We start from the raw sequence: 218,918 nt of genomic DNA on the forward strand, positions 1-218,918 counted from the left end.
GTAGTCGTGCTCTCGGTCTCACAAGGCGTCGTCTCCGGGGGCGGCGGCGGCGTAGTCGTGCTCTCGGTCTCACAAGGCGTCGTCTCTGGGGGCGGCGGAGGCGTAGTCGTGCTCTCGCTCTCACAAGGCGTCGTCTCCGGGGGAGGCGGAGGCGTAGTCGTGCTCTCGGTCTCACAAGGAGTTGTCTCAGGCGGAGGCGGAGGTTTTGGGGTCGAAGTAGGAGGCTTTGGAGTATGAGGTGGTTTTGGGGTATGAGGAGGCTTAGTCTCTGTCTCTGTAGGCGGCTTTGGGGTATGAGGCGGCTTCGGCGTGTGTGGTGGCTTAGTCTCTGTCTCTGTAGGGGGCTTTGGAGTGTGTGGTGGTTTAGTCTCCGTCTCGGTAGGAGGTTTTGGAGTATGGGGCGGCTTTGGAGTGTGTGGAGGCTTAGTCTCCGTCTCGGTAGGAGGCTTCGGGGTGTGAGGCGGCTTGGGAGTCCACGTAGGGTGAGGAGGGGTGGACTCGGTGCTTGTTTCGCATGGGGTGGTGGTAGGCGGCTCCCAATCATGATCATGGCCGTCGTCATCATCATCGCCATGGCCATCACCGCCGTGACCCCAATCCCAATCATGATCGCCGCCGAAAGATCCAGATATCTCAACACCACGTTCAACCTGGGCTGGAGCAGGTGCCGCAAGGACACTGCTCACAGCACCGAAGGTGGTGGCCAGGAGCAAAGGGCTGACCCTCATCGTGGAAAGGGTATAAGCGAGAGGCTGTCAAGAGCTTGCAGTAATTATTCTTGTGTAGTAAGAATAAAGATCAAAAGCAATATCGAGAACAAGCACTAGGGTAGCAGTGAAACACCGGAGAAACGAATGTGGGTTGCAGAGGCTCTTGCGGAGGAAAGCTCGCACGAGGAGAGAAAGATCCTAGAGATTAGGGCAGGCCATGTCCTCTTTATCAGTTGACCCGGGGGCTGGCGCTGACAGGCAATTCCACTGCGTCATTTCGGTTGACTGCAATCCTGCCGTCGACCCCGGTCATTCTGGACGGTCAGTCCGCGACCATTTTCATGGCAACGGCGGCCTCCACTGGTAGGGTCTTCCTCTTTGCTACTTGGCAGGCAACTTCGGTATCGAGTGGATCCTGAGATGAAGGCCACTGGACGTTCCTCAGCCCTAGTGCGAGGCTAGAGACCGACAGTGCATTGGTGGCTGGGCCTGATAGATCAAGTTCCAGCCAGTGCCTGGTTAGGGTTCGAGACGTGGCCAAGGTAGCGTTCATACCCCGGAATAGCAGTGGAATGGGGGAGGGATACGTGGGGATGGCCTGACATTGATCTTATCACGGTATCATTGTTCCCCCAGCCATCTGTATCCGCATATCGTGGCCAAACCAAAGCATCTGCTGGCCTGAAGCATTACTGCAGCTGCCCACTGTATATACGTACAGTATACCGTGCATATGCTGAGCGACGATCTTGGTGGATCAATCAAGACGGATAGGCAGATAAGCACGCAAAATCTGCGGACGCATCGTCACATTGGGCTGATGATGTCGTGCCACCGGCACTCGGGCACTGGCAATCGTCAATGACACCGTACCGTGGCTGACAGGAACTGTCAAAATAGATTAAACCAGAGACATCCTTGCAAGCGTCTGCTGGAGGGGCCTTTGGTCCGAGTGAGACTAGCAGAACCTTGCGAAATGGAAGTTGATCCTGGCCCTGGTCATGGAAGGCTGGATGGATGAAGGAAGGAATCCGGAAATTGCATCGAGGTCAAAGAGGAAAGGCGGGGTTGGCGGCTTGTACGGGATGAGACATCGCCGTAAATCAACGCCTCCCGTCGCGATAAGACGCCTGTTATAGTCTCTGAATGAGGTCACTCGAGATAAGTCTCACCTATTATTATCGTCGATTCGGCGGAGGGGTTGGGGATTGTCTTCCAGACCGGCCAACCTGCATTAGTCCGTCCTGCTAATCCGGAGTATGCACAGTGATTGTGACTTCTGCCGCATTATTCGAGTCTCAACGCGGAGTAGACTAGACGGAATCATTATGGATACAGAAATCCTTCCTTGCCATGATGCCTGTCTTGTTGTCTTGTTTATCCGCCAGCCGAAGTACACGCCAGCTTAGTACGGCGGAGTACCCCGGTCACCATCCCGACCCTTGTCCAGATGGGCACCACTAAGGATCAGTCATTGGCTTTCGCACACAAAGACACTCCCCAGGTGGTACTCCTCCATACTCCGCAGGACTCAATTATCCCAATTATCCCACAACTCCGAATGAGGAGACAACCAAATTGGGCTAAGCAGGGAACAAGTTCCAAGTCTGGAATGATTTAATACGCCAGACGCAGCATCGCATTGCACAACAGAAAGCGGCCGGCCTGTAACCTTCTCTTGAGGTGAAAAGTTCAGCAGCTGCCTGGGATCACGAAGGACAGATTAGAGACTGGTCGACAATCAAGAAGAGTTGCTGCTCCCCATTGGGCCATAGGATGGCTGGGTTACCTTCCCACCTCCTCACTAATGATGATTCATGCTCCGGACCAAGAGGCTCTCTTGGGGTTCTCTTTTTTGGTCAATTTGAGACGATCAATGTTGTCGGGATCAGAAATCAGTCCCGAAATCCAATAATTCATTTGTGAGGGAGGGCGGGGATTGGGATCTGGTCTGGATGAATGTTTCGGTGGCTGGGTCCATAGAGTACTCCATCAGCCCTCTGGTAGAAGAGATTGCATGAGACATGGCAAGGTGGCAAATTGATTCGGGAATGACCAGAGATATCCGGGAAGAAAAGTGGATAGATATTCGATCCAAGAGAGATATAGCATAATATACAGGTAATATACAAATAACCAATCCAGAAATATATGGTGTAGTCCGTAAGCCTGCGCTGGATGATATAAGCGTCTAATAATATTACATGTCGATCGTCTATCGTGGAGCTAGTGATTGGAAGTCTTCTGTGCTGGCTCTTCCTCATTGTTGCGAGCCGCGGAGTCGCTTTCAGCGGGCTCTTTGCTTTCCGGCATGGCATCCTTCAGCTCGGACTCCCCATCGACAGCGTTGTGGACCACTAGACCATGCCGAGCAGACTCTTCGCTACCAGGCGTGGCATCCTGGGATCGGGGCTGTTCCTCAGGAACACCACTTGTTGAATCGTGATCAGCAGACTCTCCGAATTCAGGTGCAGCATTCTCGGATTGGGGTTGTTCCTCAGAAACACCGCCTGCTGGATCGTGATCAGCAGACTCTTTGAGATTTTTGATATCAGTTGTAGCATCGTTTGATTCGGATGGTTCCTCGAGAGCACTGTGAGCCGGATCATGCTCAGCCGGCTCTTTGCTTTCCGGCATTGAGTCTTCGCCAGTGCGCGTGTTGTCACTGGTCTCCAGCTCCAGCTTTTGCTCGTCACCGTGTTCATTAGCCGCGATACCTATCCTCGCAGCGTTTTCACTGGAGTGTAGCACGTTACTCAGAGTTGACTCTTCCTCATGTTGGTTTTCGTCCGCGAGTATATCTGTCTCAGCCATGTCTTCGCTGCCACGAGTTGCGCTGCTTAGTGCGGACTCCACCTCGGAGCCCTGCTTTTCTGCGAGAATATCTGTCTCGGTGGCGTTCTCGTTGTCGGACACATTGAATGCACTGGGGCCATAGGATTCACCAGATTCCGACAGATCAATCTCCGCGCCTCCATTAGCACTCGCGAATTCCCGCTGTACGCGTTGCTGCTTCTCCATGGCAATCTGGCGAAGCAGAGATGCGTTCTTCCGGAGTTTCTTGTTGGCAGAGAATTCAGTCAACGCCCTGACCAGTCTCTCTTCCACCAGTTCTTTCACGTGGACTGACAAAGTGCGGTCTGTGAAAATGCCTCCGAAGCGGTAGCTGAGCCAGCTATAGAGAATCACAGCTCGATGCAGCGCTTCCAACTGATGCATATATTCCTTGTTTCCAGACACGGGCTCTGCAAGGACTTCGAGGTTGATTTCCTCAATATCTAAGAGTCGGCCATTTTTGTTCTCAAGGACACAGCGGGCGAAAGCCATCGCGACTCTGCGTCCAATTTCTTCTCGTGCACCGATGGGTGCAGCCATCAAGGTCAACTGATCTGTGAGATTCAAGCCAGGCACTGCATCAATCACCTCCGCGTTCTCTAGACAGGGTGTAGGGTCGCAAATGAAAAAGAGGGGATTTATCCTGGCAATCTCCGTTAACCGGTTGACCATGTACGCAAGTGAGGTATTCCCGGGAAAATAGGCCGCAAATCTCTCATAAACAGGGTCGGGAGGGGCGATTCCCGCAGCATTGATCGGCGGTGCTTCCGTGTTCAGCGCCTCTTGGATGTAAGGGAGGTCGACTTCTTCTAGAGAGGTAACATAACCGACGTTTTCTGTATCCTGCTGATGATCCTCTCCGTGCTGTGCTGCTGAGCGATAGCGGCCGGCTCGTCCACCGATTTGCTTGACCTCTGAAACGGTGAGCCTCTGAAGCCCGGTACGGAGATTCTTCACGACAGTTTCGAATATGATGCGCTTGCAGCTCCTACACATAATTAGAATGTCCGTGGGTACCGGGCGAAGAGGCGAAACTCACAGATTGAGACCCATGCCTATGGCATCGCTGGCAACCAGAAAATCATAGTCATTATCTGGATCGTTGAAAAGACTTGCCTGCTGGGTACGGATCTCAGCGGGCAAGCCACCGTAGATAATAGCAGCTCGTCGACCTGTTTTCCTTTCGATCTCGGCCTTCAGGGCGTGGATTCCAACTCGGGAGAACGAGACGATACAGTCCCCTTTCTCAAGTTTGGACAAATCTCCTTTCAGGCTATGTTTCATAGCTCTCAGCGGGTTCAATCGCTCATAGCGGTGGATCTCAAGCTTGTCTCCGGTGAGAGCTGCAAGCTCCCGAATCAGAGGCACCACTCTGAGCTCTCCACATAGGTGAAGTTCTTTCGCTTGACATCCCAAGACAGCACGAGTCCAGGCCCAACCGCGCCTCGGATCGGCTATCATCTGGATCTCATCAATCACACCAACATCGTAGTTTTGCCCTAAGTTGGCCATCTCAACTGTATTGCTCACGATTACTGCCTTTTCACCTTCAGATATCCTTACTTCATCGCCCGTGACAAGGTTACAGGGGATACCACTTGTCTTAAAACGATGATAAACCTCTTGCGCCAGGAGCCTCAAGGGCCCTGCATAGAAGCCGCTTTTACATGTCTCCAATCGCTTCAGGGCATGGTATGTCTTTCCCGAATTCGTTGGTCCGACGTGTAAATGGATTGTCCGCTGGGTAGCTCGTGCCTGGGCGTACCATTCGGCGGGGTATCGCAAGTCTGCGATTTTCCGCTGCTGCTCCAAGTTGGGCTCTGAATATCTGGCATCGAGGTCAAACGCATACAAAAGTTGATCCAATTCAACTCTCAATCCAGCAAGACCATCCTTAAAATAGGCCTTAGTTAACGTGCTTTTTGTTTGGAGCAAGGAACCCTTCGATTGCTCTCCCGTTTCCGTAACATTGCAGGCATTCTTTACGTAGCGCTCAAATCGTTGCCATAACGCAGCATCCTCCTCGTTTGTGATTGAATCGTTATCTTTCATGTCTCGAAGTATAGACACGGCGAGTTGAGGTAAATTGGCGACGGGCCTCCCATGCCTGAAAGGCGAATTGTACCTTTCACCGAATTTATCCTACTCGTAAACAACATTAGCGTAGTGTTACAGACAGGATACCCAAACGCAATATCTCGTACTCTGACTCGTTGTGCATGTTTGGCACTCTTCTTTGCCTTACTTCCACCCTTCCGCTCAAGTGCAGGTGTTGTCGTGAAGGTCCGCGCTAGAGGGCGTAAAGAAGTTTGAAAAGCACCAGGCAGTACATGACTGCCTCGGCTTGTCCATAGCCACATTACCTTTGGGCCGTATATGAGAGGAATAATAAAGACGAGGCTGTTAGCGAAGCTGTCGGGTTGCGCAGCACAGGGCCGATTTTATCGGAGGCACTTTGCACATCCGAAGCAACTCATAGAGGCAACTAATAAATGAAAGACGGAAGACGTGCTGCTGTAGTCTAGCCCTGGTTGAAAGGAGAGGCCCAAGGCATCGGGGAATTGGCTTGGAAGCTGATGAAGTCGCAAAGAAATTTGAAGCGCGCAAGATCAAAAAGTTGCCTCTCCAGCTCCGGCTGATTGCAGATCGCGGCCGCCGCCAACCGCAGAGTGGGGAACATCTCCGTAGGTACCTCCTCTACGAGCCATGCTACGTTTCATAAACAGTTCTCCCTTTCTTCACGACACCCTGCTCACTACGCTACCACGATTCCACCGCAGCAGTCTTACTTTATCTACCTGCTACTCCCGATACTTGTCTATTCGCTCTTCTGCTCGAGACCAAGAGCTCTGAACCGACCTCCTGAGGGCTGCCGGCCAGCCACCATGAGCTCATTACTCAACATCCAGCGGGAAAGTAAGTCCTACAGCGAACTGTTCCAGCTACGAGCTCTCTGCTAGTCCTAGCTGCTGATACCGATCTAACATCCAGTCATCCTGAACACCATCCGGACTACCGGGGGCGACAATGTGCGACCGCGACCCCCGCCTTTCCCCTCCTGCTCTATGATTGAACTGACGTTGGCCGTGTGCAGTGGAAAGTCTTGGTGGTAGATGAAGGTAGTCGCAACTTGATCCTCAATGCAGTCAAAGAAGACGATATCCTCAACCTCAATGTCACCAGTAAGCCCATCCTGTTAGTTCACACCGACCGGCATTGGCTGATCCCCGCCGCCAGATATCGAACAGATCGAAAATCGACGGCAGTCCAACCAGTCGATGGATGCCCTTTATATCCTCTCCGCCCTTCCCCACATCGTCGATTGCGTTCTGGCCGATTTTGAGAGGAAGAGATATAGGAAGTCATATCTGGTGTGGACGTCATGTTGGTCAGCCCTGTACCCTTCCGAATGCGCCCTGTCCTCACACGCTTGTTAGTTCTCGATCCGGGGCTGCGCGCTAGGTTTGATCGGTCGCAGATGGTCCAAGAACAACTTGCAGGGTTTCAAACCATCAGTATCGACTACTATCCGAGGGAATCGCGCCTTGTCACGTTCCGAGATCCGTGGAGTTTCCCAGTCCTGTTCCATCCCGGCTGTAATCATTTGATCCGGGAGCATTTGTCAACGTTGGCGCACAAGGTAGGTTATCCGCCTATACTGTCGATTTCCATCACTCACAGATGCTGTAGGCTGTGTCCTTATGCGCGACATTAGGTGAATACCCCGTGATCAGATACTATCGGCCTAGGACACCCACCCATGAAGCTAGTGTACTGTGCTCGCACTTGGCACGATTTATACAAGAAGAACTAGATCAATTCGCGCAGTTCAACCGAGGTTTTCCGCCTCCCTCTCCCAGGCCCCGTGGTGTGCTTCTGGTTGTAGATCGATCGATGGATCTATTCGCGCCTTTGATTCACGAATTCACATATCAATCGATGGTTCACGACTTGCTGCCGATTAAGGAGGGGGATAAAATTACATACAAGATGGTTGTGAACAAGGGCGCTATCAACGAAGACGTGAAGGAGATGGAACTCAACGACCAAGATAGAATCTGGGTCGAATACAGGCATATGCACATGAAGGATGTGCTAGGAAAATTGGGCGAAGACTTTGCCAAGTTCCGAGCAGCTAATCCACAGTTCGCGGAAGGGTATTTAGTCCCATTTGTTTTCTAGTATCTTGACTAACTTAGTACAGTAACGACAAGGCTGACGTGGGCATGATCAAAGACATGCTGGCTGGTCTTCGCGACTTCCAAGCAGGCAGAGATGCATACACACTTCACTTGAACATGGCTGAAGAATGCATGAAATTCTTCCAGGATCATAAGCTCATTGAGGTAAGCTCAGTTGAGCAGTGTCTCGCAACCGGCCTGGACGAGAATTATAAAAAGGCCAAGGGCCTGGCATCACAGCTTGTACAGCTGCTAGATGATGACACTATTATCCACACCGACAGGCTGAGACTCTTACTGTTCTACATCATTTACCGCAACGGACTACTTCCCGGCGACATCAGGAAACTCATGGCCCATGCCCAACTTCCACCGCAGGACGGAGGCGTTATTTCCAATCTCGAATTACTCGGCGCCAGAGTCGATAAGCCATTAAAGGATGACAAGCCGCCCGTACAGCCATTGTTTAACAGGAAACCTCCCGTGGTGTCTGACTTGGATGAAGGGATTCTTTCCCGTTATGAACTTAACGTCAAAATGATGTTAGAAGACGTTATCAGAGGAACTTTGGACCCTTCCACTTTCCCACCTACACGTCCACCAACCGATGCAGACGCCATGACGGCGCAGCAGGACTCCTCCGCGCAAGCGTCTCTTCGAAGCGCAAAACCCACTTGGGCACGGACGCGCACGACGGGGGAGCAGCCACGGCAGCGCATCATTGTTTTTATGGCTGGGGGTGCCACATACGGCGAAGCACGAGCATGCTATGAGATTTCCGAGGCCTTCAAGAAGGACGTCTTTCTCGCTACATCTCATATGCTGACTCCGGGACTGTTCCTCCGCCAAGTCGGTGATTTGAGCGCAGACAAGCGTCGTCTTGATATTCCCGCCGAGCGACCGAAGCCGACAGCCCCAGCCCATCTGTTTGAGCGGGATCCCCCTCCGCCTCAGCCCGCACCACAGATGAAACCGACTCCTGCACCTGCACCTCCTACCGCGGCAATGGGAGCGATGTCTCTGGGACCGAATCCTCCAAAGTCATCTAGTTCAGGGAAGCCGCCGAAGGAGCAGAAAGAGAAGAAGAAGCACCGTTTCTTCAGGTAGAATTATTCAAGCTTTGGCGTCTCGGTTTACTCTTTGTTTCAGTCGCGCTTCTGTGATACCATCTAGGGTTGTTTAAGCAAAAGGCGCCGCGGTATTGGTTCGAGATTTCTTTTGCTCCTGAGCTGATCATCCCAGCCTTTCAAATCGCTAATCCTTATATATAGCACATGGGTATCATAGAATGTCATAACAATCATAATAAGAACGCCGTAGTAGAGTCACCCGGCACCGAGGTACCTCAGCACATCATCATCCTGATAAAATATCTCCCGTAGCTTCTCGCCCTTCTTCCTCGCGTCCATATGCCCCTTCCTAACTTGCTTCGCATTCAACTTTTGAATCTTGTCCTTTTTCCTCTTCTCCACAGACACAGGAGAGGGAAGGACAGCCCCCAGTCCCACCGTATCAGCCTTCAACTTCCCCTTCAACGGTTCTCTAATCCCCTCCCGCCCCGTAGCTCCGAGGCCTAGCCGGCTATCTGGATTCCAGCCGTAAGACTCAAGGTATCGAAGTCCGTGACTGGTTCGATCAAGGTGAGAAGGCGGATGAGAATGAGTAAGACAGACTTGATGTGCAATGGATGATTCATGAAGTTTGTCGTCTTGTGTTCCAGAGGAAGAGGAAGCGAGTGGGAGATTGCAGACTTCGCATGTTGAAGGCGTGTTTGAGGTTGGCCGGGGAGGTGCGGAATGGCTGCGGTCGTCAGCGGTGGTGTTCGCGGGGGTGTTCACGACAGATTCGGCGGTGACAGAAGACGTTTCTGATATTGGCGCTGTGGCAGAGTTTGAGTCTGAGACTGACGCCTTTGGCATGACAATCGAGAGGTATGTGTTTGCTATGCTAGACCCCGTGGAAGCGGGCGTGGCGGGCGCGGAGGAAGTGAGCGTCGACAACTCAGATGATTTTACGAAAGGAACACGCTTTCGCGTGATGCCTGCGCCAAAGACGCGCTGGTCTTCAAGTGGGAGGAAATAGTCTTCGTCTTCATAGGACATGGTTCGATGGTTGATGAGAAAGTGAAGTTGAGGAAGGCGCGAGTGTCTGCGGTGGTGGCGGGAGATCGGCCGCTATTTTGATGTTTCGCAGAGCTCCAGCTTCCGCACCTTCTTGACCTTCACACCCACCCAGTGACGCAGGTCCAACTCGAGATGCCCATCCCATTGATCACCACGGGCATCTTGGAGGGCCTATCGGCTATCCCGTATTCCTATACGGTTCTCAAGGTCACACCATGGATCCTCCTCATCGGGGCCCTGAAGTATTACTTCGGTGGTGCCCGGAATGCCTCCGAAAGGCTGATGCACAGCAAAGTAGTCATGGTGACGGTACGCCCACCTTGAGATATCCTACTATGCAGGGCATCATACTGATTTTTTAAACCTTGTAGGGAGGCACATCCGGCATAGGAGCTAATGTCGTCTACGAACTCGCAACGCGTGGCGCCCAAATCATCCTCCTCACGCAGCATGCTCCGTCGGACATTTTCCTCATTGACTATATCGAAGATCTGAGAAAGTCAACAGGCAACCAGCTCATCTATTCGGAGCAAGTTGACCTCTCCTCTCTTCACTCCATTCGAACCTTTGCGACCAAATGGATCGACAATGTTCCTCCCCGTCGACTGGACATGCTCATCCTTTGTGCAAACACGGCGAATCCGACTCCGTCGAAGGAAAGAGTTACTATAGATGGAATAAATGAGGAGTGGCAGGTCAACTACCTGGCAAACTTCCACCTCCTTAGCATCCTAAGCCCAGCACTCCGAGTTCAGCCCCCCCACCGTGACGCCCGCGTGATAATGGCAACGTGTTCAAGCTATATCGGCGCCCCGAAACTCGACTTTGCGCAGCTGCACGCGGATACCATTCCCATCCACAAGCAGATGGAGGCTACCAAACCGCTACGCACTCCGGCATCGAGGAAAGCGACCCCCAACCAACAGCGCCAGTCGCAAACTCAGTATAAAGGCATATATGGCCTAAGCAAGCTCTCCCTCATGATTTTCGCAACCTCATTTCAAAAGCACCTCAACGCCTTTAAACGCCCTGACGGTCAACCTCCCTCCACCCGTGTGATCCTCGTCGACCCAGGCCTCACTCGCACCCCTGGAACCCGCCGTTGGCTTACCGGAGGCTCGCTCTGGGGTCTACTGGTCTATCTTATTACCTGGCCCATCTGGTGGCTTGTCCTCAAGTCCCCGCAGCAGGGGGCACAGAGTATTCTGTACGCAGCGATGGAGGCTAAATTCGGCCGGGGCACGGGCGGCTGGATGGTGAAGGAATGCCGGGAGGTCGACTTCGCTAGGAAGGAGGTTACGGATGAGGCTGTGGGGAAGCAGTTGTGGGAGGCCAGTGAGAAGCAGATCGAGGAGAGGGAGAGGGAAGGGGCTGTCCTGCGGGCGTTGGAGAAGAAAGAGAATGAGCAAAAGGAGAATGCGAAAGCTCGGACTCAAGGGTCAGTTCGAGTCAAGAAGTCTACCTCGTCTGCGTCATCTGCGTCGGCTGCCTCTGCATCAAGCGGTGCTAAAGAGCAGAAGGCTGGGTCCAGAAGGAGTCGGAAGGGCAATGGCAGCAAATAATGTATCGATAATAAATATAGGTTATACCCACAGAACAAGCATCGCCTGTTGACCCCGAAAACTGAGAGGGTGTCTAGTATACCAAAAGCAAAACAAAAAGAAAAGAAATTCGTTTCATTCTAAACCGGAAGCTCATTGTCGCTATCAATGCGATATTTATCTATACTTCACTTTTGACACAAGCTAACCCTCATGCAGTAGAACATCCTATTCAATGCATTCCCAAGTACCGTATCATATTAAATTAAGATTAACCTACTTCTTAAGCTGTTCCAGCAGCTCAGCAGGAGGCTGTTGCCTGTAACCCTGGGGGTTGTTCTTGGTCCAGAGCCACAGATCCTCGCAGGCCTGCTCGAGGGTACGCTGCGCCTTCCAGCCGAGCTCGGTGTTGGCGCGCGTAGGGTTGGAGGTGAGGTTGAGGACGTCACCCGCGCGGCGGGGAGCGACCTCGTAGGGAAGGTCACGACCAACGGCCTTGGAGAAGGCGCGGATCATCTCGTAGACGGTGCTGCCGCGGCCGGTACCAAGGTTCCAGGCGCGCACACCGGGGTTGTTGGCGCGGAGGTAGTTGAGAGCCTTCAGGTGGCCGTCCGCCAGATCCAGGATGTGGATGTAGTCGCGGATGGCGGTGCCGTCGTGGGAGGCGTAGTCTGCATGCCTCGGTTAGCCCATATCCCGACTTCAATGACCGCAAGGAGAGGAGAGCATACCATCACCGAAAACAAGCAGCTTCTCGCGCTTGCCCGTAGCAACCTGCGCAAGCAGCGGGAGCAGGTTGTAGGGCACACCCTGGGGGTCCTCGCCCATGATACCGCTGGGGTGGGCACCAGCGGGGTTGAAGTAGCGGAGCAGGGCACCGTTCCACTTGGCGGCCTCAGCCTCGTCGCCGGCCTTCTTGGCGTTGTTGCGCTGGGCGTTGATGACGTCCGTGATGGCCAGCTCGATGGCGTACTTGGTGTTGCCGTAGGGGTTTGTCGGGCCGAGCGGGCAGTGCTCGGGGATGGGGATCATGTCGGGGAAGCGCGTGGCGTCGCCGTAGACGGTGGCTGAGGAGGAGAAGACGATGTTCGTCACATTGTGGCGTACCATTGATCGCAGGAGGCAGATTGTGCCGTATACGTTGACGTGGTAGTAGTCGAGGGGCTTCTCGCCGGATTCGCCGACGGCCTAGGTGGGTGCGGGTGAGCATTGGGCGATTTGACAGTGCGTATGGAGTGTTCGGACGTACCTTCAACGCGGCGAAGTGGATGACGCTGTCGATGTCGGGGTGAGCCTCGAACACCTTGTCGAAGGCGGCTTCGTCGGTGACATCGAGCTGGGCGAACTCGGCCTTCTTGCCCGAGATCAACTCGATGCGGTTGAGGGCCTCCGCACTAGAATTGTAGAGATTGTCTGCTACGACCACCTTGTATCCGGCCTCAAGCAGAGCCAGGGTAGTGAATGAGCCAATGTAGCCGGTTCCACTGCGGTGAGGGACAGGTCAGTAAGTGCTCCGGATGGTATCGGTCTAGATATACAACGTACCCGGTGACCAGAACGGATCCAGAAGGCATGGTGAGGAGGTGCTTGGAATTGGGATGAAGGACCAGAAGAGAGAGGACTAGCAGTCTAAAGAAAGACGGATGAGATGGGGGGATGGCGGGAGATTTAAGGGGAGATGGGCGCTGGGGAGCTAGAAGGGCAGCGGCATAGTGGGGGGTGCAGCCTCGTGGAGGGGCAGCGGACATTAAACATGATCCATCAAACGGACTCTACAGGAACGCCGCGTCCAGCCAATTGGATTTCTACCACTCATCAGAAGCCACGTCTTCGACGCCTCAAAGTCTCGAACGATAATTGCCCGGAATCCCTTTCATTGCCAGGCACCGTACGACTGCCATGGCTTCGGACAGGCCCCAGGGCGACCCGGAGCTGCCATATGGATCGGCATCGCGAATAAAGGTGCATACGTAAGTACTCCCCTGCATCCGCGATGATCAACGCCGGCTTGATTAAACCCTTGGACTTCCTCCTGAGCAACGATAATTCCAAGCGATATTTTGGACATGGCCGAAACACAACAGTGAACACGGACCCCGGGCACGGTGGTACGGAGTAGATAGATCGAGAGGTGTGGTGGGAGTCGCGGCCTTGTTTCAGGGACGTTCCAAGCTCGGCATGACATAGCGAGATCCAGCCAGTGGCTCCATACTCCATAGCGCCCGATCCCCGTCTGTCCGGCTGGGTGGATTACTATACTCCGTAGGTAGCGTATAATCATAATCAATACATCCATTCATGACAACCCATAAATTGTACAATAGATCAATCAATTTACAGAACATATTCTCTGCTTCTATTCTTCCTAAAATAAAGACCCCCTCACGACCTCGCCTTCCAAAGCGTATCGATCTTCTTCTTGCGCGCCTACAGTGTGGAAAGTCAGGACCTATTCAAGTAGTTGTAGGGGGTTGGTGGTAACATACCATAGGAGCTAAAATAGCAACACCGATCGCCAGCGCAACAATCGTCAGAAGCAATTGCAGCTTCGAGAATCCCTTGCCTAAAATATCAAAGGCCTGAGATGGTGTCGCCCTGGTAGCGAAGATGTCGTTTCCAAACCCGAAAATCAGGCTTGTGCTCTCTAGGAGCGTGGGCGCGGACAGGACGGTGTTTATCCCAGCCACTTGGCGCGCGTGAGAGAGATACCATCGCCCGTCAAACTCGAGAACGGGGGCGTACTTCATCAGACCTTCTTCGACCTCGGTGGAGGTGGGGTCTCGGCCAACTGGACGGCGGGGGTCGATAACTGGACGGGGGATACCGACAATGGCGTTGGACTCGGGGAGCGCGACGAGGAGCTGGCGAGTCGTGATGCCCTGCCGGGTCTGGGTGACAGCCATGTGGGAGATGGGTTCTGCAATGATGAAGGCCTGGGAGATGACATGAGGGAGGGGTAGGTCGGCAATGGATGAATAGTTTGCGGCAGACCCTAAGGGGCCACGGTCGTTGGGGATGGGTGATTCGTACATCTCCGAGACGACGAGTTGGTAGCCCTTAGCTTCGGAGGGGTCGGAGCCCTCGGCGTAGAAGGAGTATGCGAACCAGTTCTCTGACATGGCGGAAGCGATGGGCTGCGCGGTGTCTACTCCTTTGTGAGTACTCGTATACAGGATACGGCCAGTAACTCCATCAATGAGATAGAACGTGGCCGAATTGTCGCCCACGGTTGTAACGAGAGCCGCGTTGGGTGTTAGATATTTGTATAAAACGGACCGGTCGCCCAGGACCTTGCCGATTGAGGCGACGGGGTCGTGAGATGGGCGAGCAGTTGCGCGAACGATCTTCTCGCCTGGTGCAGGCTGGAACACCCAAGCCGGGACACGAGAGTCTTTCGAGCTCCACCCAAGAATTCTCTCATCTTCCTGGGTCACGATGTACACATCTGAAGACACGTCGTCCTCAGGCGATAGTGGGGACTTGCCTGTAGCGGAAGCGCGCTGAGTGATAGCTCCAGTAGTGACGTTCAGCGTAACAGAGCTGCCATCGTCGACGTGCACGGTTGCTAAGCCAGGCTGAATTTGGATTGATTTAACATTCCAGGCATCCTCTTCAGCAGCCTTGACTCTCCAGGAAACCTTGCCGTGGTCTCCACTAGCCAAGGCGTAAACCCAGCCGTTCTTGGTAGCAACGATGACAGGTTTAGATACGCCATAGCTGTCCAAGTTCGAAACTTCGTCAGCCAAAATACTGGTGATGACACGCTTAGGAAGCTCCTTCAACCAGTCAGGAAGATGTTCAAGGTCCTTCAGATGACGTTTTACACGGTGCGTGTACGCTTTGATAATACTCTCGTGGCCTTCAACTTCGAGTTGGTGGGCGAGATCCTGCTGGCTGTCCACGTCGGCCCAGTTAGCAGCCAATGCTTTGGACAGTGCCTCAGGCCTGGTCCACCCAACCGCGCCGTTCTGAATCAATTGCCAGTCGCCAGATTCCAACACAATGGCCGAGCGGAGAGCCACGGAGTCGCCTTTCATAGCTACCTCAGAGACCGCGTGCAAGGCGCGGTCTAAGGGAGGGTGCTGAGGCCACCTTCCGAGAACACCGTGAGAAGCGGACGATACTATGGTAGTCTCAGACTCGGTGACCCGGGTGAAGTACACATTTGCATCCTTGGTGCCGGTAGAGAAGGCGGACCACCCCTGCAAGAAAGGCAAGCTGTACGCCTTGGACACAGTCGAGGATGCTAGGTCAATGTGATAGACCTCTGCCCAGGAGCCAGACTCAGTCTCGTACTGAACGAGAAAGTGGGGTAGGGCATTGAGGGTCCTTGGAGCGTGGAGCTTGATGGATCTGATGTCCGCTCCGCTGGTATTCCCTATGTTGACCGCCGTCACTTGCTTTGTGCCGATGGCATTGATCTTGAGCGTCCTGTGCGACTTATCCGCCCAGGCGACAATAGGGAGCGCGGTGTTGGCGCCCACAAAGAGAACTGAATCCGGCCCGGTAATATCATTGTCAGAGTTTAGAACCTGTTGAGAGGTCTGTCGACCAGTCAGAGGATCTAGCGAGGTGACCCGGAGCTTGTAACCCTTCAGCAAAGCCGGCTGGAGGGAGATGTAGAAGACGTCGGTCGAGGAGGCGGACACTTGGAAGGGCACATCACCACTATTAATCAATCTCGTTAGTATTTAGTCCTGCATAGGGGTGCCGAAACAAACCTTTCATCATGGAACTCCCACTTGATCTTACCAGTTGACCCATCCAGTCGCTTGACCGAACCTGCCTTGCCTCCGGAGAGTGCAATTGCGTCTGTGACCGACGGAGCGGAGCTGGCGTCTTCCAGCTCTAGCAACTCAAGATCAACCACCGGCATACCAGGTGACCAGTTTTCCCAGATCAATTTTCCATCGAGAGCGCTCCATGCGGAAACGTAGTCCCCCAATGCGCTTACAACCGCGTTTGTTCCTCCAGAGGCACGCAGCAGACCTTGGTTGTCATGGCCGGGCGTTACGGCGGGACGGGAGAGGTTTTGCCTCCATAGCAGCGCTCCATCTTTCGGGTTGACGGCACCAAGAAGCGACTTGTCGGACAGCGTGTAGAGAAGGGCAGCGTTCGAGGATGAGGATGGCCGCTGGAAGAAGGTGGATTGCTCCGAAGGAACACCTAACAGCGCATGGTGGAAATCAATATGGCCGACCTCGTCAGCGTAGATGGCGAGCGTCGAAGGGACGCAAGAGGCGACCAGAAAAAGCGTCGCCTGCAGCCGCATTTTATGAGCTCTGTCGCGGAGGGGTCATTGGGTGGTTGCGAGGAATATGAAGGTCCGTACTTGCGGTAGGCACCGTAGCTAGTGCTGGTGGAGAACTTTGGGGAACTCCGACTCCGACGCCGAGCTTTGGCATCATCAATTTATTCTAGACTAGACTCCTAACATTCAAGGTAATGTACCCTCAGCGTTTGTTTACGCACCAAGATACTAGATTTGGTTATATATAACTATGCTATTTACGCGAAGCACTTCTCATTCGCACTCTCAACAGCCCGCTTCTCACCTTCGGTCATATCGGCGGTGATCTCCCATCGCTGCTGTCCCAAGCCCATGGATTGCTGTCCTTCGGCACTGATCGAATTCCAGTCCAGCGCTCCCTTGAATCCAATCTCACCTGGACCACCAGCTCCAGGGAAGTCCCATGGCGGGGAGTAAGCGAGCGCCGCTTTCCGCTGCTTGAGCAGGTAGTCGACGTTCATATCACACATCGGGGTTGCAGGAATATAGAGGACGCTCGAGTCACCTTTGCCTCGGTGCTCCTTGTCAACCGAGTGCAAGGAATCGCAATGCCAGGCGACATAGTCACCAGGTTCTACTTCCGGGACTGACACCATCGTCGTCTCCAGTTCAAGATGTGGGTGGGTGACCGGGTTGTATTCCTGGCAAGCACCAGGCACAGACCCTGGGAAGGTCGCGTCCATCGCTGGCTGCAGGGTCTGGCTGTCGAAAAATGGCCTGAGAATGGTGTACGCTGTGCTGTGCAGCAGCATAGGGCAAACATGCAGTGAGCCTTCACCTGGGGCTGTCTTGGACATGGACAGCCAGCCCTGGAAGAACCTCAGCATGGAGCAGGCGCCTGCGCCATTGTACAGATCCATCTTGGCAGTGAGGCGGTGCTTTGCGTCCCATGCATCGTACTCTTCCCACTTTCCTTGCAGGATCTTGGCGTATACCTTGGAATACTCGGGGTCCTCCCAACGCTCCAATGAGCCTCCATCGATATGAGGACCCAGAGTGAACTTGCCGTCACCCGGCTGTCGAATTCGCAGGCGGTCCGCATATGTAAGCGGATTCCGGGTCGAAATGCGTGTACTGGGATCTGAAGAGTGCCACAGGCGCTGCAGGAAGCGCTGTGTATTCAGTACGTTGGAATGGGCTCGAGCTTCTGCTTGCGATGGCGTCCAGTATAGCTCAAATACCGCTGGTGAGTCTGGTGGGAATGCTTTAACTCGCTCTTGGTTGGCTGCAACATAGTCCTCAATTCTTTCCTTCCATCCCCTTGCTTCTCCCCGGGGCGCCACGTTCCTGATAACAACGGATCCCCGATGACGGATTTCCGCCAGAAGTGCCGTGGATAGATTGCCGGAAACAACATCAGCGTATTCCACAGAAGGAATAATCTAGCCCTGTCAGCCTATACCATATGCAACAAGATGTATCACACATACATCGCTCCCTTTAGCCTTAATCTTCTGTACTTCCTCCTCCAAACTCGGAAGAAGCCTCTCCCAACTCTTCTTCAGCGCAGTCTCATTTTGACGAAATATCTTCTCCTTCAGATCTTTGAACCGAGGCGGCAAAGGCTCCGGTTTATAGTCTGGTCTCAAGCTGGGGAAGACACTTGAAATGTCCCCGGCGGCTTTGGTAAGTTGGGCGGATGAGGATGTAGAAGCCGCGCGGGCGGTCGACCTCGTAAGAAGCTTGGAGAGTGACATAGTAAAGATGCTTGAAGTCCCTCGACTGCAATGATTTTGTTCTCTTCTCTTGCGAATGACCTGCCCGGCTTTATACCTGGGGAATATGGGGTATCAATGGCGGGAAGCCGAATGCGGTAAGCGGGCCGACTACCCAGCACGGTAATCTACCCGCCCGATCAGCGTCATCGGCATTTCCATGCGGAGTACTCCGTATAGCAATAATCACGCTGTGCGGATAACTATTCCACTTGATCCCTGTTTAGAGAGGATACCACGGCCTGGGCTCTTCTCCATGGCTGCAGCTGCTCCGTGGCGCTCATGGAGTACAGTACGTACAGGCTCCGTGATTTGTTGCCCTACCGGATTGTCCTTGATTTGAGCGGTAACTATATTTTATGTCTACGAACAAGCCAATAGTAGTTATTGTATTACGACTTGCAGCAGAGGGCCAGGCACACAATTCTGCGACAGCGCTTGTCCTGTACTGATCAGGGGCGTGTTACCAAAGCTTTTCACTGCCATGGGTTGACACCGGCTCGGACTTGGGTTCAACGGGGGTACCTTGAAGACAAACAAGCAAAAAGCCGATCTTAGATAGATGCTTGAATCAGGGGTGCCATCAATTCGTGTTCGGTCGGTCTATTTGGGCCCAAGTTCGATGTACGATAGCCAATATGGTCCCTAAGTTATCGAGTTCTTGACACAGCTGGATCATCAGACTGATCTTTATACAAATGCAGCAATTCAAAGAACCCAGATATAATACAGTTGCGCCATTTAATAAACAGATTTCTTTCCTTCGCACTTAACCGAATGCCCATGAGAGAGGCTTATTCCTTCTTGGGCTTCTTGGTACCGTACTTCGACCTGCTAGTCACCCGACTGGCAACACCACCCTGCACAAGACCTCCGTTAGAGCCAGATCGATGCAATAAAAGTTGAGGGTTCTCGAAGCTTACCAAATCCATAGCTCCTCTGACCAAATGATATTTCACACCAGGGCAATCGGGAGCTCTGCCACCGCGGACAAGAACGACACTGTGCTGCTGGACATTGTGACCTGCAATCGAGTACGACACGTTAGCATACCAGCCCAAGTCAATGATTCCGTAGTCTCGAGTCTAGCCAGTGTGGCCTGACCAGACAAATTATGCGGCGGAAAGTGAAAGAAAGACCTACCTTCACCAGGGATATAGCACGTAACAACCTTCCCACTGCTCAGCCTAACCCTAGCAGTCTTTCGCTCACCAGAGTTAGGCTTCTTTGGCTTCGTGATACCCGTCTTCATGCACACGCCCTTCATCTGGGCGCGGTTAATGAGCGCCGGGGACCGGGAACGGCGCGCGGCCTGCGCTTTTCGGCATCCACGGCGGACTTGGTTGTATGTAGTCTGGCGGAAGGGCGATGAGGAGAATTGGCGGACTAGGGAGGGCTTTGCGGCGGCGACTGCTTGCGCTGCGGCGGGAGTGCGGAGGATGGGTTGGAATCTGGGGACCGCTGTAGGCTTGAGCGTGGTCGTGGAGGGGCGCTGGATAAGTGTCCGCAGCGTGCGGAGTGCGAGAGGAGAGAAGAGGGACGGCATCTTGGCTGTCGATGGTGGGTATTGGATGCGTTACTCTCTCCGGAGTGGAAGCCGGTTCAAGCATCTGGGGATAATTTCTGGATTGTCATGTGACTAGGGCTTCTTGCGGGTGTGGTCTCTTTGGCTCACCCAAGGAGCTGGACGCGCCATTCTGGAGCTGCCTTGGCTGTCTGACCGTCACTGACCTCCGAGCTGTTCAACACCTTCAACTACCTCTCCGCCCATTCACACTCAATACATCTGCTTCGAATCTCTCCGCTTCGAACGGATCATACAACACTCCATATAAACCATCAATAGCCGATACCTCCCAACAACCTTATAACCACCACGATGGTCCGTCCTCTCACTCACCAACCTACTTCCACAGCAAGTCTATCCATCATTTAAGCCAACTAACCAGCAAACAGTCTCTCCGCATCGCCCCTCCCGCCTCCCACCCAACCCAAACAACCAACACCTCAACCCAGCACCTCCCCAACACGCACACCTCAAAAGGCGCCCCCTCCGCCCCCGGTATCCCCGACACCCTCCGCTCCAACATCACCCTCCAAGCCCCCCGCGGCGCTCCCTCCACTCAGCCCGCAAACGCAGTCTCCACACACCCCCTCGAAGCCCGCCTGCTCGCGTGGCGCCAAACCCAAGATGCCCTGAAGATGGAGGGTCTCCGCCGCACGTACGGCATTGCGGAGCCCGTGCGCCGCGGCATGGAGCTGAAGATAGTGCGTGATGGAACGTTCAGGCCTGCTGTTCTGGGGGGGAAGAAGGGGGGCAATGTCCATGAGGATATTCTGGTCCTTGGAGGGCGGGACACGGAAGTTGGGTGGGAGGATGTGTTTCATGGTTTGTTTGCCTTGTCCTTCAACGGTGGAAGAATGCCCCTGGCTAACATATTGCTTTCTTGCTTTAGGAGACGACTTTCGGGAGCCGCCTTCTTTCCACGACGAGATGGAGAAGCGGCTGCGGATGGATTAGATTGATGGGTAGTCTGGGATGGGAATCTGTTATAGATTCAAGATTGTTTGTTCTGTCGATCAATGAATTCTTCATGCATCTTGTCATGTCATCGGGTCAATACAACATTTCCGGATGAGGAATTATCTCCAAACAAAACCCTGTATACTTAAATGAAGGGTGTAGACTCCGTCCTGGAAACCTAATAGGGTAGGCCTATAAGCTACTACGATACTCTGCAGTCTACGCATTTTTGAGACACTGGTAGCATAATAATCCCGCAAGCTCACTTGGCCTTTAATTCATGCAGCTATCTCGCTCACCGCTCATTGCCCTTCTGGCTTCCTGAGCATATCTACACCGAAGCTGCAAATCAGAAGGCGGCCAAGACGCACGACCTCGAGAAGGATGGTCGAGACCTAGAACTCCCAAGAACGACTCACATCGACTGACACGAGATCCCAGAGGGAACAGAAGCATATTACAGCAAAGACGAAGGAAAGTAAGATAAAAGGAAAGCCCCAAAACATAGGTAGAGAACATGCTTGAAATTGCCTTCATGAGCCAGACAAAAAACAAGATGGATATATGGCACCAAGAGACATGAAAGGAAAGAAGAGAAGCGAAAAGAAAAAAGAAAAAAGGCAGGCGAGGAAATGGGGTATATAGGACGGTGCTCGAGGTTGTAAGGCAGAAAATAGTCCAGTCCTGGTACGATGCCAAGAAACGGACATGCGAGTCGATCAACTCACAGAAAAATGACACGGCAAAGCGCTGGAAAGGAGGGTCAAGAACCATAACGCCATCACAGGTTTCAATAAGTAGCGGTTGACGAGGTATGACATCTCACATCAAACCTCCGAGACGACGGCCAAGGTAGGTGTTAGGTATGGACAGGGACGATCCCAGGCAGCGGAAGGTTTGGATGATGTGGCACATGAGAGTCCGCAGATGAGTCGAACTGGTTGGTGCCTCTGCATATGCACAAGGGTGATTGGGTGAAAAATGTCCTGGAAACTGGCCCCGGCCCATGGAAAAGTGCAAGGTACAGTCTATGAATATGTGTACAGACGATCCGATCCGCCTTCATTGAATGACACAGCGGCACCGAGGGCTCCGTTCGCTGGCCTCTCGATCGCGAGAGTATTGCGCCTTGCCACCCTTGGCGTCCTCCTCGTCAACTATTTCTTGCGGTTTGACAGTCATGTGCACCACGTTGGGTGCGTCACGGCTAAACTTGGAATCTAATACATTATCAAGATCAGACCCAGGGCAGCAGGAAAAGGAGTAGAGTATCACATACCTGAGAGAGGAGATTTATCATCAAGGAGCTTTCCAAACGAGATTAGGCGGATAGAGCTAGGGGATGATGGCCGGGGTTCCCAGTCTAGGATGTATCAGCAGCTGGCCACCAGAGCTTACTTTCATTGATCAATTCTTACCGTCTTGCCATGCCCTCCAGATTAATTCCTTCAGAGTGTAGACGCTCATGGCGAATGGATCATAATTATCCACGCTGACATCTCTTTTTCGCAGGTAGTTTGCATCGATCTTGAACGGGTGTCGTGTGCCCGTTATCAACAGTAAGACGATAGTCAGCGATGGGCCAGACTGCTCCGGTTCCTTGACGGATGCATCAGATGACAACTCAGGCGCTGGAACTTCCACCTTTTGCTCTTCTGGTTCTGGTGATGCGACAGTTGGGACGATAGCCTCTGTGTTGGTTTGATGTGAAGAAGCCGGCGTGGCGTCATTCTCATTGTCTGCGGTGCTCGTACTTGGCGCATCGGCCGCTGTGTTCTCCTGCGGGGCCTGAACGGGCGAAGAAGTTTTGACTGCGGCGTCGCTAATGTCGACGGTCGAACTGGAAACTGGTTGTGAAGAGCTGGGAGCAGCGGATATTGATATCGAGTCACCTGTGTTTGTGGCAGGGTCTGGGCCGTCCGACTGCGTGTAGTCCTTTGATGCCATATTCTCTTCGTTACTCCGGGCGGAGTGTTCACGGTTTAGACGTTGAGTAACTGCTGCAAGTCGGGAGGAAAAGAATTGCGAGCTGGCCGATAATCCGGTGATGATTTGAGACAGGAGTTGGTGATGGAGCTGACACGGATACCGGTGGACAGGATGAAACAGCGATCGGGCCTGGAGCAAAAGGAGACCAACAAGTTGAGGTGATACGAGCGAAACGCAGGCCTGGAACCCTAACTATAGACGACGACTATTTTAAGAAGATTCTCAGTGCCACGCGATCAGGAAGCTCTCACGGGGATGAAGGGGAGAGAGGTAAAGAGGAGACAGATGGAGAGAGCCAAAGGGGAGGAGAGGGTCGGGGCGAGTGGAGCTGGGCACCAAGGATCCGTCCGTCGGCGGTCTCAACATGGTCTCCAAGTGATTTCACACTGTCTCCTTCTACAGTACTACTACTACTGTTACTATTCTTGAAGCAGTTCAATCCATCTCTACTTCGTACATTCCAGCTACGCTGCGATTACTGTAACCCGGACTGCTGCGAGTGGCGATACTGAGATTGGCCACACCCGCATGCAGCCTGCTTTTCTTCGCTGCGGATCTCTCGTACGCGGCCCGTCCAATACCAGGAACATGAGCGATAATATTTTGGCATTCGTCTTATTGAGGTGATAATCAGAGGATATCTAAGCGCTATGATAATCAATTTCAGTATAGGCGAAACGTTGCGCGATGATCCGTTAGCTGGAATATACGCCAAGTCAGAGAGTCACTATTCTCACTCATCTTAACGGCCCTGCCGAACATGGCATCCGGAAAACTACGGAGTACCGAAGCCCTTCTCTGGACCTGATAGCAATACAGAGTAGTACACTGTACTCTGCGAGCCTTACTCAAACCAACCTCTGAATTGATGGATCCCAGTCTTGCTAAAGTGCAATGGGTCATCTTAAAGAACCATGGAACATGAACGGCAATATCACCAGTTTGTGCTGCAGGCCATTATCCCACATAGAGGAAAGGAGACTGCCAGCCATTTTTGCTTCGATCCAGTAGACCATGGCCTGCCAATGCATGCAAGTTTCATATTATGCATCTGCAACCAAATGGATTGCCTAGAGGTCTCGTGTTCATGCTCGGTCGAACTCCGCTGTTCTCCAGATGGAACACTCAAGCTTCGGTAAGCGGCGAGCGCCTCAGGTTGACAGAATAAGCAAGTATATCTAAAGCCCCGGGGATTCTTTGATGGTTCCAATCGGTACAATTGTCAATAGCCGGGCTGGTCCCTTATCTGATCCTTGAAGTACGAGGCTGGTCTCAGCTTCTCGGGTTTGGACTTCCAGCGCCATTCGAGCGTCGAGCTGGTGAAAACACCCTTGGGAGGGTCGACATCTTGACTGTGGTCGTAGGAGTTAGCGGGGCAAGCAGCTCTCATCCACAGGAAGCACATAAGGCTGCTAGCAGGACTAACGAGTCACAAAGATATCTCGGCTCAGTCATGAGAACAGATACATCCAGTGTCTAAGGCTCTACGCGCAAACGGCGTACTCCGTGCGCCAGTACGCCAAGCATGGCATGCATTGATAGCGTGTCTACCACGTTTTGGGCTGAATCTGACAGTGTCTGGGCGGTTCTCGCATGTCCAACTGCCAATAATGACAACCGTTGACTTCCCCGGCATGAAAAAAAGACAAGAGTCCTGGTATCAAGCTGGGCACTATAGGCAGCAGAGACGCAGCAGTAATGCAGGATGCCACCCTGTCAGCCTGTCAGGCAATTTGCTGACTGTCCTTTTGACATGCAACATCACCGCCAGTACACGGAGTAAGGGGTATGCAGCTGTTCTTCAGGGGAGCCGCGGATTTTGTCCTATTAGCGCTACAATACCAGATTCCTATACTTCAAACTGACGTCAGAGATTAAAATCTGAGGTTATCGTGACATCGCCCATGCCCCATGCCCAGAAGGGTTAGCTGTGGGGCCGGCTTGTCGTCCAGATTCCAGCCAACGGCCCAACCACGGTTTCCCGAGCTCTGAATGACAGGGATGCTTGATCTCGAGCCTATCAAAGGACAACGTGCAGGATAATAATGGTTTCTCAAAGGGCCATTGGCTTGTGATTACGGGTCTGGATCTCCACCTCCAAGCTAACGACAGAGCAGCGAATGGTGGTGAGGACCAACTCCGCGCCGAGAGGCCGCGAGGTCGGCTGCCCTATCGGCTGGAGATCCTGACGCTCAGGGTTTGGCTTTGGCTTGACTTTGAATGCGGTCTTGTTCGCTTTCAGGTTGGGAATAATATCATTTCCTTTTTGCACTCACTTGGCCACCATGCAGTGAGAGGCCCCATACTAAAATTAACTAACCGCGAGACTCCGCCCCTGGCGTACGCGGGACTACCTACTCGATACCGAGCTGAGATATAGCTGGTTAGCAACAACTGCACGGTGCAGCGCTGCAGAGACACTAAACTGAAAGCCAATTTTTCCACCACCCACTCTTTTTGCGCCCACGCGACCGTCGGGGCTCCTCAGGATCGATTTAAAATCCACCGGACTCCGCTAGTTTACGCTCGCTCGACACCATCAATATCATGCTCAGTGACGGTTCATCCGCAGTATGAAGTTTGCCAAGTCAGTGGCCCGCTGTTTTCCTTACCTACACCCTGCATTGACGCACAGTTGCTGATCCCTCGGCGATTGACAGAGAATTGGAGCATGAGCTGGTTCCTGAGTGGCGGGCCAAATACCTCGACTACAAAGTAAGACTTGATTCCGGATTCGTTGCTTTCTTCTGTCTTGATTCCAGTACTAAGTTTGCTATTTCTCTTGCAGCTCGGGAAAAAGAAAGTCAAGGCAATATCGCGCGCCATTAACAAGGCAAACCGCACACCGACTTATGCTTCTCTGAGACGTCCTACAGTTGGGGCCGAGCTCTTGGATACTCCAGCTGGCTCCAACCGGTCCGCATCGTTTCGTCGCGCAGAGAAACGAATTGAAGGAGGAGGCACACAGAACAATCTCGCGAGTCCGAACCTTACGACAAGGTCCACCCCCGGTCAGCGACATGAGCTACAGCCTCTGCGAGTGCCAGGCTCTCGGTTTTCTGCCGTGCATGGAAGCTATGGCAGTATTATCGCATCACCGCCGATGCGCCCGGGTACGTCAGACGCCGCATCTCTTGAGCTGCCTGGTCCGGCTCTGGATGTCGACGAGGATTCCCGTTACTCGGATCAGTATCTGGATTTACCAATCTCCCCGAAGACTACGCTGCCCAGACATGGCAACAAAAGAACCGTCTCCAGGGGAAATACCCACCTTAGTCCATCGATAGCAAAACAGTCGAGTGCCAAGAATAACGAGACCAAAAGACCCGCGACGCCTGGATCCTCCATTAGGCGCAATTCCCGGATTTTGAAACGTATGCTATCTACAACTGACTCGCCGGAGAAGCTTGTAGAGGCTGATCAACGGTCCGATGTTGAGAAGAAGCAAGACGAGTTCTTTGCATTCCTTGACGGCGAACTGGAGAAAATCGAATCGTTCTACCAGATGAAGGAGCGAGAAGCGACTGAACGCTTAAAGGTGCTCCGGGAGCAACTGCATACCATGAGGGATCAGCGCATACAAGAAGTGTACCACGCTAAGCGGCACCGGACCGGAGAGGGTGAGCAGCAGCCGTCAGAAACACGCGGTGGCTTGAATGGCCGCAGGATCAGAGCTGCCATCACGGGACGCCGGATTGGAAAGAACTCCAAGGCACTAGCGGCTTTGGCTACTCCCGGAGGCGAACAGCCGCAGGATGGTGATGCTATTACCAGGCGCAGAGACTTCACGCGTCACCCGACTGAGCTGCAACAGCTACCAAAGTCAGAAGTGCCTTATCGCTCGGCAAAGAGAAAGTTGAAGTATGCCCTGCAGGAGTACTACCGAGGCGTAGAACTCCTGAAATCCTACGCCTACTTGAATAGGACTGCCTTTCGGAAAATCAACAAGAAGTACGACAAGGTGGTTGATACACGACCGTCGATGAGGTACATGGCAGAGAAGATCAACAAAGCATGGTTCGTTCAAAGTGAAGTAACTGAAAGCCTGCTTGCTACTTCAGAGGATCTTTATGCTCGCTATTTCGAGGGTGGCAAGCGGAAGATCGCTGCCTCAAAGCTTCGCCATACTATCAGGAAGTCCGGTGATTACTCGCCAAGTACTTTCCGTTGTGGCCTGCTGGGGATGGCTGGTCTTCTATTTGCTATCCAGGGTCTGATTTACGCAAGTGATCGCATGGATAACCCTGAAATAAGTGGACAGACAAGTTACTTACTCCAGGTCAGTCTACAAACTACTACTTATTCCCTGGCTAAATTGCTTACAACAACCAGATTTATGGGGGATATTTCCTAGTCGTTTTTCATTTCTTGCTCTTCTGCGTAGACTGCATGGTCTGGAATAAGGCCAAGATAAACTATGTTTTTGTCTTCGAATACGATACTAGACACGCACTGGATTGGCGCCAGTTAGCTGAGGTATGTCAATTTGCTTATGGCTGATATATAGTACTGACTGTCGGCTAGCTTCCTTGCTTTTTCTTGTTCATGTTGGGCCTTTTCATGTGGCTCAACTTTTTGACGGTCAATGATATGTATATCTACTGGCCTGTCGTCCTTGTTGGACTCACTATGGTCGTGTTGTTTCTACCGCTACGCGTCCTATACCACCGAAGTCGCAAATGGTGGGCATATTCTAATGTAAGTCAGCCCATTTATTATCAATTATTCCTGCTAACATGACAAGTGGCGTCTTCTGCTGGCGGGTCTGTACCCTGTCGAGTTCCGTGATTTCTTCCTGGGGGATATGTACTGTTCCCAGACGTATGCAATGGGGGTGAGTGGACCAAGCTACTTTGTCATATGCTTAAGTATTGACCTTCTCTAGAACATTGAACTATTCTTTTGTCTCTACTCAAGACACTGGGGAAGCTCGTCAATGCAGTGTAATTCGTCTCACTCCAGGCTGCTTGGATTCTTTACAACTGTTCCATCCATTCTGCGAGCTTTCCAATGTATCCGCCGATATGTGGACACAAAGAATGTGTTTCCACATCTTCTGAACTTTGCCAAATACATGTTTGGGGTACTCTATTACGCCACCTTGAGCATGTATCGCATCAACAGAACGACCCGATTCCAGGCCCCTTTCATTACATTCGCACTGTTGAATGCTGTATATGTTACAGTCTGGGACCTGGCAATGGACTGGAGTCTAGGCAACCCCTACGCCAAACATCCTCTGTTGCGCGAAACCCTGGCGTTTAGAAGAGCATGGGTTTATTACGTAGCCATGGTTATTGACGTGGTCGTACGTTTCAACTGGATCTTCTACGCCATTTTCGCCCACGACATCCAACACTCCGCCGTGCTCAGCTTCGTCGTCTCTTTCTCGGAAATTTGCCGACGAGGCATCTGGACTGTATTCCGAGTCGAGAACGAGCACTGCACAAACGTCCTTCTATTTCGCGCCTCCAGGGACGTTCCCTTACCTTATACTGTGTCCTCTACGGATGGTCAAATCGAGCAACCACAACAGCCTCCCCAGCCAGAAGTCCACGAGGCCCAAGCCTCTCTCACGGTCCCGCCAACGCACGATCTGGAAGAAGCAGTGCCATCACCCGGTGCTGCCTCAGTGCGCCCCCGGGCACTTAACCGCGTTGGAACCATTATGGCCTCCGCTCACGCGCAAGATTTCCAGCGCAAGAGGCGGCCCGACGAGATGGCTGGGGCTACTGTGGCGCATGGTCCGCAGGAGTCCCCTGATGATTCCAGTGACAATGACGAGGACGATGAGACCCAGCCGTACAGGGATTCGGATGATGCGATTGAGGAAGAGGTACCGTCCGATGATACTCGGTGATGCACAAATTTGGCTACTGGGGGAGTAACGGCTCGGATATGCCTTATGATGCTACGTTTCATGCATATACTTTTATGATTTACACCTATATATGTCGATTTGTCGAGACTAAGTCACCAACCTGCAGGAGGAACCCATCGAGCTCAACCTTGTCGGGCATGTTCAGGTGATGATACGCTACATAATCGTTTAATAGAACGCAATATAGACCTTGATGACATCTTTCTGGAGCAGCTACTCAGGGGCCAATGAAGCTTGACATCCCATGTCTGAGCCAACTGCGGCGTCAGTTGTGTAACAACGTTCAAATGAAGAGCTATGCCTCAAATGTAAATGTACATCTGGCAGCAGATTAAACTACTAGAAATATATTTGTACTCTGGCCCTAGATGGCCCTTTGTAAGTGGTCAGCCTGGCGCGTCATGTGACACGACGTCACATGGACCGTGTCATTATTGCACTGCGCCTTCTCCAGGAGCCTCGATTCTTTTCGTCGAGTTATCCCCCATCGCGCCGGTTTTACACGCTCATTTATATCATACCTTACTGATCCTATTTCCATCATGGCGGCAAACGCCAGATACGAGCCGGCTCCTCAGCGAGACTCGTTCGAGGATCAGCATTACACCCAAGCCCCGCCCTCTTATCAGGCTACTGCGCAAGAGCCTCTGCCTCGCAGCGAGGATGACAACGTTCCCGATGACTTCAAGGTAAAACTCATCGTCCCGATCCATCACGTACCGCTCAGTGGGATGCTAATAGACGATATAGTTCGGCGGCACCGTCGCGGAGGGCACTTTGCCCATCCGTATGCAGTTCATCCGCAAGGTCTATGCGATCCTGTGAGTTTAGCCGCGCTTCGACATCTTGAGTCTTGAGAATATGTGCTAACAGGTCTCAATTCCACCAGCACCGTCCAACTACTCCTCACAACCGTCATGAGCTCGATCTCATTCTTCAGCCCCAGCTACTGCGAATGGATCCGTGGCAATGTTTGGCTCATGATGGTCTCCGTCTTCGGCGCCTTCGGATTCCTGCTCATAACATACTGGAAGCGCAAGAGCTATCCCGCAAACCTTCTCTTCCTCTCCGCGTTCACCATTCTTGAAGCCTACTCCATCAGCGTGGTCACATCGTACTATCAGCCCCGGATCGTGGTGCAGGCCCTCATCTTGACTCTGGGCTTGTTTGTAGGTCTCACCCTCTTCGCGTGCCAGACCAAGTACGACTTTACCAACTGGATGCCGTACCTGTTTGGTGCACTGTGGTTCCTTATCCTGTTTGGGTTCGTGTCCGTGTTTGTTCCTTACAACAGCACCATGGACCTCATCTACGGTGGCCTGGCTGCCTTGATCTTCTCAGGCTACATTTTGGTGGACACCCAGCTTATCATGCGCCACTACCATGTTGAGGAGGAGATTGCGGCCTCGATTTCGCTCTACCTTGATATCCTCAACCTGTTCTTGGCTATTTTGCGGATCCTGAACAACCAGAACAACAACTGAGTTGTGGGACATGTCTGCAGTCACATAGTGTGTTTCTACAACGAACATGACTTTCTCCCGTTGTCGCTGATTCTGATCTATCTATGCAGCTCCTGTGGCGTCGTGTTTTCTTGAGTAAGTCATTTTGATGTCACTCGTTCTATCATATCGCAGAAACTGGATTTGGCGTGCTCAATATATCTCCATTCTATCATTACCGAGGCACGACTCGCCAATGTATCTTACGCACTGGCTTCAAAAACAAGTACTTCAATTTGGTTAGACCTTGCCGAGAGTAGCTTCCTATCATTAGAGAGTAGCAATGAGGACCTCAAGGGTACTCAAACCGATGTCACTGCCGGCCCAGATGTGCTGGTCCTGCATGATGCAAGTCCTCACGCGCACGCACCCATAGCTAGCGGAATGAAAAGGGAAATTTATGCGATTCTGGGCTTCGATTCGAGGTCCGTAAGGTGGAGTTTTGATAAGTGTCGGACTGGGTCCGGTTCCCCATAAATTCCAGACTGCCGAAGTATACTTTGATGGCGAGGTGGATGTTTACCTGTAGAAGCAGACAGGTGGGTTTGGCATTGATTGAATTTGCATGTGCAACCATACCGGTAATATAGTCCACATAGATATAGATGAACACCATTCTACATGGGCAGCCCTGGAAACAAGCGAGCTTGCGATAATGCATGAATCATGACGTCTGCCAGACGGTAGACCCGTCAGTGTCCCACTCAATCCACCATTGACTTACCCCGCGATTCAAGACAGCTCCGGCTGCCGACGGGAATGCGGTTTCCTTGCCCAGTAGGGAGATTGCAGGCGCTGGCCGCCTTCAGCGTGGCCGTGCCATGGCCTGTGGGACACTGCCTCCAGCGTATAAAGTCCACCACTCTGCTCTGAGCTTCAAAACACTCCACAACAGGTAACCACGTCTACGCATACACGAGGTAGTTACCTAAGTGCACTTTGGTTCTACCAGCCAAGGCAATATAACATGTCTTTCTCCGTACAGGGCAAAACGGCCATTGTTACTGGCGCGGGCTCCGGTGAGTTCACCTGGCTTACTTCTAAGTGTGTACTATGTACTAAAGGTGGTGTGTAAATAGGAATCAACCTGAGCTTCGCGCAACAGCTCCTGGAGAACGGGTGCAATGTTCTGATTGCCGACTTGGGTCTTCGTCCTGAGGCCCAGACCTTGGTTGATCAGTATGCGGACGCGAGCAAGTCCCCTCGGGCTATCTTCCAAAAGACGGACGTGACGATCTGGAAGCAGCTGGAGCAGATGTTCGAGGTTGCGGAGAAGGAGTTTGGCGAGGTCGATATCGTCTGTCCTGGGGCTGGTGTTTACGAGCCGGTACGTCGCCCGTCTTCATCTCTACAGTAGTAGTAGTCGTCTACGTACCTACCTCACCCAGTTTAGTTCAGCTAAGACTGACTGACCCCAAAAGCACTGGAGCAACTTCTGGCGGCCCCCAGGAACATCCGTAAGCCACGACGCCCCAGACAGCGACCGCTACGCCCTGCTAGACATAAACCTCACGCACCCCATCCGCACAACGCAACTCGCAATCTCGCACTTCCTGCGTTCGGACACAGACGCCACGCGCCGCAAGGCAATCGTGCACATCTCCAGCATAGCGGGGCAAAACCCTGCCCTCGCAGCACCCATCTACGTCGCCACAAAGCACGCAATCAGCGGGTTCGTCCGGTCCCTCGCGAAACTCGACGAGCGCTGCGGGATCCGCGTTACGGCTGTTGCGCCCGGCGTTATCAAGACACCGCTTTGGACGGACCACCCGGAAAAACTGAAGATGGTTGATGATGGCAAGGATGCGTGGGTTACGCCGGATGAGGTTGCGACGGTGATGCTGGCGCTTGTGCAGCAGAATCGCGTGAGCGAGGTTATTGGGGATGTGGAAGGTAAGGAGGGGACAGAGGTGTTTCCGGTTAGTGGGGGGACGGTGTTGGAGGTGTCGAAGACGGTCCGGTCGGTTTTGCCGTATAATGATCCTGGGCCTGGGACGAGGCCGGGGAATACGGCGAGCACGACGGCGAAGGTGGAGGATGAGGTTTGGGAGTTGCTTGGGGCTGGATGGGGGGCTTGATCATGAGCTTTTAGTCCTCCGTAGCTAGGCGAAGCGAGTAATAATACAGAGTAATATGACATGAGGAACCATGGGACATTCCACGAACAATGCGTAGGGTGTCAGATAAGAATGAAGAAAGCGGTTGGTGGCTGAGGGGAGAGGATTTGGAGGCGGATCTCTTGACTAATTTTGGAATAACTCAAGGGCGGCAATCAATCAACGCAACGGTGTCTTGTCTCCGTCCACGGGTCTTGGTCTTGTCGTGTGTCTCACCTGCGTCTTCAACTTCCAACTCTCATCTCCTTTCCTTGAAGCATTCCTCACACTTGTTTTCTTCTCGGCTCTTGGTCGTCTGCGAGTGTAGTATGTCGGCCACCCCTGCCGATACTTCCAGTTGATCTGCTTTATCGCCGCTCATTTGTTTCATCCATCCTTATCAGTCCCCGGTCGCATTGAGCATCCATCCGCCCTGCAACCGCCGCCGCGATCACCCAAGATGCTAGACGACGAAGCTACAGTTGGGTCCTCGTCCTCAGATGGCTACCGGTCGAACTCTAGAAGGTACAATCTATGAAAATAGCTCGTTCTTGTACGGCGGCTGACAGCGCTAGGCGCGGAGTCCGAGGGAAGCAAAATCCGGGGTCGCAGGGTCAAGCTAGCTGGATTAGCTGTGTGATTAACCTGGTTAATACAAGTCAGTCTATCCATTACTGCGAATCAGTAATGGACTCAGCTAACAATGATATACAGTTGTCGGTGCCGGTGTCCTCGCTATGCCCCTCGCCATCTCGCACATGGGAATCGTCCTCGGCATATTCGTGATACTGTGGTCTGGCATGACGGCGGGCTTTGGGCTATACCTTCAGTCTCGATGCGCGCAGTATCTCGATAGAGGGAGCGCTTCGTTCTTCGCCCTCTCGCAGATTACATACCCGAACGCCGCTGTGATATTCGATGCTGCGATTGCGATCAAGTGCTTCGGTGTCGGAGTCAGCTATCTCATTATTATCGGGGATCTGATGCCGGGCGTGGTCCAGGGTTTCGTTGGAGAGCCGGCGTATGATTTCTTGGTCGACCGTCATTTTTGGGTGACAGCGTTTATGTATGGCACTTGACACTATATTGGTTGTATGGTGCTAACCGAACCAGGCTGATTATCATTCCGCTCTCATATCTACGGCGGTTAGATTCGCTCAAATACACCAGCATCGCGGCGTTGGTTTCTATGGCTTATTTGGTGATTTTGGTTGTCTACCACTTTATCATTGGGGATACGAAGGAGGGCCGGGGTCCGATTCGTGTCATTCACTGGGCGGGAGCTGTTCCGACGCTCAGCAGCTTTCCGGTGATTGTTTTCGCCTTTACATGTCATCAAAATGTACGTCCTCTTTCGTTGGGGCTCAGTGGGCTGGTATGCTAACAGATGCAGATGTTTTCTATTTTAAACGAAATCAGCAACAACAGCCACTTCAGAACAACCGCTGTCGTGCTCGCCAGTATCGGCAGCTCTGCTGCAACTTATATCCTTGTTGCGATTACCGGTTACCTCTCGTTTGGCAACAGCGTGGGTGGGAACATCGTGGGCATGTATCCGCCAGGCCTATGGGCTACGATTGGACGTGCTGCTATTGTCATTCTCGTCATGTTCTCCTACCCGCTCCAATGCCACCCGTGCAGGGCATCAGTCGATGCAGTCCTACATTGGCGGCCCATGCGTTCCACACGTCAACGAAGCGAGGGCTCCCCTCACCGCCACCCACTTCTCCCTGGAGGCCCTAGGGGTCTGCGAACACCAGAACCAATGAGCGATCTCCGATTCTCCGTGATCACGACATCAATCCTCATTCTGAGCTACATTGTCGCCATGACCGTATCCTCCCTTGAAGCTGTCCTTGCCTACGTCGGCAGTACCGGTAGCACAAGCATTAGCTTCATCCTTCCAGGCATCTTCTACTACAAGATCTCAGCACCAGACTCGCCAGCCCACCAACGTCTCATGAAAGAGGACGATGAGGCTGAAGAAGGTTATGTCTCTGGTGCTAGTGATGATGAGGGCGCTCAGGCTCGCCCACTCACCGAGAGCGGGATTCTGCGCCGGCACACGCGCAACTGGCGCCGGGTTCTCCTTAGGAAAATGAGCCTAGGCCTTGCCATTTACGGAGTCATTGTCATGATAACCTGTCTCGTCACGAATTCCGTCTTCCTTGCATCTCATTGATCTTTTCTTACCCTCGTCAGGGTCATTTCTTTTTCTCTTCTCTTGGCATACAGCTTTCACTACCCTCCTTCCTTACTTTCCTTCCACTTCATCATCATCATCATCATTTTTCTCTTTCTCTTCTTCTTCTTCTTTCCTGTTCACTACGTATATAGAGCCATTCCTGCTTTGCGTGTTCAACATACATTGCAATGGCGTTGGCGTTGGGTTGGTTTTGCAGCTATCCTTCTCTTCTGGATTCCGATACGATTTTGCACGGCCACTGTCTTTGGGTGCAGAGCCGGAGTTTATGATGATAGAGTTTGAATTGATTGGGTTCCATCCTATTGGACTGCATGGACGTGTCTCAGAACTAGTTAGTCTACATGTGCTTTTGTGCAGCAGTAGGGCATATAAATCTTCCTGGTATTGATAGAGCAGCACATAATAGCCCTGGACTACAGTATACGGTAGGCCGCCTAGCTTGGCTGGGCATAGCACAGGCCCGATTAAGCACATCTGGACAGAAAGAGGAACAGAGCAGAGCAGAGTGCAATTGTGGATCAACCTCAGTGCCTGCGACGAAACAAGGAGCATCCTTTTCCTGAATACACGGTGGATCGTCAACCTGTTTTACATCTTATTAATATCCCTTGCCGGGGCGAAGCCCTAACAACTACCGGTACGTGTTCAAGCCAAGTACGCTCACCTACCTCTGAAGTTTCGACCCAACCACCTGCTCGCACTACTCATTTTCTCACTCTCAATGATAGTGTATCAGGAGCCTACTTACAGTAGCACAGCAAGTATGTGTTTCCACGATGACTCGCGCAACGCCTCCGCAGCCCCAACGTCCGCCCCGAAGCCGCGCTACAACACCACTTCCAACCCGAAGAACAGGCACAGTAGCGATCAGAACCAGAAGAGCCAGAAAAGGAAGGACCACAAGAAGAAGCATGGGAGCGGATACGGAGGGTATTACGGGGGGTATGGTGGTGGTGATGGTGGTGGGGGCTGCTAGATAGTGCGTGCTAGGTCTGCAGTTTCAGGGGATGGGGTGAATTGAATACCCCCAAGCACAAGTATTCAGGCCACTCCGCTCAAGAACAGGCTCTTTCCCCTCATTCCCTGGTAGAGAAGCAACGTAGCAGCGGCAGCGGGACATCTCCCGGAGCGTGTCCGTCAAGCGCGCCGGGCCAGACCCGGTGGCTGCTGCGACGCCGTTGGTATATAGATACGTACCTTCTCCTGTTCATCTATCTGCCCGTAGTGGCAAATGAATTATGAGGCCATTCGCATTGCTCACGAGTGCATTTCCTTTGTCGGCGACGCTAACACACGCAATGGCTGAGCCCAAGCTAGCATCCTTCAAATACGATCCATTCCCACTAGGCTCAATCCAAGCGTCCGGCTGGCTCAAGGACCAGCTCGTGCTTGCTGCAGATGCATTGCCGGGTCACCTGTTCGACTTCTACCGGTATGTGGCGGACTCGACGTGGCTGGGAGGCTCATACGAGTACAGCGAGTTGAACGAAGCTGCGCCGTACTGGTTCAACTATATCGTGCCCTTGGCGTACACGCTGGATGATGCCCGGTTGAAGATGCAGGCCAAAGCATTTTTGGATTATACGCTAGAGCACCAGGCCGAGGATGGCTGGCTGGGTCCGGAGGAGACGAGGCAGACACGGGGGATCTGGGCGAGGAGTTTGCTCTTTTTTGCGCTGATTGTAAGAGCACTTCACTTGGCGGAAATCACTTGTACTAAGGATGGTAGCAATATGCCGAAGCTGACCCGTCCGAAACTGACCGAATCGTCACCGCGATGCACAGATTCACGGCCCTTGCGCATACCATGCTGCAGAACAACTTTACTGGTTTGCTCCAAGACGAGCAGGAGGGCGACAACTTCGATCCGTACAGGTTTGGCGTCTCGAGAACACACGAGCTCCCCCTTGCCCTGCAGTGGCTGTACGAGAACCATCCTCGGGGTCAGGAGGGTATCATCTGGGAGACGATGGAGCTGATGTTTACGGGTGGGAAAAGAGGAGGGAGGGACTGGACCACGTTCTTTGTCGAGGGCGTCTTTCCCACGGTGGGCACGCCGGATATCAAGACGAGTGGCTTCACCCACGGTGTCAATCTTGCGCAGGGTGAGTATACTCTTCCAGATGGTCAGTAATAGCAATGGCTCATGCTCTCATCTCAGGGCTCCGGTATCCAACTGTGCTCTACCGCATGACAGGCGATGCGGCTGTCCGGGGCCAGACTGATAACGCGGTCCGGTGGACGGAGCAGTACCAATCGACACGCGCAGGTAGTATAACCGGCGACGAGCATCTTGGTGGCACTAGTCCGCAGAGAGGGTAAGTTCAAACCTAAGCCTGTGGTCTGGTTAACGAGTGGGCGAAGGGAATAACCGAGTATCCTAGATCGGAAACATGCATGGCCGTGGAGATGATGTACTCCATGGCTTATCTATACCGGATGTACGGGGTCAACGAGTACGCTGACATGGTAGAGCGGCCTGCATTCAATGCTCTCCCCGCCGCCATAAGCCCCGAATGTGAGTCTGTCCATGCCAACGACGAGAGCAGGGGTAAATCCTGATAGCGGAACAGGGTGGGCACACCAATACGTGCAGCAGACAAATCAGCCCTGGTCGAAGAACCTCACCGACAATCCCTTCTTCAACGTCGTCTCGTACGGAAGCTCCTTCGGCCTGGAGCCAAACTTTCCTTGCTGCACGGTCAACCACGCCCAGGGATATCCCAAGTATACTGCCAATTCGTATGTCCGCCAGGGACCTAGCCATATCGTCCATGCACTACTAGGGCCCACGACGTTGAACACGCGGGTCCGTGACGAGAATGTGCGGATCACCTGCGAAACAAACTATCCGTTCGACGGGCAGTTTCGATACACAATCACCACTGAGACGTCGCTCGACTTCTCCGTGCGCATCCCGGCCTGGACACTCAGTTCCAACCCCAACGGCAGTCCCAGGTCCAAGTACCGAGTCGGGAAGGGCGAATGGCGCACCCTATCTCCTACCCCAGACTCTCTTCAAAGCTTCAGGATCCCCAGTGGAACTAATAGAATAACAATCAAGGTAAATCTGCACATGGAACCCCGCGTCACCGAGCCCCGAAATGGCACCGACTCCGTGGCCATCTACTACGGGCCCCTCCTCTATGCTCTCGATCTGGAATATGCCAACCCGTCATCACACTCCCCATTGAACTGGACAGACCGCACTCCTCTTCCAGTCACCCAGGTGCTGTCACAGACTCGGGACTGGGTGCTGGATGCGACGTCGGAATGGCGATACGCAATCGACCCGGATTCCGTGACCGTAGAGCGCTTGCATGAGGTTGGCAGGGCTCTCTTGAACCCCGTCTGGGCTCGCGAGGCCACACCAGTGGCTCTGTGGGTGGATGCTTGGGTAATTGACTGGCAGGAGGAGCTGGGTACGGCAGCGCTTCCGCCAGTGAATCCGGTGGTGAGCGGGGAGCCGACGAGGGTCAGGTTGATTCCGTATGGAGCGGCGAAGCTGCATATTGCGGAGTTTCCGGTGGCGAGCAGACAAGAGTAGACGTGGGATAGACGAACGTGAGAGTCGCTTCATATGTCCAGGTGATCTTGCGCAGGATGTTTCGGTCACGAACTCTGAGCCACTCTTCAATCACTTAATTTAGGACTAGTAAGCAAGCACCAGCACCGACCAGAAGCAGTAATAGAAAGAAAAAGGACTATGAGAAGAAGGATGGAAGATGGTATTGGTTGATGGTGGGGAGGGCGCGGAGAGGACCTTGGACTGGAGCACCATCTGGAAGGAAGGGAAGGGACGATGGGAAAGGTAGAATCCTGGCTGTGCAGTTATGGTTGGATACTGCAGAATGGGATACCTCATTATTGTCAATAATTTATCCTCCAATCAGGCCATGAATCTTTACCGAATCAGTCCACATGCACCGCCCAAACATAGCCACCGGGGCAACATGATGGTCATTACGTGCCCGCAGGGCTGAAACAGGCTGCAGATCAGATGGGAGTGGCAGAGTACTCTGGACTGTGAATATATAATGCTTGGAAGCCTGCCGGGCCTGGGACATACATCGCAGAACAAAGAGGTGAATCAAACACAGACGCTTTATCAGACCATCTATATAACCCTCAACTATTTCCTAGCTTCACCTCTTCTACAACCAACCTGTCCTATCCTCAGGCTTGCCTCTACATCAGGCAGAACTCTCCATCTATCTACTTCGACCAACTATCTCCACCTCGCGCCGAACAAACACAAGAGCCATAACTCCGAAATCGTACCCGAAGACGCAAAGACAAGATGTGTTTCCGGGACTCGCGCAACAGCTCATCAGCGTCTGGCTGGGAAGCCCCCAGACCGCACTACAACCCGAACTACAGCTACGCCGGCCACCAGAAACAGAAGAAAAACAAGCACGGACCTGGTTATAGCTATGGGTATGGCGGGTATGGTGGAGGCGGACATGGTCACGGCCATCACGGTCATCACTGCGGGGATGGAGGGGGTGGAGGAGGAGGAGATGGAGGGGGAGGGGGAGGCGGATGTTAGATCTGGATTTGAAGTCATGAGCTGATGGGTTATGAATTAGAATTTACTTGGTCTGTTCTACACGAGTGTATCTATAACAAATCACAGACGAACAACCTCTCCAGAAACCCCGTCCTGTTCTGATCCAGTGCCTCGTCCAGCTTCTCCCAGCCCTCTATCACAGATAAACTGCCCCAACCACCCATCTTGTCTGCCCAGCGCCTTCATCAGCGGCTCACTGGGATCCCAGAGTAATCCGAAATGCGGGATACAGTGGAGATCTAGCTTCAACGTTGGAGCAGGCATTTGGCAGGACATGCGATGGGTCCAAGTCTGGGACATGAGCCTCCGGCACTCACTTGGGACTCGCTCAGTGGCCTCCACAGGGTATCGTCGACGGTGTCGATGGAATTTTCAGATTAGATTGGAAACGGTATGACCTCATGTAAGTACAGTGTAAAGAGTATGTATGTGTACATCTAGAGAATATTTTAATGAATCAGACCCCAACTGGCACAATGTGTACAACCAACGCAGAAACCAACCTACCTTCTATAGCCCGGATGCCCGTCAACGCCAATATATGCAAGTCAAGACAAGATACCGATAATATGTGCGCCGAACTCCAATGCTTTTCTTCCCTTATGCAGGCCATGAATGCCCCATCCTCTCCCTCTCCCATTCTCGCTTCTCTTTCTGATACCGATCCCAGAGGGTCTGGCTTTGCAGGTACAGGTGTTGTACCTCTTGAAGAGCGTGCCTACGGGCCCGGTGATTGATGGCGATTGCTACGATCGCAGCAACAGCCACCAGTAAGACGAAGATTCCAAAGATAGCCAGCCAGCTGTACTCGTCTACTCCAGGGGGCAGCGGCATGTTGTTGGTCTTGTAGTACCGGGAAAGACCTGGGCATAGCAATGTTAGCTGGGACTCTGGCATCGCCGGGTAAGAAGACTCACATGAGAAGCCCTTCCAGTCAAAGTTCCCTGAGGGGTCGCAGCTACATCGGAGGTCCATCCGCAGCTGCTCATCGCGGGGGCAATGGGTAAAGGGTATATGGTAGTAGGAGATTTCATCCCAGAAGTGTAGCTGTTCTTTCTGGAGAAGCAGCCCAGCGGCGATCGAGTGGATAGGTGCGTCGCCCCATCTCTCGTAGTAGAAGCCGCCAGCCTGGTCTAGCGAGTTGAAGTAGTCCAGGTATTGCTTAGATCTTAGCCAGTCCAAGCTTGCAATCTCGAAATTCGACCACTGTATATGTTAGCTTGTTGCAAACCACATGGCATAAGACGCTTACAAAATGGCATTTGTTATAGGTGTCGCCATTGTCGTCACTCAAGAATCGCATCGAGTTTCCTTCCGCGATGTGCTCCGGGTGGTCACCCATGAACTGCTTCACCGAATCCCAGAGTGTTGGGATAGTACCTTCGTACTCATACATACTCATCACGAAGCTATATTTCTTGTTATTCTCTTTCATGAAGAGAAAGGGGTCATAAGGAATATCGCAAAATAGCTCGACGCCGGGTTCCACCCGCCAGTAGAACTCATACTCCTGCAGCAGAGGATGACGGAAGAAGAACCCCGACTCGTAACGACACATGTGCCGATAGCTCTCCGAGTGGCCATATATAATCTTCTTCTCCTTCATCTCTTCCCGAACTTCCCTTGCCTTGTCCTGGTCAATCCAGTCGGGATAGGACCAGTGCTCATTCGGAATTTCACCATAGCGCGTAGTGCCGGACACCAGCGATGTTGTGATACGCTTAAAGTTGTCATCAAAGGGTTGGTCGTTTAGGAAGACCCAGTCATAGTGAAAGTTCCGGTTGAAGCGGTCCTCGACCTGGCGGATGGCTTGCGCAATCTCCCATACGTCCGAGTTCCGTGCCAGAGTCACAAACGTCGCATTGGCACGGCCGCCGGGGTGATTCGCTGCAAATCTCACTACTTCACTGCTTGATTGTGGATTGAGCGAGTATCCGAATGCATTCACGGGTCGGTCATCGGAGGGCGGCGGAGATGTTGAGGCAGAGCCTAGTTTTGTTGCGGAGCTATCGGGGACGGGAAGGGAGCGTCTGGAGAGGAAAAATAGTGCTAGTCCCTACATAAGACAGACGGTCAGTTACGCTGTAGTGATAAGAGGAGAGTAGACCGACCAGGAGGGCGAACAGGATATACCGCGCATACTTCCCCTGTATCGGCGGCATCTCGGTAGCGGCGTGCTATCGGAGCACGGGGTCGCCGCTTGATCTGGAGCGAAGGTGCCTAATCGCAGGTGCAGCTCTTATGACCGCGAGAAGATGCTTCCGGCGACGTCTTGAGTCCGATCACGGTTCTTGGTTGAGCCCGCTAATGCCTTCAATCTTTAGGGGACGCGACAACCGACTGCGGAGAGCGGAAGTTAGTCCGACGAGCGCTGATGGTCTTAGGGTTACGAGTCAGTTGATGGCAATCCCAAAGGGACATCTTCCGGGAAGAAACTCGTGATCGAAGAGCAATTGAGCGTTGCTGGGCTTTTAGAATAGGGTGTGATGGGAGAAAGGACCTTTGCCTACAGCAGCTGTGAACTGAGGGTTCTGATTATCTCATTGGCGGGGACCCATAGCATACGTATGCACCCATCGTGATGCCAGCCACAAAGCCTGAGACAATGAATTGGTCTCTCTACTCCAGAGTAGTCAGCATACAGAGTAGTGGTATTGTTGTCCAGCCACACATGGCTGGTATAGATCCGATGTTGAGACTCGAAGTCGTCCTGCAGATCAGTGCAGCAGGAGTCTCTGCAAAGCAACATGCTTCGTGACAATTAGGGGTCTCTGAAGACATTTTAGCTTTCCTGTCAGACTTGTCAGGCTTGAGCTAGTATGGCCAAGCATATAAAGAGCATCTTGTTACAAAGAACTAAAATTGTTCCCATGAGCATCTGTTCAAGCCTCAGGCACTCAGGCAGAAAACGTGACTTGACTTCATCCCGCACCACAATTATGTTCAGTGCTAAATCTCCCGAGTCCTCCCACCTCGCTCCCCTCGCCCATCCACCTCCCCGTCGAATATGTCGTTCTTCGGCTTCGACACCACCCTTCCTAGGGACCGAGCTCCCCAGGGCGGCCAGAGGGGTATTTTCGACACTCCCGATCCCTTCGCTGAGGTTGCTCGCGCCCAAGCAGCGGCGCTCCATGACGACGATGCCGACGTGTAAGCTATTCCCGCTCAATGGCCGAGCTTTCGTTGTCCATGAGTATCTTCGCGTGGAATAGTGCTGACTCTGGCTTTGATAAATGTAGACTCAATTTCGAAGATACCTACGATGGCTTAGGGGATCAGCTGGACGATGATCAGGATGCCTTCAACCAGGACACCTTCGGCGACGTGCAGGCAGCTCCTGTCGGCAAGGACTTTGACTTCTTCGGAAAGACAGCGCAAGTGTCCGAGGTCATCGGAGAAGAGCAAGTTCGCTACAACCTCCAGAATCCTCAAGCGCCCGTCACTCGCGTTACAGAGACCCAAACTACCACCACCACCACGTTACAACAGCCCAAGCGAACAGGATATGAAAAGTACTCGGATCCCGGTTACATTCCGGATCTCCAGGCCAAGTCCAGTGTCTGGGGCTTGCCGAGTAAACCGGAACCGGCGCCTCAGGTCTCACAGGCGAAGAAGATGATGAGTTTGGAGGAGGTCGAAGCGCAAATCCGGGGCCAAGGTGTCCCCCCGCCGGGACTCGGCGGACCCCAGCTATCTCTGCCGCAACAGATCTCTGAACCTCTCCCTCCCCAGAGACCACCTGGCCTCCCAGAGGGTTTCCCGCAGATGCCGCCCGAATACCTGCAAGCCCAGTTCGGACGTGGTGTGCCGCCGCATCTATTGCATCCCCAGACGATGGCTCCAGAGCCGTTCCCCCATCCAGCCCATGCTCCCAACATTCCTCTGCATCTTCTCCAGAATCCTATCCCGAACCCTAACGGTCCGCCTCCACATATCCAGCCCCTCCAACACCAAGCAATGCCACCGCGCGACCAGCCGCCGCAGCGTCTTCCCCAGCAGTACCCTCAGCAGCACGCCCGCGGACCTAGTGCGCAGTTGCCGCTAATCACCAACCCACAGCAATTGATGAATCTTACGGAAGAGCAGCGCGTAGCGTACTTGATGGAGGACGCTAAGCGTGCTAAGCGGAACCATAAGATTTTCCTTCTATCGAAGGGTAACGGATTGATGACTCCCCAAGACAAGAACTTCATCACACGTATCCAGCTACAGCAGCTGGTGGCTCAAGCTGGGAATATGGCGGATACCGATTCCGACGCTGTCTTGGCAGAGGATTTCTACTATCAAGTCTACAGCCAAATTCGGGGCGCACCCCGGCAACACCCCCATCAGCCCCTTGGTCACTTCGCGCAGACTTACCTACTCCAGACCGGTAATCGCGTCGGTGGCCATTCTCGGAAGCACGGCCAGAGCGCGGATAACCACATGCAGCGCATGCAGCAACAGGTGCAACGTGCGGTAGAGGCTGCCAAAGCGAAGCCCAAGAACAAGCAGCTCATCATCGAGGGTAGTCTAGGAAAGATCTCATTCGGAAATGCCAAGGCCCCCAAGCCCTCACTCAACATCAAACGCCCTGAGAGCTCTGAAGGCGGCAAGGCCACGAAGAAGTTACCGACAGATCTAAGCCCGAGTGACCGCAAATCTATTCTAGCGAACATTGAGAATGTCTACAACACGTTGATGGAGATGGAGGACATTGCGCGTACGATGCCTCCGCCGCCTAACGAGGACGATGCCGAAGCGATTCAGGCACATATGGAGAGGCGCCAGAAATTGAGCGGGTTGAATCAGAAGCTGTGGCAGGAACTCAAGGTTATGGAGGCCATTGTACCCAACTCCAACACCCCCCATCCGTTCATTGCCTTCCTGTCTTATCCCAAGGGCAAGAAAGCTATTGAGCGCATATTCCGCCATATCGACCCGGAACAACGGATTACCATTCTAACCATGATTGTTGTTAACCTGGATAACCTGGACGTTGTCCGCCGAGCGCTTCCTGCACCCGGTGAGACTCAGCCGCCTTTGGCCATTAGGGAAGCCATCGATCTGTTCTCTCAGGCCGTAATGCCATGTCTCCTGGGCTACGTCAACGAGGCCCCGTTCAACATCATCATTGGCCTTTTGGGCCTGGTGCTCACCCATACTCACGTGCAGTTTGTTGCTCGGACGCGGATTGGCTTAGGAATCTTGACTATGCTTCTGAGCAGAGCAGAAATCGTCAAGGAAGCCGGACAGGCCAGCGAACAAGACTGGCAACAGTGGGTTGAGAAGTTCAACATCCTGTTCGACACCCTCGAGCCTACATTTGCCGAGATCTTCCCCCACTCCATCAATGCTGGTGATGACATGTACGTTTGGCAGTTCTTGGCCGCCATCGGAATTGGAGCAAGCCCAGAACAGCAGCAGCGCTTGGTTATCGCCGTCAAGTAAGTGACTTGGTCACATTGTGATTTGTGGATGGTTTACTGACTACTATCTAGGGATCGTGTTATGGAAACCGTCACGCACAGCAAGACGCTTCCGGCCGATATGGCCAGCCAGCGACTTGGAAACGTCAACCTGTTCATGCGAGCCATCGGGTTGGACGTTGAGCTTCTCGGTTAAAAGCAGCTGAGATTGGAGAATTGATTCCTTAAATGGTCAGTTCTTGCTCCACATGAGGCGCAGTGCATGTAGCGATGCACATTGGTGTCGATATACAGTCACGACGCGCCTCCGAGCATATTCAGGGCTACAGGCTCGAGCCCTGTCCTCTTGATAGACGATGCGCGCCGTTCAGGATTTCGAGTCCTCGGGCCCGGGGTGCCTTCTACTCTTCCGGCGTCGGGGAGGGGCGCGGCGAGTAGTGGGGTCGATGATGGCTGAAACGCCATCTGACTACTTTTGGCGAACAACAAACAATATGTAACAACGAGCTTATCGGCAATGCTACGGGGATGACTTGTCACAATGTATTTTTGTGCCATCGGCCTCAGTGAGCTAGACGAGGTTCGGGCTACAGCCGTAGCTAGCATTATTATCTAGTTCTCTTTCTTTCGATAATGAACATTATGCCTTCTTGATCTTGAATCGGCTTTCAACAACTGCGGGTGGCTGCATACTGGTGGTATGCGGACTAGAAGCCAACCGGCTCGATGTATGCCAGTCTGTTAGAATATATAGCAGGCTCCTAGCCTGAAAGCATTCGAGCCTCAAGGCGCTAGTGGTTCGGTGACGGACACTACTACTACGAGTCCACGAACGAACAAGCTACGCAACTGAGCTACAAATACGCAGCGACAACCAAGTTTCTCCCAGCAGATCCCGAACGAGGCCGATTGTTGACCTAGAGCTCCGGGGACTGCCAGGGCCCAGCATCGCCAGTGCCAGTTGAACTTGACCATGAGCATACCCGGGGCCGCCGCCTGGACCAACCAGCCAATGAAGCGACATCAACATCACTGCGTCATTTCAACTTTAAATCAGTATACAGGGACTTTTACTATTCTTTATCTCCATCCAATGGGGTCAAACTTCAGCTGCGAGAGTCCGTAGACGGAAGAGTCGCGCGGCAGTCTATAAATTTGGCACTGGTCAAGAGCGAATTCGAACAATCCTTGCCAATAGCTGGAAAGACGGGACACGTATCATCTGAATTAGATAACGGAGAAGAGCCAGGTTACTTGCCTGCAATGAACATTGTTGGGCGAGAAGTCCATCCATTGTATATATGTGTCGTGGCAACCAGGACGGCATTGAAAGCATCTCAAACAACAAAAGAGTGAAGTGAGTGAGCTTCTGCCGAGGTCGCTTCGTTACGGGAACTCTTCGCATGCAGCCAAGGGAAGTTGTAAATTGTTCAATGCAAACAGCTCGGGACTGGTAAGCGTGTTGAGTTGGTGCAGATGGCCGGATCATATGCCGAGAACGATTCTATACTAAGATTCTTATTACTATACTGTCAGCTCTGATTCAAAGAGGAGAGATGGGTGAAAGTGAAGGGATCTGGCAGCAGAGCTTGGTTTGAGCCTTGACGGGTTGGTTTTGCGGCGATGCCACGGCGGACTCCGTGTTTAATGCTGTTGCTGATACTCTCGGAGACAGACAATTTTGATGGGCTATCCCAGTTCACTTGAAGAAGCCTGAGGATGAAGCTTGACGCGGGTGCTGTGAGCTGGGGTGGAAAATAACTAGAAGTCCTGAGATAAGACTTCAAGGAAGGTCAACTGTAATCAACAGCGACAGCTGCTGTGCTGAGGGAGGAGACCAAGGCAGTGCGAAGAAGAAGGTGCCTTAAATGAAAGCATGGTGCAGGATTAAACTTGAAGGCAAGTAGGCAAGCTTTAGCAGCTGTGAGTCTGAGTTCTTGCCTATGAGTCAAGAAAGGTCAAATATTCAGCTCTACCTAGGCAACAAGCACTAGGCAATGATCAAAAGAGCTGAAGATGTTTATAGGTAGGAGAGCCATAGCCTGCATAACAACATTAGCTTGTGTTTCACATTGTGACACGCATAAGTCTCGGCAAACAAGTTGGGGGTTTGAATGAAATGCATATTACCCAAACATCAACAAAAGAAAGGATGAAACAAGACCCTGGATAACAGGACAGATTGATCCTATGGAGAGGAGATTATGAACTAGCTTAGTAGGCTATGGAAGGAGCTATCACTTCGCCTTTTTTTTTGTGCTTTCAGAATTGGAAATGCAATGCAATGCAATGCAGTGTGACACATTCAGTTATAGTGTCGATGCTCTGCTTCATGCCATCACTGTGCGCTTGCTGCGTCCAAAGGAGGACAACAAGGGCAACTAAACGGTCCACAGAGAGAAACTGAGAGTGAAAAAGTAGTAGAAACAGAATGAGAAAACGACAGTGGAATGAAGAAATCTCATATTAACCGACCAAATGACGCTGGAACAATCCTATCTGGTGGTGGAAATGTCGGCTAAATTCTTCCGTCCCAAGTGAAGTCTTTTCCAGGTTCATCAATTTTTTTTTCCAGGGCGTTCTTTTCGTTATGCATAAATGTCGTGAAAGGCGTTTAGATCAAGTCAGGCTTCGTACGGTAGGCTGACTGCAAGTGACAAATATTTTGACCAGATCTTAGATAGAGGAGCCGTTGGCGGCTAGACAGTCTTGCTCCGGAAGATGGAAGAAGTCTCAGACGAGATATCGACAAAGTCATACTCGTCGGCAGTGCTGGAGCAAAAAGCGTGGTTAGATCTGCTCTGGGTGGTCAGAATATGGTAAGGTACTCACTCGTGTCCCATAGATTCCTCATCCGAGCTGCGGGCTTTGCCATCCAAGCTTCCACGGGGTTGAGCCTGGGTGATCAAGTGCATGTCTGCATGACCGGAACGGCGACGAACAGGAGGCTTCGATAATTTGAAGTTCGGAGTCTGATACTTGACAAACAAAGATATCTCATCGCAGAGACCTGCAGAGAGTTGATGGCTCGTTCTCCAAATGTCCTCAAAGTAGTCGGTATTACGATCGGGAAAGACTTTGTTGTCTCGAGGGACAAGAGGAGACGGCGAGAACTGGGCTCCCCCGGTCGTAGCACGAAGACGAATGAGATGCAGCAAGAAACGGCGATACTCCTTCGTGATAGACTTGGGGGGAGGACGCAGAAGGAACAGCCTAGCGACGTCGCAGAACAGATGAACAGCGGCTAGTCCTCTTGCTAGGCTGAGCCACAAGGCAGTCTTGAGCAGGAGCTCAATGACTTCTTCGCCGACGCCTTGAGAGTTCCAGTTCGCCAAGTCCCCTTTATCGGCTTCTTCGGCTGACAGACGGGGGGTTCCCGGGGACTTGGGAGGAAGCCAGAAGAAAGATCGAGCTTTTGCTGGTTCAGTCCTCGAGACATGCGCCTTGTAGTACTGGTAGAATGCAGTGAACTCGATGTCGGTACCGTTGAAGGTGTCCCAGTGTAGACTGGCTCTGCATGAGTCCATGCGAATCTGCTTCAAACTGTACATTGCCGTTCTTTCGACCGAGATTGGGAGGTTACTGTAGAAGGTCCCTAGGATCAAGACGTCAGCATAGAGCGATATTTTGGATTATGGTCACTTACTGTTCTCATGTTCCGAGTTCAACACCGCATAGACGTCGTGCTTGAACGACTCAATGACTCTAGCAGATGCTTCCAGCTGTTCGCTAGTCCAAGCCGGATCTGAACGTCTAGTGTTTACCCAGAAAATCGAGTTCTTATTTCCCTCACGGATGGGTTCCAGAAGCTTTCTCAGTGTCTCAATCTCAGCCGCAAAAAAGGACTCCTCAATGAGGCTTGTCTCGCTGGGGAAGATGATTGGGTTGCCGTTATAGCGGCTTTTCAGCCAACCTTCTAGACCCAGCTGGATAGCCTGAACCGCCTCGAAGGTCTCGAATAGGATCAGCAAGAGATGCGCATAAGAGCCGGGGAAGAGATCTTTGAGGAGCATGGGAATGGAATCCTTGACCAGGCTGCCAAATGCACCAGGGTCAAAGCCCTTGGTGAACTTGCCCATCAGGTTGTCCAGCTTCTGGTTCTCCGCCTCGACAATCTGGGAAGCTTTCTCGTCAACCAAGGCGTAGGGGCCGCCCTGGGTGTCGAAGGGGATGTCAACAGGTCCAGCGGGACCTTCGGTGAGAAGCTCGGCTGGGGCTGGGAAGGGTTCAAGCACATCCATCATGAGAAGTCGGGCTGAGAGAACACAGTGGACGATGGTAAGAGGATGCAAGAGTAACACAGACTGAATACAAGATAAGGACAAGTAAGAGACTCGAAGACGATGCACCAACAAAAGGCAAGTGTGCAAATTAAAGATTGACTTGTGTTGGAATCGAAGGCTGGGGACTAAGTCATGGCCAGGGCCCGTTGTTGGATAGAAAGGAATGAACCGGGCTGAAGAGGCGTGGGAGGGAGAGATAACTGCTGCCTTGAGAAGAGATAAACATGTCGAGGGCAAAATGGTTGACTGGGAAATGAGAGCATTTGTAGGAGCTGAAGAGATGGATAGTGAATGAGTCGTCCAGTGAATAACCAATACCACCTTTAAGCTCTCAGGCACGTGTTCAGCCTACCCCAGATATCTGATAGGAACACCTGCATTATCTGCATTATAAGCGTGTTATCTACACTAAGATAGATGATCTTTCAATCACAGCAGCAGTGAGAATGATGTTGTGCAGTACCATGACATTTCTTCTAACTTTTACTCACCAGAAACCCAGGTGCAGGATACACATGGAACAATGACACATTATCTCTGCAGATGACTACCACAGATCTCCGAATGCCGTCCAGATAGCGCCATAGGATAGGGAAGTTGCTTACGACTTCGAAGTCCTGGTCTTGAGTGTATCCGGCAGAGAAGTCTGATCCTTCCACAGTCCTGAACCTTCGGATTATCTCTTCATTCAATGAACATCAAAGCCAACAAGGAAACAAGATTGAAGTATCGTAATGATTATCCTGAATATGGGCATATCGACCATAAACGCTGTAAGTCGTTCTGGAGGTTCTTCAATTCTTCGGATGGGGACAGTTGGGGGCGGCAAACACAACGTACATGTTGGTCGAAGATCTTGTATCAACGGCGTTGCTCGATGATAGTTTCATGTTATGACTCGCGAAGACAGTTAGATTCTATATGAGAATCAGGAACCATCGAGCGTCGGTGCAAGTTCCTGGGGAAATGGAGTACGGAGTACATATAAAACCTTATTGATATTTATGCCTTGATGCCTTAGCATGCGACCGTACACCTTTTGTCCTCATCTGGTCGCTTTGGTTTGGACCAGATCTCAATGAGATAATGTAGTCAGTTTCATCTACCGTATCCACTGAATCTGTGCGTACATATATTCAAGCAATGTCTTCTGAAGCTGTTTCATACCATGAGTACGGAGTAGCTTCGTACTTATGGAGCGCTGGCCGCGGTTCCACAAAATTAGCGAGGATGGCGCATTTCAGACATCCGAAATCGCACCGCCACGAATGCGATTCGCTGAAAAACACCCTGGAGTCTGGGATTCTGGAGAAAGACGATCATTCCCAGCAGGATGGTCGAGTCGGCCCGCTCGCTTGCCGCTGAGCTCATTGGGCTGTTAAGGAAGCGATCGCTGCTGGGATACGCGTCGTCGTCTGACAACTGGTCACTGTCCTGTCAATTACTCATCATGACAGAAGAAGAAAGGAGACCAAGTGCTGATTATTACCCCGAGTACCCCTATGAATTTCTCCTGAATCATCAGGGGCTCAGGGTGACATCTCAGGCAGTCAAATTGTAGAAAACGAACTATTCGCTTTAAAGACAATAATGGGCTCAATATCGGAACGGAGCCCCCAGATTGACCACTCGGATGACTGCGGCCTTTGATCATGGAGTCTTGGTCTGAATCAACGGCGACCGGCCATAGCTAGACAAGCTTGGCAAAGCCAGATTTGTCAAACTGTCTCGGCTCTCGCTCTCGTGGAAAACCGAGGAAGACTTACAATGTTTTGAAGCCTTGAAAGGAATGGAGTTGATAGGGCCGGCGAATCTAAGAAACTAAGACATGCAGGCTGTGTTACTATATTTGGGCGCGGGGAACAGGCCGTGGGCCGTTTTTTGTAACTCTGTTGTACTATAGAGCACGTCCTCGTAGTTCTACAGAATATGACCTTGCCGACATAGCTCTAGAGTCTAGAATAGATCTTAGAGACCGTCAGCGGCTTTTGCAATTGAAATGAGATTCAAAAGGAGTCTGGTCGAGGCGAAGATGCAGGATAGCTGCAATGCCTGCGTCGCACCGTGGCATGGATGTCTGCCCTATCAAAAGGGCTCCGGACACATAGAAAAAGAAACCCTTTCAGGCGTCCTATCTGGGATCGGTGTGAGCTGCAGCGAGCCTTTAAATCGTGCCTGTCCCTGTAGGTCTAGAGCCAAAGGTAGACTGGTTGACGCAACAGATGTCTGGTTCAGCCGGCTGATGACGCAGCCATCCAGCTGTGTGCACCCACTGTATTCCCTGTCGACATGTTCCTGTCTGAGGTTTTCAGCTCCTCAACTATCTCGTTGTCTCGATTCTCAAGCATTGATCAACTCGGTCGCTACAATCACTGGATAACAGACTGTCCTCGCAAGGTAAGTACAAGTGTGGACCTCAGGGAGGCAACGGTGACAGACCCACGCCCATCATCTGCGACCTCCACCGGGAACTCCGTTGCAGACAAAGTCTCAAAGGTCTTACTCCGTGCTCACCTCGTTTTCTTTCTGGCTCTTGCTTGCGTCTTGTGTCACTCTCACGGCTCGCTTCTACATCATCCGCTCGCTGTCTTCCTTTTCTCTTCCCTCTCTTCTTCCATTGCTTGGACACCCCCGCCATCTCCCAGCGTTTAAACTATCGTGTTAGCGTCCGACTGACTCGGTCAGGCGCTGACGAGTTCCTCGGCCTTGCGCCATCAATTAAGAACCACTTCATCTTGGGCCTCGTCCAGCTTCACTTTTTCCCGTGCCGCTCGCTTTCTCACTCGCTTTCTGCTGCGTCCTCGCCCCATGGAATAATTCGTCCAACCCAAGCCTTGGCGGGTCTTCTGCTGTCTTGACACTGTCGCTATCTCCGTGCGGAGGAGCCGGAGCCAAAGCCAAACACTTTCCCCTCTCCTCCCGCCTCTTCACCTTCGTCCGTTCGTTTTGTCCTCTTTAAAACCCTTCTTAGAAGCTGGTCTTCCCGTCATCGTGTGAAAACCAGCAGTCGCAATCATGGGTCGCTCTCGTGGTGAGTCTATCTGCTGATATCGGGTTACATCTACATCGGACGAAGTATGGCTGACGCCCCTTGCGTTTCTAGTGCTGTCATTTCTATCCTCTCTTGGAGGATCGTCCCGTAAAACAAGTCCCGAAAGAGGTGACCGAACGGCTTCAGCATACGGTCCTTCGTCAAGATTCGAGACGCCTTCCCCAGACACACCTTCTCCGCACGATGGCCCCTCATCAAAAGCTGAACGGCGCGCGTCGCGGCCGGGCTCAACAGTCTTTTCACACAATCCGCCATTCATGCAGCTCGCAGAGGACACTCCTGCTGAATTGCAGCGTATATTTTCCTATATGAATAGCCATGCAAACAAATTATACTACGAGGGCTACTTCCTGAAACTGAACGACCTGGATACCAGTACGTTTTCGCTCATTGGCTGCAGGGACTCGGATTAACTTTTGTTCTAGATGGTCGACCATGTGCTGACCGACAATGGGTGGAATGCTATGCACAACTTGTCGGGACAGTCTTATCCCTATGGGACGCCGCCGCGCTGGACGCGGCAGGCGATGCGGCGGCCGAAGTTCCTGCAACTTTCATTAATCTCGCGGATGCGTCGATTAAATCGGTAAGTTCTTTTTGAAGCCTTCCCGTCGATGGCGCCTTCTAATGATCCCCAGATCGAAAATCTCCCTACGCAAAACCAGGCCGGCGCACAGTCTCTCCAGAATGTCTTGAGCGTCTGCTCCGCCGGTCAGAACCGATACCTCCTGCACTTCGACTCTTACGACTCTTTGATGCACTGGGCTGCAGCAATCCGCCTGGCGATGTACGAACACACGTGTCTCTACGAAGCGTACACCGGCTCCATCATTGCCGCGAAGGGCAGAGAACTGAACAATATCAGAGCCATTTTGGAGCGCAACCGATTCAAACATGAAGACTGGGCCCGAGTGCGATTTGGAGCTGGAACCCCTTGGAGGCGTTGCTGGTTTGTGATCACTCCGCCAGATGAGAAACAGCTGCAAAAGGCAAAGAAAACCATGAAGAAGAAATCAGCATATGACCGGGCCCCGAGGCTGGTAATCGGAAACATTAAGTTCTATGAAACGAAGAAGACGAAGAAGGTGAAGCCTATAGCGACAGTCACGGACGCCTATTGCGCATACGCCATCTATCCCCAATCCAAGGCCTTGATCGACCAGTCCACACTGATTAAGATTGAAGGGAACTTTGTCCTACATTCACAATCAGAGTCCAAAGTGGAGGGGTTCGTTTTCGTCATGCCGGAGGTCCATCCTGCCGTGAGCGGTTTCGAAATCATGCTTCAGTTTTTGATGCCGACTTTTGACACCTTCAATCTCTACGGGCGCCCAACTCGACTCATTGCTGCGGTAAACCACATCAAGAGCATCATGTTCGCATTTCCGGACCAAGAACGATATGACTATCTGGAAATCATGGATATCGTGAATCTACTGCGGACCTCTGGGTCGCAGAACTGGACTGAGGCTGAGTGGAGGAAGCAGCTCAAGGATGCAACCGCACGTCGAATGGCAGATGCCAATAGCCGAACAAGTAGCATCTCAAGCAGGCCTCGTTTCCGCGCCAGTCTCCCGAGCCGGTACAGCCAAGTCCCATCGGCGCCGTCTTCGCGCAAGGGACCTTTCCCAGAATACATGTCCACGTTTAACCAGTCAGTGGATGCTGTGGTGCAGCAGGTGCCCCCAGAGGATTCATTCACACCGGCGCCACACTCACGAAGCATGTCCGATACAGCGAGATTTGCTCCCAAACCCTTCCAGGGACCCGCAATGATGGAAGATTCTCCCGCGTCTTCCGCCCAAGACTTGACAGGAAGCCCTGCCGTTGGCAGCTCTCCTACCCGAAGCAGCTCCGAGGATGAACAGAATCCGTATTTTGAGCAAGGACCATATGTGAATCCCGCTCAGGTACAACAAGTGCCTCCGGGTGTTGCGCCGCCACCCACCCTGATCCACGACCCTATTGCAAGGCCTCCTACCAGACCCCAGCCCTCGGCGGACGCCCGAAGAGCCAACGTCCGCATGTCCGATTCAACCCTCGCGCAACTAGTTGCCGCCGGCGGCATGAACCTGGCCGATCGACCCTCTACATCAGCGAGCAGCAGTGACTACACCAATAGTAGCAGCCCCGTACCGCCGGGCTCGTCGCACGGGAATGCTGGCATTCCGACTTTTACCGCTAACCAACCAATTGAAACACAAGAACAGGGCCCGCCAGTGCCTGAACATAACTTCGGGGTTAGCGGTTCACTGCCAGCTCCTAAGGCAAACCGATTGAGCACTCAGACCATCACCATCGATATTGAAAAGGCCGTCAAGCGAAAGCCGCTCAGTCGGGCCCCATCGCAAGTAGTAAGCCCACAAGGCTCAATCGGCGAGCCAAGTTTCGATGATCTTCGTCATACTGTCGATGAGGATGCCATGAACCTAATTGGTATCGTCAGTCAACCCACTTATACTGCGGCATATTCTGTACCGAAAAAGTCAGCACCTCTGGAAGAAGAAAGTGTTTATGATGACGACGTTTCCACCGCGTCCCCAGACTATGCTAGCACAGGTGGGTCTTTATACAGCAAGGACTCTGTCAAGTCGATACCCAAGCGGATGGGAGTCAGAAAGACTGTGGGATCGGGCCCTGAACCGAAGGATGTGGTTATTGGCGACGCGCGCTACAGTAAGGAAAACAAGCCGGAACATAACCCTGACATCCCCGCGATTGACTTTGGTCCAACTTTGACCTACCTACCCACTACCAGCGGTCCGAACGCCACTGGCCGTCCGAATACATCGGACACGCTGAAAAAGTTTGGGCACCACAGGAGTGATTCTGAGGCTACAGAGAGGCAGCGATATTCCCTGCCTGCGCGTCAGAACGACCGCAACCAATCGAGGTCACCAAGTCGGGACGAATATCGACGCAGTGTTTTGTGGCAACCCGCTGCCCCTCGCCCCATAACTCCCGGCGGTGGTCTCACGCCAGAACAATTCGTGCAACAGCGGGCAGCTCCTAGCCCACCGGTCCATCCTCACCGTCGATCCCCTTCTACCTCGACGGCAACACCAACCCCTCGACCGGTGTCCGGTGACTGGGCGGCTCATACCAGGTCACAGTCACAAATGAGCATGGGCCGACCCAAATCGCGCGGCGCCAGCAGCATGTTTAATTTTACTGATGTCTCGCCACATCTTTCCGCCCGCGAGCAAGAGCATGTGGCTCGTATGACCGGCTCATCGTTCTTCAATCTATCCGGCGATAAACAAAAGACGCCACCTCCCGTCAACCCAATGGGCTTGGTTGGAGCAATTGATGCCCGAGAGCAAGAGAAGAGGTTGATGAAAGAAGGCATGTCAAACCAGATGGTGCAACATGCGATTGCGCAGCGTCAGCACCAGTGGCAACAACAGCCGCAGCAGACGCAGCAGACGCAGCAGATGGCGCCAGCAACTCCTGCTCATTCATATGGTGTTCAAGCCGGATCCAGTGACTCTTATAACATGCCTACGGCAAGCCGTACATGGGATGCTCTGAATCAACCATATCGCCCCGAGGAACCTCGGCGTCAGTCTTGGTTCAGCCAGTTCCCCTCGCAGCCTCAGCAGTCGAGTCCCGCCATGTACCAGACAAATCAACACAATCCGCAGACCCAATTTGGGACAAACGCGACATACTATTGAGATTTCTACCAACCATTACCCATCTTTCTTTCGAGCGTTCTGATTCCTATATTTACATTGCATTCGCTGTTTATTTTCTTTCCAAGCTTATGATTCGGCCGTGACATATCACATTCTACTTCTTTCACGTTCCCTTTTTTGGCCCTTTGCACACGAAATCCTGCATTTTAGACCTAGATTTCAATTACCCTCTTTCAGTCACTCTTGTCTTTTCTCTTTTGCCATCACCGCAGCCTCGACTATGAGCTGCAAGCATCAGTCGGCGCTGGGGTACTTTTCCAGATTGAACATTCATGTCCAGCATTACTCGCACATTTCATTGTGGGCAGGAAAAGGTGTTTTCGGTCTCAACCGAGGATTATATATCTGTTTGTTACTTCTATATTCGAATTCTCTCAGTACATTAATGGCACTTCTCATACTCGTCGCATGACTGTTCTCCAATGCCATACTGACGTACTTCAATAGCATTCTCACTATTTCAGTGCTTGTCATGTATATTTTGGCTTATTTTGGCGTAGAATCCTGCTCCAGAGCAGTGGAATTTGTGGTTACCCCTCACGAGTTATCAACAAGGCCTTCTGCGCTGTGCATACGCCAGCCATTGGTTCGGGACGCGAGGCAATTCCCTACCGTAGGGAATTGTAGGTTGGATGGGTGATGATCCTTCGGGTTGAGACAAAGAAAGCCTGCGTGAGTGCACTCTTCGTTGTCTTCCGCAAAGCCGAAGATTAACCCCGCCAGTCTTCCCAATAAGCTCTTGCCATTGGCGCATTACTCGCAATCAACGCATGCAGTACCAAGTTTATTCTTGGTTGGTGAGAGCCAAGCATGGTGGCATCTTTGACATCGGCTTGGCCTGGACAACGCTGGGTCCGCCCCAGAGGAGGGAGGTGCTTGGTTAGGGCCACGTAGGTTAATGATAAATGCGGACGCATGCATGCATGATAGGATGGCTTTACTATAAATTCTGAGTATATTAACGTGGATGTATGTACATTGCAGTCGGATCTGGAATGAGGAGTCCGGCCTAGATAGACCTCTTCTAAGTTCTAGCCCTAACTTGGATCTCGGTGCCAGTCTAGACCGCCAGAACGAACCACCAATACACCAACCCATTACATTTGCATTCGCATTTAAATCCATCAGTTGATTCATCTTAAATAATTATTAAAAACATCTAATCTACTTTTCCTATGCAAATCATACAGCACGCACATTGGAGTATATGGACCGAAAACAGAAAGAATGTAAGGAAACGCCCGCTAAGAGTTTACCATCCCGAAGTCCAGGAACGGATCGATCATCATGTCGTCATTATTGGGATTGGGTATCTGTGTCTTCGAAGCAGAAATAGACTCCTGCATCATGATATCTGAGTCGAAGAATCCTGGTGCAGATTGAGGAAGCATCGAATACTCAGTGTCGCTAAGAACATACGATCCAATGCTGGGATCAGGGAGCTGGTGTTGGTGTTGAACGTGGCCTGCAGTCTCAGTTGGTACACGGCCATACAGGTCCGAGCCCTGGTGATACGAGAGGTCCTCGTTGTCGAACTCAAGACCGTAGATCCCAAAGACGTCGGCTGGAACAGGTTCGGAGCCGTCGCCGAGGAGCGCTCGTTGAAGGAAAAGATCTCGAATGTCGTCTTCTGCGTAGTTGTGTTTACTGCCCATATGGACCCAGAGATCATAATTGCGATGGAAGCGGTGCGGGCACGCTTCGACAAAACAAGCAATCTGGCGACCGGTTTCGTCGGCGTAGCCTTCACCAGTTAGGGCAGCGAGCGCGGTGGGGTTGTTGTTTGAGGACGACGGCTTTTTTGTCTGGCCGAGTTTCTGACGACGTTCAGCTTTGGAATTTTGGAAGCCCATGTGGGCTGTGCGAATGTGTTCTTCGAGGGCTAGTTTGCTGCCGTATCGTTTTCCGCAGCCGTCGGCGCTGGCCCACCCGGTGACTCGTTTGGAGGTGGAGAGATCTGTTTCGCCGCAGACAAAGCGCTTCTCGCCGTCGTGTACAGTTCGAATGTGCACAGTCAGGTTTCCCTTTTTCGTGAAGCTACGGTCGCAGCCTGGGACGGTGCAAGGGAAGATTCGGCGGTCATCGAGACTGACGTTGCCGTGGGCTACTTCGAGATGGCGGCGGAGCTCTCGTGCTGTCGAGCAGGTGACAGAGCAGTGGGGACATTGGGGAGGATGTGCGGTGCGGATATGAGCCTGTAGTAGAGAGTATGTTGGGAAAGTAGCAGGGGGGATCATGGATCCATCCTCTACACGCTGGGAGCACTCCGAACAGCTGAACCGCTTTTCCGTGTGGACTCGGCTTTCATGAGCCCGGAGATGACCCGCCGACTCAAATGCCATCAAGCATTTCTCTCCAGTTTGCTGGTCAACATGCTGGCACTGGAACGGCTTTTGTTTCAGATGAACGGACAGGACATGTTTCTGTAGAGTGGAGTGCTTGCGAAAAGTCTCATTGCAGGGCGGATACTCGGTGCAACGAAATTTGTCTTGGCCGTCATGGGCAGCTAAATGTCGACGCAATCGAGAGCCAGTCACGAAGCTCTTCCCACAGCCCGGGCGGTCACAGACATAGTCTCGGATTCCGGTATGGGCGCTTTTGACATGGTGGTTCAAGTGCGAAACGCGTAGGAAGGTCTTGTCGCATCCCTCATAGGTGCAGCTGAATAACCTTTCGTTGTTGTGCGAGCGTAGATGCTCCTGGAGGCGGGCGGGTCGATTGAACGCTTTGGTGCAACCTTCGAATGGGCAGCGGTGGGTTTTCAACTCCGACGGATACCTCACGGAGGTTGAAGCTGTTGAGAAGGGTGTGGCTGGTGTGTCGTGAAGACTGCTTGTGACGCTGGCATCATCGGGAGAATAGTCATCGTCGGAATGTGGTTCCTCGTAAATTGGATCTGATGGATGTTGATGAGCAACTGAGATACTACTTGATAGACTCCGACTAGCTTACCGGTCTCATCGGCCGCTTGTTTCTGGAGCCGTTTAGGGCTAGGATAGTCCCCGGACGACGACCTTTTTCGTCCCATGCTCAAGAAGCACACAGCAAAGTGTGCTATAAAGTTCGGGACATGTATGAAGTGTCAAAGCGGAATAAATGATGGACACAGATGGACGATCTCAGATAAAATGCTGGAGAAATTCAAAATTTTGCCAGAAAAGTGGAAAGGGCGGTGAGAGCTCTATACCCAATCGGGCTAGCGGCATCAGGAACTTTTCCGCCGCCTTTTTTTGATGTCGCGACAGCTTTGAACGAATCTTCATAGAAAGCGCCTTTGCGTCTCGGCTGTCCCTCGCTTCTCTCCTTTCTGAGCATCAGTCATTTAAGCTCCACCAAACCCAAACCGACACAATGTCCGACTATGGCGGCGACCACGAAGCTGAAGAAACGTAAGAACAGAGCTTTCCTCTCAACATGGCGAACCGCGGAGCCCGCATTGTTCTTATTGAATTGCTTGAGAATGTGGTATCCTGACTCTGCATCACAGTTATGACTACGAGCCCGACCAGGCCTACGATGAGATTGAGCCCGATGACTTTCTCAACCCCGAAGACGTCGAAGGCGAAGAAGGCGCGGAGGGTTACGAGGATGGCTACGGCGCTGTGAATGGAGACCGTGTGGTTGTTTCCGGCGACCCGAACGCAGGATACTCAGGGAAAGTGGTTGAGCAGCAACGGGCGAAGAAGATCCCCAACGACCAGCGCACGACGACCCCATACATGACCAAATATGAGAAGGCCCGTGTTCTGGGTACACGAGCGCTGCAGATTAGGTTCGTTGCGCAGTTGCAAGCATCAATTCGGCAAAGCGCTCCCACTGACACCCCACTAGTTTGAATGCGCCAGTACTCGTGGATCTTGAGGGAGAGACGGATCCTTTGCAGATCGCGATGAAGGAGCTTGCGCAGAAGAAGATCCCACTCATTGTGAGGAGATACCTTCCGGACGGAACGTAAGTCAAGCCTTCACTTCTGCTGCTATCCTATCCTGTTTGGATTGGCTTGGTTCTGATATTGACTCATTGATAAAGATATGAAGACTGGACATGCGAAGAGCTTCTATAATTTAATGATGAGCTTGTACTTTATACCGGGCTTTGCTTCTTGTTATCGATATTTGTTTGATCTTTCCTTCCGCATAGCGTTTGGAGTTTAGGAGTAGGACATGGGCGACGGTCAATCAGCCGAGTCCTACAAAGGGAAAATAAACAAAAAACACGCAATTGTTGGTGACTGTTCAGAAGAAAAAAATTTGAAAGAAAGTTTGTCGTTGAGATCTGGTTGCTATCTCCTTAGAGAGTATAAAAATTTGAATGACGAAGCTGCGTACGCAGCTCCCCAGGGAAAGCAAGGGACCCTGACCATATGGGGTATATCCGGGTCCGCCTAACCTACTACGGACTATCTGGGCATCCTCGTATGCAGTCTAACCGCAAGTGCGAAGCTGAAATATGTCTCCGGCTATATTCAGCAATCAGCATCGATCGTAGTTCATGCATGGTTCGCTCGCCATCTGAGGTATCACAGAGCCGAGTCCAATGGTTGCTCACAGCCAAATACTACTCTCTGGGAATATGACAGCTCATTAACGGATCGAATGAGTTAAGCTTCTGATTGCGCAGAGCAGAAACATGAACCAGGGGTACCACGCTTGGAGAGGTTCACCGAACCTCCAAGCAAGGCTTAGAAATAGATTAATAAGCCATCTTAGCAAGGCTTAGAATTTTTACTTTAAATTTTTAAACCTTGGTACTACTTAGTATTATAAAATATTAAATTTTTAAGCCTTAGTCCTAATATTAATACCTTATTTATATTTAAATTTTATATATATTCTTTATTTAACTTATTTTAAGATAACTAACTTTAAATACTAAAATTAAATTACCTGTATCCTTAATAATATACCTATTATTAAGGTAATATAATAATACTTAATATATTTAATATATATATTAAAACTATGTGTAAAACTAAAAATTATATAAAAAAATAATACCTTTTAAGCTAAATTTTAATATATTTAATATTAAAAATCCTCCCCCTAAGCCTAAGCCTAAACTAAAAATTAATATTATTAAGCTAGACTTTAATAAGATTCTGCTTTTTATAGGCTTATTATATAAGAAAGTTTAGGAGTTTAACCTTATAATATTTAGTAATAATAAATTTAAAATTATTATTAATAAGGTTTAAAAGTATTTATTAATATTTTTATACCCTATTATAAAAAATTTAAAAAGCCTTATAAATCTAAAAATTCTTTATTTTATTTATTACCTAAATTTAATTACTAAGGCCCTAATTACAAGTTATTTTAATAATATAACTATATAAGTAATATTATAAGTATATATAGTTTTAATATAATATACATGCTTAATATATGCTTTATAAATATAGTTTTATAAGTTAGGTTTAGGCTAAGTAAAGCTTTAAAATATGCTACTATTAACTTAATTTAATAATAAATAAAAATATAGTAAGGTTTAGTATTATATATATATATATACCAGGCTAAAGTATTATCTATAAATTAATTAAGCTTTTTTTAATTTTTTTAGTTTTAAAGGTACTAGCATCCCATATTTTAATTATAATTAGGTTAATTTTTACTTTTTTTAATACCTTTGGGTATATTAAAAAACCTAATATTAAAACCTTAGGCCCATGGATATTTTAAAAAAAAAGACTAAGTAGTTTTACCTTAGGTTTTTTTATAACTAGTAAATAAAAAGTAAAAAAAAAAATAACTAAAGTGCACTATATACCTATAAAAGGTATTTTACATGTAAACTTAAAGTTTTAGCACTATTTAAGTATAATAAGGTATATATTTTTTATTATTCTTATATTTATTTTATATATACTAATTATTAGTATAAGCTAAGTTTATTAAATACCTAAAAAACTTTAATTTTAAGACCTGGCATATAGCCTAATTACTTAAAAGTTTTACTTATATTATTAATAAGCTATACCTATAGTATCTTTTTAAGATAAAACATAGAGCTGTAACACCTTTAAATAAATATATTTTTATTATTATAAATATTATATAGGTTACTTATTATGGTAAGTTATTTCTACCTTTTTATTATTATTTACTAATTTTTTTTATAAATTAAGCTTATATAAAGCATGGCTTTACTAAGCTTGCATATATAAAGTATAATACCTAGTTTAATTTATTTATACTAAAAATATATAAATAATATTTATATATACTATTAATAACCCGTGGCTATTATATATATTTACCTTTACCCCTGTATTTTATGCCCTAGGATATTACTAATTAATATATTAAAGCACTTTAAAAGCATAATATCCTTACCCTTATTATAAGTATATACCTACTTTGTTTATGCTGTGCATATACCAGGCATTTACTTATAATATAATTATATAAAGCAGTTTTTAGTTTCCCCTAATTAAATTAATATTTAAAAATAATTTAGGTTTTTTATTTTCCGTACCTTACATAAAAGCTTAAATATTAAAAATAAGCTTATAAGCTTAATTTAAAAAAAGCGCCTTTTATAATATAAAAAGGGCATAAATATTACTAGTGTTTTTTATAAATTTAAATTTAATAAAAAGCGGCCACATGGGCAATAAATTTAAAAGGTTTTTTTTTTTAAAAAAAATTATAAATATTATATTATTTTATGCTATATAAATGCATAAGTAAATACTTTTTAATAAGTATAGTTTATTTAGGTAAATCTTTTCTTTAAAATAATCCAAGGCAAGACTAATATTTTTAGTATTATAAAATAAAATAAAAAATATTAATATAAGTTACCCTAGTGCTTTACTTATACTAGGCATATATTAATTTTATAAGTATTTAAATATATATATATGCCTTTATTAACCTTAAAACCTAAAAGGTATATTACACTATATTTTATAAGATTTTTAAAATACTTGCCTAGGTTAGTTAATAAAATATATACTTTACTTATATTTATAAAATTAAGCATGGGATTTATATAATTATTATTAATATATATATAAAGCAGGGTCCAGGGCTTAGTAATTACTTATTTAAAATTAATTTATTAATAAGCTAGAATAAGTATTTTTTATATTTATTAGTTTTTTACTAGGTTCACGTGAAATAAAACTTTCGCAAGAAGTTTAAAGATTATTTTGCTAAGTAGGCTATTTATAAGTTATAAAATTTTTTTTTAGGAAGAAATTACTTAATAAGGTAAAGAGTATTAAAAATTTTTGGCCTAATAATAAGTTAAAATAATAATTAAACCATAAAATTTATAAGCCTTAAATTTTTAGTGTATTATATCCTGGCTAGTTTAAAATAAATTATAAATAATAACAGCTTGTAAGTAAGTATATAAATATTAATAAAAGTTTTTATTTTATAAATAATAATACTACTAGTTAAAAGCTTTTTTTACTTAATAAAATTTTATAATTTATACTTTTTTTATATATGCTTAGTACAAGGCTAATATATACCTAGTTTTTAAAAGGTAACTAAGGAGCTTTTTGCCCGGCTTAAATATTAAGAATAAATAGGTATAGGCTTTTAGTAGTGGTTAAAAAACCTAGTACCTTAATAAACTAAAAATATAAGGTAATAAGTAGCTTGGAATTAAAAGTTAGCTATAAACTAGTAAAAAAATCTAAAAATTTTATATAACCCTTATAATTTTTTTAACTTGGTTTATATTATGCCGCCCCTAGCTAATAACTTTAATAAAATAGTATTTATAATAAGTGCTAATACTTTTACTTTACATATGCATGGCATAAGGTCTATATTTATTATATTTAATATTTTTTTATTTATAGCTAAAGGTATACCTGGCCCTAGCTAGCTATTACCCTTACTAAATATTAAATAACATGCATGTTAAGAATTTATAGGTACTATATTTAGTAAGGCCTTAGAAGCTTAATAGCATGCTAAAAAATTATAGTAAGATAATAATAAAAAGGTAGTAAAACTAGTGTTTTTACTTAAATAAAAAAGGCAAAGGGATTTAGATAAGGCACTAGCAAAGGCAAGATTAGAAATAAATAATTAATTTTTTTAAAATACCTTTTTTAATATAAAATTAAATTATAAAAATTAAAAAATATAAAGTTATATAAACTAATTTATTATAAAAAATTAATTATTAATATTTTATAATTAGATTTATATTTTTTAAAATAAAATATTTAAAATTATAATNTATTTTTATAATAAAAAGCTAATTTATAAAATATTATTTATTTAAATTTAATTAAATTATAATTTAAGTTTATAAAATACTTAAAAATTAATTTTTTAAATAAAAATTAATATTTATTTATTAAAGTTTTTTATAAAATATTTTATTATTTTTTAATTTTTTTTATATTTTAATTTTTATATATAAGTATTAAATAATTAAATTTAATAATTTATATAAAATTATTATTTTAAGTTTATATATTATAATTTATTTAATTTTTATTAATAAAAGTTATTTTATAATTAAAATTAATATTATACCTATAAATACTAAGCCCCTAATAAAATAAAAAAAACTTAATAAAATAAAAATTATAGTAATATTAACTTGCTATATATTAATAATAATATTATTATTTTAATAATATATATAAGGCTAATACCCTAGTAAAAAAATAATTAATTAAAAGTTAATTTTTATATATTTTAGGCCTTAAAATTTAATATTAATTTTTTATTAAATAGTTTTTTAATACTTTATTTTATATTTAGTTAGCTTATTTAAGGTTTTTATAATTTTAATTTTTTTAATTATTAATTATATATAAAATATGTATTATATTACTAGTATTTATATTTTATTTTTAAATAAAATTATTTTAATTATTTTAAAAAGGGACCCTTTAATACTTAATAATTTTTAATTTTAGCTTGTAGTAATATTTTAACTAGCTTAATATTTTAAAATTAAATTTTAAAAAAGTACTTAAAAATATAAATTAAATTAATAATAAATTTTAGGAGCTTTAACTATAATAAAATTAGTATATAAAAGTAACTAAATTTAATATATTAATAAATTAAAAGGTATAAATAAAAAATATTAAATTCTTTTTTAAAAATACCTTAAAAATAAATTAATATAATTTTAAAAAGTTTAATAACTAATTTACTAAATATTATAATTAAATTAAAGTTAACTTATTAAAAAAAGGACCAAGATTTTAGGAATTTTATTAATTATTTTATTATTTTAAAATAATATTTTTTAAAAAATAATAAAAAAATATAAATATAATATTATTTTAATAAGCTTTTACCTTTACTATAAAATAAAATTTATAACCTTAATAATATAAAACTTTTAAATATTAAAAATATTTAATTTAATTTATTTTATGTGGCAACCTTTGGAGCCACATCCCGGCACACAGGGTTCTACCATGTGTTACTATTTTTATAGCTACTTTGCCCGCTCTGCGGGACTTAGTAAAATACAAGACTTTTTAAATATATATAGCGCTTATATTTACTACTATAAATAGTAGCATGTCCTTGCGGACAGGGTCTTAATTTTTTTTCTTATATTAAACTTGGGTAACTAGTTCACCCTATTAAATATTATTAAGATATATCTCCGGTTTTTACTATTATTAAGTAACTTAACTTTAACACTTATTTTTAAATTTAACTACCATTTACCCTTGCTAAAATCTAACTACTCTTTACCCTTGTTAAGCGCTATAATCCTATAACATATAAACTTTTAATTTATAAATATAAAACTATAAATACCTTTTCTTTGCCTTTTATTACCTTTTATAAATCCCTTTTTTTTGCTGTATTACACTCCCTTTTTTCCCTACTAGCTATATTTAATTAACCGCTTTTTTTATAAAGTAACTAAGCCATACTACAACACGCGCCTGCTAAAAGTAACATGTAATTATATAGTTTATATTATAGTATTTAATCACGTGGTTTATTTTACGGCTATAAAGGTAGTAAAATAAGGTAGTTTAAAAAATAGAACCTAAGACCTTTAAACTACCTATAATACTAAAGCTTAAAAATAAAAAAAAAAGCGCTATTATATATATAACCAAGCTAATTAAGTTTGCTACCTAGCTAAAAAAATTTATTAAGATAGGTTATAAATAAGCCAAGAACATAATAATAAAAATATAAAAAAAAATTAATTTTTTAATAGGTTTTGCGGCCTTACTAAAATAAGTTATAAAAAATAATACTTAAAAATAGCAAGCCCTGCCTTTACCTTTTTTATTAAATTAAGTAATTAAAAATACTAAAATATTTAATGCGGCGGTAAAATTTTTTATAAAAAAATCTAAATAAATTTTATATAATTTTTATTTTACCTAGCAAGCAGCTAACCTCCTATTTACTTTACTAATAAAAAATACTAAAGCTATTTTAGCTATTTTAAAGGTAATAATAGTGCTAGTAATTATTAAATAAATAGCTATTAAATTAAATATATTATTAATTTTTAAATTATTATACACATTCTTACTACCTTTACTAGCTTTACCTAGTTTAAAATAATATTATATTTTACTAAAAGGCCCTATACCTTTACTAATACAAAGTTATTTCTTATTTACCCTTTTACCCTTTTTAAGTACAAGCTTACTAGCAAAACAACAAGCAAGACTAAGGGAGTTAAATAAAGTTTATTTAAAATAATTAAACTATAACTCTAACTAACCCCTTAACCTACCTTATAAATAAGAATAATTAAATTATAACTTTAACTAACCCGTTAACCTACCATATAAATAAAAAAAACTAGGATTTTTAAAACCACAAGCTAAATAATAAATTAAAAGTCCACTTTTTAAAACACTAAATAATATTTTTTATTATTTTTAATTAATTAGCCTATTTATAAGGTTTTAATTAAACTTTATACTACTAGTATAGTTCCGCTACCCTTTATTTTAATCCAGGCCTTATTTATTATCTAAGTTTTATTTACCCTTTTAATAACCTGCAGGTCCTTTTACAAAAACAAACCTATTATTAAAATCTTATCTAAAAGAATACATTGCAAAGAAAAGGGAAGCAAAAATAAATAAAAATAAAAAACTAGTAAAACTAGGTAAACAGCCTAAAAATAATTAATAGCTAGCTACTAAAAATATAATGTTTATAAATATATAAACTCTTGCTTTATAAAAATTAATTAATAATATAATTAATTATATATTAAAGGTGGTTTTACCCTATCCCGCTAAATAAAAAACCAAGCAGTAACATAAATAAAAGCTAAAAAATAAAAAAGCTTATTAAAAAAAGCAAGCTAGGCTAAATTAACTATAGCAAGAGAAACAGGAGGCACAAAAGTAATATATTTAAAAAAAATACTAAGAAAGACCAAGAGGCAACCTAAATAATAATAGTGACTTATTACTAAATAATAATAATTAGCATAATAATAGCAACAGGTATGATAAAAATTTTAATAAATATAAGGGTAAATAATACTACTTAAAAAATAGAGACCGGCAACCCTAGGATCCTAGATAAAGGGCTGCTAATATAGGATTCTTTTTTTTAAATATACTAGTTAAATATAGCTTTAGGAACGTGGTAAATAAGAATAAATTTATATATTATTAATTAGTACACTTATTTATAAAATATTTTTAAGTAATAATAAAAATAAGGTTTATATAGTAACTAGCACGCAATATTAAAACATGTTTTAAAAAAAAAGTATTAGCCTGGTATAATAATAAACTAACTAATATAATATATTATAGTTTAGTTTATTTAAGAAATATATTAAACTAGTATATAATATTAAAAACTAGGTTTTAAATACTATTTAGCCAAGCTCGCGAGAGGCTTAATATAATATATTATACTTTAAATAATATGTGTAACCATGTGTTAGTCATGTAATATATTAATATAATATTATTACTTTTAAAGTAATATAAAAAGGGTATTATAAACTTTTTAATAATCTTACGCGCTTAAAAAGGTTTAAATACTTTATTATAAGTAATAATAAATAAACCACAAGAGGGGGCTATAGTAAAGTAATTTATAAAAATCCTAAAATAAAAGTAAATAAATTAATTTAACTAATTTTTAAGATATTTAATTACTAGTGCTCCCCCTAAAATAATAGTATTAATATAATATAAAATAACCTTATTACCTTAAGATTTTAATTTAATTTATAGCCCTTTTAAATAATTTAAATAATATTTTATAAAGTATTAGTATAGCTAACCACCCCAAGGGTATTTATTATATTACCCATAATATAGCTAACCCTGGGCGCCCTAAATAGCCTAATCCTTTTAATCTACCTTATCCCTAAATACCCAGGTATAGCTATTTAATAACTAATAACAGGCCCTGTAAAACATGCAAGAATATAATAACTTATAAAAACTTTTATAATATTAATAACTAAAATAAAAAAAATAAAAATAACATGTTTACATTAAGCCATGGCCCCCTATAAATATAAACACGTAGCCATAAAAAGGGCAAGGCTACATGGCTAATTAAAACCAGGGCGGCTGTTAACCGCCTTAGTAAAAATATAACTAATAATATTAAAAAGTATATTATAATAAAAAAGGTATAGTATTAGATAAGTTTCTAGAAAAATACCATAAGTATATATAAAATAAAGTATACACTAATACTAAATTCTTGTTATATAAAGCATATTATGGCGCGCTATAAAATAATAACATGGCTTATAAAAAGGCACCTTTTAAGCAGGCGTACTATAGCTACGTAGTATAAAATAATTAAGTATATTATAATAATATAAAGTAAAGCTGTAAAGTTATTTATAAAAATTAAATATATTATAATAATATAGAACAAGATAGCAAAGTTATTTATAATATAAAGTAGTATTATAGCTACCAGGGCAAAGTATATTATAATCCCGCACTAATTCTAGTATAACTAACAAGCTACTAGGGTAAAGTATATTATAATAATCCCGCACTAGCACCAACATAGTTAATAAATATTATAAACTACTAGCATTATTTTACAGGGATGCCCTTAAATAATATACTTTATAAATATTTTTCTAAATATAAAAATGCTTTGCTAAAAAAAAAATAAGTAAAAAAATATAGTATTACCTATAATTTAATTTATTATATTACTAGCTATTAAAACTAACCCAGGGATATATTTTTATTTATAAAAATATATAATAGTAAGAGCCTATGTTAAATAGCACATAATAATAATATACCTTAATTTAAAATATACTTTAATTATTATAAATTATAAGTTTTTAAAAAAGTATATATTAAAAGTAAAAATCTAATATTACACGCTAGTATTTATTAAAAAAATTAAAAATAAATTTACTAGTACTAAATTTATAACGCTTTTAATGCGCTTTTTAGCAAAGTATAATAAAAAAAAAGTATATATAAAGGTAAGTATAAAAGCGTATTTAATAAATAGTTTAGTAATAAACATATTATTAGGCGTAAACATGCTAAATAAATATAGCTTTATATTAAACTTTATAAAATATAAGGCTAAAATTAAGGGCTATTTAAATATGGTATTATAGCTTGTAATTACCTTAAAACTAAATAAAATAAAAGTGCCAAAGGCATTATTTATAAATAAAAAAATAGTAATCCCGGCAAACTTATAAGTGGCTATTAAAATTTATTAAAAAGTAAATCTTTTAAAAAATAGGGATATAATATTTAAACTAGTTTAATAAAAAAAGCTATGCTTATTTACTTAGGTATTTTAAGGTTTATATAATAAAGTTTAGGCGGTAAATTAAAACACATGGCTAATAATAGTATTTTAGCATATTTATTTAGGTAACCTTTATAAAATTAAAAATTTAAAGGCATACTATGCTTACACAGCAAATACTAATATTAAAAATATAAAAAAATAAATAAAGATGGCTAACCTTGTAGTAGTGTGTTTTTTAAACTAGGAATTTTTAAGATTTAAGCTAAAAAAAGGGAATACTATAATGCTATAAAATAGCATTATTATTTATAATAATAAAAAAATAGCATATCTCCTAGAAAAAGTGGTAATATATTTTTTAAAAGTATAAATAAATATTAAAATAATAAAAGTCCTTAAAAAATACTAAATAAAGATTTATATAAAGCTAGGATAGCATAAAAATATAAAACACTTTTTTAAAAAGTACCTATTATTTAAGCTAGATAAAAAAAAAGTAAATAAAGTATTTAACAAGCTTTATACGCAGGGCTGTCTTGCCTAGGCTAATATATATACTTTATTAGGCTATTTAGTCTTTATGGTTAAAAAGGTAATTAATAAAGTAAATATAAACTAAAACTAGGATTATAAAGTAAAGTTAGCTATAAATATACTAGGTTTACATGCACTACTAAAAAATAATATTAAATAATAAGTTATAATTAATTTTAGGAAAATAAATAAAAAAGTAATTTTAAATATTTATTTAATCCTAATACAGGCTAATATTATTATTACTATAGCAGGCTATAAATTTATTAGCATAGCTAATAAAAAAAGCATGTTTTACTAATAGCTTATTTACCTAAATAATTACTAGCATACCGGTGTGGTAAGCTACTAGGGTTAAAAAATATTTAAGGTATATATAATAAAATTTTTAAACTTAATAGCGCATGTATAATAAAATATTAATAATTTATTTTATACTTTACGCGCTTTTTTAAAAGTGTATATAAATAATTTTATAATATTCTTAAAAATCCTTAGGCTATACCTTATGTATTTACATAAGTTTTTCGCGCGTTGTATAAAGTTATATATTATATTAAATTTAAAAAAAAATATTTTTAAGGTTTTTAATTATATAGCTACTAGGTTAAAAAGTCTTATTATTTGGCCTAACCGCGATAAAAAATAAGTTAAAAGCTATATTAAAGTTAAAGTTTTCTAAAACACTGGCAAACCTTAACATGTATATTAAGCTTATTAATTAATTTTTTTAGTATATTTTAAATTATGCAGCAAAAGTTTAGCTATTATAAAATTAAAAAATACTTTTAGTTAAAAAGGGACTATAGCAAGGAGTTACTAGATTAAACTTTATATACTAAATAATAATTAAAAAACTAAATACTTGCAAACTTAAAATATTTAAAACTATTTAATCCTATTTTAAAAATTATATTACACTTGCCTACTATAATCAAGACTATATTATATTTTTTAATATAAATATATTTAAGTAAAAAGGTTTTAGTACTATATTATTTTACACTATATATAATAACCTAATTATTATAAAAAAAATTATTTAGTACCTTAGGATGCCGCTTAACCGCTATTTTTAAAAATAATATAGTTAATACTTTTTTTTAGTAAATTATTATTAAAGGCTAAGAAGTAATACTACCTTATAAAGCTTAAAATTACAGGCGTGATTTAGGTGCTATGCAAGGTGCGCTATATTATAAAATTTAGCTAAAAAGGTATAATTTATATAAACTATTTCTTAGCTATAAATATACTGCGTAGCATGTTACTAAGCACTATAAGTAATAATTAACTAAATTTAAAACTAGTAAAAGTATCCTAATACTACAGGTAAATAGCCAGCCTTAAAATTTATTATAAGCTAGGCAAGTTACATGTTATTTTTAATGCTTTATTATATTTACTATTATACACGAAGAATAAAGTAAAAAATTTACTAAAAAAGATTTTTGCTTAGCATGTTATATAAATTAAACTATTTAATAATTTTAAAAAATAGGCCAGAAAAGGCTATATAGTAAATCTTTAATAATTAAAAGTTATAAAGGTCCTGCACGTAAACTAAAACTTAAAATATTTTATAATACTTTTGTTTAAGCTAATAAATAGCATTATTTATACTAAATTAAAAAAAAAGCTAGTAATCCTGGATTATTTACGCAAGAAGGTTTTATAAATTATATATAATATAAATAGCTATCCTAGTATAAATAAGATACTAAAGCTATTAAAAGGTATTATAATAAGCTAAATAAAATATTAAGTTAAGTAATATATAAAGTATTGCCTGGATTACCTATTAAAAAGAACCAAGAGGTATAAGCCGTATAGCGCTTTATAATTAATTATATTAATACCTTATTTATTTAATATAATTTTTATTAATTTAATTTTTATATTACTAGATAACGGGCGATATAACACTATTATATTTATAATAAATTATTTTTTATATTAAATAACTATAATTTTAGGCTGTAATAACTGGTTTATAAAGTAATAGGCTAATATATTATTAAAATACCTATAGCTTAATAATTAGGGGTTGCTATTACGGATTATTTTAAATTAGGATACCAAGTTTCTTTTAAAAGTATGGCTAAAAATATTTATAAATTTTAAAGTAAAAGGCCTGTTTATAATAACTTAGTACTTACAGGGTAATAATATAATAAAAATTAATAATTAAATAATTAAGGCTTACCTACGCTATGTAATTATAGCCCTGTAGTTTAGCCTAAAATAGCTAAATATATTATTTTACTTTTAAGCTATTTATAATAGTATTAGGCATGTAACTATTAATAAAACTTCTTAATATTTTATATATAAAATAAACCTACGCCTTTTAATAAATATTAGTTTATAACTAAAAAAAATTAAGTAATTATTTACTACTTGCGAGATAGCGGCAGACGTGATTAAGTTAGTATAAATATTAATAAAAGCATAGTATAATAAATATCACGTCCCTATATTCTTTATAATTAATAATTTTATATATCTTTGGCTTTATAAGGGGTATTTTATTAAAAATATATTAAGTAAAAAAATATTAAATTAATATAGCGGCCCTTTTAAGGTTTTAAAGTGTATTAAATTATTAGCATATTAACTAAATTTCCTAGCTAAATAATAAATACACCCTATTATTTTTATTATACACTTAAAAAAGGCCCCCGTTAGTAATAACCTATTTTAATATAAAAAGGTATTAAATAAACTAATAGACAATAATACCGCATAGTTTATTAAAAACTAAATTAAAAAAATAAGCAAAAAACAGCGTGGTTAACCCTATAAGTTATATAATAATAATAAATAGCATAAGTATAAATTAAAAATAGTTATTACAAAAAGAAAGGCAAAGCGCGGCGGTATAAAATATCTAGTAAAGTATATTAAATAGTTTAATAAATATAACAAGTAGTACCATAAATTATAGCTATAAAACATAAAAAAATTAATAAAAAAATTTAAAAATTACTACACGAAGAATATGGCGCGGAGGTAAAACTTAAAAAAAAAGTAATATTTACTTGCATGTATTAGCTTGTTTTTTATTTTATTTTTTATTTTTTTAGTATTTTTACCTTGCTGCCACAAGTCTTGGCGGCCTTAGTATATTACTATATTTTTATTTTCTTATTTTTAACTCTTTTTAACCTTAACACCTTACTACCCTTACTATTTAACTATATTTTATTACTTTTCCCACGATTAACTGCACTGGTATACTAAGTTATTTTATATATAAAAAATACCTTTAGTTATTTAGAGTGCGTTTTTTATTCTTACCTTACTTTTATAATATATTGCCTTACTTATTTTTATCTTTTTTATAATTTAAAACTTAAGTAAAATTAGTAATTAGGCGTTGCTAGTATATAAATAGCATAGTTTTTTATTATTTATTAAGTATTTATACACAAGCAAGATAGATTTTAAGCAAGAAAAATATAATAAACTAAAAAAACCTTATATAAAATATTTTAAGTAAGACAAGCCTAGGGTCGCGGAATATAATAAAGTAGTAAAGTTTTTATTTATTATTATACTACTAGTAATGTTCCGTGTAACACTTAGGAAAATAAATATAATATAACTTAATTTTATAAAATAAAACCTAATATTATTGCCTTAGTACGCCCCGCGCTTTTTAATTATATAAAAGGTAGGATATTTATTAGGATTTTAAAAAATAATAACGTCTTTTAAAAAAAACAAGAATAAATAAATAATAAACTATATTATAAATACTTTTATTATAGTAATAATAGTGCCTAAATCCCAAGGGGATAAAGGTTTCTAGTTACTTAATAAGTCTAGACTTAGGATTATAAAAAAGGACTGCTATTTTAAATACCTAAAAAAGAAAATAAAAAAAATTATATTATAATTAATAAAGGTAAATTTTAAAGCCGCAAAGCTAGCTAAAAAAAAAATAATTAAAAAAATTACATGCTAGCGCAAGGTGCGTTATATAAAAAAAGTATACTTTATAATTACTTTTTAGAAAGCAGCGGCAAAAAACCTAGTATTAACATATATTTTTTCTTGTGCTTTTACTAAGTTTTACATAAATATAATTTATATAATTAGGCTAAATAGTAATTAAAATAAGTATATAATAGTAATAAAGCTAATAAGCTATTTAGTATTTAATAAATAGTTTACTAGTATTTTATACTTTAAAAATAAATAAATAATATATAAGTATAATACCCTAAAGTACAGGTTAGGTTAGGCAAGAAATAATATTAAAAGTAAGATTTTAAACTATTAAAAAACTATAATAAAGCTAGAGTTTATAATTTAAAAACTAAATAAGCAAACTAGGTAAAAGGTTAAAAAATATTATAATTAAGTCACGCTATTATTAAATATAATTAAGGATTTCTTATATATTATGCAAGTATTATAACAAGCATAAACTATATAATAAACTAGTCTCCCAGGTTTAAGCTTAACCCGCCCTAAAACTCTAAATATTACTTTACCTTTAAATATATATTTTAACTAATTTAGGGGTAGTGCCAGCCAATAGTACTTAAGGGACTAGACTATAATTTATAATATTTATTTAATTTTCTTTATTTTAGCTAATATTAAAGTTTTAGTATGCCGGTAAAATTTAGAGCATCTAGGCTATTATAAATAAAAAATATTTGTAATATAATTAAATTACTATTTTTATATAAGCTAACTAAACCTAAAGCTTTACTACTAAACTAAAAAAATATAACTTTATAATTTTTATACTATTAGTATTATTTAACCTTTATAAAAATAAATATTAAAAATAAATACTATTGGGGCTGGCCGTTTAAGGCAGTGGTTAAAAAGGTTTAACATTTACTATTATATAACTTTAAGGTAATATTTACAAGTAACGCCGCTAAGCTACTAAAGGCTTTTAAATACTTTTATAGTATAAAGCCTAATAAAATACGTAGTTATAAGTTTAATTTAAAGTTATATAATATTAATATATAAAACACCTTTAGGATTTTTATAAACTAGCTGGGCTATATAAAAAAAAAAATGGTTTAGTATTTAATAATATATTTTAATTAGCTTTTTTATTTTTTACTCTTGTTTTGCCTCACGCGCTCTATTTCCCGGGTTTTTTTTTTTTTTAGTTTATTAAGTAGTATAAAATATTAATAGCTATTACTGTACTACACACCATATAGCTATATTATACTTTTTTTTTTACTTTTTATACTTTTTTGCTTTATCTTTTTTTTGTAATTTATTAAGCTTTGCTTTAATATATGGCTGCTTTATAATATCTTTCTTATTACATAATTAATTCCTAATTTTTAAAAATTATTTTATTTGTTAAGCTTAGCTCCATATTATATTTAAGCTTTTTTTAAAGGGGGGATATATGACAACCTTTGGAGCTATATCCCGGCATATAAGGTTTTACCATGCATTACTATCTTTATAGCTACTTCACCCGCTTTACAGGACTTAGTAAAATATAAGACTTTTTAAATACGCATAGCGCTTATATCCGCTACCATATTTTATAATATTAATTTTATATATTATATTTATAACTTAATAAAATACTTATAAAATAAACTTTTAATATAATAAAACTTTTTTAAAGCTATACTAAAATATTATTAAATTAAAATTAGCTAAAATTAATTTTTATAATATATTTTAAGTATAAAAAACCTAATTATATTATACTTAATTATATAAAATTATTATAAAACCTTAACTTTTAGCTAGTAAATTTTAATTAAATTATAAAAGTTTATAAAATAATAATTAAAAACTTTTAAAATAAAAAATATTATAAAAAAATAAACTAATTAATAAAAAGGTAAGTATATAAATTAAAATAAAAATAAGTAAGTATTTTTAAATAAAAATAATAGTAAAAGCTCCGCGAAATAAAATTAAAATTAAAGTAAATTTAAATATTAAAATAAAAATAAATATAATAAGTATAAAATTTATTAAGCGTGCTTATTTAAATTAAGTAAAATTTTTTTATTTTATTTTAAAAAAATATAATAATTAGTAAGATAATTTAAAAAAGTATAAAAAGTATTTTTAAGTACTAAATATAAACAGGTATATATAATAAAACTTAATATATTTTATTATTTTTTTTACTTTTTTTATTTTTTATTTTTTTTATTATTAAAAATACTAGCCTTTTTTTATTTTTATTATTAAAATTTATAAAAAAAAACTATTACTATTTTTTTTTATATTTTTAGTAATATTATTAAAAGGCTTTAAAAAATAAAAATATAAATTTTAAATTATATTACTAAAGCCATGGTATTAAGTAATTAATAAAATAGTAAAAAAATATATTAAGCTATAAAAAATAGGGAAATTAAAAAAGTTAAAAAAAAAATTAAAAAATAAATAAAAATTCATTTTTTTATATTTAATTATTTATATAATATTAATAATATAATACCATAATAATTATATTAATATTTTTATTATTTATAAAATATTATTTATTTATAATTTATTAATACTTAAATAAATAAAAAATAACCTAAAACTAATTAAATTAATTTTAATTAAAAAAAGCTAAGTTATTATACTTATAAATATTAAGCCCTTAATAAAATAAAAAAACTAATAAAATAAAAGTTATAGTAATATTAACCTATTATATATTAATAATAATATTATTATTTAAATAATATATTTAAGGCTAACGCCCTAGTAAAAAATAATTAATTAAAAATTAGTTTTTATATATTTTAGGCCTTAAATTTAATATTAATTTTTTATTAAATAATTTTTTTAGTATTTTATTTTATACCTGGTTAGTATACTTAAGGTTTTTATAATTAATTTATATTATATTTAATTATACTTTAAAAGTTAAAATTAATAAATTATAAATTATAACTTAATAAATTTAATTTATTAAAATTACTTAATAATTTATTACCTAAAAGTTAAAATTAATAAATAATAAATTTTAATTTAATAAATTTAATTTATTAAAATTACTTAATAATTTATTATATAAAAATTTAAGTACATTAACTTATTAAAATAATTTAAAATATTTAAAATATTATAAAAGTTTAAGTAAGCTAACTAAGTATAGAATAAACTTAATAAAATATTAAAATTATTATTTAATAAAAAAAGTTTTAAATTTTAAAGTTTAAAATATATAAAAATTAACTTTTAACTAGTTATTTTTTACTAGGGCGTTAATTTTCATTAAATTATTAAAATATTAATAATATTTTTTATTTTTTTAAGGCTTAATATTTATAAGCATAATAAATTAGCCTTTTTTTAATTTTTATAATAAGTATATTTTATTATTATTTTAAGTTAGTTATATATTTAATTATTTAATTTTTTATTTAAAATAATTTATTATTAAATATAGTGTTATTTTAAGGCTTAAAATAATATTTTTATTACTATTTTATTTTTAAATAACTTTATTTTTAGTGGCTAAAATAGCTATTTTAATAAATAATAAAAATTTTATATTATTTTTTATTAATTTAAGTATTAATAAGCTATAAATAAGTAATATTTTATAAATAATAAAAATATTATTATAATTATTATATTATTATATTATTAATATTATATAAGTAGTTAATATAAAAAAATAAATTTTTATTTACTTTTTAATTTTTTTAAAAGTAATTAACCTAAAAAATAATATTATTTTATTTTATTTTAATTATAAATTTAATATTATTATATTAATTTTTTTTATAAAACCTACTATTACTATACTAAAACTTATAAACTAGTAAAAAATATATAAAAATTAACTTTTAGCTAACTATTTTTTACTAGGGTATTAGCCTTAAAAATATTATTAAAATAATAATATTATTATTAATATATAGTAGGTTAATATTATTATAACTTTTATTTTATTAATTTTTTTATTTTATTAGGGGCTTGGTATCTATGGGTGTAATATATTATTTAATTAATAATTTTTAATATTATAAATATTAAGAATAAAAACTTTTAAAATAAAAAATATTATAAAAAATAAAATAATTAGTAAAAAGGTAAGTATATAAATTAAAATAAAAAATATATAATAAAAAAATAAAAAAGGGTAAATTAAGGTATTATGCCCTAGCTTAATATTTAAAAATAAAAATAAGTAAATATTTTTAAACTAAAATAATAATAAAAGCTCCGCGAAATAAAATTAAAATTAAAATAAATTTAAATATTAAAGTAAAAATAAATATAATAAATATAATAAATATAATAAATATAATACATATAATAAATANATAATAATATTATTATTTAAATAATATATTTAAGGCTAACGCCCTAGTAAAAAATAATTAATTAAAAATTAGTTTTTATATATTTTAGGCCTTAAATTTAATATTAATTTTTTATTAAATAATTTTTTTAGTATTTTATTTTATACCTGGTTAGTATACTTAAGGTTTTTATAATTAATTTATATTATATTTAATTATACTTTAAAAGTTAAAATTAATAAATTATAAATTATAACTTAATAAATTTAATTTATTAAAATTACTTAATAATTTATTACCTAAAAGTTAAAATTAATAAATAATAAATTTTAATTTAATAAATTTAATTTATTAAAATTACTTAATAATTTATTATATAAAAATTTAAGTACATTAACTTATTAAAATAATTTAAAATATTTAAAATATTATAAAAGTTTAAGTAAGCTAACTAAGTATAGAATAAACTTAATAAAATATTAAAATTATTATTTAATAAAAAAAGTTTTAAATTTTAAAGTTTAAAATATATAAAAATTAACTTTTAACTAGTTATTTTTTACTAGGGCGTTAATTTTCATTAAATTATTAAAATATTAATAATATTTTTTATTTTTTTAAGGCTTAATATTTATAAGCATAATAAATTAGCCTTTTTTTAATTTTTATAATAAGTATATTTTATTATTATTTTAAGTTAGTTATATATTTAATTATTTAATTTTTTATTTAAAATAATTTATTATTAAATATAGTGTTATTTTAAGGCTTAAAATAATATTTTTATTACTATTTTATTTTTAAATAACTTTATTTTTAGTGGCTAAAATAGCTATTTTAATAAATAATAAAAATTTTATATTATTTTTTATTAATTTAAGTATTAATAAGCTATAAATAAGTAATATTTTATAAATAATAAAAATATTATTATAATTATTATATTATTATATTATTAATATTATATAAGTAGTTAATATAAAAAAATAAATTTTTATTTACTTTTTAATTTTTTTAAAAGTAATTAACCTAAAAAATAATATTATTTTATTTTATTTTAATTATAAATTTAATATTATTATATTAATTTTTTTTATAAAACCTACTATTACTATACTAAAACTTATAAACTAGTAAAAAATATATAAAAATTAACTTTTAGCTAACTATTTTTTACTAGGGTATTAGCCTTAAAAATATTATTAAAATAATAATATTATTATTAATATATAGTAGGTTAATATTATTATAACTTTTATTTTATTAATTTTTTTATTTTATTAGGGGCTTGGTATCTATGGGTGTAATATATTATTTAATTAATAATTTTTAATATTATAAATATTAAGAATAAAAACTTTTAAAATAAAAAATATTATAAAAAATAAAATAATTAGTAAAAAGGTAAGTATATAAATTAAAATAAAAAATATATAATAAAAAAATAAAAAAGGGTAAATTAAGGTATTATGCCCTAGCTTAATATTTAAAAATAAAAATAAGTAAATATTTTTAAACTAAAATAATAATAAAAGCTCCGCGAAATAAAATTAAAATTAAAATAAATTTAAATATTAAAGTAAAAATAAATATAATAAATATAATAAATATAATAAATATAATACATATAATAAATATAATAAATATAATAAATATAAAATTTATAAAACATGCTTATTTAAATTAAGTAAAACTTTTTTATTTTATTTTAAAAAATATAGTAATTAGCAAGATAATTTTAAAAAAAGTATAAAAAGTATTTATTAAAGTTACTAATTTTAAAAGTACTATAAAAATCTTTTAAATTAAAGTTAAATACTTAATTTTTTTATTATAATTATTTAAGTTATATATATTTATATAATAATAAATTAATAATAAAGTAATAATAAAGTAATAAAATATTAAATTTTTAAATAATATAAATTTATAAAGGCTTATAAAAATTAAGCTTATATATTTATTATTATTTTTTTACTTAAAAATATTTATAATAATAAGTTAAATTTTTTTATAAATAAATAATTTATTACCTAAACTTAATATATTTTAAAATATTATAAAAATAATATTTTTAAAGTTAATACTTATATATAATAATATAATAATAAGTAATTATCTACCTTATTATAAGTTAATTTATTTATTTATTTTATTAAGTTAGCTATATTATACTAGTATATTAATAAAAATATTTAATATAATTATATTAAACCTTTTAAAAGTCCTACCAAAGCACCTATTTTTTATACTTAAAAAAATAAAAACTTATAATTATATATTAACTATTAAAAATTAACTAAAATAATAATTAAAAATTAATACTTTTTATTTTTTATTTTAAAAATTTTTAATTATATTTTAGGAGCAACCCGCTATACTAAAGTTAATTTAAAAAATACTTATTATTATATTTAAGTTTATAAAAAAACTAGTAAAAAATAGCTTTTTAATATTATTATAATTATTATAAGTATATTATTATATAATTTTTTAGCTTTTATAACTTAATTTTTTATTTTTAAAATTATAATTTACTCCTAAGTTTAATTATTTATAAATTATAATATTAAAAATAACTTTATTAAATAATTTAATATATAATTAAAATAAATATTTTTAATTAATATAGTATTTTAAACTTAATACTAGGTTAAAACCTAATTTTTTTTAAAGATTAAATTATATACCTATAATATTATAGTTTTTAAAATAAAAGTTTAATATTATTTTATTTTAAAAATAATTTTTTAAAAATATTTAAGCACTTTATACACTCAATATTTTAAACTTAAATATTTTATTTTTTATTTAAATTAAGCTTTTTTATAAAAACTTTATATTAAGTTTAGGTAAGTAATTATTTATATTTTAATATTTTATATTATTTTTTTAAATAAATACTAAAAAATTTATAAAACTATTTTAATTTTATTTTTATATTTTTTAAATAATGTATTTATAAGATTATACTTGCCTAGGTAATATAAATTTTTAAAATTATATATTATTAAATTTATATATTATTTTACTTATTTTTTATTATACGTTTACTATTATATAAAAAAATAAAAATTTATATAATTTAATTATACTATTATTATATAAAAAACCTTTAAAATATTACTTTAAAAATTAAATAATTAAAATAATRGTAAATAATTTCTTATTTAAAATTAATTAATTAATATTTATTTTAATAAATTTATATAATTAAAATATAACTAAATAATATTTTTATATTATTTAATTAAAAATAAATTTTAGTTATTCCTATATTACTAGCATTTACTTTTAATTATTTTTTATATAAAATTAAAATAATATAATAATAACGCTTTTATAAAAAATATTTAAAAATATTAAAATATTAATTTTTTATATTTTTAAAATTATAAGGGCCTAATTTTTTTTATATTATATTTTTTATTAAACTAATTAAAGGCAAGGTAATTTATATAAAATTATAAATAAAATAATAATAAAAATTAATAAAACTTAAAAAAAATTACAGGGCTTTATAAAACAAGGTTTTTTTAATAAAATTATAATAATTATTTATTTTAGGTTTATTTTAATATTATTTTAATTAATTATAAAACTTAAAAATTTTAGCTTTATATAATTATTTAAAAACTTACTTAATATACTTAATATATTACTTAAAATTAATAAAAAATAAGAATATTATTAAACTAAATAATATATATTTAGTTTAAAATATTATAATTTATAAAATAAATATAACTTTAAAAAGTAATAAAAGTATTAGTTAAATTAAAAGGTATAATAATATACTTATAATAATTATAATAAGATTAAAAAGTTATTTTTTACTAGTTAACTTTAACTAATTTTAATTTAGTATTATTTTAATATAGCTTTAAAAAAGTTTTATTATACTAAAAGTATATTTTATAAGTATTTTACTATAATTTTTTTAAAAAATTTACCTTAAAAATAACTTTTTTTAGGTTTTTTTACCGCGGGTAAATTTATATTAATTTTTTTTAAAAATTAATAATATTTTTTTATTTTATAGGTTTTAATAATTTATTATAATATAAGGTAATATAAAATTATAAATATAATATATAAAATTAATATTATAAAATAAGTTAAATTAAATATTTTTAATATTTAAAAGTTTTATATTATTAAGGTTATAAATTTTATTTTATAGTAAAGGTAAAAGCTTATTAAAATAATATTATATTTATATTTTTTTATTATTTTTTAAAAAATATTATTTTAAAATAATAAAATAATTAATAAAATTCCTAAAATCTTGGTCCTTTTTTTAATAAGTTAACTTTAATTTAATTATAATATTTAGTAAATTAGTTATTAAACTTTTTAAAATTATATTAATTTATTTTTAAGGTATTTTTAAAAAAGAATTTAATATTTTTTATTTATACCTTTTAATTTATTAATATATTAAATTTAATTACTTTTACATGCTAATTTTATTATAATTCAAGCTTTTAAAATTTATTATTAATTTAATTTATATTTTTTAAGTAAAAGTTTAATTTTAAAATACTAAGCTAGTTAAAATATTATTATAAGTTAAAATTAAAATTATACTTAAGTATATTTTTATTYTTAATTTTATTATAATATTTTAGTAAATTATTTTAATATTAATATTATTTTTAAAATATATTATATTTAGCTTATTAATTTTTTAAAATATTTAATATTTTTTTATTTTATAATTATTAGGTTACTAGTATTTTATAAGTATTTTAATATTTTTAATAATTTTAATAATAGAAAATTATTAAGTATTAAAGGTTTTTTTTTAAAACTATTAAAATAATTTTATTTAAAAATAAAATATAAATATACTAGTAATATAGTATATAATTAATAAGTTAAAAAGTTAAAATTATAAAAACCTTAGGTAAGATATTAATAAGCTATAAATAAGTAATATTATATAAATAATAAAAATATTAATATAATTATTATAATATTATATTATTAATATTAAGTTTTAATAATATTTTATATTTTTTTTATAATTTTTTTATTYTAGTTAATATAGCTAGTATTTTTATTTATTTAAAATTAATTTTAAATTATATTATAATTTTTAGGTTTTAGCTATATATAACTTAAAAAAGTAATATTTTAATAATAATATTTTTAATAATAAAAACTAGGTATAGTAATTTTTTATAATAAAATAATATAAATATTTTTTTAAAACCTAGTTAACTTATTTAAGTTATTTTTTAATTTAAAAATAAAAAATAATTAATAAATATAACTTAATTTTATAATAAAATTATAAATTTTTTTAATATTTATTTATAAAAAAAAGTTTTAAATAAATATAATACCTTTTAAATTAATTATAATTTAAAATTTAATTTTAATAAAAACTTTAGCTAGCTTATAGGCTTAAAATTAATATTAAAATAAAAATAAATTAATATTAATTTTATTTAAAAAAGGTAAAATTATTATATAATATAACTTATTATTATAATATTATAAATAAAAAATTTTTATGCTATAATTTAAACCATAAACCTTTAGTAAAAAATATACTGCTTTATTATTTACCTAGGTTATATATTAATATTAAGTTATATTATTATTAAGGCTTATATAGTTTACTTACAAGGGGCTTACTACTTAACTTTAAGTTAAGTTAATAAAAAACCTAAGTATAGGAAAAATAACATAAATATAAAGCATATGCTTGGCATATATTATTAATAAAAGTTAGGCTAGTAAACACTAAATTTAAAAATAAAAAATAAAAAGTGTAAAGCAGGGAAAAATATACTTTATATATATAAAGTATATATATTATGCTTTATTTTTCTTTTTTTTTTTTATTATTAGTTTTATTAAACTTTTTTTTAGCGCGGGCAGCCTGTACTACTAGTAATTAATATATAATATATATAAGCAGGGTATTAAGTACTTATATTTAGCCTTAAAAAAGCCAGGGGTGTTATTATTTATAATTTATTTATAATATTACTACTTAGTAGGTATTAAAAATACCTTAGGTGTAGTATTAGGACCACGCTATGCATATAATTAGTATAAGTAAAGTATAAGCTAAAAGCAACCTTATAAAGCACTTTTTATAAAAAAATATTATACTTAAAAGCTTAGCCCGGCGGTGGAAATAAGTATTAAAATATTTAGTAAATTTAAAGTTATAGGCTTTATACATGTATTAGGCATAAGTAAAATATATATAAAAAATACTTATATAATATACTTATAGGTAGTAGTATATTAATTAATAAGGCTGTTTTTTAAACCGCGGCCAGGCTTGTTACTAAACTTAATATTAAATTATTTATACTTAAAAATAAACTATTTTAAAGCACTGCATATAGTAAGTATATATAAAAAATATTTAAATAATACTTACTTTTTTTTAATATTATACTTTTTAGCCTTAATATTTACATGGTTAAAAAAATAATTATAATTAATATTAGTATATATATTATATATACTTAGCATAACTATAATATACTTTTAGTAATATATTTTTAAACATGGCGCTAATATAAAAATTCTAAAATATAAACTTTTTTATAAGCTTTACTTTTACTAATTTAAGCCTAGTAGCTATTATTATTAGTATATATAAAGTATATAAATAATATATAAGGCAAATAAATATATAGCTATAAAGTTTTAAAAAGTAAGTTAAATTTTTAATTTTAGTGTAAATACTTAATAAAAATAATAAATAGTTAGTAAATATACTTAGTATATATAAAAATTAAGCTTACTATAGTAAAGGCCCTATTTTAAAAAGTTAATAATATTTAAAATTATATTAATTATAAAATTAAACTTAATTAAGTGCTAATTAATAAAAAAGATAAGTAGGTTAAAGTTACTTTACTATATTATATATATTAAGTAAATATTAAATATAAGTAAAAAAGGTGCAAGAATTAAGCAGGAAAAAGGGAAAAAAAAGTTAAAAATAAAAAATAAAAAAGTTAAAAAAAAAAAACTTAATATTATAAATATAATAAAAATATATTTAGCCTTAATACTAGGGTTACTACGCAGGCTTTTTTTAGTAATAAAAAATTTAAACCTTATTAATTTTTTTTAGCAGTTTTTTACACTAGGCAGTAATTTATAATTATAATAATATTTTTTATAGCTATATAAAGCGTGTAATAATATTAATTTAAGCTTTTATATAAACTATATTTAAATAGTATAGTATAAAAATAAGTTAAGTAATAAAATAGGCTAAGCAAGGCTTAAAAATTCCAGGGGTTAAGCTTAGCTTTTATTTTAACCTTACTAAGGCTTAAAAAATTAAAACCAGCCAAGGCTTAGAATTTTAACCACCCCTTTCTAAGCCTCGCTTGGAACCCGCTGAACCTCTCCGAACAGGGACCCCCATGAACCAGGACAGGTGCGGCTGATCTATACTGTACCACGTGATCGGAAAGTCCGCTCGGAGATAAAAGCATCAAATGCCGGCCGAGACCGTTGTCGACTTGTCCGATATCGAACCGTGGGGCTGCGGTGTATTTCCATCTCAGTGAGAGATTTTCAACATCAACAATCATCCTGATTTCGTGGTTGTTACACCAGCAGGATGGATGACACAATCATGAATCCAACCCCAGGGCCGAAGGGTCCCTGGCTGCGGCGTATGCGTACCTGGGCGTCGGCCTTCCCCGCTGGATAACCGGCACGGCGCCACGCTAAAGTCTAGTCCAGATTTCCCTATGCAGGTGACAGACCTCATAGTCCAAGGTCAACCGAGCTCGGTTCTGATTCTGAAAGAACTGCCGAAGAGTGGCTCTGAACTCTGATATCGAATTTGTCAGAGGTCGCAGCAACCGAATCATGGAGCTAAGATCCGAGCACAGAGCCGTCGGTGGCTCTTGGAAATTTGGCGACGGTTCCAGGTTCACGCCATGGTGGATCTGTCCCCGGCTGTCGGACTCGGCCTCCTATTCCTAAGCTTAGCCTTCGAGGTGGGTCTTTCATGGTTTAAGAGACTTGAAAAGTTCAGATCCTATAAATTTCGTTGCCCCCGCCGCGGTCCTTGATTTCTTCCAGTTTGGGCTCTTTGCGACTTCCAGGTACATTTATACCTGTACTGCGCACCTGGCCTCGGCCTCACGGACGGTCCTCGCTACACGTTACTCGCTGCTACACGCTCGACTCGTATAGGTACCAAGCGTGAGGATGGACGCAAATAGTGACGCCTCAGAAACGACCGTGAACGCCATGGGAGGTGGACAAGATATCGAGAAAACCACTCCGGCGCCGGCGCAAACTATCGAAGACAAGGAAGAACCAACGTTCGACACTGGCTATGCACCTTGGCTGCAAGTTCTGGGTTCCTGGTTCCTCTTCTTTAACTCATGGTGCGTCTTGGGACTGGCAATCTCATTTTGATTGTGAATGTTCTATAAGGCTAACTATCTATAGGGGTGTGGTTAACACATGGGGTGTCTATCAGACGTACTATGAACAGAATCAACTATCCGACATGTCCTCGTCCGACATCGCCTGGGTCGGTTCGCTGCAGTCTTTCCTCCTCATGCTGTTTGGTGTTGTAACGGGGCCGCTCTTCGATGCTGGGTACTTTCGCGCGCTACTAGGGTTCGGCACCGTCATGCTACCGTTTAGTTTCATGATGGTCAGTCTGTCATCGAAGTTCTGGCATTTCATCTTGTGTCAAGGAATCTGCGTCGGTTTAGCCTGCGGGTGCCTGTTCGTCCCGGCCGTCGCAATTCTGCCCCAGTACTTCCGCAGGAGAAAGGGACTCGCCAACGGTATCGCCGCCACGGGAAGCAGCATTGGAGGTGTTATTTACCCAATCATGTTCAACCAGTTGCAGAAAACTGTCGGCTTCCCATGGGCCACGCGCGCAGTAGGCTTTCTCGCCTTCGGCACCTGCCTCATCTCCTTATCCCTCATGCGCGTACGTTTCCTCCCAACCGAAAAGCGGAAGCTCTTCCAGCTCGGCGCCTTCAAGGAGCCCATCTTCGTTCTTTTTTCCGTCGGCATGTTCATGGGCTTCATGGGCTTCTACAACTTCCTTTTCTACGTCCAGTCGTACGCCATTGAGACCGGCATCGTCGATGATAATCTCGGCTTTTATCTTCTGGCAATGCTCAACGCCGGTTCCACATTCGGCCGAATTGCTCCCAATTTCCTTGCTGACCACACGGGACCGTTGAACATGCTCATTCCCGCGGTCTCAATCACTGCCATTCTCTCCTTCGTCTGGATAGGCGTTCACACTGTCCCCGGAATCATCGTTCTGTCGATCCTCTACGGCATGTTTTCTGGCGGCTTTGTCTCCCTTCCGCCTGTCGTCATGGCATCCATCACCAAGGACATGCGTGAGCTCGGGACCCGCTTGGGCATGGTCTTCGCCATCACTTCTTTTGGGCTGCTGATTGGAACCCCGATTGGTGGAGCCATTCTGAATGATACGAATGATTATCTGGGAGTTCAGTTGTTCACCGGATGCGCCATCGCCGTCGCTGCTGCTATATTCATGGGTGTCAGAATATCTCGTACGGGGCTGAAGCTTGCTGTTAAGGCTTAGACCTATCACGCTTGTTTTGATATATGGACACTTGCTGTCTGCTTTCCTAGCATAATCATAAAAGGAGTTTTCAACTTGGGAGACGGACTCAGGTCTTAAAAGTGCATTTTATGGAGCGATCACGGGCATTATCAGATATGATGTATATATATATCTCCACATAGTAGCTAATCCACAATTACCTATCTTCTACAGCCCTGCTACATTTCGCGTCGTAAGGATTCAAAGGTGAAAAAGCTGGCCAGGCCAATCGCAATATATGCATCCATCCGGTATCAACACTCAGTCCAGCAAAGAAACTCCCAAACACCAAAATGCTAACGCCCCACAACCACGACCCCTCATCAAGAAACATGCTCCGGACTAACAGGGAAATTCTCCCCGTTCTCCCTTATATGCTCCAGTTTCTTGTCCCGACTACACGGCTTCCGCATATCGTACGCATCCTCACCCTTCTCCGACATCCCCGTCGGATCATCGCTGTAGTAATTGACCACGCGCCGGAACACCGAGTACCCCATCCCCTTGTACATATCCACCGCAACCTTATTCCCTGCCCGCACATACAAGTCCACGAACCAGGCGTCGTTGATGTCAGACCCCTGCTCTAGCCGCTCAGTCAGACGGCGCGCATGACCCAGACGTCGCCATGCCGGCGCGACGGTAAGCACTGTGATGTGTCCGTGCCATGGGGTGTAGTGCTCAGAGGCTTTGAGGGAGGGGTGTTGTTCTTCAAGTTTGCCCATAACTAGCGCATTGAATTAGCGGAGTTCGACTTGGGTAGGATACAATCGAGACCGAACTAGTTCCGGCAGAGAGAAAGGAAAATCGTACTGTATCCAGCAATTCCTTCGCGGCGGTCCTTCACGCTGCTGAAGAGCGACGGCCATCGCATCAAGTAGTTGAGGTAGAAGCCCAGATCGTAGTTTTCGGTGAGCGGGTCGAGATTTGTCAGGTTGAGGGAGAAGAGGTCCGTCGGGGACATGCGGCGAATGGAAGCCATCGTGCTGGTTGCTTCTGCAGGCGCAATGGAGGTGGGTGTCGTGTTCTGCAGAAGAAGCAAGCTGAAGCGGGGGAAAGCGAGAGATGGGGCTTCGGCGGTCACGGGAGGGAAATTCGGCCGCTGATCAAGTCGACTCCTTGATTGACCGTTACAAGTACAACTCACCAATTCCCCTACGGTAGTCGACTAGTGCTTGGGGTTTGCGTTGCTTTGTTGTACTGGGTGGGTAGGTGTGACTTGTCCAATGCTTGTGTTTGTTAGGCACTGACTCCTCGTTTGTTTGTCTCAGACACTGCAACTGCCCCCCCCGTTTTCGATCTCCGCGTTACCCCTGTCCTCCATCCACCTCTACGACACGATTAAACCCCTGAACGGCTGCTATTTACGTACGGATTAGACACTGCATACATACGAGTATCAAGATTGGAGCTATCCTTGTATAAAGCTAGACATTTGTCCTTTTCCGAGCTGAGGAGCCTTGATTCCTCTCCTGCAATATGCCCGCCAGCCCACCTTCGCCCTTAAGGCTATCACACCGCCACACTCGCAGCCGGTCTTCGAACACAGATATGGAGCCGATGTCGCCAGCCGATTACATGCAGAATGGATACTCTCTCGACTCTCCGCGATCGCCCGCCAGCCCCCGGGCACACTACGCGCAGAGCATGAACGGGTCAGCCAGGATGTCCGGCGACTTTGGAGCAGCCACTGAAGCCAGCGGCGGGCTGGGGAATCTTGCAGATGAATTGGCAGATGCTTGGGAAGACGAAGAGAATGGCTATGGGGGGTATGCGTCCGGGCAAGAAGTCGCGCAAATGGATTCACAGCCGTTGGAACAAGTGAGGACGCGGACGCCTTCGCCGGGATATATGTCAGAGCGCGATTCATTGCAGCTGCCGCGGCCGAAGATGCGAAATGGCTCGAATCGACACCGGAGGCATGAATCGCAGTACGACGGCTCAGATTACGGGCCTGATTCGGATCTGGAGGAAGTTAATATGTCGCCGGGACTAGAGAATCAGTTGGCGGAGATTGAGAGTTTGGCGAGACGTGGACTGGAGAATAATGGGAGCGAAAACGATCATGTCATTGACCGGGCGATTACGGCGCTGCAGGATCTTGGGGCGCAGAGTGGGATTGAGAATAATGCTATGAGGTATGCCCTTCCTTCCACGGCATTGTACGAAAAGCTGCTAATCCTTTGCTAGGCTCATTACCGCCCACTCTTCAATAACCTCCTACCTCACCCACCAGACACGCACCGTCCAGAACCTAACCCATCCCCTCCTCTTTGCCCCCTTCCCCCTCCTCTCCGAAGATGCAATCGACGCTCTCATCCCCCTGATCGACGAAGGCCTCCTCCCTAACCTCCCCTACCCATTCCCAGAGCAAAACCACCATTCCTCCCGACCAAATACTCCTTCATCACACTCCACATCGTCCACTTCCAACCCCCTTACCTCCCTCCAGACCCTGATCTCGCAAACCTCCGACATAACACTCTCCCTTCGCGGCCTGAGCGACACCCTCTACGAATCCCGCCAGCTTCAATCAACAGCCTCTAGGCGTCTTCGCTCTGCCCGCGAACTCGTCGCCGACCTCCGCAGGGAAGAAGAAGGCCGCGAGGAGGGCACAAGGTGGATCGAAAGAGGAGACTGGGACCGGAAGCTCAGGGAACGCGAAGCTGGCCGTGAGTGCGGTGACGTCGTGAGTGGCTTTGAGGCGTTCTGTGGTGAGTGGAGGGAGAAATTGTTTGGCGCCGCTGGTGCGTCCGAGGCTGTTGCTGCATAGGCCTCTCTTTTTTTCTGTTTCTTTTCTTTCCTCTTGGTTCTCTCCTTCTGGTACTCTTCCTGCAACGGACTACTTGCAAGATTTCCTTTTTCTTTTTGCTTAACTGGTGTCATTGGAATCATTTCCTGCTGATATATGGTCTTGGTTGTAGTTGTGGTTTTGTTTTTCTTTCTTTTAGCATACATACCATACCTGCCCTTTCCTTCTTTTGTTTTCCCTGTGTTCTTTATTTTCTGCAGTACATATATAGACTCTTTCTCTTTCCATTACGGGCATCTTCTTTGCCAAGACATTATGTCAATTGTCTCTCTTCTCGTGTCTTCTCTTGATGCATGCACCCTGCAAGGTGCCATCGTCCAAGGGAACCTTTACCAATGGTTTGGGTATGGCCTGTCTAGAGTGTCGAATGTATTCCCTTTCTTTCTGTCCTCAATGCTGGGAATAGGAATGTTCTGGTCGCGGGTCGAGCTAGAGAAAATACCGTCAATGAAAAACACATCATGCATAATTTACACATAAGCTATGTAGATAGATATATATTTGCCTAGGGCTGTGCTAGGCGGTTGCTCTTGCCATATAATAACAAATAACATACGGCATGTGTATCCATTTGCTAGCAGCAGGATTACGCATCAGGTCGTGCTCATGCCAGCACCTAGCATGATATATACAGTATCCAATGATGAACCAAACAGAAAGACGACTCGCACTTGGCAAGCCATTGCATTATTAAATCACCCAACTATATCTACCTGACTGAGATATGAACACGAGAAGAGATCCATGAAAAGAGAAGAAAGACATAATGCATTTCAATCAACATGATCCATCACTGCCCAGGTCATACCAAACCAGGCATGGCATAGATGGAGAAGAGAGACTCTAGCTAATACGTATAGCCCTTCTCAGCTCATAACGTCAAGACATAATCAACGGACAAAACAAAAGAGGGAAGTCGAGTACGGAGAAAAGATGCTGGAGGAATCATGCGGGGAGAGTTAGGTTAGGTAGAAAGTAGCAAAGAAGATAGATTTCCACACGCCCGTTTCGTTTTCAGATACAAAAAGCTTTTTTCTTTTGAGGAGAAAGTGAAACAGCTACATGACTTCCAGAAGATATCCATTGTCATGAACATCTTACTGGTTCTGCTGCTGCCGGAACCGGGGTACCCACTTTCCACTGCCACCGCTGCTAAGCGGCTTGGGTTCTTCGGAAGACTGAGGGGTCTGTGTGCGTGAGGGGGGTTGAGAGGAGCGCTGGGGAGGGACGTAGCGGTTGCCAGCGGGAGGAGGAGCGGCGTCAGAGCCACCGCGGGCGTGAGGGGGAACGTAGCCGGTTCGTCGTGGGGCTTCAGGCTCAGCCTTGGGTGCCTCGGGGGCGGGGGCAGCGCCGCCGGCAGCTTCCTTGGCGGCTGCACGCTCACGCCAGCTGGGGGCACCACCAGTGCGGGGAGCAAGGTTGAGACGGGGTGCGGTACGGACTTCGGGCTCTGCGCGGGGAGGCTCTGGGGCGCCCGTTCGCTTGGCGCGAATGCGGGCCTCTGCTTCCTCCTCACGCTGCCTCTGCTTGGCAGCCATCTCATCCATCTTACTATGATACACGTTAGCAACTTCGGAATAAGCATGTGGCTCGGGGATAACTAACGCTCTCTCTTCCTCGCGCTTGGCCTTCTCCTCGGCCAGAGCGCGACGGCGCTCCTCGTCTTTGGCAGCACGCTCCTCTTCCTCGCGCTGGATGCGCTCTTCTTCCTCACGCTGGGCGCGCTCAGCGTTCTCACGCTCAACCTTCTCGCGGCGGCGGCGTTCCTGGACCTCCTTAACACGCTGCTTCTTCTTGGCCTCAAACTCCCTCTCGGCAGCCTTGCGGCGCTTCTCAAACTCTTCGTGACGCTTCTCGGAAACATCTTTGCGGAAGTTGCTGAACTGAGGCACCAGGCGGCTGAGACGGTGCTTGAGAGCAACAGCCTCCTTGTGCTTGGCCTCGGCCTCAGCGAGAGTCTCGGCCTTCTGGCGCTCGTAAAGCTCCATATCAACCTTCTTCTGGGCTTCGTAGTCTTCAGCGACGTGCTTCAGTTCCTCACGACGGAAGGCACGCTCCAAGTGATCAATACGCTTGCCAGTGGCGCGAACGCGGTCACCAAGTTCGTTCTTCTCCTTCTCCAACTGCGCGAGCTTAATGGCACGGAGGCGGTTGGCATCGAGATCCTCCAGATCCAGTTCGTTGAAATCAATACCCTTGACGCCGCTCTTCAGCTCCTCAATCTGCTTCTTGAGCTCCTGCTGGCGGATGCGCTCCTGCTCATCCTTGATGCGCTTGAGCTCACGCTCGCGCTGCTCTTCAGCAAGACGCTGCTTCTCGGCCTCCTGGAGCTGCTGTGTGCGGATACGCTTGCGGGTCTCCTCTTCCTTCTGCTTGCGCTGCAGAGCATCGGTAGCAGCCTCCTTCTTCTTGTCAATGATGACACGGCGCTCGAGAGTGTCCTCGTGTTCCTTAGAAGCACCGGCGGCGGCGCGCGTGAGGGCGGCCTGCTTAGCCTGGAGACGAGACTCGGTGTATGACGGGTCCACATACACGCATGTGAGGTGGAGGGTCTTGGCAAGACGGGTGAGCTGCAGACGGGCGATTTCCGCGGGGGTGTTCTGGAGACGCTGAACGGAGCCGAGCTCGCTCTCCGCAGATCCGGCAGCACTGCCGGAGTGCAGAGCCTTGGCGGAGGAGAAAACGTCCGTGTCGAAGGTGAGGACGCCCGAGATGTGGTCCACACGAATGGCAAGATCGCCCTTCTTGCAACCGTTCATGATGAACTTCTCGATCATGGAAGGAGTGATCTGGAAGGGGTCGGGGAACTGGGCAAGCTCGTAAACGAACTTGAGCTCGACGGACTCGTAGACCTGGGACAGCTGCTGGAAGAGACGAGTGAGGATGACCTGCTGCAGAGGAACAACGTACTTCTCCATCTCAGGATCATCGCCAATCTTCTTCAGGATGGGGGTGACCTTCTTGCAGATAGACAGAGGGTGGAAGTCGACCTCAAGAATGTTGTAGAGGTCACGGATCTCGGGACGGACACGCTTGAGCAGGCCCTTGCTCATAGCATCTCTGAAGAGAACGGCACGAGTGGGACCCTGCAACATGCCCAGCAGGTTGGTGAGACGGGTGTTCTTGTTTTTGCGGACCTCATCCACGTCGATCAGCGCACCTCGCGAGCGAGAAGTGCTGATAACGGGAATAGAAAGGGCAGAAAGAAGGACAAAGGAAGCGGCCTTGGTCATATCGGCCTCGGTAACTGAAGGGTGGTCCTTCTTGGAGCCCTGGTTGGTGGCAAGGGAAACGGCGGATTGGCGGAGGAGGTTGTAGTAACGGCTCCAGGCAGCGGCGTGGAAAAGGTAGTTTTCGCTAACAAGGAAGATACGGGCAAGCTTCTCGTAGTAGTTGGCCATCATGACGTTCTTCGCGGGGCGCTTGCTGAGGCTGAGAAGTGTGTGGATATCCTCAATGCTGCGGAAGGCCTCCTGCCAGAGCTCCAACTCCACGGCAACGTTCAGCTGCTGGAAACGGGTATCCAAGTGACGCTGCAGGGTATCGGGGTCGCTGAGGTTGATGGCGTGCATCTGAGCGGAGTACTTGGCCGCGTTTTGAACGTGGTTGCGGAGAAGTTCGCAGAGTCTGCGGAACTCGGTCTTGCGGGTGTACTTCAGGCAAAACTGGAAGGCCTGCAGAGCAGTGGTTTGGTACATGATCTCCAGGCGAGCGTTGTTCTTCAGGATCTCCAGAACGGTTCGGTATGTCTCCCACAGAAACTTGAGCCATGGCGTAACAACGGCACGGTCGGTTCGGTCGCGGGACTGCTCACCAGAAACGGTAGCAAGGAGGATGGTCTCGGGGGTCTCGATGGCTTCGAGATCTTCGACGTTGGAGGAGGGGGCGGCTGACTCGAGGGATGACTGGATCTCATCGGCCTTGGTCTGGGCCTCGGTGACCTTCTTTTCCGCGAGTTCGATGAACTTCTTGAGAACAACCTGCCATTATAATTAGACTATCGCTCATTACTGGTACAACCCTGGCTATCACCGATCATACCTCGATAGTGCCGACATTCGAGTTCTGGGCGATGTTCTTGTACTGGTACAGACCATCCTTGGCGGCCTTGCCCTTGCGGAGATCGACGCACAGCTCAACGAAGAGGAGCATAACCGGTTCGAGGGAAGCGATCGGGCTGCTGCGAGTCCGCTTGGAGGTGACATGTTCGTGAAGGACGGTCAGGGCGGCCGGAGCCTGGCCCACGGCGATAAGTTCCTGAGCCCTCTTCAGGCGAAATGCGCGTTAGATCCGACATGCCCATGATTTTGTTCCATCCTATGCTCCAAAGACAACCTACTTTCAGGACATTCTCAGGCTTGATATGCGGTGGAGGCGGCATGGTGGGCGATGTAATAAGCGATGTCTAGTATTATCGATAGGGCACACAAGGTTGAGGCGAGGGTGAGCTCGACGAGGGATGGGCGCAGGTCGAGACAATAATGCGCAACTGGCGGGCAGCGGTTTTGACAGCCAGAAGTCCCTATTTGATGATGCTGCCACGCGACGGTCGGCCTGGACGTGAGAGGGGAGGCGTCGGTGGTTGTGCGAGAGCCAGAAAAAAACCAACCCACGCTTGCCTGCTCCCTCCGATTCGGGTTAAGCGACCGGATCACGTGACGGCTTTATACCAGCGCATAGACATAAAGAACGACGGGCTAATCGATGGCTCATAATTCAGGTAAGTGTTTGAGCAGTTTGCGAGGTTCTGCTATGGTTTTATTTTATTAAGGAGCATCTGTGCTTGAACAGGGGCTGGCCCGACCCTAATCCGTGCACAAGTGAGAACATGCTAGGTGTATTTACTCCGTATACAACCGCCCTATGACTGCCCACCACCATCCTGCTGAACTGACTGCAAGTACACCTCGCCGACAGCGCCGATTGCTTGATCTAACAGCTGCAAGTCACCTAGCTGTATAACAGATTTTACCGGGATGTCGAATTGCAGTTACAAGTCACGTGAGACACCTGAAACGCCCGTCATGTATGGTAAACGGGGCCTCCACCCGACACAGAGCTCAAGCTTCTCCAGAATTTGTAAGGCAATATATCAAAGTCTTCAGGGTCTTGGGGGGAGGCTATCGGGTGATAGTGTGAATACGATCATTCGGATAATAAAAAGAAATGACAAACAACAAAAGCCGATCGTCAGCCGTTGAAGAGCATCCTCGCCGTTGCAGAGGAGAGAGGAGTCCAGGATTCAGGGGCCTGGCAAAGTTAGGCCGGTGGAGGCTAACGCACCTTATTCAGTACTCAGTACCAAAATTACATGCAGAACTGAGCGTCCCCTCCTGTAAAGTTGTAATTGGGCGTATCCTCAGCAGCATCACCACCCTGGTTCATTCATCCGTCCGAGTTGCCAGGCTCTTCCCTCGCTCCTCTTGTCGCTCTCTTGATCTCTTCCTTCGTCTTCATCCTTCCATTATTCTTCTATTCGCTTTCTAGTCGCTTTCTTTACTCACCCTACCTCTACCTTCTTTCCCTTCGCCTCTTCCTCCGAAGAATAATAACGTCCATTCGCTCCCTCCCTGAACATTAATCCTCCACCCACTCTCCTTTCCCCCAGCCTCGCGTCCGACCCGACTTCACCACTCTCCCCTTGCTCCGTCCACACGGAAGCGCGATCGATTGGGACACCTGACGACTTGGAATTTTACAATCAAACAATCGTCGTCGCCCTTACCGCCCGTCGCATACCGATCGAACTCTGCTTGCGACAGCCGACCTCACGACCGACCGCCCACAAAATGCCTGCCTACGAGCTTCGATCTGGAGGGGACGTCAAGAACAAGAAGCAGAGTGTGGCCGACCTCAAGTACCGCCGACTGACAGAGCTCAATGCCCGCCTGAAGGAGGATCTCGACCGCCCCCGCGTCAAGGTGTCAGAGGCTGCCATGTCGTAAGTCCAACACCGCACCCACCACCAATTGGCTGCCGTCGCAGTCGCTGATCGCATTGCTCTTGCAGGCTTATCAACTACTGCAACAACACTCGTGACTTCATGGTACCGTCGGTATGGGGACAGGTATGCATCGCTCCTCATTCTATCCGCAGGAATAATTGTTAACACCGCCCAGGTCGACAAGCGTGAAGACCCTTACGCTCCTCAACAGCAGGGAGGCTGCTGTACGATCATGTAATGGCCTCATGACACTCATACTAGTATGGTCCAAAAGCAGACCTATCGCGTTGATGGGCATTGATACCCCCCGCCGCTATGACCTTACACATTCTATTCTCTAATTCCTATTCCGTGCCTTGGACCTCTGACAACTTCGAATGCGCTGCCTCCTCTCGGCTTGTATTACACGAAACTCGGCAACCGCATTGACATTTTTCGAAGCTCTATAGCCAACCGGATCGCGCGCGCTGGCCTTGCACGCCTTCGGAACTGCTGACGAGCGGAGATTATATGTCGCCTCCTACCCAGTTGGATTACTGTCGATGATTATTGTCCGCAAGATAACCTTGGTCTTATTTCTTCTATTCTGGTCAAAAATTTCCAATTCCCTCTTCGTCGGCTTTTTCCACTTTTTTTTTTCTCTCTTCCACTTTTTCTCTGATTTTGCGATTCCATACGTCGTGGTGGATGGGGTTACGGGTTCCAAAACGAAACAAAACGTACAGCAAGTCTACCAGATGGAGTGGTCGTTCACGGTTTCAGTATCTTGATCTTGATTTTGTTGCAGCCCGCTTGTAAATTAGATTAGCTGCTACTACTTCCTACTGCCCATCTACACTAGTATCTACGAGCTCGGTCATATAATACAGGTACAACCGTAACACATACACAGACAGCACACTTAGACACTCGAGCACCGAACCAAGATATATACCATCGAGAGTAAGAGCAGGTGGGACAACCACCGTCAAATGACCCACGACAACCCTGCGTAGATCTCGCTTGTCTTCGCCATTCGAAGATCTTACTACGAACTGAGGCTCAGATGATCAGAGACATGATTCTCGCTGACATCATCCACCCCACCTCACCACCACGCAAGCCAGGGTTGTATAACTATTCGTCCCAACCGCAGGCAAAACATTATACCATATTCCTGTCTTGCGCTTCCTCACCCGCTTAATAATCCATCCCCTAGGTTCCCTGAGTTGGAAATTGAAGATACTCATCATTGATCGAGATGACCGAACCAACCGCCCCCATCGAGACAAACCCGCCAACCACAACAAACCCACCCTCCACATCCACCTCATACTCCAAGCCAAGGATTACAATCCAGTACTGCACGCAGTGTAAATGGATGCTTAGGGCTGCATACGTACGCCCTCCAATCACCTCCCGCCTCATCTAGCAGCTAACCAGGGTATGCATGCGTGAAGTTCGCGCAAGAACTCCTCTCCACATTCGGCACAGACATCGGCGAGATCGCGCTTGTGCCGAGGACGGGCGGGATATTTACGGTTACGGTCTTCCCTAGCACTAACATCTCAAGCGCTGAAGTCGAAGTCGACGGGTGGAGCAAAGAGGGGAAGATCCTCTGGGATCGGAAGGCTGATGGCGGGTTCCCTGGTATGTTGCACCCTAGCAGCTTACTGTAATGTTGGTTTAACGAAGAGCAGAGGTCAAAGAACTCAAGTCTCGCGTCCGTAACCTCATTGATCCGAACCGGGACCTGGGGCATACGGATCGGGCGTTGAGGAAGGGTGCTCCGTCTACGTCTACGTCTACATCTACGTCTACAGCTACAGACGCCAGCAGCACCTCCAGTACAACGAAGACCGCAACAAAATCTACGTCTACCAGTACGGGTACGGGCACTCCAGACACGGATCTACCCCCGCCCATCGCCGTCCCAGCCTCAGCCTCAGATCCAGCATCAATGTCCGCGCGCGCAAAGGTTGCTGAGTCTGAATCCGCGTCTGGGTCTGGCGAGCGTGCCCCTACCGTCCCATCTTCCGCATCGACATGCCCACCAATCACAGCACCAACGTCCGCCTCAGATCCTGCATCTCTATCAGCCCAGGCTAAAGCCAACGAGTCTGGGTCTGGGTCTGGCGCTCGTCCGGAGCATGGGACAGGAGCTTCAGAGTCAGACACGGCATCCATGGCAGCGCGCGCTCGGGTCGTTGACCATGCTGGTGGGAAGACAGGGGCAGGTGGTGTCACCGGGGCCTCGGCTTCGGGACCTGCATCGCTCTCGGCGCGCGAGAAGATCGTTGATGAGACGGCGGGTGGAACGGTTAGGAAAAGCGACGGGGAGGTTTGTGAGGACTGTTTGTAGTGTAGCTATACTCCGGATGTTGATTGGGGTGCCTAGCTTAGACTGAATAGACTATAGGGGCCTAGCATACATACAATGTTTATGAAATGCAAATAGAGCCTCATACCTATGCTTGATAACTCCAAGTAGCAAGCCATAACCATAACCATAACAACAACCTTGGCCAGAGTATAGAAGGTTGGGGAGAAGAGTGTAGTATATAGCGTTATATAATGTCAAATCAAGTCGAGTCATCATTTCCATCATTGATATCGATACCAAACAAAACACGATAAAAAAAAACCAGCAGCTATGGCAATGACGTTTTGAAGCGAAAGAAAGCACAGCAGGTGCGGATGCGGATGCGGATGCGGATGCACCGGCAAGACAGGGCACGGCTAACAGGAGGCAGGCAACCTTGGAAGGACCTCAGCAAGATAGGTATGCACCTGCAGACAGGTACGTAGGATACACTAGCATACGTGGAACCTCAGGGAGCACTGAAAGACCTCGGCCTCCAGGGAGGTCAATCTCGACCCCGCCTCGAAGAAGCCGATGGCATTGCCATTGTCATGCCATGCCTGCCTCAACCGGACCCAAGCCTAGACTGCCAGTCCAGTAAATGACAAGGCACCTGCAGGCAGCAGATAGAAACAACCAAAACGCCAAACCAACCAAAGCCAGCAGATAAAGACAAAACCAAAGCACGCCCCAACTCTAATTGCCTATCCCAGACCAGCCTCCGTAACAGCAAGGAAATGGTGTAATGTGATGTGATGCGATGTGTGAGATAAGAAAAGATGAGGGTCAAGAAATAAGGTGGGAAAAGATGAGGTAGAAATCAAAGAAGAAAACTGGAGAAAATGAAGCAAAGTAAGAAGTGAAGTGAAAAACACCGCCTCCCACCTGGATATCCGATCCGATTCTGCGCCGGATCCGTTCTGCTTTACTTGCTTGCGTTGCAGGTGCAGTAGCAAGCAGAGAGTGCATAACGTAGTTAAACGGAGGCAAGACCAAAAGCACGATGCGGGTTCACTGCCATGGCAATAATATCAGTGAGTAGGAATATCCATATCCAATCCATATCCATATCCGTAGCCCTGGGCCGATTGCAGGGGCCACGGGCTCAAGAGCCCAAGCTTGAACAGCAAAAAGCCAAGCTTCGCTCGATTTTGTCTATCAACAATTGAGATCGTGAAATCGTACAGTCCGTCGTATATGCAAGTAAATCGATCGTAATGTCAATGTCACCGTCCAAGTATGAGGTCGAGAGTGCTGAGAACAAACATGGTTGAAGTTCAAGTGGAGTGGATGAAGGTGTTTGAGTGGTGGTAAAACGGGGTGAAAAGGTACGAGTGTGGTAATGTTATAAAAGGGGTTAAGGATAGTGGTGATCGGGTTATCGCGACTCCCCAGAAACTTCATGGTTATTCGAATGGTAGTTCTTGCGCTTCCAAAACGCCAGACGAAGGCGGCTGCGCCGCTTCGGCAGCTTGCGCGTGGGCTGTTCCGTCCCAAGCTCATCCCAATGCGGGCTCTGGCCCGTACTGCTCCCTGTACCGATGGAATGCGATGAGCTCCCGTTGCCCGAATGATTCTTATCCGAGCCATCGAAGAGCTGGCTGTGGCCGGAGTGGAGCGTGTTCTCTGAGCCGCGGTCGCCGCCGTGTTTCGGCGACCCTCCGCGCGGGCTGCGATGGTTCCAGTCTGCATAGTCGCTTCGTGGAATCTCGCGGTGGTAGATGTGGTCCTGGTCGTCGCTATCTGCGGAAAGAACGCTTGTTGCGTTTGTTGAGGGAGAAATGGGGGACCTCGTGTTGCTGTGGGTGCTGATGCTGTGGGTGCGGGTGCAGCTATTACGCTGCGAGTTCGAGGGCGCGGATGTGCAGCCTGAAGAGGCGGTGTTGGCGTGATTGCGGTATACGCTCCTTGCTCCGTTTGCCCGTTCTGCGGCTCCATCAACAGCGCTGTCGTAGGTGATTGCACTGCTTGGTGATTGACTGTCGCCGCTGATGGGTGTCTTGGTAGGCATAGGCTCGACAATAGACACGGGGCTCGAATCTGGGACAGCGGACGACGATTTCCGGGACGGCTCGTCCACAGGACGGGAGTCTCCAGTGATGTCCATCGTTGACGGGCCTGGTGTATCTGGCGAAACGACCGGGCTGATCTGGTTCTCGTTGTATGCGCTATCCACAGACGTACGCGCCGATCTTTGAGGACCGAAGTAATCATCTGCTTCGTCGATCCGTTGCTGCTGGGGCTCCTTTGCCGGGAACGATTTGGTGGGTTTTGGGTGACTCGTCACTGGTGTCGGCGGCGTTACCGTCGGCACCTTCGGTGTCGCCTGAGGGTCCCGGAAGCTTGCTGATGGGCTATGCGAGCGAGGCGAGACGTGGCCGTCAGGGGCGGGTTCCACCGTTAGGAAAGGTTTCCCTCGTTCCAGATCCGCGAGGTAGTGCCACCGCGTGTGGTTTCGTCGGATATGGTCAACGGTAAACCTCAAACCAGCAAGAATATCCGAGACGCCTTCGAAGAGCGGGAGCGCAAAGATGGACATGAATCCCATCTGACCAGTCGCAAGCTTGTACACATTGCCAAGCTCAGGCGGACCACCGAAAAGTGCAGTCTCCATCCCAACCTCCTTTTCCATCTCGCCCTGGTTGGCAAACTCCTCTTGCAAGATCTTGGTCCATTTCTCAGCAACTTCCCACGGACGCGCGACGTTACTAATATCCGCACATTTAATCAGCAAGCCACAAACCAACGTCTTGTACATTTCGATATCCTGAGGCTTCCAGCCATCTGTGGACCTGTTGTTTTCCGAGTACTTTTCCTGCAAGGCTCCCAGTCGCTCCATGAACTTCTGATGAACGCCCATATCCGTCGCCAAGATAGAGCTAATAAGCAACTTGCGCAAGGTCTTGTCTTTGAATGCAGCGGGCCAGTAGCGACGCAGAATTTGCGAAAACGCAGCACAGTGGAAAGCTTCCAGCACCGAGTTGTCATTGTACAGCTGAGCCAGAGGCGCGTTCAATTTTACCAGAAAGAAATTGTTGACACCAGGATGACCAACATCGTGGCCAATTGCCGATATCAGTAACGTAAGGGCATCGAATGGTTTGAGCATATTCGCAATCGGACAGTCTTTATCAGCATTATGACCGATTGACCGATAGGGAGGCAATGCGCCGATATGCAGCAAAAAGCAGAAAATGGACTGTAAAACATCGATTGCGTGTCGGAAATTGTGGTAGAGGACAAACGAGTTGTAAGACGCGCGGCAAGCCAGCAGGAATGTCCGGAGCTCGCCGGGCGTCAACTTCCACTCTTCTAGCTCTGGTATTGTGAACGCATGCTGAAGCATCGAATGGGCCGCAAAAACAAGTTCGTCGTCGTCGAACTCATGGGCTTCAAAGTCCCACTGGCCTAGCCGCTGCTTGACGTAGTCCTCGCGTTCTTCGCTGACAAAGTACTCCCCGTCATGTAATTCCTCAACAACATCTTCCGGGTTGCAGATGCCCTTCATGAGTTTTGACACCATCGCTTCCCTCAGGTAGGAATACGGCTGTTCGTCGTGAACGCCGACCCATGAGTGCTTGCGCAGTTTCCTCCTCGACATGAAGCGTGACTGTTCCTTGAGGCCAATCTTCCGCGTCCGGTACGCATGAACAACCAAACTCTGGATTCGAATCTTATCCAAAGGTCCAGTCAAAACATCCACCGCACCGGCGTCCAAGCATCTCGAAATGTGCTGAGGGTGAGGAACGTATGGCTGTTGCTGACCAGGTCCCGCGGAGGTGGGTTCTCGCGATGGCGGACGTAGGATAGCGACGGGAATAACGAGGTTCGGACCATCGTGCACCTGGATATCGGTCGAAAGACCCGAGAGCAGCCTCAGATCGGACGAGCCCTCATTTTGCGACGAGAATGTGAAACCGCGACGGAGCGGTGCAGGAGACGGAGGGCCCTGCCAAGAACCACGGCTGGTACTGCGACGCGATAACGAAGGCGGCTCCTCGGTGTGGAGGTCGATGTCGAGAAAAGCGAAAATCGGCGTACAGCTATTTCCATGACTTTCGCTCAACTCTGCAAGTTTCGTGACGAGCGACGCACCGGCTTGACAAAGGTACACTATCATACAGATTAGCATTAGCATGGTGCTGGGATGATGCAGGCCTGGTATCATGCAGTGCGGACATACTTCGCCGAGAGATACCCAATAAGACATCGATATCCGACCGGAGTGACTCGGGTTCGTCGGAGAATATCAGCGATTCTGGCGGCGAGCCTTGATACACCCATCGCTCTGACTGGATGCGGGGATCGATGTAGATTGCAGCGCAGTCGATGTGATCCATCACGTCGACCGGATCCGGGACGCCCATGGCTCGGGGCCTCGCAAGCCAGGCCAAATCACTCGACAGCAAATATATATACCAACAAAGAGAAGGAGGAACGGCACTCTTCCCGGTCTAGACCCGCCCTCATAGGTCGAGACTTTCAGGTCGTGCAGGGTGTTATGCGATGCGAGACAGAACGAACGGCGGGCGGATACGGGGCGGATACGGTGATAATGCGTAATGATGATGGGGCGAGAAGTAATGATAAGATAGGGCGAAGTGAGACAGGAGAGATGATCGGCTAAAGGAAGGACAGTCGAAGTGAGTGAAGCGACAATTTTAGGAATCTATTGAGTGTCTTGAATTGCGTCAGTGACTTGTTCCAGCCTAGGGTTTTGGTCCGAAGGTACATGCAGGCGGCGCAAGCAGTAGGTAGGGTAGGGGCAGTGGACGAGCAGCAGCCGAGGGAACATTGGCGACGAACTGCAGGCGACAGAAGCGCAGGATGGACAATGAGTTTGTTCGCTGCAGTCGTCCACCAGGATTACAGACGAAGGGGGGAGCGGCGCAGGACAGGCGCAGATGCAGACGCAAAAGTCCCTTTCTGAGACAGTTGCAGGCCGCCCGTGGACCGTCGACCAGTCGAAGCGTGGACAGGACGTGGGCGCGAGGCTCGGGATGACGAGCAGGGTACAAGTCTCACTCACACTGATGGATGATAATCAAGGAGGACAAGTAAGGAAAAAGAGAAATCGGCAAAGGAGAGGCAGGAGTCAGAAGCAATTGCTGGCGTGACTGCTGGGGTGTGTGAGAGTCTTCCCACGGGGCGAAATGCGCCCGATCAATAATCTGCCAGCCAAGGAACCTCGAGTCGCAGACAGTCAACCAACACCAACGCTACAGTACCTGCAGTGTAGGATTGGAGGGAGTGCGATGTCGAACGACAAAGATGAGTCCTAGGGCGTCATGGTGGGCCAGCGATAGGGCCAGAGAGTCCAGACGGAGAAAAAAGCCACGAGACGGAGGGCGAGGGAGGAAGGGCGAGGGCGAGGGTGGAGATGGAGAGGGTGAAGATCGATCGGGAGAAAAGTCGACAAAGTTGCACGATGAGTGTGGAGATGGCAGAGTCAGTCAGTCAGTCGGTCGGTCGAGTGACACCTGGCGACGACTGATGAATGGTATTAAAATAGAACGAAGAAAGGGAGGCAGTCAAGTCACTAGTCTACTAGGCAAGGGAGAGAGAGGGAGACGGGAAGGAGAGCGAAGGGGCAAGGATAAGAGCATAAGACAGCAGTCGTCGTAATAATAACAAGAAGAAGAATAGGAGGCCAGACCAGACCAGGCCAGGGTGGTGGTGGGATTATAGCAGCAGCTGCAGAAGAATCAATGATTGATCGTCTTCTGCTGCGCTTCTTCAGCTTCTGCCAGCCTTCCAGAACTTCCGTGACGGTATCTTACGCTACTTACCGCTCCCGCAGCCGGCCGCGGTGTAAACTACGTAAGCCGGGGTAATGCTGAGTGGGCTGGAATTACTTCTTCTAGCCGGATTCTGGAAGCCTCCAGCCGCGATGATGTAACAGAAGGATTCTACGGAATGCACTCACGAATGCACTCTACGAATGCACTTTACAGAAGTATTCGGATATACAGATATATCAGTATCAAGAGCAAAGTATGGGGTACAAGCATGTAAGTTGAGTGGCAAAACCCCGGATGATGTGATTGTGATTGAATCATTTGCACTGAACCTGGGGAACCGACGTTAAGAACAGGCTGTGGACTCGCTCGCAGCAATGTGGCGGACGCCTCTCGCCACTTCTTCCTCATTCGTCACCACGCATCTATAGCCCTGCCTGCTACTTGTTGCTGTATGTACTCCGAGTACACGCAGAATTATCGGAAGAACAGCGTAGCTGAAGCAACCAGACGGGACGGGACCGAGACCGAGCACTGACCTTGACGCAACAAGAGCCAAGGCTGCCTCAAAACATTAGTCCAGGACCGTCTTGGCGATCCCTCGATCCATCGGCTTTCGATCACCTCACTGTCAGAGACTGACGGTTCACTAGATTAAAAAACAGAGTCCATGAACTGTTTGAAGAATTTATATGAATTTATATTTAGTAGACCTCTACCAGAGGAGCCGTCTCCGATCACTAATGTCTCAACTCCAATACAAATGCACATCCGGGCCAGAACCAAGCAACACGGAAAACAGAAAAAGGAAAAAAAAATGCACAAAAGCCATCAGTACCCTGAACTCTTCTCATGCCCGGACGATAAAAATTCTAGAACCATGCTAAGCAATATCCCAAGTCCCGCTTTTTCCCATGCCAGAAAAAAGAAACCAGAGAGGACAAAACAAAAGAAAGAAAAGAATACAGAGATGCGAAAAGATATCATACACGCCCGGTGGGTTTCTAAAGGATCAAACATATGCGGCCTCAGCCTAGGAAAGGAGGTTCTTTAATGACGGGCTGGCGCTGGCTCCAGAGCTGCCGCTCGTCCCGTTCGTGGTCGGTTGCCGGCCACCGTTCATCATCAACGGATCGTCCAGCCTATTTGGTGGGGTTCGACCCCGGCGGTCGATGTGTGCCTGAGAGACGGGCGGTGACCGCGTTGTGCTCATCACGCGCTCAACTGAATACATTCGAGGCGGAGCGCCGCCGTTCAACGCGCTGAGCGAATGCTGCGGGGAGTGCCTCACCATGGTTGCCGGGGCATCAGGCGGTGACGCGGACGGCGCATACGGACGGACTGCTGGCGCTGCTGGTGGGTGCGGCGACATAGCAACCGGTGCATATGGGCTTTGGTGAACTGGGTAGGGCTGGGCAGCAGTGGGGTGCGCACTGCTGGCGTAATGCGACGCAGCAGGGTGAGGCGCTGGAGGCGCGGGAGGCACGGGGGGCACGGGGGGCTGGTAGCCGTTCAGGACGCGCATCGGCGGTGGTGGTGGCCCACTTCGATATGCAGCGGTCGGGACACCGTTTCCATATTCCCGTTCGTATCCCGGAAACCGCTCGGGGCTTGTGTTAACAGGCGGACCAATGGGCCGGGAAATCCCCGCTGGCTGGGGTGGATGACCATGGGAGGTGCCATAAGGATGGCCGTGATAATCCAGTCGAGGTGTGGGCAGGACGGGTGGTGGTCGTGGGGCCGAATAAGGCGACGGTCGCGGTTCCGGAGACGGTGGTTGGACCTTTGGTTTCCTGATATGGCACTTGTGGCACTCATAAACTTGCGAGACTTCCTTAGGACCGATCGTCTCTGGAGAATTATAATCGCCGTTAAGCACAGGAAGAGACGATTGAGAATGTCCATAAAGATAAGGGGGACTCGCTGCTGACGGTGCAACTCCGTTAATTGGCGGCGTCCTATGGCTAGCGGCTGTCCGACGAGATTCAATAGCCCACCATTTGGGACTAGAATCAGTCGAGCAGGTGACGCATTTTCTGTTCGCATCCGCGCCGCCAACTTTCTGCGAAGGACGAGGCTCCGAGTCGATCTCCATCTCATCGGGGTTGTCTTCAGGTGCGGGTCTCTCTCTTGTCATCACAGGTAGAGTAGCGGTACCGTTGACATTAGACGATCGTCGGTTTCCAGACGTTGTGCTGTGATTGGCGGCAACGGCCTGCTGAAGATAAGCAGCTCTCCGAACAGTTCCCGTTATGCTGAGATCCGCTTGCTTATAAGTCCGGACGTACAGCTGGATCGCGTTGAGGCCGTCTTCCGCTGCTTGACCGGTCTCGTGAATGACTCCTGTGACAGCATGATGAGGGCACCAAATCGCCGCAGTCGCTGTACCAACTTCATCCCCGAGTCGAATGCTCGCTGTGCTATCTCTCCTAGAGTTCTTCACCGGCGTCACATCAAACCCAGTCTTGTACCTCGCCTGGAACGCACAGCCAACGTGGAAGCGGGCGTTGCAACCGCTGAAGTGGCAGGAGACACAAGCGCCATTGTTGGACTTGCAAATCTTGCAAATGTCGCGGTACCGATCAGCAGGAATCAGCCCGAACCCCTCGGCAGCCTCGAGTTCCTTGGCATTGCTGAACTTGATTTCAGGCGTCCATACTGCGCAGGCAACGTGAATCCAGTTATTGCCGGCGGTTCGCTTGAGAGCTTCTCGGGGGCCGACTGGCTTGCCCACCGCTTCCTGCTTTTCCCGGTAGAGTTTGATTGCACCTGCTACCAATCCTCGTTCAAGCCTCTCCTTTTCGCGGTCCCTTTCCGTCTTCTTTTTGTGCGTCGTCTTTGGCGCTTCTATCAGCTCATGCTCGGTCCAAGTCACAGGACACAAGACGCATTCGTAAGACGTGGAAATCAGCGGGCTTCGGTCATTTGAGCACGTATCGCACAGCCATTTGACAGTATTTTGCGTGGGACTGACTCCGTAGCAGTTCCGGTGGACGGTTAGACGGCAATCTTTGCATGATAGGTACTGGTCCCCTGTGGGTTCAATCTTGGCGCAAATGGCGCAAGGAAGTGTCTTGGGCACGGGTGGTTCCGGCTCGATTGGCGTTGGCTCTGATACCTTTTCGTTCACGGCCTTTCTCTTCGTGACAGGCTCCACCGAGGTAGCCGCCGAGGTCGTCGTGCTCTCCTTGTCAACTCGGCCCTTCTTCCTGCCATCGACCTGTACTTGCGAGTTCCCGTTTACAGCAACACCAAGCGAAGCTGCGGTAGCGGCTGTGGAGGTACTGATATTAGCAGGTCCGGCTTCCTCGGAAGCAATTAGTTGGGTCAGAAGTTCCTCGTCGAGGCGACGTCGCCATGATTTGTTACCACTTTGACCGATCTTCTTTGCTACTTCATCCACGTTCTCCCACTGGATGCCGTACTTCCTCCACAGAAGAGCACAACGCAAGCAAAGGGCAACGTTGAGCTGTGGGCCCTTGTCCTTTTTCGACCCAGGCTCGCTGGGAACTGTGGTGCCTGGAGGTACTCCGGGGGCGCGTCTCCATTGTCGTGAGGTTCGCGTCAAGCAGAATTTGCACTGGAAGCCACGCTTCTTCTCAGCGGCTTTGTCATTATCGAATGCCGAATCATCGTGGTCGTCCGCGACATCGTCCACGAGCTTGGCGGCGCTGTTTCGCTTCGCCTCTTTCTTGCCCTTTCGACCGCCGTAGTTGCCCCAAACTTGTCGGCCCCTAGGCGTTTTCTTCCACATGTAGTAGTGCCGTACGATCTGGTAATGCGGCACGGTTCCGACGTGTTTGGTGATGTTGCGCCATTCGGATCCGAACTTTGAGACTGCTTGCTCGAAAGCCTTGGCCTCCTCGGGCTTCAGATGGGGTTCCTTCAGGTCCTTGTACTTGTTTACTTGCTTCAACTTTGCAAGCGCTGCGTCAACGTTGAAGCTTTGCGCGTACAGGAGCTCCAAGGCTTTATCGAGAAAATTTGTCGAATGCTTCTCAACACCTAAATCGGGAGCCAACTGTTTCGCGCGCTCCATGTATTCGTCGATAAACTTTTCCCGATCCGCTTGGCTGATATCTGCCCCAGGCCCATCGTCTTCTCCTCTGCTGGGCATTTGTTCTGCAGTAGGCATCTTGAACAGCGTCTCTGTAGTGCGCACTTGTTTTCCGGCTATTAAGACTGGTTCATCTTCGCCTCGGCGGATGAATCCGGCAGGCTCATCGAGTACCCATGTTGGTCGAGCAGCCCGTTCCTTCTTCGCAGCTTCAATGGCAGCAATAGTTTCCTTTGTAAGCCTATTGTCCCTGCGACCTCCAGAGCTCTTCATGTATTTCTTCTTGATTTCGACCGGCTTGACGTATTCCACCGGACGTCCGGGCCACGGGTTCACGATAGCCTGATGCCGAGGTCCCAATCGCGAACTAGCCCGAGGATAAATGCGGTCATCGTAATCAAGCGCATCTTCAACTCGGCAGTGGATCCCCAAGTAGCGATATGGCCACATCCTAGCTTGCGCAATCTGTTCTTCCGTGGCTGGTCGAGGCGCTTCTTCCTCGATCGGTGCGGGGGTACTGCCTGTAGTGCCATTGGGGGCGCCGTTCGCATGTTCTTCTTCCTCCTCTTCAACCATTTCCTCGTCTGCTTCCGGTGCTTCTGAGGCTCCGTCGCCAAGCATGGGCGTGTGTCGAGCCTCGAGTTTCCGCTCCTGCGCTCGGCTACAGGCGGCGCAAGCCCAGGCGAACCCTCGAGCCGGTTTCTTCGTCAACGCTGGTCGGACGCAGTACATGTGATATGTGTTGTGACATACAGCACAATCCACAGAGTCGGTGCTAATCAAACATGTCAATAATCGCTTCTCGTTACGCGCCGAGTGTTAGTCATACTTAGCAGCATATAAACCGCATCGCTTACACGTCTTGACCGCGCTCGTCAGTTCTTTTCGTTTCCCAACTTCGACAAGAACAAATCGCCACCGTTCGTCGAGAACCTTTTTGACGTTTCCGGGGACATTGATTACTTTGCTCGTAGGAATAACTTCGTAGTAGCGGTGGATATACCGGTCAAACATCTTGTCGTACCAGAAACAATCTCGCGTTTTTCGGTAGTCTTCGAGATCTTTAATTTCGGAGGCATGTTTGATCTGACATTTACCACGTAACGACGTAAGCGGACATGTGTCGGAGTGCATCGAGGCGAAGACCAGTCTCGTATCAGCAGCGTTTCGCTGGATGTCACGTGGTCTGTAGTACCAATTGACGCGGAGCGCCTCAATCGGGCCAGATGGCGAATTTTTGTTTGGGAGAAACTCCATTATCCGCGCCAAGTAATAAGGCTCCCCTGGCGGTTCGCAAATCAGATAGACATGTTCTACGCCGCATCAGTGCCGAACTCGAAAATAAAATAAAGGAAATAAAGACAAAGAGTCAAAAGCAAAAAAAAAAATAGGGGAAAAAGCAAACTGACCGTTGATTGAAAATGTAGTGCCATCATCGGCTGTGATTTTACCATTCTTCAAGTGGGAACCCCCATTGTCGAAAGTGACCATGTTCGATTCACCTTGACCTGCAATGACGCCGGGGGCGGCGGTGAAGACTTTCTTGGGGGCATTCTCGTTGGTAGCGTTGGTGGTGGAGCTCGCAGGCTGCTTTCGCTTTCGTGAAGAATTTGATGACGGAGCAGGCTCATCTAGTTTTGCGTGAAAGGACGATGTGCCGGGGATACCGTCTTTGGCAGCCGTGGAGTTGGACCCGTTGGCGGCCGTTAGGCTTTTTCGAGAGCCAGACTTTTCTCCCTCGGGTTTGGTGCCGTTAGTCAGATTAGTGGGAGCACCGCCGCGTTTGTTAGATTTTGAGGCGGGGTTGTGAACCTCCAGGTCGACATCAAGGTCACGGTCCTCGGCGTAGTTGGGCCGGGGAGCAGCATTGCGCCCTCGTGAGCGCGTGCCGTAAGGCGCTGGGGTGGCGGATGTGCTGGGCGGCTCCGTGGCGGTAGCTTCAGAGGGGGATGCGCTAGCCGTCATCGGCCCCGATAGTGAATCATTAACATCGGCAGGAACTTGGAGGGTGGAAGAATCCACAGACCCCCTCCGAGATAACTGGCCAGGGGTAGGCATGCGACGGCTGCCTGCGGCGGGAGGTGCACTGGTGGAGGGAGAGTCGGGCCTCACGTGCGGTTGCTGAGACGGCGATTGAGACTGGGACCGAAAGTGAGACTTTCGGAGCGGTGACCTATCCGAGGACATGGCCAGCCCTCAGACGCGACAAGTAGCGAGAGGCGGTGGGTGACGCTCCTCAGTGCTGCGTTGGTGGTTGACGGGGCACAAGAGATGCAGAAATTCAGCAACGGGCCGTGACGGGGAGACGATCCCTCATCAGATGCAAGTTCACGGGCGATGGGTGGACCGGGAGGTAGTGGACGGCATGGGCCGAGTATCAAGGGGGAAGGGAAAGCGAAAATGAAAAGGAACGTAATGAGTAGAAGAAAAATAAAAGTCACCGCGAAGAGACTGGTGGGAGTACTCAAAACACGAAGGTTGAAGAAGGAAGAAGTGGAAGGTGGATGAGATCCCCGGGGTGGTCCAGTCCAGCAAGGGCGTTGGAGGGATGCCGATGGTGGCTATTGGAAACCCAACCCACCAAGAGATGAGGATATCAAGTTGACAATCACAACCTTAGACTTCCAACAACCACCTGCTCGGGACGGAGATGTGGATGTGGCAATGTGGAGACGCGACGGGGGAGATATGTGAGAGGGAAGTGGGAGGGAGAGGGAGGGAGGGAGGGATAAGTGAGGTCGAAAGAGAGAAGAGAGGAAGGAAAGAAGAAGTGGATGGCGAGAGTCTAGAAGGTGAACAGTAGGTAGGGAATTGGACTAGCGGCGGTGGAAGCCAAACAAGAGGAACGGGCTCTCGTGGGGGGGAGTCGATAAGAATAATAATAAGAATGTGAGTAACCCAGTGATCGTCTCGAGTGCAATGCAGCAACAGTTGATACTAGAACACTCTATCTAGCACTCTAGTCTACCCAACGAACTGACGGGGATTGGGTGGTAGACTGGCGAATGTGATGGGCAGGCCGAGGATGATGCAGATGCAGAGCGGAAGAGAAAGAAGAGCAGAAAGAGAAAGATAGAAGAAGTGGGAGTGGAAATGGAAATGGAAGCGGAAGAAGAATCAGTAGAGCCGTCCAGGATCCCGACCACTCCACGGCCTCGCCCCTAGTCCCAATAAGTTAATATGACGGATCCTCCATCCACTGCACTGGATGATGATTCTCTCCTTGCGATCCTCGAGACTCGGGTCAAGCGTCCCAACTGTCTGGCTGGGCCCGCCGGGAGTGCTAGTAGTCTGTCTTATGTACCCTAGGGCAGCCGGCCAGTATTGGGTCTGAACAAGGTATGAACTATGAAGCCTTGCTCGTCAAACGGCTGGGAGATCTACGTGTACGACTGTGACCAGAACAAAACAATCAGGGATTGGAGGGATGGGATATTGGTGGTTCTGCGAGGGAGCGAGAGTGTGTGGGCCGAGCCACCCGATGTGAGAACGAACTGAAGAATGGTGATGATGCCGGGGATCCCAGAGGCTGCCGACTGAGTCTGCCGCTGCCGTGCTATGCTAAACCGAACAGAAAGGATTTGCCTGCCAAAGGACTGGAGTCTGAACGCAGAATCGGCAGAGCAGTGGAATGGAACGCATGTTGGCCGGTGGCGCATCGTGTTTGGGGGACAATGGAAGGGTGTCGGATGCCAAGTCTATATATGCGCTGCCCAGGGTCGCTGACTCGGGGACCAGCCTATCGCCAGATTGGGACTACTCCCGCTCTTGATTTGTTGTTGCAGCTCTAGCGGGATGGTCTGTCTTGACTCCGATTTGCGAGTCGATCCAGGCCAGCTGCGTCTGTACTTTGTCGCAGCTGGTCGCAGGTAGACTATATGATGACCCCATATCGCGAGCCCAAGACGAAGCTGAGGCAGCGCAGTCCGTTTAGCAATGGTACCTTTCGGCAATGTGTCATCATCATTACGCTACGAGTCCATAAAAGGAGCACCAGCGACACAGATGCCAGGAGGGGTCCGGTGCTCTTGTGCGACTGCAAAGCTGACTATAGGGAACTGCAGCCAATATCCCCGAGAGCGATGCCGATTTGCCAGTCGTTGCCAGTCTCGCGATGGTTCATGTCTCAAGCATAAGACTAAAGAGCCTCGATATTATTTTTGTAGTTGTGCAGGTTCCATCTGAGAGTGTGCCGTAGGCTAAATATATGAACGTGCGAACCCACCGGGACAAGAAGCCGACCTATATTCTCTAGAGACGAGTTTATCATCTTCTATATAGATAGCAACCCAGATCTACTCTTGTGTTGAATCGCATCCAAAGAACAAAGATGGTCACACCGCTAGGAACAACAATGCAAGCCGTGGCTAGGTTCTGGCTTCCTCGACCGGTCGAGGTTGACAGAAGGGTTGGTGGACATTCCCCGCGAACCGGGTCCGTCTTGGCTCACCGTTTAGCGGGTGAGACCGTGAGAGTGATATCGGCACATTCTTCCTTGTTAACAACTTACCAGGGGAAATAATAAACGGCAGTACCATATCGACTCAAGACACACTCTTGAAGTGCTGTTCCGTTTGCCCGGTCGGTGATGCTCCGTAGGACTGGTAGCGCGTCACGGACGGGAGTAAGTGTGGTTCCATCCAACCCCTTTATTCAATAGGGCATTTTGAAGAATAATCCGGCGGACGTTGATTTGACGGCGTCTTGTGTCTCACTCTCTCTTCGCCGTATTTGGTTAAAGGGTGCCGGATCCGCGATTAGATCGACCGGTGCCGCCGATTGCTGAGCTTTTCAGAATGGAGCATGGGAGGGATGCTAGGCTAGAGGGGAAAAACGGTTGAGCTGAGTTTTAAAACGGACTGCGACAAGAGTTCTCTGACATCCAAGCGAGACTATGTATTATAAGCGTTGCACAGGATGGGATCTCAGGATGTTTGCTGCTGCTCTGCCTCGTGGCAGATTTACGCGCGGCAGATCACCGCTGTTCTCCCCGAGTCCGAGACACCCGTGGCTGAAGGCTTGAAACTCACTCGGTGGATTGAATCAGTATCATCTCGCTTCTCTCGCCTCATCGGAGCCCAAATAAGCCAAAAGCATGACTGCAGTGCGCCGAGCTGTAAGCGAGGGAGATAAGATAGACGTTCTGCATCAAGGGGCACTGGGCAGTCCGTAACCTTGGAAGAACTGGCGAACGCTGCATTAGTGCAGATCAGAGCGGCCATCATGTGATTGGACCAAGTTCGTCTAGCATTGACAAGGATTGCGACAGTCCTAGGCCATTGTGTATCCTTGAGCCTTGACCGAGTTTTCTCTCGTCAAATTGTCAGATAGATACCAGCTGCAGCCTTCCGCCTCGTCGATGTTTGCTGGAGGTTGGTGCAGAGTCAGTGACGACTACTGTGGTGGGGCTGGGAGGGTCCCAATGGATCGGTGGATCGCCGCCGCTTTGCTTCAGGCGCAGGTTGAAGCCTCAAGGATCAGGCAGCAAGGCTTCTGCGATCAGGAACGCCCGCATTGCGCACGGAAGCTGGGAAAAAGCAATTCTACCAATATTACTGGACTGCGCTTACATGATGCAGCGGTCTAGATCGATCAGGCTAGTGCATCTGGTGGTGATTGGCCAAGGCCGAGATTACGCCGTGGCGTCTAAAAGCCTAGAGTTATTGCCTTGTGATTCAGGCAGAAGTGGCTCCTTTGCCGAGCCCGCGTGGCTGCCGCCCATAACATAACATTACTACCCAGACTGCTCTTGCTATGAACATCTATGCTTTTATTTATCTCCACGTACAACTCGTCGTCGGCCATGATTTAACTGACAATTCGATGCTGCCCATGAATGGGCAAGTCGCACTTTTGCCTGGAGGCTCGTTGACCAGCCGCAGCAGCCACAGCCATAATACGTATGTCTGCTCACGGACAACCATCACTTGAAACAAGTGGCTTTCAAACATCTCTCAATATCGCCCGTCAGCAGCCTACGTCGTAGTCCCGTTGGCTGGCCAGAAACAGCTCCCTAGCGGTTCTTGAAAAGTTGAAATGAGGATACAAACGGCCCCAGCTCTCATATCAATGGGATCTCACGTCAGAACGGCCCCAACGCTCAAGCAGTGGATTCTGTTTAGCCTCAGTTGCATCTCCCAGGAGCCGCCTGATCATTAACGAGATACGCATGACAAGAAACAAAGGTTAGATTCTTCCTCGCAGTCGGCTCAAGGCCCTCTCCATTCATTGGATCATCCGAACTGCGGACTGCCTGCCCGGTTCTCCTATGGCCAATTTTGCTGCTGGCGTCATCAGCAATCGCCAATGGCAGAAATCATGCCTGTTCGGCAAGGGCCTCCCTCGAAGGGAAGTGTCACTTGATTTACACTGCACCTGTTGGAGATGGAAATCTCTTGTGGCCGATGCCCTCATGCTGAAGCGTATCATCGAGGATTCACGCACAAGGCAATTCTGATTCTTTTATGTGTCGCTTTGATGCAAGAGGAACTCGGGAGAGTTGTTGATGCCGGACGCCAGCCATCATCATTGAGGAAAGATGCAAAAGATTATTCATGTTTCTCACTTCTTCGGTGGAAGCCTGATTACCGTTTCTTGTACCGATACAGATATTGCGTACTACACTCGGAGAGAGCCCTACCATCTCGACGAGTATCATCCTCGATCAGCCGCCCAATATCTAATAACTTCAGCATACCGAATTGTGGACAGAGTGTGGCAACTACAGACTTCTGTCAACCTACCACCCGGTCATCGTGGACAAGTATCTTGTTTATGATAATGCGATGGTACCTGGCAGCAACATCAAGGCAAATGTTCCAAAAAATCCTGAAGCTGACAGCCTCTGGAGGATCTTCCTAAATGAAGCTATACCTCCCCAGTTCACACTCAGAGCTGAGCTTCGACATCTAAGCAACTGACAAACGCGACGTTGAATGAAACGATAACCATGGCCGATTGCCACGGCCACTGCAGTGTACGTTGACTTGGTCTTTCGTGGCAGTAGAATGGCTTTCAAGTCAACGCTGCGCTACTTGCGAGGTAATCCCCGGTCCAGCGACTCTTAGGGCGAGGGTCCTGGTAGGCGTCTTGACCTTCTGACAGAGCTCCGCCCGAGATTCGGCCATTCGGTCACGATGGCTTGACGCACGGTGTGCGCATCTGGGTTCCAGCTTTCAGCTTCCCAGCTTTCCAGTGGTGGACTGGAGTTCACGAAGTCAGAGAGATTGCGGTCGCGGTGGTGTTGTGCTCGGTTAGGTGGTTGGGCGATGAGCTTTGTGCTGCGGGACGATGGGAGGTTTACACGAGGACATGTTGACTGGTAATGGTAAGGCTCTATGTAGATGTGACGATGAATAGAGACGATACTGAGATTAAGTTGAAGGGCGGACGGGGCAGACTCCTATATCCTGGCGCGGCGCAACCACTCTGACACTCTGATCCTGTCTACTCGCCCACCTGCATAACTACTAAAAATGCCCTGGACAATGAGACTAGATACCAGGTGGGAAGAGACGGACGGTTTCAGCCACTGTTGGATGTATAGATGGTCGGCTAGACCGCGTTTTATTTCCGAGAGCGAGAGCAGAGGCCTACCCTACCCAATACCGAGCCCTAACTACAGGCCAGGGACGCTACAAGCGCAAAGCCATTCTCCCTTCTTGCTATATGTCCTTGCATTTTACCCCTATGGCGATCATGTTCGTGGACAGAGTAATGTTCGCATACCGCTAGGAATGAGTGTGATGGATGGTAGGCCAGCCATCCATTCAGTACAGCCCCATCCTCATCCCTCACTTAGAACTTCTCCTCTGTATAAAAGGTGCTCATCCGGTACTTGGTCTCTCCCTCATACCTCTCCAGATCAGAGAGCGCCTGTTTCCCCTCCCGTTCAATCGAATTCTTGATCTCCTCGCTCCGCGGCGTAATCCTGCATTCGAAGGGACTAGGACGCATATTGAGGCCGTTGCTGTCAGGGCCCAAGTCAGTCACCACTAACTCCCATCCGGAAAAAGGGTGAAAATACATACGTATAATCGAAAATATCAACCTGGACTTCTTGCCCTTTCTCGTCTAGCGCTTTCTCAAACCGAAACCCCCAGAGCAATCGTGCAATCGTAATGAACGTCCCTTGCTCTGCGAGACCCTGGCCACTACACACTCTTCTCCCCCAGCCGAAGGTCATATACCCCTTCTCAGAGGGGAAGGGTCTAGCGTCAGGACTGTCGGGTAGAAAGCGTGATAGTTTGAACCGGTCCGGTTCGGGAAATTCGCGACTATGGTGGTGGATCGCCCAGATGTTGCCTTGGATCCAGGTATGCGCTGGGATGTGATACCCCTGAAGTAATGTAATGAGTTAGAGGGACGCAGGCGGACGAGGTAAAGCAGGAATAAGGAGTCAAGCGCACCTTATAGATGTCATCCTTGACAGGCGCATGAGGCTGGCCTCCAATAACAGCAACGCTCCTCCACCTCAGGACCTCTTTCACAAATGCCTTGACGTAGGGGAGATCCCTTTCATCCTCGAAGTCTGGACTGCGATGCGGTCCAACAACACGGTCAAGTTCCTCCCACGCAGGCGGCAAGGTTTCCGGGAATGCAACGCACGCGAGCACGAACGTCACGAGCGTCGAGGACGAGGTGTCACTTCCGGCGCCGAAGAGGTTTCCGGCTAGTGAGGAGATCTCGAGTTTGGACAGGTTGTGCTTTGGCGCGTGGGTAAAGAGCGTTGTAGCATAGCATTCTGTGTCAGGCGTTGATTTTGCCGTGGGATTGTCCGCGGCTTCCTGGGCGAGTGCGTAGAAGAAGGGTCTGCCACGGCCGTCGCTTCTGCCCAGTCCCTTTTTATAGGGAGCTATGGCGTTGGGGAATTTGGCAAGCCCTATTCCAGTCAGACAAACACTTCTCAAGCCGGAGAAACCAAGAGCAACAGGTAGACGTACAAGGAAAACTCTCCATCAGCATCGGAAATTCCTTCCCTGGCACATTTAACTCCGCAGCCCTCTGCATCACAGCAATAACTTCTGTTATGATCGGATCGTCTGAGCGGGCGACCCTCCTCCCAAACCCAATGATGGAGACAACGCTCGTCGCATACCGTTCGAAATGCTTGACATAGTCTTTGGGCGTCGATAACAAGTCCCGTGCGATGACTTTGCTCTCGTCATTCTGGAACCCCCGGTATTTGCGGACTTGCTGCAGTCCCACCCCAATATGCGTAAGCTTTCTATGCAATCGCCACCGATCTCCGTAGTACATGTTTACCATGTTGGACTGGCCAGCCCCGAGCTCGGCGAATACGACCATCCGGGGGCGAGAGGAGTATATTGCGGCGCGCTTGTCGAGGATCTCATGGGCTGTCCAAGCGTCGTTGAGCCAGATTGTGGGGCGGCGGCCGGTCCAGAAAGTTATCAATGGACTGCCATATTCCTCTGAGAGATGTTCGAAGTATATCCAGGGTTTATTAGATGGGAGGAGGTGCGTGTTGCCAATGAGAGGGAGGGGAAAAGGGCCGGGAGGCTGAATTGACGTTAGGATTGAAATCATGATTTGGTTAGGAGAGTCAAGAAGGACTTGCCATTCTAGAACGCAGGTATAGCATATACCCATAGTCTACTAAGACGGCTAGGCCGACAAGGAAGAGCAGCGAAGGCAGAGCAGCGGTTAGGGTTTTGTTCCATGCCGGGTGGCTGAGGATGCGCTGGCCTTGGATAAGGGCAGCAAGCTGCTCAAGAGTCTCGACAATCATCTTCAATTCTCTCTGAACACGACTGTCTTCCCAGTGACCGGAGTTTCGTCAATATAAAAGGCTTCCCGCATGCACGCCTCGGCTAAACTGCCACCGAATGGCTGCTAACCCCGAGGGGTATCTCCATAGATAGAGACAATAGGCCGCTCTATACGTCCTCCTGTTCATCGGGGCAGCCCCACATCATGTTTTCTTTGTTCTGCAGTGATAGCGTACTCTCCTTGGGATGAGAGATCACGGCTATGGCGGGTAAATCTGATAGCCCCCGCAGCCCCAGACTCGAAGGATGCGCGGGGGTTGTGGGGGATCGACGCTAATATGGACGTAGCAGGAGCAGCGCATTTGATTGAGTCATGCACCTTGCATTTCACAGCCTTCACTGACAGCTTTGCGAATCAAAGGCTGGTGGGGATACCCTTTCACAGAGCCACCGGCATATTCTCTGATCCCTTGATAGCCGGCGGTGTGGAGATGTCTGAGGTAGAAGTACCTGCACCCTGCCCTACCAACCCCATACTATCTATGAACTATTCGACTCCGTCCAAGGCTCTGTCCTATCGACAGCTCTGAAGCCATCATGGCAGACAACATCAACTCGACAACGTTGTGGCAAAACCGCAAATGCCTCTTCCTATGCTGTCTAGTCTCAATGGCGAACCTGCAGTATGGGCTCGATCTTGCCGCCGTCGGAGCCTTGCAGGCCATGCCCGGTTTTCTCAAGGTCTTTGGGTACCCTGATCCCGCAGCTGAGGGGGGTTACGCTATTGACGTAAGTCGCACGTTCTGACATCTAATCGCACTCCGTTATAGGTGTATCTAAGCAGGGTCAATGCTGATATGCCTGCAGAGCACCGTCCAACAACTGATAACGTCCCTTCTAACCCTCGGCTCATTCGTATCATCCCTTGTGGCTGGTGCATTCTCCTCGTACCTCGGACGCAAACAAGCCTTATGGCTCGCGTGCATCGTAAACGCAGTCGCCTGTGGGATCCAGATCGGAGCACCATCCGCAGGCGTACTCTATGTCGGCCGTCTTTTGCTGGGGTTTGCAAACGGGTTCCTGGTAACATTCTCCAACATCTATACAGCCGAAGCGTCGCCGGCTCATATGCGCGGCGTTATGGTGGCCCTGTTCGCATACTGGGTCAACATAGGAAGTATCATCGGTGCAGCTGTTGACAACAAGACCAAAGAGAGGATAGACAAGCTCTCGTACAGAATCCCGCTCGCCTGTCTGTATATTGTTCCCGCGTTCCTGTTTGTGGCGTTGTTCTTTGTGCCGGAGAGTCCGAGGTGGTTGCTTGTGAGAGGGAGGGAAACGGACGCAAGGAAGGCGCTTGAACAGCTGCGAGGGAAGAGTTATGCTGCGCTGCGAGCCGAGTCCTCATCAACGTCCGAGAACAAAAATAACAGTGAAATAGCCCCGACATTCCTGGAGATGGAATGGGCCGAGATGGTCCAAGGTGTCGAAGAAGAGAAACGGGAGCGGGGCAGTGTCGCGGCACTGGACATGTTCCAAGGTGCCTCTTTCCCTTTTCGTCTCTTGCTTCCGGTAGGGTCCTCTGCTGACCTTCACTTGCCAGGAGTCGATCTCCGCCGCACCCTCCTCTGCTACAGCATGATAGCCTGCCAAACCGCCTCAGGCGTGTGGTTCCTAATCGGTTATCAGACATATTTCTTCACTGTAACCGGTATTACAAAGCCATTTGAGTACTCAATAATGAATACCTGGTTTGGCTTCCTGGGCTGCAACATTGGCATCTATGCAATCCGGTCACTGGTCGGCCGGCGCGCAATCCTCATTATCGGCGCAGTAGGCTGCGGACTCTGCCAGCTGGCCAGCGCGATTGCGGGATCAATCGATCCCAATTCACTATCAACGGGACGAGTTCTTGTCGCCTTTACGGCCCTATTCATGTTCTTCTATAATGGCTGCGTCGGGGCCGCGAGTTACCCTGTTGCAACGGAGCTGGTGAGCTCGAGACTCCGCGCTTGGACGGTTGGCACAGCGACAAGTTTGGGTTATCTGCTGGCTTGGTTGACGAACTTTTGCACGCCATATTTCATTAATCCAGAGCATCTGGACTGGGTAAGCCGTCCTCGCCTTTGCTTTGCTAAGGCGTCGGTAGTTTCAGCTAACGTCGGTATAGGGCGCCAAGTATGGCTATATCTGGGCTGGATCGAATCTCGCCAGCGTGATCTTTTTCTACTTCTCCATTCCGGAGATGAAAGGCCGCTCATTGGAGGAGTTAGACGAAATCTTTGCAGCGAGGGTGCCAGCGAGGAAGTTCAGAGGGTACCAGTGTCTCATCACAGAGACAGCAAGGATAAAGGCTGTCAATACGGAGGCGAAGGGGTTGAGTAGAGAGCCAGATTGGGTAAAAAAGGAAAGTGTGGTGCATGTGGAATAGCTCTTGGCCTTGCTCGATTTGATGTTGTATATCCGTCAGGATAATAGCTCTAGAGACCCCTTGACGGCGGATTTCGATCACCTAACAGAAAATCAAGCCTTCTAGACTAGAGACGCGGACCAAACTGCAAGCTCCGGTACGGGCAACTTCTCAGTGTCAGCCTCGGACACCGGACTCTCACTCCTCACCCGCAATCCCGGTTTCTGACCCAAGGACAAGTACATGCTAAGAAAGTAACTCCCTCCCTCTTTCAAATACGTCTCGCCCTGCGGCTCCCCCGCCAGAACGAGCCTTTCCAGTCCACAAAACTCCTCCGAGTACCAGAGCGGATGACCCTCAGGGTCAGTCCCGTAGTCGGTATTCCATTTAGAACCTGGACCATCCCAAGGGCCTGCTGCTGTATCGCCACCATGCTGTCTATGGTAGGCATGAAAGTTGAACCCGTTGCAAATGGCGCTGGGGACGTGCAGGACATTTTCGAGCACAATTGTTCTGGTCAGCGCCCCTCTCCTCGGAATAGACCGCACCTGCAGCTTGACAGTGCCGATACCCGCGACGTAGGTTGAGCCACCGAAAATATCGCAGGGTACTTCCCTGCCGATTCGGCGGTACGTCGAGAAAGAAGAGCGGTTCTTCGCGTAGTGGCATGTGCCACTGACGAGCATCCAGTCGTAGCAGCGGCGACGGGGTGCAGGGTTTGGGCGTGGGCTCTCTTGGCCGCGCTGCGTTTTCTCTTGTTCGCGTTGCAATTTCTCTTGCTGGCGTTGTTTCTTCAGCGCTTTCATTTGCTTTGAGAATTCGCCGATTTCGCCCATGTTGTTGGTTGGTTTGGTATAGTGTTAATGGCGATGTAAGGGGAGATTTTTGCGCGTTTTGGTCACTCGTTCGAAGTCCGGTTATAGGGTAGAGCAGATTCCGACGAGCGTTGAATGTGAACGCAAAAGACGCAGGATTGGTTTTTGGAGGAGGTCGGGGTGACTATAAATTTAATGGATGTATGTTGCCGCCTGGTGGAGAACGCAGTCTTTTTTCTGGCCACTCGGACCCTTCATCGAACTACGGGTTGAATGAAAATGTCATAGGGTTTGATGATTGATCATGATTCATGAAAGAACTAGGATGATCCCTGATGGGATTTAACTATTAATACTAAGCAATCAAACGGCCATAGAAAGCACTAGTAACTCTGATTCCTAGCCATGGCGGGGTCGACAAACAGAGGGACCTTGCACCTCCGAAGGCCTTCTGGCTATCGACACCTTCCCGGGCCAGTTGCCCTCCGATTTTCGCTTTTGGAGGTACATAGATGATAGGTATGTTGTTGTATGAGTTCTCATATTTGAGTTCTCGTATCAATCCACATGTCGCGCAATGCTTCACTATTCCGGTGAAGGAATTCGGCTTTGCAATGTTTCGAGAAGCTCGGAATGTCTATATAAACCCCTAGTTAGCTCTAGCTTTTGAAGAACATCTCGCTCCTTCCTCATTCTACTCCCTAGCATTCGATCGACATCATTCCTGGTCAGTACGGTATTTGAAGAGCCACATATGCAGTGACACAAAGAGTCAGACAACCGGCCGGAGTGATGTAGGTAGAGGCTCCAGAGTCCAGACGTCTATCACTATCATCTCTTTGGTAAGATACCAAACCAAGTGGATCATTCTTTGATGGCCAACATACTTAGTTCTAGTTCCTCAATCCATCATTCACAGTCGTAGTAACGTACGATACGGCATTGACCGCGTCTAGCAACCTTGGAAGTTGCGAGCTAGTACAATCTCGCGTCGGCTGGACAGAAATCTGTCAAGCCATACAGATGGAAGATATCGGAATCGGGCCCTTGACTTAGCGAATGATCGAACCCTGGGTTTGTGCCATAATAGTCTCAATCTCCAGTTTGGTATCGTACAAAAGCAACCTTTTGAGCTGCGGTTGTTAAGTATTCACGCTTTCCCTTGGGTCAATGTGGCGTATAATCGTTAGGTATGTAGACTCGAACGTAGAAGGAGACCTTGCAGCATATTATTCTAAGACAATTGCTTGAACACTGAAACACCAGTCAGCTTGACACTTTGAAGGTGGAGGCCATCTATTTCTCACTTCACTCCCTCTTACTTGTCGTAGCGGATTCCTCCTCCGGCGCATGCATTGCAGCAATACGCTACTCATCGCTGAAATAATGTTCCAACGGGTACAATTGGCCCCATCGCGTAGATGACCTTTTTCTGCACTGACGACCCTTCGGATCCATCCCAATTCTCATCCTCCGACACATCCGCATTGCCGTACTGCTCGTTGCGTTTTCGAGTCTCCACCTCTTGGATGATATCATCGAGCGGCAAGTGCATACTAACTGAGAAAGATCCTCCCTCAGGCAGGTACGATTCGCCCTGCGGATTCCCCGCTAGGACCAACCGGAACATCCCACGAAACTTCCTCGAGCACCAAAGAGGGTCGCCATTCTGGTCAAATCCACAGTCCATGAATCCTCCACCGGGCCTTCCAGTCTTCTTCAGGTACGTGGGGTAGTTGAAGCCGTTGCAGAGAGCATCTGGGATATGCAAGACATTGTCCAGTCTAACCTCATGAGATGGCGCGTTCTTTTCCAGACTCGATCGAAGTTTTAAGAACACAGTTCCGATTCCTGCGACGTACGTACCTGGCCCTGACGGGTCGGCTTCGTTGTAGTATCGTTTGCCGACTCTCTCATATGTTCTGAAGGACGAGCGGTTCTTGGCGTAGTGGCAGGTTCCCATGACGATGATCCAATCATGAGAGCGGCGGGGTGGAGGTGGATTCTCCTCTCTTTGCCGCTTTTTGCGCTCTCTCATGTCCCTGCAAAATTCACCGTAGTCGCTCACCATGATGGTCAAGTCTTGGTCTATGAATCGGTTTAGCCCTGGTCTCTTTGTTTGAGTTTTGGTCCGCTAACTATGGCGGTGGGAGAGCAACTGGAGCTGTGTGCCAATCTGAGTAGGTGAATGGGATTGAGACCAGAATTCAAGCGCTATAGACAAATGGAAGGTGTTGCAGGTTGCAAGTTCAATTGGAGTGGAGACAACCTTAAATCCGTTACCTAGGTACCAGGATGAGTAAGCACCTATTTAACTCGTCCAGTCCGAGGAGTTACACCTCAACAACTACGACCTGTTCGTGAAGACACTGTTTTCTCATCCGAGATGCTTGAATGAAGTCACAGGAAGACGGAGTATGCTGGAAGCAATTGAGGGACCTCAAGGGAGCCAGCCACCTTTGACGGGCGCCCCAGCCACATCGTCGAAGATCTCATATCCATGGACCACCTCTTTGTTTGTCATGCTGTTACCTCAGCCTTCAACACTCGATTTCAGGAAATCACAGATGGAGGTCATTTTCGACGGCTGCTCATGGTTTGAAAGGCTAGACGAAAGTTGGGCGGAATGGATAAGCCTTATAAAGCCACGCATCATCTCAATACTGGCTGAATCAACCAAGTTCATGGAGAAAGCATTCATTAACCATCTAATGGCTTAGCACAGATACAACATACCAAAGAACCAGGTCTCCATGTTTATACGAGACCGTGCATATAGCACACCCCTGTCTCTCTCAGGAAGCCCCTTGTGCCCACCAGACCCTTTCGAGCCTGATGCAGATAGCGATGTTGTCCTAGGCCATGGCCGCCGCTGAAAATGTTCACTCTTTCTCATAATACTCATACTCTTGACCACTATATGGCGAGGGCAGAGCCAGAATGTCGGCACGCATACAATCCTCCTCGGGAAATTCATTACTTCGACTTTGTACTCGAAGACGGGCGCTCGGGTCCGCGGGCGTTAAACGTCAGACACCCAAAGCAACAAGCAGCCGATATCAGATGATGAGAATAATATTACCCCTTCAACGGCATTTACGCTCTAGCTGAGCCCTCGCCCACACCATGGCTGTCTCCGATCTGATTTCACGAACTAGCGAGACATTCTACACGGCCATCTAGTTTCCTTCAGAAGTGCTATCGACATGGTTCTGTCAGCAATGGTCAAGGTGACCTCGGAAGGGGCCTTGAACTTGCTATTGCGCATCCGCCAAAAAGAGAAGCCTACAATCCGAGCATAGACCCAGAGAAATTTATCGAGAATCAACCTACAATGGTCCCTCACACAGAGGCAGAGCAAGATGATAGCTCTCCACCATGTTTCTGTCAAAAAGTGATCGTGTAACAGCCCCCGCCTCGAACACACCTTTCTCATGTGCGGACCCCGAACCTCAATCCCAGTTGCCCAACCTTCACCTTTAGTTTGTTGATTGGGTGGAAGTCACTAGCATCATCCCTGCTCTCACCCCTGTCCTTGGCTGATGGATGCAGTGAAGCCCTTGAGAGGGCTGTTTGCTCTTTTTTCTTATTAAGGTTGTTCCCGCCCTACAGGTGCCCATTCTACATTCCCGTGTCCACCTTTCTCTACCAGCACCTCACTCCTCTCTTGCGAGCGAACGACCTTTGCAAACATGGAGGATTCAGTCGTCGATGCTAGCCGGGCACAGTATCCCCTACTCTTGCTCGCGCACTATCCCATACTTATTTCCGCTATATTTGCCATCTATAGCGCCTGGCTTGTTATTTATCGCCTCTACCTCCATCCGCTCGCTCGATTTCCCGGGCCCAGGCTGGCTGCTGCTACTGGATGGTACGAGTTCTATTATGATGCCCTCAAGGGAGGCACATATATCCATGAGATTGAGAGGATGCATATAAAATACGGTACAGTATAACGTCTGACCTGCATTGTCTGTCTAACCTCACTTCCTCAGGTCCCATTGTCCGCATCAACCCGCACGAGCTTGTGGTTAATGACCCAGACTTCTACAACACCGTTTATGTTGCCGCCAGCACGCGCCGCACAGATAAGTGGAGTGCTATAGATGGCCTTGGAACCGAGGGCAAGGCGACCATGTCCCGCCTCTGCCGTCCTCTGTGACGGCTATGGTACCGTTTAGCTAACAGAGGCACACCTAGGCGCGTTGGGCAGCACACACGGCCATGATCTACACCGTCACCGCCGCAAGCGCGTGGATTCTTTCTTCTCCCGCCTTGGTATTAGCCGGATTGAACCGTTAATCGTCGAGGAAGCCAGACTTCTCTCCCAGCGACTTGAACTACTCAGGAACTCTGGCACCATTGTTTCCTTCCAGCACGTCATGGCTGCGTATTCTGGGGATGTTATAACAAGGCTCTGCTCCGAGAGATCGCCCGATATGATCAGAAAACCAGAATTTGGCAGAGACTGGTGGGTTCACCCTATTGAAAGATGGGCTCAACGTAGCATAGCGGCTGCTTGCTTATTCTATATAAATCTCACCATAGGATCCTCGCGTTCCACGCTATGAAACGACACGTACATGTTATGCTGCAGTTTCCTCTACTTTTCACGTGGGTCGAACATCTAAAATCAATCCATCCATCCTCTGACCAAGCTGCCGCTACTAAAACACATCTAGAATCCTCCAGTTGGTACCAACTGCCATCGTGGAACGCTTATTTCCAACCAGTGCGGCAATTGAGGGTTTACGCCAGGCACGTACTGCAATGAAGTTACCTGCCTTCATTTATTTGCGCTTGCACTTGACGCTTACTCACTAACGCTGCGCTTTTTCCGTGTTTAGCACTCAACCAACCACATTAATAGCGCAAAGATGGAGATGCTGAGCGCAGCCCAAGTCGAGAAAAATATACTAAATAGCTCCCTGTTTCGCCATCTCCTGGCTAGTGAGATGCCGGACTCGGAACGTAAAACTGAGCGCCTTGCTAATCACGCCCTGGAGCTCTTTACCGCGGGTACGGTCACGCTGACGGACTTTTTCACTGTAACGCTCTACCATGTTCTTTGCGATAGGTCTCTCGCAGACCGTCTCTCCGCTGAGCTTGCAGATATTATGGCTGGCTATCCAGCCAGCCTTCCCACGTGGCAGGATCTCGAGCGATTGCCGTTTTTGCATGCCACAGTTAAGGAGGGTCTGAGGTAAGTATCTTTCTATCCTCTCTTCAGCTCCTTGCCTTGCACAGATTCAGTGGTGGCCCACTCACTTGTTATGGCTAAATCACCTTATCCCAACTCCTACTCACCATATCACCTAGGTTAAGCTACGGCCTCACGCACCCCCTCCCGCGCATTTCTCCAGACTCCGACCTCCACTTCAACCAGTGGACAATCCCCGCCGGCATCCCAGTCGGCATGTCAGCATACAGCCTCCACCGAGACGCGACAACGTACCCAGATCCGCTCGAATTCCAGCCCGACCGATGGCTCGCGGCCGGGCCTGCGAGCACGAAGATGCATCGAAACTGGGTACCTTTCAGTCGGGGATCGAGGAACTGCTTGGGCATGAAGTGCGTCTCTTTCTCTTATTAACTCATGCGTACATCACATCCCTAGGACAGGGCCCAAGTCTAGTCCAGTCTAGTCTATGGTACCGTACAGCACCTACTAACGGACACGGACTTTACTGTACCATTGTCTTGTCTTGGCAGCTAGGTATGCTATGCTAACGCAGGCTCCACAACCCTGCTTATAGTCTCGCGTACGCAGAAATGTACTGGGCGCTGGCTGTGCTGTTTCGTCCGGGTGCGCCGAGGCTCGAGCTCTTCGAGACGGACGCTTCAGATGTCACTATGGTACTGGACTTTGTTCTCCCGAGTCCTAAGCTGGAGAGTAGGGGGTTGCGGGTTACGGTGTCTTAGGGGAGCCGTCGTGACACTGGGACATGGACGCAGACACCGCTGTTGATTTTGATCCTCTTATCTCGTTCGCGGGCTTCTTTCAATTCAACTATTCTATCTGATTTAGCTAGTTAACCCGCTAGGCCTGTCTAATAAGGCAATATGAACTTGTAGTGATGGATTCATAGTGCTTTCAGTAGGACCAATACTGTGCAGAGTACATAATAGATGACTAGTACTCCGTCGTTCCTTCCGGCCAAGTTGGCCATTCTCACCAGTCACCAGTCACGAGTCTCACGACTCATCAGCCACTCGATTACTGTACAAGGCTGTAGGCATGTCCGCCAAAGGGAAGATGATCGAGATACACGAGAAGTTGAAAGCAAAATCCATGGAAGTCTTCAGACAAAAGCAGGGGCCACTTGTGACTGAACAGACCCTGAATCTCATTGAGGAAACCTTCACCGAAATTGCTCCTCAAAAACCATCAACTGAAGATCTCCCTCAGTTGCCAGCGTCCAAGGTAACTGAAAAGGATTTGAAAGCCATCTTCGGTCTAGAATTCGTCGACAGACCCTTCTTTAAGCTCCGACAAGAAGACCTGATAGAGGTGCCTCCCGAGCTGGGTAAGCTATCTTGCTCTCATTTCCATAGCACTGCTAATTACTCATTAGAGAAAAGGATACGCCGTTGGGGAAGGCTCTTAGATCAGGGTTTCGACACTGGGTCGGAGTGCCGCCTACTAATCAACGAATTCCTCGGGAATGCTCTCGAACTGGAAAGAGATATCCTCGAAGAAGAGAGCCCAGAGGCATCCTACCTCCCGCGAATGCGGCTTGAGACGCTTCTCAGTTTTCCGATAATACACCAAGGCACTCGGAAGTTACTTGTTGGTAACGCTGACTACACGGTCAACTATACCAGTGACACAATGGCCACAAGCCTGGTAATACTTCCAGAAGCCAAACACCACTCTACCAGAAGTTGCGGCAGGACCCAATGTCTTACCTATATGGGTAAGTTATTTTTACAGCTCTAGATTGCGTTGCTATATTCTCCTGCTAACTGTCTACAAGCAATGGTGCATGAGATCCGCAAAGCACAGGGTTATGTCAACACTGTGGTCTATGGGATTGTCTCCGATGGTTCCAGCTTCGAGTTTCTCAGAATCGATAACGACACCAAAGTATTATTTTCAAGCTGATTTTGGTGTTGTTGTCCTTGAGTCATAAAGCTGATACTGCCTTCTCCTTCTAGTGGTCTGAATGGGCTCCACCGACGAGGTGGACGGAATCAACAAAAAAGAGAATATACACTGTCCTTCGGTTAGTGGTACGGAATGCCCTACGGACTTCACCCCAGGTCTCTGCACAACCAGTCCTAGGATTAAGTCCAGGTCAACACCCAGCGGCCGAACCCCTCAACTATCACCTCCGTACACCAAGCCTTGAAGATAGATACGACTTCGAGGATGATTTTGGCATGGACACGGATCAATAGAGACTTTGCCCGGTCAGAAATGGGAGGGAGGACAGGAAACTTGATTGAATTCCTTGGCCAGCCTCGGTGTTCTCTGTTCTTTTTCCCTACACATCGGCACGGCCTTGTCACGGCTTATTCTTGGGTAACATTGACGCTATCCATCTCTTCCGGTTGTTCTTCAGGTACTTGCTCGCGGCACATTTACTACGTCTAATACTTGTTACGTCAAGAAAGTCACTCGAGGCTGTTACAGAATGCCGGTGAAAGGAGCGTAGGATGCCACATGGCCCACCAGGCGACAGTCCACGAGGCTTTGTGCACCAGCCAGAAGGGCCAGGTTATTGCTTGTCGGTGTATAAGGACTGGCGTACTGCTGATTCCCTGTAGAGCGTCTAGCGGACATGCTAGCATGCTGATGCATTGGCTAGTTCAATTCATATATTCCATGTACTATGGGCACATCTGCTATGTGGCCAACACTATGGCATCGTAGATACAATGCAGACCCAATTGGCCTCGATCATTCATTTACTGTACAAGGACATCACAATCCATCACACAACCCATCACGAATCAACAACCAAATTCCTCCTCGGCACCGTCCCATTCACAAGAAACGCATCAATAACCGCACTCGCCTCCCCACCAAGACTATAACTCGTATGCCCACTTCCATCCCTCGTCACCAACACCCCAGACGGAATCTGCTCGAGCAGACTATTCGCCCAGACATAGCTGGTCTCGGGGTCATGGTACGCATTGACCATGAGGATGGGCGGGGCTTTCGCCATGCTCGTCTGGTTCAGGCGGTGCGGCGGGTTCGACAGCGGCGCGGGCCAGCCGATGCACGAGACCTGGTACCGGTAGGACTGCGTGGCGCCTTGGGTGTGTGGCGCTAGGTAAGTGGCGAGTTGCGACTTGTAGAGGAGGTCTGAGAGGTAGGTCGAGTCATGGCGCCAGTCCAGGCAGCCGATTGCGATGTCCGGGTAGGAGGGGTCGTCGGAGGATGTGGCGAGGCTCGAGGAGAGGCCCGTTGCGTCGCCGGCGATCGTCTCGTTGAGGTATTGCGCTAGGGTTGCCCAGTTGGAGGTGGGGCGCTTGGATTGGGATTCCTTGAAGACGAGGTACGGCTGGGTGTTGAGGCGGATGTCTTCGCCAGTCACTGGGGTGCGGCAGCTTGTGGTGTTTATACAGCCGGACGCTTCGATGGGGGTTTCGTCTGCTGCTGCAACGAGGTCGTCGAAGATCTGGGGCAGGTTCTGGTCTTTGAATGGGCATTCGTCGGATGTGGTTGTGTTGCACCAGGCGAAGAATTGGTTCAGCGTGTCTTCGTAGGTTGAGACTTCGGTTCTGAGGACGTCTGTCTCACCCTGTGAGTGGTCTAGGTTTCCGTCTAAGACCATGCGGCCGACGTGCTCTGGGTATAGCTCGGCGTAGGCGCCGCCGAGCTGTGTTCCGTATGAGAGACCGATCCAGTTGAGTTTTTCCTCGCGGAGAGCGATGCGGACGGCCTCGATGTCCTTTGCAGCCTGGGTGGTGTCGAGATGGTAGAAGAGCTCTCCGGTCATGTTGCGGCAGCTCTCGCCCAGGGCTCGGTTCTTTGCAACCAGGTCGTGGAATTCTTCGTTGGTGGTTGGGAACAGTGTTACTTGGTCGTTGTACAGGTCCGGATCACACTTGACGCGCGTACTCAACCCGATCCCTCGTGGGTCAAGGCCAATGACGTCGTAGTAGTCGACAGTGCCTTTCGTGTACGAAGGAACACCGATAGCCTGGCCCAGAGCTGATGTCGAGCCCGGTCCTCCCGGTCCTCCAGGGTTGTAGATTATACTGCCCAGGCGCTTCCCAGGCAAAGCAGCCCTGTACCGGGCCATGCCCAGGGTGATCTTCTCTCCATGCGGCCTGTCCCAGTCCAGCGGCACCTGGAGTTCGCCGCAGTCGAGATGCGATGCGTTTCCGAGCTGGCTGAGGTACCCGCCTACGCTGGGGAGACTGGCCAGGGCAGGGAAGTTGTCGACGGTACAGTTCTTCCAGGAGATGCAAGCCGCACTGGCAACGGAAAGAAGAGACAACAGTAACAAGGGAAGCATTTTTGATGTTTGGCCGAGCATGTTGGAGGATGAGGGGGAAGTGAGAGCGCTCTTAAGAGGACGATCCGGCTGCCGATCACAACACTCGCTAAAATCTGACTGCACCATGACGAAACGGCGGACACAGCTGGGCTTGGACAAGCTGCTCAGCCCAGCGAGCTAAGTCTAGCTAAGGCGCAAGGCTGAATCCGATAGATTGACGATACTGTGCAGTGTATTCCGTACGGACTAGGCATCACCACGAGAAATGAGCCTCGTCAGACGACTCCAAATCCTCAGCCCCAGCCATACATAAATGTCATTGGCAGTCCACTCCGCTATAATCAATTCCTTTATCTAGTGTATCCATCGAAAATGATAGCGGCTGAACCAGGCTACAGAATATCAATCTCACCAACCACGACGCACCCCGGCAGCCCGGCAGCCTCAGCACGAATAAGCCACAAGCACTCCAGAATAAAGCCCTTATTGATTATTGAATCCTTTAGCTCTGGATCAAGATCCAGCGATACAATCCGGGTCGACCATGGGACCGTGGTCCTTTGTGCACCAGCCTTGTCCTTGCCATTCTGGTAAGTGGCTTGGTACTGCCTCATACAGACAAGACAGCCCATGGGTCGCTCATCCACAGACTACAATGTCTTACCCAGGCTAAATGCGCGGTCTCCGTCTCTCCATGTCTATGGCGAGGAGACCTCTACGGAGAATTGAGTACAGACTGAGTAAGGATTCAGTGAGAGCCAGCTGTGCAACGGGCGGACTATCCACCAGGTCCATGGCCCCCGTCGAAATACGGCATACATCAAGCAAATATCCCAAAAGCATCGATATTGTTCTAATCTAACCCTTCTATCCAAAATAACTCTCTCTACCCCGCCGCATACGTACTCTTCTTCCTAAGCAGCGCCCCAAACTTCCACAAGAAAATCGGCGCCGGAATGCCCAATCCCAAACTAATGAACCCCAACAGACTATTCCCCCACCCGTAATGCAGCGCATCATACATATACGGGGCGAACAGCGGGAACGCGAACCCACAAATGGATCGCAGAAACGCACTTGCTGCCAGCGCGCTCGCCGCGAACCGCGTATAGCTGTCGATCATGTACGTCTGGGCACATTGGAATGTTACGATCGTGCCCATGCCGAAGAGGGCTGCGCCAATGTTCGGCGCGATCCAGTGGGTCTTGTATTGGCCTGTCCAGCCGTAGATGAAGAGGCCGGCGGGCGTGAGGAAGGCGGGGACGCAGAGGAGGGGGATGCGGAATTCGGGTTTGCCGACGCCGCTATTCTTGCTCTTTAAGTGCCGGTAGATACGATCGTTAAGCGGAGCGCAGATTTGCGAGCCGAGCCAGAAGCCGATGCCTAGGGAGATGTAGTTTAGGCCGCCGATTCCGATGGACTCGTTGTAGTAGTCTGCGCCGGTCCAGAGGGTTGGGAAGGTTGAGAGGACCAGGTACATGACGCCGTAGGTGTAGGCGAGGTAGCCGGCGACGGCTTGAACGATGGGTTGAGTAAGGAGAAGGCGGAATGGACGGATGAGGGCTGAGCGGATGGTTTCGCCGAGAGTCTTGTTCTGGCGCTCGACTTCGGTTTGGTAGGAGGAATCGCCCGTCTCCTTACGCAGCTTCTTTGCGCGGGTTCGAAGGATCATTGGGGCGTAGGTTTCTTTCAGGAAGAAGAGGCCTGCTATTTGGATGATGCCGTCGGCGATGGTGGTTGCGTAGAACACCCAGCGCCAGGTCGTGTTTTCGGCGATGAACCCGCCGGCTATAGGGCCGACTGCTGGGCCAAGGAGGGGAGCGAGACTGTAGATGGCAACACTCTTGCCTCGTTCTTCGGGTTTGAAGCAGTCTGATAGCACGCCACCGCCAATCTGCGACAGTCAGAATCAACATTGGTATAAAGGTCAGAGAAGACATACCGCCAACGGAGCACTCCCGCCCAACCCAGCAAAGAACCGAAAGACAATCATCTGCGCCTTGGTCTGCGCAACACCACACGCAATATTAAACACCAGGTAAAACAAGTTGGCCAGCTGCAGAACAATCACACGCCCATAAATCTCTGACAGGGGACCGAGGAAGAGCGGCCCAAAAGCGTACGCCAGCACAAAGATAGACAGCGTAAGCTGGGACTCAATCGCATCCGTAATGCCCAGATCCTTCGCAAGAGTCGTCAGGGCCGGCGCAACCATGGACGACGAAACCGGCGAGATAAACGTAAAGCACGAGACCGTCACCACAATCGCCCACTTCTTCTTCATGGGCCAATTTTTGGGGTTCTCGGGGTCGTCTGGGCCGTTCCACGTTACCTGCGACCAGCATTAGTACACCCATCCAAATAGATACATAACGAGGTGCAAATGCGACAACTTACAAGCTTAGAATCAGAACCCTGCTCCGAACGCTGTGTCCTCGACTTCTCCATCTCAGCCGTCGGACTTTGCCGATTTGCCTCCAGATCTCGATCCCGTTCTGTGACAATCCCATTGTCAACCTCGAGCTCTGGCACATCCTTCTCATTCCCATCTGTCGAGCCATCATGGTCGTCCTCGCCATGGTACACAGAGTGGTCATCAAGATGCACGCCAGAGTAAATGCGACTGATATCTGCAGGTCGTGAACCCGATCTCGTCGTGCGCAGTGTACTAGCCGTAGACCCCTGTCTCCGTCGAGGCCGCGAATCTAAAGAGCCCGAGTCCGAGTCTGAACTCGACAGAGAGGGTTCATATCTGGCTTCGACCTCGCGCTGCGCATGCACATGTTCATGTTCGTGCTCATGGCGGTCTGCGTCTGCCATCTCGGAAAAAAATCCCGGGCCTTTTCTCGGTCAAAAAACAAGCAACCCGGATATCGATTCGTAGAGCGGGGGCCCGGTCCAGGTCTTATATGATAACAGGGTATGATGTAAATCCAGTCTCCCCGTAAAAACTAGAACGAGCCCGGTGATAGAAGCACCTTAACACCGGGGGGAGGGTCTGCACCATGGTGGCGATTGGCCATGGCGAAAGCTTGACAAGCGAAGGGCCCATATTTCACGCCTTTCTCCACGTCTGGACACTCTGGAACCGGCGATAAGCCGTCAAGAGGGAAAATTTTTGCTGGCGGGAGAAGCCGTCGCAAGGAACGAACTCGGGTGCCTTGGGCAGGGCTCCATCTGAAGTGTATCAACTGCAGTCTCATTGGTTGTGTCGAGGAAAAATGTCGGATCTCGGCACGATAACTTCGTCGATAAGAACGGTCCTGCTTATCGATAAGCTCTTATCGCAGAATAATGCAGGGATCTATCTGTCGGCACAGATGTCCTCCGTATACTTGAGCATAACTTTACCAGCTCGACCATGAACACCACTTGCGTGCCGATATCCGGTCTATTATTGTTCAATGGTATCTTGAACACGGAGTTAAGAGTTTTATGCCTGATGTTTGCCCAAGTAAAACAGTATCGTTGCATTTGTTACAGAATCGAGTCATCCAGCGCAGCACGCGACAACAGGACCAGGGCCGAGGCGTTGACTACAGATCCAGATCTCAGATCTCAGATCTGTATATTTAGTCAAGGAACCCAGCAAGTCAAATTAATCCATACTCCCGTTCCCACCAAGCACAGAAAAAAACGAAACCATGCTCATATCAAAACAGAAAGGAGACGGCCCAAGGTCGACATTACGCAGTCGGCCACAGTAATCAACCCCAAATAGATATTGGCAATCACTAAGACGCATAAAAGACGGCCGTAGATGGATCAGGATACGTATGAAAACAGGCCGAAGAATCAATTTTACCCCCATAAAACAACCAAACCAGTGCTCGCTCGAAACGGGAAGAAAGTCGAATATTGAAGCAAGCGCACTCGTGCGTTGAAAGTAGCCTAGTTGACGCGGAATGAATCGAGAATTACTATAGATGGTTAGCATACTCGAGTCTCGTCGAGACGCCGAAAATGGTAACTGACTTTCTTGACCCCTACGGCAGCCGCTGGCAACCCACATCAGTGTGTTGAGGAAGGTATAGCGGTCATCGCCAGTCTCCATAGATAGGTTAACGCGGTACTTGTACGAATTGGCGTTGATGCCGTCCGCCAGCTGCGGGTTGTTGAGCTTATCCAGCACATCTTTCGCGCCTGTTAACCATCCATTGGTCTTGACGACAATGAACGCGGGGGGGTCGTCGGCGGTCTGGAGGAGGAAGTTCGCTCGAAGACTCGTAGACTCCTTGGCCATGACCTGGCAATCTTGTCCGCCGGGCTACTGCGGTTAGCAAGGACACTACAAAGCGGTTGCCGGCAGACGTACCACAACCACTCCCTTACCCCATCGCCCAGCCCACTGACCACCGACAAACGTAACCCAGTCCCGGGTGCCCCAGATACCAGGGCCGACTCCAACCTTGGGGTTGACCTTCAGGCTCAGACGGAAATCGAGCTCGAGTGTGGGCGCAGGGAGCTGCAGGGACCGAGCAACTTCGCCTTCGGGGAATGTGTGGAGGAGGTTGTTCGCGGGGATCGAGTCTTTCATGACGCTGAGGTAGGTCGGGCATTCTAGCAGATGCTGGCGCTGTCGACTAGTATTCTTCGCGCGAACCTGCTGGCAGTAGATGCACTGCACGGAGAGACACTGTTCCTCGTCAGGACCGGGTTCGCTTTCTTCTGCGTTGAACGGGCCCAATAAGCCAAGCGCGCTTACCTTATCTTCCTCTTTCGCGCGGAACTCAACAAACGCAGCGTGAACATCGTCGAGAGGCGGGGCAGGGAGGCTTGACGTCGAGGCTTTCGGCTTCGCTTTAGGCGTCGCGCGAGGAGGCTGCGGAGGCGCGCCGGTTGAAGGGCCAGCGACGGGGCCGGTAGCCGGCAGGGAGGGACGTCCAGCGAGGTTCTGCATCGGCGTCTGCATGGGAGTCGCATGGGGACCGACGCCATTGGGCATCATGCCGGCACCGGGGGTCGAAAGCCCAGCGTGGCCCGGCGCGGGGCCCGGCGCAGTCGCGGCTGCAGCGTTAGGATTTGGAGGGTATCCATTAGTAGCGGTGATGCCATTGGGAGCGGCCTGGGTAGGCTGGGTCTGAGGTTGAGCCTGGGCGCCGCGAAGGCCAGGGCATTCGAGCAGATGCTGCTTCTGGCGCGAGGTGTTCTTTGCGCGGATCTGCTGGCAGTAGATGCACTGGACCGAGAGACACTGGATGACGATGACGTCCTGTCAGTTTGCTGAAAGCGAGCGAGCGGTTTCGCTGGTATATTACGGGGAGGGAAATACAGCAGTCACGCACCTTATCGTCTTCCTTGGCGCGGAACTCGACAAACGCCGCGTGAACTTCCTGGTCGACGGTCCGACCCATGTCCACGACGAGGGGGGTGAAAGGATCGATGGTGAAGGAATTGCAGCGTGCGCCGGGCTTGATTACAAGATGAAAACGCGCGTGAAAGTGGCAGAGGAGATGGAAGTCGAGGGCGCTGGGCAGGAGGCAGACACGCTGGAACGAGGAAAGAAAGGGAAAGACGGAACGGAGACGAGACGAAGACGAGACGGGCACAAAACAGTCTAGTGGCGGTTAACTTACGCGAGTCTTACCCGCCCACACTCGGTCCTCAGCCAAGGCCCAACTCTATACTATCACCCAGGATATATCCTCGATTCTGGGCTTGAGAGTGGTTTGTCTCTTCGCTATTGAAAATAAAACTGGTGTTCTCGTTGTCCTCGTTGTCGGTTGACCAAACCAGCAGGTAAGCAGCATCGGCGTCCTGACTCGACCCTCTCACCGTGGGCGTCCCTCCATTCGCTGCTATTCTAGGACACGCCAATAGAAGGCATCCAGGGGTAAGGAGGGGTGCAACTGCCTATTCACTTATATCAGTTGCTCCAGGATGATGCTAGATATAAGCTCACTTCTATAGATGCTCTTCGCTTCAGATCATATAGTTCTTCGAGAGGTAATACCCTACCATACCCGTATGTGTACGCGTACGGGGTACGAACCCGGCGCATTTACGCTCTGAATTTACCGAGCAACGGTCGTGGTATTTCGATCGGACATCGTCCCATCGTGTACACGTCTGTAGTCTCTGTACACTTATCCTGCTCCTTAATCGATTCTACCCCGTATAGAGTAGGTCTGTACTCTTTTACTCCAAGATATGTGGAGTAAACGTTGACTCTGATCGTGAGACCTGCGAACGCCATGCCAATTATTGGCACAGCCACAGCCACAGTCAAGAACGCGAGAATTCCCGCTGAGCAATCCCGTGCCAGTGGTCAAGAGGAGGGGTAAGAGCTACAATAATAGGCGATAGTAGTCATCATATAGATCCCTGAATGATTGCGGGGACAGATATATTTGAGGATAATATTATGGTTCTTGCGCATAGCGATGAAGTATATCTGGTAATTTCGCCGGCGTTATTCAACACCATACATACTGTACATACCTGAGTTACCAGTTGTATCTAAACCAAAAACAAAACTAGTGTCGTGGAACAGAGCCCGAAATATATATCGGATACCATTTCATATTCATAACGAATCTGCTAGTGTACTTTATGATATATGCTTAGGCTGGTTCATATACCACGAGCTAAATGTATGAGTGAACTTTGCGACTCTGACAGTTGATGCGAAAGCCCGAATAAGTGGGAGAAAATATGGCAGTAACATGCATTTGCCGAAGACCGATTCGAAAAGATAAAGCATATATCGCGAGTACCCAGTATGCCGTATAAATGACTGGGACCATGAAGCAGGGAAAAAAAAGTCAGGTCATGTAACAATGCATAATGCCAACCTACACCTCGACTAGACGCACGAAGATCTCCCCATACTCATAACGGACGCCTTCGTCCACACTGCTTTGATCTTGGTACGCATCCTGGCGCACTCTGAGAAAGCCCTTGGTAGCAAGCGCAAGGATATGCATGAGGCCTTGGGTAGCGACCGCGGCGGTGGTCTTTTGAGGAGGTAAGAGGGTCGAGAAGGTGATTTCGGCGTTGTCGGAGGCATTTGCAGTTGACTCCTCCGCTGGCTTCTGCGAGTCTATCTTCGTGGCTAGGAAATCCAGGAAGTTGAGACCCTCCTGGTCCATGACTGACTCGGTGAGGCTGTTCTGCAGCTGCTGACTTCTTTGCGATGGGCGCACGGGTTCTGCGGTAGAGTTGCTATCACCAGCGGCATTGTCGTCAAGATAATTGGTTAGGTCAAACCCCTCCAGCTTGTCGAGGTCGTCATCGAGGTTACCGGGAATTGACAGATTGTCCAAGTCGTATGGAAACCCGCGTCCAGCAAGAGGGCTTGCGCTGGTTAAGCGGTTGCGCCGTCCGATACCCGAGGGACCGGCGCTCGCAGCTCTGCCAAAGGAGGCAACTGATTCAGCGATGCCGCGAGATGAAAAGTCACTCACACTTCCTAAGCCCCCGAATATGTTGGCTGCGGGTGCGCCGTGGCGGGAGCTTTGCACAGAGGCGGTTATGTTCCAGGGCATCTGCGAGGAATTGTCATCGTGGAGATCCGGTGACTGGTGTCGGCCAAGTTCAACATCCTGGAGAAGTTAGAGTTTGTACTGGGAGGAGATTAGCAGGCGATACATACCTCGTTCCAGAGGTCAATTTCATCCACCAGGTCAATCCTACCCTGCTCATCGTCCTCTCTTGCGCGGACTCGCCGTTCCTCAGCCTCTGGGTCATCTTCTAGAGGGCGTTTGCGGACGAGCTCATATAAGTTCTCTCCGGAGAAGAAATGCAGCGGGTGCATAACTTGGGTAGACCCAACACCAGCTCCAACGGAGCCGATTCCTAGACCAAATACCCAGTACTCGGCGTTCTTTTTCGCCTGCGTTGATACCTTGTTCTGGCGTTTGTGCTTACTGGCGACGGCCATGTTATGCAAGTATTCATCGTTCATGGCAGCTAGTTCAGCATTGCGCAGCGCCGTCTGTCCGTCTGAAGCAAGGAGCTTAGGAGCCCTCTGCCTCTGTGGCGCCCTCACCTCGGTTGGCTCTGTTTCCGCAGCTTCACGCGGAGCATCGTCGCCCACGTCAGAGAATATGACTGGGCGAGCCGGCCGAGCTGGTTCATTAGTTATTGCCATCTCGATGTCTTCGTCGACGAGTAGAGGCTGTACAGTCAGTAGGCTCTGATGCAAGAGTCAGCCGTGAGCTTACCTGGTCGTCAAATGCGAACTCATTGGCTCCGTTCTCTCTAGCCTCGCTGACAGGCCTGGCTCTCACTTCACTCTCGTTTCTCATCCCTAGCTCGACTATATTGCCGTCCTCGTCGAATTCGAAGTCCGGTTGGAGAAGCACACCTGCCTCGTCGAGGGACGAAGCAATCATTCCTCCCAAATCAACACCACCTTGTACAGAGCTGGCAGGGCCCGCTTCAGAGCTGAATCCACCCAGGTCTCTCAGAATATTCTCGTCGGAAGGAAGATTCAAGCCCAAGATCGAGCTGCTAGACAGAGCCGATTGACTAAGGTTTGGAGTCTGGGGCATCAAAACGCTAGATTGCTGACTTGCATCAATCTCGAGCAGTCTATTCAATTTCGACAGATCTAGACCGAGCCCTGGGAGGTTGTTCTCGGGTAAGAAGGAGGGATCATATGGCAGGACGAGTTGATCGGGTCTGCCGTTCCTATTAGTGAACATTCCCAAAGGTTTGGAGGAGACAAACCTGGCCTTTCCAGCAGACGGATCCAATCCTCCAGCAGGAACTGATCTAAGCATCTGCCTCATCTTATCATGCATTGCTTGGACATCTAGCAAAGTATATCCGCACTGCTGACTGTACACCCTTGAGACCCCGTACCTAAAAAAAAGGACTGATTAGCGTGCAGAACTTTTGGAAGACCAAGAAGACCTACAAAAGATTGCTCTGTAGTCTGAGCGCCATCGGAGCCACTGGATCGATGATGACGTTGCAAGCCTTGGGAACATCCACATTTTGTATGGTCTGCCGATTCAGTCTCCTGGAGATGGATCTTGCGCCCAGCGTTGCAACCAACCTATGCGGACAGCCTCATAAGTCCGAAGGTTTCATGGATATGGCGGTGATTCGAGAACGGGAGCGAAGGACAGCGACGTACCAAACCGTGGCCACTCCATGCTCAGGAGAGGTAAGTACTAAACGAAGGAAAAACGGTTAGCATGATCCTGCTGACGGTGTTTTAAGACCAGAATAGACGCACTTTCGTGACTGTAAAACATCTCGACTGTTTCAGCACTCAGTCACGCATCTGGAATTGGTCTTTCGACTTCACATGAGCGAGAGTTAGCCATCAAATCGATAAGAAGCACAAGAGATTCTACAGAGCGACTAGCGCAATATATTGGGTCCATCACTTACCAGGTCCGAATCATTCCAGGCCTACACAGGCTCCCGAAAACGCAGGCCAACGGCAGCGGAGGGCTATCGGGGTATGCACCGAGCCCTGCCCGAAGAATAAGGAGAGTGTCTGGAATCAAAGGACGCTGAAAATTGTCGGAGTCTGCGGAAACTAGTTTCAAGGAGTCACAGGGAGAAGAAAGAAAAGAGAAGAGAGAAGAGCAAAAGAATTGGAAGCTAGACGCAGCCTTGTAGGAGAATGAGCGCATTTCCAAATCTGCTCGGGACAGGACATCGGGACGCGCCTCGCGACTACCAGTTTTGGACCAGAAGAAGCCTAGACTCATCGTTCCCCATTATCATCAGTGACGATTATTTTATCCAATGGACCAAGACCATAACACAGCGCATCCAAGCCCTGCTTTTCATGGCTATGGCGGGAGTAATGACAGCCGTCAAGAAAATAACAAGGGCCCAAGACGACGGACATGAAAAATAGAGACGGTTTTCTTTATACTTAAGGCGAAATGGAGAACGTTTTTCAAGCAGAAGGAAACCATAGACTTTTCACTCCCTTCTACAAAGGAATGAAGCTAGCTATAAGTCAGTACAAATAGCTGTAGAAATGCACAGTTTGACGAGGATACCGGAAACCAACAGGCCAAATTAAGGCATGAACGGAGAAAGAATGAGTATGATGGATACGAGACGTGACCTATGGACCTCATACAATAAGAGCCAGGAGAAAGAAAAGAACCTTACCAGCAACCCATCTTAACCCACAGTAGATACGATGCAGACAGGGTATGAATGAAAAACAGAGACAGAGACTAGGAAGAGATACACAAGATGGAAACCAGGTTCGAATTATTTCACATACATACCCTACCAACCAAGGAGGTAGATCAAATTGATTTTTATACGACACAGGGTAGATTTATAACAAGCAAGCAGCGCTAAATGTCTATTCAAGAGGAATACCCTCGTACTCGCTGTATCCGAGGGCGAGGTTCATGTTTTCTATAAGCACGTTAGTATTGCACTACACTAGGACAAGGGAAGCGGAAACTTACGCAGGCACTGGGTGGCAGCACCCTTGAGAAGGTTGTCAATGGTGGCGCAAACAACGACGCGGTTCTCCTTAGAGTGAACGGCGAAGCCACCGACTTCAACGCCGTGTCGGCCTGCAATGTTCTTGACGACTGGGGGCTCGCCAATGATCTTGACAAGCTTCTCACCAGCGTAGCGGTCCTGGTAGATGTTGCGAATGTCGCGAGAGGACATGGCCTCCTTGAGAGGAATGTTAATGGTGAGGTGGATACCCTGGAACCAAACAGCGACGTGAGGAGAGAAGGCGATGGGAGTACCGAGCTGAGCGCTGATCTCACGCTCGTGGATGTGGTCGGTCAAAGAGTAAGGGATGATGTTGTTGGTGAGGTTCTGGACGTCGTTCTTGGGGCTGGGCTTGGTACCAGCGCCAGAGTAACCGGACACACCGAAAACGGTGGGCTGGCCACCGAGATGAGGAACAATAGGAGCAATGGCGAGCTGGGTACCGGTGGCGTAGCAGCCAGGGTTGGCAATGCGAGTGGCCTGGGCGATCTTGGAGCGGCTGACCAGCTCGGGAAGGCCGTAGGTCCACTTCTCGTCGAAGCGGTAGTCGGCGCTGAGGTCGATGATGACGTTTCCATCCTGGGCACCCTGGTCGACGGCGTCGACGAAAGGCTTGCAGACACCGTTGGGAAGGGCCATAACCCAGCAGTCGACGTCACCGTTGGATGACATGCGCTTGACATCCTCGGGGCTCAGGTTCTCGTAAATGACCTCGCGCTTGTCGTAGCCCTGCAGTTTCTTGCCAGCCAGCTCGCGAGAAGAAACATGGCGCAGGTCCATGTGAGGGTGGGCGTTGATAAGGTTGATCAGAGCCTGTCCAGTGTAGCCACGGGCACCAATGAGAGCAACCTTGGAGGGCTTGGGGTTTGAGTTGTTCTTCTCACCGAGGGGAGGGTTAGGGTTGGTGGTGGCGTAGGTGCGGATGGTCTGGACGGGGGCCGAAGGGCGTCCGAAGCGGGCAGCGCGGAGAGCGTTGCTGGTGGTGGAGAAGGTACGCTTCTGTCCAGCAGCAGCGCCCAGGGGCTTACCAATGTTGGCAGCCGCGTGGGCAGCGCGTTGAAGTCGGGACTCGAGGTTGATGTCACCGAACATCTGACGGCCGTGCTGAGAGAATTCCTGAACCAAAAGCTTCACTTCATCGCCGCTCTCAACGCCGTACCAGAAAAGAACCTCGCCATCTCGGCTCAGACTACCATCAGCCTTGTCAAAGAACCAGGTGAGGTTCTCGTCATCCTCCTTGACAGTCCAGACAAGCTTGGGGTGGTCCTTCTTGATGGCAGCAAAGACATTGTCAGCCACATTGGTCAGCCACCCAGACTTGGTGATGGTGAATGTAGCAAGGTGAGACGCGGAGGAAACGGCATCCTTGGTCTGGGGCAGAACAACGGCGAGGGCCTCCATGGGCTCGTCGTAGTAAGCCTTGAACTCACGCTCCTTCAGACCCTCGACGTAACGGTCGACGGTCGCGCGAGCGTCAAGACCTTCCCGGTCACGAACAAGAACCTCCTTGAGCTGGGCCAAGTCTTCAAACTCGGAAAGAGAAGTCTTGGTGTGGACCTTGTTACCCCGTCGGATAAGAGTTCCAGCACCGGAGTCAGTGAAGAGCTCCTTTTGCAGGTCGGCAGGGTGGATGATAGCAACGCTAGAGGTACGAGGAAGATCGCTGAGCAGCTCCTTCATCTCCTTAATCTTCAGACGAGTGCCGTGACGCACCCACCACTGTGTCATGAGGTGGTCGTATTCCTCATCGAGGTTGATGCTGGAGATCTTCTCACCAGTATCACCGTTAAACAGACCGCCCTTCTCGGCGAGGTAGACGATCTTGAGGGGCTGAAGGGAGCGCGCCAGCTCACCAGCAGCGACATCGGCGTTGACGTTGAGCACCTGTCCATCGGGGGTCTCGGCCATGGAAGTCAGGATGGGAAGGCAGCCGGCCTCAATGGCAGACTCAATAGGCTTCTTGTTAACGCCGTTGATCTTACCGACAAGGTTATACTTCTCCTTGTCAAGGTAGTCGGCCTGGAAGACACCAGCAGTAAGAGGACGAGCGCGCACACCCATGCGCTCCAGCTCCTCAACCAGCTTCAGGTTCTCCTCCAGGAAGAGCTTGCGGGCCAGAGCCAATGTCTTGCCGTCTGTAACTCGGATACCATCCTCGAACTGGGGCTCGACACCGGCATCCTCGAGCATGCGGTTCAGCTGGGGGCCGGCGCCGTGGACGACGATAGGGTACAGACCGACATGGTTAAGGAAGGCGAGGGCGGACGAGAGGGTCTCGAGGTGTTCTGTGATGATTGCACCGCCGACCTTGATGACCGCGAACTGCTGGGAGGAGACCGAGGTAAAGTGCGAAAGGTACTGCTGGACCTCGCGCTTCGAGCCGATGTTGCTCAGCAGCTGGACGACGGTGGTCCGGGTAGAGGAAAGCTGAGAATCGGAGGCGCGGGAGTACTGACGGCTCTGCAGCAACGGCACCGCAGAAGCCTTCAGCGCAGCGCGGGCTGTGGGAGAGGAAAGTCTGGCAGAGGCGTGCGGTGCGGAGAGCGCGCGGAGGGGCTTAGTGGTGGAAGCTCTCCGCACAGCGGTGCGAAGGGAGAACATCCTGCCAACCAGCATGCGGCAGCTTCTTCAGGCTAGTTGGACAGAAGGTCTGGAGAGCGAGAGAGAAGGGTCAGAGAGGAAGCAGATCGGGTATAAGAATGCGAACGGAAGAGGAGTCACAAGTCAAGGACAATGAGGGAAAAAAGGTTGTGCGGAGTCTGCGGGCTCGGCCGTAGTGAGTCTAGGGACGATTAGGACGAATTTGCCGCCGCCTCCTAACAAAAGACATGGAACCACCCCCAGGCACCGCTCGCCTTGCAGCGCGAATTTCCTTTCCTTTTTTTCTCGCCCTCCGGTGTCGTAATTGCGCAGAACAAAAAATTGGGACAAAGATCCAATTGGGGGCTCATCACTTACTCCAGGTCTTACCCAAGGTTCTCTTGGCCTGAGTACCCAATGCGGCAACGGAATGGAAGAGCGCGAGGCTGAGCTGGGAGCTTGGAGCTGAGGGATTTACACGAAGCTCGAGCTCGAGCGATCAGCGATGCCTTATACCTGGACTACCGTAGGCACGTATGAGACACTTAACAACCCAACGGTCTTCGTGCAGGAGATCAGAGGAAGAAGAAATTGCACAGTCCGTGGGCAACAAGTGCGAGGATCGGAGGCCGAAATAGACAGACCGCCCGTGACTCAGACCACCAAGCAACCAAGCCTCTGACCACCTTGTTGACCAAGGAATATATCCCATCCGGTGGGTTTCTGCATGCTCATTCCAGCCATTTGGTTATCAGATTAGATCTTGTCCCCTCGACAACCCCCCTCTAACCCCCATACTAGGCCAATCCAGCGAATAGAGGCGAGCCTTCGCTCCCGTGTGGATGGAGCCCAAGAGCCCAGATGCACCTCCCATGCTGCGGGCCCCTTTATTATCTGATCTTTTAGCTAATGCAATCTCTCCTCGTGGGAATTCTTTAGTCAACGTTGGCATCTGTCATGTTTTTTATGGTCCACTGCTTCCATGCATCCCGCGACCTTTCTTCTACCTCCTCGGCTGAGGCTCGGGGGTGCTGATAAGGATTTTTCACTGGGGGTGTGACGAGCGGTCAAGCGGTCAAGCGGTCAAAGCTAGATGGTAAGAGACAGATATGATACGTTCATTATAGAATGCTAGACGAACAACACAGTAGCACATGAGAAGGGAAAGTCGGCAAGAACAGACTCAAAAGCAAAAAACACCAGAGTATCATTTACATCTTCGCCGTCGACGAGTCGTATGGCATAGCCCTCATTCGAAAGAACCAAATCAATTCATCGCGTCCAAGGCCTGCTAAAATAAGGCTTATTCGTGACAACAGCAGGAATTGACGCCCAATAAAAAGCACAGAGGTATTAGAGGCTGAAAACAAAGCTGCAACGGTTTCCGCATAGATCCCGGGTCGGGTTGAATAACATGACCGTCATTGACTGCTCGTAGCTTAGCGCGTAGTTGTGACAACTGGAAGCGATATAGCCGTTAGCACTTTCAACCTTGCAGCATTCCAGTAGCGCGGAACTCCGGGTGGGTCTTACCAGCAGGGACGATGATCACTACGAGCAGGAGGATGATGCAAATAATCAAGCACACACGCATCTTCATGTCCTTCCACCACATCTGCTTCCGCACGCGGTTGGCGCCTCTGCGGAACCCTTGGGCTGACACCGCCAGGTTGTCGGTCTTGTCCTGCAGCGAATCTAGCCGCTCACCACGCTCGGAGACCTTGAAGATATTCGACCGCATGGTATCGACGGTTTCTTGAATTTTCTATCGCAGAAGGAGAATTAGCAATTGTTGCTGCGATAGAAAGCGGGGATGTGACGAGCGTAAGCAGAGCAACACAGCAACATCTAATACCCCAAGCATCGCCGAATTGTTGGCACATGTGGCTCGAAAACAAAGACATGTCGATCCATGTGCCTGGAGACGACGTATACCAATGCAACTCCTCCAAGAAAAATGCTTAGGGATCAAAGTCAAAGACTCACCCGGTCGATTTCCCGTGTCCGGTTGTCGCCATTTTGCGCAGTGCTGCCGCTGGCAGCGTTGTTCGAGCCAGAAGGAATGTAAGGATCGTACGGTTGCTCAGACATGATGCTGTATGCGAAGAGTTCGAAATGGAACGAGAATGCTAAGTCGTAGCGCGGGAAGGATCACAAGACCACGTCGTCGCAAATTATCGGGATCAAAAGTCCGCTGGCGGGCTGGGCGTAACAGGGAGAAAGCGTCGCGGAAGGTTAGAGAGGGCGAGACGGGAAGAGATATTCAGAGAACGTAAGTCACGGATCGTGGAGTGAGGTGCGTATGGCGATAAGATGTGAGTGGAAAACAGATGGGAATAATGGGAGGCTGACGAGGAGAGGATGGCTTGGTGGTTGCTGGAGATGACAGGCGGTTCCAATCGTTTCGGGCGATTCGTCGTCGGGGTGGCAACACGTGACGCTTGGGCCACGGCCACAGCGCAGTTATTCTTGGGATAGGCAGCGATCAATAATTCTTCTTGCTGAGCCAATCACAGCTGGCTTTACAAATAGGACAAAGGATGCATTGTCAATAGACGGTTCTAGAGCTGATGACAGCTTTACTGAAGTGACCAGCTTGTGGAAAGGGGCGGGGTCTCAGGCGCCCTGTTCATTGTTTGAATCCGAGTCCAGCCGTGTTACATCTTTCGAACATCCATGCCCCAGCTGCTTGCCAGGTGTTACGGTTACGGAACCTTGTAATGTGAACCGTCCAGTCATAGCCAGGTGGAATATACCGTACAACCTTGTCAGTTGTTCACCCAATAATTGTACCTGGCATTAGGCGCCGTACCTTTAATGGTTCATCGACATGTACTCTACGAACAATATGACGAGTCAAAAGCTTGCATTTTGGTTGTAGATCCTGCAACAGATAGATTGGCTGGACCCTTGAAGGCCATCACCGTTATTTCCCCCCGATATTATCGTGGGGCTTAGTAGACGCTATTTACCTTTGATTCTATATATATGGCTCACTTAAGGGGGAGGGGGTAGTTTCAGTTACCCTTTCGAAAAGCCTGGGAAGAAGAGTGAGAGCAAAAAGGATAATAATCCCATGACAAAATCCAAGAGCTATTGCAGAATTGTTTCACCAATCGCGTAAATAGTCTTGCAGCCTGGGAGATTGTCATGAGTTAGTTTCAGTGACGAGTTGATGATGCCCGTGCACGGTTACAGGGGAAGAGGCTAGGTTGAATAAGATGCGGCGATACCGGGGATACTCACAGAGCCGGACAGTCGGATAGTGCTTGGATGGATCAGTTATCGTGAGAATGCCGGGGTTTTCTAGGTAAGAGCAGCCAGAGACCAGCAATAGTGGCAAGGAGGGCCAACGCGAAAGGCTGCAGGCTTGAGACACCATGTGGCTGTGCAATAGCACCGGCGACGAACGGTAGTCTAACAAAACAAATAAGTCAGTGGCCTCGGGGGGATGCGCATGAGCCTGGTTTGAAAGAAGAGCTTACATAGCACCACCACTACCCCCGAAAGCAGAGACGAGGCCGATACTCGGCGTGTGTAGGTGCTTCGGAAGCAACTTAGCAGCGACCGTGACCGCGGCGGGGAAGAGAGGTCCTGTAAAGAATCCCATTAAGGACACTGCGACGGCAGAAACAATGAAGTGTGGGACGAGCCAGAACACAAGTTCGAGGGCGATAGCTAAAGCCAAGTATATGATCACGGCAAGTCGCTCGCCAATAGCCTCATTCGCAAACCCAAGTACAATTCGGCCGACTGTGATGCCAGCCCAAAACCCTGTAGGAACAAGACCAGACGCTACGGCGCCACCGTCGCGAACCTGCATCATGAACTCGACAATCCAGCCCCCGATCGATACTATAAATATCTGATCAGCACTAGTGCTTTGGCTCAACTGATTGCACTATATATACCTTCAACTCCCATATAAGCAAATAGGAAGAATGCTAGAATCCAGGTGACACGGTTCTTGACGGCTTCAGTCGTTCGAGAGTCCCCTGTCGAGCCCGACATTTTAGGGTTATTGATCCTAAATCGCTCGCCATTCTCAGGCCAGAACAGAGGCCCACAGGTAATGAGCTCCAGGGCAGATCCGCCAACCAAAGTGAAGTAGAACGTAGACCACTTCAGGCCATGGTCGACCATCGCCGTTGCGATAGCTGGACTCACAGTCGCGCTGGTTGCATATGTATATCAGCGACTTGACAACCACTCAGGCATGACGACACATACCCTAGTCCGTAACATGCATGCATGAGCCCCATAAGTGTACTGGCGCTAACCATGTCCCCAACCCATGCGTTCCAACCTGCGTCGATAAGCCCATTACCAAGCCCGACGAAGGCATAAGCAACCAGCAGAACCGGGAAGCGTGGATAGGACGCCATGACGACGAAAGGAATTAAGTGACATAGCGGCGCAATGATCGCAATTCCGCGCTGGCCCCAGGTCATATGGATTTTGTTCACTGCGATAGAAGCCAACGTATAACCAGCAAACGGGGTCACGAAGATCAGAGACACCACAGTGGTGGACAGATTGAAGTCCTCGCGTATCTAAAGAGACAATTAATCAATATGAACTCCCAAAGTCCTTGAAAAGGACCGTAATCTGAGGCAAAACGCTGGGCATCCGTACGTATGGAACCAAAGCCTACAGCAACGTCAGTGGACCACGTCAACAGGCAAATTCATTTTTGTATAATCTGGAACTCACACCGTATACACCATCACTAGCGCCCACAACTGCAAAACTGGCAAAAGCTGCTGCTATACGCCATTTATTGATGGAAGGCTCGTTCCACTTCTGCTTGACCCGAGCAACATGGACGTCCGGATCGGGTCCATACGCCTGCTCAGGCTCTTCTGGCGAATTCCGCCGTTCTTCGCGAGCGGGCAGCTCCAAGGTCACCGTTGTCGACATACTTGCGGTGGACTGGCGAGCGGGGGTGAAGGGAATTGATCGATTTATAAAGCCCTCGAGCCATTGTTTGTGGCATGACGTAGGGAATCATGTTGGAGACGCGGGGAAACTTCGGGCCAAAGATGATGCGGGGTCTGCCAACATATCCTTCGACTGCGCCCATTCATAAATGAATTGAATATGTTGGCATCGGTGCTCAGACGTATTTAATATAAACAAGTGATGATAAGTGTGTGGTCAGGTGAGGTTTGGATCTAAGCTGTACAACCTCAACCTTAACAGCCCGATCCTATAGATGGTCAGCGCTAACGCTGTGAGGGGCCAAGTAAGGAGCGGGTGTTTCAATCGGATCTGCCACTTCATTCGCGAAAGAAGCATTTCGAATCATCCCGGAACGTCGGTTAGGCACAGACAAGTGGCTTCGGGCAGTGACAGCCATGCCCGAACCGGCAGCGCTGGAGCATCCCACGCAGCCATAATTCATGCCCCAGAGTATGATTTCATCGTCGAAATCGACCATAAATCTTAACCAACGCCAGTGTGCTGCCTTTTGGCACAATTGCTTCCCCTGTTCAGACTCTCCAGAGAGCCAGTGACGGGTACACACGTGGCGAGCTCTAGTGCGGTCCTCACACGATCTTTGTCGTTTTTTCGAGTTTCGTCACAAGCGCGGCTGCTGATCCTCCGAGTCCGAGTGTGGGATCAAATCAAGAAGAATCATAGAACGAAGGATAGAACAGAGTTTGGGAGACACACACGCTAGGCAATTTTATTTCTAGCAAGGGGAAGACTGAATTGGCTCAGCCTGTTCTGGACCTCGAATGTCGGCCTGCATGTATTTCGATTTCAATTCCTCCTAGGACGACTCTTTTCTTCCATCGACCGCGAGCGCACACGACGAGCACGAGCCATGGCGTCTGAAGCCGCACCACCCACCCCGAGCAAGATGGAGGTAGCCCTCTTCTTAGCTGCTAGCCAGGGTTACGACACAATTGTCAAGTTATTATTGACCACACCCGGCGTGAACTTGAATTGCACGGATGAAGACAATCGTACGCCTATCGCTTGGGCTGCGGATAAGGGGCATGAGAGTGTGGTCCAACTTTTGCTGGAAACAGGTTCTATCGAGCTCAATTCCCAAGAATCTAAGGAAGGGTTAACCGCAATATGCTCAGCTGCCAAGAAGGGACATACCGGGGTTGTACGTCGCCTGTTAGAGGCTGGTGTGGACGTTAACATTCCTGACTCTAGGGGCCAAACCCCTCTGTCATGGGCGGTGGAGAATGGTCATGAAGCAATAGTGCAGCAGCTCATAGGCCATGGCAGTAACCCGAACACCCCCGATCCGAATGGACAGACACCGTTATGCTGCGCTGTGGCGAAAGGATGCCAAGCGATTGTCAAGCTTCTGCTGACGAACGGTGATTTGGACTGCAATACTCCCCACCCTAATGGACTTACCCCTCTATGCTGGGCCGTGAACGAAGGTCATGAAGAAATCGTGCAGCTGCTTCTCGAGCGCAGTGACGTTAACCCTAACACGCCGGATACCGACGGATACACGCCATTGTCTCGAGCAATTGAGAAGAACTCTCTAGGGATGGTGCAGGCGCTGCTCAAACGCGGCGACGTCGACCCCAACATCCTAAGTCCCGAAGAAGAGACGCCCTTGTCGCGAGCTGTGGATAAAGAGCATGAGGAGATAGTGAAGTTGCTTATTGGTCGCCCTGACCTTGACCCAAACACCGCGGACTCAAGCGGACAAACACCCCTGTTCAGCGCTGTAGAAATGGCCCATCACGTAATGGTTCAAATTATTCTAGCGCATAGTAACATCGACCCAGACATCCCAGACGCCAATGAACAAACGCCACTATCCTGTGCTGTCGAACGAGAGGAGCCTGAGATTGTAAAGATGCTGCTGAGAGCAGGTGCTGACCCAAGTGTTGTTGACAAAAAGGGCAGAATGCCACTTTCACGCGCTGCCGAAAAGGAGAACCCGGAGATGACACGACTGTTGCTTAGGGCCAGAGCGGACCCGGATGCTGCCGATGTGACTGGAAGGACTCCCATTTCTTATGCCATCGAGAGTGGTCACATTGAGATAGTCAGGTTCTTAATCAAGGCCAAAGCCAATCCGGATCTGGCAGACAAGGATGGGAAGCTACCGTTGTCTTTCGCCGTGGAGAAGGGAGACGAGGAGATTGTTCACATGCTGCTGAAAGCCAGAGCCAACCCTGACCTCGCTGATCGCAGCGGAAGGGTGCCGTTATCGCTTGCCGCAGAAAAGGGCAACCATGAGATAGTACAGCTGCTGTTGAAAGCAAAGGCGAAACCCGACGTCAAGGACAAACGAGGACGGACACCACTTTTGTGGGCAGCCGATAAAGGACACACAGACGTGGCATGGTTTCTGCTTGCCACCGAGAAAGTCAACGTCAATTCGGGGGATGAGACTGGCTGCACACCACTGTGGTGGGCAGCTCGGCATGGACATTTGTTGGTTGTGAAATTGCTCATCCGAAATGGGGCGGAGGTCGACATACAACCCGAGATTGAGGAGGGGAGCAGATTTGGGAGTCCCTTGTTCCAAGCTGGTCGAAAGGGCCATCTGGATGTCGTGAAATATCTGTTGAAAAAGGGTGCTGATATCAACGCAACCAATGGCCATCAGGAGATTTCATTGCTGCTAGCACTGCTGAATGATCGAACCAAGCACGCGAGGGATGTCATAGCCTTGATATTGCAGAAAGGAGCGGATGTCAACGCGGCGGATAAGTCTGGACAGACGCCCCTCGACATAGCGACTAAGCAGAACGACCTGGAATTAATGAACGCGCTAATGGATCATGGAGCCGAGATTGACTCCGTTACAGAGGAAGGAGCAACCCCGCTGCACCAAGCGATAATCAACGAGCGCGAAGATATAGCGGAAGTGCTACTCGACCACGGTGCAGACCCCGAGGCGCAAGACTCAAACGGTGATGCCCCCCTTCATTTCGCGGCAGCTAGTGGTCGTCGCAAGATGGTGGAGTTGCTTCTGGACAAGGATGTAGATATCGACATTACCAACTACACCGGGGACACACCTCTCCACAAGGCCGCCAGCAACGGGCATAGAAAAATGGTGGAATTTCTCCTCCAAAAAGGAGCCGACCTTGAGATACGGAACGACTATCGGCAAACGCCGTTGCACAAGGCGGTTGGAGCTAAGCACCATATTCTGAGGCTATTGGTCAACCGAGACGCCGATGTACTTGCCAAAGACATGTATGGCAAGTCAGCGTTGCACCTAGCTGCGGAAGCCGGCTTGAAGGAGGATGTGCACTTTTTGATGGGCCATGGAGCTGCAACGGACGGGAGAGATGGGAATGGACGAACAGCACAGGATCTGGCTCGAGTCGAGGGCCACGACGAGGTCGCAGAGCTGTTTAACAAGATGGCATTGGTTCTCGCGGACCAATCTGGGTCTGATTAACGGTCGGTGGCGTTTGGAATTGCATTGGACATCCTAGACTGTACTATCTATCAGTATGATCACGAATGTAATGAAGAGTTTGCATCCGGAAGTACACAGGAAGCAATCAGCGAGGAAGTGTAAAGTTGAGTTGGAAGTCGAGCGTTGAAATGAGCGGGCTTCAGTGTAGGCAGTAGCTGACGGCCAGTCACCTGGCTTCCTGTCTAAGAGCCAGTCCACAAAAACACATGCTTGATAAAATGAGCTGGGATATTTTACACTAGCTATGAATACGTATAGGATATAATACAACTGTACACTTACCAAGTAAACCATGCCAACGCCGTAGACTCCATGATTCCAACTACATATCTTATGCGAGGCTTGTCGCAGCTTTCTTCTCTCATGTTCGCGTTTGTCCAGCCTGACTTCGAAAGTTGGCCCGAGCAGGAGGTCAGTGGAAAACTCCTATTTCTCACCCATCAATTCCTTTCGCATCTCCTCCCTCTGGATCCTGGCCTGGTCCTTGGCCTGGCTCTGCTGTTCCTGTTGCTCAGCAAGCTTCTTCTCCTCCATCTCCTTCGCCGCAAACCAAACTACATTCGCGCAACGTCAGCCGCACACCGATCCAGCTCATAAAACGGAGACGCACTCGACTTATCCGACTTGGACCACTCCTTCAGTTTGGTAACGTAATCGTCGAACTCTTGCGCGCGTCGGTCACCTTCTCGCAGACTACGCTCTCGGAGCTCCGGATTGTATCGCTTGACGAGTTCTGCGTCTGTGGGGCGGAGTTTCTCGACGAGGGCAGGGCCGCCAACGCAAATGACGATGCCGCTAGATTGATCAACCGCAACGTTAGCTTGCTCTATACGGAGAGGCAATTCAAGCCTTACACGCCGGCCATCTTGAGCCATGTTCCCGCTCGTGACATAATGCTGATCCTTTTGTTTCTCGTGAACGAGTTGAAGTGAGACAATGATGTCAGAGCACGGATGCAAAATTCCGTCCTTTGCTGCGACTCCGGCTTCTGAAGAAAAGATGTATGTGGATAGTCGTACCTTTGAAGCGCTGAGCAGAGATGCGATCATTTGGCTCAGTTTGCCGATCCTGTGGCACTCTGTGGCTTGTACTATGGCGCAGCGCCTAGCTGTGGCTGGTGTATGTGGCCGTGCGGGTCCTTATAGCCAATGAGAGCTCCTTATTACGAAAGTCGCAAAAGCCCCGGACTTGGACCAGGGTTCGGCTTGACCCTTTTCTTGCAATTGTACTCTAAAATAGAATCATGACGATAGGAACTCGCCTCATGCGCTGTGATATACCTACTATGCCGATATTGCCGAGCATAGTCGGCTGCCCCGACATTGCCCGTCTGTACTTCTACGAACGGCAACACCTCGGGCAGTGTCTGATGGAGAAGAATCTGAGACATGATTGTCGGTTGAACTCAACTCGAACTCTTTCCCTATATCCCAACTTGCCAAGCGTCTACCACTCTACCTACGGAGTAACTTATGGCCTGTAACGATCGGACAACACCGCCAAGCGTGCTCCGTACTCCGTAGCAAACAAGAAGGGCCTGTTCCCTCGCTCTGGTTTCCTAGGGCGGAGCGGTCTATTGTGACACTGCAAATCTTGATGCAGCCAATAGCTTGCAGCGGTATCTGTACGTTATTAGAAAAGCGCTACGCTGGTCGACTGAAGAATTGCGCCGTATTCGTGTTTTCCTTGGGAGAGAAGTTAGAACTGAAGAAGACCATTGATTGCCCGGAGGTGGATTTAGTGCCGTACTGCCGTAGGGCCAATCCACAACGGTTGATCAGATAAGGCCAATAAGCGTCAAGCATGATGTCGTTTCCCCTGCGTTTCAAGCGGAAATTGGCCTCGAATCGGACGCTCCCGTGCACCTAATGTAGGTACAAGAGCGACCTATCACCAGCCCTTTTCGTAGGTTGTGCAGCAGATTGCTACACTGTACAGTCCTGTCAGCGCAAATCTGGGACGTCAAACGGGTCGCCTCAAGCCCATGCCTGACACCTGTGGCCCTGTGCTCCAGCATGACTGGGGCTGGTTTCGGTGGTGAAGCTGTGAGTGGAAAAACGGCCTTGGGAGGATCCAATTTCGACCCGCAGAAACACCGTCCCTGGCTCGGGCTGACAGGATGGAGAACGTTGTCCTCCTTGATGGTTCTGATAAGGAATCAGACTGGTTTCGCGTGGGTCAGGGACTCGGAGAACGGATGTTGAAGTTGCAACCGTGAAGAAGAGGAAAGTGGGGAGAAGAAAAGAAGAATCATCGTAATGGAAAAGTAGACTCCTGCGCATAGTTATAGGTAGGAATACGGAGTATAAAGAAGACGGCTGATGATTGTTATCCCTCCTCTCCTCATAATTTCTCCAAGTGGTTCCTGTTGATTAATGCCCGATTTGTCTCACAAACCTCACCTCCTGCAGAAAACTCGTCTTCGCCCTCTTTCATCTCAGCCTCCACGCTCTCTTAGACTAGGAAGTCTTCTTCCTTTCTGTCGCTATCCCTGAAAAATTCTGCTCTTTGTCGCTCCTTCATTCCTCCCGCCAGCATTCTCCGCCCGGGAGCGTGTCATTTGCCTAGGCGTCCCGATTTCAGCGCATCCGGCTTCTCAGTGCTTGATCCGCCCACCCAAGACTGCCCGCTGACCTGTCCTTCCTTCCCCTCTTCACAAGGATCTGGCGCGATCGCGTGCATGATTCTTGTGCGCATGCTGGATCTTGCGCACGTTAGTACTGCCTCTGCCTGTTGTGCCCTTCTTGCTGTCCACTTTGGGCTATATTCCAGCGGGGAATAGCCGCCCGCCTCCGCACTGTCCCTTGTTCCAGAATATTCACTAACACTGTTCTCTATTATGTAGTGAAACGTGTGTTCGGACTTCCTGTTGAATAACCACAGGCGACCAGATCAAGTCGAGCGAGACGGTCGTGTTTGCGGTTCGCCGATTATCCACTCGCTTTCACTTTCGCGCCTTCTCACCTAGATCATGGCCTACCCGCAGCAGAGAGCTCCTCCAGTGAGGAATTATGGTCCTCCTCGAGGAGCCGCCCCTCCGAGAGATCCGTCATTCGATTCCGGTTACCAGGATTATGGTTATGACAACCAATATCCGGGTCCCGGCGCTGGGGGATACAATGATCCCAGATATGGCTATCCCGACCAGGCGGCTCCGAGATCGCAAGGCCCTCCACGAGGTGCACCTCGGCCTTCGCGGGGAGGATATCCGCCGAATGCGCGGGCTCCCCCGAGAGGCTACGATGGCCGAGGAGACAGGCGCCCGCCTCCGCCGCAAGACCGGATGAGACGTGAGTATCCGGAGCGAAAACACCAAGTCGCGCGCTGACATGTTTCTAGCTCCACAGAATGGTCCGATGTCACCGGATAAAATGGGGTTTGACAACACTTTTTCGTCTATGCCTCCTGGGAACAGACGTCCGTCTAGAGGACTAGAAGGAGACATGGCGGCAATGAGCCTGAACGGACCAGCACCGCCGCGCCCCCACACCTCTAATTCGAACAGACGCCCTGCAGATATGCGGCCGCCCAGGCCCGGATCGCCTCCCCGTGGCCGTCCCAATCCATCAGCCTACCCTCCCAGATCGGCCAGCGCAAACCGTCCGCGCATTGAGCCACCTGTCGACCCTCGCGGCCCCCCACCGATGCCGCAAATCAGCCGGAGTGCAACGATGCCTACTCCAGCTGGTGGGCTTTATCCTGGCCAGTCAAGTTATCAAGACCCAAGGGAGAGTACATACGGAGGTCTACTGGACAGCTACTATACCTCGGCTCCCGATGATCCAGATATGCCGAATTTCGATGCCATGCCAAACTTTGACAACAGCAAAGGCCCAATCGACGAAGCTCTACCAGGACTAGAACAGCCTAAGTCGAAGCCCACTTCTCCTGGTGCATCTGGGCCACCGCAGGGGCAGTACAAAGCCTTCAATCCCGCTATGCATACTCCGCCGGATAGTGGCACCCCTACGGGAGCCAACCAATTTGCCAACGCTGGATTCCAGTTCGACCTGCCTGCCGAACCCCATGTTGGTAGCCCGCCTCGCAACGGAATGAATCATTACGATCCATACGAAGAACACCTGCAATCGCAGTACTCACCTCAGTACTCACCACAGCACGCACCAACGGGTCAGCCGATACCAGCCTATAGTCAACCGGAAGCAGTAGATCCTCAGCAGAATCCTGATGCACTTCCACACCACCCTATGCCCTACCGCCCAGGCCACGATTCAGGTGGACCACCACCTCCCGTGCGCCAGTACAACGGCGCGATGAACACTCAACCACAAGCTGCGCCTCCACAAGCCCTTCCCGAGGGCCCGGCACCACCAGAACCAATCACGCATGCTGAACTCGAGCGTCTTCAGCAGCAAGCACGGAGTAATCCTTCGGACCACAAACTTCAACTCACTCTTGCGCAGAAGCTCGTCGAAGCCTCGATAGTCCTGGTGGATGCAAGCAGACTCGACCCGAAATCAAAGGCCAAAGCCCGAGAGAAATACAACATCGACGCTCACAAGATCCTCAAAAAGCTAGTTTCCGCCGGCTACCCTGACGCGCAATTCTACATGGCCGACTGCTATGGACAAGGCCTCTTAGGCCTTCAAAACGACCCGAAGGAAGCGTTCTCTCTTTACCACTCCGCAGCCAAGCACAACCACGCTCAGGCAGCCTACCGCGTCGCAGTGTGCTGTGAGATTGGCCAGGAAGATGGTGGCGGTACGAAACGTGACCCCTTCAAAGCCGTTCAATGGTACAAGCGCGCCGCCTCCCTGGGCGACCCTCCCGCAATGTACAAAATGGGCATGATTCTCCTTAAAGGCCTCTTAGGACAAGCCCGCAACCCGCGCGAGGGTATCTCGTGGCTCAAGCGCGCCGCGGAGCGCGCTGATGAAGAAAACCCACATGCTCTTCACGAACTCGCCCTTCTTTACGCCTCCGCTTCAGAAAACGACATTGTCATCCGCGACGAAGCCTACGCTTCTCAACTCCTCCATCAGGCCTCCGAACTCGGCTACAAGTTCTCCCAATTCCGGCTTGGGCAGGCTTACGAATATGGCCAGTTAGGGTGTCCCGTTGATGCTAGACAGAGCATCATGCTCTACAGCGCCGCCGCATCACAGGGCGAACACCAGTCCGAACTTGCCCTTAGCGGTTGGTACCTTACCGGTGCTGAAGGGATCCTGCAGCAAAGCGACACGGAGGCGTACCTGTGGGCTCGCAAGGCGGCGGCCTCGGGTCTCGCCAAGGCCGAGTATGCTATGGGTTACTTTACTGAGACGGGGATTGGGGTCACGGCGCACCTGGAAGATGCGAAGAGGTGGTACTGGCGTGCTGCTGGTTAGTAAAGCCCATGTTATCATTTAATTTACTATCTACTGACTTACTTCTCCAGCCCAAGGATTCCCCAAAGCCCGCGAGCGTCTCGAGGAACTCAAGTCGGGGGGTGCCCGGATGCAGAAAACTCGGCTCTCTCGATCGGCCGTGAACCAGCAGAAGCCTAATGACGGGGACTGTGTCCTTATGTGATGCCGATGCAATGTGACCTGACCTTACCTGACCTGACGCCAACGCTTTATGTATTACAGCCTCTACATGCCCGTCTTCTTCTTCACTTCTAGGAGGCTTTCTCCCCTTTTGCCCAGTTTCTTTCGTGATACCTCAAGTCTATACCATACTACTTAATACTTACCCCCTACTCTTCCCCACGTTCATCATAATAGCGACTGCGGTTACATTTACATTTTGATACATAGAGCTTATACATTTTATGAGGCATCAGACGATTTGATAACATGTCACAACTGCCCTGGTGCAGTATCTTTACCATCTGCCTAATCTATGTATAATTAGACATCAAAGCTCACTTCTGCTAAAACCTAATCAAGATTCATCCGTTCTTCCTGCAGCGCACAACGCAATCGTTGTTTCCAGCTTTCCCAATGCATGCCGCCAACGTTGTATCAGCGTACGGGCGGCGCCTGGGAGGACATGCTACAGGTGAGACAGGCGTTGTTCAATGCCAGAAACCACCTAACGCAGCATCAATCCCCGTTCATTCTACCTGTTCTACTCCGTACTCCATTCTCCGTAGAAATTGACGATGGCCCACACCATGACTAATCCGCGCGCAATTCCGCGCTCCCCCCTTGTTGTTCCGCCCTTGACAAATGTGAAGCAATTTGCAAAGGGCAAATGGTATGATGACAGGGTCTGCTTACATGAGTGCCGAAATAGAGCTATGCTGAGCCGAACCGTATATCCGAATCGTATATATGGTTCTTGTCGCCTTCCAGGACATCATAAGTTTCTTCATTCGTGTACTCAACCTTGAGGCTGAGCTGAGCTACGTTGAGCTGGGCCGCACGATTATATATATCCGCCATTACCTATATGTCTTCCGCAGCACCTGCGCAGAGGAACACGTCTGAGAGATACAACATATCGACCATATCGCTCATTACAGTCGCAGTTGCAGTTTTGATTGCAGTGGTTTTCGCGCCCGCCAACGTGTTCGGTCTTCGACGCTTCGCGCAGTCGTCTTGGGCGGCTATTGGATCTCGAGGTCGGGCGTTGAGTTCCGCGTCTCCTGCTGTAGCGGCGAGTCAGAGTTCTGCTCTCGAGGGCGACAAGATGAGGACGCCGATTTACTTTCTGAGCCATGGGGGTGTAAGTTTCTAGAGTCGAGTTCAGGCTGGAGAACGGCGCGCTAACAAGGCACCATAGCCGAATATCATGTACGATTACGACCACCCAGCATACAAGGAATTGAGCCGGATAGGCAAGGAGATTACGACCAAGGTTAAGCCGCGCGCGGTTGTGGTGTTCTCGGCGCATTGGCAGGCGGGCGTTGATACGGTGCAGGTGAATACGGCTGAGATGACGGAGTTGATTTATGAGTATGTGCGCCAGCGCTTTTCTTGATGCGCGGTTGGCTGACTGGTCTCTGCAGCTTCTATGGCTTCCCTAGCCACTACTACAAGGAGAAATATCCCAACGTCGGTAGCAGGGAGATTGCGAACAAAGTGCTTGATGCGTTCAAGCAGGCGGGCATCAAGGCCGAGGGTGTCAAGAGGGGCTTGGATCATGGTGTCTGGGCGAGCTTCAAGTGCGGTATGCGCGAAATTCTAGTCGATGCGCGATTCGAGGCTAATAGGCGTGCAGCATTCGATCCGGAGAAGAACCCTCTGAATGTGCCCATTGTCCAGGTGTCTCTGTTCAATACCGAAGATCCCATGCAGCATTACCGGCTCGGTGAAGCTGTGTCGAAGCTCCGCGAGGAAAATATCCTGATTATCGTATCCGGAATGGCCGTCCACAACCTGCGAGATATGCAATTCACATTCGGCAACCCCCGCCCTTTGCCGTATACTGCCAGCTTTGACGAGGCGCTCAAAGACGCGGCCACTAAGCCGCCGGCGGAAAGACCTCAGGCGATGGTAGACCTGCTGAAGCGAGGAGACGCCCGACAAGCGCACCCGTCTTTCGACCACCTTCTTCCGATCCACGTGGGCGCCGGAGCTGCGGGAGACGATCGGGGTAAGAGGCTGTGGACTTTGAAGGAGGGAAGCTTGAGTTGGGCGCAGTATAGATTTGGTGCAGTGAACAATGCGAGTAGCGCGCTGTAGCGATTAGCAGATAGATATAATAGAGCAATTCCCCGACAAGTTGAGTGAAGCCTTCGCAAGTCAACGGTTCATTCGGATATAGATACAATGTTGACAGCCGAAATGCAGTACATGAGATAAAACGACGCGTCAGATTCTATGAGGATGCCTTCACCAGTTGCGTAACCTTTTCTTCGATCTGCTGGTCGGACAGGCCTGGTTCGATTAGCGATGCCCATAGCTTAGATGGAGGGGTATCATACCCTTCAGCGATTCCACCGTCTCCTTGCCAAGTGCTGCATGCGCAAATTTCACGAATTAGTCTTGCGACCCCCAACAATATTCCATTCAAACGTACCGTATCGAGCGTAGACCCGGGGCAGAGTGCCGGCAGCCTCGCGGATGAGGATGGGAGTGTGCGGGTTGTGCTTCTTCATGGTGGGATAGGCGCGATTGATGAACAGCCTGCGGAACGGCCGGTCAATTCGCATTCTCTTCCAAGGATCCAATCGAAGTCAACTCACCTTGTCGCAGCGCTCTGCTCGGAGGTCTGGCACAGAAGGAACCGCAGCTCCTTGAGACCCTTTGTGAAGACGTACTTGGAGGACATTGTGGCGTGTGGCGGGAGGTCGGGTATGACGGAGCAGAGAGAGTCCGAATGAACAGCCGCAATCAATGCCAGTCACCAGCACTGCAATTGAGGAGCTATTATCGTCGAGATGAGGTCGCCGGCGATGTCGTTTTGCAGTGGACCAATCTGGTCAAGCGGGATGGTCACACCGCTTACCTCAGCCGGACGCAAGCAGCGGACCAACGTGACTTGACTCTGGGCCGACGTCGGCTCTGACTGATAAAGAGAAAGACTCGTTGCTACAGCTCAACCTCCTCTCCACTCTTTATACACAATGTCATCGTCTCGCGTTGGTTTTCGCTTCTTTGAGAGCTCCCGCGCGGCCTTCCGCGCCGCGTTTCGCCGGCCTGGTGCCCAGGGACGCCGCTTCCAGAGTTCCGATGCTGCGTCGCAGCAACAGAGCACCTTTCAGCGTATGTGGAACAGCCCTGTTGGTGTCAAGACGGTGCACTTCTGGTATGCTTAGCTTCTCTGGAATTGGATGTTCTAAGTTGGATTTGTACTGATGTTTCTCGTTACAGGGCCCCCGTTATGAAGGTACGATAAACCGCCCGTTTCCCGATCATCCCGAATCGATAAAGCGTGGACTCGATGCGGAACACTCTTTGCAATGCCAATCTTGAAAATGTACAACAAGAATACTGATCAGCGTCTATAACAGTGGGCTCTCGTCATTGCCGGTATCTCCGACTTCCAGCGTCCCGCTGAGAAGCTCTCCCTCACCCAGAACGGCGCCCTCACAGCCACCGGTGCTATCTGGACCCGCTGGTGCTTGATTATCAAACCCAAGAACTACCTGTATGTCGCCTTTCGCCGATACTGAAAGATAACTGCGACTAACCAGACTAGGCTCGCTGCCGTCAACTTCTTCCTCGGATGTGTCGGTGTTGTCCAGGTCACCCGTATCTTCAACTACCGCCGCAGCTTGGACGGCTCCTCACAAGCGGCCGTGAAGGATATGGAGCAGGAGGTTGCTGGTGAGGCCAAGGCTGTTGCCCACGAGGTCTCCAACGCTGTGAAGAAGTCTACTTGAACTGCTATATAGATAGGTAGGATGCGAGACCGCCGAGCGGGCGCATCGACCACAATGAAACCATGCAAACATCGTTGTATATTGAGCGAGTGTTTTGTCCCAACATTGACCCTCATCTACCGGGGCAGCTTCCAGGGCGGGCCATTAATAGTAGAGTCCTCATACTCCGAACAGAGCCGGATACTAACGCCAGGCCATAGGGTTGGCCCCGCCATTTAATATAAAAATGCCAACCACCGGCTACAATTATACTCCCTTTGTATATGAAACGGAGATTCCAGCGACGATCAAGCGTGCTAGCGCACCTTTAGGAATTCTCCGCCACTCGGCGTATTGGAGCTGCAGCTAAACACCAAATTATCCCTCCTATCACAGCACCTCTTCACACCAACCAAGCTGCCACTCCTTCATCGACTTCTTGACACCCAATCCAAGCTTCAGCACAGAGCTTAGTTCCCCACAACTCCCCCTAGCTTCTGGATATACCCCCGGATAAAATGATTACGTCTGAGGGGTTGAGATTGATTTCTCCGCAGGGCTGCCGGTGGGGAGACTTGCAGGGATAAGGACAAGCCCGCAGCAGAGGCAGCAGCAAAACAAAAGAAAGACACAGAAAATTGGTATAAAGCCTGCAGCTTCCCCTTGCTGCATGATGCTGGCTGCACACTCAATTCCCCCTGCAAACTACGAGCTACTTTTCTCTAAGGGTTATCCTTGCCACCTGAGAGAATGAAGCTCTCCCACCTTCTCACCTCGGCCGTGAGTCTTCTCTCCCTAGGCCTCGAAGTCGAGGGCTTCTCACGCTCTCGCAACGACGCCGTTGGCCCAAAGCGCCCCTTCAAACCCCTTCCCCACAGCCATCCGCGCAAGAAAGTCTGCCATGTGCGCAGCCACGGCGACGGCACCGACGATTCGGACTTCATCCTCTCAGCCCTGAACCACTGCAACCACGGCGGCAAGGTCGTGTTCGCGGCAGACAAGGAGTATACCGTTGGCACGGCGCTGGATCTGACGTTCCTGAAGCATATTGATCTTGGTGCGCACCCAATGCCTCCCAATGCATTCCACCTAGCGAGCTATATACTGATACACGTGCAGAAATCCTCGGCCGCATCCAATTCACCAACGACACAGACTACTGGCAAGCGAATTCCTTCAAGCACACGTTCCAGAACGCCACGACCTTCTTCCAGCTCGGCGGCGAGGACGTAAACGTCTACGGGGGCGGCACGCTCGACGGCAACGGACAGATCTGGTACGACCTCTTTGCCGAGGACGCGCTGATCCTGCGCCCTATTCTCTTCGGCGTGATCGGTCTGCATGGTGGTACCATTGGGCCCCTGAAGCTCCGCTACTCCCCGCAGTGGTACCAGCTTGTTGCGAACAGCTCGGATGTCCTCTTCGACGGCATCGATATCTCGGGATATAGTTCCAGCGAGAACGAGGCGAAGAACACGGATGGCTGGGATACGTACCGCTCGAAGAACATCGTTATCCAGAACTCGGTCATTAATAATGGGGATGGTGAGCACACGCGCCCCCCCCCACATTTAACGTTCCTTGCACGGCTGCAATGCTAACGAGCCAGACTGCGTCTCCTTCAAACCAAACAGCACGGACATCCTCGTCCAGAACTTGTACTGCAACGGCTCGCACGGTATCTCCGTTGGTTCGCTCGGCCAGTACCCCGGCGAAGTGGACATCGTGAAGAACGTACTCGTGTACAATATATCCATGTACAATGCTTCCGACATGGCCCGCATCAAGGTCTGGCCGGGCGTTGCCTCCGCCATGTCCGAGGATCTCCAGGGCGGTGGTGGTCTCGGCGCCGTGTCAAACATCACATACGAGGACATGTACATTGAGAATGTCGACTGGGCCATTGAGATCACGCAGTGCTATGGGCAGAAGAATCTGACGCTTTGCAATCAGTACCCGGTAAGCTAAGCATTTGCCGTCATCTGTCATTGGCGTGGTTGGGTTTATGGAGTGGGTTGTGCTAATACGGTTGTTATTGTGTGTGCAGAGTAACCTGACGATCTCGGACATCCACATCAGCAACATGTACGGGACGACTTCGGGCGCGAGGGACCCGAACGTTGGGACGATTGTGTGCTCGAGTCCGGATGTGTGCTCGGATATCTATGTTGATGATATTGATGTTGTGAGTCCGATTGGGACGAACGATTTTGTTTGCACCAATGTAAGTGCTCGACATACCTCGGTGCATTCTAGTGAGACGAATACGTGCTAACGAGCCTAGGTCGATGAGAGTCTCTTGCAGGTTAACTGTACCTCTGGGTAGATTCTTTGAGACAGTCCTGACGACTGGTGGATGCGTTGTATATAGCTATCGTGCTTGGTGTATATGACTAGCTGGAATTGATTGACGTTGGCACTGCAATGCTCATGTTGAAATGTATTAGATGTATACCCGACATACGCTTACTATTCCCCCGAGCCCTAAGCCTAGACAAGCCTGTCTACCCGCTAACCCTTAAACAACTGACCCGAATCCCAAAAATGTTGAAATAAGCCTCCAAATTGATCGAACTTTGCTACCCTGACCGTAGCCCTAACTCAGCGAGCAGAGACAGGAAGGCTACAGCCTTTCCGCAATCCGATGCCGATGCACCCAACTCCTCGCCCTCTTGCCGTACACATACATCGGTACAGTGAGCAACGTAACGCCGATCGTAATGCCACCAATGGTAAAGAACACATCTCTCACGCCCTGGCTATCAATCCAGCCATTCACATAGAACGTAAGTCCAAACGAGAAAAGGTTCTTGACAAAGTTCATCGTCGCGAACGCCTCGCTCGCCTTTTCTCGATGGCAGTCGACCACGTATGTCACGACACCAGTTGTTCCCAGCTGGACTCCTAGGTTGATGAGGCCCAGACACACGATTACGGGGATGGGCCAGGGATCGGTGTTGGCGAGAGATGCGCCCCAGGCGAAGAAGCCTGTTGCCGTGAAGAGGAGGTATGTTACCATGATTGGGAGGCGGAATTCGGGTTCTGGATGGTGTTAGTGGGGTTATTGCGCTGAAGATTAGGATGGAAAAAGTACCGAAGATTCCCTTGTTCATCTTCGACAGCCTGCTGGCGACGCCATCGACTAGGGGCCCTGCAACGACTGTGCCGATAAGAGATGCAACGAAAGAAGAGACGTTTGTAGCGCCGACTGCGCCAACGGAGAAATTGTACGGCGGTGCAGAGAAGATCTGCGAGATTGTGAGGGAGATGAGGACGAGCCAAGAGATGCATGTTGTGAAGAGGATGACGGCCCAGACGACGGCCGGTGAGGCGAGGAGGTAAACGGGGCGAATGAGGGTATTCCAGAAGGAGACGTGGTTGACGTAGCCGTTGTAGGGAAGTAGTTCGCGCATGTAGGGGATGCGTGGTTCGTCGGATGTTGATACCGGGACCGCGATCGTTTCACCTGTGGCTTCGAGGTGCTTGGTGCTTGTTTTGCCTTCGAGTGCACTCTGTGTAACTGTGTGTCAGAGGGCATTAGGGTTACGGTAGTGGGGGTTGCAAGCATACCAGGTCATGGCCAGTATCGATGTCCAGTGCACCTGTTCGTACGTACGCCGTTTCTGGCATCCAGAGGAAGACCATGATAAGAGTTAGGGCAAAAGCACCGCCCATGCCGTTGAGGCATACTTGGTAGTCACTATACTCAATGACGGCCCCAGCTGCCAAGGTTAGCCTGAACAGTCTAGAGTCGATGAAGATACATACCGATCGGAGTCGCAAGGTTGATGCCACCCAGCACACCAAGGTTGAAAATAGCTGTACGCAGACCACGTTCGTGAACAAACCAAACATCTGCTATTGAGGCTGGAACTAAGGCCTCGAACGGCCCCATGCAAAAACCACTGAGGACACGCGCTGCCACTAGCGATGCGAAGCTCTTGGCCGCGGCCCCCCAAAAGCATGCCACCATCATTCCGATTGTTGATATTAAGTAGACCGGACGTTTGCCATACTTCACCGCGACACAATTGAGAACCAGGCTCCCCACAGCAACAGCGGCGATTGTGCCACCCTGCACACCGGACACGAACGTATTAAGAGGGAGACCGAATTCCTTGGCCAGTGGGTCAAATGCCGCTCCTAGGAGAGGCCCGACGGCTGCACAAGAGGACGTTAGCATAAAGTGTGACGTGCAGGTCCAAATGCAATGACCTACCTCCTGTACAACCGCATCCCCAGCCGAAAGTAATGGTGAAGAGCTCCTTTTTCCAGCGCGGCCAGTTGTAGGGGTCATTTGGCGAGTCTGATGGTTGAGGGACGAGCACAATCTCGCCGGTCTTGTCATGTTTAAGGAGTGAAGGATCGATGCCGGTGTAGGCATTGTTGTTGCCGAGCTCGTTTAGGGGCGCAGTGCCCGGCACATTCTCGAGCTTGATATCTTCTAAGATTCCCAGAGGCATTTTGCGTTTGGAACAACAAGAGAACAGGGGAAGGCTCCAACTGGAGAAGATTCAGAATGACAGCTGGGGTGTGGAGGATAAAAGTAAGATCGGCGGGCCAGCTGGGCCAGGTCCTGGGTTGGGGCCGAGCTGGAGTCAGGGCTTCCCCAGACCTTTTTGGCGATTTGGCTCTCCCCGGCTAGCCCTGTCCAGCCATCGGTGACCACTGATACGCGGCCTCTATGTCAGACAGCTCGAGACGAGACAGGATTAGGAACTGCGGAGAAGAGAACCGGGGTTCCCGAATCCCCACGGGGTGGAGGTTTTCCGGGGTTGTGGGAGAAGCCAGAAACCAGCAAAACACAAGGTTTGCTTCATCTTCCATATTCCGAGCCTTCGCTTATCTCGACCAGGCGCGGATTTTGCAATCTGACTGCCATGACTGACTCGCAGCGCTCACAGGATGCGAAAACGTGCATTTGTACCCACCAGACCCAGAGTAAGCCCTCATCTCCCCGGACTACTGCAGATTCCCCCCCACAGACCCAGTCAGCCCGCGAAACAGAGACGAGATCATCAAAGCGGGCAAAGGAGTCAATCCAGCCAAAAGACGCGAACGTCTCCTCCACAAATCCTTGCTGCAAATCCGCTGAGTTAACCAGTCGTCAACCGCGCCAATTGCTGACCATCATCGATTCATCATCGTCAATCCTGAATCCTTCGGCCTCACCTCCAAATCGGGATTCCCCCATCCCACATTCTGCATAGTGAAGAGGGACCGGACAACTTCCGCGCTGGCCGCTGCACATAATATCATAGCTTAACAATTGGCATCCGACCAGTATCGAAACCACTCAAGACGCTGCAAGAATCAGTATCAGATCGATCACAATGTCTCCCAAGCGAAGCATCATCGTAACCGGTAAGTTCTCAGATACGAATTATCGTGCCCCAACTAACAATCGAACAGGCGGCGCCTCAGGTATTGGCCTAGGGATCACACGCCAATTCGCCCCGCAGCCAAACACCCACATCACAATCTTCGACATCAACGCCACAACAGGCGCGACCGTGCTCGAGCAGCTGCGCTCCGAGTTCCCCTCATCCAGCTTCAGCTTTGAGCGCGTCGACGTGTCCAGCTGGGAGAGTCAAGCTGCGGCTTTCGAGAACGTTATCGCGCATCAAGGTCGTGTGGACGTTGTATTTGCGAATGCGGGGATCACGGAGAGGGGGTCCCTCCTGCCGGAGAAGGATGGGAAGCTGACGAAGCCGGAGCTTGCGACGATTGATGTCAACTTCGTGGGTGTTTTGTATAGTAAGTCTACGTATGCGGGTTAATGAGTGTCGATGGGGCTGGGAAAGGGATGGCTAACGAATCCGCGAAGGCGTCAAACTTGCGCTCCATTATATCTCCAAGAACGAAGCCGTCCATGGCTCAAAGGGGAGCGTTATCTGCACTGCCTCGAATGCAGGCTTATATCCCTTCCCCATGGCGCCGTTATACTCGGCCACGAAGCACGCTGTTGTCGGACTGGTAAGATCACTTGCGAGGCCGCTGGAGAGGGAGCAGATCCAGATCAACGGGTTCGCGCCGGCAGTTATTGGTAGGTCCTCTCCGCTTGTTTCTTTAGTGTATAGATGCTGACTGGGTTAGAAACAAACATTGCACCGAGCTCAGATTTGTTCAAGACGATGATTCTGACTCCCATGTCGACCGCTCAACGGGCTGCTGAGCAGTTTGTGAGTGACCCTTCGCTTACGGGCAAGATTGCGGAGTTACACGGCGAGCATGTGACCTTTGCCGAGCCCCCTGCGTATGTGGACGAGGACACGGGCAAGAATATCGAGAACTTCTGGTCTCTTGGGTATGCCTAGAGTAATAGAATGGATAATAAGTAGATGTGTTGCTTCCAACGCCTGATAGCTCTCTATGTGACCCTCTATATATAGCAACCAAACACCAAGCGCTCCAAAGTAAAGACAGGAAACAAAGAGATAAACAACCATTACCATATCAATCATTCTCATCCTGTAGGAGGACCTTGAGCTTCTCCAACTTATCCTCACAGCGTACTTCCATCTTCATTATCACGTCGACGCTCTCCTTTTTGGTGATCAAGAGTTGCGATACGAGCCAGAAGTTGTAACCATTCTTGTAGAAGCCCATAGAGGCCCATTCGTGACTGCTCACCGTGTTGCGGAGGCCCAGCCAATGATCCCGCCATCGCATCAAAGCCATGCGAATAGGCATCAAAGTCGGGTCTTCTTGGGCAACAGCCTGGCGTTTCTTTCCGAAACTAGGCGTACCGAGCTGGCTAATTGTGGGATTATGGGTGAATCGCATGAGAGGAGCTAGGCAAGTCATGTGGGTATTGATGAAAGCATACAAAACTGAAGTCGTCAGAACACCTCCTTGAGAAAAAGCGGGTAAGAAGCATACCGTGAATTAAGACCCACATGTCTAGTGCTGTCAGGCTTGCAAGCGCACCTGGCAGAGGAGACGGAGAAGCGGTGTCATGCCCTCCGGCATCTTCGAATAAGGCGTCGAACGCATCACGAATGGTGATTCGTCGTGAGACTTGAAATTTCGGATCTGCAGATGGATGCACGGAGGCAAATACCGAGTCAAAACACGGAAATTCCCATCGTAGTTCAGTATGGGTGAGTCGGCACGGGTAATTCTGATAAAATGAAAAGGCGCAGTCGAGAGTAGATATAATGTTCATGGTACTGCCGGAGATCAGCTACATTGATCAAAGAGAGCCAGAGGGCCTACCGGATGCGGGACTCGTTTTGGATCCATATTTGTTCATCGATCCCATCTTCAGGTGTGTGGTGGGAACTGACGAGGCCTATTCGCCGTGCAATCTAGAGTTGTGTTAACTCTGTTAACATGTCGACACAGGCTATCATACCTTGATAAGCTCACTAAATCGATTCTCCATGGCACGACTGCCAGATACAGGCCCTCCCGCCCAGTACTGTGCCACCACCATCAGAAAGCCGGCCTGGAGATTCTGGAACTGAATCCAACCATGGGCTTCGCTTTCGGCATGTCGATTGCCGCAAATTGTTGCGGCCACTTCATACTCGCTAGAGTAAATGTCACTGGAAAAGACATAGAGCTCCGCAAAATCAAGGAGTCTCTTCGCCACATAGCGCTCTCGTTCATCCTTCGTGTACATTGCGCCCATGAAGACAACAGACGTGAGAAGGGGCAACGCAGCAGAATCAAGATTAAATGACGGAGCATGTAGGAATGTGCAGTTCGCATGCCAGTATTTGAAGTATAGACCAACGAATTTCTGAATGCGCGCTGTCGTCAGAAGAAAGGTCAGGCTTGTCGATATCTCCTCGTGTATTTTTGCATCGAGCGGCACCGACCACGCCCGTGACACGATTGCTTGTATCATGGCAGTTGCGTATGGTCTCTCAGGCTCGAATGGCTGCTGACTGGGGAATGTCAAGTTAGGGTCTTGATTAGAAGGAATGACGGGGTAGTCTATCATGCCCCCGGCGTATGGATCGGTCATTGACTTGTGCATTTCTCCGAATGGTCCGTTGAAAAAGTCGAGGAAAGAGTCTTGGAAGAAAGACAGACTATTGGGATCCAAGTCGACAAATGCTGGCGCAAACTCGGTAGTATCTTGTTTTGTATCGAAGGCGAGCATCGAGCTCTCCGCTTCCTCTTTCTGGTGATGATACTCAAGTCCGCGAGTCCGATCGCTGCGCGGTGGGAGGAGGAACTCCTCTGTGAAACTGTCTGTTCCCCCATTGAGGAGAAACTTGATAGACCCTCGTTCCGATGGTCGCTCATGCTCTTCTGGTCTAATAGAAGGTGTATCTGATACAGTCAGACCAAGTCCACATGACACATAATCAGACGTACCTGAACTAGCCCCCGGGCTGTCGGTTTGGTTCTTGCGTTCTTTGTTACATTCAAGGTTTCTCTTGACACAAGAGCCACATGGATTTTGTCCATCGCAGCGAAGTTTCATCGCTGTGCACTGCACGTGTCAGCTGGCTAATCTGCGATGAGGGGTTGAGGTTGAGTTACAGATTGACATGCATGTCGCCTTCGGCCTCGCTGACCCGTTTCTGGAATCTCCCGGTCGCCACGTTTTGCGCAGTCTGCGTAGTGATCGCGCAAATTATCGCTGGACTTGTCGTCAGCAAAGAAGGATTATCGCAAGAACCAACAAAACATACCACCGGGCGAACGACTCGCTGCAAAAAATACAAGAATACGGCTTCAGGCCAGAGTCTACCGGGATTCCCTGGTTAGTTTGCGCAAACAGCGAGATAAGCGGTAAGCCAGCCACATACGACGCAAGTGATGTCGTTTCAGATGATCGATGCGTGTGAAACCCCGCTGGCAAATGGTGCAGCAGAAATGCTTGGTCGGCTTCATGGCGAATGTTTGGGATGCATCGGGGAGGAGCTTGGGGGAGGAAATTCTGGGGTAACGAAGGGGCCTCGAGACTCGAGAGGGGAAGTTAATTAAGACTGAGATCTGGACGAGATCGAGTCTGGGCGGGAGGGGGAGAGAAGCTGCTCTCGGCCTGTCACAGTGGTGCTATCCACGAGTTCCATGGGCCTTTTGCCTTTCCCCGTGTCAGTGGCGTTTCCACGTCCTCGCCCGACTCGACGGAGACGGAAGAAATAGCCTCGTGCGAACAATGAGGCCCGTTGATTCTTATTCATCGGTGCGGTACTCTGTAATGCCCTGGTAATCTCGGGGAGCGGAGGCGGAGAGCTGGTGCGGAGAACGAGGTCCCGGTACCCGCGGGCTGGTAATTTACAAGTCATCAATTATGTAATCAATACACCGAGTGCCGGATCCAGCAAGGCACACGAGGCCTACCCTACCTTCCTTTTCTGTACTCCACTACCGCAAGTCGTCGATCTACGTCTTCTCCCACGTAGTGGATGCTTTGTTTGAGTATAGTGACGTTGACAAGTTGAGTTATCATAAAACAATCGCTCATAGCACAGCAGAAAATATACGCTCAGGGAACCGACCCGTTAGTCACCCCATTCGTCTCTCCGTTCAGCTCCTTCTCTGCAATCACAGACGTCGGGAAGTCAATTTGGTCATCATCCAGGTAATCCACACTGATAATCTTGTGCCTCTCATCTTCTGCCCAGCCGTCGCCAATCCAACCATTAGGGTTGTCGTTGACATAGTCATATGTATAGTCTTCCCACCTGGGGAAGGCAAGAGCTTTCATCGCGTGGAGAGAAGAACCTATTGCACGGTCAGTTGCTGTTATCCATTCCACAAAAGCTCAGAGCTCACCAGGCCACAGTGCTGTAACTCTGCCGTTCAGCGATCCGCCCTTATACCAACTGCGGCATTCCATTCCGAACACCGTTCGTGAGAAATACTGATCGCAGTGCTTGGTGAACCTTTCAACAGCGTCTCTCCGCACGCTCATTGCTCTGATATTATCTCGCTGCATCTTATCGAGGCAGTACGTGATGTAGTCGATTTCCTTCTCAATCAGGAGGAGCAAATTGCCCTCACCTAGCGCTGCGTTGGGACCCAGGCAGATGAAGTAGTTGGGGAACCCATCCACTGCGAGGGAAAGATAGTTCGCCGGTGTTGTTTCCCATCGCTTTGCCAGAGACACTCCATCCTTACCGAAAATGGGAAATCGTGGTGTGAAGGTGGTGTTGAACCCAGTGGCACAGACGACAACATCTGTTGGATGATGCTTTCCGTCTTCAGTGACTATGCCATCTTCGACGATCTTGACAATGGGATTCGAGATGACTTCGACCTTGTCGTCTGTTAAAGCCTCGAGGTATCCGGGTCCAGGAGTCAGTCGACGGCAAGCCGGCGCAAACGATGGCAGTAGGTCATTAATAAGCTCCGGCTTGTTCCTTAGCCGGCGCTTCATATTCTCTGTGAAAAAGGCTGTGGCCCCAACTTGCTCTGGCGAGCCAACAAGCGTGCAGCCATGGACGGACTGCAACTCGGTTTCGATTTCTGCTAATCGTCAATGACCGCCAAATTCACATTTGAAAAGCTCTCACCTTTGCGGAATTTCTGGTATACAGAGTGGTCCTTTTTGAATGTCTCGATCTCCTCTGGGGTGAATGAAACTGGCTAGTTGTCAGAAAATACCGATGAACATCAGGCTGGGTACTTACAGTTCTCAAGTTCCGAACTACGCTTGTCCACCTGCTCACGTGCAAAGGTAGGAGATAGCCATGTGCGGCCTCGAATATAGTGATCCAGGTGTGTCACTTTCGGCAGCATTCCAGGGACAATCTGGATACCACTTGACCCGTTTCCAATGACAGCAACCCTCTTGCCCTGTCCAAACGCTTAGTATTTGGGCATCGCAACAATCGAACACACTTACGCTGTAGTCATAGCTCTCGTCCCAGTTGGCGCTGTGCATGAGCTTTCCTTTGAAGTCGTGGAGGCCCGGAATACTGGGCCACTTCCACTCATTCAACGCCCCGCTGGCTGACACTACCACATCGCACACATCTTCAATGGTATCGCCACTGTCGATGTTTTTAACCTGATACCAATTAGCGTTGTACGAGCAGAACGCGGAAACAAACTCACCTGCAATGTCCACTTGCTTCGGGCATCATCCCATGTGGCGCTGACAACCTGGTGCTTGAACTTAATGTGCTTTTCGCAGCCGTACTTGTCCGACACATGCTTCCAGTATTTGTGAATTTCTGGCGCCGCAGCGTAAAACGTTGACCACTCCTTGTTCGGCTCGAAAGTGGCCTGGTAAGTGTGAGCAGGAATATCTGCAGTGCATCATTAATCTCAAGTCTCTCAAGCCTTGTTGGAGCTGTCCGGCCAGCTGGGCAACTCGCGACTCACCACATGCGCAGCCGGGATACCTGTTCTCGAGCCAGGTGCCTCCGACATCTGCGTTCTTCTCATAAACGCAAAGATCTAACTTGCCGATTCTCTGTCGGAGACGAATCGATGAGATGAGACCCGAAATTCCAGATCCAATGACCACAACCCTCATGGGACGGCATGCGTCAATAGAGCGCTCTTCCACAATCCAGGGTTCAGCAACTGCTGGCGCAGTCACTGGTGGCTTTGATATCTCGCCATTGGGCACATAATCGGTCTCTGTCTCGCCGTTAGGTAGCACAGTCACCACCTGCTCAACCTTAGGCTCAGAAGAACCGCGGCCAAAGACTCTTGATAAACGTTTCATGATGCTGAGTGTTGGCGATATGAACAAAGACGGACAAAACCTGACAGAACGGGTGTCCAACAGCAGGCGACCTATGTTAAATAAGAGGAAGCTAGGGAACCAGGGGACGTGGTGAGGTGGAAACGCTGACCGGACTCCCCCCCGAGATATAGGTACGCCAGGTCCGTTCCTCGGGGCCGAAAAAAATAACCAGACTAGCGTCTATCTCGACCAGCTAAAAATGCGGAGTCTCTATGCTTACGCCTACTTTATCTCCTCCCCGTCGCCTTCTGTAGACCTCCCCGAGGCAAGCCGGGTCTCGCCGTTATCTGTGAAAGGACCCAGAATCCACTGCTGCTATGCATGCGACGCTCCCATCCCTCAGATCGCACGTTTGGAAGGCTGGAAATCCGGAGTTGTGCTGAGGCGGTTGGGAAGGTGGATCCCCGGTTCCAGCAAGAAAGTCAGGAAATCCCCCCTTCGCCTCCATTGCGGGGAAACAAGAGCTTGGGCTCTGGAAGTCTGGAGCCTTGGATCATATACGGCTTCTATGACTGGCTGCTAGGGCTTACCGCGATGAGGGGTACGAGCAAACAACGTGCCATTTCCGCCGCCGTGCCACCAAGGTTTATTGCGCGGTTCTATTGGTACAGCAGGCGAGCACCTGCATCAACCTAGCTAGCTCATTTTCGCGAACGTCTGGGGTATCCTAGCCGCAGTACAACTTGAGGATTTTTTTTCTCATACTTTCAATACGACGGGGCGTAGGGAAGTTGAGGAACCGACACCCTGCAAAGCGGAATTGAGCCGCGCCCAGAGATCGGCCGGAGAAACCCCAGCATAAGCCTAACGCTCAGGGAGACGGATAACGTCCATGATGACTACGATGACAATCCCCCATCTGCAACATCTCCAATTTGATCCAAGAGAAGCTGGAACCAGGGCTAGGAGTATCATTGGTTCGTCATCACTGAGACGGTTACGGAGTGCTGGGGATAGTTTGATCGGAAATACCCCAATTCTTCAGTCCCCCATCCCCCAAACCAGCAAACGCGGGGTGTGAAATCCTTCTCGGAGAATTTATTTTGTGGTTACTGCCTGATTACTTGTCTTGGTATTCTTGCTCTTAAGAAGTTAAGAGATCTCTACGGACGGGATGGTATAAAACTGGCCAGCAAAGCTTGAAGTCCACCTTTTACTAGATCCTCTCTGATTGGCTAATATGTCTACGGAGTACTAGGCAGACCGACTCACCGAGGCCCCGGCTACGCAGACCCCGATCTTCGTTAGGTGTTGGATAGGTCCGGTGTCGGTCAGACACTGAAGTGAGAGCACAGTCCTCTAGTCCATCCCATATTCTGGCGCAAATCCACACCGACTACGGATACGTTCTCGAGGATTAGGAGCTCTGAATGACGATTTACCTATGCTACAGTTTCAACCAATAATCGAAGCCTAAATGACGGTGACGCGGGGTATATTGCTCCATTGGCCAAGTTACGCGTTGATTTCCCCCAGGTTTTCCCCATCCGGAAGCTCGAGCTCCTCCGGACTGCGGGTTATATCCGTATATCCGTATCAGTTACTCGAGTCGTTGAGCAACGAAGGGACCAACAGTAAGGACAACAGACCTAGATTCGATTTTCTTGCAGCTAGACTTCCACGACTGTTGAGCTGTACCCAGTGTCGAAATTGCGATCGGCCAGTAAGATACCGGGGTACCTATAGTAGGGGAAGTAATGGCCGGGGTTTCTGCATGTCCAGCTTATCGGATATAGATCGCGGACAGTCAGCAAGCATTGCAGAGTAGCAGCAGCAGTCCGTTCCTCGCTCTCTTAACGGGAGGAATACGAAGCTCATAGGCATGAGTATATCGGTTCTCGTTATACAGTCTGAAACTGCCGAGACATTCAATCATTTCTGTCTCGGCGGTACAGCTCCCTAACAAGACCGATTCCCTATCCCTGCAGGATTAGTATGAGAGACGGAAAATCTCTCCCCAAGCGAACGACCATGCCATTGTCCCCAGCCGGATATAAAGTGCTGTCAAAGCCGGGGAATGGAAATCTGGGAATCAGTCATCTCTTAATAATTCTCTGGACCAGGCACTGTGGGGATTGTCCGACCACGGCGATCCCCTATATCAAGCAGTCGTGAGTCGCACTTGACTGCTCTAACTCAGTTAGATACAGAGCAATCGCTTCTCGAAGGTCACCATCTCAATCAATTGCCGCCATGCCTGTCTTTACAGAGTTCTCCGCCTCCTCACGCGAGCTGCGCGTCCTCCCCTCGTTCGCGCCGCCTCTCCCCCGCCTTTCCCCGCCCTTCGCAAATCCTTCCCCTTCCACCACAACTACCTCTTCGCAACCCCAACAACCTCAGGAAGACAAATATGAAGTTGTCATTGTCGGCGCCGGCCCCGCCGGACTAATGCTAAACCTCCTCCTCGCACGCTACGGCCTCTCCGACTCGTCCCTCCTCTGCGTCGACGCGAAATCCAGCACCCTGCGCTCCGGCCAAGCAGACGGTCTACAACCACGTACACTTGAGGTCCTGAAATCGCTCGGCCTCGCGGACGAGATCCTTAACGATGGATGCCACATGGAGGAAGTTGCGTTCTGGAACCCCACCGGCAAGAAGGAAGGCGACGTGATTGAGCGGACGTCCATCGTGCCGGACGTCAGCGTGCCCGCGCGGTTCCAGCACGAGGTTACGATCCACCAGGGACGGATCGAGCGCATTCTGGAGACGGATCTTCTGCGGTACTCGAAGCGCGGCGTACAGCGGAATACGAGGTTGATTGACGTGAAGATTGACGAGGAAAGCGATGCGGAGTTCCCGATCATCGCGGAAATCGAGACTGAGCACCCTGAAAACGGGCAAAAGGAGAAGAAGATAATCCGCTCGAAGTATCTCGTCGGCGCAGACGGCGCGCACTCCAATGTTCGGCGGTGCATGGGGCTAAGCTTGGAAGGCGAATCGCTAGACCATATCTGGGGTGTCGTTGATCTTGTCGTTGATACCGATTTCCCTGATATCCGGCGCCGGACGGCGATCCATTCGCCTGCGGGCTCGGTCATGGTTATCCCGCGCGAGCGCATTGCGACGGGTGACTACCTGACGCGACTTTATGTGCAGGTTCCTGAGATTGAGATCGAGGCGGGCGATGATCACAAGGCAAAAGATGCTGCGAAGGCGCGCAGGGCGGGCGTTACACTTGAAAGTATCTTCCAGCACGCGGCGGAGGCATTTAAGCCGTATTACATCAGACCTAAGGAGGACGGGGCTGTGGATTGGTGGGCGGCGTATCAGATTGGGCAGCGTGTGTCTGGACAATTCACGGTTAAGGATTCCAAGGGGATTAATCGGGTATTCATTGCTGGTGATGCGTGCCATACGCATAGTCCTAAGGTATGCTCAGCACAAACTTCATCTCACACATCCGATACTGATACCATCGCAGGCTGGCCAAGGCATGAACGTCTCCATGATGGACTCCTACAATCTCGCCTGGAAACTCATCTACAGCATCCACGGCCTCACACCCGGCGAGCTGGCATCCGCAAAATCCGACCCCGTCCTCGACACCTACCACCTAGAGCGCCACACAATCGCCCAACAACTCATCGACTTCGACCGCGCCTTCTCATCCATGTTCTCCGGCAAGATTGGCTCGGAAGACGGGATCGGGCAGGCCCTGACCCACGAGCAATTCCTCGAAGTCTTCAGCACAGGCAACGGGTTCACGAGCGGATGTGGCATCGAGTACCCCGAGAACATCACGGTCGAGAAATTCAAGGATGACGCGAAGAGGAAGAACCCAATCACGGGCATCGACTACCTCAGCGGGATCCTGTGCCCCGGACGACGACTCCTCAATGTACGTGTTAAGCGCTTTGCCGATGGAAATCGAAGGGATTTACACGATGGTATGCACATTTTTATACTTATCTTACATAACCCCCTGAAATGTAGGTGGAAGCCGTTACTGACTAGACGTGGGCAGACTTCCTCTCAACCGGCCGCTTCCGCATCCTCGTCCTGACCTCCTCCGATCTCCTCAATCCGACTGGTATATCAGCAAAGACCCTATCCACACTCTCCGAAAACATAATCCCCTCATTCCCACACGGCACCATTGAACAAGTCGTCGTCCACCCGCGTCTTACCATCTCCAACAGCTCCAACGGCTCCAACGGTGCCAACGGTACCAACGGCACAAGCAAGGCGCACGCGTACCCCTACGACACATTCACATGGCGCGATCTCCCCGCCGCGCTGAAAGAGCGCTCGGAGATGCGCTTCTACAGCGGGATTGCCCTTGACGATATATACTCTATCTATGGCGTGAGTGAGAGCCATGGTGCAATTGCGGTGGTCAGGCCGGATGGGTATGTGGGTGTTGTTGCGGCGCTGGATGATGTGGTGACTGTTGAGGGGTATCTCGGGGGTTTGTTGAGGAGGGTTTAAGCTTGATAAATGGTTGAGAGGGTGGGAGGGTGGAAATTGATATGATATGTACATTTGGCATGCTGGGTCCCTTGTGCTGTGATAGGAACGGCTTTGTACGTATTCTACGCAGAGTGTTGATGGAGTCCTGGATACGGTACTTAAGAACATAAAGAGCTTTGATTATTGTATGGCATAAATGAAGCTATATATATAATCTATCATTCAAACAACATACATACGTATAGACGCTATCATATGTTTAAGTCTGCTTTACAAACGAATCTCATCCCGCCCTCATCCATTTCCATTGCTAGGTCATACCGCATTTAGAAACCTGCATCGAAAGCTCAATTAGCCGGACGTTCCATATCATCGGCAATTGAAGGCAGACAAGAATAAACTTACCCTTCTCCGTGTTTCCCTCGCCCATACTCTTGCTGCTACTGCTGCCACTCTGGATGGCACCAATGATCCCATCCATATACGGCGCGCCACTCCATTTCTGATGCGTGAGGACATCAACACCGAGCTCCTTCTCGCGGGCCTGGATGAGCCGGACATAAGCGAGCATGCCCTCGTCCTTGAAAGCGCGGGAGAGTTCCGCTGTGATGGTTGCGCCGCTGTGCAGGCCAGCGAGGGAGATGAGTTGAAGGACGAACCTGGGCTCGTCAGTTTGTGATCTTTGATTGAGATGGAAAAGGAAAAGAAAAAGGCTCACCCATGCTGCGCAAGGTCCCAAATAAAGGACTTGAGCGATGCCTCGTCGAAGCCCTGACCCATCCAATTGAAGGACGGGCTGAGGTTGTAGACGAGTTTCTTGCCGGGGTGAGTGGCTCGGACTTCGGCGGCGAGCTTTGCGGCCTTCTCGACGTTGGGGTCGCCGGTTTCGACCCAGAGGAGGTCGGCGTAGGGGCCGAATTCCTTTGCGCGCTTGGTTGCCGCGGGGAAGCCGGCGCGGTAGTGGTAGAAGCCTTCGCGGGTCCGGGGGATGTCGCAGGACCAGACGACGGGGGTCTTGGTGTAGTCGTTGGCTAGGTCGCGGCGGCGGGTGATGGATAGGTCGGGGTTCTCTTTGACGTGCTTCTTGTATGCGTCGCGTGCGGTCAGAGGGGCGCCTTCGGCCTCGAGGTGGGCGTCGACGGCTGTGGAGGTTAGTAGCGGATCTTGATTAGGGGAGGCTTGCGTACCCTCGTCGAATGTCACGAGCTTATGCTTCTTGACCCAGTTCAGTTCGAAGGCGTCGATCTCCGCGGGGGCAGCGCCCTCTCTCTCCATGGCCTGGAGAGTCTCTGCGAGGGGCTCCGACTCTTCGGTGACTCCCAGGATGAATTCGTGGTCGCGAACGTCGATAGCGCTGCTCAGCAGCTTGCCACTCTCGGAGTCCGTCCGAGCAATCACGAGATTCTCAACACCCATTAAGTCCCACTGGAACCTTGCCGCGACGAGTCGGTTGATGTGCTCTCCCATCGGCACCAGGACTTTACCCGCCAGATGGCCGCACTTCTTTCCACCGTGCATCTGGTCCTCAAAGTGGACAGCCGCCGCACCGTTCTCGGCGAAGAGCTTAGCCAGCTTCAGGACTGCTGTCAAGCCACCGTGCCTGAAAAGGTTAGCAGGGATACCCTAGGCACTTGCAACCACTCACCCCGTGTCACCGTCGGCAATGATCGGTCGCATATAGTCAACGTAGGGAGTAGACTTTCGCTGCTCCGGGGTCATCTTCCGCCGCGCATCCCAGTGCTTCCGATCGTGCAACTGCTGCGCCTTGAACAATCTCTGTACCTGATTCGGCACCGTGTTGTAGGGGTAGTCTCCGAAATCCGGCGAAACCTCGTTGGTCGTCGTCAGCACCGAGGAGCACGCCCAGCCTGAGATATACAGGACCTCCTGGTTAGGAGCCTGCTGTGTCATTTGCACGGGGTCAATGGCGCCCACTACGCGTACTCGATTAGCACATTCTACCTTCCCATGCAGACAGAAGACATACTCGTATGAACTGGCTTATTCTCCGCAGCTCTATCATTCAAAAGATTGAAAAGCTTCCTCGCCATCAACGAGCTCGGATACGTCTGCTGCAGCGACCCGCGCTTGCTAACAACATCGGCAGCGGAGTACGGCCGCTTGATCCCCTCATAGCGGGGAGAGCTCCACCACGCCTCGACATCCTTAATCTGTTGTTCATAGAGTGAATCCTCTGCGTCTCCCGCTTTCTCGGCGGTCGATAAGAGCTGGTATGAATCACTGGGCAGCGCGGAAGAAACGGGGGGCTGGACGGGAGGGAGCGATGACGGCGACATCCGCAGATAACCGCTTGTGAATGGGCGCAGGGCGAGGCGAGAGGGACCGCCAGCGGTCGCTGTGAGGGTGGACAGGCGTCGGGGGGTTCGACGGGGAATTGATCGTAGCATCGTTTGGTATAGTCGTTAAGTGTGGGAAATCGAGAGAAGGGAGAAGTGAAGCTCCAGGGAGGATGTTATGGATCGGCCGTTGCCCGCCCCCGACCTCGGTCCAAGCTGGGACTCCGGGGTTGCCGCACAACCGTTTCCCCGCGGCTTGCTTATGCACTGCTTAATGCTGCTGAGTCATTATTCCAGTGCATTCTACAAGAATATACTGCCGATTGGTTTGAAATCTCCGAGAATCGGTAGAATCAAGGACTTAGTCTGACCTAGGGTTTGTCGCCTGGTACTGGGAGGGCAGGGCAGGAAAGGTTATTGAAAATCGACATATCATCAAACAGCTCGTCTTTGCCTCTAATAACCACACCCAGTCACTATATACACCGTGCTAATTTACAACTCCTTGTGCAGCCTCTTCGCAGTCCGTATCCAACAAGCTTACCATCTCACAGCACCCCAGCCGGCTGTTCCTGCTGCTGAATCTCAACCAGGTTTCCATCCGGATCAGCAACCATCATCAGCAGAGGCAACCCAATGAGCCCCTGCGCCTCCATGAGGGCTTGCTTCGCAGCCTGATGCACGCCCGCATACTCTCCAATCCCAAACGCATTATTGACCGGCCCCGTAAACGTCTCAATCGCTTCCCCATACGGCTTAAGAATCTCAACACCCTGGCTGATCAAGTAATCTTGCGCCTTGACGATATCCGGAACAATAAGGCCGATGTGGCCGAAGGTATTTGTTCGATTCAGGGAGCCGAGCAGAGTATCGTCGGACACGTTGAACTGCACGATCTCAAGAAGTCCGGCGAGGTTGTTCTTTGCGAGATTTAGTTCTGCGCCCGTTTGGAATCCTGTTCCGTTTCGCCCGCCCTGGGAGTGGCCCATGTAGGTGATGGTGAACTCGGGGGTGAGTTGGACGTCGAAGATCTGGCGCATGCCGAGGATGTCGCCATAGAAGTGCTTGAGGGCGGGAAGGTTGGTGGTGAGCAGGCCGACGTGGTTGATGAAGTAGCCAACGGTCTCTGGGGGAGCTGGACCGTCTTCGCCGATTTGGAATAGATTGCCGAACTCGCTGTCGGGTTCTGGCTCGGTGCAGGCCGTTGTCCATTGGGCGGCCATTGAGAGGCCTAAGAGAAGCTTTATCGCAAGCATTTTGGGATTGTGAATTGCCAGTTTGGTGATGCAAGGATGTGTTTGTTCTGAGAAGAGTGTGCTTGACGCGCAGTTAGAATCATTCTCATCGGGGATATCCAGGGGTTTTTATAGCTGGTTTCTGTGGTAAGGCGTACTTCCTTCTCAGCCTTCAAGGCTCTGCAAGGCACGGTTTATGATCAATCCGCAGATTCCTCCAAAGCCCCAGAGTATAGAATCCTCAGAGCTTTGGAACAACCAAACCCGGCCAGGCCCAATGGCGGCTCAGCGGGCGCGATATTGAACCGGGATAGGGCTAGCTTCAGTGAGCTGGCACTTCAGCCCTACCAATCAGCTTATTCAAAGGAGGGAGTGTGTACCAAGACTCTTGGCAAGAGGCTCGTGTTCTGGAGAGATCCCCAATTCGGGAAGCATTCGACGCCAGATGGAGGCTGTGATTCCTTCGGCCCCCAAATTTCGATCTGTCAAGCTCTATCTTTCCCCCGGGTGTTGATCTTTCCCGTGAATGTTAGGAGCCAAGTTCAAGGCTAGGGCAAGGAGCTTTTCCGGCAATCATCTTAGCTTGTAGAGAGAACAGTGTCGGATGAAAATCAACCCGTTATATGTCATTCGATGAATTTGTCCATGATATCCGCGAGATTGACACTCAGGGAGGGTTTAGCAGCGATCTCCGTTCATAGCTATCGGTCATGCCAAATGATGGAGGATCGCTCTGTTCCTAGGGGAAAGTGACATTGGGGACCCAATATCCTGTACGATTACTCTGCAGGGAGCTAGCGATGTTACTTATGTTCAGAAAGCTGCTTCCGTTTGTTCTGGAGGTGAGTTTAGCACTCCGGGCACGGCACCACGGGTACCGCAAACCGGCAACAACCACTCAACATGTGGCTTGCCATTTGTGACCGATGTCAATAGCAATGCGGTTCGCTCTTTTGAACGCATTGACATGGGGGTGTTTCAGGGACTGAAAGAAGTCAGTACTCAGCAGAGCGTATTTGTCATTCTACCTCCATATACTAACGCACCGGACTTGCATTAACTTATCTGTCACCTTCTTGTCCGCTAGGCAATCTTGCTACTTGAGCGGATTGATATACCGAGCGCTAGCTGGAAGCAAGCTTGAGTGATTATAGCTGGCGGACAAGGTTGCAGCTCGTTAGGATACCCAGAGTCCGCATTCTAACAAGTTTCTGTCACAGGGGATAGCAATAGCTCCTTTGAAAACTCGATGGAAGAAGATGTGGCAAGTCAAACGAACCCAGAAATTGCATAGAAATGCATTAAAGAGAGGAAGAGCGCTCGGCGCAAGCCATGCATTGATCTTGACCCTACCCGATGAATGTTGTCGACCTCGGAGACGTGCTCAACGTTCCTTGCGTGAGTACACCGTACAATATGGGGAGCAAGCGCTGATCAGGTTGGAGTTCGTTGTGGCAGAGCACATTGATAGGTCGTTTATATTGGCGGGTCTCATCGGGATATTCGGATATTTCCTCGTCGGCCACTGGAGCCGATCTGCATATCATTCCTATGAATGAGCTTCATTCCTGGTGGCACTCCATTATTCGGAGGATATCCTGTTGCGTTCTGGACCAGGCGAGGTCAGGGGATCCTTAGGTATCGCCCAAAGTCCCCAACGGAAAGATGCCGGTCGACAGTCGCATATCGTTCCAATGTGATTCGCTTCGGGGCCGCCGAGGTCGACGAAAAGACGTGGAACACTCGCTCTTAGCTACCTCTTGCTCACCATCCAGGAAAGTTCCATTGCGGTCGTGCCCACTGACTTTAGTGGAGTCGATATCTCGTACTGGAATGCGGCGCAGGAACTCGAACTCGATTTTCAAGACACATTACTATAACAACACGTCAGCAGCTTGGTTGAAAGAAATTTAGACCGTTTGCCACGTCTAAAACTATGTGCATTAGGTCCGCGCCGCCGCGGATGCTATGCATGTCAACCAACACGCCCTTGCCGGATATATTCTCCAGTATCTGGGATCAATCGGCTTTCAGAATCCGGGGACACCGTCGACTGTAGCTGGATGCTCAAACGCTTAGGATTTGTTGACGTGGTTGACTCTCTCGCAAGGGGTGGAGGAGGCCCAAGAATGGAAGGAAGAAGTGGGCAAGAACGCGTCCAGGTTAGAGCCGATCTCTGGATCCATTGGGCCTTCGTTGGCCTTCCTGAGCCTCGAGAGTCGCTTAACCCCAAACCTTCCTCCACACCCGAGGTCACTTCAGACCAATTCCCTAAACGGGTTTCATGGGACACCCATCGGTGGTATCTTCCTCAATCTTACCGCGGTCATAGACATTACTGTCAAGACCATCGAAAGACCAATTGCCATAACAGGAATAACAATCACTTGCACTAGCCAAAGTATCTTCGCCGCCATCCCCAAGCATTCCTGAACCGACAAGCTACCCTCCACAATTTTCGGATTATGTCTCCTCCCAATAATGTCCTCGAGCTCACGAAATATGGAAGCAAAAATGGATCAGCAATGCCAGTGCGCAAGGCCCGCGCCGCGGACCCTATATTCCCGCCCTTGCCTGGAGCAAGAGGTCATTTATATAGAGCCAACATCAGACCCGGAGACTCAAAACACAAGGTCTGAAACAGTCTGGTCTTCTTTTGTGTGCCATATTTGCTTTCAAATCCCTGTCTTGCTCCCCTTGAAGACATCATGTGCGGAATCACGGCAATTCTCAGTCTCGACGGAGGGGCAAACTGCCCCAGGGTCGACATTAATATCGACCCCCAGGTATTGAACCATCAAATGGATGAGAGTCTGGAGCTAGTAAAGCACCGTGGCCCAGACGCAAGAGGCCAGTGGTTTAGCCATGACCACCGTGTGGGTAAGCGTCCCGGAGAATGCAACTGCGTCCACGGTCTCGGTCTGATTGTATACGCGAACTAGGTCTTGGTCATGCTCGATTCTCGATCATCGATCTCAGCCCTGCCGGCAACCAGCCTTTTCATGACGCCGAAGAAACCGTCCATGCGGTCGTCAACGGAGAACTTTACGATCATGAGAAGCATCGCGCGGAGCTCGCTGGCGAATACGACTTTACCAGCAGCAGTGATAGTGAGATTGTGATTGCTTTATACCGTCATTATGGCATCTCGTTCCTTTCCAAGTTACGGGGAGAATTCGCCCTCGTACTCTGGGATGCAAAGCGGAAGCTCTTCTTCGCCGCTCGGGATCGTTATGGTATAAAGTCGTTGTACTATACTATAGTCAACAACAAACTACTTGTGGCAACCGAGATGAAGTCATTCTTACCCTTTGGCTGGCAGCCAGAATGGTCTGTTGAGAACCTCCTTAGGAAGGGTTGGTTGTGGGACAGCAAGATGTATTTCAAAGGGGTACACCGGGTACGTCCAAGGTTTCCGCTCCTCTTCCATCTGCTCCTAACAACATGCTAGCTCGAACCGGGCCGATACTTGGTCAGCCGCAACTTTGAGTCGCCGGACGTGAGGACGTACTGGGATATGGAGTACCCAGACAAGGTAAGCTACTCTGAGTCTAGTCATAGAGCTCTAACTCACTAAGGACAGAGGACTTCTTGCCCTTGGACTGAAAAAGACATAGTCCTGAAGCTCCGAGAACTCTTGCTTGATTCGGTCAAGCTACGGCTTCGAGCCGACGTGGGAGTCGGAGTCTACCTCAGCGGCGGCCTAGACTCGTCTGCCATTGCAGGAATGACGAAGCACCTCATACAACAAGGTGAACTCTTAGGAAACGATGTCAGCGGTGACGTGTCGAAGATGAGCTGCTATACCATCCGGTTTGGCAAGGACAGCGGAGTGGACGAGTCAGGTAGGAACAATTGTCTCGATAGCCGGTTAATGCTGCAGAACCCCGGCTGAACGTACCTAGATGTAGCACAGAGGACGGCGGACTGGCTAGGGGTTGACCTACACCCAGTGACCATGAACGAAGAGGAGCTTGCCTCGCGGTTTGAGAATGCTGTTTGGTACACGGAGGCGCCTATCCCTGATGTCAATGGAATGGGCCGAGTTGCCGTGGGAGAATTGGCTCATTCCCACGGAAAGAAAGTCATTCTCACAGGTAAGCAGACACTACGTACCCTTCCATGGATCTTCTCCACTAACAGATCGAAACCAGGAGAGGGTTCAGACGAGCATTTCGGCGGCTACCCCGACATGCTCTCAAAGATGTTCCTCGAGCTAGATCTCTCCTGGCCTGCACCAGCCTTCGGAATGCCCGAAAGCTCAAAGCCATTCGAAGCAGGAAGGGAAGCCATCCCACCACCGGTAAACTCACCCGCCTCGACAAAGCGAATACTCAACAACTCCTCGGTATTCGCCCGCGTGAGCTCGTTCTACAATCTCCCATTCGCCGCATGGACAGCAAAGCACGCAATACCAGATCTTGATCTTGAAACCGCATTCGCAGAACACTTTGGAGCCCAAACCCTATCTCATATGGCTGAAAAATGGCACCCCCTGAACTCGGCAAGCTACCAATGGACCAAGTCTATCCTGGCAAACTACATCCTCCGCTACATTGGTGATGGCGCCGACATGGTCCATCAGATCGAATCAAGGCCTCCCTTCTTGGATCACCGCGTTACAGAGTTTGCCAACCAGATTCCCCCGAGTCTGAAAATCCGCTATGACCCGGTCAACAAAGTTTTATGTGAGAAGTACATTCTCCGCGAAGCCATGCGGCCGTTCATCACTGACGAGGTCCTGAATCGCACGAAGCGTGCGTACCTGGGTCCGTCGAACTACAGGGAAGGCGGACCGCTACACCAGGCCGTGACGAGGCTACTCACAGAAGAGAATGTCAAACAGCTAGGCTTCGTGGACTGGGATCAGCTACAGGAACACGTCGTCAAGGGCTTTCGTGACGGCGACCAGAGATGTTTCCGAAGCTCGCTCTTTGTGGCTCAGCTCGTCGTCTTGTCTCAACGATTCGGCGTCAGGCCGGCGACAGACACGAACTCGCCCCCTGTGTCAACCGAGACGCATAGAGCTCGTATCGGGTCCAACGGTGCTGCGCCCATGGTCCAAATTACAAGCCACCTATAGCACCCCATGAACTAGGCTTGGGATACAACTTTTATTCGAGGGACACGGACAAAACGCATGCTTTGAGATGCAAGCTGCGCTGGGCTACGCTGGGCCGTCTTACTTTTCGGCATCCCAGCAGCCCCAGTGACCATAGAGCTAGACGGGGCCAAGGCAATGTTTTCACAGCTGAGCAGGAGGTCGGCTGATACTGAGCTCGAGGCTTAAGCGTAGCATAGCAACCCAAGAATCGTCATGTCATACCCTCCCCTACCTATCCGTTCCGTCTCATCTGATCGCATCGCAGCTTGGGCACCCAGCCAGCCGCATCTCGTGCAACGTATTTCTAGCGTGTGACGGGTGGATAAGGCCAGCTTCCACTGCACCGCATATAATCTTATAGAAAGCCTGCGTTACCCTTGACGTAAACCCCAGTGGGAGGGGCGTGCGCATCCATCCACTCTGTGACAGTGTGGGGGGTGTAGGCTCTCCCTTCCCGCGTGGCGACAAGGAGATAGCTTCTGGTGCCGTAGGGGGCTGGAGAATTGGACGGGATGGTATCACTGAAAGCTAGATTGCGAGATTGTTGTGCTACCACTTCCAGTGATGGATGGAATCAAGGTTCAATTCCAGGATAGGCGGAGCCTGTTCAATAGGCTCTCGGGTAAAGTAATGCAAGGATGGGCATAATTGCCACCTGCAATAGGGGTTCGTTAAGTAGCAGTGCGGTAGAGGTACATGCTGACCTGTTCTGCCCGCCCGGAGTGGGTTGTTTGTCCACAAGTCTAAAGATAGCAGCAGAATAGAAGAGCCGGAGGAAAGTTAGCCTAGATGATTGTTATGTATGCAAGGCCTGTCGTTCCCCACCACTGAGGCATTATAGAGCTCTTCCAGGTGCTGTGAAAGCTGTGTTATACGGCATGGGATGACGCGAATTTGCATCGGGACTGGCAGCGACATATAACCCCTGACCATAGAGTCAGAATTAACATGGGGACTAGCGGAACGGCCCATCGCAAAGGAGCGAAAGACATTACCTGGAAGTATCATGCGTCTGAAGATTACCAAGCAGACCGGGATTATCGGAGCGGATGGCGAATCGTTTCGTTCTGCATACGTCGTCCCTTGGCCCAACAAGGTACTTCAGAAGCATTGATGGTACAGCATGAGGTACGAAGGAGGACGTGGGATATGTCTGCAATTCGTATAGCAAGGTAAGCCTATGGAGTCTCTATTAGTGAGGATCGCGCGGTAAAGTCTCTCATTGGAAGATCCAGGGGGATGACGAGACTCTCTCCCCCAAAATCCTCTCACATCCAGGTAAGTGGAACTCTCAGCTGGATGACTTGTTTTACCTCCAGGCCATGTTACAGCGAAGGTCATCCCTTCTGAGTAGGAGGCCTTCATCCAACCGGAATCTTTAAGACAAAGTTGGGTTGGTTCTTCATCCATTCAGAGATGCTGATCACCCTCGCATGAGTTCGATGGCGCTTAGCCGTTTAAACGAGATGCGCAATCTCCCACCCATCAAGTTCTGAGCTCTATGGTGATCTTAGAACAACCTGATATTGCCGCCAACCCCTGGCCATGTGTATACTCTGCTCGTAATGGGAGCGGTTGCAGCCACTCTTGAAGCCTCGGAATCGTCTTGGTCTCAGCTCTACCGAAGGGAGAGGGATTGTTGAGTACAGTCGAAGCCCGGCCGCTGAAGAAATCAAGCCAATAAATTCCAGATGCAGCGAGTGCGTGGGTTGACTGCAGAGACTGCGCATAACCCGTTCACTCTGCATTGGCTGCACGGCTGTAGATGACAAAGCTCTGGCCGATGTCAAGCAGAATGTCGCAGGATAGGTTCGGTATGGTCGAGTCCCGGTTGGTGCCGGAGGTAAATGGTATTCCGGCAGGATGAAAATTCTGCAGGTGTGTTTCTTTCAATTAAAACTAGGAGACTGGTGTTGCTGGACAAGTTAGGCGACGGTACACGACCGCGGTCTCTCGATGAGCGACGAGTACGGAGTATGGTGAAATGATGATGGGCTGCGGGATCCCTGAAGACAGGTAGCATAGGAACCTTAATGCACTGTTAAGGCTCTTTCTTGCAGGGATGACCCCATCCGTGCATGCAAGAGAGCCGTTGGGTACACGGCGGAAGGGTATCTCAAAGTGAGCGATCCGTGGGGATGGTGGATGTGTCAAGCTTCGCCTACTGGGTGGGCAGGCACTGTATTGCCACGTGCTTTCCGCTATGTGTCAGGTCATTGAGCGTTCTTGCTTCTTCCGTTCAACAACGCCCACAAACAACCCCAAAATAACGCTCTCCCAGTGCGGCAGACACCGGGAATTGCTTAATTTCTAGCGTCTTTCCATTTCGTGCCTAGTACCTGGCTAGGAATCCTGCAGACCATCCCCATTGGTCTCTTGCTCCAACCCGTTGGCATTGCATCTCCAGATCACCGCTCCGATCTGATCCAGTCACAGAAGAACACGATAAGAGGCCACCCAGGCTGCGCTACCTGTCCTGGAGAACAACAAGGGTCGTAGGGCCCATCGAGCCGCTTGTTTGGTATCCAGGAGACATTTCAAACGGGCCCAGGATATGCACGCCCACCGTATTTGGGACCTTCAGCTCCTCCCGCCGCCGTTACACCGTGGGGGTCCCCTGTCAGACTCGAAGATATCAAGGATTGAGAGTCTGCGATTCTTTTATTTCAGCCAAAACTTTGAGATCGGTCAGGCTGATCGAGATGCAATTTAAAAAGCCAAGGTTTGCTTTTGTGCAAAGCGATCACGGGATCCCTGCGAGCCAACAGTCGACCTCGTTCCTCGTCATCACCAGCGTCTTCCCCATCCCAGTGGCGCTTTCCATCCTATCAGATTCGGTGCTGTCCTAGAGCCTGCTGCATTGACTTTCAATGTATTCTGATCTTGGATCATGCTGCCTCCAAAGAAAAGCGCCTTCTCCGGGCACAAGCTGAACCGGATGGAGCGGCAAACCAGTAGGTAGGAGGAGAATTTCTTTTGCCCCTCGTTACCATCTGCGATCCTTCGGTAAATCTTGCATTACGGAGTCATAGCTACCCGCTACCCTCATCGAGTCTGAGACCCCGATCGAACTTCGGCGGGATTGTCCAAGCTACGCCTGATAGATCGCCACATCCGCGATTCGCAAGTCGCTCCAAGTCTCCGCACTCCGCTGCTCTAGTGCCAATCCTTATCAGGCTGATGACAGTTTCTCCTCACGCCTCGGGGTCAAATGGGGCATTATTCGACTTTATCTCTCTTCCCTCCGAGTTTCCTCACTATCTCAACGACTAAGCAGCAGCCTTATCTGTGGACTCCTACATTAGGTTGGATAGACCCCAACTCTCCCAGACGTCTCCGCAAATCGGTATTGTTATCTCGCTTCTGCCGACTACTATACAAACCTATTATCGCACAAACGTCACTGCGCTCTGAAATCTTCCGTTCTATTCCTAACTTATTATTGCCTCTTCGTCACCGCGCGGACCTCGGATATACGCTACATTGTTAGCATGGAAAACATCAGGATTCCTTCTCCGTCTGCTATTCTAGACCCTCCTGCCGCCCCGTCTTCTGGGCGTCTCACGGTTGCCGACTCCACACAAAATGCAGCGCCTGTGCAGACCTCTACGACGGTGACAACTAACAAGCCCAAACAGTCAAAGAGCCGTAATGGTACCGTATACCGATTCTTTACTCGCATTCATGACTAGAAGCAGTCTGAAAGAGATGGAGAAGCAGGAAGATGGCATAATGATTTGTGGTGCCCAGCGCGCTGACCTTCTTGCTGTTGAACACATCCAGGTTGTATCACCTGCAAGGCAAAACGACTGAAGTGCGACGAGTCAAAACCGACATGTCTACAGTGCAAAAAGCGCAACGTTGAATGTGGAGGATACAAAAAGGACTTCAAGTGGCGTTCATTTGGAGAGAACAACATCCCGGGGAGAGGTCTTGCGCCAAGGGAAAAGAAAGGTCAATACACACCTTGAAAAAGGGAGTGGCAGCGAGCTAACAAGCCTCAACTGATACAGGAAGCCTGTCGCCACCCGCTTGCAGCACGACTTCGCACAGCTGCGGGCCTGCAGAAAGCCAGAACACTGCAATGGAAACAGTTGTGCTTTCTCATTCCCAGCGAAGCTCACCACGAGAAGTCTCTTCCAGACGTTCAGGTCATTCGCCGGCGAAGATAGACCTTGGGCTCTCACTGGATCAGATCCTCGGCTACTCGGGTTCTGGAAGCTTCAGTGATGATTTCTTTGCATCGTCGTTGGCGGAAACTAACTCTTCAGGGCAGTCCCCATGGTTTCCGAATACAATGCTTACTCCAAGTACTGGCAGTGATAATACACTGAACCACAGCCTGCTAAATGGGCCTCGGGAAAATGATGAATTCAGTTTTGAGACTCTGCTAGAAGGCGACGGCGACGACATTGAGGAAATTATACGACAGCCTGATCGGCCTACACGGACGAGGAATCCAACCTTCACAGGGCAATCTGTCACCCAACTTTCCGAGCAAAGCATTATGCCCCCAAGTTCGCTCGCGAGACCGGCCCTCAGCATCGGAAATCCAGAAATGCTCGTTCTGCACTTTGATCGGTCCACATGTGGCATTCTATCTGTGAAGGACGGTATTCACGAGAACCCTTGGCGGACCTTGGTCTGGCCGCTGGCCAAAGACACCCCCGCTCTTTATCATGCAGTATTTGCTCTCGCCGCTTTTCATGCGAGCAAAGACAATCCCTCCTTGAGGGTCCTCGGAGTAGACCATATGAGACAGAGCATTACGTGCATGGTGCAAGATATTCAGAGCATGAGGACAGATGCCGCGTTGGCGACAAGCCTAGCTCTGGCTTTCGCCGATACCTGGGACCAACACACTCGGTCTTGCATACAGCATCTGCGGGGAGCAAAGGCATTGGTAGCTCAAGTCGTGGGACTCGGGATGCAAGGCGGCCTTCAGGGGACCGATCTTAGGAGGGTGCGGTTCTTGTATAACACCTGGCTCTACATGGATGTCATCGCCCGCCTAACATCTCGCGAAGAACAAGGTGATCAAGAGATTGAAGTTCCTTCCTTTCCATTTCCACAGGGAACAGTGCATGAAATTGATCCTTTGATGGGATGTGCTGCCACTCTCTTTCCGCTCATCAATCAAGTTGCTCGATTGATCCAGCGTGTCCGCAAAACAGAGTCAAATTCAATTTCTCTCATTTCTGAGGCTATCGAACTCAAGCAATTGGTGGAGCATTGGGAGCCACCGGACTGGTTTGAACCTCCAGAGGATCCCACCTCTGAAGTTCAGCATAGTATACAGACAGCCTACGCTTACCGCTGGGCGACTGTGTTGTATCTTCACCAAGCTGTCCCTGAAATGCCGTCGGAGCCAACACAGGATCTGGCGAAACGGGTACTGGTTCTCTTGGCCACGGTTCCACCGAGCTCCCGTACCACAATTATTCAAATGTTTCCGCTCCTGGTTGCGGGCTGTGAGGCGGAGCAAGCAGAAGACCGAGATTGGGTGCTTAGACGTTGGAGCGCAATCCAAACCCGGCTGATGCTGGGCTCTATTGACCGCTGTATTGAAGTGGTTCGTGAGGTTTGGGCTCGCCGGGATGCGAGCGTAGCTCAAGAACGGCAACAGCAGCAGCTTCAGGCGGCTAGCCGCTCTCGCAATAACGCTGGGCAAACTCTGGGCATGAATAAAGTATTCTACACTGGCCGTGGTCCGGTAGCTTCTTCGCGACGAAGTTCTGCAGTTTCACCTCTGGGGAATATCGATTTCGATAAAACAGTTCGTGGCAAGGCACACTGGGCACATGTGATGCAGGAATGGGGCTGGGAAGGTATAGTTATCATGCCCTTGTAAACATTCAAACTAACTCATTCGTATAGTTTTCTTGGGCTAAACTTGAGAACACCGCAAAGTCACTATACCATCATTGCTTCTTGGCAGCAACCACAGTGCTAGACTTGCTATTACTATCAGAGCTCGAACTTTTCTTTTGAAAACTGGAAGCTCCCGGCTTCTGTGACACCCTCACTGGGATTCCCTCAATTCTTGTTCCTGCTTGACTTGGCATTGTGTCATCCCTCTCCAAATACTGTCGGAGGGAATCTAGATATGGCTCTAGATCACTGGTGACCGAGACAGTCGACATTCTCGCGGCGGTAGATAAAACTCCGTGCTTTGGTTTTGGGATTTTGGTTCTGGGATATAATATAAACGCGCCGGGGTTGCTGGATTGGGTTTGTGTTTCTGGGTGAATTTCGGTTCTTGGGTTCGAAAAAGGCTCTTGGTCTACGGTTCATCGCATAGCGAGTTAGCAAATTGTAAATAGCCCGCTTCATCGGATATCACTTGCTGCTTTTGGGGTTGTACGTAGCTTGTACTCGCCGGCGACTGTCTGGCTTACTGACGATGACGATAACACTGGTGCTTGGACACTACTGAACGTTGCTGCTTGGCGACAATGCTTCGAGTCTCAGGAACAGTTGGGCTTCAGACGTTATGTAGCTGAGGGGTCGTCGCGCAAGTGTGGGGGATGAATGTGATTCTGTTGACGGTCTGCATTGGGTGGTGATGGCTTTCGTCCGGGACGGCTCGTTCGGATGGATGGATGGTGCTTTGGAAAGGGGGACTTGGGTGTCGCATGCGGCGTAGTGAGGATCTAGTAGAGGAAACGCCGTGTATTTAACTCCAGTTGCTGTAGGAAGACCGTTGGACCCGTCATACGATCACGGAATGGATCAATACGGAATCTCCTGCCCTGATCAATGTGATCAGTTGGATTGTCCTGACTGGGACGATGATCTGTCACAATGGGAATAGGACGGACGCATCACCGAGTCCAAGGTTACCCGCCGTTTCGACTACAACTGGCCGGGGGTGAGATTTCGACCACTTTGGTATAGTTGTCTCACGACGAGGACTGTGCTTCTCGATACGGTGCACCGAGCACAGCGTGGATTAGACTAGACTGTACTGCAAAAGGACGTGGTAGGCGTAGGTGGCCTTTCAAGGAAACTTTTTTACCCCTGCAGGAGCTCCAGCTGAAGCCTGGGAGGCTTCTTCTCTGACCTTCCACTTTTGCACACGGATCGCCAGGGCGAAAGAGGGCAGATTGGATTGATGACTGGAGAGGACGCAAGATGCCCCTGGACGTCTTGCTGGGAGATGAGATGGGAGAGCCCGGGGAGGGAAATCGTAGCCCAGAATGGCAAAAGGATCCAGACCCCGCCTCTATCATTTTATCTCCCACTCTTATCAAGAGCAACCCCTCATCTCATCGCCCAGCTTCTTCCCCAGGATTATCCTTATCGGCTCGAAATCAGTGAGTAGGAGCCGAAGCGAGCGTTCCGCATTCGAATTGGTGCTAACTGGAGCAGGTATCGTTATGCCCTCCTCTCAGCAGTCCGGACAATGCCCCTCATCTGACTTCTCTCCCCTCACGCTCTCCAGCTGGTTGGAGGTCCACCGTCCCGAGATCTATACATACAATCCGGCCCAATAGTTCTCTCCGTGGGATAGGCTCTGAGTGTCCTACTGCAGAAAGTGAATCCGAAGCGATGGCTGAGCCGTATCGGATTGTTTAATTGTTGGCTCGGTCCTGGGTTCAGAGCCAAATCAGAAGAGATATAAATCCAGGGCCGAGCCTTCAAGTCCAGAGAGAAAGCTTGTCTGGTCATCCTCTACCTCCTCTCCTCAAACCATTCTCAACATCAAACAGCTTCCTCCCTGACACCATCTTCGAACCGTGAAAATGCCGACTGCTATGGTTTACCATGCCAAAGCGCAATCCACCTTCAAGCCTCCATTGATTGCGAACGAGAATGCTTTCCTGGGTGACGTTGACTCTAGGTATTTACGTGGCTGCGGGACTTTGTATGACAACGCTAACACTCTTTCAGCGACTCATACAACCCCGAAAAGCCCATCTCCGCCGGCTTCTACCGTCTCGAGAAGGGCACTCCCCTCGTCTACGAGTACACATACGACGAGATGAAGATCATTGTCGAGGGCGAATTCGAGATCTCCGATGAGACCGGCCAGAAGGTGACGGCAGTGCCGGGCGATGTCTTCCACTTCCCGAAGGGCTCCAAGATTACCTTCACGACGCCGTCGTACGGGCTAGCGTTTTACGTGAGTGCAGGATGAGCCCAGACCTGGTTCTGAATGGTTGCTGACATGTGGTTGGGGTAGACGGGCCAGCGGGCTAAGGGAGCGGCTTAGATGAGCGAGCTGAGCGAGGCTGCGAGGGAGGAAAAAGAATCCACCGCGGTCAATGAGATTAACGGGATGGCCGAGGTCGATGACATCAGAGTTCCAAGGTTCTTTGTGTGGGTTTCGAGTGATCTGTGCCTGGATCCATGGTTTGCGGTGGCTGGGTCCCGTGTATATCTTGGAAGATAAACAATCCCAGATCATCTCGATAGCCAGATGCGAGCATCCTCGCAGTCCTGACCACCATACTCTGTAGATTTCTCTGGCTTCTCCAGTCTCCATAGAGTAGTCTGCGGCTGACTCGCTGGCTCCACGATTTCCGATGGATCGACCGTCACCATCGAGGCTATCTCCCTTGTCTGCATTGTATCTGTGACAGCTCACAGAATCCTGGCAGGAACTAGGCGATGGTTGGCGGGAATGACTCGCATCTTGTCGAATCCGCGATCGCGAATGGAGTCAATGGACTAGAGGATCTGAGCGAGGGAGTTGCCGGGGAAACGGTCCAGGAACAAGGGAAGCGAAGAGGCTGGCTGGAGGAGATCAGGCTTCAATTGAATCTGGGCCTGAAGGGCGAAGTCTGAATTGTGGGTTCTCCTCAGCTCCAGTCACGGCGTCATTCTTCTTCTTCCTTGGTCGCGCTTTCCCCTCATCCTCAGCTTCATGTGCCCGCCATCCCTCGCGTCTTTTATTAGATGATCAGCCGGCTGTCTCACTCTCCTGTTTAACTTCAGCGCTGCCCCTTCTTCCAGAACACACCCCGTGCGAGACCTGTTTCTCCCTATCAACAAAGCCATTCTGCTTCTTCCATGTCGCACTGCTAACACACTTCCACTACTGTCACACTTGTTTGCTTTTTTCTACGCAAATACTTGCTTTTTCGCGGCCTCCGTCGATTAGCTGCTATTATTTTCCTATCTTCCGAAGCCTCCGATCCCCGTGTCACTCGCGTTTCTTTTAAGAATTGACGCTTGACCCCTCTCGCTGACGCCGCGTGGATCGTGTGTCCCACTGATTGTCGGCGACGAGGCGCGCGCTCGCCACGCTGTTCTCCGAGAAATTCACAACACCACGCTCACAAACTTCATGCCATCATGACTCTCGATTTCGACTCCAAAGACCGCTCCAACTTTCGTCTCCCTCACTTCCCTCCACCTCTTCACACCCGTTCCGGCAATGAGGCGTTTGATCGCCCCGCCACTCCCCGCGACGATGGCTTTACCAGTCCAATCTCGACTCCGCTAGGAAGCCCAAGCAAAAATCGCATGCCTCCAGGTGCTCTGGATCTGCCCAGTGTTTTCGATAATGCTCTGAAACTACAGCCTACATCTCCTACCAAAAACACGCATAACAACTTCAATCATCCCATGTTCACACAGCCCAACAAAAGTGCTGAGGACTTCAATGAGAGTGTTATCCGCCCGGCCAGCCCGAGTAGGAGAACCAAGAATGAAAACACTTTACCACAATCTACTGCCCTAGCCAGGGACCTCGGGCGCAATCCAGCTGCAGCGGCCATTTCTCGTCAAGAACAGTACCACACTAGGGACCTGGAAAGTGTGCAAAGGCGTCAGGTGCCGATGCGGGGACTAACGCCCGAAGAGTTGGAAAAACTTCAAAATCCCCGGGTAAAGCGACTGGTCAATGTCACCCAGCTATGTAAGTCTACATAAAATGGTTCTTCTAGGATTGCTTCTAACGTGACAGACTTCCTCGATTATTATTTTGACCTTCTGAGTTACGTCCACAACCGCCAAACCCGTTATTCCCAGTTTTGCGCCGCGAACCCCGAACCTCCAGCGACACCGATAGAAGAGTATGAGCCCGCTTTATCGAAATATCTGGGTCGGGAACGGGCCCACCTCCGCAAGCGTCGTACCAGACTTCGACAAGGTGATTTCCAAATTTTGACGCAGGTCGGTCAGGGTGGATACGGACAGGTGTACTTGGCATCGAAGAAGGACACAAAGGAGGTATGCGCTCTCAAGGTGATGAGCAAGAAGCTGCTCTTCAAACTGGATGAGATTCGGCACATCCTCACCGAGCGCGACATCTTGACAGCAGCGAAGAGCGAATGGCTGGTCAAGCTTTTGTACGCCTTTCAGGATGAAACTCAGATTTACTTCGCCATGGAGTTCGTACCAGGAGGTGATTTCCGCACCCTGCTCAACAACACTGGCGTACTGCACAACCGCCACGCCCGCTTCTACGTTGCCGAAATGTTCTGCTGCATTGATGCTTTGCATGCACTTGGCTATATCCACCGCGATCTGAAGCCAGAGAACTTTCTGATTGACTCGACTGGCCACGTGAAGCTGACGGACTTTGGTCTTGCAGCTGGTATGCTCAATCCTCGCAAGATTGAGTCTCTGCGTGTGAAGTTAGAAGAGGTGGGCAGGACCCCGGTACCGTTTGGCCGCCCGATGGAACAGCGGACGATGGCCGAGCGCCGACAGGGATATCGCAGCTTGCGGGAACGTCAGGTAGACTACGCCAAGTCTATTGTCGGCTCACCAGACTACATGGCTCCGGAGGTACTCAAGGGTGAAGAGTACGACTTCACCGTGGACTACTGGAGTCTGGGATGCATGCTTTTCGAGGCTTTAGCAGGCTACCCACCATTTGCCGGTTCGACGGTAGATGAAACATGGCAAAACTTGAAGAATTGGCAAAAGGTGCTCCGTCGACCCGTCTATGAAGACCCCAACTACTTCCTATCGAAACGAACATGGAGCTTCATCACCACACTGGTCTCCTCGAGGGAAAATCGTTTCAAGAATATCAGTGAAATCCATGCGCACGACTACTTCGCCGAAGTGGACTTTGACCGCTTGCGCGAGCAGCGCCCACCTTTCGTGCCCCAACTGGACTCGGAGACCGACGCTGGCTACTTTGATGACTTTGACAATGAGGCTGATATGGCCAAGTATAAGGAGGTACACGATAAGCAGCGTGCCCTGGAGGAGATGGCCGATCGCGATGACAAGATGGCCAAGGGGCTGTTTGTCGGCTTCACATTCAGGTTCGTGTCTTCTTCCTTTTTCTTCCCTTCTCACAGCAAGTCTAACCAGCAACAGACACCGCAAGCCGAACATTGACGGAACCGGCCGTCTTTCCCCACGCAAGCCGATACCGACGGAGGAAGCATTTGGCACTATATTCTAGGCCTCTGACCAACCCATCGACTCTTCTTTCACCGCTGTGGTCCGGAAAAGCTGGTCTTGGATGGCCATTATCTCATTAAATGTCCTAATGTATGGCTGATACGGTCGAACGGAGTTGAATTGTATGATAGAACGATACCTAGGTAGTTACTGATTGTGAGCTCGACAACAACCGTGACCCCTTCACCATTCCGGTCTGGCTTTTTATCCTTGTAATTTCCACTACTGGTAGTATCAAGGGATCAAAGGTTGAGCGGCGAGTATCATCAGGTTTCATCTCAATTCAATACAAATACACCCTGCCCAGCCCAACAAACACGTTAACATATGACGCCTAATTCCCCTCCGCCTGCCTGACCATCTTCAAAATCAGACTCTCACTATCCCCAACAACCGCCTGCCCATTCGTCCAATCCACCGTCACAGGCCTCACAAACCGCCCGCTATCCTCCTTGAACCGCTTCACCGCATCCTCCGCATCCTTCGCCCCCTGAATGATCTCGCTGACCGCGTACCTAGCACCCCCCTCTTTCCCCCCGCCACTGGGATCCCCCGTAACGTACTCGAGGATATTGCGCAGCTGGTCTGTTGTCGGTGGGGCGGTGGTGACCTCGAGCGTGAACTCGCCGCGCCCGATCGGGGTCGCGCCGTTTGAGGCGGCGGCGGAGGCGGATTTCAGGATGTTGTAGGCTTTGCTGCTTTGGGCGGAGGAGGGGGTGTGGAAGAGGGTTATTGGGTCGAGGGATTTGGGCTGATGGAAGGGAAGGGTTAGTTGGTTGGTTTGTTTGGGGGTTGCGTGGTGGGGAGCGGGGAAGGGGGAAGGGGGGCTCACGAAGCGGAAGACCATCTTGGATGTGTATGAGTTGGTTGTGTGGTGTTTTGTGTGGTTGAGCTGCAATTGGTGTCTGGTAGGAGTCTGATAGCTGGTCGTCGGAGAGCTCGGCGGACGGTGAGTCAGGTGGTTGGTGATTACGTCATTCCTTTCGGGGTCCCTTTTCGTTCACGGCGAATCAACTAGCGTGTATCGCTCGGATTGGGTGCGAAGCGCGATCTTGATGCTTTTTCTTCAAGAAATATGGGACATGTTTGCCAATGGCAGATTGCCGGTGATATTGGACCCTTATGCCCATATATGCTTGAACATGGCCGGGGCATATGTCAGTTTGCCGCAGCATGGCACTCAGCAAAAGGGCCAAGATCACCAGCAATTTGCTGATGGGCAATTTCTATATCTCATCTGCTGGGTATACTGTTTCAGACTCGTTGTCTGATCCTTTATTTTTTGCTGAGTGCTGTTTCCGTAGCAGATATCCCAGCTTGTGGGTTTAAACTTCCCAGGGCAGTATCCAGCTGCTTCCATCTGAGTCACGAGCAATCCCAACTTAAGCAGAACTTGCAGATGATGGATACAGAGTGCGTCTCTTTATCTGTTGGCTCCAAGTTATAGTCGAGTTGGGACAGTTGGGACTTGAGGAGCGTGGATGTTGATTCAGGTTTAGTAAGGAGCACTGCCCTTCTCCCCTATTAGGACCATCGACAAGATATCAGAGGGGGGTTACGGACTGATTATTTCGTGAGATTAGGTCCTCCCTCACTTGTTTCTCTTCGGTTGTGCAAGGGCTGGATATGTTCTCTCTCTGACGTATAGGTAGGGTTAGATCCGATTGCTTTGCGGGATGATTGGTCTTGCACAGCAGCTGAGTAAAATCGCTCAGAGGTTTATGTAGTGATTGAGAGGCAGGATGGCGAGAGAGTACTAGGCATCCGTTACTATATACATACTGTGACCTAGCTAGTATGGTATATGCTTGAGTATGGTAATGGGGCTTGCAAAGCAGATCGATGATGAAGCTGGTCGGAGCATATTCCCCGGGCGCGTGGTGAGACTGGACCTTTAGGGCTTATTCCGGTGGTTCTTGCCCTAGTTCTGCGATAACCCTACCTACGCATGGTTAGCTCTGCTTACTCTGCACCAGATGCCTCAGAAAGACAGTCGACAGCCAAAAGTTTAACAAAACTGCTTTTGTCCCTGTGAATGATGGTAATTATGTGCGAGAGCTGCGATAGCACTGCGCCCCGGCATTGTTACAGTAGCAGACGCCATCCATCCAGCAGAGCGTCCGCCGCTTCCTGGCTTTCAAAGTAGAACAGTAATGTACCAGTACACGAGAAGCAAGCCGCCATCGTGCGCGAGCTAGTCTAATCAGGCCGAAGCCCAAGCCGTATTCATTTGTCGACGGATCGGCTCCGACTCCTTGCAAGATACGGGCCTAAAGCAACCTAGATCCTGCCGAAAGACCTTGCACGGCGCTCCAGCTCAGTAGCGGACCTGCTGAAGATATTCCATGGACTCCGGCGTCCTCTTTTCCGTAGTTAATCTATCATCTGGTTAGGTCAGTCCTTCTCGTCCTCGTCCTGCAGGTCATCGATTCGCGCCTCAAATCGAATCTAGTCCGTTCATCGAACTCCGCGAACTCACGGGTTCTACCTTGTTCCTCGCATCTCGTTGCCCCGTTCTGTTTGAGAAGGCGGACATAAGCTTGAAATGCTCTTAGCTTCGATAAAGTCGCCTCGGTTCTTTCCGGCGGCTGGAGGCCGGATCAAGTCCGCTGGTTTTGCGATTCAGGCCGGCCACCTGCGAGCGTGAGTTAGATTGATCTTGGATGGAAATCGTTAGCTGAAAGTATATGTAGGTGGATGCAGAGACACAGGCGCACGAACCGGGTGGGCTGGTCGTGGCATGTTCAGCTGCGGATATAACGGGGAATTAATACAGGCTAGGGAGGAGAAAGGTATTGTGGCTGAACTTTGAGCACCTTGCTACTAAGACAGTATGAGAAGATTCTAGGGTGGTAAATTCAAAAGGCAAGGCGTGAGCCCTAGCACTGATTTAAGCCATCTAATCAACGAGAAGGTGTATGTATGATACACATGCACATACATACAAGTCAAAACCCATTTACCCAAGACCCAAGATTCATATGAACGCCGCCATCGAACTCCGGGATATAGTAGAGAAGGAAAAGAGAAGGAAATGTACAATCCAAAAGAGTGGGCAGTCAGTCTCAACGATTCAGAAGTCAACCAACAAGGGTGTACCACTGCTAGACAAGAAGAGATCTAGACAAGATCAGAGTAGCTGTACAGAGCAATCAATCAACAAGGCAAAGGTCGTCACTGCGTTAGACAAAGGAAAGGTGCTTGTGTATCGCGGTAGGAAGACATTTCTTCACAAAGATGCAGCAGCGCAAGAAATGCATCATTGCCCATGGCTTGCATGGTTTCGCTCTTGTATGTATGCCGCCCAACCATAACTCCAAGAAATGATTTATTATTAACTGGGCCATCGACCCGTGGGGAATCAAATGCTTTCGCGGATCAACCGCAAAGGGAAATACCACACAAACTGCATATCCGAAGTGCAGCTGTTGTAGGAGTGTCGCAACCTTGGAACGAATGAGGCGCGTGGATAGGACCGTTCGAGACGAGTTACCGCAAGTTGCGAATAACCTTCCGTCCCCGTGCTAGGAAAGGACTTGGCATCTCGTCTCGTTCAGGATCCCAGACCGCAGGTGGCTCACGATCAGAGGATCTCAAGGGAACAGAGCAGGCGGGACGGGAATCACTGGTACAACGCTTAACCTCGTCGATGGGGCGGCCACCAGCACGTGCTTGCGCAAGCTCGACCAGCGTCCTGCCACCCATGTTGCGCTGCATGACAGCCTTGAACATCTCATCGCCACCGTTCGCTTTCGACGGACTGGATCTCGTGGCACTCTTGCGGGTTGGCGACCCCGCATCAGCAGCAAGGTTGGCGGAAGATGGGATCTTCGACAACCGCCGATGAGGTGACCGTGACTTTGACTCCCTCACATCAGGAGCCGACATTTGAGGCAGCCGCGAAGGGTTAGCAGGGAAGAGGGGAGGCTGGGTGCTCAGCTTCTGCATCAGGGCTGTCGTATTTTGTCTCAAAAGGGGGCGAGACGGAGCCTTGAAAGGATCAGGCTTGACCTTTGGACGAGTGGGCGAGGGAAGTTCTGGAGTGTCATCCTCATCGTCTGAGTATGCCAGGGTGGGCTCAAACTTGGGACGCTTTCTCTCCCCTTCGGCAAATATGTTCTTGCCAGAATATGTTGCAGAGGTGCGGCGAGGCGACAAGGAAAGAGACGCGATGGAGATGGGAGAAGGCTCGGCCATTTGAATGTCCATTGGGGAATCAACAACCGTTCTAGACCGAGTGAATGGAGTGCGTGACTCCTTCTTTGGCAGCTTAACAGCTTTGTTTGTGGGGGACTCTAGCGACAACTGACTAATGTCTGTACTCGAAGGAATGTCGGAGTCCTCGCTGTTACAGGTCGAAGTCTGGGAGCTGGTTGCGCTGGAACGAAGACTAGTGTCTTCGCGGTAGTTGGCGTTGCGTCTGTGCTTTTCGACTTCGTGGGCAACGCGGTCCTGGACCTCGCATTCGAATCGTTTGCGGAGTTTATCCAACTCGTTTTGAACTTGGCGGTCGATCTCCAGTCTTGCCTTTACCTCCCACTCCCGTCGGATGGAACTCTCGAGCTCGGATCGGATTTGCTGCTTTTCTTTTTCAAGCTTAGCGAAGGCTTGTTCCACATCCTTTGCTTTCTGCATCGTAGCCTCCTCTCGCTTCCGGGCAGCTCGGGATATGTTGTTCAACTCCACCTCCTTACGCATCAAGCGGATGACGGGAGTATTGATCAGAGAAACCGTGTCGGGACGGTGGTCGGGGTTGACGCGCAGGCAGCTCGCAATGACGTTCTTCAGCTCTGAGGAGTAGAAGTCGGGCAAAGGAGCGAATTTCCCTTCACGGATCTTCTGGACGAGCTGGATGTGTGTGCGCGCATTGAAAGGCGGTTCTCGTTGGCAGAGCTCGTACATAATACATCCAACAGCCCAGATATCGGAGCGTAACGTGTACTTTTCGGCAGCGCAGATCTCAGGCGACATGTAGAATGGTGTGCCGACATATGTGGAGGCAAAGTCGTGGGAGTTCATCAGCTTGGACAAGCCGAAGTCACCCAACTTGACGGTGTTGTCTGACCCGAGAAAAATATTTTCGGGTTTCAAGTCGCGATGCAGGATAGTCATCTGTGCCTGTTTGCCTTTGAGACCTGATGGCTTTGGAGGCGGGCCTAACAGATTTGATCCCACTTCCGCCGGATCCGTACCGTAGTGACACCGATATAACGCTGTGACGAGCTGCGATAAAATGCGCCAGACGAAGTCCTCCTCTGCGTATTTGTTGGTCCGTTTCAGGTTCTTGATAACCATGCTCAAGTCACCTCCACCACAGTATTCCATGTACAAATACAAGTCTTGACTTGCTTTTAGGTGCTCACGGTGGTAGTAGGCAACGATGTTCGGATGCCGCAGGGAACTCAGGATGTTGAATTCGGCCGTCAGCTGCTCTCGCTCTTTCGATGACATCTTGATGTAGTTGATTTCCTTCCGGCAAAGGATCTAGAAAGCTCTGCGTAAGTATGTTACACCACAGGCGGCCCGGTTTTGTCTTACGAAGCCATCGGTTTTTCGCTTCACTTTGCGAATGATGCCAAAGGAGCCGCAGCCTGGAGAGATTATTGTTAGCGCAACGATCTTCTCAGGTCTTGATGGGAAGACAGGAATGCCATACCGATTTTCTCCAGCACCTCATACTTGTCTGCCTCCGCCAGTGCGATTGCCATTGTGACCGCTTAAGAGGGATCGAGTGTCGCTTAGTAGGTATAGGTAGGTAGTCGAAGGAGAAAATAGAAGAGAATGGCACGGATGAGAATCCTGGCTCATTGACGACTCGGTCCGGTTTGGGCGTTTCCTGCTGGTTAGTGGTCGAAGAAGTTGGGTCAAATCATGGAGAAGGTTGAAGCTTTCAAGAAGCCCGTATTGAATGGTCTTCGGGGCGAGTGTTTGGAGCGGATCTTGTTGCTGAGCAACGGGAAGCTCTGCACGTAGCCTTATCTGCATACAGAAAGCGGTGAGACTCAGGGAGGCAGAGGTGAAGAGCATCATCATTGAATCATGATGGTGCTGCAGAGAACCTGCATCCCTTCATGTGAATCCAGCACAGGATACAAGGAACTAAATCAATAATCAACTCAGTGCAGTTGTTGCCTTCAATGATGAGGCTGCAAGGACCTGATCAAGCTTGTTAGAATCAACCTTGGAAAGCCCCTTCGGTGGCCGGAATCTGCACGTGACTTCTCTTATCGATAAGCACTGTCCCGCATTTGTCTCCGAACTCTCCGCCACCTCCGAGCAGGATTCAACTCCTTCGCCATGGAAGAAAAGGAAGAAAGGACAGTTATACGCAAAGATCAATTGGAGATCAGCTTGCATAATGAGAAAAAGCTGATTCAGGAGGGGACCATCATTGATGACAATCCCCTCGACCTGAGCGAGCCGTTTCGGGAGCTCTGTGAAGCTTGCCGCAAGGGAGATCTTAAAGTTTGTCAGGAGAAGATCACAGAGGGGGTCAATATCAATGCACGGGATCCTTACGACTATACCCCCTTGATCTTAGTGAGTGGCTCTTTGTTTATTATTATGATTCTAAACTCCCTCCGTGGTCGATGAAGCAGTATGGTCGATGAAGCAGTAACTGACGGCTCAGGCGAGTCTCTGCGGCCACTACGAAGTCGCCCAGCTGCTTCTGGAGTCCGGGGCTCTGTGTGAACGAGATACTTTTCAAGGAGAGAGGTTCGTCATTTGCTTGTCTTTATGCCGACGTTTTTACTAACATTTGGTCCTGGTAGATGTCTATATAATGCATTGAACGACCGTATACGGAATCTGCTCCTTGAATATGACTACTCGAAATCGACCGACCCTCTTCAGCCTCTTGCTGCCCATACCGCGTCGCTCCTGGTGCGGGAGCAACCTAAGACCTCTGATATAGAGGTGGATGCGGGTGACGAGACTCTATATTTACACAAGTTCGTACTCGCTGCTCGGTCACCATATTTCCGTCAAAAGTTGAAAACCTCTCCCGAGACCACAGCATGGAAGCTTCCCAGTACCATACCGCCGCAGGCTTTCGGAACAGCGATCAAATACTTATACCTCGGAGAACCCCCGAGAGACTTGAGAAGCGGTCCAGGGACAGGGTTTACTGAGTCGGAGGTTTTCGCGGGAATCAATAAGATTGCCAAATATCTAGAGACTGACACTCTTGTGGACAGCATACTTGACAGCGGTGACCGAAGGCTGGCTCGGCAGAGGCGAACAACAGAAATCGCGCGAGGACGCGATCAACTGGAAGAATGGTTCCGCGACAATGTTCTTCAGAACAAGATAGAGATCGACACGACCAAAGTCAGCGACATCAAGTGGGATCACAACAACCCCATATTCGCGGATGTTATACTTCAGGCCGATGAACTTCCAGAGGACGACCTTTACGGAGAAGAGGTCGGCTCCACGGGTCTTCCTATCGGACCCATTGAGTCTTCTGGGGCCAACAAATCACAAAAGTCGGTCCTGTTCCCATGCCATCGAGCGATGTTGCTACGATCTGAGTTTTTCCAGACAATGTTCAACTCACCCTTCCGCGAAGCTCAGATGAAGGACCACCTCCACATCATTCCCGTGGATTGTTCTCCGGATGTTCTGGAAATCATCCTGACCTTTTTATACACTGAGAGGGCAGACTTTGCACTTGATGTCTCTGTTGAAGTGCTGTTTGCGGCGGATATGCTCTTCATTGAGAAACTGAAGACGAAGGCTGCCGTGGTCATCAGCACTCTCGGCAGTGGCAGCATGTCACAAGCCGAAGCTGCGAAGACCACTCAAGGAAGCGCTGAAGAGGATATAGATATATACGCCATTATCCGCGCCGCATGGATGACGCGAGTGCAGCGGCTGGAGGAGTTTGCCGCTCGTTACTTTGCCTACCGTCTCGAGGCCCACATCGACTCGCCTGAATTTGCAGAGCTAATACAGGAGTCAGCGTCTCGTATACAAAAGCGACAAGAGACCGATTCTATCGAGTTGCTAGATGATATTAGATTCTATCTCAACGAACGATTCAGGTTGAGGTTTGACGATGCGGGCATTGAGGAGATGATGGAGGAATCTGCACAGCAGCAGCTCATTGACCAGGTTGCTGCAGACGAAGATATTGAGAAGGTCACCAGTGGGGTCGAGGAAATCGACCTCGCTTCGAAAGCCCCTACCCAGGCCAATGGCGATCGATTGCCTGAGCCTCCTGCCGTGAACGGACAAGGTCACCATACCGTCATCCGGACCTTGGACGGAGAGATTGCGGATGACGAACTTAGCAGGGACGCGATCAACTATCAAATCTTGATGGAGAAGCTCGACCAGATCTTAGAACGCCTGAATTTGGACGCATAAGCTGCTCCGAATCCCCAGCCGCTCCCCACGGAAACAATGAGTTGACGATTGACGAGATAACGCCGGTATATACATTCACATTGGTCCCATGCCAAAATATAAACATAGAAAGCGGTAGATTCGGAATTGGATACATATTACACAAAATACAATATTCGGTCTCTTTGCGTCCAAAAACGGCTGCATCTATATGTTCAGGATTCAGATTTACACTGTTCATGTTCAACCAAGTTCAACACAGGCGTGGAGAGGCAAGATTGAGCATGTCGTGGAGCAGATGTCAACGTTTTGATGACCCCAGAGACAACCCTATATCTCAGCTCACCATCTTTCTAGGGCAACGGAGCGGCCGATGATTATGACATCCCGTAGTAAGCATCAACACACCTTCATCAGGCCTCAGGACGCATTCTACATTAAGGGCGGATTGACCAAAGTAAGGGCTAACAAACAAATGCCTACTTGCGCTGCCACTGACTAGGGAGTTTTCTACATAACAACCGCGCTCTCGAGCAACAATATCATGCGCCCCGGGCCGCAGAGTCAGTGCGATCCTCCAAGACGCCTAGTGCCTACTTGCTTACTTTCTATTCGAGAAGCGCCTACGCGAGGCAAAGTCAAACGATTTCAAGGTTGACAAAACGGGCATCAAAGCCGTGAAGCCGTAATCTTCTTGTTGGAGCATCCACCCTGGCGAACTTGACACGGAAAATGTCGCAGCAGGAAGTGATCCAGCTTCACTATGCAGCGAAGTGATAGGGCTTGCATATCATGCTGACAATACCTGAGAATATGTGTCGGATTCATGATAATCTCGATGGGTCGCTGAACAATCAGCGCTTATGCAAGATTCGCAAGCCAGACAAAAATCCAGAATTTACTCGCAGCGAGGCATATCACGCAGGAGGACACCCCACGAGATTTGACTTTTGCTGCTCCGACGTGTATGCATCCCAAGTGTGTATTGAATGTCACGGTGTGCTCATGGCGTGGGATGATAGACGCTGGTTGTCCGCACAGCCAACCAATATCCAACGCCCTGAGGTCATACATCAAGAAGGGGCCACTTCAGGAGGATCTCTGTCTCACTGTCCGTAAAGATGCTACTAACCTTAGGGGATGAGGCACAACCAACCTACTAGGCGACCAACCGCTTGCGGAGAAGTGGGCAAGGGAACCTAAACCTGCAGGTTTGAAAATCAGAGCGCGAAAACTCCGGAGATCACTAAGGCTGATTGGCGATCTGATATTCTGGCCCCTTCTTTTTTCTCCTATTGCATCCTGCCTGGCACAGCAATCGGGCATTACCGTGGCGGATCGCCCTCGAAGCGCATGGTCCATCTGGGTCGGAAGTTTTAGTTGCCAATCCGCAGCGTTGGAAGATAGACCATGGTCGATGTTGGGCGTCAATACAAGACGGGCCACCGCTATTCGAGTGGATGATGAATGCGCCTCTAGCTTTATCCCGAGGTGGATTGCCACGACACACAGTGAACACCTTGATCTTACGCTGCCAGAGCCGGTCGGCAACTAAGAATCGACGAGTCGACGGTGGGCTCGCACTTGATGTGCTTGCTGTGTCCCCACTGATTTGTTCCAAGAGGCAGATCGCCACAGCCACCGCTTCTGGGTGTGCGGGGGAGACAGACTGATTGGCGCGAAATTTGGCGATTCGGTAGCCGTTGAGCCATATGGCAATGACTCAGGTATGACTTTACGGAGTACGCCTTCTGATGATCGCTCATATTACGTCTGAGCGGGACATGGAAGGATTACAGGTTTTCGAGCTTACTCCGTAGGCTACGGAGTACATTTGGAGAAGCCTTCTCATCTCGCGCGCAGGCCTGGTATCAGAGCTGACGCCATCGTGCGATTCACGGCGGGGTTCAAGCTGAGGGGCAAACGATTGCCCATCAAACGGTTTGAGTCACCTTCCAGTAGTGGGCGGCAAACTAACTCGATACGGCAGTAGTCTTCTGTATGGTAAATCATGAGGCCGGGCGCTCGCCAACATGCAGCAGGATCCTGGCGGCTTATCGTACAACAAGAGACAGCGGATGATTCATCGGTGTGCTTGGACGGCCTTGCGTCAGATACGCATGCAAGGCTGCACTTGACTCCATTGATACTCGCCCCCCAAGCAACGAAGATACTGCAGTGGAGTACTTTGGCTCGACGATATCATGCTTTGGCAACGAGCTTGAATCTTTAACGGTGAGTACTACTCGAATAAGATGGGCGCTTGTTATAGCCCACGCTCGGCGGACAGGGATTCCCAGACCAGGTGATGCAAAGCAAATGCGGGCATTTGGAGCCGTTCGAATCACTACTCCGTACCAGGCGTCTGGTAATCTATTCCAAGATGGTCTTCGGCGCCTCCCTTTTTGAGTCTTGTCATCCGTAGCAGACATATATCTGCGACAAATGGATGATCTCCGGTGTGACAACTGACAACAGCTTTGTGCCTATCATGACACAATGCAATCTTCCTTCCGTCCGCCACTCCGTTCCTCAAGAAGACATGCTGACGGGGATCATGGGTCGAGTGTCTGTTTGGCGAGTAAGAACTCGACGGCCGACAAATGAGAGTAAGCAGAAGGGTCAAATCGGGTGGTTACGGTGACCCTCAGATCAGTGCGCTAGCTATACTCCGTAGCTCATACTCACGTCGAGCAGGATTGGGTGCAGCTAACCTTACATATAGTGAAGCAAATTGCATTACTCAATGAATGGCTGATAGACGGTACATCTCGTCTCAGCGGAGCTCATGGCGCTCAGTCAGGGGAGATTTGACCTATGCACCATCCGGAGGATCTCGGTATAACCCAAGGATCAGAGCTACATTGGCATGAAACTAGGATGCTCTGACCAAATCCTTCTGGACCCCCACGAAGAGACGCAACCCAGCCCTGCGATATGCGAGAGACGACTGGGATGTTGCTGCCCGCATGCGTGCTTCCGCCCCGTATCTATCAACTCTTTACTCCGTAACTCTGCTCGTCAAACAATTACGCAGTTGTTCAAACTTCGAGCCTGCGAGTAAGACCTCGTATTATTCCTGGGATGTCGATTCCTGACGCAGTCAGGGTTCCGGCAGGTGATCAATCTTCAACTTACCCTGTGCTGGAAAATAACTCAACTTCTCGGCCCTGCAATATTATCATCGGTCTCACGCCTGTATTGGCAGCAGCTGTCGCTCCAAGCCCTCTGTTTGCATTCATGTAGTCCACTTTGTGGCACAGGCGCGGGCAAAGGCAAGTACAGGACGCCTTTACACAGTACAGATATGCGCAACCCAACAGTAAAGAGAACAGCCTCAGCCAAGTGCAAGTGATCAATGATCACATGGCGCAGGCGCAGGCGCAGGCGCAACACCAGCCAAGCCTCTTGCAGATTGCAGCATGCCAGCAATGCAACTCGCTTACTCCACTGCACCTCGTCCTCGAGTCTGCAAAGCACAAACATCGCAGCGCACAAAGCTCATCCCGGTTCCTGGCCCTGGAGGAACCACTGCCAGTCCGCGAGCGCAGCCACTGCCAGCGGATAAGAGGGGGGCTGAAACACGAGTGATTCCTCAATGCAGCCCTCATCACATCTAATTATACGACTCATGATCACAGGTCTGTCTGACGAGCGGCTGTCAGTCCGTTGGAAAAGCTAATGCACTCTATGGGATCCGAGTAGCTAAGCTTCCTATCTGTGTGGCTGGGCCGGTTAGCTGAGATGCGAATCACTATGCTCTGCGTCGGAAAATTGCGGGTCAAAGCCGTTTGGTGGCGCATGGGCTGCTGCTTGAGCGTTTATTGCTCCCAACAATGCATATTATTGAGATCACAAACAGAAGCTACCTGCATTGCATTGCATAGCAATGGCTTATTGATCAATCAGACGGATATGACGATTCCGGCTCCCGAGCGAGTAGCTGGTCCTTGCGCAAAAAGACGTTGAACGGTTGAAGACGACGACAGCTTTCGTTCCACCTTCCAGAAGATCACCAAAACGCCGTTTAGCCGATTATCCTCGAAATATCCAGTATGGACACACCTCCGTCTGGACTCTGGAGACTGGAGACTCTGGAGCCCCGAGCCGCAGCCTGGAACCAGAACCGTGTCTTGGACTCTTGGACTCTTGGGCCTGGCAGGATGATGCACGGGTCTAATTTGGCGCAAGTCCCCCGTTGTCGATCCCTCCAAGACCTCCTGGACCTGATGATGGAACCCCTTGGCCTTCGGTCGAATTGGCCCCCGAAACTATAATAATATACGAGCAGAATCAAAGCAGCAGTGCCTGATTCGTCAGGACCCACGCTTAAACCTCGGCTTCGTCCATGGAAAACCTACCCACGGCACGGCAAATCAATTAAACCTCTTCTGGTAAGGCTCCGAGCTGCCACGCTGGTGATCTTCGCCGGTTTTCTTTTTTTTTCTTTTCTTTTTTGCTGCTGTGGAGACCTGACGGATTGGGCTAGTTGGTGCGAGACTGTCTTACGCATACGTACGCTGAAGCAACAAAAGTTCAGCTGCGTTGACTCCTGACATGCCAGGCATCAATTGTGAGTGAGATCTACTGATGACCAGGTCTCTCGTTGCTTTTGTCGTACACATTTCCGTTTTGCGACTACTATGCGAGCCAGGCTCGGGGGGACTTGCTCTTCACGTCTTCGGTTCCTCACCGTATAGATCTTCAGATCTTCAGGTTACACCAAATACCTCCAGATCAATCCTCTTAAATACAGTGTACGCTTCGTGTACTGTACGGTGTACTACCAGCCACAACACCGCCGTGGCTCTGCCGAGCCTGGATTCTTGAATCTGGATACGCTGCTGCGTCTACTCCAACAAACGTCCCACACCCACGCGACGGCGCAGGCGGCAGGCCTAAGGAGCTATGGCCAAAAGCCGTCCGTTCGCCTCCAACTTCTGGCGCGTTCTAAGTCAAACCAGGCTCTCCAAGCCCGATCCTGCTCGGAGTATCTTGGTCTTGATTCGGCCGGCCTGATTCCTGACTCCTGATCCTGGCTCAACTAATCCTGGTCTGATCCTCGACACATGGCAATAATAAGCCATGATCCATGTCCATAGTTCCCTTCCTACTGGCCCAGACCCAACACGGTCGATTGCTCCGTACGGAGGGCTGTAAGCGAAATACAGGATACCACGAACATACAGCCTGTGGCGCGCTGGCGCTGGCGGCCGACAAGCGGCCGAGTCGGCCGACGATCGTATAACTCCTATACAATCATGGTTCATGGATTTCATTCATTCATGTCTCGCGACTTCAAAGTTCGCCGAACGAACCCAAAAGTTAAGACGAGAATTTGGGCCCTGGACGTTGGGGGCGCTGTCGTACACGCCGTCGCTTTGTGCTGTGCTATGCTTGCTCTGCTGTTTCTCGCTTGAGATTGCCAAATCCATATCCACGCAGGACCAGGGTTCCTGCTTGGGCGATTGGTCTCTTTGTTGCTCTGCGCCTACAGGCACCAACAACCAACCACATGCCTGCAGTGCCACGGGGTATGGTTATTCGTCAGCCACGAACCTGAACTATGGGTAAGGTATGAAATGAGGTGAGGTATTTTGCCGTGGCCCGTGGCTCGCTGGCGCCGTCGTACATAATTCGACATGGCATGACTTAAGCACAGGGTTCAATTTCGGCGACAATTCCCTTAACTTATCAGGGCTGAGGGCGAGGCCGGAGTATGGATGGATACGCCTAGGATTTAGGTGGTAGTCTACGGTACAGGGTTACAGGTTACACCTCCATCCACCAACGGTCAAGACTCAACCGTCAACCAGGTCCAGGTGAGCTGCTGTACCGGATTATTGCGATCAGATGACATCGGGGACGGGTTCGAACTTCGATTCGCATGATCGCATCCAAGATCCAGGGATTCGGGTCCGCCTCGTTTTTGCCATGCGCTTGCGGGCCTTGCCATGCCTTGCCATGCCACGCCGAGGGATTCATGGAGGGATTGCCCTGCTAATTTGTCTTGGTAGCATACCATAATCATTCCGTCTACATTCCGCCTCCGGTCGCGGCGTGTCGCCTCTGTATACTCCAACTCCGTATCTACTCCGTACAGGACACCTGAAGCAGAGGAGATCGTACCATGCGTTGTTGGTACTCCGTACCGCTTGCCTCCCACATCGTCACCGCATCCACACCCACGCGAGAGCAATGAATGGCGATGGCCCCACGAGCTACATGATTACATCAGCACAAAGTAGGGAAGCCCCACATGCTCCCACATTGTTATGCTGCCCGGACCACGCCTTCAGCTGAAGCTTGAAGCTTCAGGGCATGAACCAGGTGAGTTCGTGATGACAGTTTTCTTTCGAGGTGAGGTTGTGCGACTCGAGAGTTGGTAGTCTCGGGGTCTCCGTAGTCAGTAAATACCTCAAGTACATGCGTGTAAGGGGTATCTAGGTGACAAATTATGCTGTGGATGAAAGTCACTTGTACCGTAGGGTTCAGCAATGCATCACTGTGAAGTTATATATTTTGGACGGGGGGAAAGACAATCACCAGCATACCACTACAGGATAGTATATCGTAAGTTCGTAACTGACTAACCTGACGTACAGGAATATGGATAATCGAGCAGTATATCAAATTATATTTATTTTATTAAGTGTTAGCACTATACGAATCCCACTGCATACCTAAACTACACCGTTGCAGTGCTTGATTATTAGGTCCTGGCGCCACGAACTTCGAGGGGCTTCTCCATAGGCCTCCGTATACACGCTGCACGCCACACACAAGCCCAGGAGCCCCTGGCACAAGGCGAAACCTCAATATCGGGCGTTCGAGTCCTACACCAGGCATTAACCCATTTTTTTCACTCCTATATCAATGTGATGGTCCATGCGCTCGCGGCCTGGCAAAGTGCCATGTCATACCCGTGCTCCCCATAAGCGAGAAAAGCAAAGAGACGGACACCAGATCTATCGCATACCCGCCCTCGCTCAACATCAATTTCACGGCTTAAGCTGCAAGCTGCAAGCTGCAAGCAAGGGATGGGATGTCTCGCCTCCTCCGCGACTATAGTCTCGGACTTCGGAGTTGCGTACAGAGACAGTCTAGTGAACCGGTAGACGATGGATCATGGATCCCTTTCTTCCTGGAACCTGCATACTCCGACGGAGTATATCAGCATCACCTCATAGCGGCGTCATCGTCACCTGCAGCCGTTAGTTAATCTATCTGCCTCTTGTTCCTCCGCGATGGAGCACTTGTATATACTACCGGCCGTGCAAACCTTAAGCATGGCTCCATATTCTATTGAATATCGATATTTGATGCTGGGACGGGTCGAGTCATGGCGCTGGAGTCCGGAGTGACAGGAGGCTATAGTCGGTGGCCCTGTGGGATATTGTTGCGTTGCCGCCTCGTCGGGCCCGACGCCGGGTGAAATTCCTATCGGGGCAGGAGTGCACTATACTCGGGACATGTCGACGGTCGACCTCCATCACAACTCCAATAGTCCCGTTTCTAGGCCTCGGAGTGTTGAAGGAACCGAGTCTGCAGCGTCACAGCATGAAGTACCTAGATACATGCAGAGCTTGTACCTCTTCCAAGCGATAGTGGTGGGATGTGCAGCCGTGTGTGACACAATGTACCTATAGATAGATGATCGACAGAGCAAGACACAGCAGGCTGACCGTATTGAGAATACACTCGTAAAACCGTGTATAGAGCGTTAGGTTCAGCCAAGACGGTCTTCACTTGGCGCTGCCCCGGTGAGAGAAAGCGAATGAGCCAAGTCAGTGATAAGCAGATGCCCAGGATGGCGATGCAATGCGCTTCCAACATTCAAGGGTGTTTGCATTCTGTTTCTCAGCTGCGTGCCGGGTCACGATCATTCGAACAGCTGAGCTGGATACTCCATACTGCAGAATGCGTACCGGAAATTACACCGATACCAAAAATGCTAGCTGCATTAGTGCATCGGCTTTGGTGCCAAACTCGGGAAGGGCCGAAGGATGCCTGCAACGGACGCGACAATCTGCCACGTGAAATCACCAGGGTCCAGACTCCAGCGGCGACGCTAGGGGGCCGGCGCTATGCCAGTCCGGAATGGCGAGGGCGCTTGCTCCAGCAGTTCGATGCTCCGGACGCGTGGTTGGTGGTTTGACCCGGTGTTTCAGGGGCTGAGCGTTGGAACTCTCTAGGCGAGGGCTAAGCCGGTTTTGTGAATGCCCTGGACGCCTGTCTTCGAGTTCCGATTCCGACCCCTGGCTGCCTGACTGCCTGGCCTACTCCACGAACCCACCGAAGCCCTCGGCGAAGGGAGCCGAGACCTCCCCGAGCGCAAGCAGGGAGGCTCTCTGATGACGATCGACTGTGACGGTTGTCTAGACATCTCGGCTAGGTGATGTTTCGGCTTGATAGCTCAGATATATTGAGATGGGTGCATGTTGTCACTATCACCTCCGATCGCTATCTTACAGCTGAGGCACACCTGGGTCTCGGAGTATACCTGCCAAAACAATAGACTGCCATAGTAGTGTTGTACGATCACCAAACGCGGACACCACGCAAAGCATGCCTGAAATGCATCGCGCTCAGACAGGATGTTGCACGACCTGTACCGCATAAATGAGTCTGCATAACAACGGCATGGTTATCCGCAGCGTACAGCCTCCATGCGTTTGACATCGAGTCCTTCTGTGTAACATCGGTTACAGTCAGACGCAGACACGGCAATGCTGAAGCTGAAACTGAGGAATGTGATTGGACCTGCAGCGGGAAAAGGGGAGGCGGGAGACGTCGATCCCGTATTACGGTCGCGCGTGGCAGGAGATGCGATGATCTTCTCATCACGCATGGCAGCACAGGTTTAGCCTGTCTCCTGATCAGCTCCTGAAACACTGAAACTTGGGCAGGGATGGCTTCTCTTTGCTTTTCTCGCTGATCGACGCCTATCATATTGATCTTACCGCTCGCCCTTTTCGAACAGACAGACGACGAGAACAGTCAAGATGGTTTGTTCTGCCGTGCGATCCTTGGGTCGTGCGAGGCTAACCCGTTGCGGTGTTTTCAAGCGAGAACTGCTTAGGCTCGATCATGAGATCGATCTTATTCTTGCGTTATTGTTCTATCCCTGTCTTTACTTTCGTTCGAGCCTTGCATTTTCGGCTCTTTGTTCTTGACCTCCCACGCGTCATCATGAAACTCCTTGAGCTTGGACCATGACCTTAGATAAGATGATTCCCGTAATGGAAGCAACACCGTGGGGGATTACCGAAGTCAATAATGCGTTTCATACTCGATAGTCTCGGAGATGGCTCCAGCGAAGCTGATTATCTCATCAGATCCAGAGCCTGACTAGGCCTGATTCACTCGAGGCCCGCCAGGGGTTGGAGACGGGGAGAACTTGCAGGGCGAGATGATTACCGGCCCGCTAAGCGAGTTGCAGTAGTTCACCCGAGCACTAAAGCCGGCGGTCGGCGGTCAGTGCTCTGGACGTTTGAGGCGTTGGAATGATCGTCGCGCATCACAATCTAGTTCTATCTCGGGATTGCTTCTCTAGCTCTACCGGCCGGATAATGGATGCGCTCGCCCCCGGTGTTCGTGGAAATCACCTTGAGACTCGCAAAGGCCGCGTCAAAGAGATCCTTCTTTTTGGTTCGAGTCTCGCTATCGCTTTGTGCTCCCTCATAAAGAGAAGCCGAAATTCTGGGCGAGATGGGGTCCGCGGGAGGATCCATTCGGCCAATATTTGACGTCAAGACCATCGACTTCCGCTTCCTCTCTCGGTCGGAAAAGCGCCAAAGCGGAAATCTAGTCGATGTAATCTTAAATTTAGGTTGTCAGGCGTATAAGCGAAGCACGGCTCCAGATCTCAGCCTGAACATCATCCAGACCTTAGGAGTGCTTGTTCCATGGAAAAATGTTCCTTGGTTGAAAGGAAGATCTGGTACGGGCCTCGTGTCTCGCGACCTAAGCTGAAGCCCCAACCAAGGGTGAGACCTCTTTGTCGTCCGCAAGAGGAAACTGTAAACGTGTGTCCGCGAGTGGTCTGGAATTTGGGGTACTTTCTGTACCTGACTACTGCTGCCGCTACGGTGATCACCGCGATCCGTGATGGTGATCGTCCATCTCGAGAGTCGAGATTCTCGTCGGTGCCAGTTGTAACTTGTAGGTTGAAACTTGATAGGGGAACTGCCGCTGTTGTACATCTGAACCCATGTAGATCGATGGCTCGCAAACGACGTACAATCGCAACGAGTCTGATTGGATTGGTGAATGGCCAATTAAACCTGTCCAACCAACGCGTGATTGTGCCTATGATGACCGGTGACTGGCTGAGATGCTTTCTTTTTCGGTCGCAAGGGAAACCTTGGACTCCGGATGTACATGTGTCCCCTTGATTGAGCATTCATTGCGAGTGAAAGGGATGATACATATGTACCGGTCGGCTCAAGCCGCTCGGCATTGAATCCTGTGTGACCTCGCTTCTTCTTTGCGTTCCTTCAGGCTGGCTGTGTAACTCTCGCTGCTGTGTAACTCTGCTCCAAGGATCTGGATTGCGGAATCCATGATCGCTGTCTGTGCCGCGGCTTGCGCAATTTCCCACGTTTTCTGGAGCTTCTTCCTCCCCGGTGCCCTAATCCACTTCAGCCTTCAGGTCCCGTTCATGGCTCCATATGGACGCGACAGCGCCTGGTGCTTAGACGTTGGAGACGGCTGCTTTGCGGGGCCTGTCTACGGAGGAGGTTAAATCTTTGGTGTTCTCCCCGAGGCCGCCTCAGACTCGAGTCAAGCCGGACGGAGCTCTCCGGGTCGAACGGACGGCAGAAGCATTATTCAATTTCCAGAGATGTTTGGAACTTGACAGGCCAATTAGCGATAGAACTGTTGAGGGGCCTTGGAAACTGCGAGACTGGGGCCAACGTTTCCTGCCTGACGGTCGGAGGAATAATAATAATTATAGCGACCTTATGCAGCTGACGCAGGCAAGGCGAAGATGATACTGCCGCTGATTGGACAGCGAGCTTCGCTTCCACGAGATCGTATATTAGAGTTTGGAGGGGGGCACATCCATCATAACACATGGTTAACCGGATCCTTTCGTTCTTTGTTTTTTTTTTTGCTCATGCGGTGCAAAGCAGCGAGCACGGCCGAAGGTCGGTGTCTGCAGAACTGCAGTTGGGACAAAGAAAATTTGCAGGGGTTGTACTCCGTACCAAGTCTGTCAAGATGTATAGAACTTAGATCGCTAGACGTCGAGAATCGAGATTTCCATGATCAACAGCTAGCATTTTAGGACGAATCTGACCCAAGAGCCAGGCCACCGGGCGATGTTTCCAGTCACCTGACAACGCCAAGTGTGAGATTCGCGAAGGGAGCGGCCTTTGCAGCTGGGCAGACTAGTCACTAGGCCGGTTGGAGGCGGAAGCTGACGATCATGGTCGGGATAACCCACGGAAATGACTTACGCAAAGAGTAGCAACCGAAGCTGCACGCTCGAGTATCGGAATACGTAGTCTAGGCAGGGTGAAACAGTCGCAACCATGCCTTGGATGACATGCTACAAGATGTCCATGAACCTGGGCGCGGCCGCGCGATGACTGAGACTCGGCTCTCGGGCTGATGATCTGCCTTTAGTGCGTTCACAGAGCCTGTTTGCTCGTCTCCATCGCCTTTTGCGGTCGGGAGGGCGTATTCTGGCGACAGGTCCACCGCTCCCGGACCCACCATTTTTCGGTTACTTTACTGTTCGCGTTTGTATGGAAAACAACATACAAACCCGAACAACCTCGTCACGAGGCTATGTAGTTGAACTTTGCAGCGGACCGGCCGCAGCAACCTATAATAGACTTAGTTAAATATGCAGGTACATTGCTTTATATAGTAGATACTATATAGATTAATGTACCTGTATATCAAATGGTGTTTTGGGGGGAAACTGCGCAGTATTAATAACCTTAAGGGTGCGGTCGGTGGGCTGCGGCCAATAAGGAGAGAGTATTTAGGCGGGACGCTTTGGCAGAATTCGGACTTAGGTGAATTTGCCAGAGGAGTTCCGGAGTCAACTACCACCATATTCAAATATATATCTTATCGTTAGATATCGACCATTCACTAAAACAGTGAATAACTCCAGAACTTCATGGATTTAGACACTAAAAAGAACTATGTAAACTAACCTAAAGGCACTCTTTTAGTATTTCTACTTTATTTTAATTTTTATTACAATTTCGTGGCGCTACAAGCCTATAAAGTTAGGAGTACAATCATAAAGAAAGCAGCACGTGAGGATCTTGGCCCTCAATTAAATGGAGCTATACTTTATATGGAAAGCCCTATATAAACAAAAGCCACAACAAATCCCGGCACGTATTCCTATACACACCCCAATAAGGTAAGCCCTCCACCTACCAAGAAGCCAAATTCTATACTAATAGGCCTTTAAATAGCCTCATGAATACAGGTACTTCAATTTGTATACAATTCTCTATAGAAAACCAAGTACCAGCACGTCAACGGCCTTACCAACGCGCCGACGGCCTTATTCCTAGCCAAACACCACGCGGATAGACTTCCGAATAGCTTCACAAATACAGGTACTTCAAATTGTATGCGATTCTCTATAGAAAACCAAGTACCAGCACGTCAACGGCCTTACCAACGCGCCAACGGCCTCACCAACGCGTCGACGGCTCTATTCCTAGCCAAACACCACGCGGATAGACCTCCGAATAGCTTCACGAATACAGGTACTTCAAATTGTATGCGATTCTCTATAGAAAACCAAGTA

At 48.4% G+C, this 218,918-nt stretch overlaps 64 protein-coding genes across 64 annotated transcripts in view; 31 read left to right on the forward strand and 33 right to left on the reverse strand.

The window, feature by feature from the left end:
• DSM5745_07674 (uncharacterized protein) overlaps positions 1 to 728 on the reverse strand; it is a gene marked incomplete at both ends in the record, with an annotated part of 1,402 nt that extends 674 nt beyond the window's left edge. Inside the window, one exon of the mRNA XM_026749690.1 lies at positions 23 to 728. Coding sequence (XP_026601722.1) covers positions 23 to 728 — 706 coding nt within the window. The remainder of the gene's footprint in view (positions 1 to 22) is intronic.
• A 2,208-nt stretch (positions 729 to 2,936) lies between these two features.
• Positions 2,937 to 5,597, reverse strand: DSM5745_07675 (ATP-dependent RNA helicase SUV3; the record flags this gene model as incomplete). Its single annotated transcript, XM_026749691.1, has 2 exons — positions 2,937 to 4,533; positions 4,585 to 5,597. 2 exons carry the CDS (start codon positions 5,595 to 5,597, stop codon positions 2,937 to 2,939), a joined length of 2,610 nt encoding a protein of 869 aa, XP_026601723.1.
• An 833-nt stretch (positions 5,598 to 6,430) lies between these two features.
• Positions 6,431 to 8,833, forward strand: DSM5745_07676 (Sec1 family protein; the record flags this gene model as incomplete). Its single annotated transcript, XM_026749692.1, has 6 exons — positions 6,431 to 6,461; positions 6,692 to 6,727; positions 6,783 to 6,929; positions 6,983 to 7,185; positions 7,236 to 7,702; positions 7,750 to 8,833. 6 exons carry the CDS (start codon positions 6,431 to 6,433, stop codon positions 8,831 to 8,833), a joined length of 1,968 nt encoding a protein of 655 aa, XP_026601724.1.
• A 218-nt stretch (positions 8,834 to 9,051) lies between these two features.
• On the reverse strand, positions 9,052 to 9,828 carry DSM5745_07677 (putative G-patch domain protein; the record flags this gene model as incomplete). The annotated part of the gene is made up of 1 exon (XM_026749693.1): positions 9,052 to 9,828. The coding sequence occupies one exon, from the start codon at positions 9,826 to 9,828 to the stop codon at positions 9,052 to 9,054; it is 777 nt and encodes a 258-aa protein (XP_026601725.1).
• Positions 9,829 to 9,981: 153 nt separating this feature from the next.
• DSM5745_07678 (putative oxidoreductase) lies at positions 9,982 to 11,411 on the forward strand (the record flags this gene model as incomplete). The annotated part of the gene is made up of 2 exons (XM_026749694.1): positions 9,982 to 10,158; positions 10,221 to 11,411. 2 exons carry the CDS (start codon positions 9,982 to 9,984, stop codon positions 11,409 to 11,411), a joined length of 1,368 nt encoding a protein of 455 aa, XP_026601726.1.
• A 255-nt stretch (positions 11,412 to 11,666) lies between these two features.
• DSM5745_07679 (NAD-dependent epimerase/dehydratase family protein) lies at positions 11,667 to 12,964 on the reverse strand (the record flags this gene model as incomplete). Its single annotated transcript, XM_026749695.1, has 4 exons — positions 11,667 to 12,061; positions 12,122 to 12,578; positions 12,640 to 12,874; positions 12,936 to 12,964. 4 exons carry the CDS (start codon positions 12,962 to 12,964, stop codon positions 11,667 to 11,669), a joined length of 1,116 nt encoding a protein of 371 aa, XP_026601727.1.
• Positions 12,965 to 13,772: 808 nt separating this feature from the next.
• On the reverse strand, positions 13,773 to 16,662 carry DSM5745_07680 (uncharacterized protein; the record flags this gene model as incomplete). The annotated part of the gene is made up of 3 exons (XM_026749696.1): positions 13,773 to 13,817; positions 13,877 to 16,058; positions 16,112 to 16,662. 3 exons carry the CDS (start codon positions 16,660 to 16,662, stop codon positions 13,773 to 13,775), a joined length of 2,778 nt encoding a protein of 925 aa, XP_026601728.1.
• A 236-nt stretch (positions 16,663 to 16,898) lies between these two features.
• On the reverse strand, positions 16,899 to 18,377 carry DSM5745_07681 (DUF1479 domain-containing protein; the record flags this gene model as incomplete). Its single annotated transcript, XM_026749697.1, has 2 exons — positions 16,899 to 18,062; positions 18,111 to 18,377. The coding sequence occupies 2 exons, from the start codon at positions 18,375 to 18,377 to the stop codon at positions 16,899 to 16,901; spliced, it is 1,431 nt and encodes a 476-aa protein (XP_026601729.1).
• Positions 18,378 to 19,189: 812 nt separating this feature from the next.
• On the reverse strand, positions 19,190 to 19,941 carry DSM5745_07682 (mitochondrial 37S ribosomal protein uS12m; the record flags this gene model as incomplete). Its single annotated transcript, XM_026749698.1, has 2 exons — positions 19,190 to 19,419; positions 19,539 to 19,941. 2 exons carry the CDS (start codon positions 19,939 to 19,941, stop codon positions 19,190 to 19,192), a joined length of 633 nt encoding a protein of 210 aa, XP_026601730.1.
• A 333-nt stretch (positions 19,942 to 20,274) lies between these two features.
• On the forward strand, positions 20,275 to 20,916 carry DSM5745_07683 (proteasome maturation protein; the record flags this gene model as incomplete). The annotated part of the gene is made up of 3 exons (XM_026749699.1): positions 20,275 to 20,277; positions 20,352 to 20,784; positions 20,852 to 20,916. The coding sequence occupies 3 exons, from the start codon at positions 20,275 to 20,277 to the stop codon at positions 20,914 to 20,916; spliced, it is 501 nt and encodes a 166-aa protein (XP_026601731.1).
• A 1,065-nt stretch (positions 20,917 to 21,981) lies between these two features.
• DSM5745_07684 (uncharacterized protein) lies at positions 21,982 to 22,866 on the reverse strand (the record flags this gene model as incomplete). The annotated part of the gene is made up of 3 exons (XM_026749700.1): positions 21,982 to 22,139; positions 22,199 to 22,282; positions 22,338 to 22,866. 3 exons carry the CDS (start codon positions 22,864 to 22,866, stop codon positions 21,982 to 21,984), a joined length of 771 nt encoding a protein of 256 aa, XP_026601732.1.
• A 2,615-nt stretch (positions 22,867 to 25,481) lies between these two features.
• On the forward strand, positions 25,482 to 28,768 carry DSM5745_07685 (SPX and EXS domain-containing protein; the record flags this gene model as incomplete). The annotated part of the gene is made up of 7 exons (XM_026749701.1): positions 25,482 to 25,495; positions 25,569 to 25,623; positions 25,697 to 27,187; positions 27,241 to 27,384; positions 27,433 to 27,606; positions 27,653 to 27,742; positions 27,794 to 28,768. 7 exons carry the CDS (start codon positions 25,482 to 25,484, stop codon positions 28,766 to 28,768), a joined length of 2,943 nt encoding a protein of 980 aa, XP_026601733.1.
• A 563-nt stretch (positions 28,769 to 29,331) lies between these two features.
• Positions 29,332 to 30,273, forward strand: DSM5745_07686 (Bax inhibitor-1 family protein; the record flags this gene model as incomplete). The annotated part of the gene is made up of 3 exons (XM_026749702.1): positions 29,332 to 29,478; positions 29,540 to 29,610; positions 29,679 to 30,273. 3 exons carry the CDS (start codon positions 29,332 to 29,334, stop codon positions 30,271 to 30,273), a joined length of 813 nt encoding a protein of 270 aa, XP_026601734.1.
• Positions 30,274 to 31,258: 985 nt separating this feature from the next.
• DSM5745_07687 (putative short chain dehydrogenase/reductase family oxidoreductase) lies at positions 31,259 to 32,369 on the forward strand (the record flags this gene model as incomplete). Its single annotated transcript, XM_026749703.1, has 3 exons — positions 31,259 to 31,310; positions 31,371 to 31,618; positions 31,713 to 32,369. The coding sequence occupies 3 exons, from the start codon at positions 31,259 to 31,261 to the stop codon at positions 32,367 to 32,369; spliced, it is 957 nt and encodes a 318-aa protein (XP_026601735.1).
• Positions 32,370 to 33,124: 755 nt separating this feature from the next.
• Positions 33,125 to 34,569, forward strand: DSM5745_07688 (putative amino acid transporter; the record flags this gene model as incomplete). Its single annotated transcript, XM_026749704.1, has 3 exons — positions 33,125 to 33,453; positions 33,501 to 33,729; positions 33,781 to 34,569. The coding sequence occupies 3 exons, from the start codon at positions 33,125 to 33,127 to the stop codon at positions 34,567 to 34,569; spliced, it is 1,347 nt and encodes a 448-aa protein (XP_026601736.1).
• A 1,322-nt stretch (positions 34,570 to 35,891) lies between these two features.
• Positions 35,892 to 38,140, forward strand: DSM5745_07689 (uncharacterized protein; the record flags this gene model as incomplete). Its single annotated transcript, XM_026749705.1, has 5 exons — positions 35,892 to 36,275; positions 36,323 to 36,698; positions 36,755 to 36,911; positions 36,978 to 37,111; positions 37,167 to 38,140. 5 exons carry the CDS (start codon positions 35,892 to 35,894, stop codon positions 38,138 to 38,140), a joined length of 2,025 nt encoding a protein of 674 aa, XP_026601737.1.
• Positions 38,141 to 38,630: 490 nt separating this feature from the next.
• Positions 38,631 to 39,167, forward strand: DSM5745_07690 (uncharacterized protein; the record flags this gene model as incomplete). Its single annotated transcript, XM_026749706.1, has 1 exon — positions 38,631 to 39,167. One exon carries the CDS (start codon positions 38,631 to 38,633, stop codon positions 39,165 to 39,167), a length of 537 nt encoding a protein of 178 aa, XP_026601738.1.
• A 596-nt stretch (positions 39,168 to 39,763) lies between these two features.
• On the reverse strand, positions 39,764 to 41,325 carry DSM5745_07691 (glycosyltransferase family 15 protein; the record flags this gene model as incomplete). Its single annotated transcript, XM_026749707.1, has 4 exons — positions 39,764 to 40,026; positions 40,081 to 40,369; positions 40,416 to 41,219; positions 41,275 to 41,325. The coding sequence occupies 4 exons, from the start codon at positions 41,323 to 41,325 to the stop codon at positions 39,764 to 39,766; spliced, it is 1,407 nt and encodes a 468-aa protein (XP_026601739.1).
• Positions 41,326 to 42,170: 845 nt separating this feature from the next.
• DSM5745_07692 (deadenylation-dependent mRNA-decapping factor PAT1) lies at positions 42,171 to 44,767 on the forward strand (the record flags this gene model as incomplete). Its single annotated transcript, XM_026749708.1, has 3 exons — positions 42,171 to 42,313; positions 42,403 to 44,589; positions 44,644 to 44,767. 3 exons carry the CDS (start codon positions 42,171 to 42,173, stop codon positions 44,765 to 44,767), a joined length of 2,454 nt encoding a protein of 817 aa, XP_026601740.1.
• A 2,503-nt stretch (positions 44,768 to 47,270) lies between these two features.
• Positions 47,271 to 48,812, reverse strand: DSM5745_07693 (uncharacterized protein; the record flags this gene model as incomplete). The annotated part of the gene is made up of 3 exons (XM_026749709.1): positions 47,271 to 47,343; positions 47,404 to 48,166; positions 48,218 to 48,812. The coding sequence occupies 3 exons, from the start codon at positions 48,810 to 48,812 to the stop codon at positions 47,271 to 47,273; spliced, it is 1,431 nt and encodes a 476-aa protein (XP_026601741.1).
• Positions 48,813 to 51,869: 3,057 nt separating this feature from the next.
• Positions 51,870 to 55,583, forward strand: DSM5745_07694 (PH domain protein; the record flags this gene model as incomplete). The annotated part of the gene is made up of 4 exons (XM_026749710.1): positions 51,870 to 51,885; positions 51,958 to 52,281; positions 52,332 to 52,492; positions 52,545 to 55,583. The coding sequence occupies 4 exons, from the start codon at positions 51,870 to 51,872 to the stop codon at positions 55,581 to 55,583; spliced, it is 3,540 nt and encodes a 1,179-aa protein (XP_026601742.1).
• Positions 55,584 to 56,848: 1,265 nt separating this feature from the next.
• DSM5745_07695 (C2H2-type zinc finger protein) lies at positions 56,849 to 58,632 on the reverse strand (the record flags this gene model as incomplete). Its single annotated transcript, XM_026749711.1, has 2 exons — positions 56,849 to 58,500; positions 58,557 to 58,632. The coding sequence occupies 2 exons, from the start codon at positions 58,630 to 58,632 to the stop codon at positions 56,849 to 56,851; spliced, it is 1,728 nt and encodes a 575-aa protein (XP_026601743.1).
• Positions 58,633 to 58,955: 323 nt separating this feature from the next.
• DSM5745_07696 (DNA-directed RNA polymerase core subunit RPO26) lies at positions 58,956 to 59,667 on the forward strand (the record flags this gene model as incomplete). Its single annotated transcript, XM_026749712.1, has 4 exons — positions 58,956 to 58,993; positions 59,092 to 59,376; positions 59,436 to 59,555; positions 59,634 to 59,667. 4 exons carry the CDS (start codon positions 58,956 to 58,958, stop codon positions 59,665 to 59,667), a joined length of 477 nt encoding a protein of 158 aa, XP_026601744.1.
• A 26,646-nt stretch (positions 59,668 to 86,313) lies between these two features.
• DSM5745_07697 (MCT family MFS transporter) lies at positions 86,314 to 87,688 on the forward strand (the record flags this gene model as incomplete). The annotated part of the gene is made up of 2 exons (XM_026749713.1): positions 86,314 to 86,495; positions 86,560 to 87,688. 2 exons carry the CDS (start codon positions 86,314 to 86,316, stop codon positions 87,686 to 87,688), a joined length of 1,311 nt encoding a protein of 436 aa, XP_026601745.1.
• Positions 87,689 to 88,032: 344 nt separating this feature from the next.
• Positions 88,033 to 88,691, reverse strand: DSM5745_07698 (peptide alpha-N-acetyltransferase complex B subunit NAT3; the record flags this gene model as incomplete). Its single annotated transcript, XM_026749714.1, has 2 exons — positions 88,033 to 88,436; positions 88,523 to 88,691. 2 exons carry the CDS (start codon positions 88,689 to 88,691, stop codon positions 88,033 to 88,035), a joined length of 573 nt encoding a protein of 190 aa, XP_026601746.1.
• A 497-nt stretch (positions 88,692 to 89,188) lies between these two features.
• DSM5745_07699 (uncharacterized protein) lies at positions 89,189 to 90,482 on the forward strand (the record flags this gene model as incomplete). The annotated part of the gene is made up of 2 exons (XM_026749715.1): positions 89,189 to 89,847; positions 89,900 to 90,482. 2 exons carry the CDS (start codon positions 89,189 to 89,191, stop codon positions 90,480 to 90,482), a joined length of 1,242 nt encoding a protein of 413 aa, XP_026601747.1.
• A 1,136-nt stretch (positions 90,483 to 91,618) lies between these two features.
• tif32 (putative eukaryotic translation initiation factor 3 subunit EifCa) lies at positions 91,619 to 94,902 on the reverse strand (the record flags this gene model as incomplete). Its single annotated transcript, XM_026749716.1, has 3 exons — positions 91,619 to 94,501; positions 94,563 to 94,787; positions 94,861 to 94,902. The coding sequence occupies 3 exons, from the start codon at positions 94,900 to 94,902 to the stop codon at positions 91,619 to 91,621; spliced, it is 3,150 nt and encodes a 1,049-aa protein (XP_026601748.1).
• Positions 94,903 to 96,310: 1,408 nt separating this feature from the next.
• Positions 96,311 to 96,703, forward strand: DSM5745_07701 (guanine nucleotide-binding protein subunit gamma; the record flags this gene model as incomplete). The annotated part of the gene is made up of 3 exons (XM_026749717.1): positions 96,311 to 96,462; positions 96,531 to 96,588; positions 96,641 to 96,703. The coding sequence occupies 3 exons, from the start codon at positions 96,311 to 96,313 to the stop codon at positions 96,701 to 96,703; spliced, it is 273 nt and encodes a 90-aa protein (XP_026601749.1).
• A 1,002-nt stretch (positions 96,704 to 97,705) lies between these two features.
• DSM5745_07702 (SelT/SelW/SelH family protein) lies at positions 97,706 to 98,806 on the forward strand (the record flags this gene model as incomplete). The annotated part of the gene is made up of 3 exons (XM_026749718.1): positions 97,706 to 97,843; positions 97,905 to 98,094; positions 98,145 to 98,806. The coding sequence occupies 3 exons, from the start codon at positions 97,706 to 97,708 to the stop codon at positions 98,804 to 98,806; spliced, it is 990 nt and encodes a 329-aa protein (XP_026601750.1).
• A 1,378-nt stretch (positions 98,807 to 100,184) lies between these two features.
• Positions 100,185 to 103,173, reverse strand: pdeB (3',5'-cyclic-nucleotide phosphodiesterase PDE2; the record flags this gene model as incomplete). The annotated part of the gene is made up of 2 exons (XM_026749719.1): positions 100,185 to 102,919; positions 102,990 to 103,173. 2 exons carry the CDS (start codon positions 103,171 to 103,173, stop codon positions 100,185 to 100,187), a joined length of 2,919 nt encoding a protein of 972 aa, XP_026601751.1.
• A 2,404-nt stretch (positions 103,174 to 105,577) lies between these two features.
• On the reverse strand, positions 105,578 to 110,788 carry DSM5745_07704 (DNA-binding E3 ubiquitin-protein ligase SNT2; the record flags this gene model as incomplete). Its single annotated transcript, XM_026749720.1, has 3 exons — positions 105,578 to 109,376; positions 109,431 to 109,914; positions 110,011 to 110,788. 3 exons carry the CDS (start codon positions 110,786 to 110,788, stop codon positions 105,578 to 105,580), a joined length of 5,061 nt encoding a protein of 1,686 aa, XP_026601752.1.
• Positions 110,789 to 116,398: 5,610 nt separating this feature from the next.
• Positions 116,399 to 118,147, reverse strand: DSM5745_07705 (cytochrome P450; the record flags this gene model as incomplete). Its single annotated transcript, XM_026749721.1, has 4 exons — positions 116,399 to 116,570; positions 116,632 to 116,939; positions 117,010 to 117,482; positions 117,544 to 118,147. 4 exons carry the CDS (start codon positions 118,145 to 118,147, stop codon positions 116,399 to 116,401), a joined length of 1,557 nt encoding a protein of 518 aa, XP_026601753.1.
• An 851-nt stretch (positions 118,148 to 118,998) lies between these two features.
• On the forward strand, positions 118,999 to 120,760 carry DSM5745_07706 (uncharacterized protein; the record flags this gene model as incomplete). The annotated part of the gene is made up of 3 exons (XM_026749722.1): positions 118,999 to 119,118; positions 119,197 to 120,438; positions 120,500 to 120,760. 3 exons carry the CDS (start codon positions 118,999 to 119,001, stop codon positions 120,758 to 120,760), a joined length of 1,623 nt encoding a protein of 540 aa, XP_026601754.1.
• Positions 120,761 to 120,861: 101 nt separating this feature from the next.
• DSM5745_07707 (uncharacterized protein) lies at positions 120,862 to 121,575 on the reverse strand (the record flags this gene model as incomplete). Its single annotated transcript, XM_026749723.1, has 1 exon — positions 120,862 to 121,575. One exon carries the CDS (start codon positions 121,573 to 121,575, stop codon positions 120,862 to 120,864), a length of 714 nt encoding a protein of 237 aa, XP_026601755.1.
• Positions 121,576 to 122,926: 1,351 nt separating this feature from the next.
• Positions 122,927 to 123,625, reverse strand: DSM5745_07708 (uncharacterized protein; the record flags this gene model as incomplete). Its single annotated transcript, XM_026749724.1, has 1 exon — positions 122,927 to 123,625. One exon carries the CDS (start codon positions 123,623 to 123,625, stop codon positions 122,927 to 122,929), a length of 699 nt encoding a protein of 232 aa, XP_026601756.1.
• A 1,621-nt stretch (positions 123,626 to 125,246) lies between these two features.
• Positions 125,247 to 125,716, forward strand: DSM5745_07709 (uncharacterized protein; the record flags this gene model as incomplete). Its single annotated transcript, XM_026749725.1, has 2 exons — positions 125,247 to 125,499; positions 125,550 to 125,716. The coding sequence occupies 2 exons, from the start codon at positions 125,247 to 125,249 to the stop codon at positions 125,714 to 125,716; spliced, it is 420 nt and encodes a 139-aa protein (XP_026601757.1).
• Positions 125,717 to 126,509: 793 nt separating this feature from the next.
• On the forward strand, positions 126,510 to 128,955 carry DSM5745_07710 (uncharacterized protein; the record flags this gene model as incomplete). The annotated part of the gene is made up of 7 exons (XM_026749726.1): positions 126,510 to 126,757; positions 126,874 to 127,125; positions 127,290 to 127,447; positions 127,692 to 128,081; positions 128,130 to 128,471; positions 128,532 to 128,641; positions 128,713 to 128,955. The coding sequence occupies 7 exons, from the start codon at positions 126,510 to 126,512 to the stop codon at positions 128,953 to 128,955; spliced, it is 1,743 nt and encodes a 580-aa protein (XP_026601758.1).
• Positions 128,956 to 129,503: 548 nt separating this feature from the next.
• DSM5745_07711 (alpha/beta hydrolase) lies at positions 129,504 to 131,135 on the reverse strand (the record flags this gene model as incomplete). Its single annotated transcript, XM_026749727.1, has 1 exon — positions 129,504 to 131,135. One exon carries the CDS (start codon positions 131,133 to 131,135, stop codon positions 129,504 to 129,506), a length of 1,632 nt encoding a protein of 543 aa, XP_026601759.1.
• A 760-nt stretch (positions 131,136 to 131,895) lies between these two features.
• On the reverse strand, positions 131,896 to 133,829 carry DSM5745_07712 (MFS transporter; the record flags this gene model as incomplete). Its single annotated transcript, XM_026749728.1, has 3 exons — positions 131,896 to 132,903; positions 132,952 to 133,341; positions 133,407 to 133,829. 3 exons carry the CDS (start codon positions 133,827 to 133,829, stop codon positions 131,896 to 131,898), a joined length of 1,821 nt encoding a protein of 606 aa, XP_026601760.1.
• Positions 133,830 to 134,900: 1,071 nt separating this feature from the next.
• Positions 134,901 to 137,010, reverse strand: DSM5745_07713 (uncharacterized protein; the record flags this gene model as incomplete). Its single annotated transcript, XM_026749729.1, has 6 exons — positions 134,901 to 134,929; positions 134,985 to 135,276; positions 135,325 to 136,221; positions 136,295 to 136,566; positions 136,637 to 136,862; positions 136,912 to 137,010. The coding sequence occupies 6 exons, from the start codon at positions 137,008 to 137,010 to the stop codon at positions 134,901 to 134,903; spliced, it is 1,815 nt and encodes a 604-aa protein (XP_026601761.1).
• Positions 137,011 to 137,803: 793 nt separating this feature from the next.
• Positions 137,804 to 139,951, reverse strand: DSM5745_07714 (Rad21/Rec8 N terminal domain protein; the record flags this gene model as incomplete). The annotated part of the gene is made up of 5 exons (XM_026749730.1): positions 137,804 to 138,553; positions 138,604 to 139,128; positions 139,175 to 139,634; positions 139,683 to 139,767; positions 139,873 to 139,951. 5 exons carry the CDS (start codon positions 139,949 to 139,951, stop codon positions 137,804 to 137,806), a joined length of 1,899 nt encoding a protein of 632 aa, XP_026601762.1.
• A 1,346-nt stretch (positions 139,952 to 141,297) lies between these two features.
• On the reverse strand, positions 141,298 to 144,047 carry argEF (bifunctional acetylglutamate kinase/N-acetyl-gamma-glutamyl-phosphate reductase; the record flags this gene model as incomplete). The annotated part of the gene is made up of 2 exons (XM_026749731.1): positions 141,298 to 141,353; positions 141,407 to 144,047. The coding sequence occupies 2 exons, from the start codon at positions 144,045 to 144,047 to the stop codon at positions 141,298 to 141,300; spliced, it is 2,697 nt and encodes an 898-aa protein (XP_026601763.1).
• A 1,465-nt stretch (positions 144,048 to 145,512) lies between these two features.
• On the reverse strand, positions 145,513 to 146,117 carry DSM5745_07716 (SNAP receptor SNC2; the record flags this gene model as incomplete). Its single annotated transcript, XM_026749732.1, has 2 exons — positions 145,513 to 145,791; positions 146,013 to 146,117. 2 exons carry the CDS (start codon positions 146,115 to 146,117, stop codon positions 145,513 to 145,515), a joined length of 384 nt encoding a protein of 127 aa, XP_026601764.1.
• A 1,187-nt stretch (positions 146,118 to 147,304) lies between these two features.
• On the reverse strand, positions 147,305 to 148,946 carry DSM5745_07717 (uncharacterized protein; the record flags this gene model as incomplete). The annotated part of the gene is made up of 5 exons (XM_026749733.1): positions 147,305 to 147,443; positions 147,512 to 147,881; positions 147,938 to 148,200; positions 148,257 to 148,579; positions 148,740 to 148,946. The coding sequence occupies 5 exons, from the start codon at positions 148,944 to 148,946 to the stop codon at positions 147,305 to 147,307; spliced, it is 1,302 nt and encodes a 433-aa protein (XP_026601765.1).
• A 910-nt stretch (positions 148,947 to 149,856) lies between these two features.
• On the forward strand, positions 149,857 to 152,424 carry DSM5745_07718 (ankyrin repeat domain-containing protein; the record flags this gene model as incomplete). The annotated part of the gene is made up of 1 exon (XM_026749734.1): positions 149,857 to 152,424. One exon carries the CDS (start codon positions 149,857 to 149,859, stop codon positions 152,422 to 152,424), a length of 2,568 nt encoding a protein of 855 aa, XP_026601766.1.
• Positions 152,425 to 152,871: 447 nt separating this feature from the next.
• DSM5745_07719 (uncharacterized protein) lies at positions 152,872 to 153,337 on the reverse strand (the record flags this gene model as incomplete). Its single annotated transcript, XM_026749735.1, has 3 exons — positions 152,872 to 152,999; positions 153,056 to 153,240; positions 153,300 to 153,337. 3 exons carry the CDS (start codon positions 153,335 to 153,337, stop codon positions 152,872 to 152,874), a joined length of 351 nt encoding a protein of 116 aa, XP_026601767.1.
• A 2,079-nt stretch (positions 153,338 to 155,416) lies between these two features.
• On the forward strand, positions 155,417 to 157,977 carry DSM5745_07720 (putative chitin synthase activator (Chs3); the record flags this gene model as incomplete). The annotated part of the gene is made up of 3 exons (XM_026749736.1): positions 155,417 to 155,735; positions 155,785 to 157,788; positions 157,844 to 157,977. The coding sequence occupies 3 exons, from the start codon at positions 155,417 to 155,419 to the stop codon at positions 157,975 to 157,977; spliced, it is 2,457 nt and encodes an 818-aa protein (XP_026601768.1).
• An 864-nt stretch (positions 157,978 to 158,841) lies between these two features.
• On the forward strand, positions 158,842 to 160,076 carry DSM5745_07721 (DODA-type extradiol aromatic ring-opening family dioxygenase; the record flags this gene model as incomplete). The annotated part of the gene is made up of 3 exons (XM_026749737.1): positions 158,842 to 159,117; positions 159,175 to 159,347; positions 159,401 to 160,076. 3 exons carry the CDS (start codon positions 158,842 to 158,844, stop codon positions 160,074 to 160,076), a joined length of 1,125 nt encoding a protein of 374 aa, XP_026601769.1.
• Positions 160,077 to 160,212: 136 nt separating this feature from the next.
• DSM5745_07722 (L51/S25/CI-B8 domain-containing protein) lies at positions 160,213 to 160,665 on the reverse strand (the record flags this gene model as incomplete). The annotated part of the gene is made up of 4 exons (XM_026749738.1): positions 160,213 to 160,271; positions 160,319 to 160,351; positions 160,414 to 160,520; positions 160,580 to 160,665. The coding sequence occupies 4 exons, from the start codon at positions 160,663 to 160,665 to the stop codon at positions 160,213 to 160,215; spliced, it is 285 nt and encodes a 94-aa protein (XP_026601770.1).
• Positions 160,666 to 160,960: 295 nt separating this feature from the next.
• On the forward strand, positions 160,961 to 161,719 carry DSM5745_07723 (mitochondrial pyruvate carrier family protein; the record flags this gene model as incomplete). The annotated part of the gene is made up of 4 exons (XM_026749739.1): positions 160,961 to 161,142; positions 161,208 to 161,223; positions 161,348 to 161,484; positions 161,536 to 161,719. 4 exons carry the CDS (start codon positions 160,961 to 160,963, stop codon positions 161,717 to 161,719), a joined length of 519 nt encoding a protein of 172 aa, XP_026601771.1.
• Positions 161,720 to 162,448: 729 nt separating this feature from the next.
• On the forward strand, positions 162,449 to 164,024 carry DSM5745_07724 (putative extracellular exo-polygalacturonase; the record flags this gene model as incomplete). Its single annotated transcript, XM_026749740.1, has 5 exons — positions 162,449 to 162,755; positions 162,818 to 163,243; positions 163,308 to 163,657; positions 163,746 to 163,922; positions 163,983 to 164,024. 5 exons carry the CDS (start codon positions 162,449 to 162,451, stop codon positions 164,022 to 164,024), a joined length of 1,302 nt encoding a protein of 433 aa, XP_026601772.1.
• Positions 164,025 to 164,321: 297 nt separating this feature from the next.
• On the reverse strand, positions 164,322 to 166,161 carry DSM5745_07725 (uncharacterized protein; the record flags this gene model as incomplete). The annotated part of the gene is made up of 5 exons (XM_026749741.1): positions 164,322 to 164,740; positions 164,793 to 165,210; positions 165,269 to 165,420; positions 165,467 to 165,859; positions 165,918 to 166,161. The coding sequence occupies 5 exons, from the start codon at positions 166,159 to 166,161 to the stop codon at positions 164,322 to 164,324; spliced, it is 1,626 nt and encodes a 541-aa protein (XP_026601773.1).
• An 870-nt stretch (positions 166,162 to 167,031) lies between these two features.
• Positions 167,032 to 168,015, forward strand: DSM5745_07726 (putative short chain dehydrogenase/reductase; the record flags this gene model as incomplete). The annotated part of the gene is made up of 4 exons (XM_026749742.1): positions 167,032 to 167,062; positions 167,111 to 167,455; positions 167,526 to 167,744; positions 167,795 to 168,015. The coding sequence occupies 4 exons, from the start codon at positions 167,032 to 167,034 to the stop codon at positions 168,013 to 168,015; spliced, it is 816 nt and encodes a 271-aa protein (XP_026601774.1).
• A 139-nt stretch (positions 168,016 to 168,154) lies between these two features.
• Positions 168,155 to 173,342, reverse strand: DSM5745_07727 (uncharacterized protein; the record flags this gene model as incomplete). Its single annotated transcript, XM_026749743.1, has 16 exons — positions 168,155 to 168,531; positions 168,581 to 168,870; positions 168,917 to 169,008; positions 169,056 to 169,984; positions 170,030 to 170,140; positions 170,233 to 170,297; positions 170,350 to 170,367; positions 170,467 to 170,622; positions 170,660 to 170,930; positions 171,257 to 171,388; positions 171,440 to 172,132; positions 172,180 to 172,248; positions 172,297 to 172,462; positions 172,512 to 172,676; positions 172,724 to 172,917; positions 172,994 to 173,342. The coding sequence occupies 16 exons, from the start codon at positions 173,340 to 173,342 to the stop codon at positions 168,155 to 168,157; spliced, it is 4,077 nt and encodes a 1,358-aa protein (XP_026601775.1).
• Positions 173,343 to 175,556: 2,214 nt separating this feature from the next.
• DSM5745_07728 (putative phenol monooxygenase) lies at positions 175,557 to 177,791 on the forward strand (the record flags this gene model as incomplete). Its single annotated transcript, XM_026749744.1, has 3 exons — positions 175,557 to 176,732; positions 176,785 to 177,250; positions 177,328 to 177,791. The coding sequence occupies 3 exons, from the start codon at positions 175,557 to 175,559 to the stop codon at positions 177,789 to 177,791; spliced, it is 2,106 nt and encodes a 701-aa protein (XP_026601776.1).
• Positions 177,792 to 178,099: 308 nt separating this feature from the next.
• DSM5745_07729 (methylisocitrate lyase ICL2) lies at positions 178,100 to 180,181 on the reverse strand (the record flags this gene model as incomplete). Its single annotated transcript, XM_026749745.1, has 6 exons — positions 178,100 to 178,107; positions 178,179 to 178,432; positions 178,492 to 178,915; positions 178,961 to 179,373; positions 179,419 to 179,707; positions 179,761 to 180,181. 6 exons carry the CDS (start codon positions 180,179 to 180,181, stop codon positions 178,100 to 178,102), a joined length of 1,809 nt encoding a protein of 602 aa, XP_026601777.1.
• Positions 180,182 to 180,618: 437 nt separating this feature from the next.
• On the reverse strand, positions 180,619 to 181,326 carry DSM5745_07730 (VOC family protein; the record flags this gene model as incomplete). The annotated part of the gene is made up of 1 exon (XM_026749746.1): positions 180,619 to 181,326. The coding sequence occupies one exon, from the start codon at positions 181,324 to 181,326 to the stop codon at positions 180,619 to 180,621; it is 708 nt and encodes a 235-aa protein (XP_026601778.1).
• Positions 181,327 to 184,013: 2,687 nt separating this feature from the next.
• On the forward strand, positions 184,014 to 186,388 carry DSM5745_07731 (asparagine synthetase B family protein; the record flags this gene model as incomplete). Its single annotated transcript, XM_026749747.1, has 6 exons — positions 184,014 to 184,185; positions 184,248 to 184,705; positions 184,757 to 184,840; positions 184,889 to 185,150; positions 185,211 to 185,402; positions 185,460 to 186,388. 6 exons carry the CDS (start codon positions 184,014 to 184,016, stop codon positions 186,386 to 186,388), a joined length of 2,097 nt encoding a protein of 698 aa, XP_026601779.1.
• Positions 186,389 to 189,900: 3,512 nt separating this feature from the next.
• DSM5745_07732 (fungal specific transcription factor domain-containing protein) lies at positions 189,901 to 192,260 on the forward strand (the record flags this gene model as incomplete). Its single annotated transcript, XM_026749748.1, has 3 exons — positions 189,901 to 190,068; positions 190,255 to 190,363; positions 190,423 to 192,260. 3 exons carry the CDS (start codon positions 189,901 to 189,903, stop codon positions 192,258 to 192,260), a joined length of 2,115 nt encoding a protein of 704 aa, XP_026601780.1.
• Positions 192,261 to 194,154: 1,894 nt separating this feature from the next.
• Positions 194,155 to 194,624, forward strand: DSM5745_07733 (cupin domain-containing protein; the record flags this gene model as incomplete). Its single annotated transcript, XM_026749749.1, has 3 exons — positions 194,155 to 194,252; positions 194,303 to 194,534; positions 194,595 to 194,624. 3 exons carry the CDS (start codon positions 194,155 to 194,157, stop codon positions 194,622 to 194,624), a joined length of 360 nt encoding a protein of 119 aa, XP_026601781.1.
• A 1,085-nt stretch (positions 194,625 to 195,709) lies between these two features.
• DSM5745_07734 (serine/threonine-protein kinase) lies at positions 195,710 to 197,780 on the forward strand (the record flags this gene model as incomplete). The annotated part of the gene is made up of 3 exons (XM_026749750.1): positions 195,710 to 196,274; positions 196,323 to 197,637; positions 197,693 to 197,780. The coding sequence occupies 3 exons, from the start codon at positions 195,710 to 195,712 to the stop codon at positions 197,778 to 197,780; spliced, it is 1,968 nt and encodes a 655-aa protein (XP_026601782.1).
• Positions 197,781 to 198,113: 333 nt separating this feature from the next.
• On the reverse strand, positions 198,114 to 198,626 carry DSM5745_07735 (uncharacterized protein; the record flags this gene model as incomplete). The annotated part of the gene is made up of 1 exon (XM_026749751.1): positions 198,114 to 198,626. The coding sequence occupies one exon, from the start codon at positions 198,624 to 198,626 to the stop codon at positions 198,114 to 198,116; it is 513 nt and encodes a 170-aa protein (XP_026601783.1).
• A 2,642-nt stretch (positions 198,627 to 201,268) lies between these two features.
• Positions 201,269 to 203,487, reverse strand: nimA (serine/threonine protein kinase nimA; the record flags this gene model as incomplete). Its single annotated transcript, XM_026749752.1, has 3 exons — positions 201,269 to 203,263; positions 203,318 to 203,370; positions 203,436 to 203,487. The coding sequence occupies 3 exons, from the start codon at positions 203,485 to 203,487 to the stop codon at positions 201,269 to 201,271; spliced, it is 2,100 nt and encodes a 699-aa protein (XP_026601784.1).
• Positions 203,488 to 204,076: 589 nt separating this feature from the next.
• DSM5745_07737 (ankyrin repeat and BTB/POZ domain protein) lies at positions 204,077 to 206,152 on the forward strand (the record flags this gene model as incomplete). The annotated part of the gene is made up of 3 exons (XM_026749753.1): positions 204,077 to 204,319; positions 204,411 to 204,496; positions 204,553 to 206,152. 3 exons carry the CDS (start codon positions 204,077 to 204,079, stop codon positions 206,150 to 206,152), a joined length of 1,929 nt encoding a protein of 642 aa, XP_026601785.1.
• Between the last annotated feature and the right edge of the window lie 12,766 nt (positions 206,153 to 218,918).

This window comes from Aspergillus mulundensis, assembly GCF_003369625.1.
Source record: "Aspergillus mulundensis strain DSM 5745 chromosome Unknown scaffold_8, whole genome shotgun sequence".
Taxonomy (NCBI): Eukaryota; Fungi; Ascomycota; class Eurotiomycetes; order Eurotiales; family Aspergillaceae; genus Aspergillus; species Aspergillus mulundensis.